The sequence below is a fragment of the Rattus norvegicus genome, chromosome 4 (assembly GCF_021556685.1).
Source record: "Rattus norvegicus strain SHRSP/BbbUtx chromosome 4, alternate assembly SHRSP_T2T, whole genome shotgun sequence".
Lineage (NCBI taxonomy): Eukaryota > Metazoa > Chordata > Mammalia > Rodentia > Muridae > Rattus > Rattus norvegicus.
The window spans coordinates 88,241,215-88,519,141 of record NC_141537.1 but is presented as its reverse complement, the minus strand read 5'-3'; the positions used below and the strand labels follow the sequence as shown (position 1 = coordinate 88,519,141).

At 40.2% G+C, this 277,927-nt stretch overlaps 5 protein-coding genes and 2 pseudogenes across 19 annotated transcripts; 1 reads left to right on the top strand and 6 right to left on the bottom strand.

The window, feature by feature from the left end:
* Nucleotides 1–13,822: 13,822 nt before the first annotated feature.
* Pyurf (PIGY upstream open reading frame) lies at nt 13,823–17,468 on the bottom strand. The gene is given in 2 exon segments (NM_001024370.2): nt 13,823–16,010; nt 17,183–17,468. Coding segments are annotated over 2 exon segments (339 nt in total). The 5' UTR covers nt 17,380–17,468; the 3' UTR covers nt 13,823–15,868.
* A 19,186-nt stretch (nt 17,469–36,654) lies between these two features.
* Nucleotides 36,655–77,704, top strand: Lancl2 (LanC like glutathione S-transferase 2). Of its 3 annotated transcripts, none has more exon segments than NM_001014187.1 (9): nt 36,655–36,867; nt 51,438–51,555; nt 60,500–60,707; nt 61,539–61,686; nt 62,579–62,725; nt 64,372–64,554; nt 72,815–72,991; nt 73,916–73,988; nt 75,928–76,242. In NM_001014187.1, coding segments are annotated over 9 exon segments (1,353 nt in total). In that variant the 5' UTR covers nt 36,655–36,663; the 3' UTR covers nt 76,023–76,242.
* A 9,104-nt stretch (nt 77,705–86,808) lies between these two features.
* On the bottom strand, nt 86,809–156,083 carry Vopp1 (VOPP1 WW domain binding protein). Of its 13 annotated transcripts, XM_087658111.1 has the most exons (7): nt 155,714–155,919; nt 153,006–153,174; nt 152,813–152,917; nt 146,377–146,533; nt 116,876–116,953; nt 102,645–102,781; nt 86,809–89,210 (listed from the first exon to the last, which is right to left on the bottom strand). In XM_087658111.1, exons 4-7 carry the CDS (start codon nt 146,457–146,459, stop codon nt 89,020–89,022), a joined length of 489 nt encoding a protein of 162 aa, XP_087514237.1. In that variant the 5' UTR covers nt 146,460–146,533; nt 152,813–152,917; nt 153,006–153,174; nt 155,714–155,919; the 3' UTR covers nt 86,809–89,019.
* A 22,435-nt stretch (nt 156,084–178,518) lies between these two features.
* Vom1r88 (vomeronasal 1 receptor 88) lies at nt 178,519–179,412 on the bottom strand. The gene is given in 1 exon segment (NM_001009513.1): nt 178,519–179,412. A coding segment is annotated over 1 exon segment (894 nt).
* Nucleotides 199,393–200,301, bottom strand: Vom1r-ps111 (vomeronasal 1 receptor pseudogene 111; annotated as a pseudogene).
* On the bottom strand, nt 252,298–253,206 carry Vom1r87 (vomeronasal 1 receptor 87). The gene is given in 1 exon segment (NM_001009529.1): nt 252,298–253,206. A coding segment is annotated over 1 exon segment (909 nt).
* On the bottom strand, nt 276,140–277,034 carry Vom1r-ps74 (vomeronasal 1 receptor pseudogene 74; annotated as a pseudogene).

The window sequence follows — 277,927 nt, the reverse complement described above, 5'->3', positions numbered from 1 at the left end:
AGATAGAATCTCAGGGGCAGAAGATACCATAGAAAACATTGACACAATAGTCAAAGAAAACACAAAAGGCAAAAAGCTCCTAACCCAAAACATCCAGGAAATCCAGGCAAAATGAGAAGACCAAACCTAAGAATAATAGATATAGAAGAGAGTGAAGATTCTCAACTTAAAGGGCCAGTAAACATCTTGAAAAAAATTATAGAAGTAAACTTCCCTAACCTAAAGAAAGAGATGCCCATAAACATACAAGAAGCCTACAGAACAACAAATAGATTGGACCAGAAAAGAAATTTCTCCCATCACATAATAATCAAAACACGAAATGCACAAAACAAAAAACATTAAAAGAATTTTAAAAGGGAAGCAGGTGAAGTAACATATACCGGCAGACCTATCAGAAATAACCAGATTTCTCAAGAGACCATGAAGCTAGAATATCCTGGACAGATGTCATACAGATGCTAAGAGAACATAAATGCCAACACACATTACAATATCCAGGAAAATATAGATAGAGAAACCAAAATATTTCATGACAAAACCAAATTTACACAATATTTTCACACAAATCCTGCCCTACAAAGGGTAATAGATGGAAAACTCCAACACAAGGAGGGATACTACACCCTAGAAAAAGCAAGAAATTATTAGCTTCTTTCAACAAAGACAAAAAAAGATAACCACACAAACATAATTCCACCTCTAATAACAAAAATAAAAGGAAACAACAACTACTGTTCTTTAATATCTCTTAACATCAATGTACTCAACTTCCCAATAAAAAGACATACACTTATAGTACATCTATACAATGGAATACTACTCAGCTATCAAAAAGTGACTTCATGAAATTCCTAGGCAAATGGATTGAACTAGAAAATATCATCCTGAATGAGGTAACCCAATCACAGAAAAACACACATGGTATGCACTCACTGATAAGTGGACATTAGCCCAAAAGCTCGAATTAACCAAGATACAATCCACAGACCACATGAAGCTCAAGAAGAAGGATGACCAAAATGTGGATGCACCACTCCTTCTTAAAAGGGGGAACAAAAATTTCCATAGGAGGGGATGTGGAGGCAAAGTTTAGAACAGAGACTGGAGGAACAGCCATTCAGAGCCTGCCCCACATGTGGCTCATATATATAGAGCCACCAAAACTAGATAAGATTGATGAAGCTAAGAAGTGCATGCTGACAGAAACCGGATATAGATCTCTCCTGAGAGATGCAACTAAAGCATGTCAAATATAGAGGTGAATGCTAGCAACAAACCACTGAAATGAGAATGGGATCCCCATTGGAGGAATTAGGGAAAGGATTGAAAGAACTGAAGGGACTTGCAACCCCATAAAAACAACAATGACAACCAACCAGAGCTCCCAGGGACTAAACCATTATCCAAAGACTATATGTAGACTGACCCATGGCTCCAATTGTGTATGTAGCAGAGGATGGCCTTGTTGGGCACCAATAGAAGGGGAAGCCCTTGGTCCCGCCAAGGTTGGACCCCCAGTGCAATGGAATATCAGGAGAGGGGTGGTAAGGGGGAGTGGGTGGGAGGGGGAACACCTTTATGGAGGAGTGGGAGGGGATAGGGGGCTGATGGATGGGAAACCTGGAAATGGAATAACATTTGGAATGTAAATAAAGAAATATATCAAAAAAAAAAAAAGACATACACTAATAGACTGAATACATAGACAGGACCCAGCATATTCCTGCATACAGGAAACACACTTCAGTGACAAAGACAGACACTTCCTCAGAGTAAAAGGTTGAAAAACAATTTTCCAAGCAAATTGTCCCAAGAAACCAGCTGGGGTAGCCATTCTAATATCGAATAAAATCGACTTTCAATCAAAACTTATCAAAAATGATAAGGAACAACACTTCATACTCATCAAAGGAAATATCTACCAAGATGAACTCTCAATTCTGAATATCTATGCCCCAAATGCAAGGGCACACACACATACTCATAAAAGAAACTTTACTAAAGTTCAAAGCATACATTGCACCACACACAATAATAGTGGGAGATTTCAACACCTCATTCTCATCAATGGACAGAACATAGAAACAAACTCAATACACACACACAGTGAAACTAACAGAGGTTATGAACCAAATAGATTTAACAGATATCTATAGAGCATTTCATCCTAAAACAGAAGAGTATACTGTTTTCTCAGCACCTTATCCTACCTTCTCCAAAATTGTATAATCGGTCATAAAACAGGGCTCAACAGATACAAGAAGATTTAAATAATCCCATGCATCCTATCAGATCACCATGGACTAAGGCTGGTCTTCAATAACAACAAAAACAACAGAAAGCCCACATATACATGGAAGCTGCACAATGCTCTACTCAATGACAGCTTAGTCAAAGAAGAAATATAGAAAGATATTAAAGGCTTTTTAGAATTTAATGAAAATGAAGGCACAACATACCCAAACTTGATGGGACACAATGAAAGCAGTGCTAAGAGGAAAAATCATAGCTGAGGGTGCCTCCAAAAAGAAACTTGAAAGAGCATAAATTAGCAGCTTGACAGCACACCTAAATGCTCCTCTTGGGTAAGAGAAGGAGAAGGCAGGAAATAATCAAACTCAGGGCTGAACTCAACCAAATAGAATAAGAAAGAACTATACAAAGAATCAACAAAACCAGGAGCTGGTTCTTTGAGAAAATGAACAAAATACATAAACCCTTAGCCTGGCTAACCAGAGGGCAGATAGACAGTATCAAAATTAACAAAATAAGAAAAGAAAAATGAGACATAACAATGGAAACTGAGGAAATTCATAAAATCATCAGATCCTACTCCAAAACTCTATACTCAACAAAACTGGAAAATCTGGATGAAATGGACAATTTTCTAGACAGAAACAAGGTACCAAAGTTAAATCAGCATCAGATAAACCATCAAAACAGTTCTATAACTCCTAAAGAAATAGAAGAAATAAAAGTTTTCCAACCAACAAAAGTCCAGGACCAGATGGGTTTAGTGCAGAATTCTATCAGACCTTCAAAGAAGACCTAATACAAATACTCTTCAAACAATGCCACAAAATAGAAACAGAAGGAACACTACCCAATCCATTTTTTGAAGCCACAATTACGTTCATACCTAATCCACACAAAAACCTTATAAAGAAAGAGAACTTCAGATCAAGTTCCCCATGAATAAAGATGCAAAAATATTAAAAACAATTCTTGCAAACCGAATCCAAGAACATCTCAAAATGATCATTCACCATGATCAAGTAGGCTTCATCTCAGGGATGGTTCAATATATGGAAATCCATCAACGTAATCCACTATATAAATAAACTCAACAGGGGAAAAAAACACATGATCGTTTCATTAGATACTGAGAAAGCATTTGACAAAATTCAACACTCCTTCATGCTAAAATCTTAGAAACATCAGGAATTTAAGGCCCATACCTAAACATAGTAAAGGCAATATACAGCAACCAATAGCCAACATCAAATTAAAAAATGAGAAACTTGAATCAGAGACTAGACACGGCTGCCTACTCTCTCCCTATCTATTCAGTACAGTACTTGAAGTACTAGCCAGGGCAATTAGTCAACAAAAAGAGGTCAAAGGGATAAAAGTTGAAAAGGAAGGAGTCAAAATATCACTATTTTTACTTGATATGATAGTATACTTTAGTGACTCCAAAAATTCCACCAGAGAACTCCTACAGCTGATAAACAACTTCAGGAAAGTGGCAGGATAAAAAAATAACTCAAAGAAATCAGTAGCCTTCCTCTACTCAAAGGATAAACAGGCTGAGAAAGAAATTAGGGAAATGACACCCTTCACAATGGTCACGAATAATATAAAATACTTTGGCGTGACTCTAACTAAGCAAGTGAATATCTATATGACAAGAACTTTAAGTCCCTGAAGAAAGAAATTGAAGAAAGTCTCAGAAGATGGAAAGATCTTCCATGTTCATGGATTAGCAGGATTAATACAGTAAAAATGGCTATGCTATCTTGACAAAAGCAAACTACAGATTCAATGCAATCCCCATCAAAATTCAATCTCAATTCTTCATAGGGTTAGAAAGAGCAATTCCTAGGATAGGGAAAACTATCTTCAATAATAAAAGAACTTCTGGGGGAATCACCATACCTGACCTCAAGCTGTATTACAGAGAAATCATGATTAAAAACTGCATGGTATTGGTACAGCGACAGGCAGGTAGATTAATGGAATAGAATTGAAGACCCAGAAACGAACCCACTCACCTGTGGTCACTTGATCTTTGACAAAGGAGCTAAAACTATCCAATGGATAAAAGCAGCATTTTCAATAAATGGTGCTGGTTCAACTGGCAGTCAGAATGTAGAAGAATGCGAATCAACTTATTCTTATCTTCTTGTACAAAGCTCAAGTCCAAGTGGATCAAAGACCTCCACATAAAACCAGATACACTGAAACTAATAGAAGAGAAAGTGGGGTAGAGCCTCAAACACATAGGAACAGGGGAAATTTTCCTGAACAGAACACTAATGGCTTATTCTCTAAGAACAAGGACAAATGGGAACTCCTAAAATTGAAAAGCTTCTATAAGGCAAAAGACAAAACCGCAACCAACAGATTGGGAAAAGATCTTTACCAATACTACATTCGATTAAGGACTAATATCTAATATATACAAAGAACTTCAGAAGTTAGACTCCAGAGAATCAAATATTTCTCTTAAAATTGGGGTACAGAACTAAACAAGGAATTCTCAACTGGAGAATATTGAATGGCCGAGAAGCACCTAAAGAAATGTGCAACATCCTTAGTCATGAGGGGAATGCAAATCAAAACAACCCTGAAATTCCACCTCACACCAGTCAGAATGCCTAAGATACAAAATTCAGGGGATAGCAGTTTCTGGATGTGGAGAAAGAGGAACACTCCTCAATTGTTGGTGGGATTGCAAGCTGGTACCGCCACTCTGGAAATCAGTCTGGCAATTCTTCAGAAAATTAGATATAGTACTACCTGAGGATCCAGCTATACCATTCCTGGGCATATATCTAAATGATGCTCCAACATATAACAAGGACACATGCTCTACCATGTTCATAGCAGTCTTATTTATAATAGCCAGAAGCTGGAAGGAACCCGGATGTCCTTCAACAGAGGAATGGATACAGAAAATGTGGTACATCTACACAGTGGAGTACAACTCACTTATTAAAATCAATGACTACATGAAATTCTTAAGCAAATGGATGGAACTAGAAAATATCATTCTGAGTGAGGTTGCACTCAGTTATAAGTGAAAATTACCCCCAAAAAGCTTGGAATACCCAATAAATGATTCACAGACCATATGAAGCTGAAGGAAAACCAAAATGTGGATGTTTTATTTCTTCTTAGCAGGGAGAACAAAATACTCATAGGAGGAAATACAGGGACAAAGAGTGGAACAGAGACTGAAGGAAGTCATCCAGAGATTGCCCCACCTAGGGATCCATCCCATATGCAGCCACCAAACCTAGTCACTATTGCTAATGCCAAGATGTGTTTGCTGATAGGAGATTGATACGTATGTCTCCTGAGAGATTCTGCCAGAATCCTACTGATACAGATGAGGATACTTGCAGCTAACCATTGGACTAAGTGTGGGCACCACAATGGAGGAGATAGAGAAAAGAGTGAAGGAGCTGAAGGGATTTGTGATCCCATAGGAATGACTACAACATCAACCAACCAGACCTTTTCAGTACTCCCAGGGACTAAACCACCAACAAATGAGTACTCATAGAGGGACCCATAGCTCCAGCCACATATGTAACAGAGGATGGCATTGTCTGGCATTTATAGGAGGAGAAGCCCTTTGTCCTGTGAAGCCTTACTTCCCCAGTGAGGAGAATGCCAGGGCATTTAGGTGGGAGTGGCAGCATCTTCACAGAAGCAAGTGAGGGGGAGAGGGTGTGGGAGAGGAGGAAAAGGGGCTGACATTTGAAATGTAAAAACATTAAATATCCAATAAAAATAAAATAGTGAATATTAACTTTATACACACACACATATGTATGAATGGCCTTCATAACTCATATATTTGAATGCCTATATACTGGAACTTCCCATTTGGGAAAGATTAAGATTCTTTTTTGAGAAGGTGTGGCCTTATTAGAGGAGGTGTGTCACTGGAAGTAAGCTTTGAGGTTTCAAACGTCATGCCAGGCCCAATCTCCCACTCTGTCTGCAATTGTAGAACAGATGTGAACTTTCAGCTCCTTCCGTAATACCATATGTGCCTGGCTGCTGTCACCTTCCCTACTATGATGATCATAAAGTAACTCTCTGAATCTATAAGCAAGGGTTCAATTAAATTTTTCCTTTTATAAGTTGCTTTGTTCATGGTCTCTTCTTACAGCACTAGAGCAGTAAAGACACCTTCAAACAACATAGGCTATTGATCTCTACAATCTGATGATAATACTCTATTTCTAAAAACACCTATGTCGCTGTATACACAAACATTGAGCTGGAACAGAAGCCTAGTGACTAGTGTTCAAGATACTGAAAGGTACTGCCTGTTGGGCCCTACCTTGCTGTTTCCCTTCCCCCTCGCTGAGCCTTTTAGCCTGCTATAGCAAGAAGTTGTTTACACCCTCGGCAGCTACTCTTGGCCGCTGATTTGGAGCAGGGACTTTCCATGGCACCCTTTCCCCCCATGAGTCTTCCAGCTTGCTGTTGTTAAGAAGTTGTTTATGCTCCTGATTGGGCCCGGGACTGCACCACACAGACTTTTCCTGTTTTCCTGATTGGGGAATTTCACCTGCCTTGTTGTTTTCCCATGGCTTTTGCCTCGAGTATATAAGGAGATCTCAGTAAAGCCTTGGTGGCACTCTCTGAAAACGGGTGATCCGTGTACATGTTTTCTTTCAATATCGCAGACCTACGCCCGATATTCACACACTGGCGGCACAGTCGTCGTCAACTGCCCATACCTGGAAGGTAGACTGTAATCATAAGTAATTCTCCACTATAAACCATGCAACTTACGACCACCTGCCAGCAAGATATACTGGTGCAATAGTGGCACAAATGCTACAGGAGAAACCAACGACTTTCTGCTTAGATTTAAAGCCCACTCCATGAGATGGAATCTATACCTGACTACCTCATACCACTGCTACAATGGCCAAGAACCTAAAACTAAATAGGTCATGGACTTGAAAAACCCAATACTATTATTCTACTAAAGGGACATAGCTATAAAAAGACTTCTAATAATATATAGTTATATGTCAGTGCCTCTCTCAGGCCAGATCAGAGAAGCTGCTTTCAGAAGATGGTAACTAACACAGAAACTCAAAACTGAAGTGAGATTCACTGGAGCACTCACTCCTCAAGGGCAGACCTTCATCAGAGTCCACTCTCAAGGCACAGGAATCTATGCAGAAGATACATGGATTGATTATACGAACCAGAGGTGATGGATGACTCTAAGGAAACAACGCCTTCCAGACACAAAAGGTGTAATGATCATATGAACTCACAGAGACTGTGGCAGCACACACAAACCCTGTACAAGATAGACAGGGTCCCAGCACTGACAGAGGAAAGTAGGCACAGGCTACATCCACAACCTGGAAACTATCGGTAATTCATATTCAGTGGCAAAGGAAAAATCAGGATTTTTTTTTCTCCCAAGGGAGTCTCATTGGGTATAGTAACCACATTTAAGAGCAAGGCCCATACCTAATTCTAATGTTATTTTTGTAAGACTTTCTATATCATTTGCTTTGTTTGGGCATTTTTGGAGGGGGTCTCATTGGTCCTTAGCTTGCTTGTTTAGATTTCTTTTGGTATTTTTAAAGGTTATTTTTAAAAAGCAAGTATGTATATAGAATTGATTACATTACCTTTATGGATTCTGATTCTCTTCTGTGTCACTGTGAATTTAAGTTACCATCTGGTATCATTTGCCTGCTCTAATTACAGCTTTGCTCACATCTACTCCCCCACCCACAGTTAATAGCAAGAGTGTTATGTTGTAGCCTCCCAACAGAGTTATATATAGTTTTCTACAGTTGTTCCACAAATCAGTTAGAGAAATGCATACTTATATTGTTTTTAATAATTACACAATTATCCTCCAAGAAGCTATTTTAACCTTTACCTGATAACTCTTAGGGAAGGAGTCCTAAATCCTCAGCTACATCTTCTGTAGTGGCCATTGCTCTGAACTGAGATGGGAAAAGAAAATTGTTGGTGGATTTGTAGTAACAGCTCACTGTTCTGGCTGAGGTTTTCTTTCTTTTTCTTTTTTGTTTTTCTTTGTTATTTTTTTAAATGAGATATATTTATTTACTTACATTTCAAATGTAAATCCTATCCCGGTTTCCTGTTCATAAGCCCACATCCCCTCCCCCTCTCCCTCCCCCATATGGGTGTTCCTCCCATCCATCCCCCTTACCCCCACCAACATTCCCCTGCACTGGAGGGTCCAACCTTGTCAGGACCAAGGGCTTCCCCTTCTACTGGTGCCCCAACAAGGCTATTCTCTGCTACATATGCAATTGGAGCCATGAGTTAGTCTTTTGGTAGTGGTTTAGTCCCTGGAAGCTCTGGTCGGTTGGCATTGTTGTTTTGATGGGGTTGCAAGCTCCTTCAGCTCTTTCAATCCTTCCTCTAATTCCCCCCAAGGGGGTCCTGTTCTCAGTTGACTGAGGTTTTCTTAAATGTTACAAATGCAGTATGTCCATGGAACAATTTATATTTTATAATTTAAACTGTAGGCTTATTTCTGTGGCAAATTGGTTTGTGGTGTTTCATATAGTATCATTACACAAGTTAATTTATTTATTTATTCATTTATTTATTTAATGAGACAGAGTCCCTGCAAAACCCTGGGTATCCTGCAACTCACTATATAGATCAGGCTTCCCTCCGGCTCACTAGCCTCTGCCTTCTGTATGTCAGGATTAAAGGTGTGTCCCACCATGCTTAGCTCGTTTAATTCCTTATAAAGAACTTTCACACATAAATTTCATCTTGATGCTCAGAATTTGAATTTTTGTGTATGTCCTATATCTGTGTATGTGTAGATAAAGACACATGTACCTGGGTGCATGCACATGGAGGCTGAGGTCATTGCATGGCCTATTCTATTACTGTGTATACACTGTATAATTGTGTTATTCCACTGAGGCATGTCCACTGAATCTGGAGCTAGGCTACCAGGCAGTGAGGAAGACCTAGCTAACCTGTCTCTGCATTCTGCAGTGCTGTGACTTCAGCAGTGTGTGTACCTGTACCATTTTAAAAAAATGGGTTTTAGGCATCTGAAATGATGTCTTCATGCTCGATAAAGTACTTTTACCCATCGAGCCATCTCCTCAACCCTGATTCTCACAATTTTGTATAAACAAAAGTTTTTCTAATTCTCAAGATGAACCTGAGATGTTAATTGGGCTGAAATGCTAACTTGCTGGTAAGCTCCCTGTGCGTATTCAGACAGCACTAATAGAATTCACTGGGTTATTTAAAAAGGGGGGGTATGAAGGTGGGAGGCCATGTGTTAGGGATGAAATTGGGGGTGTAAATGATCAAGATACACTGTATGTATATGTATAAGGTTGTCTAAGAATAAGTAAAAACATTAAAAATTAGTAGGACTTGTCTGAGTCATGTATTCCCTGCTTTGTACTAAGCCTTATTTTAGAAATGTCGTGACAGCCAAGCGTGATGGCTCATGACTGCAAAACCAGCACTCAGAGGCAGGAGGATTTGTATGAGTTTCAGCCTGAGCTTAAAGATCCTGCCTCAAACAAACAAGGGGCAGGAGAGATGCCCCAGGAGTTAAGAGCACTTACTGCTCTCTCAGAGTATCAGAGTTTGGGTTCTAACACCCACATATACCTGAAACTCCAGACCCAAGGGATGTGCTGTGTCTTTTCAGCCTCCATGTCACCTGCACACACATGTGAGCATATTCACACAAACATACACAAGTAAAATAAGTCTTTAAAAAATAAACAACTAAAAATGTTGTGATGATTAATATACCACACAGAATGTTCTAGGGCTCAATCAAGCACCCAAAGGAAAGCAAACTTTTGGAACAAGAGTTTTACTGTCTAGGTAGAAGACACAAAACAGGCATTTATAATACAGTGCAAAGTACTAACATGTAAAATGTCTTTTAAATTGACACAGAATTACACGTACTCAAGGGGCAAGATCCATGTATTCATTATACTATGATCAAATAAGGAAAGTAATGGCCCCTTTCCATGAACATTTTGTTAAGGATATTTCTTGTACTTTATAAAATGTCATGAAGATTAGTCACCCTATTGTGCTACAGAACATTAAATTTTAATGCTCCTAATTGAGGTATATGGTACTTTAGACAGTAAAAACTCTAAGCCTAAGGAATTAGAATCTATACACATTGGTTCTTATTTTCTTTGTAAACAGAATTTTGCTCAAAATGAAGAGGAATGTTATACAGTAGTGATGAAACTGACTTACGCCAACTTTCTGAATTTTTGTATTTTGATCTAATGAATAAATGCTATTTTAAGACAGGTTTTTGTTTTTGTTTGTTTGCTTATAGATTTTTTTTTGTTTTTGCTGATAAGTAAAATTTTAATAACACACACACACACACAACTGTCACAAAGAAAGGTGTGCAACATTTTTAGACATCAAGTTTTAGTCATGTAGCCATTCTACTTGCTATCATTTATATTTCATTCCCTGAGGTCAATCTGCAATAACACCCAGAAACCTGAACTAAGCATCCATCATGTATTCATTGCCATAAAATGTAAGAGAAATTCTGAACTTTGTCTGAATCAGATGTTCCATAATGTGGAAACCAAACAGCTAGGCCAGTGTCTATAGCTAAGACAAGTGCTTCTCAACCTTCTTAATGCTGTACCCTTTAACATGGTTCCTCATGTTAGTGACCCCCAAACCATATTCCATTGCTACTAATAATTTTGCTACTGCTATGAATCATAATGTAGGTCATGACCCACAAGTTGAGAACTGTTGGATGAGAAAAAAACTAATAATTAGTTTCCATGTGGCAACCCAGACACTAAACAGACATAAACCTGTGCTGTTCTGATAACTGCCATTTTGCAACTTATTTTCTAGAACCGAATCTCCTGAGGATATATTCATAATGTCTATGAGAATTTAAATGTATCTCTTACATTGAGAATTATGAAGCAGTAAGATTCTCATTAAACACACAGACAAGGATTACCATTAATGAGACACCAGTCACATTTCCTGGAGTTAGGGAATGTTCTCACTGGTGAACACATGTAGAAGAAGACTAAGTATGTTTGTTTGCTGTGTGGACAGAAGTTCATATACCTTGTTTCCCACTTCATCATATTATCAGTTCCATAGTGGGTGTGCAATATTTGATGGGAGGGGAGGACCCCTTGAAGATTCCCACAGCTTGACCAATGCAATGACAAGAAATACCCTTCTCCCTTTGCATCAGGTGTTAATTCTAGTGGCAGTTTTGCTTCAGTAAATACTTCTAAACGACTAATGGTGAAAATTAAAAATTTAGCTTTAATAACCATCATGGGGTATGCTCACATTTGATGTATTCTTCAGCCTACCACTGTTACTCCTTTTTAGTTTGTACACCAGGGGTCACGGAGGTCATGTCAAACAGTCAAATTTCTGACAGTCTCAGAGGTCTTCCTTTCAAAAAGATTGAGTACCAACGATGAAAAGAGCTAGTTTGGGTTTGGAGAATAATTGGTAAGGATGCTCCATCTTGTTTCCTGGTAGATTCAAAGAATGAAAAAAATAGAATATTCAGGAATTTTAGTTCAAGGGATATATTGTCTATCACTGACCTTTTCTCAGTCAACTTTTATAACTATGAATAAAATACTAAAAATAATTCTCAATCACTTACTACTGGAGCAATAAAACCATCATTTGAAAAAAATCCACCTTAGTATTATTTAGGAAATTTAATGAATTGAGTCCTTGATGTAGACAATGTAAAATATTTTTATTACTTAAACATGAAGGCACTGTACTATTTGTGCCTATTTATGACCTACTACTACAGCCGTTATCTTAATTAGATTAGCTTAAATCTTTATTCTTGGGAAAGGTTCCTGTTCCCTTGACAGTTTATTCAGAAAACAATAAAGGTGGGTAGCCAAGATGCACAGGCCACACGGAACTCAAGAAAGATGTCCAAAATGCGTATGCTTTGCTCCTTCTTTAAAGGGGGAACAAAAATATCCATAGGAGGGAATAGGGAGGCAAAGTTTGGAGTAGAGACTAAAGGAATGGCCATTCAGAGCCTGCCCCACCTGTGGCATATATATATATATATATATATATATATATATATATATATATATATATATATATATATATATATATATCCACCAAAACTAGATAAGATTGATGAAGCTAAGAAGTGCATGCTGACACAATCAGAACATGTCAAATACAGAGGTGAATGCCAGTAGTAAATCACTGTACTGAGAATGGGACCACCGTTGGAGGAATTAGAGAAAGGTCTGAAGGAGCTGAAGGGGCTTGCGCCCCCATAAAAACAATGCCAACCAACCAGAGCTCCCAGGGACTAAACCACTACCCAAAGACCATACATGGACAGACCCTGGGATCTAACTTCATAAGTAGCAGTGAATAGCCTTGTTGGGGGACCAGTGGAAGGGGAAGCCCTTTGTCCTGCCAAGGTTGGACCCCCAATGTAGGGGATTGTTGGGGGGTTAATGGGGGTGGATGGTGAGGGGAATACCCATATAGTGGAGGGGAAGGGGTTAGGGGGCCGATGGACAGGAAACCAGGAAAGGGAATATTTAAAATGTAAACAAGAAATACCCAATTTAATAAAAATGGAAGAAAAAAATTAAGGTGGGTAGCTAGATATGTCTGGTATTACCTTTTGCTGGATAGTTTTATGACAACTTGAAACATGCTAAAGCCATCTGAGAGGAGGGAACCTCAATTGAAAAAATTCCTCCATAAGATTGAGCTCTAGGCAATCCTGTATGGTATTTTCTTAATTAGTGATCAATAGGGGAGGGCTCAACCCATTATGAGTGGTTCCATCCTTGGCTGATAGTCCTGGGTTGTCTTAGTCAGGGTTTCTGTTCTTGTACAAACATCATGACCAAGAAGCAAGTTGGGGAGGAAAGGGTTTATTCAGCTTACACTTCCACATTGCTGTTCATCACCAAAGGAAGTCAGGACTGGAACTCAAGCAGGTCAGGAAGCAGGAGCTGATGCAGGGGCCATGGAGGGATGGTACTTACTGGTTTGCTTTCCCTGGCTTGCTCAGCTTGCTTTCTTATAGAACCCAAGACTACCAGCCCAGGGATCGTACCACCCACAATGGGCCAGGCCTTCCCCCTTGTTCACTAATTGAGAAGATGCCTTACAGTTGGATCTTATGGAGGCATTTCCTCAAGGGAGGCTCCTTTCTCTGTGATAATTCCAGCTTGTGTCAAGTTGACACACAAAACCAGTCAGTATGTGGGTTCTGTAAGAAAGCAGTCTGAGCAAAGCCCAAAGAACAAGCCAGTGAGCAGCATCCCTCCATGGCCGCTCTATCAGCTCCTGTCTACAGGTTCCTGCCATGTTTGAGGCTTTTGTCCTGACTTTCTTTGATGATTAACTGGGATGCAGAAATGTAAGCCAAATAAACCCTTTCCTCTCCCACTTGCTTTTGGTCATGATTTCTCATGGCAGTAATAGAAACCCAACTAGGACACGCCTACTGACTATTTTCTGAGTAAACTACTTACTAACACATATTAATTATGCACAATAGACGTTGTTTTTATTCATGTATATAATGTGTTCTGAACATGTTTATCCCAGTACCCTTTTAATGCCCCTCCCATTGAAACACCTTCCTTTTCTTGCTTGTCTTCTTTGGTGACCTAATGAGCTTAGATAGGGTTTTGATAAAGGGTTCTCTAGTTCAGGATGTCGTTAACTGACTTCCTGATCCTGTGCTCCTCTCAATTACTGGGATTCAGCGGAACTCCCTTGTTCAGGTCAATACTGACAGGCTTACTTGCCCATCCTCTCCAGGCTCTGAGACTAAAGACTGTGTACTATGCCAACAGCTGCACCCAGGGTTCCTTGTACATGTAGATTCTTTGATGAGAGAATAAATACTGACTTAGAGACAACTTGTCAGCGTCCTGACATCTCGTCAGATGATTAAGCTAAAAATGCTGCAACTGACTTATCAGATTAACACTAGCTTTATGAGCAAAACTGTTAAGTTACATTGTCCACAGTCTTCAGTTGGCTAAATGTGAAATTCAGGGTTAAAAAGTCCACTTCAGGAATGGAGACACTGGATCATCTAATTCAGCTCTATGTTGCCACAGAAAAGAATGTGACTTATACTTGATGAAACTGACAATATAATAGAAAACATGTATGACAGGTTTTAATTTTCTCTTTCCCAGGGAGAATCGTGCACATCTTTTATAGATTAGGAGGCTAGCTTATTAAGAATCAATTAAAGGCCATTGAGACAATTAGGATGATAAAGATTTTACCACCAACTCAACCACCTGAGTTAAGGCTCTAGCACCCAATGGTGCAAAGAGAGACACAAATATGTCCTGTGACATTCCTATGCTATGCCCCTACCCAACATAAAGAGAAAGCAGATTAATAAATCAAGGGTAGAGGATTTCAGTGGCCACACACTTGCCTAGCATGCACAAGGCCTTGGGCTGGGGTGTGTGCAAACAATTAAATTTACAACCAATTCTTACCTTTCTTTAGGGTAAGAGTTAAAACGTCCACTCTATGCTTCTAAAGTAGGTACTATATCACCCTCAATCATTTCTGTTACAGTTCTAGAAAAACTAAGGCTAAAGGCCTGAGGACTTATCAAATTTTCCAGGGCAAGAAAAACTGGAGCGTCCCCTGAATCACTAAAATTAGAAGGATATAGCCAGCTTTCCATTGCTGACCTTACCTACTGGAGGGACCTCACTTTCCTGGGAAATTATTCTATTCTGAATATTAAATGCCTCTGTGAACAAAATGTAGTTATGTAAACGATTTTCACATTTTCTTTTACTATTGGACTCTTGAGATAAAAACATCCATTCAAACAGACATCCTTCCACCCCGGCACACTGGGTTTGGTGGTAGACTGTGAGCATCTTGTTTTATTATTGATGTAAGCATGTGTGCCAAAGTAATGAAGGCAAGTTTACAATGTCAGGATTTTCTTAGTTCTTACGCTTATCATCGACCTTGACGCTAAACAGCATTTCAAACGACTAACTTTCAAATGAATGTGTGCGAAGCAGGCCTCGGCTAATGATGGGTGCTGTTAATCTGCATTGAGACATTTCACTGAAATCTTCAAAAGACAAGGATAGAAGATTTATGAAAAAGCTTCATAGCCTGTCTCCTGGTCATAAGCCTGAGAGAGAGAAGACCAACAGATCGTTTTATAAACCAAATGGGTTTATATGTAGTTTTCACAGATGTGGCTGCAGACCTCTTAATAATGCATGAGCCATCCTGGCTGTGGTTGTATTAACTATGCTTAAAGCCCTATCTGGTTTCAAAGGTGGAAGAAGATACACATTGGCATGGTAGCTGGCAAGAGCAGACTGTAAAAGCAAAGCCTGTCTGTGCCCATGCAGCCCTGTGGGAAATTCTCCTCCAGAAAAGCAGATCAGAACAATCCTGCTAGGGAGAGTAGGGGAAGAACAGTCAAACAGGCTGAAGCAGAAACACCGTTCTGCCCCACCCCCCTTCTCCGTATTAAAGGTATACAGTATTACGGGAACTCAGTAATTATGCTTTCAACAATTAAGGTCTAGTGCTGCTTAGTTTCTTCTTGCTTCTCCTTTTGACGTGTTGTCCTTGCTGCCTGTGGTATCATATTAGGGACCCCATCGATGATTGGATATGCTATTCCCAACTCGTCATTAATCAGTTCATTTGTCGATGTATCATATCTGAGGATGAGAAAGAACAAAAGAACAGTGGAAACCAAAAGCTTAGAAAGGCTTAATGCTCAATAAATAGCACCATCTATCCAATTTTTGATACAGTACTCCTCCAATAACTTTAGTCTTAAAAGCAAAGTCCAATTCAACTTTTTTTCTTAGAACATCTCACAATCTGTTAGGCCAATTCAACCTTCTTTCTTAGAAAAACCATCTCACAATCTGTAATTATTTCTATTAGAATTAGTACATCTCATATTAACTTTTTTTTACTTTATTCCCAATTTATGACTTAACTTTTTCATAGCAGTGAATTGCATTGGATCTGTCTTGATTCTCTATGATTCACACACATAGCAGTACACTAGGAATAATAGATGTTTTAAAAAGATTGAAGCCAGTGGTAAACTCCCTTAATCTTCTGCTCTCGAGAGGCTGAAGCAGGAAAAGAATCACAATTTTGAGACTAGCCTGAGCTACATAAATATTTACAGGAAAGACCAAACCAAATAAAGAAACTTGTCTCCCCATACCTCCCCCCCACCTCCAAAAAGAATAGAGAGCCTGAGAAGATCACTAAGTCAATAGTGTTTGCTGTGTTAAGCTGATCCTGTTACATATGTAAGCTCCTGTGAAGTGGAGTGAGGGCCCGGTTTGATTTGCTCCAGATTCTGTAATTCCTTCCTAAAATAAATTGGGGAGTGACTTAATAAGATAGTGCACAGTGACCTCTTTTTGATACCGCGTATGCGTCTCCTCTGTTTATGTATATCTTAAACACACACACACACACACACACACACACACACACACACACACACAGCACAAACACACGCGCACAACAAGAAAGGGAGGAAGGAAAGAAGGAAGAAACGAACGAAAGGAAAGGATGGGGGTAAAAAAGAAAGAAAGGCCCAGGCGTTGGCCCGGATACTGTGTTTCAACAAGCTCTGGAGCCTAACCAGCCAGTCTGAGAACGTCTTTAAAGCCTCCAGAATAGATTGTAAAGAGCAGCCAATGGCGAGCCAGAGAAAAGCTCAGCTCTGGTCCTGGGCGGGACTGACCCCAGCAAGGGGGTCGGCCCGGCAGGGTCGCGTCCCGGGAGTGGGCTTCCTCCTGACCCGCTGGTTTGCCCACAGGCCATCGCCCTTCCTCTGGGAAAGGCGGCAGGTGAGTCTCACCTAAGCGGCTTCTTGGAGAGCGGACACACAAGGAACTGCAGCAGCGCCGGGTGGAAGGTGCGGGGCTGCTCAGCCTTCTCGTTCTGGTCAGCGTAGGACCTGGCCCCGGGCGCCCGCAGACACCTCTGGGCGACCGCAGACAGTGCGTGCGGCCTCTGCAGCGCCTGGGAGAGTCTGCGGCACGTGGTGGTCAGCATGGCGGCTCTGACTGCTGAAGAGGCCGCGTTCCGAACTTCTCCACTGCTTTCTTTCCCAGCGCCTAGCGGCCAGGTCACCCTGGCCCGGCCCCGCCCCCTGCGTTCCGCCCCGCCCCCATGTGTCCGGCACCGCCCCCTGTGCCTGGCCCCGCCTTTCTGTGCTTCGCCGATTGCTGCTCCAGCGCAACTGGGGTTGCTGTATGGTTCGGAACAAACTGACATTCCCGGGTCAGTGGCTGCTCCACCGCATTTACAAAACTGTAAACTAAAGTAGTACTCATTCGGGTGTCCAACTTTTCAGCAGGGCTAATCACAGAGGTGACAAGAAGTCAGGGACCGGACTCCAGTCACATGGAGCTAGGCTTCAACTTAGTAGGTATCGTCAACACAAGCTGTGTTAGAAACAACAGTTTGTTTAATATTAATCGTACAATATCACAATAAAAAATTTAAGAGCCTGAAGAAAATGCCCCCCCCCCTTATTCTGCAAACTGTGAAGGCTTTTACAACTTGAGGGATGTTAGTTATGAATACTATGATAAAACGCAAGTAATAGATGCTTGGACCCCTTTGGGGGGCAGGAGAATCCTTTCACAGAGGTCACTGAAAACCATCCAAAACCAGAAACATTTACCTACTTACAATTCATAACAATGAAAATAATCATAGGGTTGTGAGTCCCTACAACATTCTGTATTAAAGGGTCCCAGCATTAAGAAAGCTTGCTTTGAGTTGGAGGTGGGAAGTGCCTGAAAGTCAAATGGAGGCAGCTCAGATTGAGTTCCTGTGTAGGAAAGCCCTTCTGAGTGCTGGCACTCCTGTCTGCTGGGAACCCATATGGTTACTGAAATCTTGGCTTCATCCTTCCAGCTCTTGAGAAGTACAAATGTTCTGCTTCAAAGCTTTGCCACAATATGTGATCACTGAGGGAAGGGACAGGAAAGGCAGGAACAGGGCCTCCCTTAGCTGGACTTCTGGCAGGAGCTTCTTCAGCCCAGGCTTCACCATGGCCCAGGGTGTAGGCAAAGCTCTCCGATGTCCTTGCAAAGGACGCTGAACTCTGGAGGTCTTCTAGTTGATGAGGGAGTGTGAAAGGAAATGGCAAGAATGCTAACATTAAGGCCATGAGTGGGACTCAGCAGAAGGCTTGCCTACCATGCACTAAGTCCTGAGTTATAAAACATCTTTTTAAAATGTCTAGTTGTGCTAATGTCTCCACAGCTGTGAGCTGGGTGTAGGCTGAGAGCCAGTTGAACTTGTTTCTTACTTGGTGAAGAGTATATAGATCCTGCAGGTCCCAGTGTTTCCTAACTTGTCAATAAGGAACACAATTTCAGAGCAGCTCTCAGAAGCAATGAAGGGTAAGGTGTATTAGTTGTAGCGTAAGTCACTCACTCATTGGGGCTAAACACTCTGAAGTCAGACTGCTGTATTTAGAGCACCTGGGATGATTCCCCTTTCATGTTCTCACTTCCCATGTCTAAGGGGTGGTGGTGGTGGGATCTAGTTTCACTCCCTACATAATTTCTACTCTGTTCCTGATGCCACCTTTCCATCTCAAACTCTTCTCTTAGCCTTCCCAGTCTTGTTACTATGGCCAGAAGTTGGAGGATACTGTTACCCTAGTGTCCAAGAGTGTCTTGCAATTGTCCATGGGCTGCACTGTGGACCTTTCTATCCTGATGATTCCTACCACTAGGAACCTTGAATTCCTGCCTTGTATTCCTAGTGATGGACTGTGATTGGGATATTTAAGCTAAAGAAACCCTTTACTCCCTAAATTACTTTGGTCAGTGTTCATACACGTTCATGCATGTATATGTGGTGGGTAGGTGGGTTAGTGTATGTGTACGTGTGTGTTCGTGGAGTCCAGAAGATATCATCAAATTAGTTACAGGACCTGTGAATCGATATGGGTGCTGGGAACCAAACTCAGGTTCTCTGGAAGAACAATAAGTGCACTTAACTGCTAATCCATCTCTCTAGCCTCATAGATGATAACTTACAATTCTATTTGTCCTCTCTAAGATGGTGATAAGATACCAGGGACTAATTGGTTACTCTAATTGTATGTATAAAACATCATGGATCAACTGTCACTGTATTATTGATGCAAGTAGTTAGGGACTGATTGGGAGAGTGAGTGATTTTACTTATTTTTGGATTTTTTTCCCTCTAGGACATAAGGTAAATCAGAGCAAGGTGATTTGCCTGTTCTCATGGAGAAAGATGGGTGGGGGATCCTTTCAAACAGGTTGGCATTGAGTCTGCATGCAAGTCATCAGACCACTTCAGAAAGGACCTCTGGTTTTGTTATGCTAGGGTCACTGTATCATAGATTTCCCATTCAAATGTTTTAACATCTGTTATATTTTGAGGCCCCATGATGGTGCTGCTTTCCCATGTGAACTTCCTAAGTCAGAGTTAGGAAGGCAATGTAGGGATTTAGCTATAAAGACCCTCAAAGATAGGAAGCTGGTGGAGAGACACTTACGTTGTCACATAATATCGGATAACATATCACAAATCACATTCCATGAGGCCCAGTTTCTTTAGTATTTACTTAGGTCTTTGGGGGAGGGGAGAGAATGACTGTTAGAGAAGGTTGGTATCAATCGTTAGTAGATGGGGTTCCACACTCAGCAGGCCTGGCAAAGTTGATCATTGTGGATATTTCCTTTGCTCAAGTTGGGAGAAAGATGAACTACACAGCTGAACACAGGGAAGTACAGCATGCTGATGGGATGCTAACATGGCATCCACTTGTGTGTCAGTACTGTTTCCTTGACTCAGTTTTGCCCCATCTTTGAGATGGAGCTTTCTCCTACACTGTGCGTTGTGTTCTAAGTTACTTCACACTGTGTAAGACAGTGGGGTTTACAGTTTGTTAAGGCTTGTTTTGGGGGTCTCCATTACAAAATCAGCTTTCACTCCATTTTGAGGATGGGGGATAATGATGTACCTGAGAGGACAAGAAAACAACTCAATCTGCCCAGCACCCACTCAGCACTCCCAGCAAGGTCTCATGACCAGAGACTAAGTTTGGTGTACTGCAGCACACAAAGCCTGGTTTACAATGCAGCTCAACCTCAAACGCCTCATGGTCATGTGGCTCTGGGATGAAGGAGGGAAACCCTCTGCTCTATGAAACGGGCAGGAGGTAGGAAAGCTAGAACTCATAATACATGGTCATCAAAACCAAAACAAAGAACGAATGCTGGGAAGGAAGAAGAAGAGAAGTGAGAGGAGAAAGAGTGAGACACACCTCAGATTGAAAAGTTCTCAGGGAGAACTTTCCCTCGGGATGGAGACCCTCCAACTCAATGACCAGACCGAGACCACAGGATGCAATCAGCAAGAGGATTTGGTTTATTGTCGGGATACACAGGCACCTGTGGGCGCTTCAGTCACTCGGGGAACTGGCGCGCCCCACGGAACCAAGGATGGGCTTTTTATAGGATTCTGGGGAGCAGAAGCAAGCATACAGAAGCAGATGCATGGTTACAGGGATATAATTGGTGGATTCTAATGTGGCAAGGGTTCAGCCCGGGGGCAAGTTCCCTAGCCACCTTCCTGGAACATAACGGCTGACTCGGCCCCCCAAGGGTTCAGGCGGGGGGGGGGGCAAGTTTCCTAGCTACCTTCCTGGAACATAACGGCTGACTCAGCCCCCCACCAGGGTGTGGGACCTCTCCCAGGGCTTTTCTCATTGTCAGGCGCTCAACCGTAGTCGTCCTGTTGCCAGGCCTTCAACCACACACATCCTGCTTAGCAGCCGCTGTGTACTCAGTGTTCTAACCTTTCCCTGAACCAGTCATCTTAAGTACAGCCTTGCAAAATGGCGTTACTGCTGCTAAGCTGGGGTCTTTCAAGATCACACCCCTTGGACTATTTATAATCAAGTGGACGATAAGATTGACTCTATTACAAGCTTTTATTTGAGCAGGTCATGAAAAGTCATCTAAAAATGTTGATTCTGGGGAAGCGTTAAGGGACAAACTAAGAAGGAAGACATATACCAAGGTGGTGCTTAGCTCTGTGGATCCACGACATCCTACAGAGCAGGAGGTTAAAAACCAAAAGATCAGTAACATTTCTAGAAGATATGGGGTTCTATTTAAAGGATCTCATAACATAAAATAAATTAAGCACCACAGAAGAATCATGCATGATATTGTTTAAAGGCTTTTACAAATTGAAGTACATAAAGATATAAACCTACCGATACTACTATGATCTATGACCATACCACAATTAACATCCCAAGTCTTGTTAGATAATACTGTGACTGATAGCACAAACAACGTAGCGAACTGTCACCTGGGACCACAGGACTTCCATCATGAGGATCCAGAACGTTTTAATAATCTCTGGAGGAGGCTCTATGTGACAAGACCAATTATAACTAGAAAAAAACATGATGAATTACTACCATAAACAACTAAGTCCTCAAAACAGCACAGTATAGGGAACACACTGGGACAGACATTTAAATTTCATTAGAACTTCCTGGATTACATCAAATAACATAGATAATTATTCTCAACTCATGGCTCCCATGAAATGAAGCACTTTCTACTTCCAACATTAGAACACACAGCTGCCCTAACATGTCTAACACATATACCTAAAAACAATTACGTTCCAAGTCAAACAGAACATATATAAGCCTAAATAGCAAGGCACTAACTCCAGGAATGTGGTCTGCAAACCTGAAATAATTTCTAGAAAACAATTCTTTTCTTTCAAAACACAGAAAAAATATTAAAAAATGACCACATTTAAAACAATTAAAAACAATCAAAAAATCCCAAACCAGTAAGGACTCCAGGTCAACATATATTTATAAGATCTGTGGATAATAAGCATATATTCAACTAACAGTTAAAATTCAAAGAAACACAAAAATATATTTTAATAGACAAAGGTTCTAAGAAAACCTTATTAAATTAATAAAAATAACAACCCTAGAACTAACAGGGAGCTAGTCCAGTCAAAATGATGCTGTAATAATGGTGCTGTAATAATGACCCAATAAAGTAACCATGTATTATTCCCCTATAGTAGAACATATTTTGAACTTGGATATGATATCTATAATATATAAAAATTGATGATCCATGAAATATACAAAAACTACAAATTATAATAACAAAGGTACAGATAATCCTGCCTCCCTAATCATGCTCATGTCAACATCAAAAATACTCATTAAAGGGTGGAGATAAAAGGTTACAAAAATGATAATAAAGCAGGTTTCAAAATACCTACTTCAATGGCCCTGTATGGCCAGGTTTAAAGCATAATGGCTTGTTATGGATTAACTACATATTGTAAAACCTAAAGTATATACAAAATCCCAAGGTACATTGCTAAATGTAAAAAGTTATCACACAGGTGCTATGAAGGGGAAAGGAAGTAGTGAAAGAGGAAGCATTAAATGCGGTGGAGTTTGAGAGGGCACACGATGAGGGAGTATGAGGGAGAAAACTAATACTAAAGACCTTTTAAATGGAAACAGACTACTTTAGAGACTTCCTAAAACATTTATATGAACAAGGAGTTTATATGGAGTTACCCTATGGGGTCACTCGTATACCATAAAATATTCCCCATCCCCCAAAAGAGCTGAGAGCCAGAGCCAGGTACAGGTTACCTCCTTTGGAACTATTGGTCAGTGTGGTTCTATAGACGTCCCTTTTCCAAAGATTATAGCCTATTGATACTGCTCTTGATTACCCCCTGGAACTCGACGGTAAGACCCCTTTGTTGAAGACACCACACATTTGAGTTATAGGACATGTAGAATCAAAACTGGTACATGACGGGCAGCTTCATTTGTACTGGTTGGCCTTCATAATGCTATGGATGGTACTGGGGAACAAACAAACAAACAAATCATTATATTGCCCAGTTGTGAATTCTGGGATCTACAATGACTGGGCTGGCAAGATGTGCACTTGTGCATTAGCATCGATAAGTTATTTTTCAGGCAGTGAAACGAGCCAATGAAGTCAGATTAAAGTAGATATAAATGAAGGTTTACTGGCAATCTGGTCTCAGGCAGCAAGTTCACTGGCACCAAGGAAGGAGGCCTTGGAGAAAGACTGAGGGAAGAGAAAAGAGAAAGAGAAAAAGAAGAGGAGGAGGGGGGAAAAGGAGGAGGAGGAGGAGAAAGGAAGGAAGGAAAGAAGGAAGGAAGGAAGAAATAAAAGAAAAAGAAAGAACAGAAATGTTTGGATTACATGGTAAAGAGTCTCTGGGGTAAGGGCAGCCCAGCCCCTGGGCTGGAAAGTTCAGGGTTGAGGGCACGGTGTGCCAGGTAGGTCTACTTTGGTATTTAAAATATGGACCATAGCTGTTTATTCTAGGTCTGAAATCCAACAAACATCACAAAATTTAGGGGAGTAACCTTTCTTATTGGATATAAAGCCCATTCTACAAGGTGGAACTCCTGCCTCATACTGTTAACTGGTCCCAAACCCAAGACTGGCTAGATCATAGGCCCTAGGGAAGAAACTAGTATTATATTATTCTGTTAAATGGACATAATAATGAACTTCTTTTTTTCCTCCATCTTTATTAACTTGGGTATTTCTTATTTACATTTCAATTGTTATTCTTTTTCCCGGTTTCCGGGCCAACATCCCCTAACCCCTCCCCCTCCCCTTCTCTATGGGTGTTTCCCTCCCCATCCTCCCCCCATCCCCCCAACAATCACCTTCACTGGGGGTTCAGTGTTGGCAGGACCAAGGGCTTCCCCTTCCACTGGTGCTCTTACTAGGGTATTAATTGCTACCTATGAGGTTGGAGCCCAGGGTCAGTCCATGTATAGTTTGGGTAGTGGCTTAGTCCCTGGAAGCTCTGGTTGGTTGGCATTGTTGTACATATGGGGTCTCAAGCCCCTTCAAGCTCTTTCAGTCCTTTCTCTGATTCCTTCAACGGGGGTCCCGTTCTCAGTCCAGTGGTTTGCTGCTGGCATTCGCCTATGTATTTGCCATATTCTGGCTGTGTCTCTCAGGAGAGATCTACATCTGGTTCCTGTCAGCCTGCACTTCTTTGCTTCATCCATCTTATCTAGTTTGGTGACTGTATGGGTGTTCCTTCAGCCTCTGTTCTAAACTTTGCCTCCCTATTCCCTCCCAAGGGTATTCTTGTTCCCTTTTTAAAGAAGGAGTGAAGCATTCGCATTTTGGTCATCCTTCTTGAGTTTCATGTGTTCTGTGCATCTAAGGCAATTCAAGCATTTGGGCTAATATCCACTTATCAATGAGTGTATACCATGTGTGTTTTTCTGTGATTGGGTTACCTCACTCAGGATGACAGTTTCCAGTTCCATCCATTTGCCTATGAATTTCATAAAGTCATTGTTTTCGATAGCTGAGTAATATTCCATTGTGTAAATGTACCACATTTTCTGTATCCATTTCTCTGTTGAAGGGTATCTGGGTTGTTTCCAGCTTCTGGCTATTATAAATAAGGCTGCTATGACCATAATGGAGCATGTGTCTTTGCTATATGGTGGGGCATCTTTTGGGTATATGCCCAAGAGAGGCATAGCTGGGTCCTCAGATAGTTCAATGTCCAATTTTCTGAGGAACCTCCAGACTGATTTCCAGAATGGTTGTACCTGTCTGCAATCCCACCAACAATAGAGGAGTGTTTCTCTTTCTCCGCATCCTTGCCAGCATCTACTGTCACCTGAGTTTTTGATCTTAGCCATTCTGACTGGTGTGAGGTGGAATCTCAGGGTTGTTTTGATTTTCATTTGCCTTATGACTAAAGATGTTGAACATTTCTTTAGGTGTTTCTCAGCCATTCGGCATTCCTCAGCTATGAATTCTTTGAACTCATAGCTAACTCTGAACCCCATTTTTTAAATTGGGTTATTTGTCTCCCTGCGGTCTAACTTCTTGAGTTCTTTGTATATTTTGGATATAAGGCCTCTATCTGTTGTAGGATTGGTAAAGATCTTTTCCCAATCTGTTGGTTGCCGTTTTGTCCTAACCACAGTGTCCTTTGCCTTACAGAAGCTTTGCAATTTTATGAGATCCTATTTCTCAATTCTTGATCTTAGAGCATAAGCCATTGGTGTTTTGCTCAGGAAATTTTCTCCCGTGCCCATGTGTTCGAGATACTTCCCCAATTTTTCTTCTATTAGTTTGAGTGTGTCTGGTTTGATGTGGAGGTCCTTGATCCACTTGGACTTAAGCTTTGTACAGGGTGATAAGCATGGATCAATCTGCATAATGAACTGTTCTTATACTTATATTCATAGATTGGTGCATCTCTCAAGTCTCATCAGAGAAGCTTCTGTACAGTAGATGGTGATTAATATATAGATTTACAAATTACCAATGTGCAGATAATAGATGGTGATAAGCTCTAAATGGGACAGTTACAACACACCCGTTCCACACGGCTCAATGGAGTGTGATGAAAGAAGTCAAGAGCCTTCTACATCAGACAGTCCACAGCAGCCTAGTATTCTCCAGATCTGACAGAAACTCACAGAGGCTGGGCTGAATGTACCTGCATAAGATTCATACAGGAAAGACTCTAGCATGGAATGGGAAGGGGACTGCAAAACCCCATCTCTAGCTGAGGAACTATTGGCAAATGATGGGTCTCGAGGAAGGGAAAATATCAATTTTCTTCTGGGATGGGATCTGGATCAAGCTTCAGTAGATGGTCCTATACCCATGCACATAGGGGCAGCATTAAAATGAACTCAGTGGATTCAAAACAACAAGAAAAAAAAAACCCACAGGAACTTGGAAGCAATGTGGTGTGGGAAAGATTGGAGGAGAGAGAGGGGGGATATGACACTTTCATTCTGAAGGACAAATTATCCATTTGTAAGACTTTCATAGGCATGTTTAGATAGTCCAATAATAATATAACCAATCCTGTTCTCCCAAGTTAATCAAATTGTGATTCTTTAATCATATCCTATATAAATTATATATATAATAAGAATTAAAGACAATTAACAGAAAAGCATGAAAACTGGGAACAATGAAGAAAAAAATTTGTAAGCTGTGGGGTGTGACATAGTCATCAGACAGCAGATACCAGACAATGATAGACTAAATGATGACAATTAGGAGTACTCACATTTAAACAGTGACCACAAAGCTAATAGGGCCTTTAAATATTGGAGCAAACACATGCTCTATTTAAATATTATTTCGAGAACAAGTTGTTTCTGTAGACCCATGAGAAATTCCTGAACGTACCACCCCTTGCTTTCGGGGAAGTAACCTTAGTTGGCCCTACTTTGGAGTCTTCTCTATCCCTTGAAGATTGCTATCTGTCCCCAGGCAAACTCAGGAACAAAATAGTTAGAATAGTATCAACTCAGAGGAGGCTGGCATTTCTCATCAGGACAAGAGAAATGACAGCAGATCAGAGCCCAGAACTTTTACAGAATATTTAGATTTTCTTAGAAATATAATGTACAAGATAAAGGGCCATACATATTAAGCCCCTAACAAGAACTCAGAGGCAAAAGCTAGAATGACTAGGATAACAGATCAGCATCTATAGGTGGTATAAGAACGCTATAAAAGAGTGTAAGAAGAGTAAGATATTAGAATTTATCATTGTTGGGAAGATCAGTTTATACCAGATTACTGTAATGTTAATTAAATTAGAAGGAAAATAATTGCTTTATTAAAAAATTCTAATAATATTATAGATACAAATATTACAAAATTAAATAACAGCTACAATGATTCCTAAGCCTGCCTTTCAGACTTAGGCTAATTTGCAAGTAATATGATTGACCATTAAAAGCTAAAAGTAGACCCGCAGATCCCGGCCCGCAGCAGCTCTCTGCCCCCAGACCCTGTGAGAGAGAGACCCAACCGCCTGGTCAGGTGGGCACTCCTGAGGCTGCAGAGCGGAAGAGACCACCAACACTGCTCACCCCTGCCCACATCCCTGGCCCAAGAGGAAACTGTATAAGGCCTCTGGGCTCCCGTGGGGGAGGGCCCAGGAGCGGCAGGACCCCTGCCTGAGACACCACCAGAACCTGAAGGAAACAGACCGGATAAACAGTTCTCTGCACCCAAATCCCGTGGGAGGGAGAGCTAAACCTTCAGAGAGGCAGACAAGCCTGGGAAACCAGAAGAGACTGCTCTCTGCACACACATCTCGGACGCCAGAGGAAAAAGCCAAAGACCATCTGGAACCCTGGTGCACTGAAGCTCCCGGAAGGGGCGGCACAGGTCTTCCTGGTTGCTGCCGCTGCAGAGAGCCCGTGGGCAGCACCCCACAAGCGAACTTGAGCCCCGGGACCACAGGTAAGACCAACTTTTCTGCTGCAAGAAAGCTGCCTGGTAAATGGTTGGAACTGGAAAATATCATCCTGAGTGAGCTAACCCACTCACAGAAAGACATACATGGTATGCACTCATTGATAAGTGGCTATTAGCCCAAATGCTTGAATTACCCTAGATCCCTAGAACAAAGGAAACTCAAGACGGATGATCAAAATGTGAATGCTTCACTCCTTCTTTAAATGAGGAAAAAGAATACCCTTGGCAGGGAAGGGAGAGGCAAAGATTAAAACAGAGACTGAAGGAACACCCATTCAGAGCCTGCCCCGCAGGTGGCCCATACATATACAGCCACCCAATTAGACAAGATGGATGAAGCAAAGAAGTGCAGACCAACAGGAGCCGGATGTAGATCGCTCCTGAGAGACACAGCCAGAATACAGCAAATACAGAGGCGAATGCCAGCAGCAAACCACTGAACTGAGAATAGGTCCCCCGTTGAAGGAATCAGAGAAAGAACTGGAAGAGCTTGAAGGTGCTCGAGACCCCAAAAGTACAACAATGTCAAGCAACCAGAGCTTCCAGGGACTAAGCCACTACCTAAATACTATACATGGACTGACCCTGGACTCTGTCCCCATACGTAGCAATGAATATCCTAGTAAGAGCACCAGTGGAAGGGGAAGCCCTGGGTCCTGCTAAGACTGAACCCCCAGTGAACTAGACTATGCGGGGAGGGTGGCAATGGGGGGAGGTTTGGGAGGGGAACACCCATAAGGAAGGGGAGGGGGGAGGGTGATGTTTGTCCGGAAACCGGGAAAGGGAATAACACTTGAAATGTATATAAGAAATACTCAAATTAATAAAAAAAAAAAAAAAGAAAAATTAAAAAAAAAAAAAAAAAAAAAAAAAAAAAAAAAAAGAAACCTGCCTGGTGAACTCAAGACACAGGCCCACAGGAACAGCTGAAGACCTGTAGAGAGGAAAAACTACACGCCCGAAAGCAGAACACTCTGTCCCCATAACTGACTGAAAGAGAGGAAAACAGGTCTACAGCACTCCTGACACACAGGCTTATAGGACAGTCTAGCCACTGTCAGAAATAGCAGAACAAAGTAACACTAGAGATAATCTGATGGCGAGAGGCAAGCGCAGGAACCCAAGCAACAGAAACCAAGACTACATGGCATCATCGGAGCCCAATTCTCCCATCAAAACAAACATGGAATATCCAAACACACCAGAAAAGCAAGATCTAGTTTCAAAATCATTTTTGATCATGATGCTGGAGGACTTCAAGAAAGACGTGAAGAACTCCCTTAGAGAACAAGTAGAAGCCTACAGAGAGGAATCGCAAAAATGCCTGAAAGAATCGCAAAAATCCCTGAAAGAATTTGAGGAAAACATAAATAAACAAGTAGAAGCCCATAGAGAGGAGACACAAAAATCCCTGAAAGAATTCCAGGAAAACACAATCAAACAGTTGAAGGAATTAAAAATGGAAATAGAAGCAATCAAGAAAGAACACATGGAAACAACCCTGGATATAGAAAACCAAAAGAAGAGACAAGGAGCTGTAGATACAAGCTTCACCAACAGAATACAAGAGATGGAAGAGAGAATCTCAGGAGCAGAAGATTCCATAGAAATCATTGACTCAACTGTCAAAGATAATGTAAAGCGGAAAAAGCTACTGGTCCAAAACATACAGGAAATCCAGGACTCAATGAGAAGATCAAACCTAAGGATAATAGGTATAGAAGAGAGTGAAGACTCCCAGCTCAAAGGACCAGTAAATATCTTCAACAAAATCATAGAAGAAAACTTCCCTAACCTAAAAAAAGAGATATCCATAGACATACAAGAAGCCTACAGAACTCCAAATAGATTGGACCAGAAAAGAAACACCTCCCGTCACATAATTGTCAAAACACCAAACGCACAAAATAAAGAAAGAATATTAAAAGCAGTAAGGGAAAAAGGTCAAGTAACATATAAAGGGAGACCTATCAGAATCACACCAGACTTCTCGCCAGAAACTATGAAGGCCAGAAGATCCTGGACTGATGTCATACAGACCCTAAGAGAACACAAATGCCAGCCCAGGTTACTGTATCCAGCAAAACTCTCAATTAACATTGATGGAGAAACCAAGATATTCCATGACAAAACCAAATTTACACAATATCTTTCTACAAATCCAGCACTACAAAGGATAATAAATGGTAAAGCCCAACATAAGGAGGCAAGCTATACCCTAGAAGAAGCAAGAAACTAATCGTCTTGGCAACAAAACAAAGAGAATGAAAGCACACAAACATAACCTCACATCCAAATATGAATATAACGGGAAGCAATAATCACTATTCCTTAATATCTCTCAATATCAATGGCCTCAACTCCCCAATAAAAAGACATAGATTAACAAACTGGATACGCAACGAGGACCCTGCATTCTGCTGCCTACAGGAAACACACCTCAGAGACAAAGACAGACACTACCTCAGAGTGAAAGGCTGGAAAACAACTTTCCAAGCAAATGGTCAGAAGAAGCAAGCTGGAGTAGCCATTCTAATATCAAATAAAATCAATTTCCAACTAAAAGTCATCAAAAAAGATAAGGAAGGACACTTCATATTCATCAAAGGAAAAATCCACCAAGATGAACTCTCAATCCTAAATATCTATGCCCCAAATACAAGGGCACCTACATACGTAAAAGAAACCTTACTAAAGCTCAAAACACACATTGCACCTCACACAATAATAGTGGGAGATTTCAACACCCCACTCTCATCAATGGACAGATCATGGAAACAGAAATTAAACAGTGATGTTGACAGACTAAGAGAAGTCATGAGCCAAATGGACTTAACGGATATTTATAGAACATTCTATCCTAAAGCAAAAGGATATACCTTCTTCTCAGCTCCTCATGGTACTTTCTCCAAAATTGACCATATAATTGGTCAAAAAACGGGCCTCAACAGGTACAGAAAGATAGAAATAATCCCATGCGTGCTATCGGACCACCACGGCCTAAAACTGGTCTTCAATAACAATAAGGGAAGAATGCCCACATATACGTGGAAATTGAACAATGCTCTACTCAATGATAACCTGGTCAAGGAAGAAATAAAGAAAGAAATTAAAAACTTTTTAGAATTTAATGAAAATGAAGATACAACATACCCAAACTTATGGGACACAATGAAAGCTGTGCTAAGAGGAAAACTCATAGCGCTGAGTGCCTGCAGAAAGAAACAGGAAAGAGCATATGTCAGCAGCTTGACAGCACACCTAAAAGCTCTAGAACAAAAAGAAGCAAATACACCCAGGAGGAGTAGAAGGCAGGAAATAATCAAACTCAGAGCTGAAATCAACCAAGTAGAAACAAAAAGGACCATAGAAAGAATCAACAGAACCAAAAGTTGGTTCTTTGAGAAAATCAACAAGATAGATAAACCCTTAGCCAGACTAACGAGAGGACACAGAGAGTGCGTCCAAATTAACAAAATCAGAAATGAAAAGGGAGACATAAATACAGATTCAGAGGAAATTCAAAAAATCATCAGATCTTACTATAAAAGCCTATATTTAACAAAACTTGAAAATCTTCAGGAAATGGACAATTTCCTAGACAGATACCAGGTATCGAAGTTAAATCAGGAACAGATAAACCAGTTAAACAACCCCATAACTCCTAAGGAAATAGAAGCAGTCATTAAAGGTCTCCCAACCAAAAAGAGCCCAGGTCCAGACGGGTTTAGTGCAGAATTCTATCAAACCTTCATAGAAGACCTCATACCAATATTATCCAAACTATTCCACAAAATTGAAACAGATGGAGCACTACCGAATTCCTTCTACGAAGCCACAATTACTCTTATACCTAAACCACACAAAGACACAACAAAGAAAGAGAACTTCAGACCAATTTCCCTTATGAATATCGACGCAAAAATACTCAATAAAATTCTGGCAAACCAAATCCAAGAGCACATCAAAACAATCATCCACCATGATCAAATAGGCTTCATCCCAGGCATGCAGGGATGGTTTAATATACGGAAAACCATCAACGTGATCCATTATATAAACAAACTGAAAGAACAGAACCACATGATCATTTCATTAGATGCTGAGAAAGCATTTGACAAAATTCAACACCCCTTCATGATAAAAGTCCTGGAAAGAATAGGAATTCAAGGCCCATACCTAAACATAGTAAAAGCCATATACAGCAAACCAGTTGCTAACATTAAACTAAATGGAGAGAAACTTGAAGCAATCCCACTAAAATCAGGGACTAGACAAGGCTGCCCACTCTCTCCCTACTTATTCAATATAGTTCTTGAAGTTCTAGCCAGAGCAATCAGACAACAAAAGGAGATCAAGGGGATACAGATCGGAAAAGAAGAAGTCAAAATATCACTATTTGCAGATGACATGATAGTATATTTAAGTGATCCCAAAAGTTCCACCAGAGAACTACTAAAGCTGATAAACAACTTCAGCAAAGTGGCTGGGTATAAAATTAACTCAAATAAATCAGTTGCCTTCCTCTATACAAAAGAGAAACAAGCCGAGAAAGAAATTAGAGAAACGACACCTTTCATAATAGACCCAAATAATATAAAGTACCTCGGTGTGACTTTAACCAATCAAGTAAAAGATCTGTACAATAAGAACTTCAAAACACTGAGGAAAGAAATTGAAGAAGACCTCAGAAGATGGAAAGATCTCCCATGCTCATGGGTTGGCAGGATTAATATAGTAAAAATGGCCATTTTACCAAAAGCAATCTACAGATTCAATGCAATCCCCATCAAAATACCAATCCAATTCTTCAAAGAGTTAGACAGAACAATTTGCAAATTCATCTGGAATAACAAAAAACCCAGGATAGCTAAAGCTATCCTCAACAATAAAAGGACTTCAGGGGGAATCACTATCCCTGAACTCAAGCAGTATTACAGAGCAATAGTGATAAAAACTGCATGGTATTGGTACAGAGACAGACAGATAGACCAATGGAATAGAATTGAAGACCCAGAAATGAACCCACACACCTATGGTCACTTGATTTTTGACAAAGGAGCCAAAACCATCCAATGGAAAAAAGATAGCATTTTCAGCAAATGGTGCTGGTTCAACTGGAGGGCAACATGTAGAAGAATGCAGATCGATCCATGCTTATCACCCTGTACAAAGCTTAAGTCCAAGTGGATCAAGGACCTCCACATCAAACCAGACACACTCAAACTAATAGAAGAAAAACTAGGGAAGCATCTGGAACACATGGGCACTGGAAAAAATTTCCTGAACAAAACACCAATGGCTTATGCTCTAAGATCAAGAATCGACAAATGGGATCTCATAAAACTGCAAAGCTTCTGTAAGGCAAAGGACACTGTGGTTAGGACAAAACGGCAACCAACAGATTGGGAAAAGATCTTTACCAATCCTACAACAGATAGAGGCCTTATATCCAAAATATACAAAGAACTCAAGAAGTTAGACCACAAGGAAACAAATAACCCTATTAAAAAATGGGGTTCAGAGCTAAACAAAGAATTCACAGCTGAGGAATGCCGAATGGCTGAGAAACACCTAAAGAAATGTTCAGCATCTTTAGTCATAAGGGAAATGCAAATCAAAACAACCCTGAGATTTCACCTCACACCAGTGAGAATGGCTAAGATCAAAAACTCAGGTGACAGCAGATGCTGGCGAGGATGTGGAGAAAGAGGAACACTCCTCCATTGTTGGTGGGATTGCAGACTGGTAAAACCATTCTGGAAATCAGTCTGGAGGTTCCTCAGAAAATTGGACATTGAACTGCCTGAGGATCCAGCTATACCTCTCTTGGGCATATACCCAAAAGATGCCTCAACATATAAAAGAGACAGGTGCTCCACTATGTTCATTGCAGCCTTATTTATAATAGCCAGAAAATGGAAAGAACCCAGATGCCCTTCAACAGAGGAATGGATACAGAAAATGTGGTACATCTACACAATGGAATATTACTCAGCTATCAAAAACAACGAGTTTATGAAATTCGTAGGCAAATGGTTGGAACTGGAAAATATCATCCTGAGTGAGCTAGGCCAATCACAGAAAGACATACATGGTATGCACTCATTGATAAGTGGCTTTTAGCCCAAATGCTTGAATTACCCTAGATCCCTAGAACAAAGGAAACTCAAGATGGATGATCAAAATGTGAATGCTTCACTCCTTCTTTAAATGAGGAAAAAGAATACCCTTGGCAGGGAAGGGAGAGGCAAAGATTAAAACAGAGACTGAAGGAACACCCATTCGGAGCCTTCCCCATTTGGCCCATACATATACAGCCACCCAATTAGACAAGATGGATGAAGCAAAGAAGTGCAGACCAACAGGAGCCGGATGTAGATCGCTCCTGAGAGACACAGCCAGAATACAGCAAATACAGAGGCGAATGCCAGCAGCAAACCACTGAACTGAGAATAGGTCCCCCGTTGAAGGAATCAGAGAAAGAACTGGAAGAGCTTGAAGGGGCTCGAGACCCCAAAAGTACAACAATGTCAAGCAACCAGAGCTTCCAGGGACTAAGCCACTACCTAAATACTATACATGGACTGACCCTGGACTCTGACCCCATAGGTAGCAATGAATATCCTAGTAAGAGCACCAGTGGAAGGGGAAGCCCTGGGTCCTGCTAAGACTGAACCCCCAGTGAACTAGAGTATGGGGGGAGGGCGGCAATGGGGGGAGGGTTGGGAGGGGAACACCCATAAGGAAGGGGAGGGGGGAGGGTGATGTTTGCCCGGAAACCGGGAAAGGGAATAACACTTGAAATGTATATAAGAAATACTCAAGTTAATAAAAAAAAAAAAAAAGCTAAAAGTATAGTGCTTAAAGCAGGGATTCATCTGTACTGATACTTGAACTCTATCAATTTTCTATCTCAGCATCTTGAAACTGCAAAATGTTGCCAGCCTAAGAACGGGTTGCTATATCATGCTTGCTTAAGCTGAAATGATTTTCAGGATTTTAGGAAAAATATGGCCAAGACAAAATGGTTATGAGTTATATTTGAGAAGTCAGGAACGTTTTTGAAATCTGTATGTAAAGACATTTTTGATTGCTATAGATTTGCAAAGCATCCCTGTCTTGGTGTCTGACATCATCTTCCCCTCACCTGATCCTTACATCCTGTCTGGAACCTGTTCATTGTTGGGCTGGGCTCCTGTACTCCAGCTGTAGTAATGGCATAAAAACATATGTAGTCTGAGGACTTTCCCTGCGAGTAACATAAATAAAAGGCCGAAACCTAGGCCAGTCAGAGAAGAACTGTCTCCTAACGATTTCACAGTGGGAGGGCTTGTCAGACCCCTTGCCAAAGATAGAGAAGCAGATACTATGATGGGCCAAGGTTGAGCCAGACCACAGCTGAACCTGGGTGGCTTAGCAAGGCAAACAAATCTCTGGTTTACTATTTAAACCTAAGCAAAAGGGCCAGGACCTGAAAACAAGGTGGATAGGCGTGTGTGTATGTGTGTGTGAGACCCGGAGAAACCATGTTTGTGTTTGTCTCTGGTTCTTTGTCCCTCTCCCTTGTGTAGGTACATTCAACAAATCTTTTTCTGCTTTTCACTGTTGTCTCTTGATTGACTATGAAGGCCGGTGGCGGAGCCTAGCTAGTTAGGGGTTCCAGGAGATAGAGTCTGACTCTTCTAATTCTGATCTACACTGTCATGATCATTTACTGGAGGCTGGAGGTTGCACATATGATAAGGGAGGGGATGAAAATCTAAACCTTCTCCACTTTATTCCATTTGGAGGCCAAAAGCAGGAATGACATAATCCTAGCTGTTTGATAGTGTTCTATTATGTCACTTTTGGCATTAGACTAATATGTACCTTGCCTGGACTCCGGAAATCACATACATCAGGTTGTTTTCTGTTTCTTGATTTTCTTGCCTTTCTAACCTGGTATCCCCAGAGGGCACAAACATTTTGTCACTATGTAACAATGTTTATTAAATGAAAGAACCGCAATACAATATTTCCTTTTAAATCATCACACAGATTTGGTTCTAAGTAAATAATGCAAAAAAAAATCCACACAGAACCAATAAAGGCTGTAAATTTATATATAGTGATTATAAAAATACAAAGATCTATTTGCTTGTGTCCTCTTTGCTATCCATGTTATTCTGCTGGCTAATTATGTTAATCTCGTGATCATGGGGTTCTCTGGTCTATAAAATATTTAGATGATTAACAATCATTCTTCTATATTATTTCTCACAATTAAAGAGGTGTACTTACTCAAAACAATAAGAATGAAAATAAAACATTAAGAAAACAAAACAAAGGCCTGTGGCTCCTCCTCCAAGCAACCCCCCTCCCAGTGGTGATGAATGGGAGGGACTGTATCCCCCCTCCCTCGGGAGGCTATCTTTTCACTGTTTTAGGCCGTTTTGAAATTCTTTTCTTTAGAACAGGTATTTTTAATCAAACAAAGCAGTTACTGTTCCCGTGGTTGGCGCACGACCAGGGCCGAGGACACGGACGGGCAACAAGGCTGGGCTGGTGAGATGCGGTCAGTTTGGTGATGGAGCGTCTAAAGATGCGCCTTTCCCTGGTCTGCGAACCGTTCACACTTTGAATGAATCCATCTTTACAGGCTTTCCCTACCGGAATGTGGGCTTTCTAGGCGTGCGGTTTTCTCTAGAATCTCTCGGAAGGACACGGCCACGAGAGAGGCGAGGATAACTGGGAGACTTTGTGGTTGGCGGGCCTGGCGGCAGGCTGAGAGCCGCTGCTGGGAGGGCGTGACTGGCGGAGGCTGGAGGTTCGGCTTTTTCACGCTAGCTGCATCCAGATGTGCAAACCACGGATCACCAGGAAGGCTTCGCCGCGTAGCCCCGGCCTAAACGCCTTCCAGGAGGTTTGTCCCTGCCTGCGCGCCGTGCCCTGAGCTTTCAGGCAGGGGAAGCGCGCGGACATGGGCGAGACCATGTCAAAGAGACTCAAGTTCCACCTAGGAGAGGCGGAGATGGAGGAGCGGTCGTTTCCTAATCCCTTCCTAGACTATGAGGTCGCTGCCTCCGCCACGGGGTTCGCCTCTGGAACTGCGGAGGAAACAGGCCGTGTTTGCCCTCTTCCCACCACAGAAGACCCGGGCCTCCCTTTCCACCCCAACGGGAAGGTGAGTTGGTTGCCAGGGCCAGGACCAGCGGTTGGGAGGGTGAGGCCACCTGCGCCAATGGTAGCGTCCAGCGGTCACGCCCTGGGGTGCGGTGACGTCATCGGCGCGCGTCCCGCCCAGTCTAGGTCCTGCCCAAACGGCGGGGAAAAGGTGGTTTGGTTATGCATTCCCTCTGTTGAGACCTGAAACAGTCTGATGGAGCACTTTGATCGTTCTTGGGAGTAAAATGAGAATTTGCTGTTAGGTAGATTTTTTTCACATCTGCCAGTGGGCATGTACTTACTTGGAGAAACGCTAAAGTCACAGCCTGTTTTTCCTTTTTTTTTTTTTTTTTTTGTTCTTTAACAACTTCATACATGTATTCTGGTTGCTTCCACCCCACTGTCTTTCATCCCCTTCCCTCTTTTGTACAACCGCTTCCCCTATGAGTTGCCCCCCCCCCCATTTGTGTCTTTGTTTGTTTGTTTGTTTTGTCTTCCTGGGCTTTACCAAGACCTTCTCCGAACCATCCTTTGGTCCCTACTGGTGGATTCAGTAGCGTACACAACTGAAGACAATGGCTACCCCTCCTCCAGAACCAATCTGTTGTTAAGAGTTTGACATTAAGAATTAGAGCCCCGTGAACCCCTCCCCATCTGTGACTGACTTTTGGGAGGGCCTGTCCTGTGCACATCCAGCGCAAATAAGTATAATTATAGCAATTCTGAGCTCATGGTCACATTGGCATTATCAACTAGGACTTTTTTGTTTGTTTTTTGGCCAACCCCTCACATGTCACTTGTAGTGATATGAAACCTTTGGATGTGTGCCCAAGAGTGCGATAGCTGGATCTTAGAGTATTATTTATTTTTGAAACAAGAGAACCACTACGTATGCATCCCCTAGCTGGCCCGAAACTTGGATACCTGCTTCCCTTTATCTCTTGAGTGCTGGGATTAAAGCTATCCATCATGCTCAGTGCATAAGGTGTTTTTACGTCTAACTTTTGAGGACCCTCTGGATTGATTTCCAAATCGGCCACACCAGATTACACTCTCACCAATAGTGTAAAAGGATTCCCCTTACCCCACACCCCTGCTAGCATTTCTTATTTGTATTCTTGATAGTGGCCTTTCAGACTGGGGTAGGATGGAATTTTAAGGCAATTTCCATTTGCATACTACTCATCCCTGAGGAGGTTGAACATTTTGGAAAATGTTTACTATTTGTAGTTCCCTATTTTACTATTTTTCCAGTTGCATAGCATAAGTTGCAACTTAAAAAATAATTTTATGGAGGTGTTTTTCCTGCATGTATGTGTGCCACATGCATACCTAGTCCTTGAGGAGGTCAGAAAGAGTGTGCTGGATCCTCTTCAGTGTAGTTGTGGACAGTTAGGAGCAACTGTGTGGGGCTAGGAGCCAAACCTAGATCCTCTGGAAGATTCCTAAATGTTCTTAATTGTTGAGCTGTTGCTCCAGTCCTGTACAGCCCCCCCACCCCCTTTTTTATTTTTATTTGTTTACTTGATGCTCAGTGTGGGTTATTATTTTTTTTTTTATTTGATTTGACTTTTAGGTCTTTGTATATTTTAGACACTAGAAGACACTACTCTTTTGTTGAATGTGTAGTTGGAAAAAAGACTTTCTCCTATTTTGAGATCCATCTCATCTGTTGACCGTTGCTTGTATTGCTTATGCTACTGGAGTCCTGCTTGAAAAGTGCTTACCTATGCCTGCACATTGACGTATACTCCCCATTTTTCTCTAGTAGTTTGAGAGTATCAAGTCTTATGTTGAGGTCCTCCATCTGGACACTGGATTTGAGTTTTGTGCAAGGTGACATACGAAGATATAGTTTTGTTCTTTTGTGAGATCTGGTATTTCCAGCACTACCATGACCTTCACTGCCTTGGGATTGACCTGATGGGGCAAAGGAGGGGAATGAAGAAACAGCACACACACTTACAGAAAAGCTGGTGTCTGGTGAGCTGTTCTCAGCAGCCCAAACCCAGTGCATTTATTATATAAATCTGAGGTGAGGAGGTAGGTCGGCTAGGCTTCGCAGGGAGTCTCTGCAAGGGAGCAAGCTCAGGCTGTAGTTATTGTTCAGGTAGGAAGATGTGCTTGATGCTTTGCGAGCTGTCAACATCTGTACTTGGAACAGTTAAGGCTTTGCTGATTTCCTGATCCAGACCCAGGGAAGGCTGGGTAATTCACATGGTCTGAGTCAGGGGGGTCCATGACATGCTGTGTTCATGTCAACAATACACATTCACTCAAGACTTCATCTGCTTCTTACACAACACCATTTAGATCAGAAGCCCTGTTTTTTCCAGTGAGGATTTTGGAGTTTTTGTCAACAAATCATGGAGCTGTAGTAGCATGGATCATACCTAAGTTCATTATTTTATTCCATTGGCCTCCACATCTGTTTTTGTTGCAGCAGCATGATGTTTTGAAGTCAGGTATGGTGTTTCCTACAGTAGGCCTCTTTTTGTTTAAGATTGGTTTGGCTGGCTGTGTCAAGTTTCAGTATGAATTTTGGCATTATATGTTTTATTTCTGTAAAGTGTTGCTTGTTGCTTGAAATTTGATGAGAATTTGCAGTGAATCTGTAGATTATTTTGATAGGATGGTTATTTTCACAATAATTATGTTGCTAATCCATATGCATAGCAGCTATTCCTATTTTCTAGTATCTTCTTCAGCTTTCTTAGGGTCTTAAAGTCTTCAGTGTCCTTAGATTATTTTGTGTGTGTGCATGCCCGTGTGTGTGTGTGTGTGTGTGTGTGTGTGTGTTATGAATTGGTTTAATTCCCTGGTTTTCTTTTCAGTATGTATGTCATTGTTCTATAGAAAAACTACTGGATTTTGTGTGTTAAGTTTTGCTGTATTTCGGGAAGTTCTTAGCAGTTCTCAAGAGGGTTTTTTGTGGCGTCTCTAGGATCAGTTGTGCATAGGATTGATCATCTGCTAACAGAGATACTTTTGACTTTTCTTATTGCTACTTTGTCTATTGCCATAGCTAAGAATTCAAGCACTCCGAAATGAAATGTAGAGCATGAAAATCTTTGTATTATTCATGATTTTTGTGGGATTGTTTTGAGTTCTTGTCATTTAGTTTGACATTAGATGTAAGTTTATTATATATAACTTTCCTATGATGAGTTATACTCTGAATTCCTTAGGCTTTCCATGATTTTTGTCATGAGAAGGCATTGGATTTTGTTAAAGGCTAGATGATATCTTCATTTCCATCTTCATATGACAAATTACATTTATTTATGTATGAGGAGCCAACTGTTTATCTCTGCAATGAAGCCACCTTGACCATGGTGAATATACTTTCCTTTTCCCAAATATTTTATTGAGAATTTTCACATCTATGTTCATCAGAGAGTTGAGTCTGTGATTTTCTCTTTCTTGTGTGTTTTATTTATGACTTAGTGTTGAAATTTGTTTTACAACTAAAACCTATGGCAAAATTTAGTACTACACTACAAAGTGAAGTACATGACCTCTGGTTGGTGGAGTAACGGTATCCATGAGAATGTGAATACTGCATTGATATGGAGAGCAGGTGACTTTCACGTAAATAAGCCTTAGTCCAATTTAGAGTACTGAGACTGGGTAGTTTTCTTTTTATCTTTTATCTCTGGGTAAATGCGATTTCCATATCAAAAAATATTAAATTTACTTTAAAACTCACAAATAAACAACAAGGCTTGCAATATCTCTAAACAGTTAAATGGTAAATTGTTTAGTATCTGTCATAGTTTGAATAGAAATGGCCCTTACAGGCTCATATATTTGAATGTTTGCTTCCCAGATGGTGGACTGTTTAGGAAGGATGAGAAGGTGTGACCGTGTTGGAGGAGGTATATCACTGGTATGAGCTTTGAAGTTTCAAAAGTCCAGACCATGCCCAGTCTCACTCTTTCTCTGCCTCCTGCTTATGGATTAGGGTATAATCTTAGGTACTACTCTAGCACCATGCCTGCCTGCCATGCTGTCTTCCACAAAGGAAAATGGACTGCCTGTCTGAAACTGTAAGCAACCCCCCCCCCCCCCCCCAGTTAAATTCTTCTATAAGTAGTCTCCATCAGAATATCTCTTCACAGCAACAGAACAGGAATGAAGCAGTAACATACCAATGTAGGGTTTATGACCTAAAGAAAAGGTGAAATGGAAATTGGGTTGTCCATGAAAATGAGACAGTAAAAGGAGAAGGGGATGGGGCCAAATAGAATGAAAGCAGTTATCCAATGTAGCGGTAGGTTCTCTCTGTAACAAATCCTTATTCTAACAGCACTGTATCTTGGATTGCTCATGTTTATATAGTTCAGAGTTGAAGTGTATATCTCTTTTTAACTAGCAGCATCGGTTTTACTTGGTATTTTGTGAGGATCCAATCCGAGGAGAAATTCTGTACCAAATTTCATAGAGGAAAATTAATGTTAGGAATTGTTATTAACTATAATGAGATTGGCGTAATGAAAAATGTCTCCTAAGTAGTTAAGAGAACTCTAGAGAATAGAGCAATAGCAGAGATGAGGAACAACCTGTACTGATAGAACTGAGAGAACACATAAGGACAAGACTTTGGATAGAAGCTATCTCAGGCTGGATAATAAATTACCCTAAATTAGCAACCTTTAAACACTTATCTCACACAGTGTCTGAGGGCGAGGAATCCAGATCCTCACAACATTGCAGTGAACTGTGTGGTTCTGACTCAGGGTTTGTCATGAAGATGCAGTCATTTTTAAAGCTTATTAAGATAAAGACAAGCTTCTTGCCTCCTTCCATAGTGGCTGGCAAGCAGGCTATTAGTTAGTGGCTTCACTTAACAATGTTTCTCTTTTTCTTTTAGTGCCTGTGCGTGTGTCTCTGTGTGTGTATCTGTGTGCATATGCATCTATGTGTGTGTGTTTGCATCTCTATGTATTTCTAATCTTTTTCTTTGGTCCTTTTTCTTATATGGTCATTTTGCCCTTCTCTGATTTGTTTGTTTTCATTTTATCTTATTGTATTTCATTATTATTCCTTAGATCTTTGTTTTCTAGTGAGAAATAGAAAGGATCTGGATACAAGTAGGAGGGGAAATGGAAAGGAACTAAGAGGAGTGGGGGTGTACCAATCAGAATATATTATGAAATATATGCATGAAAAATCTATTTCAATAAATTGGACAAAGAGAAAACAATAACCCCATTAAAAATGGGTACAGATCCAAACTGTATTCTCAAAACAGGAAACACAGATGGGAGAGTAACACTCAAATAAATGTTCGACATCTTTAGTCGTCAGGGAATGTAAATCAAAACTACTTTGTGATTCCATCTTGCACCGGTCAGAATTTCCAAGCGCAACAAAACAAATGACAGCTCATGATGGCGAGGAAGGAGAGTCAGGAACACTGTCTGTCACTGTTAGGAGTGAGAACTTGTGCACCCAGCAGTAGAGTCAGGAACACTGTCTGTCACTGTTAGGAGTGAGAACTTGTGCACCCAGCACCCAGCATGGAATTAGTGTGTCAGCTCTTCAGGAAGCTGAGAATAGATCTACCTGGAGATCCAGGTACACCAGTCTTGGGCACATACCTAAAGGACTCTATTTCCCACTACAGAGACTCTTGCTCAACTATGTTCATTGCTGCTCTACTCAGAAACTGGAAACAACCTAGATGTCCGAAAACAGATTGAGTGGATAAAGAAATGTGGTACTTATACAATGGAGTATCACTTGGCTGTTAAAAAAATGGAATCATGAAATTTGAGGATAAATGGCTTGAGCTAGAAAAAATACTCTGAGTCAAGTAATTCATACCATAAAAGTCAAATATAGTATGTGTTCACTTATATGTGGAGATTAGCTCTTAAGTCTTTGATAAACAGGCTATAATCCCTGTAACCACAGAAGTTATGTGTAGAATAAGGGTCCAGATGATTTGATCACATTAGGCAGGGGAAATAGAAAACATGGTTATGGATGAATGGGATCGGGGGAAAGTGAAACAGGATTAGTATTGGGGAGGAGGGATGAGAGTTGTGAGGGAGGTAATATGGGGGAGAGACAGCTGAAATTAAGGCCCACTTGAGTGGATCTATATAGTGGAGACTTCCTAAAATATATACATAGGCAATCTAAATAAAATCACCATATAACATGGGGGGGGGTGGAATCCGAACTGGACATCTCTTGTCACCAAATGAAGTCTCCCATTCCTGAATTTGTTATATGCGGCTGAGTCATTGCCCAAAGGGGCCCAAAGAAGCCCTCCAATGATCCAGGCTATTGCTAAGACTCTTGCTTGCTCTTCACAAACTGATGCCCTATTGCTGAAGATAATACCTGCACAACTTATTTAATTCCAGCCCATCTCGAATGCCTATCTAGAGCCTTCCCCCTATGGACTAGTGTCCACGGTACTAGAAAGTACTTTGCACACTACCAAAGGAGGAAAGTAAACACAAACTCTTTGATCTGCAATAGTGATCTACCTGCAAGTGGCTTTAGTGCAATAGTGGCACAAAGTCTGTGGAAGTAACCAACTACTCTGTGAATAGATTTAAGACCCACTCTATGAGGTGGAAGCCATATCCAAATCTGCTCAGGTGGCTAAGAGTCTAAGACTAGATAGGGCATGGACCTAAGGGGAAACTTAATACTATAATTCTGCTAAAGGAATCTAGCAACAAAGTGATCCTTAACAACACTGTGCCATATTTATAGATCAGTGTCATCAAAGCCACCACCAGAGAAGCGTCCTCCTACAGAAGATGGGGATAAAGACTCACAGCTAGAAAGGATGCAAAGAATAAGAGATTTTAGAGTACCTGGTCCTAAATGGAATGTCTTCATCCATTTCTTCCCTTAGAGCTCAGGAAACTGCAGACGAAGAGGCAAAAAAAAAGTGTAAGAGCCCAAGGGGATGGAGGATACCAAGGAAACAAGGCTTTCAGTACAGCAGGACTGATTCACATGCGAACTCACAGAGGCAGTGGCAGCATGCACAGGGCCCGTGCAGGATTGGTCTGTATGAGGTCCTGAAAGAAGTGGACACTGCCCCCTCCCTGTCCCAGAAGCTGTCTGTAATTGATACCTACTCACAAGTGAAAAGTTAATTTTCTGTGAGTCTCACAGGATGTACGTACCACTGTTAGGGCCAGGCCCTGTGCCCAGCAGTAGATGGTCAATACAAAATAAACTCATTTTCAGAGGTTTTTGCTTTTATTTGTTTATTTGTTTTTTCCCATAATGCTTTGGACTCCCCCCTCCCCTTTATTTTGCTCATTATATTATGGTCTTTGATTTTGTGTTTTTAGGGGATTTCTGTTTCTATGTGTTTCTAGTGCTTTTTCTTTGGCTCTTTTGTTTTTCTGTTCCTTGTTTGTTTTGTTTTATTCATGTTTGTTTGTTTTTATTCTGTCTTATTCTTTTTTTTTCTTCTTTTTTGCAGAAAAGCCCGATTGTTTTTTGTTTTCTGGTGAGAAAAAGGAACATTTGAGTGGCTGGAGAGGTTGGGAGTATCTGGGAGGAGTCGTTGGGGAGGTGAACTATAAACAGAATATATTCCATGAAAAAAAAAACTACTTTCAGTTTAAAAAACAAAAAGGAATTGCAAAAAAGAAATCCCATCCACAAAGAGGTTTAGAAGAAATGCAATATTTTAATAATATGTATAAATGTAATATTAACTTACCACTTATACCATGTATGAAATTTGGATTCATATCTTATTCAGAAAAATAGAATAATGCAGAAATAAACAGATGAGATAGAGAAATATTGAGAAGAATGTAAGGATAAGTTTATACTTTGAACAAAAAATATTAAAAAGAAAAAGATTAGATAGTAATGGGATTTCATAGAATAAAATATTTTACTTTAAAATGAAAGGTAAACAATGAAGGCAAATTAAAAAATTAAAACCAAGGCACACAGAGTTCAAGTAAGTTCTTCAAGGTTTGACAGGAGTATGATATATGTTTGATGATTAAAAGCTTATAAAATTGCCAATGCCAATTTTCAGTACCCAAGTTAAGACCAATCCATGATTCTCTGTTCCCAAGGCTTTGATAAGTATTGATCAGTTCTTAGTATTGTGTGCTGTTGTTTGTCAATTTGGCATGAGCTAAGGTCATCTGGGAAGACAGAACACCCCATTGAGAAGACACTTCTATCAGAGTGCTATATACAAGTCTCTGGGCACCTCATCTTGATTAATGACTAATGTAGGAGGGTCTGGTCTGAAGCAAGCTAAGAGAACCTTGGAGGGCAAGCCAGTGAGCGTTGTCTTCAGTTACTACTTTCAGATTCTTGTCTTGATTCCATGCCCTGACTTCACTTCATGATGGAGTGTTTCCAACATTGTTGGTCACAGTGTGTGTTTACCACAGCAATGGAAACTAAACTAATACAGATATTGGTACCCAGTTCATGAGGTATCACTGTGACAGACCTGGCCCTGTTGTTTTGGGGAGGATTGTAGAAGCCTTTTGGTCTTCGGACTGAAAGCGTTCAGAGCTTGATGAGCTGCTGTTTTGGGTACCAGGAAGATAATGGTGTGAGAAATGCAGATGATGGAGGCCTGGCTGGGGAGGTTTCAGAGAAGACTCTGGCAGTTCTTCAAAGATTATTAAGTCTCTTCATGTGTTATTTGTTGTACTAAGAACCAATGGTTTCTGTTCATTTGGGGCTGAAGAATCAATTATGATTAACAAAAGATTAGAACCACTGAAGTGAACCCTTCACTGGGGTGGTTAGTTGATGCTGGTTAGCTGAGTATGAAAAGAACCAGCATAATTGTGATGACATCTGGAATTATTCTTTCAGGGGTAGCATATAGAAACAATGAGCAAGGGTCCAAGGCTGCTTTCTTGCTAGTAACTGAACTTGGTAATGTGTAAGAGTCTCCCAGGTGGTACTGGTTTAGGTGGCATGAGAGCCTCAGGAATAAGGGGGTCATGGGGAAAGGTGGAGGTTTGGCACCATTAAGCAGGGTCAGAGTCCTGAAGAGAGCTTAGGAGAGGCTATTGGTAAAGCCTCAGTGGCAGTGGAACCCCAAGCATGTTGGAGGTGCTAGTATGATCTGATGACTGTTAAAGATAGCAGCTGTGCTCTGGAGTCAGCCTGAACCTATAAGAGGAGCTGTGTGTGCTTTAGAAGGTAGAGTGGAAGAAGTCAAGCTGGAAGCCCAAGTGGCATGCCTTCATTAAAAGTACATATGTGTATGTATATACATATGCATATACTTATATGTATTATATGTAATTATAGGTAAATAAAAATAGTTTGATTCCTGGTAGCTTTTTTAAACATTTGTAGTGTTGTTTCCCATTCATCCTCTTCTTTTGTATTGACCTCCTTCTCAATTATCTTCTCACCTCCCAATTCCCTTTCATATCACTGTATCCTATGGTTCCCCTCTATACTGCTCCTTCTATGCCACTTCATGGTACTTAAAAAAATTCCAGTTTCTGTCTTTACTCCAGACTATATACTTGTGTTGCCTAGTTGTATGTCAGCTTGGCACAAGCTAGGGTCATTTGGGAAGAGGATTATTAATTGAGAAAATTCCTCCGTAAGATTTGCCTGTACTTCTGTGTGTAGTACACTTTACATACTGATTGATATGGGAGGGCTCAGCCCATGTGCATGGTGCCATTCCCGAGTATAGTCATAGGACTATAAAAATGATCAAGACACGAGGAGCAAGCCAGTAAGAAGCACTTCCTCATCATCTCTGCATCAGTTCTTGCCCATAGGTTCCTGCCCTGCCTGGGTTCCTGCCCTGCCCTCCTTCTGTGATGCAGTCTACCTGCCCTGCCTGAGTTCCTGCCCTGACCTCCTTCTGTGATGCAGTCTACCTGCCCTGCCTGAGTTCCTGCCCTGACCTCCTTCTGTGATGCAGTCTACCTGCCCTGCCTGAGTTCCTGCCCTGACCTCCTTCTGTGATGCAGTCTAATGTGGAAGTGTAAACAGAATACACCCTTTCCTCTCCAAGTTGCCGATTGTCCCGGTGTTTTATCACATTAATAAAAACCCCAACTTAGACAATATTTATATCTAAATATTTGGAACTAGGAATCAAAGATGGGATAGAACATACAATGTTTATCCGTGCAGGTCTGACTTAGCTCACTCAGTGTAGTATTTTCTAGTTCCATTCATTCATCTGCAGATTTTATGATGTCATTTTTATTTATAGCTGACTTCGTTGTGCATATAGACAATTTTATTACTCTGTCACTCAGTTTAAGGCCATTCATGTTGTTTTTCTTCCCAAGGTATTGAGAATGTAGTGGCAATGACCATGGCTGAGCAAATAGTACTGTGGAGTAGGCTGATGACCCTTGGGGCATCTGCCAAGGAGTGGCATAACTGGGTCAATGGGAGAGTTACTTTCAGCGTTCTGAGATTTTCCCACTCCGATTTCCATAGTGGCTGCTTTAGTTTGCAATCCCATTAGCAGTGACTGAGGATTCCTATTTTCCCACAAGCTCTCTGACATTTGCCGCAGGTGGTTTTGTTGATGTTAACCATACTGACTAGGGTAAGACAATATCTCAAAGTTATTACTTAGCCATTTTTATTTATTCATTTGAGAACTCTGTTCAGATCTATAGTCCATTCTTCAGTTGAGTCAATTTTTTGACTCTTTGTTGTAAGGGTTCTTTGTGCATTTTGGATATTACTCTTCTGTCAGATGTGTAGCTGACACAGACCTCACCACTGTGAGTTTCCTTTTCACTTGATTGGTTGTTTCCTTCGCTGTTTAGTTATGTGCTGTTTCACTTGTCAATTCTTTGCCTTTATTCCTGGGCAAATGGAGTCCTATTCAGAAAGTCCTTTCTTAAACCTATATTTTGTAAAACAATGCCTATGGTGTTTGTTTTCCCTAGGACTTTAAGTATTTCAGGTTTCAGAGGGAGGCCTTTGATCCAGTTGGAGTTACGTTTATGCAAGGTGATAGATACTGGTTTCATTTCATTCTTGTACATGTGGACATCCAGTTTTCTCAGAAGCAGTTTTGAAGATGCTAATCTTTTCTCCATTGTATGTTTTTATCATCTTTGTCAAATATCAGACGGCTGAGTTTATATGGACATATGTACTGTTTTTATCTACTAGTCTCCATTGTTTTTCTGCAATATCACATTGTTCTTACTATGGCTTATATACTATGGCTCTGTACTGTATCTTGATATTTGGAATGGTAATCCCTCCAGAATTATTCTTCTTTGCTTAGCATTGTTTTGAGTACATATAGCATTTTCCTTGCATTCTTGCTGGCATGTGCTATCATTTCTTTATTGATTTTGGCTGTTTTGACTTGGGTAATATGGAATCCCAACATGATTTTGATTATTATTTTCCTTGTGACTAAGGATGTTGCACATTTCTTTAAGCTCTTCTAAGTCATTTGTGTTTCACCCTATTAGAACTTTCTGCTTGGTAATCTACCCATTTGCTTGCTTGCTTGCTTGCTTGTTTGTTTGTTTGTTTATTTATTTATTTATTTATTTATTTATTTATTTATGCCCCAAATGCTGCCTTCCTCCTTCTTGCAGAAGTCTTCCTCCCCTCCCTTTTTGCCTCTGAGAGGGCAATGTCTCTCATATCCCCCCATCTGGTGCATCAATTCTTTGCAGGATTAGGCACATCCTCTCCCACTGAGGCCAGACATAGTCCTCTGCCACCTATGTGCCAGAGGGCTCAGACTAGCCTGTGTATGCTCTTTGATTGGTGGGTCAGTCTCTGGAAGCTGCTAGGGGTCCAGGTTAGTTGACACTGTTGGCCTTCCTATGGGATTGCTATTCCCTTCAGCTCCTTCAATCCTTCCCCTAACTCTTTCATAGGGGTCCCCAACCTCAGTCCAATGTTTGGCTGTGGGTATCTGCATCTGTTTCAGTCAGCTGCTGGGTAGAACCTCTCAGACAGCTGTTATGGAAGGTTCTTGTCTGCCAGCACAAGACAGCATTAGTAATGGTGTGAGGGTTCCTTCTCCCTGGGATGGATCACAGAATGGGCTCTGTACCAGTCACTGGTCAGACATTCCTTCAGCCTCTGCTCCCTCCATCTTCGTCCCTGCATTTTTTTTTTTTTAAAGACAGACCCAATTTTGGATCCTCACTATTGGGCGTTTCGGCTCATATCACCTGCATTGACTCCCGGGAGCCTCTTTCACTCTGAGTCTCCAGGACTTCCTAGAGAATCCCCCAACTTTCCATCCTCGGCAGCTGCATATTTCCGTTCATCCTCCTGGCCCTCTGGGACTCTCTCGTCTTTTCCCATGCCTGATCCTGCCACCCTATTTCCTTTACCCTCTCCTCTCCCACGCAGATCCCTCTCTCCCTGTGCCTCCCATGACTGTTGTATTCCCCCTTTCTATGTGTGATTTAAGCATCCTCATTGGGGCCTTATTCTTGTTTAACTTCTTTGGGTCTACGGGGTAGATCATGGGTATTCTGAACTTTTTGGCTATTATCCGCTTATCATTGAATACATACCATACATGTCCTTTTGGGTATGGGTTACCTCACTCAGGATAATATTTTCAAGTTCCATCCATATGCCTGGATGTCTTTGTTTTTTATTTTTTTAATCGCCGAATAGTATTCCATTTAGGTTAGGGAAGTTTTCTTCTATAATTTTGTTGAAGATATTTACTGGCCCTTTAAGTTGGGAGTCTTCACTCTCTTCTATACCTATTATCTTTAGGTTTGATCTTCTCATTGTGTCCTGGATTTCCTGGATGTTTTGGCCTAGGAACTTTTTCCATTTTCCATTATCTTTGACGGTTGTGTCAATGTTTTCTATGGTGTCTTCTGCTCCTGAGATTCTCTCTTCTATCTCTTGTATTCTGTTGGTGATGCTCACATCTGTGACTCTTGATCTTTTCCCTAGGTTTTCTATCTCCAGGTTTGTCTCCCTTTGTGCTTTCTTTATTGTTTCTATTTCCATTGTTAACTCCTGGATGGTTTTGTTCAATTCCTTCACCTGTTTGGTTGTTTTTTCCAGTAGTTCTTTAAGGGATTTTTGTGTTTCCTCTTTAAGGGCTTCTACTTGTTTACTTGTGTTGTCCTGTATTTCCTTAAGGGCGTTATTTATGACCTTCTTGAAGTCCTCCGTCATCATGATAAAATACGATTTTAAATCTAAATCTTTCTTTTCCAGTGTGTTTGGATATCCAGTATTTGCTTTGGTAAGAGAACTGGGCTCTGATGATGCCAAGTAGTCTTGGTTTCTGTTGCTTGGGTGCCTGCGCTTGCCTCTCACCTTCAGGTTGTCTCTGGTGTTAGCTTGTCTGGCTGTTTCTGACAGTGGCTTGACCTTCCTGTAGGCCTGTGTGTCAACACTCCTGTAGACCTGTTTTCTTGTTTTCTTTCAGTGGGTTCTGGGTACAGAGTGTTCTGCTCTCAGGCGTGCAATTGCTCCTGGAGGCTGGCTTTCAGCTCTCAGCCAGGGCAGGGACTGGAAGTGTCTTGCCCCTGACTACTTCTGGGTCCCTGTGCGCAGGGGGCACAGATGGCATTAGGCATTTTCCTCTTGGGTCGGGAATGCGGGCAGATTGTAGTTTCCTCTGATTTCTCAGGAGTGTCCGATTTTCTGAGGGTCCAACTCTCTACCCCCAGGGGATTTGGGCACAGGGAGTTGTTTGACAGGTTCGGTTCGGTTCAGTTCAGGGCGCAGATCTGGACTGCAGGTTCCTGCAGCTGACTGCTCCTATATTCCTGTGTCCAGAGGCACTGTGCAGTTTCCTCTTGGGCCAGGGGTGTGGGCAAAGGTGGGCAGAAGTGACAGTCTGTCCTGTCCTGCAGTCTCAGGATTACCTGTACTCAGGTGTTCGGCTCTCTCTCCCACGGGATTTTGGGCTAAGAGGATCTTGAAGGTGTATGGGTGTATAGTCTCTGACCAAAAGGGGATGGTGTGAGGACAGATGGAACAGTAGGAATCCTTTGTTTGTAGTTTGTGGCAGGGCCCGGCAAAGCCTATAATAACCTTGAACTTACTCTGTAGCTAAAGCTGGCATTGAACTCTATATCATTGTGTCTCTACCTCTCAAGTGCCAGAATTAAAGGCAAGTGCTACTAGGAATGCCAGCACTCATTTGACTCCTTCTTTCCCTTAGTCATGGAGTCTAGTTAATGGGTGACTGCACCCAGATTTAGGGTAGGTTTCCTTTCAGTTAAACCTACTTAGAATGGTCTTCACAGACATACTCATCGGCAACTTTCTTAGATGATTCTAAATCTAGTCAAGTTGACATTCTAAATTAACTATCACCCTATCTCTCTTAGGTTCTTTATAAAGACTAAAAATGTTTGTAGTCAAATCATCTATTATTTTTTTGCTTTTTTTTGTTTCCTATACTTGATTTCTGCAAATTATTCTTTGTGATAATATTTAAAAGTTATAATCCACATAAAGCATTGTTTCATTAAAATATTAACCTCAAAGAACCAGAATAGGCTCTCATTACCTAAGATATGCCAAATAAGGTCATTCTTTCTTGTGTCCAGTGTAGCTTTCATGATGTTCTCTTCTAGTTCAGTTTAATTCACTTTTTCCTTTGATTTTTAGATTGTTCCTAACTTGATAAAGCGTATCCAGACCAAAATTAAAGATCTTCTGCAGCAAATGGAAGAAGGGCTGAAGACAGCTGATCCCCATGATTGCTCTGCATACACTGGTTGGACAGGTGGGGTAGTAACCTCTATGTTCCATTTCTGTACTGTGGTGTATAAGCTGAGACTTTGACATTCTCTCCTATTTTAAAATTGTGACCTTTATACCTTTGAAACATTAGAAAGTTTTATTATGAGAATGAGATGTTTTATAGTTTTGATGTTGAAGAAATACTGTTTGAAGGTTTGATCTTTAATCTGTAGTATTTTTTATAACATTATTATTTTTTTTTGAGGTGGGTACAGCGAACTTTATTGATGGTATTCAAGAGAGAAGGGAGAGCTCCCTAGGCTCCTACTATTATTATGGGGTCTGGGATGGAATTGTGAGGGAGATACTCAGTGTTGGGGGCTGAGTTGGCCCAATACGATCAAATCCGTTCACACCGACCTTCACCATCTTGTCTATGAGATGAGGCTGGCACTGCATGAGAAGATGCGGCTGTTTCTTGAACAGGGAGGAGCAGAGAGCCTTTTTATAACGTTACTTATTAATAATATATAGCAATGCAAATGGGTAGTAAGAAAAGGCCTACTTTATGATTTATTTTGTTGGTTTTAGTTTTGTTATATTTTTCTTTGTGACAAGTTGTGATTAAGTCATTTCTCTGGTCTTATTTCATAAATAATTGGTTTGTTGGTTATACTTAATTTGATTCAAATAATTTTAAGTAAATTATTTATATTCTGGAATATTTTGATTTTAATGATGGATTTTTTTTAAAAAAATCATGTAAACAAAAGTCATATAAATCAGGACAAAAGAAGTATGATATCAAGATTAAGAAGCCATAACTAATTTTACATATTTACTATTCTAACACTAGAATCTTTTTTTTCCCCTGGTTCTCATAATCTATGATGAAGAAATTCAGATGAGATACACACAGAGTATAGTTTAGAAAATAGCAAGTATTTATTGTAGATTAAAGTTGAGTACATTCTCAAGGGAACAAAAGTAGAAAGTGGCCAAAAGGATGATTTAATAGTTTAACCTATTGTTAAAGGGTCAGAGTGAGCAATGGACAAAGTGGTTTTGAGCAACCTGTGTTTTAGGCCAAATTTTTACTTATTTCTAGAACAGATAGTTTTTTCCGAGGGGCTTTTCCTATTCAGGATATTGGCCAGTCTGTTTGGATTGACTGTTGGGAGAAAGGGACTTGGAGCTACTTTTGTCCTCTTTCAGGGTGCCTGGTAGATAGTAATCCTACTAGATTTAGGGCTCCTGGAACAAGGTTTAGATAATTTTCTGGGATTTTCTACAGATTTCTACAGGACCATGGTGAATAGGGTAGCTGATAGGTAGGAAGTAGAGCAGAGTGTATCTGGGGCCCTATTTGGAATTCTGGGCTAGATTTCATGCAATACTAGTGGCAGATCAGGCAGATGGGGACTTGTAGAGAAATGGGTCTGTGAGAGTTAGCAATATTTTTAGGTCAGACTCCCATGGTACCAGGTGGTAGGCAGGCTAGTAGGTGAATGAACGAGTCAGGTGACTTACCTGGAGTTCCAGGTCGTATTCCATGAGGCGCCAGAGCTGGGTGGTGGACGTAGTGATAGGTAGGTAGCCTGGGTGGAGGAATGGGTCTGGGGAACCTAGCTCTCAAATTATTTTTATGTAAATAGTCATCACTATAAACTTTCCTCTTAGGAGTGCTTTTACTTTGTCCCAAAGAATTTGGTGGGCTTTATTTTTTATTTTCATTCATTTATATTTCTTTAAAATATATTTCTTCAAAAATTTTTCTTTATCTTTATTCTTTTAGTTTTAATTAATTGGTTAATTGATTTACTCTACATCCCAACTACAGTTTTCTGTCCTTCTTATCCTCCCAGTTCTTTTCTCCCTACCTCTCTTTGCCCCCAATCCACTCCTCCCTTTTTCTTCAGGAAAGTGGAGGCCTCCCATGGGTGTCAGCTGTCCTTGGGATATCAAGTTTCAGTAAGACTAGGCTATCTTTTCCCACTGAGGCTAGAGGACGAAGCCCAGTAGGGAGAAAGGTTCCTAAAAGCAGGCAACAGAGTCAGAGACAGCTCTTGCTTTTTCTGTCAGGAGTCCCACATGAAGCTATACAACTGTTACATATGTGCATAGGGTCTAGGGTCGGTCCCATGTAGGTTTCTAGGTTGTTGGTTCAGTCTCTGTGAGCACCTGTAGGCCCAGGTTAGTTGATTCTGCCAGTTTTCTGTTGACCTTTATACACTTAGCTCCTATAATCCTTCCTCCCCGTCTTCCACAGGATTCCTCAATTTATTGTTGGCTGTGGGTCTTTGGATATGTTATCATAAGTTTCTGGGTGAAGCCTCTCTGATAATGGTTATGGAAGTTTTGCCTAGTTACAGATGGCTGGCTAAGACTCTGTATCTTCCATAGGAGTTTTGGCTAGGGTCATTCACATAAATCCCTGGGAGTTTCCATTGTCCTACGTTTCTAGCTCATCCCAGAGGTGCCCCCTCCCCCAATTCCAGTTGTCTCTCCCAGCATTCTCTCCCTCTATCCCCCCCCAACACCTAATTCCTTCAGTTCCCATTCCAACCCCAACCCAGTCATGCCCTACCCCCATCTATCCCAGTTGTCTTTCTTATTTCCCCTTCTTATTGACACTCAAGCTTCCCCCATGAGCTTCCCTTGTTACTTAGCTTCTTTGGGTCTGTGGAGTGTAGCATGGTGATATTATATTTTACAGTTATTATCCACTTATAAGTGAGTACATACCACATTGGTCTTCTGGGTTTGGGTTACTCACTCAGGATGATCTTTATTAGTTCTACTCATTTGCCATAAATTTCCTAATGCCATTGTTTTTAATAGCTGAGTAATACTCCATTGTGTAAATGTACCATATTTTCTTTATCCATTCTTTGGTTGAGGGACATCTAGGTTTCCAATTTCTGGCTATTATGAATAAAGCTTCTGTGAACATAGTTGAGCAGGTGTCCTTGTGGTATGGGTGCTCTGTTGGGTATATGCCCAAGAGTGGTATTGCTGGGTCGTGAGGTAGATCTATTCCCAATTTTCTGAGAAACAGCCACATTGATTCCCATGTTTGCACTTCCACCAGCTGTGGAGGAGTGTTCCCCTGTCAGCATGATCTGTACCGTGAGTGTTTGTTTTTAGCAATTCTGGTGGGTCTAAGATAGAATCTCAGAGTCCTTCTGATTTCTATTTCTATGGTGGCTAAGGACACTGATCATTTCTTTATGTGCTTCTTGGCCACTAGAGATGCCTCTGTTGAGAATTCTGTTCAGATCTGTATTGAAATTTTTAAAGGCGTCATTATGTTTGTTGATGTTTAGTTTCTTGAGTTCTTCAGATAGTTTAGATATCAGTACCTGTCAGATGTGAGGTTGCTGAAGATCTTTTCCCAGTCTGTAGGCTGCCATTTTGTTCTTTTGAAGATGTCCTTTTACTTTTCAGTTTCGTGAGATCCCATTTATTAATTGTTAATCTTAGTGCTTGAGCTCTTGGTGTTCTGTTTAGGAAGTTGTGTCCTGTGCCAATACATTGAAGACTATTCTCCATTTTTCTCTTCTATTAGTTTAGCGTGTCTGGTTTTATGTTGAGGTCTTTGATCCACTTGGACTTGAGGTTTGTGCAGGGTGATAGATATGGATCTATTTGCATTCTTCTACATGATGACATCCAGTTGGACCAGCACCATTTGTTGAAGTAGCTCTCGTTTTTTTTTTTTTTTCATTGTATAATTTTGGCTTGCCAAAACTCAAGTGTCCGTAGGATTTACTACAATATCTTCATTTAGATTCTATTGACCAACTTGTTTTTATCCCAGTATCACGTGGTTTAAATACCTGTTGCTGTGCAGTACTGCTGGAAATCAGGGATGGTGATACCTCCAGAAGTTCTTTCATTGTACAGGATTTGTTTTGTAAGATATCCTAGGGGTATTGTTGTTGTTGTTGTTTCTCTGTATGAAGTTTAGTATTTATTGTTCTTTCAAGGTCTGTAAAGAATTGAGTTGGGATTTTTATGATATTACCTTTGGTAAGATGGCCATTTTTACTATGTAAATCCTACTGATCCGTGAGCATGGGAGATCTTTCTATTTTCTGAGATCTTCTTCAATTTCTCTCTTCAAAGACTTGAAGTTCTTGGTGTACAGGACTTTTACTTGCTTGATTAGAGTTACACCAAGATATCATATTATTTGCGGTTATTGTGAAGTATATTGCTTTCCTGATTTTGTTTTCAACATGTTTTTCATTTGTATAAAGGAAGGCCACTGATTTTTTTTTTGTCAGCTGTAGGATTTTGCTGATAGAAATTTGGGAGTCACTTATGTATATTATAATATCTGCAAATAGTAATAGTAATAGTTATAGTAATAATGGTAATAGTAATAGTAATTTCTTCCTTTTTAATTTGAATCCCTTTGATCTCGTTTAGTTGTCTCATTGTTCTAGCTAAAACTTCAGGTACTAAATTGGATAAATGCAAAGAGAAAAGACATCTTTGTCCTGCCCCTGATTTTAGTGGAATTGCTTAAGTTTCTCTCCATTTAATTTGATGTTGCCTATCGTCTTGATGTATATTGCCTTAATTACGTTTAGATGTGTGCCTTGTATACCTGATCTCCCCAAGACTTTTATCATGAAGGAGTGTTGTATTTTGTTAAAGGCTTTTTTAATGAGATGAACGTGTGCGTGTGCGTGTGTGTGTTCTTTTTTGTGTTTGTTTTTATGGTGGCTTACATTGGTGGATTTTCTTATGTTGAACCATCCCTCCATTTCTTGGATGAAGCCTACTTAATCATGGTGGATGGTAATTCTGATGTGTTCTTGGATTCAGTTTACAAGTATTTCATTGAATATTTTTGCATCCATGTTCGTGGGAAATTGGCCTGAAATTCTCTTTGTTTATTGAGTTATCAAGGTGACTGTGGCTTCATAAAATGAATTTGGCAATGTTCCTTCTGTTTTTATTTTGTGAACTAGTTTGAGGAGTACTGGTTTTAGCTATTCTTTGAGAGTCTGGTAGAATCCTGCACCTGGCCATAGGCTTTTTTTGAGGCTTCTATTGACTGCTTCTATTTGCTTAGTGGTTATAGGTCTGCTTAAATTGTGTATCTGATCTAGATTTCACTTTGGTAAGCAGTATCTATCAAGAAAATTGTTCATTTCATTTAGATTTTCCAATTTTGTGGAGTACAGGCTTTGAAGTAAGACTTAATGATTCCTTAGATTTCCCACATAACAATAGCGACTATTGTTATGTTCTCCCTTTCATTGTGCATTTGTTAATTTGGATATATGATTCTCTCTCTGCCTCTTAGTTTGGCGAAGGGTTTGTCTATCTAATTTATTTTCTTAAGAACCAATTTTTTGCTTCATTGATTCTTTGAATTGTTCTCTTTGTTTTTATTTTATTAATTACAGACCTCAGGCTGATTATTTTCTGCCCTCAACTCCTCTTGAATGTGCTTGTTTTTTTGTTTTTTTCTAGAGCTTTCAGTTGTGCTGCTAAGTTGCTAGTATGAGATCTCACTAACTTCCCTCTTAGCATTGCTTTCATTGTGTCCCATAAGTATGGTATATTCTGCATTAATTTTCATTAAATTCTAGACTTCTTTATTTTTGTCTTCACCCAGTAGTCATTCAGTAGAGAGTTCTTCAGTTTCTATGAGTTTGTAGGCTTTTTGTTGTTTCTTTTGTTATTAAAGTCCAGCCTTAATCCATGGTTGTCTGGTATGATACAGGGTGTTATTTCAGTCTTCTTGTATTTGTTGAGACTTGCTTTGTGATCAAGTATTTGGTCAATTTTGGAGAAAGTATCATGAGAAGAAGGCATATTCTTTTGCATTTGGGCGAAATGCTCTGTAGATATCTGTGAGGTCCATTTGAGTCATAATGTCTGTTAGTTGCACTATTTCTCTGTTTAGTTTCTGTCTGGATGACCTGTCTATTGGTGAGAATGGGATGTTGAAGTCTCCCACTGTTAATGTGTAGGGATTGATGTGTGATTTAAGCTTTAGTAACCTTTCTTTTACAAATGTTAGTGCCCTTGCATTTGTGTCAAATTTTATCCAGAGTTGAAACATCCTCTTGGTAATTTTTCTATTGATGTGTATGAAGTGTTCTTCTCCATCTCTTTTGAATTAATTTTGGTTGAACATCTTTTTTTTTTTTAGATATTAGAATGGGTACACCAGCTTGCTTCTTGGGTGTATTTGCTTGGAAAAATATTTTTCTAGCCCTTTATTTGAGGTAATATGATTCTTTGATGTTGAGGTGTATTTCCTGAATGGAGCAGGATGGATCCTGTTTTCACATCCATTCTGTTAGCCTATATCTTTTTATTGGGGAATTGAGTCCATTGATATTGAGAGTTATTAATGACCAATGCTTGATAATTCTTGTTATTTTGATACTGGTCATGATATTGGTGGTGGTGTATGTATATCTGTGTTTGTGCACGCCTCTCTGTGTGTGTGTGTGTGTGTGTGTGTGTGTGTGTGTGTGTGTGTGTGTGTGTGTGTGTGTTTCCCTTTTTTGGTTTGAAATTATTTTCTGTGTTTTCTTGAGGGGTAGTTAACCTCCTTGGGTTGGAATTTTCTTTCTAGTATGTTCTGTAGGATTTGGTTTTTGGCTAGATCCTGTTTTAATTTGATTTTTTTTCTCACAGAATATCTTGGTTTTTTTCCATGTTAGGTGATTCAAGGTTTTGCATTTGTACTGACATCATAGAGTCTGCAAGACATCTGTCCAGGCCCTTCTGGCTTTTTAGAGTCTTTGTTGAAATGTCAGGTGTAATTCTAAAGGTCTGCCTTTATATGGTATTTGGCCTTCCCTCCTAGCAGCTTTTAATAGTCTTTCTTTCTTCTATACATTTAATGTTTTGATTGCTATATGGCTGAAGGATTTTCTTTTCTGGTTCAATCTATTTGGTGTTCTGTAACTTTCTTGTAAATTTATAGATATCTTTCTTTAGATTAGGGAAATTTTGTTCTGTGATTTTATTGAAAATATTTGTTGGGCCTTTGAGCTGGGTTTCATCTCTTTCTTCTGTTCCTATTATTTCTAGGTTTGTCCTTTTCATAGTGTCCCATGTTTTCTGGAAGTTTTATGCTAGGAAGTTTTTAGATTTAACATTTTCTTTGATGATTATGTTGGTGATGCTTGTATATGTCATACCTGTTTTCTTACCTAGATTTTTCTCCCCAGGATTCCTTCTATTTGTCTTTCTTTATTTTTCTATTTTCATTTTCAGCCCTTGAACAATTTTATTCATTTCCTTTACCTGTTTGGTTGTGAATTTTTTGTATTTTTTTAAGGAAATTTATTCATTTCCTCTTTAAGGGCCTCTATTATCTTCATAAGATTGAATTGAAGATGGAAATTTCTTGCTCCTCAGCTGTGTTGGAATATCTAGGGCTTGCCGTCGGATAGCTAAGTTCTGGTGGCGCCATATTGCTCTGACTGCTGTTGGTTACGTTCTCATGCTGGCTTCTAGTAATCTGCCTTTTGGAAGTTATTATAGGTTCAGGGGCTTATTTCTGATTTTTATCTTTGTTAGATGGGTGGTTTTTTGCATGTTTTCCCCCTTGGTTTCTGTTTTCTTTCTGATCTTCTGGCCTGGGTGGCTTGGAGTTCTGATGACCAGTGATTCTTCAAATCTAATAGTGTACTTCTGCTGGCTTTGAGTGTCTGTCTGTCTGTCTGTCTGTCTGTCTCTCTCTCTCTCTCTCTCTGTGTGTGTGTGTGTTTGTGTGTGTATGGTCTGTGTGACTTCTGGTACTTTCGGTGCCAGTATCGCCTCTGAGGTCCTTGGAACCAGTGTGGCCTCCAAGAAAGCATAGGTCTCTTGCAGGAGTTTGAGGCAGAATATGGAGCCCAGGTGATAAGGTATAAGGCTGTTGTCTGTGCTATAATGGGGAGTTGGCAGGCATAAGGGCATAGAGTAGGGTCTTCCCCTAGTACTGTTGTTGCCTCCAGGAAAGCAGCTGGAGTTGTGAGCCTCAAAATGGAGCCCAGGGGATGAGGTGCAGTTCCCTGCTGCTACCTGTGCTGTAAAGAGAGTTGGCAGGCCTTGGGCATAGGGTGGGGTCCTCTCTGGGGTCCCTGTTACTCTTGTGGCCTCCAGGAAAGCAGTAGAGTTATTGTTCAGAAAATGGATCTCATAACTCAGGAGTTAAAATATGCTTTAAAAGTAAATCATTTTCTAAAGAGTTTCTGCAAAGAGCTCTCAGTAGAACTCCAGGTTCTTGTCTTTGATAGTCTCAGAGTATCCCATTCTGGCTTTAGAGTCACTGTCATGCAGTTGAGAATATCTTTGAACTCCTGACACTGCTTTGTCCATCTGCCACATGCTGAGCCACCACACCTGGCTTCGAATTTCTATTTCTATATTGAAAAAGAGGTTGGTGACAGGCTGTTCCTGTTGTCCCGGTTCTGCCATATCATGTGATACTCCCTAAGTAGGGATTTGACTCACTGGTTATATCCTCAACTGCTTAATGAGGAAAGAAAAAAGAAAAAAAAAAGAAAAATTGTAGAAATTAGAAAGGACGCATAAAATCCAAGAAGTAATCACTTACTATGGAATCACATAGAAGGAAGTGGTTTGAGAAGAAGCATAAGAAGTTATATTAGCTTAAGGTAAAGAGAAGACTGAGGCTAGACTGGGCATGAATGGGAACAGGGCTTGAGTGACTGGAGCAATAGTGTGTCTTGTGTTTTTCTTTTCTGACAGTAAAACAGGAGCATACTGTGTCAGGCTAGTTAACCCAATGATAAATTACAACCCATTTCTTGGCTTTTGTGTCTTTTTCTGCATTTTCCGTTTTCTGAAATAAATTATACTTTTTCTTGTTATTGTTTATGCTGCCCATTTCAAAATACAGAGTATTTATAGAAGAAGATGTTTGTGTAGTTATAAAATAACTTCCCGAGGATAAAAAGGAAGATAGTAATAATCTTCTTTGGGGGTGGGGATCATTCCAGGCATAGCACTTTTGTACCTGCAGCTGTACCGGGTCACTGGTGACCAGACCTACCTGCTCCGATCCCTGGATTATGTGAAGAGAACACTCCGAAATTTGAGTGGACGCAGAGTCACTTTCCTTTGTGGAGATGCTGGGCCCCTTGCTGTGGGAGCTGTGATATATCATAAACTCAAAAGTGAATGTGAGTCCCAGGAATGCATCACAAAGTGAGTTTTAAAAGTTGGAAATGTTTCCAAATGTTTTGTTGAAGAATTACTGTGCAAAGATGTTCAACAATTAAAGTATTTTCTAATCTGCAACTGCAAATAGTCTCTGAAAAGTATGTTTGTTTAGTACTGGGATCATGTGTTCTCTTTCTGTATATACATGAGTGTGTCTTAATTTCAGTGGGACTTTAATATTCACTTCAAACAATTTTTGGTTGTCTTCAGTGCATGAAAATAGTTTGAGAGTAACAAATCCTGAGTTTGATCTTTAGCTCCTAGTTGTGGTGATGAGGGAGTGATGGACTGTGAAGGTTTTTGCTGTGGGCAGTCCATATTCTTCTCAAACATGAGAAAGCTGGGTCTATAGGGTATCTGACATGTGTGGACATGTGATGCTGTTGAAGATGGAGTGACTTGGTCTTGCCTAAGCAGCGATCACATCTCAGCTCCGTCTTTACGTACATTTTATATCGCTTTCTTCTAACACTAGACTTTAAAGTATGAACTCTGTTTTCACCCTATGATTTAGAGTATAGAAAGGTTGAAATTTTGGGCTGAAAGAATGAAAAAGGAATAACATTTGAAATGTAAATAAAGAAATATATCCAATAAAAAAATAAAAAAAAGAATCTTTTTCAAAGTTGGAGATTGAATTTAGGACTTCATACACTGTTAACACTGACCTATATTTCCATTCCATATATTTGTGTTCTTAAGTTATTATTGGAAACAGGAATCAGTAGAGAGGTTTTGGTTGTTTTATGAACTTGGGGTTCATAGTTGGGAGATCTTTAGAACTTTTCTGGGGTAATGCTGTATCTTGTTGGTTAGACTTCTACAGATGCATAGAACTATTGTCTGCCAAGAATCAGAGCTTCCTGATGAGCTGCTGTTCGGACGGGCAGGATACCTGTATGCCTTACTGTACCTGAACACAGAAATCGGCCCTGGCACTGTTGGTGAGACAGCTATTAAAGAGGTATTGTGGGCCTACTGGACCTACTGGTACTCAAAAACTATCTCAAAACTATCTGTGAGCATGCAGTTATGTTAATGCCCAGCCTCTGCTTCTAGGTGGGAGTAATTTTTTTAAAAGCATCTCATAAAATGTTTTTTAGAAACAGCTATGTATCTTCTCAAAGATCTTTCTTTAAAAAAAAATCTGTGAACTTTAGTGGCTAGGTTATGTTTCATTGGAACTATGCAGTTCAACTTCAAAACCTCAGAATGGGATGACTGTGATTCGGTGAGCACACTCTTTCAATCTGTACCTATGCCCTCACCCACAGAGCCCCTTAGCCTGCTTGGACAAGGAAAAGAAACCGCTTCCTCTGTCAGGGTTCTGTTTACAAGATGCCCACCTCACGTTTGCTCCCGTCTCGTTCTAAAAGCTTGGCTGACTGGCAGAAGGCCAGATGCCCACGTAAAGCTTACAGCACGTTTCTGAAGTGAGCCTGCCACAGTTGTTCTAGACAGTAGTCCATAGCACAGAAGACCATGTAGCCCCTCCCCAATCAACGAAGCTAGTGTGTGTACTCCGTCTTAGGGATGTAATTGCTGCCTTTTAGGAAAAATGTTATAGCTCTGAAGCAAGTAAGAAGTTTGGAATAGATTTTTAATAGGAAGACTATAGAATTTAGTCAGCTTTTCATACTGTGAACTTCAGTTCCGCAGGTAGACTTAAGTGTTTTTATCCCCGAGTATTATTTCCGGATTTCTCTCTGTCTGAATTTATTGAATAAAATTACTTGTTAGATAATGGCTGGTTAAATTTCTTTATTTCGCAATCCGTGTTCTCCCACACTGTGTTAATTAGAGTAGATGAAGGTGCTGAAGTTGTTTTGATTTACGATGTCTCCTTGCCCCCGTAGGTAGTCACTGCTATTATTGAGTCAGGAAAGAGGCTATCTCGGGAAGAGAGGAAAAGTGAGCGCTGCCCTCTGTTGTATCAGTGGCACAGGAAGCAATATGTTGGAGCAGCCCATGGTATGGCTGGCATCTACTACATGTTAATGCAGGTATGTGATGATTGTCTGCAATAATAAATATAATGGCCATATCACAATAGATTAAGCCAATATGAGTGAGGCATTTAATTCATCATAGAGATGAAATAGGCTGAGTTAAAGGTTCCTACTTTGACTCACAGATAATTAACTTGGCTTTACAGCAGTGAGTTCCTAAGAGTACATTCTGTGTATCTTGTACCAGCATAGTGCTTATCATCCACAGCCTCCTTCTGTTCCCATTCTGCTGATTGAAGTAGGAACTCCTTCACAGAGGTTGTGTGATTTACATGCTTAGGTCGGATTTGTTCTTTAAGAGACACACAATCGTGTGAGCTTTACTTCTTTGCTTTTAAGGTGAAACACATAGAGCACTGTTCAGTAACTGCTGTACTTAGAAACATGCCAGCGCTTACAGACATAGCTAAGTAGTGTGATGGAGCTCACTCGCTCCCTTTACAGAGGCGGCTAAATGGAGTGATGAAGCTAGGGTGAGAGCTGTATGCACATGTCCTCCGTGCCATACCACATGTCCTGTGGTCATGCCATCTCTTGGTTGTCATTTAGAAGGCTGTCACTATAGTCTATATGAAAATATTTCTAATTCATTGAAAATGCAGGTCCATTTTTTTTTATTGTGTCAAGCCAGGAGAGGAAGAGAGGAAGAGAGAGAGAGAAAGAGAGAGAGAGAGAGTGGAAGAGCGGAAGGAAGAGTGAGAGTGAGGAAGAAGAGTGAGACATGCAGGTCCATTTTTGCAATGGCTCTACAAAGACAAAGTTTTCTTACAGATCTTTTCAAAAATAACACATCAAGAACAGAAATTTTCTTCATTCTTTGGAAAAAACCTGGGGAAATATAGGAGATCAAAATGAAAAGATGTAAACTGAAAATAAGTTTACAAAATGCAATGGCTTAACAGGACAGAAAACCACACAGAGATGCCCGAGGAGTAAGAGACCAGGCTGTTTCCCCTGCACAATCATAGGACTGGGGGAACGTAAGTGACGTGCACCACAGTCACTGCACCAGGCATAGATCTGAGTTGAAATGAAGCCAGTGTAGTAGAGGAAGAGGTTCTTTAAACCTCTCTAAGGAGCCTTTGAATGTTAGACTCTTCCTTCCAGTAATTCCTATTAGCTGCAAAAGGAATTGAGACTTGAAAAAACAAAAAACCAAAAACTAAAAACCCATCTGTTTTGAGCAGAGAAAGCCAGGCCTAGAAGAAAGCAAAGGGAGATAAATTCTACATGGCCCGTGGGATCACTATGCTGTGCTGTTATGTTAGTGACACTTCCACTTCTCTCTCACAGTGGGCTATACAGCCTTTACCCCAGAGATGAGGCCGAAATCTCCTTTTAGAGACACTGATTTAATAATTGTTTTTGTTCTTGTGTCACTGGGCTCTCACTCTAGACTCCCCTCTATTCCCAAAGTCTTTGTGATCTATTGGAAACCTCCAGATCAGACACATGCAGAAGGTACCATACATACGTCATTTCAAGTTGTAAAGGGATAACAGGAAGAGAGACCATTTTCATTTTAGGTAGCTATCATACTATTTCTAAAGTCTCTGGAACCTGAAGGCCATGCTACAACAGTAAAAAAAAAAAAAAAAAATCAGAAAAAATAAATTGTTTTCCTTTTTGTGTCTTTAAAGCCAGAAGCAAAAGTGGACCAAGAAACCTTGACAGAAATGGTGAAACCCAGCATCGATTATGTGCGCCACAAAAAATTCAGATCTGGAAATTATCCATCTTCATTAAGCAATGAAACAGATCGATTGGTCCACTGGTGCCACGGTGCTCCAGGAGTCATCCACATGCTCTTACGGGCATACCAGGTTAGTGCTCCTCTCTTATCCTGAGTGTCTGGGTATACCCAGCTTTCATGTTGCTTCTGGAAAGCCCATTCAACTGTTCACTGAAAACTGGCTTTGAATTTTCATCTCTGTGTTAGTGTGAGCAGGGTCCATTGTTGTTTTGCTTTTGTGGATGCCAGGCCAACTGGCCTGTGTGCTTCTGAAGATGTCCTTGCCTCTGCTTCCTTTCTCCATATAGGAGTGCTGAGATGGCAAATGTGCACTGTCACAGCCAGCTTCATATAGATTCTGGCGATCTGAACTCAAGGATTCATGCTCTAACTACTGAGCCATCTCCCCACCTCGCTTTCTACTTTTTATTTAATTATTTATCTGTGCATTTGTATGCATTGTGTGATCATGTATGCTTGTGTTCATACATGTGTCCTTTACCGAGGGCCAGTGGTTAGCCTTGAATAAGTTCCTCTGGAGCCATTCATCTCACCTTTCCTGGATTTTTCATGGCTCTGAGTAGGCTAGACTGGCAGGCTGCTGAGCTCTAGGGATCAGCATTTCTCCCCCTTTCCAGCACCAGGATTACAAGCACATGCCCACACATCTGACTTATTCATTTAAATTATAGGGAGAGAGGGAGGGGGAAAGGAAGAGGGAGACAGACAATAAAATTTACATTACCCCTTTCTTTTCCTTCCTCTAACCCCTCCAATGTATCTCCAGTTTTCTTTCAAACTCATAGCCTCTTTTTCTGTAATTGTTGATATATGTATATATATTCCACAGTATATAAATAACAGTGTGCTCATACTTGACACTACTTGTATGTGTTTTGGGCCTGACCATTTTGTATTGGTTAACACACCTCAGTGCTCTTCTCTGGGGAAGACTATTTCTTCCAGTATTAGCATTCCTTAATTTAAAATCAGGAGCAAGGCTGGGCATTGTGGTGTACTCCTTTAATCTCAATATTCAGGAGCCAGCGGTCAGTGGGTCTCTCTGAATTTAGGCCACTCTAGTCTACACAGTAAGTTCCAGGCCAGCCAGAGTAACACAGAAAGAAAATCGGTCTCAAAACAAACTAAGAAACAAACTATAAAAACACAAAGCAAAAATAAATAAAATCAGGACTGAGACAGAACTGTCCACTATCCCACTTACTACAACATAGTGTTAGAGTCACAGAAGCAGAAAGACACGAAAAGGAAAGTAAAGGTCACAAGTCAGAAAAGAAGTCAAACTATTGCTTTGTGGATCACCTGATCTTATATGTAAAAGATCCTAAAGATCCCACTAGAAAACTTCCAGAAGTGATCAAGATCTCTTTGAGCCAAGTAGTAAGTTACAAAATCACTTTGCAAAAATTAGTAGCCTTTCTATAACAGCAACAAAAGACACATTAAGAAAGAGATTATGGAAATGATACCATTCACAATAGCCTGAAGAAAGAAAAGAAAAAGTAGAAATAAACCTAACTAAGGAGCTAAAGACTTCTAAGTAAAAACTTATGTCTGAAGAAAGAGATTGAGGAAGACATCAGAAGACGGAAAGACCTCTTATACTCACAGATTGTTAGAATAAGTACTGTGAAAAAGACCATCCTACCAAGGCCAATGTATTAGGAAACGAATGTGTGTGAGGGACGGACAGACAGACAGAACATTATACTAGTGTGTAGATCGTTTAGTATATATCTCAGGGGCTCATGCCCCTCAAGGCCTTCACTTAGGGACCCCCTGCCTCAGGTTGCCTGTCCTTGGTGGCTTTCTGAAACTGTAGGAAGAGTTAGCAACTCCTTAACAGGCCTTGCTGCAGCATTGCTTCCTTGTGTTCTTTTTTATTGTTATTGTATTTCTTTTTGCTTCACTCTTATTTACTGTAGAGCTACATAATAGTCTTTAATAATAATCATACCACAGATTCAGTATTTATGCTGGCTTTAAATTACCTCTGTCCAAGAAGTTGACCATTATTGACTCAGCCGAAGGTAAGATGGTTAGATAAAGGCAGAACATAGCCAACTTCATCAAAATAACAAGTGAATAGCCAGTTAACTAGGAAAAAAAACAAGTGTTTACTTATTTCTTAGTGTATACATATAGCTGAATAGATAGGTAGATAAAAAAAATAACAGATAGATGGAAGTTAGATGACATATAATTAAATAGGTAATAGATAGACAGTCAGTCCCAGGTCCAGCATGGCTGTGTAAGCAAAGTGTGACACAGTTCCTGCCCCTGGAACATCACCAGGCCATTGATCCCTAGGTGTGCTGATGGCTGCTGCTGCCCTAAAGCTGATCTGCTGTCTCCTCTATTTTACTTTCAGTCTCTCTTTCTGGGGAATATACTAACCCCTTAACTCAGAGCTAATCTATGATAAATGAAACATGCAGTTCTCAAGAATGAGGAATGTAAGGAGGTAGTCATGAGGCTGTGCAGGATGAGGAACAGGCCTCCTGGTTGGATTGGGAAAGATCTAGACAACACAACCACAGAGGCCATAAAAACCTCCATAGTCCTTTGTAGAAATTGCTCATTCTTAGACTTGGCCTTGAACTTGGAATTGTATGAAGAGATATGTGTACCCTTTGGTCTAATGACTGCTGAATTAATTAGCCAGGGTGAACTTGTGGGCATAAAGGACAGAGAGTTAAAATGATCTCAGGAAGAAAAGGCATGTTTAAGAAAGGAAGGAAAAATTTATAAAAAGAGAAAACAACAACGAGCAAACAATAGACAGGTTTACCTTATAGGAGGAAGACCTGCATATGATCTAGAAACTAATATTAGAAGGAGAGTATGGTTTAATGGAAAAGGACTATGGTGAGTGAATTAGCGTTCATGGAGAGGTTGTCAATTTTGGACATGAGGCCATGGAATTGCTAGGACAAGGAAACAAAGATTAGAGAATTAAAAGATGATATACAAGCATATGAGAAGTTACTACCTCATTCTCATAGCTACTTGAAGGATTAAGAGAGATAAGAGAGAGACAGCTAGCTGCTTTACTCACATAAATTGTAAAGCTGTGTAAGCAATCATTTCAACCTTAATAATGTTGAGATTCTGTTACCTTCCATTCTTACAAGAAAGTAGTTACCAAAGGCTGTGCCCATGAGCTGTGCCCAGCTACCCATGAAGAACAGGCTGTGTAAAAACTAGAAGGAAATGGGCTTCTGTTTTGTGTTTAGTTTCTGTTTTAAGAAAGCAGGGATTATTCAGTGCCTGCCTCACATGTGGCCCATATATATACAGCCACCAAACTAGATAAGATGGATGAAGCAAAGAAGTGCAGGCTGACAGGAACCAGAGGTAGATCTCTCCTGAGAGACACAGCCAGAATACAGCAAATACAGAGGCGAATGCCATCATTAAACCACTGAACTGAGAATGGAACCCCCATTGAAGGAATCACAGAAAGAACTGGAAGAGCTTGAAGGGGCTCGAGACCCCATATGAACAACAATGCCAACCAACCAGAGCTTCCAGGGACTAAGCCACTACCCAAAGACTATACATGGACTGACCCTGGACTCTAACCTCATAGGTAGCAATGAATATCCTAGTAAGAGCACCAGTGGAAGGGGAAGCCCTGGGTCCTGCCAAGACTGAACCCCCAGTGAACGTGATTGTTGGGGGGAGGGCGGTAATGGGGGGAGGATGGGGAGCGGAACACCCATATAGAAGGGGAGGGGGAGGGGTTAGGGGGATGTTGGCCCAAGAATAACAATTGAAATGTAAATAAGAAATACTCAAGTTAATAAAGATGGGAAAAAAGCAGGGGTTGAAACTAATGATCTGGGATTCATACAATTTATATAAATTTAAGGATTTCTTAAACCATTAACAATGGTCAAAACCTTGATGATGTGGCTTTAGTAAATAAAGACTGCATTCGGGCTCTCTGGTAGGGAGAAGGAAAAAGAAAGGAAAAGAAGGAAGAAAGATGAGACCCCTTGGACAAAGAGCATGGGTAATGACATCATGCACCCATTACTGACTGAGTCATTATTGAATCAGCGCTGTTTCCATTCCTCCTTTCTCAGGACCCTCCTCACACTGAGGCTAGACCTCAGCACGATAGGTGTCTTTGGAGGCACTAGCATGTGTGGGGCCTAGTTGCTCTTACAGTTCTTGCTTCCTTCTTGAGCCTCTTGGGCCCTCCTGCTACAGTCTGCCTTTCTCTCCACAGTCTTAGTCTCCTGGTAGGACAACCCAATAAGGCCTGCTTACAGAGTTCAACCACTTTCTAGTTCAACGTCCCACAGATTTCACCATTCCTAAAAACAAACAAACCAAAACAACAACAATAAAACCAAACCAGTGCAGTTAGGTTCTTGACAGCAATATTCCCACAAACCTGGTACCAGCTTCTATGTCAGTTTACTTTTTCTTTTTTTTTTTTCTTTTGAGAGGTAATAGATTACTGGACAAACTGCAACCACAGTTTAAACATGACCAAGTCTTCAGGTTAAGAATGTTGAACTCCGTTTGGTAGAGTTAATGACCATGATTCAGTTTAAACTTCAGTCTCGGCATAGTGTGAATCCTTGCTTTCTTCTCTTGGAGTTGTACCTGGTTTTGTACCAGTTTTCATTTGAATCACTTGGGGAATAGGGTGATTTTGCTTTTCTTTCTTGGTCATGAATCAGTTAATTCTGAAAGTCCTGTGAGAAGACATGGTGAGAAGGCAAGTTAGGAGTATGGTTCATGGTAGTGGAGGACAGGAAAAGTGGAGACCCCACACTAGTTTACTTTCCTGTAGCAATATAAAACTCCATGACCAAGGCAGCGTATACTCACAGAAGTGACAGTTTATTTGGCTTACAGCTCCAGAGAGATAATAGTCTATCATGACAAGGGAACGGGGCATTGAACAGCACTCATGCTGCTTGAAGCAGAACTGGGAGCTCTCTTCTTAAACTGCAAGTAGGAAGCAGAGAGAGAACTAGGAAAGCCATGTGGCTTTTGAAACCTCAAAGTGTACCCCATTGATGTATTTTCTATAGCAGGGCCACATCTCCCAAGTCTCACTGAACTGCACCACCAACTGGAGAATAAATGTTCAGATTCCAGAGCCTATAGGGAGTAATGTTATTCAAATGACCACAGGAAGGAATTCATGCCTGCCATTAAAACTAGCTCACTACCCAGAACTGGTGAGGCCAAGGATCCTAGTACCACCATCTCTCTAAACTTGTATAATATGTAACTACATTGTAAATACTTATCCTTCTATTCACAGGTAAGTATAGCTCTCATATCTCATTAAGAAAAAAAGAAAAAAATCTTTTTGCAGTATTGACCATTATAGAGAGATGCAACTGGTCCAGATTCAGAGAACAACTGTCTATGGTGTTCCCAGAGCAAATGATATATCTGCAGTACAACCCCTACATGTAATGCTCAGAGGACCATGAAGTGATGGTGGAACGATTGCTATGGGATAATTCTTGTATATATGATAGAGAATATGGACCCATGAAATCTCAAGGATATGGACTTTTAAATAAGACATGAAAAATGGCAATACCAGTTGACATCCCATCATGAATGGGGAAATCTCACAAGGACCCACCCTAAACAGGGGAGTTTCAGTTTTCTCCAAGGAGAAGTCTCTAGACAGGTGATCTGATCCAAAGTGGTTAGCCTTAAATACATACATCTGAGCAACACTAAATGGCCCAAACAGATTATATTAAAATTTTTATATGTGTGTTTAACAGTAATAATTATTTAGAAGTCATGAATTTGAGAAGGTGAGGCAGGGTCTGGATTGGATCCAATAGGGCAGCCGTTTTGTGTAACTTGAACTTTCTTGCAGCTTTCAATATCCATTCTTCTATAAATTTAGTGTTTTGACTATCAGATGACATGAGGGGGTTCTTTTATGGTTCTGTCTATTTGGTGTTTCATATGTTTCTTTGACCTTCTTTATTATATTTTATTGTCTTACATTGTTTTGCTACTCACAGTTTTCACAGTCTTCATTCTGGTATTTGTTTATATCTTCTTTGAGTTCCTTGTTCATATGCATTATTGCTGTTTTTAAATTATTTTTTTGTTTATCACCTGAGTTGCTTTTTTTTAGGTTACATCACTATGGGGCTACTGCTTTTATGGTGATAATTTATTCTCTTGGTTCTTTATGTGGTTTGTGCTACTGAAATGGGACCTAGGCATCTGTAGTTGGGTTGTTGGTCGTATTTCTTAAGTGGAAATTCTGCTGTTTCTTTCCTTTGTTGGCTGTGTGTTTGGATCTCTGTTTTCAGTGACCCCCCACCTTGCCAGATTGTTTTCAGCTGAATGGGGTTTAGGGTTTAGTCTGGGAACAATGCAGTGTTGATGTTCAAATCAGGTATCAGAAGTTTCTAAGCCCAGTAACAGACCTTCTAGTTAAAAGTCTCTTAACTCTAGGTAAAAATCTTTAGTGGTCTAGGAGAGTTGCTCTCAGTTCTCAGAAAGCAGTGGTGATGATGTTGGCAGGGAGAGTCTTGGGTCCATATGTGGAAATGGAGGCCGGAGAAGGGGCAGAAGTGAAGCTGAAGGATAAGTGGTTCTCAGGGGATCAACATGGGATTCTAGGGTAATTACCTGGAAAGTGGTGGCCCACAACAGGACACGAGACCTTTGAGTGTGTTGCAGGGAGCAGGCAGATTTAACGGTGAGTGTCTAGGGTCCTTATGTAAAAGAAGGGTGGCCAGATGATGAACTGTGGGGATAGGATTTGGCAGCACAAGTCCCTTACCTGCCTGCATGAGTTGAGTTGGTAGTCCTCTTGAACTTTGTGAGTTTATTGCCTTCATTACACTTTGTAAATGCCTGGCCATTATTTTCCTATAAGGCTTTTATTTTTGAGTTTCTTTTTCTTTTCTGTAATTCAGATTGGATAATTTCTATTTATCTAGCTTTATATTCACCAATGATTTTATTTTGTTATGTCTACTCTATTAGCCAGACTACTTAGTAAATTTTATATTACCCATTGATGTTTCTCTGGGTCTAGAGAGAGTATTTATTCCACTGATCTAACTTGATCTGTATCATGCCCATTGCTGATTTGTTTATAGAAATTTTCTAGTAAGACTCTTGGAATCTCCAATGTATATAACCTGTCAGGTAGGGATAATTTGACTTGATTTTGTGTTTGTATCCATTTAATTTCTCATGTGTTCCAGCTAGTGCATCGAGCGAGCACAATATGGAAAGTCAATGGGGATAGTGGGTGTCACTTTCTCGTTCCTGACTTCAGGGGGATTGACTCAAGCTTTTCTCCATTTAGGATGATGTTGGTTTGAGTTTCTCTTATATAGCTTTTATTATATTGAGGTTTGTTTTCTCTAGTCCTATCTTGTCTAGGACTTTTATCATGGAGTCATGTTGAATTATCAAAGGCTTTTTCTATATTGAGATGATCATGTGATTTTTATTAAGTCGATTTATGTTATCTATAACATTTATTGACTTGCATATATTGAACCATCCTTGCTTTTAAGGATAAAGCCAACTTGGTCATGGTGAATCTTTTTTGATGTGTGTCTGTATTGCAAGTATTTTGTTTTTATTTTGGTGTCTTCTTTAAACTCCTTTTTTTTTTGAAAAAAAATCTATTATTTAAATCTGTTTTCTGTGGCTCATTTAGGTATTTCTTTTTGGCAAACATTTCTATAGCATTGGTGGGTTTCGGAGAGAAAATACTGGAGTGACCTTTCATATTGCTCATAATTTTTCCAATGAGATCTAGTTATGGGGACCTTCCTTGTTAGTTCTGTCTAATATAGACAGAGTAGGTTGGAGCAGAAGAGAGGATGTGGGGGCAATACACGTGCTTGAGGGTTGAAAATGAATTAGGTGGAGTGAAGGCAGTTGAACAGGGTAGACTGGTCGGGTATGCAGGATGTGAGTCCTGATCCAAGCCTTGAGTATAGATAGGGTAGATCTGCTGGATAGAACGGTTACATGTGTTGTACCAAGGGCTTGTGGATTCAGGGGCAGGCAGGGCAGGTCCTGGTGGAATCTTAAAGGTTGGTTGACAGACTAGGTAGGCCTGGACACTGGATGTGGTTACCAGTGCTAGGTCTGGCAGATTAAGGAGGATCTGTGGAGGGGAGACTCACTGAGTTAGACTGTGAGAAGGACCTGGCTGGGTGGAGAGGTTCCTATGTGTGTTTAGCCCCAATGCCATATTCATTTCATAATGTATAGTTTTCTAATCAATGAGGAAGTATTTCTGACTCTTATGCAAAACATTTTGTTAATACTGTTTTGCTTTCTTTCCCTTTCAGGTTTTTAAGGAGGAAAAATACTTGAAAGAGGCCATGGAGTGCAGTGATGTGATTTGGCAGCGAGGTCTGCTCCGGAAAGGCTATGGAATCTGCCATGGAACTGCTGGAAATGGTTATTCCTTTTTGTCCCTTTATCAACTGACACAGGATAAGAAGTATCTCTATCGAGCTTGTAAGGTGAGGACACCTCTATTCACACAGCTTCCAAACTTCCTAGAACAGAGTCTGAAAGCGCAACTCGTCTTCCTTCTTTGAACCTACTCCTCCCAGTCTGTGGGTTAATCTGTTTCTTTGGCACAGCCTTGTCCTTGTCCCTCTGTGTCCCTCTATGACGTGAAGGTAGCAAACGTAAAGGTCACTCTGGATAGCACAAGTCTGGAATCATACTGCCTGGTCAGAATACAGCACTGTGTATAAATATTATTTATTTGCTCGGTTGGTTTTTGAGGAGTCTGAGCTACCACAGAAGGGCCTTGGTTTGCTGTTGCCAAAGATGATCATGAATGTGAACTGATCTTCCTGCTCCACCTCCCAAGTCCTAGGGGGAGCCAGCGGCCAAGTCTGAAGACAGGTTCAGAGCCAGGGAGGATTTTTATTCAGGTGGAACAGGTGCTTGGAAGTATCAGGGTGCAGTTGAACTATCGTGCATTTCTTCTCCAGGTGTCCCTACAGTGTTTTAAGGTAGATGTGACCTACAGAAGAAGAAATAGACAAGGAAAGGTCTCTAGCTCTCAGCCTTCTAGTGGGTTTTGGCAATAGAGTATAGTTCAGAGCCCTGGAATCACTACTGCCCAAACTAGCTTCTTCAATTATTTTTTCCAAGTTTTATTTTTAATGTTTTTAATTATGTGTATCTGTAGGAATGTACACATAAGTGCAAGTGCTCAAAGAGGCCAGAGGAGACAGGTCTCATGACGGATGGCGTTTCAGGTGTTTGTGAACCACCTGATGTGGGTGCTTACAATCAAACTAGGGTCCTCTGGAAGAACACTTAACCACTGAGCCATATCTTGAGCCCTCTTTAATTCTTATAAATTCATTAAAATGTTCTATTCATTGCCTCTTAAGAAATTCTATTCTTTAAAAGAAACGTCTTTTTAGTTTGCAGAGTGGTGTCTAGATTATGGAGCTCACGGATGCCGCATTCCTGACAGGCCTTATTCCCTCTTTGAAGGTAGGAGTGTGAAAAACAAAATAAGACTGTACATTTAAATGCTTGCTCTAGTAAACCTGTCCCTCTGTTTTGAGAACTAGCATTAGGACATTTGGTATCGCTTGAGTAAAACTTCAGAACTAAAACAAAATGATAGCAAGCCTATTGATCTTGCTAGATTTTGGTCCTGCAAATATTTTAGAACTTCTGTGAAATACATATACAGACAAAGCCTAGAAGGCTTACTAGATAGGGGAAGATAGCATGTTTATTCTTCAGCATTTCCTCTGTAATATTGTATGTACACAAAATATTCTCTATGTTCATGGGAAACTTCAAGGCCATTAGTTAAAGTAAAAGTAATTAGGTTTGCTGAGGTTAATAAATATAAAAGAATATACTATAATTAGTATACTATTATAATTGAAGTCCTAGAGATAGCGATATCCTTTTTGTTTGTTTATTTAATTTTTTTGAGATAGAGTCTCTCCATGTAGTCCTGGCTGTCCTGGAACTTGCTATACTGATAAGGCTGGCCTCAAACTCATACAGATCTGCCTGCCTCTGCTTCCCAAGTGCTGCAATTAAAGGTGTGCACCAATGCATTTGGCCTCCCAAATGGTGTGTGTGTGTGTGTGTGTGTGTGTGTGCATGCAGAGCACTTGCCTGTTTTTGCTAACTTATAAACCATGGTGCAAAGACTTTATAGCATTAGGATAAATTGATAATAACTTTAAAAACAATTCTTATCACTATAACCCATAGTAATCTTCAGAAGGAATAAATTATTTATTTCAAGAAGATACATAATAGATTTTATCAATGCTATAAATTGAAAGTCATAATGAAAAATACTTCTCAGAATAAAAGTAGTTGTTTACATCACAAAAAACATATCACTGACATGGTGATCCTTGCCTGTAATCTATTACACTGGTAGCAAAAGTATTAGATCATGAGTATGAGTCTGGCCTAGGCTCTGTGTTGAAGCTGAGGCACAGGAGGACAAGAAGCTCCTACCCCCAGCTGCCCTAATGTTTTTGTCAATTAGTTTCAAAAGCTGTTGTTTAATCAGTGTCCTACTTGGGGGGGGGGAGAGGGAGGGTGGTGTGACATAAGCAAATTGCACTTTCTTAGAAGCTAAAGAAGATATAAAATTGGATGGAGATTGTAAAAGCTCTGAGAGGAAAGTTTCACGTTTGGACATCTAGTGGGCAACGTTCCTAAATTCTGCAGGGCATTTGCTTGCTTTTTTGTTTTAGATCATGGATGCTGCTTATGGTCCTCAAGCCCTCACAGCAGTTAGCTAAGCACTGTAATACTGATCAGCATCCAAGATCTACACTCTCAGATGCTGCAGGATCATCTCAACATTTCATATGCAAGCTAAGCTGAGATAGCTCGGTAGGCAAACTTACTTGTCACACAAGTGTGAGGATCTGAGTTCACACCTCCAGAACCCAGATGTGTAGATGTGTAGCTCAGGTGTATAAACTCAACATTTTTAAGAGGAATTGGGAAGTAAGACAGGAGGAACCTCGGACACTTGCCAGTCAACTACACTGGTATACATTCGGTAGAAAACAATGAAGACCCAGTCCCGAACGAAGAGGAAGGCAAGGTCTGACTCCTGAAGTGGTCTTCCAGGTCTGTACTCACACTGTGGCATGGATATGCCTGAATTCATTCTCTCTCTCTCTCTCTCTCTCTCTCTCTCTCTCTCTCTCTCTCACACACACACACACACACACAGACACACACACACACACACACTCTCACTCTCTCCTGCAAAGAAAAAAATGGTGTAATTGTCTGTTGGGTGCTATTTTTAATGAATCCGTTTTAAATTGATGATGGCATTTTTCCTTATATCCTTACAGTCCCTGGTGGTGGAAGAGATTAAATATTGCTACCTGTTGTTTTATTCACTAACCTGTGTGGTGCACATTTTGTTTCGCAGGTATGGCTGGTGCTGTTCACTTTCTTTCTGACATGTTGGTACCAGAGACAGCACGGTTTCCGGCATTTGAACTTGGCTTTGTGCAGAAGGATTAAAAAGGTGCAAAAAGACAACTAACATACTCGTTGGACCAAAAGCCACCTGACTGATTAGTGCCTGACACAGAACCTACTGTAAACCCTAAAAGAGGAAGACAGAAGGACAGAAACCTTCACAAGCCCCTTTGTTGCAAAGACCCCCAATTAGAGCATGAGCGATAGAAACCTTGTCATAAGCATTCTGTGACAGTGTGTCCATTAAAGGTGTGAAATCTGACTCCTTCATCTCTAGGCTCCTTGTAGTGTGCATGTTTCTTGGTGCTTGTCTATAGGTGAAAATTGAATAACTAGAAAAACCACACTCGTTACATGAACTCCTAGCTGAGCACGTGTGAGTGTTAAAAGGGACAGGCACACATTTTTGTATATAGTACCTAAACTAGGGTGTCATCTCTATCATCAAAGAAATAGTCGTGTGATGTCTATCTTGACCATCAGCTACCAGATGTAGATATCCTGTGAGAATACCGTGTTAGCATTTTCCATGGGCATGCGTGAGAGACAGCTTCCCAAACCAGAAGGAAAGTGGGCAAGTCAGTGTGCACTGCGGAGCTCAGGAAGGCCCAGTTGACACCTCTTCGCTCTTTGTGTCTTGTGGTCAATGTAATTAATGACTAAGCATTAGGAATTCTGAAACGTTTACCCAGATACATATTATTAAAACAGACACCTCCTTGCTGTTTTCAGAATATCTTATTACTATTTAAAACAGAGTAGCTGTAATGTCAGAAAGATCTATCCATGTCCCTTCAAAAATTTATTTCACATTTTGGTAAATTATTATGAATGTGAAATTAATATATTCCTTATTTTTCATCCAGTTTGGGATGATAAAATAAATTCTAGGCTGAATTTATATATGTAAGAGCCAAAATATTTTAAACAAGATAATTATTATCTGGGTGATTTCTAAAATTATTTTTAAGGACATTAATTTTGATTCGCATATGGTTAGAAGTCTTGTCACATAAATTTCAGAGTTTGATTGTTGTACGAGTGGGCTAGATTTTCTAAGCATGTTTTGTTCTGTAAAGGAAATTAATATGTTTCTTGAAGGAAGCCCCTGTCTTGTAAACTCTTCTCAGCATCAGTGTGGAGCTTGTAGGGCCCTGATTTTGGCCAAGGGCCCTTTGAGCAGCAGCAGTGGTAGTGACTCTCCCCAGTATTTTCAATTATATTTGTTTGATAGTTACTAGTATCTTTCTGACCAACATGCTGAGGGAAATATAAAATGCCCATTGAAGAAGTGGAGATCATTTCGTTTACAGATTTTCTTTTAAGATAGGTGGATTGACACCTTCCTGCTTTCCAGTAGGTGACAACACATGTGCATTTCATTGGCAACATTGATTTCCTTCCTTGTATCCACTACACATACCGCTGTGCATCCTGTGAGGCTGCAGTGTCATCCCATGAGGGAAAGGAGAAATGGCATGTGAATCAGGCCACATATGGCCATTTCAGAGTTATACGAGATTGAAATCAAATTTAAGAACATCTCACTTTTGTTTCTTAGGCTTGTATTATGTCAGCAACTGTATTCTAAATGTGTTGGAAAGCTTAAAATATGCACACAAAATACCATTTTGAAATCTTAAGGGAAAAAGTTCATGTTCACAAAGAAGTGTTTGGGGTTCTTTGGTTTTGTTAATAAAAGACAGTTTTGTGGTGATGACTTATGAAGCCTTCATATTTTCTCATTTCTTTTTCAGTTCAACTGTGTTAAAGTGGGTAGTTCTGTGAGTATCCGAAGTGACCAAAGAGTCGCTCCTCATGATTCCAACAAGGAAGCATTTAAGATTGGTGGTGTATGTTGGGCAGCAGTGCTACCACACTCTTTGAGTGTCTTAGTTACTTTTCTGTTGCTGTGACAATCAGGCAGCTATACAAGAAAACATGAAATGTGGGATTCATGGTTCCAAGGGGTTAGAGTCCATGACCATAGTGGCAGGACCTATGACAGCAGGCAGGATGGTGTTCACCTAAAATGAAGTGACAGCAATTTAAGACGACAGTTGCCTGGAGCTATGTTTGGAAGTGGAAAATCTAGAGAACTCTTAACTCATAATGTATGTAATTAATGCTATATGTTATACATGTATGTGTCATACATGTTAATGCTATATTTCATATTCTCTAACATTTAGATGTTAGTTTTCCATCACTATGCAAAATACTCAAAACAAACGATGGAAGAGAAAGTGTGTGAACCTCAGAGGTTTCGGTGAAGGGTTGGATGATTCCATTGCCTGTGATGAGGAAGAGCATCTTGGCATCAGTAGCATGTTACAGAGCCAAGTTGGCAGCCAGTAAGTGGAGGGGGCAAGGACAAGACACTTCCTCCCACTGGGTGCTACCACCTATAGTTTTAACCACTATTCAGTCATTTATAGAACAATTAGGAAATCCATGGATGAGGTTGGAGGCCCCCAGGATCTAATCAGTCCCCGAAAGTCCATAATATATGCCTTTGGAAGCAATATTAGATCCAAAACATGATACCTCTTCTGTGACAGCTTCATCTTGCCAACCTTGGTTTGCCAAGCCTTTGCAAGAAGATGGTATCCATAAGTATGGAGAGATTCATGTAACAATGGAGAAAAGGGAGTCTCTTTGGCAGTCATAAATGGACTAAATCATTATACCTCACTATAATTATATTGACCTATAATTTATTCAAAATTACTATTAATGCTACATTCTTATGGCTACAATGGTTTCCACATGTAAGCGAGCAGAACTTAAGAGTTACAAGAACAGGAAACAAAAACTTTCCTAGTGGGTCACTAGGAGGGATAGTGAGTGGAACTATTCCCTTTTTCTACCCCTTGATTTTTCTGGTCCTGTGGATGGGAGAAACTGTACCATGTATCAGACACTGATTCAGAACATATACTGCCTTCTGGAGAACCCTGCCCCAGCCCTCTCTGCTGCTGTCACCCAATCGGTGCTATAACTCTTCAAAAGGCCATTCCATCTTTCTGTCAGACCAGCTGCTTCAGGATGCGGGGATCATAGCAAAACTAGTGGAGTCCATGATTATGGGCCCACACTTCTCTGGCTGTGAAATGAATTCCTTGGCTAGAAGCAGTTCTGTGTGGAATAATAACATGATGGTGGATAAGGTATGTCTACATATGGTGGTTTTGGCAGAAGCATTACATTGTGGGAAAGACAAAGGCCAGAATAAATTGACACAAACCAGTCAATACATTGTTGTTGTCCTGTGTCATAGAGATCCTGCAGCTTTGGAACAGCAGGGCTGGCCCTTTTACTTGTCCCAACTGCTCACAGATGATGTAGATGTTGGGGGTGGGGCCAACTCAGAGCCCTGGATCTGGGCCTGGGTGGTAGCTGAGCTGATCAGCCCTTGGCTCTCTCTTATCTGCACCACCAGGGTGCGCTCTCCAGCACTGCTTTGGCTAGGCCACCCAAGGCAACCATGGGCACAATTGAGTGTCAGCTCTGCTGATCTCATGCTCTTGGGGCAGCTCACCCAAACCCAGCTTTCCAGAGCCAGCTTTATTGTGCTGAACAGTCAAGGTTCAGAGCTCACTCTTCCCAAGGACTGCAGCCTGTGAGGGGCTGGGCCAATTCTCCTGCTCTCAAACCCTCAGAGATGGTTCACTTGTGCCTTCACCATCAGAGTCAGCTCCACTGTATTTCACAGGCAAGACACAGGCCCCCTCTCCCAAGACCTACAGCCAGTGAGGGGTCTGGGTTAGTCCCCCTATTCTCATGACTCCAGGGATAGCTCACCCTACTCCTGCAGGTGTTGAGTGGGAAGGAAGAGGACACTCAGCCAGGTGAGTGGTGGGGCCAACTGTCTCATGCTGTCACCTCTAGGACTGGTTTACTTGTACCCTTATAACCAAGATGAGCTCTACTGTGCTGCCCAGGTAAGGTACAGGGTCAGCTCACCTGACTGCTGCAGGCAGTGAAGGACAGGACCAGCTGTCTTGTTCTCATGATTCCAGGGCCAGCTCTTCTCAACTGTTGTAGGTGGTGAGGGTCAAGTGGGGCAAGGCATCAGCCCTGCACCCATGCCTCATCATGGTAGACAAGTGACAGGGCCGGGTCTCCCAAGCTCTCATCCACTACATACTCAAATATTGTGGTGGCTTCAAATGTAGGCTGGATGACATTCTTCATCTGTGCTGCCTGGCATAGCAGTAAGCAGGTATCTATGGTCTGTCTGTGACATGTACTAAGCTGCAGGCTTGTGGGTTCCATAGAGGTCTGAGGTCTCTGTTCTCTCTCCCTGCACAGTACTGCCTGGATTTGATTTGGTTTGATTTTTATGAATCCTAGGCATAAGACAGATTTGGCCATTGTGGTGGTATGACTAGGGAGCTGCAGTCAAGCTCCCACAGACTTCTCCACTCCTACCTCTACATTGTGAGGATGTTGCATTTGAGCCTCTCTATGTCCATGCACCTCCTTAGTCCACTTCTATGGGAGGAAGTAGAGGTACCAGGATGTCCAGAGCCCTGAGACTCCCACGTTAACAAGTAGTCCTGATGGACCAGCACCACAACAACAAGCAGTGCTGCAGAGCACCCCCCCCCCACACACACACATACACATTATGGCCTTTTAGGAGTGGCTCTCTGGACTCACACTCCAATGGCCACCATCAGCTGCTCTCAACATTTGTGCCTGTACTCATTTGGCTTCTCTGTCCACATGGCTGCCATCATTTGGAGAGCCCAGCTTTAAGGCTTTCGTGTACCTATCTCAGTGCTTCTGACTTCACTGTATTTAACCCTGGTATCCTTTAATTAATTTTAAACACTTGTATTCCCTGTAATCTTAAAGTTGTTCACACTTTCTGGCCTCTATAGCTGGCACAATGGATTGGATCTCCACTGTCACATTAATTTCAGCCCTTTCCTTCTTTCTCTTTCTTTCTCTCTTTCTTTCTTTCTTTCTTTCTTCCTTCCTTCCTTCCTTCCTTCCTTTCTTTCTTTCTTTCTTTCTTTCTTTCTTTCTTTCTTTCTTTTTTAGAGCTTCTAAAACACTGAGGGAAATTTTCTGTTGTTTATAAGCTGAATGTACTAAGAATTCAAAATACTAAGGACCAGTTTTGCGAAGAAATGTCTCTGCAAGTAGAAAGCAGGGCTGATTGGACAGGAAAACACCTTACAGGCAAAAATGGAGGGGTCTTTCCTTGATAAGTGACAGAGAGGACAAAATAAAGACTCCTGCCTTACTTAGGTGGATCTCTGTGAGTTCAAGACTAACCTGGTCTACAATGTGAGGTCTAGGAGAGCCACAGCTGTTACCCAGAGAAACTCTGTCTTGAACCAAGAAAAAAAATTCAGAGCCACAGTTATGTGGACAGAGTGGAGGGAGGAGGCAGGCTGCACAGCTGTATCTTCTTTGGTGCCAGGAAAAGCATTTGCAGGATAGTGGTAAGGAAATGAGGCAGTGGTTGGAGAGATGACTCAGCTATTAAAGGCTAGGCTCACAATCAAAAATAGGAGGTACTGGGGCTATTCTCTCCAGGTCCATGAGGTTCCATTTTGCACAGCATCTCCCCATTCATTCACATGGCAATCATGCTATGTAGAGGGCCGCTTTAACATTCGCCACCACTCGATGGCGCTGGCTTCCACTGCACCCCACGTGGAAGGCCAGGATAGCCTCCGCCATTACAAGATGGTGCTGGCCTCCGCCGTGCCAGCCGACTTCCTTTCAGGAAGTTAACTGTGTGCGCATGTGCAAGAGTGCCTTCGTGCCAGGTCTTTGCCCACTCTGGGGCGTGCCTAATGAGATCATGGGTAAGCGACCAATCAGGTGTGGATGCGCCGCCTAGGGTGTATATAAGCTGCGCCATGCGGGCGCGCGGGGCTCTCCTCAGGGCTGGGGATTTAGCTCAGTGGTAGAGCGCTTACCTAGGAAGCGCTGGGTTCGGTCCCCAGCTCCGAAAAAAAGAACCAAAAAAAAAAAAAAAGATTAATAAAGGTTTGACTGCCGCAAGGATTCGTATGTCCCCGCGTGTTTTCTTGCTGGCGAGAGGTTGCGCGTGGGACAATGCTAGTCAGTTTTACATTGCTGTAACAAATGGCAGAGAAAATCAAAGTTTGGTTCAGTTTTCCAGGCTTCATCTCATGAGATGGGTTGGTCTTATTGCTTTGGGAGCTAAATCATACAAAGCCTCATAGTGGAGCAGAGCCACTCATCTCATGGCCAAGGATAAATATAAGGTTCTTCTTTGGGAACTGAACTGGGAGGTCCCAATATCCATCTCAAAGATGTGCCCCTAACAGTTCTCCCACTAGGTTCTCCCTCTTCAAGTTTCTACCCCCTGATAATTCAAACCAGGTGTGGACCCAGCCTTTAACACATGGACCTTGGAGGCCATGCACTCTAGATTCAAAGTATGGCAGAGATCTAGAGATTGTGGGAAAGCCCTAAGAACACTAAATTACAAAGATTTCTAATAGAAACATTGAGTAGTTTAAAATCACTTCAAACCAGGTAACAATTCCAGAAGCTCACCTCCCAGAACCATGCAGAAGCCTTACCACTCAGTGTGCACTTGGTTAGAAGCAAGCTTCTGGTCTATCTGTGTGCCTGAAGCATCTCTAGGTGTAGCCCATTCATGCTCCCTCAGGTTTCCTCTTCCCTTCAGCATCCTGGGTATGCTTTTTTTTTTTTTATTAACTTGAGTATTTCTTATATACATTTCGAGTGTTATTCCCTTTCCCGGTTTCCGGGCAAACATCCCCCTCCCCCCTCCCCTTTCTTATGGGTGTTCCCCTCCCCATCCTCCCCCCTTGTTGCCCTCCCCCCAACAATCTAGTTCACTGGGGGTTCAGTCTTAGCAGGACCCAGGGCTTCCCCTTCCACTGGTGCTCTTACTAGGCTATTCATTGCTATCTATGGGGTCAGAGTCCAGGGTCAGTCCATGTATAGTCTTTGGGTAGTGGCTTAGTCCCTGGAAGCTCTGGTTGGTTGGCATTGTTGTCCATATGGGGTCTCGAGCCCCTTCAAGCTCTTCCAGTTCTTTCTCTGATTCCTTCAACGGGGGTCCTATTCTCAATTCAGTGGTTTGCTGCTGGCATATGCCTTTTTTTAAAATTTCTGAGATATTCTACATTTTTGTTTTTGGTGTCTTTTGCTTTGACAGCTTTGATGGATATTTTTAAGCTCATTGGAATTTGGAAAGCACAGATGAAAGTGAGCAATAGATTTTCCATTGTTCCATCATAAGTCATGACCTTTGATTTGCAAACAATCTTTTTCCTGGTGGAAGTTGGCCAGAAGGGATCTTTTCCTGTCTAACATAGATGTAATGTAAGTCAGTGAGCATTTTCTGTCTTGTTTCCAGTCTACCTAAAGGAATTTGGGTGATGTCAGAGTTTGCCAAACGTATCCTCATAATAACCCTAACCAAATAAAACTAGGAAGTCATCAAAATGAATTGTCTTAGTCACTGTTCTATGGCTGTGTAGAGATACCATGACCATGGCAACTCAAAGAAAAACATTGAACTGATGATGGCTTCCAGTTTCGGAGGTTTAGTCCATTACTGTCATGATGGGAAACATTCTGCACACAGGCAGGCACACATGGTGCTGGAGAGGTTGCTGAGACTTCTACATCTAGATTATCAGGCAGCAGGAAGAGAGTGAGTCTCTAGTCCTGGCTTGAACTTCTGAAACCTCAAAGCCCACTCCCAGTGACAGTGTCTCCAACATAGCCTTACCTCCTGATCCTTGTCAAGTACCCCACCCTAATGCCCAAGCATTCAAATACATGAATCTGCAGGAGGCGTTCTTATTCAAACCACCACACAAAGTAAGAAACCTGTAAGATGGGTCACCAGCTAAGACATCTGCCAAAAATCTAAGTTCCTCCCCAAATTCCATGTTCTTTACTCAAATTTCAAAATTTAATACATTAGAAACATGACCATTTCCTCACTGCAGACTAAAACACTTAAATAAAAAGGTCCTAAGGGCAAGTAGACCCTAGAACTCTTTTCAAGTAACTAACAGCACAGCACTAGCCATAGTATAAGGAAGTAGGGCCACAAGCAGTGTGTCAAGGAACAAATTCTTGTCCCTAAAGAAGGATAGAGACAGATGAAGTGACCTATTTTAGAAATTTCATACTGAGTGATATATCTGGGTGGCACTGGAAACCTTCAGAGTGGCTTTAATAGTAGTTATCCATATACATGGCCAGACCTGACCTATGGGTTGAAGAATGGGCCTAGACAAACTATCTGGTAAAGCACTGTTATGAGCTCTAAACAGTCATGACCCCAGATAGGCAGATGTCACAAAAGCACTGGAGTAGCTGCAAGAGGATTTAGCTGCAAGATGAGAGCTAATTCAGGGGTAAGTTGGGTTTCTAAGGGCTGAGGCCCCTGGGACCTGTGGAATCTCAGGCCTGAGAGGAAGTATACAGTTTTCTTTTCATATGAGTGGCTGGAAATCAGGTAGTATTATACTTTGGATTATGAATGTCTTTGCAAGACCGTGTTGAGAGACTTGTTAAGAGCTCAGGGTGCTACTGAAAGGTAGTGGAGGTTGACTGAAGTGGAAGAGTCTTAGGTAACTGAGAGCATATCCCTGAAAGAAATATTTGCAAACAAGCCCTCTTTATTGTTGATGTAAATAAGGCCTCTTCTACCTGTGCGCCTTGTACGATGTGCTTTCTGTGACCATGTGACCCAAGTGACCACGGATTGAAATCTCAAATTGTGAATCTAAATAAACACTTCTTCCTTATAAGTTGATTCTCCTGGGCATTTTATCACAAAATACATTAGCAGTTATGGTGGTATGAATATAAATGGCTCTAATAGGCCCATAGGGAATGGCACTATATAGGGATATACCCTTGAGGAGGTGTGGCTTTTCAAGGAGGTGCATCACTAGGGTGGGCTTTGAAGTCTCAGCTGAAGCCTGACCAGTGTCATTTTCACTCCTGCTGCCTGCAGATCCAGACGCAGAACTCTCAGCTCCCTCTCCCGCATGTTTGCTTGCACACTGCCATGCTTCCCGTCATGACAATAATGGACTATATCTCTGAAACTATGAGCCAGTTTTCAGAAAAGTCTTCTTTTATATGAGTTGCCTTGGTCAGATTGTCTCTTCACAGCAGTAGAAACCCTAAGACTGTAGTGTCTTGAAGAAATAAGACTAGAGCTGAGGCCAGAAGTAGTAAAAAGGGTAGGACAGTAAGCATACACTAAAATTCACACATAGATTATTTCCTTAGTCTGTCAGCAATTGTCAGTGTTTTAAACTGTAGAGCAGAAACTGTCATAGAGTGCAAATCACTATTAAAAAATCATTTTAACATTCCCAAGAGTTACAGAATTCAGGTGGTGAATTGATGGTGTTCTCTCTCACTATTTTTTTTTTCAGTTTTTTGTGTGTTTGAAATTATTCATGACAAAACACTTCCATGGCATTTTGCTGTGGTCCAGCTTTGAGGAATCCTACTTGAATGAAGTATTTAGAAACTGGCATTTTGCTTTATTTTCATAGATACACATCTACTGGATCTGTCTATATTTGCATCAGAAACCTAGTGTATTATTCAAACAAATCCTGTATTTCTGGGCTCTGGTGATCCTCAGAGCCTGAGCCTCCTGAGGAACTGAGATAGCAACTGTGTACAACCACACACAGTTTTTTAATTACCACATGCAGCTTCACTCACAGATTTTAAGACTATTTTACATCCATGCATTACTTTGAGGCTGTGCTTTTAACCTGAATAAAGTTTTAACATGAAATGGGTCATTGAGTGTTTCACCTTATTGATGAGTGTATGTAAGTAGTATAAACAGACCTTTGAAAAATCCACGTACTGCCATGTATCCAGCAGATGTACCGATCAGATGTGCTAAGGACTTTGTAATAAGGACTGAATAAAGCCCTTTAATAAAAGGCCACAGGGTGCAGAGTAAAAAGATGGGTCAACCAGTTTTTCTTAGTTCTCCTGGAATCACTAGTCCTTACATGCACTTTTGAGCAGGAGGGCTATGATACCCCCAAGCTTCCCCTCCTCATTTCCCCAAGAGGACAATGTAATTTGTAAATCTGTAAAGTAGAAGATACTACAGAATTAAGATGTCTCTCAGAATGTTCAATGAAAATAACATGGTGCGACTATAGCAGTGAAATAAACACTCTGAATATCAGTCTATAGAGAAAGGACCAGGCTAAGACAAGTATTTTAGGAATTGAGAATATAAAACTTTGTCTTTTAGTAATTCACCCAAAATGCAGCTTACCTGTTGCAGCCGAATCGGCAGTCATACCCAAGAAGCACAATAGCAGGCTACACAGAGCAGGATACTTGCTGTCTTGGGATGAGAGCTGTTCTCTATCTAGTCTAGCCTATCTTGAACTCCTGCATTCATACAGTCCTTTGGATCAGGTCCCCAATCAGCTGATTTTCCACACCCAGCTGTAGAGTGGGGCTTTACAGTGAGGGCCAATAACTGTAGAAGAACAAAGCCTCCTTCCTACCCCAGTACTACCATCCCCTGTGAGGTAAGCAATTCTGCCTCTCCACTTGCTTTGGACAACTTTTTCCTATCTTGATTTTTCAAGAAATGTCATTTGGTCAAGAGAAACATATATTCCTGGGTAACATTTAACTTCCTGCCATGTAGGAGGGAAGCATAATCTACCCTACCACATCTCCCATATGAATTCATGAACTATTGTGCATAATTTCTCATTAGCAACTTCATCTCTATCCCTTTCCCACTCTCCAGCCTTTCTCCCCCACACAAAAAAAAATCACAGCATGTGACTAAATTCACTTTTATTTTTTTAAATACATAGGAAACAGGACTCTATCAAAAGAGAACAAAGAAGAAACGTCAGCCAAGTGTTGCCAAAAGAGAGCATGCACAAGTCTGCTTCAGGTCTGTCTCCAAGCACCGGCTGTACAGGACCTCAGCACACAAGTGGAGCTGCTGGAAGAGGTGAGCCTTACTCACCAAACAGAAGAAAACAAGAATGCTGGGAAACATCCCCCAGAGGTGCAGTTTCCATAGGCATCGTCAGTATTTACGTCTGAAGGAATTCCAATGCGGGCTCGATGGGAACAAAATGTATCTTAAACAGACATTGGAGTATAAAATTGCTGAGCCCTATCAGTCGTTCAGTTTTTCAAAAGGATTTGCTATCAAAAAGATTAGATTTAGTCACGGACACCGAGTGCCTTGATCAGCCGTTCCCTGGTGTAATCCCAGGGGCAGCTCTGACTGTGCTTCTTGGTTTTAAAAAGGAACAGAAGAAATTGAAGTTAAAGCCACAAGTGATAGAGGAGAGAGGAAATGTTTGGACCGTGTAGTCGTCTTGATTGTAAACAGCAGACATTGTGCTTTGTCGTCTTATGTAAAACAAGGACCCAAGCATGGAAGGGTAATGGATCCAGTGACAGGAAACCAGACACAAGGGTGCTCAATGATTGGCAGCAGCATCTGCATCCGCAAACTGTCTTTAAAGATATCCATTTCTTCCCTGCAATTTCCTATGAAACAGTCTGCAAGTCTCCAAGCCTTCTGTCCTTAAACTAAGCCCACACAACTACTTTCAGTTCCTAAACCTCTGCCTCCTATAAATATCCCAACGGAGAATGACACCTTGCCTCCTGGTCTTGTGGATGATAAAGAATACTCAGTGTCCACTCAAGAGACATGTTTAGATGCCCGGTTAAACAAGTAACGGTTTATCAAATGGCTCTGGTTAGTTCATTTTCAGTCAGTCCCCTTCCTTGCAGCCCACTCCCCACCATACTACACATAAATAATCTAGGCATCTTAGCTATACTTTCTTGCTCTTAGTACACAAGGTCTCAACCTGGGTTTAAATACACATCAACATGACTAACTATAAAAGGGAACAGAACTCGGCACTGCTAACAACTCCCGCTACTACTTGTAAATCTATGGATGAGCTCTGATTCTCACCCAGGAAACAGCATCTCTAACTACACTTCTTTCTCTACTTTTGATTATGTGGTCTGTGCAACTAAGTAGGTTTTCACTGTTCTATCCACAAACATCCCCTTTTCTGAGGCCAGCACATCTCTGCTGGAATCACATATAACCCTAGCTTTTACTCAGCAATGCTGGGCTTGCTTTGCTGGGTCTCTTTGGCTGTTCTCTCCCCCTCTCCAGGGGTCAATGTAACTACCCAGCCTAATGTGTCCCTCAGCTCTATAGGGTCCATAAAGCCCATCACCAGAACTACTTAAGAAAAGGGTGTTGAAGCCCTTTGAGCAGAGATCCCCCCAGTTTCCATTCTCCATATGATCTCAAAGAACACGCCCTCACTTTAATACATGCACTAAAAGAAAAGCCAGACTGTGATTCATAAAATGTAATGTCTCCATTTAGAGAATTTTCCCTAACTTAAAGACTTGCCCTCTCTACTGGTCTTTATTTAACTACACATGTCCAACTGAGGCCTGATTCCGACCCTCGTTTTTTAGTGGAAGCAATATGCACTTGGGTCTTTCTTATTCCTGCAGAGGAAAGCCTATTTTCAAACTGTGAGTGGACACCAAGAGCATCAGCAGCACATCCCCACAGCTTCTATTAGGGGAAGGGGCTGGGATAGTGTCTCTTGGGACTTCACTGCCAGCTACTGCACATGTGAGTCTTAGCTCAGCCTGACCGCTTTATCTGCTCCCTGACACATAGGCTATGCCTTCCTTCCCTCTTAGCCTCTCTCTCGAGGATCTACCCATGCCACCCTAGGAATATCGGCCCTCAGGGACTGCTGCCACACTCTCTCAGAGAGCACAAACTACATCAGAAACAGAAGCAACAGAGGAGACAGTGTGGATTCAAATGTCCTCCACAAAAAACTTGAAAGAGAGCTGGGCTTGCTTTGAAAATATCAAAGAGAAGTGTGCCCTTGGACCACCCTATTAGCAAGAATCAGTGAGGATGGAGAGGAATACAAAAGGGCCTGTCCATCCTCTTTGCCTTCGATGTACCATCTTGCTACTTGTCCTTCACCACCTGTTCATAGGGGGGTGGGGGCGTGTTGCAGTAGGAGGGAGGAGGTGGGTAAGTTGTGCCTCCGTGGGGTGAATTGGGCTGGACCTGGAAAGCCATAGCCATGGTATTGCCAACAGGATTCATTCCAGGTCCTCCAGGGTCGGTGTAATATGGCGGCCCCATTTGCTGTGCTCCTGAAAGACAGATATCCAAACATTGAGTGCAAAAGAGAGAAACAAAACAAACAAACAAAAAAAACCTACCCTCTGGCACATCTCAATACTCCCAGGCCCTTCTGCCCCCATCAATCACCTCATTGTGTCTATTAGAAACAGAACATTTCTCAAGACAGTAAACATCTAAATTTGGTAACAAGCAAAAGACACAGGCATGGCTGTGCTCTCAGGGGAGGACAATTCCTCTGGAGAGAGATATTGCTAAAATATCCTATCAGTCTTCAGAGTGCAATAAAGCACAGAAGAACGAGAGAATGGTGGACTATTCTACAGAGACACAGACATCCATCACAAGAGAGAAAACAAGGTAGCTCAATTTGATAGAGCTGGCTCTTGGCCCAGATTCATAGTCCCATTACACTTTGAATACAATTTGCTGGAAATTCACTGCGTCTTAAGTCAAGGTCTCCATTCCTGCACCATTTTATAAAGGCAAAGAGTATCTGTCATTTTGGGTGGCCAAAGGTCTCAGGCAGGTAGGTAACTCCCATAGGCCCATGAAGGTATACTTGGCAGTTTCCTGAGATATGTTTGCTTCTTCTGTGGCAGAAAGAAGTGGCTATTATATACACTTAGCCATCCGCTCTTGAGGACCAGAGGATGAAGGGGACCCAATGGCCCATGACAGGTGAGCATAGGGAAGGGTTTTGTCTCTGTACTGGAGATATAGCTTGGAATGTGCTTGTAATGTCCCATACTAGGGCTGCTCAAGTCAATACTAGAGTACCAGCTCATGGATTTTGTTGGAATTGGCAAGCTGGATATATCTGAAAATTTTACAAAATGCTTGAGCATGGAGATGCATTTAGAATACTGAAAAGCAGAATAGATGACAGAGGGGCAAGTTATATCTACCAAGAACATTCTTCTTTAGAGGAGAAACTTGACAACTACCAGACTTGAACATGCTGGGAAACCTGTGGTGGAGGTTATAGAGACAGCAGTGTCAGCAGCGGCAGCAGCGTCTACTAGTGGTTAGCAAATGAAGGCTTCCACCAGACAGACAACAAGGTAGGGATAGGGACAGCTTAGCCAGGGACAGAGGTTCTCAGAGGAACTGCACAATCCAGATCTCTTCACAGTTCTGTTGATTTAGCTGGAAGACAGTGCCCAGTCTGACCAAGTCAGCCACTCAGGCGCCCAGGAAGGACAACTGAAAGCAGACAGACCCAGTTTTGATTGAGGCAGAGGTGCATACTCAGGTAAATAGAAGCCGAAGATGTCATTGCAGGTCTGAAACCCTCGGAGACAGGGTTGGCAAGTTAGGCAGGTGTCTCCAGACTTAAGAGAGAACATTTCAAACACCTGTTCCCAAATGTATACATGCTTCCACAGAAATCAAAAGCACATCAGTGCAACAATCAACTGCATCACAAATGATAAGAACAAAAGCTCCCAAGGAAACCCATACATCCACTCTACAGGACGAATCTGCAAAGGGGGACCACAAACACAGACTGAAACTGGGAAAAATAAAGGTTCAGGGAGGTAAATGAAGCACAGAGAAAAGCTGGTCAAAGACTTCCAGGTGCATGGAGGTGTTGATGCGAAGACCCACAGCTCTCATCTTAAAGGGTGCAAGAGAGAGTCTATCTTGGAGCCCAATCTGAGTGACCATGGCCATGGAACATGTGCAAAAGGGACAGGCTTTAGGCCTTCCATATTCCAATCAGCGTCTTTCTTTATTCTCAGAACTCTTACTGAACTCTCCTTGTCATCTGTTGTATATTCCCAATAAAAACGTGGTGGGACAGTTTCACAAGCAGCTCAGCCTCCACAGCTACTTTACCTGTACCTTCCCATTATTTCAAAGCCCTGCTCAGCCCATGGGATGGTCCCAGAACTATGATGCTAGATCGGTCTTCCCAGGGCCAATCAGCAGCATCCTTTCAGTGTTGCCCGGTCCGTGATACCAGTTGTGGACGCTAGTCCAAAGAGCACTGAAAGCTCCTTCTCACACCAGACTACAAACTGCTGCCATCTCCTGCCAAGAGAGTGAATATTCATTCTCAAAAATCTGCCTTTCCTTCTTTGTTAACAAGTATGGCTTGCAAGATGTGTTGGTGCATCCCTGAAATTGCTGGGGCAGGAAGGTCTGACCTCTCAAGGCAGCCTGGACCACACACTGAGTTTAAAGGTCAGCCTGGGCTACATTGTAAACTTCTGTCTCTAAAAGTCAAGGGCCAGGACTGTAGCTCAGTGAGAGGGTGCTGTTTCTCAAACAGGCTGAAAGTAAATGTATTTCACTAAAATCCGGGTTCTGTCCTTTAGATTACCAATGGAGTCCCACAACAAATGCACAAAATCTGCATATGTCTCAGCATGGACTAGGCATGGTATCCTCTGTGTGCCACCATGCTCAACTAAGTTTGTGTTCTTAGAAAAGGAATTTGGAGGTGGGCACTCCTGAGGCTGCAGAGCGGAAGAGAGCACCAACTCTGCTCACCCCTGCCCACATCCCTGGCCCAAGAGGAAACTGTATAAGGCCTCTGGGCTCCCGTGGGGGAGGGCCCAGGAGCGGCAGGACCCCTGCCTGAGACACCGCCGGAACCTGAAAGAAACAGACCGGATAAACAGTTCTCTGCACCCAAATCCCGTGGGAAGGAGAGCTAAACCTTCAGAGAGGCAGACAAGCCTGGGAAACCAGAAGAGACTGCTCCCTGCACACACATCTCGGACGCCAGAGGAAAAAGCCAAAGACCATCTGGAACCCTGGTGCACTGAAGTTCCCGGAAGGGGCGGCACAGGTCTTCCTGGTTGCTGCCGCTGCAGAGAGCCCCTGGGCAGCACCCCACGAGCGAACTTCAGCCTCAGGACCACAGGTAAGACCAACTTTTCTGCTGCAAGAAAGCTGCCTGGTGAACTCAAGACACAGGCCCACAGGAACAGCTGAAGACCTGTAGAGAGGAAAAACGACACGCCCGAAAGCAGAACACTCTGTCCCCATAACTGACTGAAAGAGAGGAAAACAGGTCTACAGCACTCCTGACACACAGGCTTATAGGACAGACTAGCCACTGTCAGAAATAGCAGAACAAAGTAACACTAGAGATAATCTGATGGCGAGAGGCAAGCGCAGGAACCCAAGCAACAGAAACCAAGACTACATGGCACCATCGGAGCCCAATTCTCCCATCAAAACAAACATGGAATATCCACACACACCAGAAAAGCAAGATCTATTTTCAAAATCATATTTGATCATGATGCTGGAGGACTTCAAGAAAGACATGAAGAACTCCCTTAGAGAACAAGTAGAAGCCTACAGAGAGGAATCGCAAAAATGCCTGAAAGAATCGCAAAAATCCCTGAAAGAATTCCAGGAAAACATAAATCAACAAGTAGAAGCCCATAGAGAGGAGACACAAAAATCCCTGAAAGAATTCCAGGAAAACATAAATAAACAAGTAGAAGCCCATAGAGAGGAGACACAAAAATCCCTGAAAGAATTCCAGGAAAACACAATCAAACAGTTGAAGGAATTAAAAATGGAAATAGAAGCAATCAAGAAAGAACACATGGAAACAACCCTGGATATAGAAAACCAAAAGAAGAGACAAGGAGCTGTAGATACAAGCTTCACCAACAGAATACAAGAGATGGAAGAGAGAATCTCAGGAGCAGAAGATTCCATAGAAATCATTGACTCAACTGTCAAAGATAATGTAAAGCGGAAAAAGCTACTGGTCCAAAACATACAGGAAATCCAGGACTCAATGAGAAGATCAAACCTAAGGATAATAGGTATAGAAGAGAGTGAAGACTCCCAGCTCAAAGGACCAGTAAATATCTTCAACAAAATCATAGAAGAAAACTTCCCTAACCTAAAAAAAGAGATACCCATAGACATACAAGAAGCCTACAGAACTCCAAATAGATTGGACCAGAAAAGAAACACCTCCCGTCACATAATTGTCAAAACACCAAACGCACAAAATAAAGAAAGAATATTAAAAGCAGTAAGTGAAAAAGGTCAAGTAACATATAAAGGGAGACCTATCAGAATCACACCAGACTTCTCGCCAGAAACTATGAAGGCCAGAAGATCCTGGACTGATGTCATACAGACCCTAAGAGAACACAAATGCCAGCCCAGGTTACTGTATCCAGCAAAACTCTCAATTAACATTGATGGAGAAACCAAGATATTCCATGACAAAACCAAATTTACACAATATCTTTCTACAAATCCAGCACTACAAAGGATAATAAATGGTAAAGCCCAACATAAGGAGGCAAGCTATACCCTAGAAGAAGCAAGAAACTAATCGTCTTGGCAACAAAACAAAGAGAATGAAAGCACACAAACATAACCTCACATCCAAATATGAATATAACGGGAAGCAATAATCACTATTCCTTAATATCTCTCAATATCAATGGCCTCAACTCCCCAATAAAAAGACATAGATTAACAAACTGGATACGCAACGAGGACCCTGCATTCTGCTGCCTACAGGAAACACACCTCAGAGACAAAGACAGACACTACCTCAGAGTGAAAGGCTGGAAAACAACTTTCCAAGCAAATGGTCAGAAGAAGCAAGCTGGAGTAGCCATTCTAATATCAAATAAAATCAATTTCCAACTAAAAGTCATAAAAAAGATAAGGAAGGACACTTCGTATTCATCAAAGGAAAAATCCACCAAGATGAACTCTCAATCCTAAATATCTATGCCCCAAATACAAGGGCACCTACATACGTAAAAGAAACCTTACTAAAGCTCAAAACACACATTGCACCTCACACAATAATAGTGGGAGATTTCAACACACCACTCTCATTAATGGACAGATCATGGAAACAGAAATTAAACAGTGATGTCGACAGACTAAGAGAAGTCATGAGCCAAATGGACTTAACGGATTTTTATAGAACATTCTATCCTAAAGCAAAAGGATATACCTTCTTCTCAGCTCCTCATGGTACTTTCTCCAAAATTGACCATATAATTGGTCAAAAACGGGCCTCAACAGGTACAGAAAGATAGAAATAATCCCATGCGTGCTATCGGACCACCACGGCCTAAAACTGGTCTTCAATAACAATAAGGGAAGAATGCCCACATATACGTGGAAATTGAACAATGCTCTACTCAATGATAACCTGGTCAAGGAAGAAATAAAGAAAGAAATTAAAAACTTTTTAGAATTTAATGAAAATGAAGATACAACATACCCAAACTTATGGGACACAATGAAAGCTGTGCTAAGAGGAAAACTCATAGCGCTGAGTGCCTGCAGAAAGAAACAGGAAAGAGCATATGTCAGCAGCTTGACAGCACACCTAAAAGCTCTAGAACAAAAATAAGCAAATACACCCAGGAGGAGTAGAAGGCAGGAAATGATCAAACTCAGAGCTGAAATCAACCAAGTAGAAACAAAAAGGACCATAGAAAGAATCAACAGAACCAAAAGTTGGTTCTTTGAGAAAATCAACAAGATAGATAAACCCTTAGCCAGACTAAGGAGAGGACACAGAGAGTGCGTCCAAATTAACAAAATCAGAAATGAAAAGGGAGACATAACTACAGATTCAGAGGAAATTCAAAAAATCATCAGATCTTACTATAAAAACCTATATTCAACAAAATTTGAAAATCTTGAGGAAATGGACAATTTCCTAGACAGATACCAGGTATCGAAGTTAAATCAGGAACAGATAAACCAGTTAAACAACCCCATAACTCCTAAGGAAATAGAAGCAGTCATTAAAGGTCTCCCAACCAAAAAGAGCCCAGGTCCAGACGGGTTTAGTGCAGAATTCTATCAAACCTTCATAGAAGACCTCATACCAATATTATCCAAACTATTCCACAAAATTGAAACAGATGGAGCACTACCGAATTCCTTCTACGAAGCCACAATTACTCTTATACCTAAACCACACAAAGACACAACAAAGAAAGAGAACTTCAGACCAATTTCCCTTATGAATATCGACGCAAAAATACTCAATAAAATTCTGGCAAACCGAATTCAAGAGCACATCAAAACAATCATCCACCATGATCAAGTAGGCTTCATCCCAGGCATGCAGGGATGGTTTAATATACGGAAAACCATCAACGTGATCCATTATATAAACAAACTGAAAGAACAAAACCACATGATCATTTCATTAGATGCTGAGAAAGCATTTGACAAAATTCAACACCCCTTCATGATAAAAGTCCTGGAAAGAATAGGAATTCAAGGCCCATACCTAAACATAGTAAAAGCCTTATACAGCAAACCAGTTGCTAACATTAAAGTAAATGGAGAGAAACTTGAAGCAATCCCACTAAAATCAGGGACTAGACAAGGCTGCCCACTCTCTCCCTACTTATTCAATATAGTTCTTGAAGTTCTAGCCAGAGCAATCAGACAACAAAAGGAGATCAAGGGGATACAGATCCGAAAAGAAGAGGTGCAGATGACATGATAGTATATTTAAGTGATCCCAAAAGTTCCACCAGAGAACTACTAAAGCTGATAAACAACTTCAGCAAAGTGGCTGGGTATAAAATTAACTCAAATAAATCAGTTGCCTTCCTCTATACAAAAGAGAAACAAGCCGAGAAAGAAATTAGGGAAACGACACCCTTCATAATAGACCCAAATAATATAAAGTACCTCGGTGTGACTTTAACCAAGCAAGTAAAAGATCTGTACAATAAGAACTTCAAGACACTGAGGAAAGAAATTGAAGAAGACCTCAGAAGATGGAAAGATCTCCCATGCTCATGGATTGGCAGGATTAATATAGTAAAAATGGCCATTTTACCAAAAGCAATCTACAGATTCAATGCAATCCCCATCAAAATACCAATCCAATTCTTCAAAGAGTTAGACAGAACAATTTGCAAATTCATCTGGAATAACAAAAAACCCAGGATAGCTAAAGCTATCCTCAACAATAAAAGGACTTCAGGGGGAATCACTATCCCTGAACTCAAGCAGTATTACAGAGCAATAGTGATAAAAACTGCATGGTATTGGTACAGAGACAGACAGATAGACCAATGGAATAGAATTGAAGACCCAGAAATGAACCCACACACCTATGGTCACTTGATTTTTGACAAAGGAGCCAAAACCATCCAATGGAAAAAAGATAGCATTTTCAGCAAATGGTGCTGGTTCAACTGGAGGGCAACATGTAGAAGAATGCAGATCGATCCATGCTTATCACCCTGTACAAAGCTTAAGTCCAAGTGGATCAAGGACCTCCACATCAAACCAGACACACTCAAACTAATAGAAGAAAAACTAGGGAAGCATCTGGAACACATGGGCACTGGAAAAAATTTCCTGAACAAAACACCAATGGCTTATGCTCTAAGATCAAGAATCGACAAATGGGATCTCATAAAACTGCAAAGCTTCTGTAAGGCAAAGGACACTGTGGTTAGGACAAAACGGCAACCAACAGATTGGGAAAAGATCTTTACCAATCCTACAACAGATAGAGGCCTTATATCCAAAATATACAAAGAACTCAAGAAGTTAGACCACAAGGAAACAAATAACCCTATTACAAAATGGGGTTCCGAGCTAAACAAAGAATTCACAGCTGAGGAATGCCGAATGGCTGAGAAACACCTAAAGAAATGTTCAGCATCTTTAGTCATAAGGGAAATGCAAATCAAAACAACCCTGAGATTTCACCTCACACCAGTGAGAATGGCTAAGATCAAAAACTCAGGTGACAGCAGATGCTGGCGAGGATGTGGAGAAAGAGGAACACTCCTCCATTGTTGGTGGGATTGCAGACTGGTAAAACCATTCTGGAAATCAGTCTGGAGGTTCCTCAGAAAATTGGACATTGAACTGCCTGAGGATCCAGCTATACCTCTCTTGGGCATATACCCAAAAGATGCCTCAACATATAAAAGAGACACGTGCTCTACTATGTTCATCGCAGCCTTATGTATAATAGCCAGAAGCTGGAAAGAACCCAGATGCCCTTCAACAGAGGAATGGATACAGAAAATGTGGTACATCTACACAATGGAATATTACTCAGGTATCAAAAACAACGAGTTTATGAAATTCGTAGGCAAATGGTTGGAACTGGAAAATATCATCCTGAGTGAGCTAACCCAATCACAGAAAGACATACATGGTATGCACTCATTGATAAGTGGCTATTAGCCCAAATGCTTGAATTACCCTAGATCCCTAGAACAAACGAAACTCAAGATGGATGATCAAAATGTGAATGCTTCACTCCTTCTTTAAATGAGGAAAAAGAATACCCTTGGCAGGGAAGGGAGAGGCAAAGATTAAAACAGAGACTGAAGGAACACCCATTCAGAGCCTGCCCCACATGTGGCCCATACATATACAGCCACCCAATTAGACAAGATGGATGAAGCAAAGAAGTGCAGACCAACAGGAGCCGGATGTAGATCGCTCCTGAGAGACACAGCCAGAATACAGCAAATACAGAGGCGAATGCCAGCAGCAAACCACTGAACTGAGAATAGGTCCCCTGTTGAAGGAATCAGAGAAAGAACTGGAAGAGCTTGAAGGGGCTCGAGACCCCAAAAGTACAACAATGCCAAGCAACCAGAGCTTCTAGGGACTAAGCCACTACCTAAAGACTATACATGGACTGACCCTGGACTCTGACCCCATAGGTAGCAATGAATATCCTAGTAAGAGCACCAGTGGAAGGGGAAGCCCTGGGTCCTGCTAAGACTGAACCCCCAGTGAACTAGTCTATGGGGGGAGGGCGGCAATGGGGGGAGGGTTGGGAGGGGAACACCCATAAGGAAGGGGAGGGGGGAGGGGGATGTTTGCCCGGAAACCGGGAAAGAGAATAACACTCGAAATGTATATAAGAAATATTCAAGTTAATAAAAAAAAATTAAAAAAAAGAAATATATTTATTCCCCAGTCCCTTAATGGGAATCTATGATATAATAAAAACAATAAATACATCTTAAAGACATAGAAAATAAATTTATGCTGAAATCCTGAGGGGGGGAAAAAAAGAAAGAAAAGGAATTTGGGATAAATGGTGCTAGGAACTTAAATCCTTGTCTCCTGCAAGGGGGATCCTTTAACTCCCATGGGGTCTGCAACATGGGTGGTTGTAAAATAAAATAAGGGCACTGTGTTTCTGAATGCCTCCAGGAACCACCAGACCATGGATGGGATGGTGTAAAACCTCACCTCCCTCATTCTGACTCTTAGCCACATGAAAACAACTCAGAAGAGGTAGGACACTTAGTGGTCCTTAGTCCTTGGCATCTGCCCATTGGCAGATTGAACAATGGCCTTTGATGGTTTCGAAGACACTTTAAAAAACAAAACAAAACAAAACTTGGTGACCCTCCTGATGTAGACTCTTACACCCACTGTGACTAAAGTGGCTATTTAAAATAGTGACGCTCATGAGTCTCCAGGGACATTTTAAAGAGTCTGACTGCCACACAGTCTCATCTACTAATCTTGTCTGCAACCCCTTTCCCAGCTCAGCTTCAGTAAATGCGCCTACGTCTTTATTCTGAACATCAGATGAAGTTTTCAATTCACTTGGTTTATAGGTACTCCGACTTTGTCTCTATTATGGTTAGTAAGTACCTTAGTTAGGGTTACTATTGGTGTGATGAAACACCATGATCAAAGCACGGGGAGGAAGGTATTTATTTGGCTTACACTTCCACATCACAGCTCATCACCAAAGGAAGTCTGGACAGGAACTTCAGCAGAGCAGGAACCTGGAGGCAGGCACTGATGAGAGACCATGAGGAGTGCTGCTTACTGGTGTGTTCCTCATGGTTTGCTCAGCCTGCTTTCTTACAGAATTCAGGACAAGCTCAGGGATAGCACGACCCACAATAGGCTGGTCGCCCCTCAGTGAATCACCAGTTAAGAAAATGCCCTACCAGTTTGCCTACAGGCAGATCTTATGGAGTATTTCTCAATGGAAGCTCGCACTTCTCTGATGACTCTAGCTTGTGTCGAGTTGATGTAAAACTAACCAGTATAGTAACTATACATAATCATCTTTGGCATGGAGAACCCATTATAGGCAGCCAAATCTGCAGATGTTTAAGTTTCTTGTATCAAATGGCACAGTGTATAAGCACAAACATCTTTCTATATATATTAAATCAGCTCTAGATTATTCAAAATTCCAGAGAAATATAATTACTATACAAATGTCTGTTAATACTATATTGTCTAATATCAAGAAAAGTCTATGCATGTTCAGAAAGGATATAACGTTTCTTCATATACTCCTGACTGGCGGTTAGGTAAATCTGCAGACATGGAACCTATATGTAGAGGGCTGATAGTCATTTGTGTGTGTGCTTTGGGCTACTTCACTGGGGTGCAAGCCATGAAATGAGCATGGAGGAACCTGAGGAACTCAGCATGCATACTTAGGAAAGAGTGGAGCCAGTCATGGTTGTTATCATCTTTCCTCCATAAAGTTAAGTGTTGGGAAGTTAATCCTAAACCAACAGTGGGAGGCATCTAGATAATCATCAGGTCTCTGTCCTCAAAGCTGGATTCAGAGAACTAAGTTGTAGTTTTAGCTCCAACCATGTGTTCCTTTTTTTCCTTAGAAGGCAGAGAGGGGCAGAGTGAGACTATTAACTGTGAAAACAGGCAGCAAAGGTTTCTCAGAAAAAAATACAGGTTTCTAAATAAAATTTGGTAAGATCTTCTGATTTACTGGGTGTGGCCAAAGTGAGACCAAATTTCCACTGACATTTGCTGTAAAAATGAGAAATGTGAGTGACCGTAACGCGTTCTCCTCTGACGATACTCGGATACTACAGGGCACTCAAGGTGAGCTGCACAGACAAAAGTGTGGCTCTCACTTATCACCTGCTCCCCATATTGGCTCTAGTTTGGATGACTATAGAAGCATCGATCCTGACACTGGGCCAGCTCTGGACATGAAGGACATGTGTCCTGCATGCCTTTTCTCTATCCGAGAGTGATGGATCCAGATGAAAGCCACTGATTAATGGTACTAATGTTAAGCCATTTCATGTTTTAAATGAAAATTTGTATTTTACATTCTGACAGAGCACAAACTTCAAAGCTAAAAGAATGAGATCCATATGTGAATACAAACTGATGCTAAACTCGGGTGAAAGTTGAAGGTGTGGCTGCCAGTGAACTGGAAAACACACATTCACATCTTTCTTGGTGATAATCTTAAAAAAGAAAAAACCCTGCCAGGTGTCAGGTAGAAGAAAACTGTGGAAGAACAATTCTCTTTGCACCTTGAACACGTCACCAGGAAAGCAGGGCAGACTGAATTATATTCAACCCTCCCACTCCTCAATTCCATTTTAATCATGATGGACAAATTGAATACTGTGCTTATTTATTGATTGCAGTCTGATGGGTCTGAAGGTAGCATCCATGAAATCACCATGGCCCATGCTATAACATATCCTATAGACATCCTCTGTCATCTAACTTACTATTAGCATTTGTACAATAATAAAAATACATAAGCCCTAGTCTCTAAGTGAATATTTTCCAAGCAAGTTTTTAACTACAGTTTTGTTCATAATAGCTCATATGATGTAGAGTAGATTTATAGGACTTACTCGTTCTGTATAATAGAAATGTTACAAAAGGTAGGAACTGCCCCTCCAAGTCCGGTCATCTACCTTAGTGTGCCTGGGAGCACAGGGGTGTGAATGCGACCAACATACTGGCCCTGAAATTCACCAAACAAAATCTCCAGTCCAGGACCGGGATGGGCAATAGTGCCTGCCTACTCTGCCACCTTCTGGCACCTTGCAACTCTCCATGTTGAGAAGGCTCCTTTCAAGGAAGGGGACTTCAGAGACACTGTCAAAACCCCCATACCAGCTTGTGCCTAGAGGGGAGGCAGAACCAACTACTACAGTATGTGGGAGATGTATACAGTTAGGGAAAAATTGTCTTGTAAGAACTAAGATAGAGTTAATTCTCTTTGATTACTTTGATTGAAATATTGCTTCAGGTAATATGTTCTACAAGGCCAATGGTAACTTCTATAAAGATGTTTCCTGCTGCTCTACAATTAATTACTGTTAGTGAGTGTGCATGTAAACATTCTCTCTTGTATACTTCTTACTCAATATATGATTTGAACTTATGTTAGAACTTCTAGTGAACTTTTATAAAAAGGGGATGCTTGGAAAACCATGTGATCTATTCTCCTAGAAAAGGTATGAAAGACTAGGAAAGATTGTATTGGCAGGCATGGCATTGGGGGTAAAGGCAATGAGAGTAAGGACATTATCATTGTCACATCAGAGCAGGAAGAGAGAGCAAAATTAGGAGCAGAATTCAGAGTAGAATAACTTAGAAATTATAAGGCAACTTAAAAAATTAAGAGAGCAATATGTAGAACGCAGAACGCAGAGGGAAAGATGAAAAGAGAAGAAGCTGCAGAGTGAGCAGAAGGACCAGATCAGGCAGGCTTCTCCTTACCATGGGACAGAACAGGCTTTTCTTATAGCAAGGCAGGCTCAGTCTTACCAAAGAGGACAAAGCTTTCTTCTTACAGACTTAGGTTTGATTCATTTAGCAATAAAAGTGTAGAAGCTTTCCCTTTCTCTATGAAATAAAGATCTGAACTCATTTATTCATCCAGAATGAGTGAGTGCTTTCTGCACTGGTGCTTGGTCTTTTGCTTCATAAACATATGTAAGTACGGATGTGTGTGTGTCTGGTAAGAATCTAATTATGAGATCAGTATGTAAGGTGAGCCCAGTTGGTTTGAATGTGTATATATGAATGTGTATATGAATTTATGGTTTTTTTTCCATATTTGGTTGTGTGAAAGTTTTCCTTCTGTGAGCAGGACTCTCTTCTCCTGGTTCAATAGAAGTTTATTGCTCTCAACCTCCTCTAAGCCTGACAAGTGAGAGGCTTCTGGACAAGAGGGAAAAGGCCCTAGCACTTAACCCTTTACTTAATCCCTTGCTGCTGTTTTATGATGAAGTACTAAACATCTAAGGCCAAGACTATAGTTTCTGACCTCAGAGAAACTCAGGCAGGTCAGAAACAACAGCAGCAAAGTGACTTAGATTTTTAGGTAGGTACACATTTTACTATTAAACAACAACCCTAAATATCTCTCAAGACCAAATTTTGCCCCTGCAAACACTCTTCCGCCTCTGCTACTTCAAGAGAGAACAAAGAAGAAAGAAGAACTGCCAGGGCTGGCCCACAGAAGGTACATCACTAACAAAATAAGGACAGATGATACACACATATGCTGCATTGCTACCAGCAGGAACAAATAATAAAATTGCTCATCAGGATTTAAGTGGTCAAAGAGCCTGATATATCTCTTCTAGTACACTCTGGGGCATACCAAATGCCTGAAGAGGTCACACGAATTATAAGGAGGACACACAAGGATGAGGCTGGCTGACCTGGAGCAGGATTTGGTGGCTGCCTGGTATAGGACACGTTGAATGTGGGCTCCTCAATGAGCGGTGGTGGATACATGCGCCGGCGGATGAAGAAGCCAGCTCCACAACAGAACAGCACACCCATCATCAGCAGGAACCTGCAGAGAACACAGACACAAAGTCAGAGTTCAAGTCACAGGCTGAGGCCGGGCTAGACACTGACAAAAAGGCCTGAGGATTCTCCAGGGTCCCTGGAACACTACTCCTCAGTGGCAAAGCACAGAGATCCAGCAAGCGGTGAGAAGCCTCCAGCAAGGAGGACATGCAACTAGCCTTGGGTGTCTCTGGATTGTTTCAGCTCGGGACACTTCTCTTGTGGATGACACCAGTGAGATACTCATCCTGCTAACCTCCGAGGCATCCCCAGAGTAGAAGCTACTAACACTGAGAGGCTTGAAAAAAAAAAAAAAACCTGTGTCACAGTGGCTTCAGGTGATCGGTTTCAAAGGATTGGTGACCAAACACATTTTAAACAGAAGACACTGCCAAATCTAGTCTCTGTTACTGTTTCAACATTTCCAAGTCCAACACTTCAAAAACCACATAAATGTACATTAATCCTTTCTAGCACCTTTCTATGTTATGACGTGAACGTTTAATAATTTAATAAGGCATCTGTTAAATCACTAGGGAAATATAGGAAGATAGAGGAACACGGTCAGCAAACTAGAAGAATACTAAGAAAACCCCAGTCTGATTACATTCCATATCTTGATCTTGACCTTTGTCTAGCAGGCAAAGAAAATGTGTGCTTTACAGATAAGACGTTGGTCTAAACCATCTAAGATTCTCGTTGACCAGTAAATCATCAGCCAAGGGCAATTCCAGGCAAAACTGATAAATTCTTGTCCATCTCTGGCCCATGGAACTTTCTAGAACTCCACACAACATGCCTATACTCTGGGTCTGTCACACAGCAGGGTTGGTCATGGCTAATGACCCCAGACAATGTGTTAAAAAAGAGTTGAAGACAAGAGCATGTGATGGACCTTTGAGAATAGTAATATGACTAAGGTCAAGGCCATGAGTCAGTCAGTAGGGACTTACCAGAGAATCTTGGAATACTGAGCAGGGATTTAAAACAGACACTGGCAGAGATGACTCAGGAAAAGGCTGAAATTATAGTCTTTGTGTTCTCTCAATTTATTATTTATTTGACAAGTAACTATTCAGCACCTAATGTCTATAACTCAGTGGGGGGGGGTAAAGTAAATGTTGGTTGGTTTTTGCCAATTTTACACAAATGCAGACATATTTTTTGGAGAGAGAATATTAATTGAGAAAATGTGTCTATTAGATTCTCTGTAGGAAAAATCTATGGGCATTTTCTTGATTGCTTAATGTGGGAGGGACAAGTGAACCCTTTGCAGTGCCACCCCTGGGCAGTTGGACTTGGCCTATATAAGAAAGCAGGCTGAGAAAGCCATGAGGAGCGAGCCAGTAAGCAATTCTCCTTCATGGCTTCTGCTTCGGGTCCTGTTCTGACCCTCAGTGATGGAGTATGGCCTGAGAGTTATAAGATGAAATAAATCCCTTCCTTCTTACTCATACTGCTTTTAATCTTGGTGTTTTATCACAGCAATAGAAATCCTAAGACAGTAGGTAAAGTCCCTTCCCCACACCTCAGTGAACTTCAATTTTAATAGAAGAGGGGAGAACTGAGTGGCAAATGTATACAACTCTTTATTCATATCAAGTGATAAGAAAAATGAAGATTGGAAGAATAGACCTGTGTAATATATTATCTGTATCAAAGTTTATCATTTCACTTTAAGTGTGTAAGTCAGTGCACTGGGAAGTTTACACAAAGATATCTGTTGTACATAAGAATGGACAAATAATTTGGTGGTAGCAATCTCAGCACTTGTGAGGCAAAGGCAGGTGGATATCTGAGTATGAGGCCAGCCTGATCTACAGAGCAAGTACCAGGACACAGCATTACACAGAGAAACCCTGTCTTAAAAAGCATCTCTCCCCCCAAAAAAGAAAGAACAATTATTCTCTTTCAGCCATATTTGAGCTAGGTTCTAAAAGATGAGAAGAGGGAAAACAGGAAGTCTTGTGAGAAGAAGGACACAGGTAAAGAGATCTAAAGCAGGGCAAGTTCAGGTAAGACATGACAGAGATAGCTCTGGCTAGACTCAGGAAATGGGTTCAGAGGTCAAGAAACTCATCAGCAAGAATGCTGGAATCACGAAGGGTCTCTCTCTCTCTCCCTCTCCCTCTCTCCCCCTCTCATCTCTCATGTCTGTCTCTGTCTGTCTGTCTGTCTCTCTCTCTCGTGTCTGTCTGTCTGCCTGTCTGTCTTTTCCCCACTCTCCCTTTCCCCTTCCACTCTGCCCATCTTTACAAGTCCAGTCGTCCTATATCCTCAACCCTTTGTACATGTTTACTTTCAGGTAGAGTCTCATTACCTTGCTCATGTTGGCATGAATGCACTTGGTAGTCCAAGCAGGTTTTGAATATGAGACTCTCCTGCTTTAGCCTCCTAGGCAGCCTAGGTCAGTGACAGCAGCCCAGCCGGACTAGCCTTTTAAAGCTAATTACCTTACCATTAACGTTAAGTCCCACAATACATATCCTTGTACGTTTGTGGAAAGTGTAGAGAGGTTGAATATGCACAGATTTACTTTCTCAGTTGATACCGCTGGCCACTCTAACAGCCCTGGCTCTCAGGTCTTCACCATGAGAAGAGGCCAAGATGCTGGTTACTCTGCCAAATGGAATTTTTTTTCTCCTAGATGAAAAACGACACTGTACCTCACACTTCAGAAGCAAGGAGAGTCACTTGGCAGGAGACCAACTTGTGGCTTTGGTATCACACAGTAACAGATCTGTTCCTTAATGAAAAATTAGCCTCAGGACTTATTCCTAAAAGGGGAAATGACAAAAGGCCAAGAAAATGAACTTCATGTTGCGTGGGCGAGCGAGGGTTGTGGCATGTAATGGAAAAGCCATTTTTTAAAGGCTAATGACCCATACGCAGTTGTCCACCAAGACTCCTCTGTTGTGCAGCAGACTTGGGGAAGTTTCTCAAGGTCTGATTGGAAGAAGTTGATTTCAGTTTCTAAAGTCAGAAGCAATCCAGTTTCTTCATTTTAGTTTGCCTTTCGAATTCCTCTTTTAATGGGGGCAGTACTCCATTCTGCAATGTCCCGATGACTGGCAGCAATGACACAAGACCCTGTGGCTTGGATCGATTCCAGGAGAGGTATGGGACCCTCCCAGTGCAGTTTCATCCGAATCCTTGCCTGTCTTTTCCACTTGCCAACATGTGCTTTACAGTGCTAACAAAGGGCACACACAGCCACGGTTCTTAAACATGAAAATTTAATTCAAACCTTCCCCAACAGGGCTGCTCTGTCTGGCCTCAGTGGGAGAGGATTCTCCTAACCCTGCAGAGACTTGATGCACCAGGGTGAGGGGATACCCAGAGGGTGCACCCCATCTCAGAAGAGAAGGGGAAGGGGGAATTCTGTGAGGTGGGACCGGGAGGGGAGGCAGCATTTAGACTTTAAACAAAAACAAAAATAGACAAAAAAACCCTCAGCTTAAGATTTTACAGGTGGCAGGGCCTCTTAAACGCATTCTCCTCCAAACCACAGTATTAGAGCCTGGCACAGAGACTTTATCCATCAACTGATGGGCACAGACACAAAGACTCACTGCCAAAGACTAGGCAGTGCCAAAGGAAGGCCACAGAAGGAGGGGAGAAAGGATTATAGGAGCCAGAGAGGTGAAGGACACCACAGAACAAGCCCCCCCCAATCAACGAAGCAGGGCTCATAGGGACTCAGAGACTTAACGGACAAAAGGGGTGGGCCTTGTCTTTGTCAGACTCCCAACAGTGGGAGCAGAGCCTGTCTCTTGTTCTCGTGCCTGCTTTTGGGACCCTTTTCTTCCTACTGGGTGGCTTTATCCAGCTTTAATATGAGGGTTGTGCCCAGTCTTATTGCAACTTGATATGCCATGTTTACTTGATATCCCTGGGTGACCTGCTCTTATCTGAAGGGAAACAGAAGGGGTGTAGGCCTGAGGAAGAGCAGATGTGGTAGGGACTGGGCGGAGAGGGGGGAGGGGAAACTGCAGTCAGGATGTAATATATGAGAAGAATAAAGAAATTAATTAATTAGAAGAAGAGGAGGAGGGGAAGAGGAGGAAATATACCACTGCCTTTACTTCACTCAGCCTCAGACTCTTCTCCATTAAATGTTTACCTCATTATACTAGGAACAACCTCATTTGAAAGAGTTACTCAAAACCTTTGAAGCTTTCCCCCAAATGAAGGGTATTAGAAGTTTTGTGCAGGGCTGCACAGAAGACTCAGCAGTTAGAGCACCGACTGCTCTTCCAGAGGTCCTGGGTTAAATTTCCAGCACCTACATGGCAGCCCACAGCTGTCTATAACTCCAGGATCTGATACTCTCACACAGACATGCATACAGGAAAACACCAATGCATATAAAATATAAATAAATCATTTATTTTGCGCACAATATTCCCATACAATGACCTGCTTGCTACTGAAGGGTTAATGACCTAAAAGCCTCAGACAGACTGAAAAACTCCAGACAGTAAAGTTGACTTGACTGATAACACCTGTGGCTTGTTGGGTGGGGGCCAGGAAGCTCCTGATAAGGAGATCAACATAGAAGCACCCGATGGCATCTGCCACTCTGAGGCTGCAGGAGAACTGACCTGGTCACGTTATCAACATCCCCAAATTTCCCCTTTCTCGCCCTAGACACGCCAGATCCCCCTGTGCCATGTGCAGTCTCCACTCCTACAGAATGACTGGTGCCCTCCCTGCAGTTGTTCTGATTAAAAGGCCAGTTCTGTTTCTGGAGATGCCTGTCTGCTCTTTCTGCATCGGCGCCATGTCCATCAATCTCACTCTAATAGTTACAGTCTACTGAAAGCTGTGCCTTTCAGGAATGTGGTTGCCACAGAAGCCTTCCTACAGAAGCCCCAGAATCTTGACCAATGAATGTTTACTGAGAGAAGAAATGTATGGATTAGCCTCCAGGAGCACTTGAATTTTGACCCGGGCACTTCAGATTCCATTTCTAGGCATTCTGGCTATACCTACAGTGGTAGCTTGTCATAACTGAATCTCTAATAACCCGATCAATTGTTTTGGTAGCTGTCACTCTGGGCTTGTAAGAGCAAGGTTGTGGGACTCACAAAAGCTTCAGTCTGTGTGAGATACTGCCAAATCACCATGTGTAGCCTCACTGATACCCTGCCACTAGCAGATGCCCTAGCCCAGAAATCAAAAGCACTTAGAGCCCTGCAAGATCGCTCTCATTTCTCTCTTTTTTTTTTTTTTTTTGGTTCTTTTTTTTTTTCGGAGCTGGGGACCGAACCCAGGGCCTTGCGCTTCCTAGGTAAGCGCTCTACCACTGTGCTAAATCCCCAGCCCCCGCTCTCATTTCTCAACACCCAATTTTGACAAGTTTAACCGTTTTCAGAGGCGTTCCCATAACCCTAACACACTGCATATAATGCTGCAGACCAAGCCAGCACACCCGTGACTACTCCTAGGTTAGGGTTTTATGCATTGTCGTCCTGCCTCCTGCCAGTGGGACCTGGGAAGAAGATCCCTAAATGAGAGCTGGCCTTGCATCCAGGCCATACTCTGAAGTGCCATTTACTATGTTTCCCTTTTGTTTTGAGATGAATAAATCCTTACTTTTGGAAGTATGGGCAGAAAAGTTCATCTTCTATGGTAGCATTTTACTTATTTAATTTTAAGCTGATGCATTCCCACTACATAGTGCTGGGTTCCGTAAAGACAATCTCTTTCAAGTATATCCTGTGTGTGGAACATCTTCATACCCCAATGCTCCCTGTCCTGTCCTCCCCTTCCTACCCCACTAGACTCTTTCCTGTAGCCTCCCTTCTCCTTTTACACTGCATACAGAAATGGTTTTATGTGTCTATAAGTGAATCTAGGAAACAACTGAAAGAACACATGTAATGCTGTCTCAGTCTGGCTTAGTTTGCTGACTGTCTTGATCCTGTGAATGAGAATTCCAGAAAAGAAGCTGTGTCTGTGAGATAGCCTAGAACTGCAATGACGTGGAAAGGCTGAACCGTTGCAGGTCAAGAAGCTAACGACTTTAAAGTTGGCCTAGCTAATTAAACAAAATTAACTAAGTTAACCTAGTGCTTAAATAGCTGCTCTTTTCTGACCTCTGCAGCAGGACTAACGCCCTGACTGATAGAGGAAAACCTATTTCCTTTTGGAATGTATTAAATGTATTGGATACCTACCTTCCACCAACCCAAAAGTTAAGAATGTCATCAGACAGTATCTGAAGCCTACAGAAAAGCTTCTCCTATCTCTGTGATGTACCTACCAATTTATTTTAAATTGTTAGGATTCATGACTTCCTTTACTCTGTAAAACTGTAAATCTGGACAAAACTGTCTCCTTTCCCCCTTGTGGAACAGGAGAGAACCTGGAGTACATTCCAGAGGGTTCACCCTATACAGGGGAGCCTCCCTCATGCTCCCCTTTAGATGATCTCATTGAAAGTTGGGCACAAGGGTTGGGGATTTAGCTCAGTGGTAGAGCGCTTGCCTAGGAAGCGCAAGGCCGTGGGTTCGGTTCCCAGCTCCAAGGGAAAAAAAAAAAGAAAGTGGGGCACAGATTCTCTGAGGCCCGTGTTCTTAGGTCTTTAAACTGAGCTTGCACTCCTAGGACAGCACTCTCTGATTTCGACTGAGCCCTCTGTAATGCACACCAAGGTCTCTCATGTTCTGTTGTGCTGTTTCCTTTTTTCCTAAAACTAGTATTGATGTGTCATCATCCACTTTTCAATACTCCTCAGTTCATTTATGCTCCACAGATTTTAGCAGCCTATGCATGGGTGTTGTGAAATAGGTTAAGAAAGGTCAGGTTGTCTCTTGGGAACCACATTTGTCTGTAAACAAATGTCTTCTCACGCCTCTTGATAGAGTACTTCACAACATCACAATGGCCCTCATTCTCTGGTGAGAAAGGGTCATGGTACATAATAACAGTTTATTTCCTATAGAGCAGTGGTTCTTAACCTGGGGGTCATGACATCTTTGGTTGAACAACCCATTCACAAAGGCCATATATCGGACATCCTGCCTATCTGATATTTACATTAAGCTTCATAACAGTAGAAAAATTATAGTTAAGAAATAATTTTACGGTGTGTGGGGCATGGGTAGCCACAACATAAGGAACTTATTAAAGGGTCGCAACAATTTGAAGGTTGAGAATCACAGCTCTAGAGGAATGGCCTTGTGTGATATTTTACAAGATCAATGGCCACACTGTAAAGACCCTCTAGCCTACACCAGCTGTGATGTGACTGCAGCCATTTTTGACTTAAAATGTAAACCAACCAACCAACCAACCAACCAACCAACCAACCAAGCCTAATCATCTTTGTCTCTGCACCAAATATAATTCTACTATTGGTCAGCTGGCTAGAGGACTCACTATACTCTCAACTGGCTTAATAAAGCACAATGATACATGACTTTTCACATGGATTATTTCACTGGAGGCCCCAGCAAGATCTCCACACCAACAGAGGACTCAGCCTTCTTGGCTAAGGAGATGTTTCAGGCGAGGATCCTCCTGCAAACATTCCAGGACCACTGGGGGTTAAAAAAGGGTCTGAAATGACCACTGTGTTCCTAGACACAATGAATGAATCCTTCTGAAACCTCTAGGAGGTCAATCTGTATACCAAATTCTTATCTCTTTAGAAAGTTTGTGCCATTAGAGGATCTCTTTTAGGAGGAGAAAGACAGGGCGTTGAGGATTTTTTGGGGGGAAAGATGGGTAGGCTTCGTGGGAAGCTTCCTTAGAGTTGAAGATACCATCCTTTGAGAGACCTTAATGTTTGTGAAGAAAACTCATGATGAGGATCCTTCTCTTATCATCCTGTGCTAACTTGGGATACCAATAGCTTGGATTTTTTGATTTGCCTCTCTCTCTGACAGTTACATTATAATTTATAACAGTAGAAAATTACATCTATGAAGTAGCAACAAAAATAATTTTATGACTGCAGTGGGTAACCACAACATGAGGAACATGAGGAGAGATCTCGTTTTGGTTTTAGTCTGGATGAAGGACCAGCTAACTGTATAAATGACTGAGTGCACACTGGACAAGCTCTTCTGAGAGTTATCTCGTTAAGTTGTTATTGGGGTTTCTGTCTTGTTTTGTTCCTTCTCTATTGGTTCTGAGAGAGTTGGACTGTTTCCCTGTACTCTGCTTGGTGATGGCTTCTCTTGGTATGTTGATTTACCACATTCACTCTCTCAGTACTTTGCAGCTTGATTGCCCTGAGCGCACTGCACTCTTGCTCTCTGCCCTCACAAGAGCCATTATTTGTTATTTCTTCTGTGTGTTCTATCTTGTTATTTGTGGGCTTCCCAGTTCTCACATTTCCTCTAGGATGGGAAATTTCCAGTCATACAGAATCTGCCTTGGAACCTTTCTTACTCCTCTGACTCAGGATCTGTGACAGGTCTTATGTGGAGTCAAGATATCTTCTTTTCAATGTTGTTTCTGAGCCTGTCCTACTAATCTACTTCAACAAGTTACTTAAATTTCCTTCTAACGTGAAGACCACCCATTGGAAGACTTTTGCCTCTTAGTGTTCACTGAAGGAGTGTGGGGAGGACTATGGCATTTCAGTCTCAATGGAAAGCTGAGCACTTCTGTCAAGTCGACTGGCCCTCTATGAAATAGGATCGACATCAGGATTTTGGCCTTGGGTGCTGGCACAGATGCTGGTAGACTTTGAGAAAGCCTTCCTATCCAAATGCCCTGATTAGTACCCAGTACTCCCTGGACAATTGTCATCAGTGCCTTGTGCCTGAAATTTAAGGTATAGCTTGAAAGTCCAGTAATTTGTCTAAGATCAGTGAAGTTATTCAGGGGCTGGGAGAGTCTTCCCAGGTTTTCCTCCATTGACTCCACAAAGACTTCCAAATTTATAACCACTTTGAGCCAATAGCTTCAGAAAAACAGTAGGCAATTATACATGGTTCTTGTCCCTAGGTGTACTCATGATATTTGCAAACAAACAAACAAACAAACAAACAAAACTCTAGATACTTTTGTTGGAATAAATGCCTCCCAGCTTACTGAGGTGGCTCAAAAAATCTTCAGTAACAGATACTAAAAAAAAAGAAAAAACAAAAAACCTGGGAAGAATAGGAAAGTCAGCATTGGAAAAAGGACCAAACCAACATCTAAACTGTCCCAAACCCAAGAAGCACTGACCCTCCTACCATGAAGGACATTGATGGCAAATTAGAGGAGCTGTTTATATCCCATTATGCTTCCAAAGGCCCTTGGTTACTGAATCAATAAGAGGCAACACAGTCAGATCACTGGTAGACAGTGACAGAGAGGTTTTTGTTAAAAACAAAACAACAAACAACACCCCCAAACAAAACAAAACAAGTGGAAAAAAAACCCAATTGGACCAGTTACAAATAAAAAAAAGGCAACAGTTCTGGGAGTTACAATGACAGTTAAGGATAGTCAGCTGGGGCCCACAAACTCTTTTGTGGTGGTCCAGATTACCCTCTTACCCTTCTAGGGCAGAGACCTCCTTTGAAAATTAGGTACCATAATCATACGCCCCAGGAAATGAAAATGTCCTTTGTGCCTACCCACCAGCCTAACTTAATTGCCATTCTGTCAGAAGAACATCGCTCCACTTGGTCCTTCTTCCCAAACAATCCTTCCCCTGCTTCTTCCCAGCTCTCCATCCCTCAGAATCCCACCTTACTTCTTCTCATCTGTCACTTAGCTCTCACTTAAAATCTTGCCCAGAGCCCAAATTTAGTCAGCTTCCTTCCTCCTTCTCTCAAAGGCCTCCCTGGATCCACAGGGAGCGAGCCATACATTCTTACTGATTGAGGTCTGTAAGACAAGATCCCAGCTGGGACACGATGGCCTATGGCACAGAGTGAGGGGTGGCTGCAAGAGAAACGGAACAGAACAAAACAACCTCTCTGACTTCTTTACCCTAGCCAAGACCACGGGCATCCTGGTAGCCTCACCAGCCGTAAATCCAGGAACCCACTTCAGAGTGACCACAAGGTACAAGGTCCCTTTTCAGTGTAGGAACACCCAGCCCTTAGCTGTGTGGCTCAGGAGGCAGGATCTATACTGGGTCCTGATGCCTGCATTTCTACCACTTCTTTAAGCCTGCTTTCCCTCACTGAGATAGGACGTTCTTCCTGTTTTGGGGACTCCTTTGCCTTATGCCTGTGGTCTGCCTTTGTTTCTATCCCACAGTGCCTGGATACTCTTGCTCTTACTTTTCAGTTTTACAGATACAGACACCTGTGAGTTGGGGACCCAACATGATTCCAACATTTTCTGAGTACCACTGTCTGGTTTTCATAGTTTTCTGTTTAATGATTTTTAGTTCACCATACTAACATCATTCCTCAACTTAGTATCTTTATAAAAAAAATACTTATTAAGCTTTTCAAGTTGTTTGCCTCCCTCTGCAGATACACACAGATTGGTTAAGGATTTAGGTTAATCCATGATTATCACAGAAAGCAGACACGCATGACAAGTAGCTGAGAAGTTTATATCCTGATCCACAGAGAGAAATACTCAGCCTGGTCTGGGCTTTTGAAATCTCATAGCCCACCCCTACTTCCTCCAACAAGGCCACACCTCCGAATCCTGTCCAAACAGTTTCCACCAATTGGGAACCACCATTTAAATATATCAGGTTATTGGGGCCATTCTCATTCAAACTATCACAAAAACCCTTTCTAAAACCTCTCAATAATATTGTGCCTGCTTAACCACAGATGGGCTTGTTAAATGTCAGTGTTCCTTTAAGGAAGGAGGAAATAAAATAGGCAAGGTCATTAGATTCGCATCTGAGTATTTAGTAACTCCTTCTAGCTGCTGTGTGTGTGTATGTGTGTGTGTGTATGTGTGTGTATTCTACAAAGATCTCAATAAAAATATATATTACCTAACATTACCCATTAGAAAAAATTTTCTACAACAAATGGTAAGTTTATTTGTCACTGTTATAGCTCATAGTATTTATTTTTTAATCAGAAAGCTTTAGATATTGAGGTTAAGGCAGCTAAATGTAATTTCAGATGTTTGTTTTTTGAATACTTGCTCCTTTCTTGTTTACAATTTCTTCTCTCCCAATCAGTTTTTAAAACTGTTGCTGAATGTACATTTTCTTCCTCTCAGGAGCTATAAGAACATTGAAGGGCCAGGGAGGGGGCAGTTAAAAAAAACTATAAAATTCTAATTGTAAAAATTATGCAAAAGTTACAACAAAAATGCTTTGATACTTAACAGTCTGGGTACAGGTTATCTTAATTTGCTACAGTATGTCATGTAAATATCTTGAACTCAACTCTTGTTTAGAGAAATAAAGTTAAAAAATAAATAGATGTGAAATGTCTTAGAAACCATGAAGCTATATTTTTGGTAAAAAAAAAGTTAATATATTTTGGATCAAGCATTTATATCTTTATGATAAAATAAAATTTTGTCCAAGAAAAAATTGATGGGACTTAAGGATAATGTATGTTAGATGATTCAGATTCCTATGTATTTGTATTAACAGAAATTGAAGATGTATGTCTAACCATTCGGAAACTCTGCTAAGCTTTCGCTATTTGGAGAAATTGAGCATATAGGATTTCCGGGCAAGGGATAGGGTCCGGGCAGGGAGAAGGAAGAAGGGCATCCGCCATGTGGGGTGGATAGGAAGGATGCTGTGCCTGAGAAGGTGGGGGATGGAGAGCATAGCCACCATGTAGGAGCCAGGGGACAAGGGACCCAAAGAGGGCTGCCCACCTGGGTCCAGGACAGCTAAGACGGAATATAGATTTTAGTAAGTAATAACGGGAATATCAGAGGGAGGTAGATTAGCCACATGGTGGGTAGGAAGTGGCCCAGCCACTGAGCTATTTAAGGCATATAAAAATATAAAGGCTGTGCGTATATTTGTGTGTGTGTGTATGTGTGTGTGTGTGTGTGTGTGTATGTGTGTGTGTGTTTGTGAGTGTGTGTATGTGTGTGTGTGTGTGTGTGTGTGTGTGTGTGTGTGTGTTTGTGTTTCATTCGGGAACCTAGAACATTAGATTCAACTGGGTACTGCTACACAGAGGCAAATAGCAATCGTTCTGTACTCATTATCTTGGGAGCTGACATACCTCGGCTTTCAGTTCTCCTCTTAGCAAAAACTAAACTCCTCAGGGCTCAGAGTAATTACCCAATTGTGTAGAAAGTCCCCAAGAGAGTGTTAGATAGTCAAAGACAGAGCCTCTGCCACAGGGTGGGCCAGCATGGCAGCTGAGCTATGGCCATTCATTTAAACACTAAGTTGCAGGTGCTCTGCGTGGGTGTGAAGAAGATCTGGACCGTGAAAGTCCCTCCAGACAGCCTCTCTGGGTCACCTCCTAGAAGTGACAGATACAGCTTCTTCAGTACTGCTGCCACTGGAAGCCAACAAGTTCTCCATATGGCAGAGGCTTGAGGACTTTAATAGGGGACACTTGGAGATAAGGGTCACTATGGCCTCTCTGCACATTAGACTCATGGAAATATTAATCATAATGCTTCCTCTAGGACTAGCCACAATGGCTTCTAGGACTGGAGTCTGACACAATTTTACTAACTGCTGTATCTGGTCTAATGGTCAGACTCTGTTTAATTAACTGGTTGTTAAACTGTGTCAAACGACAAATGCCTGGAGTTAAATGAATGTTTCTAAGGGTTAAGAAGGGGAGAATGAAACAGCTTAACCCCTCTCTACCCACTCCCTCCACACACCCCAAAACCTCCTTCCTTTGGGAGGCACATTTGCCGGTAAACAGATGTCTTCTCTTTCCTCTTGGTAAAGTGCTTTACAACACCAGAAGAACCCTCCTTCCCTGTTGAAGAAAGGTTCTAATACGCAAAAAGAAACAAACAAACAAATAAAAAAACCCCAAAAAGCAAAAAAAAAAAATAAACCAACAACAACAAAAAAAACTCCCACTTGGTTCCTCTGGAGGAAAGGTCTTGTGCGATGTTTCACAAGATCAAAGGTCACTCACACTGTAAAGACCCATAAGCCATACCAGGAAGTGATTGTGGTCTTTTGATTTGAAACCCTGAGCTTATGCTTGGTCAGCTGGCTACAGGACTCACTAAGCTCTCAACTGGCTTAATAAAGTGTGGTGATGTGTGACTTTCTCCCGTGGATTATTACAGGCTCTATGCCACCTTCTGCCAGGTACATGCCTTGACCAGAGCAGCTATGAGAAAAGGGGAAAGGCAGCACACCAACACTCTTTGCTTGGGGGGAGTACAACCATCCAGGCATGGCTACCTATGCAAAGGGAGGCCTAGCCAGGGCCAAGCAAACAGATGATGCCCAGATGCCAAATGCCTAAGCCTAATCAAGGAGCTGCTAGTGGTGCAAGGATCTGTGCTATAATGAAAAATATCTGTTGTGTAACACTTGTCGTCCCTGCTGGCTTCCTTATTCAAACAGCTGCCAAGAGAAAGAGGCAAACTCTCAGAACAATTCAAGCGGCTGTTTGTTAGTTCCCAGTAATTCTAAGTGTTAAAATATCAGTAAAGTCAGAATTGTAAAGTCATAAAGAGGCTTGAGTCATGAAAAGTGTGTGATGATTTAATCCTTAGCTGCATGTACTGGAGGACATGATCACTACAAACAAGCCAAGGAGATGAGTTTAAGAAATGCTCAGTGCATTGTACAGAAATCCCCTTTCCAGCACTGTGCTATTCCAGGCATGTGAAATGCCTCTTAGCTATAGGGCACAGCATACTCGCAGAGCCTTTTGGGAGGCCTCTCTGCAAACTAAGACTTGCACAAGGTGACTCTAAGTGATAGTCTACCTCCCACCCTTCTCTCCAGATGTGATCTGATAGGTGTTGTATGCTCTCTAGAGTTCTGTGAGGAACTTGGGGAGATGGAAGGTTGCAGGGTGACTGTCTTGAAAGCTAAGATGCAGTAGACACAGATGTGGGAAGATTTTTAGGCAGCAGAAACTTTGTCATAAATCTCAGTCTGCTGACTCTAATTCCTCAAGCAATCAGCTCCAACACTATCTTAAAAACTGGCTAAGAAGCTGCTCAAGGCTGAACCTTCCAAGATCCAGCAAGAATTGTAACCTACCAAAAATACCACAGCCTCTGTATGGAGAGGGCCCGCACACAGCACCTGGAGCCACAGCAGTCTTCATAGGAACGGCATCTGAGGGGGAGAGAGAACAATTTTGGGTTAAAAAGGGTAGATTTTTCTCATCACAGTGTTCCATCCAGAATCACTATAAGCATAAACATTCTTAGAAAGAGAAATCAAAATGGATTCCTTTTGGAGAGGCTCCAGGACCAGAAAAAGCATCAAATCTACCAGATCATGCTCCAAGGAAGCTCTGCAACAGAAGAATACTAGCAAGGACAGGTTCTCTGCTGACTTTAACCCGGGACCATGGGAAAGGTGGGCCTGCCTCCATATGCTCTCACAAGTTAAAAGCACAGGTTACAGAGTGGGGCTAACTGAGGAGGTCTGGGAACTTACTATCTATGTGATTTCTGTTATTAAACTCTATCAGGCTCAGCTTCCTGACTAGCAAGATAGAACAATGGGAACCTTTCAAGTGATTTTAGGGCCTCATGTTTACCTGCTCAGGCTCCCTCATCCCACAGATCTCTACATACCCAGGCCTGTGCCAGGGCCCATACTCAGGAGACATGTTCAGGGGCTGTCCTAACCCAGAAGAGCCACTTAAGAAAGTTCCTGACTGGAAATGAGACCTGTTGTAGGCCTGGGGTGATTCACTAAGCTTTGTCAGTATTTCATCTCCTTCTCAACCATGTCCGCACTCCTGGGCAACTAATGTTACAAAGAATACCTTCCTTTATAAGCTTATAGGAGGAGAGAGGAACACTGAAGGGAGATATTGGACTCTTACTGTTAGAGTGGGTAGAAATCAGACAACTATAATCTAAAGAGAAAGGTCTGGTTCCTAGAATGGCTTGCAAAAATGAACATTCTTAGCAACTATGTTAGGTTCTTACGAATACTAAATGTCTACATGCCTCTCCCTCCAGTGCAGAGGGACCTGTAAACAAAATGAGATGTCCCCTCACCAGACTATAAAATTAAAACTGTATGTGATGCAAGACATTGCCAGAACAGACTTGATATTCTCCTACTGAGTTTGAAGAAGAAATACAAGTATGGGAAAGCCATGTGGGGTGAAAGTGAGCTCTAGACTCTGTACACAATCCTGGATAAATTGCTGTCCCCAAATCATAAGAGCCTGAATTTGCTCATGTCCAAACAGAACCAGAAGGACTCCAAGTGCTAGATGAGAGTTCAACTGAACCAGTCTCTTGACTTCAGCTTTGTGAGACCACGAGCAGAGAAACTACTTTGGCTGGGTTCACACTTAGCATCTATGGGGACTGAGGTAATACAAGCATGGTGTTTCAACTAGAAAGGTTTGTACCAGTTCATTACAAAACAACAGAATAAAGAAGAGCAAGAGGTACAGAATATAAGCCGTTCTTACAGACACCTATAGACATGGCTTGCTAAAGTCTAGTAACCATATGTACAACAAATAATAAGCCTTAAGGGCACCTCTTTGCTCTGGTTACTGTCTGCTGATAGCAAGAGTGAACTTGGCTAGCATGATGCCTAATCTTCATGGCTAACCTGATGGGACTTGAAGACAAACATCTGAGTTTGCCTGTTTTTATGAACATTTCCAGAGAGGTTTAACAGAAGCAGGGAGACCCACCTTCAACATGAGTGGTACATTTCATGTGATGGTTTGTATATGCTTGGCCCAGAAAGTGGCACTATTTGGAGGTAGGGCCTTGTTGGAGTAGGTGTGCTACTGTGGGTGTGGGCTTTAAGACCCGACTCTTAGTGGCCTGGAAGCCAGTATTCTGTTAGCAGCCTTCAGATGAAGATGTAGAATTCTCGGCGCCTCCTGTACATGCCTTCCTGGATGCTGCCATGATCCCACCTTGATGACAATGGAGTGAACTTCAGAACCTGTAAGCCAGCTCCAATTAAATGTTGTCCTTTATAAGAGTTGCCTTGGTCATGGTGTCTGTTCACAGCAGTAAAACCCTAACTAAGACACTTCATTAAGCTGTGGTCTCAGGCCACCCCAGAAAGGAAAAGTTAGTGTAACACCCACATCCATTGCCTGGTGTTCCTACCACCACAGCTCCCGCCATGCTCACTGCCTTGACTTCTTACTATGCTGGACTACAATAAGGCAAAATAACCCTTCCCTACTTAAGTGCTTTTGTCAGGTACTTTTTTCACAACAAGAAAAGCCAGGAGATCTGTAGATTTCTGGAACATTACTTGAACCAAACACTAAAGACACCTTCCCTGTTCTTGATTTCCCTCTTCATTCTTAGCCCTTCTGCTCGGAAACCGAAAGGATAGCACAATAACCTTTATGCAAATGGCAGGAGGCCCCGGAGCTGAGCCATAGATGAGAGTCAGCAACTCCTGTGATACCAGCTGCAGGGGCTCTCAGTTCAACTTAGAACTTTGCATTGGCTACAAAGAGTCCCAGAAACGACTGCAGCATTTACATTAAGAGCTTGCTATAGTTATCAAGTACTAAGCATTGAAGGACTGAAGTAATACAGTGACTGACAGGTTACACAGCCTGGTGTAGGTTTGAGATGAATGGGCAATGCACTTACAGTATTTTCCAGTGGCTGCAATCTCTGGGGTGATTATAACTAATACTATGAAGGCGAACTGTGATTTGAAAGGGTCACGTGACCTCTTCTATGAAAATGTTTTCTGGAACAGATTTTTGTCATATATAAGTATGTATATAATAGGCTGTACCGTAAAGCATGGTTTTTTGAGGTACTGTTGGGAAAGTCCCAAACAAACAAACAAAACCTGGTATGCTAAAAAGTGCTACTGGGTCCAAAATTGGCTTCTGTCATCCCCCTGGGTAGTTCCAGCCCCAAGTTCAATCCTCTTGGCTCTGGGGTTACTTTTGACTTTTAGTAGTTTCAAGAAGGACCAACTTTCTGATCCCCCACGTCTGGGGTAAAACAAGGTTTGGCCAAATGGACTATCATTTTTGTTTCCAATTCTCCTATTTGGTATTTGGCAGTGATCAACTTTACAAGGTCTAATCCTCATAATGGGAGCACTCTGGTGACCTGCTGGAGATGAGCACTGTGTTCTGCCCTGTGGAGGAGCCAGGTGGAGCTCTTCTGAGCAGTACACTCCAGACCAGCCAGCAGCAGAGTGGGAGACTGTCCCAGAAGAAAAACGTTTTACTGAAAACCCATTTGTTCCCTTAAGCCGTGTTACCGTAAGACCGTCTGACAACATACTCAAACATGTTTCATCTTAAAAAGTAAATATATAGGAAGAATGGGAAAAAAAACCCACTCCCTTTCCTTTCAGTTACCACGACTGACCGGATATTCTTGTTCCCTCCCCTGCATCTTCCACCAAAATCCATATTAACACCTGGATGGTATGTTATCTGAAGGCAAGCCTTGAGAAGTTATCATATCAGAAAGGTGACGCCCTGGAGGTGGGGGTCAGGGTGGGGAATTAGTGTCTTTATAAGGCCAGGCAGGACACAGCCTGTCGTTTTGTTTTCTTCCTGTGTTCTCTACAGGGAAAGTCAGGTGGCTGTCTACAAACCACACTGGGTCACCTGACACCGTCACGGGCTTCTAGCTTCAGAAATCATAGAGATATAAATATTTGCTGTTTTAAACAAACTCTTGAAGTTGTCATAGTAACCCAACATCATGCAGATGTTAAATAGATATCAGTTAAAATGGTAAGCAGGAAATTAACTCTGAATGTGGTAAAGGAACTGTAAAATGAGTTCAGGGTGCAAGGCATAGAGATAAGAGACTCTGACAGCTGTAAACTGCTACCATCGCAGGGTGGTGCAAGATGATAGGGTATGGCTAACAATTAAACTTCATAATTTTATCCTTTAAGTACTATTTGACTTAATATCTAATTCTCAGCTAAGGACAGTGGCTATGGTGCCAACTACTTAGGAGCCCAAGGTAGAAGAATGATTTAAGTCCATGAGTCTCGGTTCAGTCTTGGCAACACAGTGAGATGCCAACTTACAGAAAAACAAAACAAAACAAAACAAAAACAAACAAACAAACAAAAAACAAATGAATCTTTCCCCTGCTTACAGCACTAAGACTCTTCATTTCTATGTTTGCCAGAATAGTAGGGTTGGGCTTTTGTTGTTGTTTCTTTTTGTTTAGTTTTCTTTTCTTTTTGTTTTTCTGTTTTGCTTGTTTCTATGCAATATCAAATATTTTTTTTCTTTTTTTCGGAGCTGGGGACCGAACCCAGGGCCTTGTGCTTGCTAGGCAAGCGCTCTACCACTGAGCTAAATCCCCAACCCCTATATCAAATATTTTAACTTGATGTCTGGATCTGTTTGGACAATGTTACCAACTATAATTCCTCCCCTCTCTGGGAGACTATGCCCAAATTGGGCACAATCTTGACTTTCCAATCCTAATTCTTACCCATTTCCACACTCCTTGTTACTATTTTTTTTTTAACCAACTATAACACAAGGAAATGGTGAAGAACCTTTCATCAGCTTCTCAATGTAAGCACCACAACTCTCATCTTAAAGGGAATATGAGATCGTTTATTCTGGAGCCATTCTGATTGATCATGATCTGGAAACACAGATTTAAACTACCCCAAATTCATTATACCAACATGGAAGCAGTTTCATGAAATTTTATAGCTTTACAGAATAAAGTTATATCCAGACAATTTAAAAATACATTGGTGAGCACATCAGAGAAGTGATTACGGCAGATTGGGGGAAGCTTTCTATGGGCCTGGGATGCTATTTGATGACATTCTTAGCTTCTGGGTTGGTGGAAACTAGCAGTCTGTTAATAGATTGGAAAATGTGCTCATCCATTAGTCACGGGATGCTAGTTCTGATACAGTGGTGGGTAAGAAAGTCACAAGGCTCTGGGCCTGTCACAATCCAATCTCCCCACAGCGTTGTGGTTCTAACCAGTCAACACTCTGCAGACACAGCTTCTCTACAGGGGTGCTCGATCACAAACACATCTCAGTAAGGTGTGCCTTTTTATCCTGTACAGTGAAGCTTGAGGGTGTAAATACTTTATAGCTACCTCAAAGAATGTCAACTTACAAAAATCTGACCTTTATTTTACCCTATTTTTGGTTCTACATTCTGTCACTCAAGGAGTTTATTAGTTCTTCAGATTTTGATATTCAACTGATGGCTATGAGATACATTCATTTGGGACCCAAAATTTCAAATTATTGTGCAACTGATTTTCTTCATCTTTCCTACTGTGACTCAGTGGCAGCTTCCTTAGCACCACTGCAATGTCCAGTGATTCCACAGTTAGACCTGGGTCTGAAAACGTAGTAAAATCCTCCTGAGATCTCAAGCTGGAATCCAAAAGCTGTACCTTCTTAAAGTCTAGGAGAGTGTCAGCCAAAGCAAAGGAAACTGCTGAGGGTACAGAGAGACTCTGGTGTCAAGTTAGCTGATGAAGCATCACGAAGGGGAAGAGACAGGAGCTCTCATAGCAGAAGACAAGGCAAGGAGACAGGGAGAAAAGCACCATGCATTGCTCACAACTAGATGTAGATCAGGATTCACATTTTGATAAAATAAATGGAGAACAAACTTCATTAGCATATGAATTGTATTTTTTTTTAATCTGGAAATCAGGAAGGAAGGAAGGAAGAAAGGAAGGAAAAGAAAACAGACACCGAAAGAGTTCCTCTACCTACAACTTGTAAAAGATTGTCACAGTACAACTTCCATATTTTCATTCAAATCAATAATAACACGATGATGGAGTCAAAAGGGTGGATTATAGACTGAGATTTTACTAAGCATAATTTTACAGGTAGGGTTATCTGCACACCAGTTACAAACCTACTATAACTGGCCTATCAGCGATATCAACTAAGACACTACCAAATATCATCATGTCATATCATGGACATCCTGGTCTCATAGTCCCACTGATGAAAACAAGAGCAATATACAGCAGGACATTGGGTTCCAGATATCATACGCATTTGTCTAATAATTTATTGACGAGGTTCCCGGCATTCTCTGACTGTTTGGACAATCTCTTGCACATCCCCTTCCTCAATTCTCAGTTTTGTGAGCTGCTCACTTCCTGAGCATACAGTTGGCTAGGGTGTTACTGCCTCTTCCCTCCAAAGCAAGGTCATCTGTGACCAATGTGACATTTCTCCACCACATCTCTCAAACACTGCTCCTTTGGAGAGGCATATCAATGTGTTAGGACACACACACACTCACACACACACCCTTTCCCAGGTCTGCCACTCATCTCCAAATTCGTCTTTCTATTGCAACCTCTTTTATGTATGATGTCACTTATATACAGCCTCCTTGTAGCATAATCTGAAGGACTGCATCTTCAGCCTTTCTTGTAGGGTGTTTTCATACCCTAGAAAAGCTCTTTATAAAGGAGGTGGCAGTAAGTCCCACCCGTGCAGAACCCTTTACTTGTGGGTATAACTCACACAGGGAGGAGGTGGTTAGGCGGGTCTCCTATTGTTTCCAGCGATATAATTTTGTGGGAGGAGTCGAGGGTGCAATGGTTCCAGCACAAGCAGCTTTTGTTTAGGAGCCATTCCTCAGACAACCCTAGTACAGTCAGGGCTGAGAAGGTCATGATGACCTAAACTGAGAGCCTTTTACGTGTTTTTAGTTTCTAAACCTAGCAGGTGTGTGTGTGTGTGTGTGTGTGTGTGTGTGTGTGTGTGTGTGTGTGAAGGGGGCGTGGAGTCCTTGTAGGTGGGAAAAGCTGTTTTGCTTTCCTAATCAGTTTAGAAAAATTATTAAGGTACAATTGGATGTACGAAGAGCTGAATATTTGATTTATAAAGTGTGATGAGCTTGGAGATGAGTATGGACACATGACATTTTGGTCATCTTAATACTGTACATCTATGCATACATAACATCATATATTTTAGATATAGTTTTCATCTCCACACACACAAGGTATCAGACCTTTTATCTAACTTGTTATCAAGCCAAAGCATCACAGATTGGGGATAAATTTCTGATTCTTTTCCTACCAAAGTTACTTGATTGTTGGTCAGAACCTTCCTTCCTGGACTGTTTTGGTTTCCCTAAACAGAGTGTGCTTGTCTGTTCAGACCTAGAGTCATACTATGAGGGTCATCTAACTTCCATGTAATCAACATATCCCAGGTCAAAGCCAAACAGGGTGGCTTCAAGGAGGAATGACTACCTGCCAGCCCTTTCTTTACAGATCTATTTATCACCAGAAGACAACTTTCTCAAACTTGCATAAGCCAAAACTGCTTGTATTTTAGGTGATTTGTGGCATTTACTCAAAGAAATTATACTTTTATTTATACTCAGGGAGAAAGTATCATAAATACTATAAATCGTATAATTAGCAATCTGATGGATTAGAAAGTACTCATTTTCTCGTAATTGGTAACTCTTGAAGGACTCGGCTACAATGGGGTAGAGGTGAGCTGACGTCAGGGGTGGGTCTTCACACTCCTGCTGAGTTTCATTAACTCTATAGAGTTTTTCGAAGTCTACCCTGTGTTCCCAGAATCCAGCTTTTTCTTCTTTTCTCATTTTAGCAAAGTGCTGCTCACTTAAAATCAGTTTGATTCAGGCCTGTGTTAGGAGACAGTCTTTCCAGTTTCTGATTCAGTAAGATTCAGATTAAGATATGGTTACGATTAAGAAATACACACCCTGCCAGAGCAGCAGGGCAATTTGGGAAATGAAAAGGTAGAAATCCTCCCAGAACCTTGCAATAATTTAATTTGATAGAAAATTTATAAACCTTTAAATCCCATAGCACAAAAATTACAAATGGAGTACCATGAGTTTGGCCATGAGATATGAAAGGGAGGCCCAGTCTATCAGCCTGATCTGGGAGTCAGATTCAGCTTGGTGACTAGGTTCTACCCTTAGCATAGTCCTTACTTGCACTGCTGTCTCAGTCTATGCAGGCTGTTTAAGAAAACAGCACCGGCTGGGTCATTTATAAGCATTATTTCTCCACAGCAGACTCCCTGTGCCTCTCCTGGCAGGTAATCAAATGTTGCTCTCAGCTATCTGATCAGCCACAGAGAACAAGGTTTTAGAAAGCAAGGGGTAGAGGGAGTGGGGACCACACTGGAACCAGAGCTTTTCTCCACATCCTCCACATCCTCGCATATCTCCAGAGTGGGTAGAGACCATGTTTTAGTTACTTTTATGTGACTGTGGTAAAATACCATGACCAAAGGCAACTTAAAGAAGAAAGGGTTTATTGATGGAGAAGGCATAGCAACAGGTAGAGAAAGCATGGAGACAGGGGCAGAGGCTGGCTGATCAGTTTCATACACGTATAAGAAGTAGCAAGTGCAGGGAGTAGGCAAGGCCATAAACTCCCAAAGCCCAATACCAATGACAGACTTCCTCCACTAAGGTTATATCTCCTAAAGTTCCATAACTTCCACATATAGGCCGCCCACTAGGATCAAGAGTTAAATACACGAGCCTATATATTTCTTGGTCAGATGACCACAGATCCATGTGTATCAGGCCCAGTGTCAAAATGGAGCCACAATGGGTGGTTGGTACTCTGTGTCTGCCTCTCACACTGGTACCTTCTACTTGAGAAGGCACTGGGCACTGACTCAAAGAAGCTTGTTTCTGGGCTCTCATTTCGCTGTGTTGTAGCTTTTTATCTGAAACACTCCCTGTCATAGGGATAACAGAGGGTCAAAGACTCAAGAATTAAACGAAACTTTCAAGTCTCTGATATCTGAAGTCTACAATATTCTCCACGTGTCAATTGCTGGAGAAAAAGTGCTTCTACTGGCCAAGTGGGCATTGAGTCACTTAGGGAGCCCCAGCGATACAATGAATCATCCCCCATGCTGGGGTGAGCTTTTCCATGTCACCAATGCCGTGGAGTGACTCTTACTCCATGTAGCCCAAAGACTTACTGGTTCCACTAAGCGACATTTGAATAAAACCATTTCTTTGGTTGACCATTCTTTGGATGCCATTGGCATCCTATCTGGGATGAGTTCATGTCTCTCTAGGAAAAGCTATTCAAAGCAATGTGATACCTAGGGGTGACAACTTATTCATTCACCATTGTTTATAACACAGGACAACTGATTTCTTGACAAGTAGCTTCACTATTTCACTGTCTAACAGTGGGACCTGGGATTTGGGGCTCTTAAATGGCCTGGACAAAGTTGACAGAGAAGAGCAGTACTGGGAAGAATGGGTTTTGTCAGGTGCTAGACAAGCCAGAGACAAGACTACCTGTCCATCCTATATTCCCTTCCATGCTTTTCCTTCTGGGTATGGCTTCCCTTCCAGTATTAAGGACGTGTTTTCAAAGAGGCATCCTCGAACTCCTTTCTTTAAGTACATTTACATCTGAACCCTTCTGTTATTCTGCCCCATAAGTATGGCAGCCAAAGAGAGATGTGACTCAAACATGCAAAAAGCCTCTGAAGATGCTTCAGGTCTAAGGTAATGGCTGAGCATCCAGTGGTCTGTTACTGCATTGATCTTAAGGTTTCCTCAGCGTTTCAAGAGAACAGAGGAAAAATCAAGCATCAAAGCAGTCTTTGAGGGTAAAACCTTTCCCACACATCAGCACTTACAATAAAGTGTATTCGGTCAACAAGACTCAATCACTAGTAGGAAGGGGACAATCTTGTAAGAGAAACACCTAAAAGGCTTCTTCAGTGAGCAGTACATAAACATGATCTTCCCTTGCCTGGGCCAGGGAGACTGGCATAAATTATGTGTGTGATCCATTAGCTTAGCTCAGGAGACCCCAGAGAATTCACCAATTTCAATAGCAATTACATCAGCCTTTCTACACTTTCTCCCATGGCCATAAAAACTTCCTTAGACAATGAAATACTTTGAAACCTCTCTCATCCTCAAAATTTCTCTCACTTTTATTAAATTACCACCTTTTCTCAGATGTGGAGTTGCAACATAAAAAAATACCTTTTGTATTTTAAGAGACTAGAACTTTTGCTGGACCTCCTAGCAAAATTGATAATACATCCTGAAGTCACAATTTAAGACCAATCTACTATGTACTCAGACTAATTTGCCTTTAAGAACAATATAACAATCAACTTTATTTACCTTGGATTGCCCTTGAAAACAACCATATAAGGCATAGCAACAGTCTTAAATTGTGTACTCCCCCATGACCTTACCCCATTAGAACCCATTTATATCACTTGCTGAAAGCAGCCAAGACAGAAGTTGAATGCAACTTCCTCAAATTAACCATAAAGGCTGAAAGCATTCATTTAAGGTTATCTGTTGATAAAGCAATCGCTTTTGCTATTTGGATGAGTTAGGATATACTAGAGCCAGTGATTTAAGCCCTTGTAAAGACTCTATTGAAGATTTCTGCAAAGTAACCCATTCCTTCTCACTGTGATGATTTCTGTGCTGTTCAATAAACACAGAGTGAAGACCTTTGTTAGGGACAAACACATACAGACAGAGGACACTAGACAAGCACAGATTTAGACTCATACATCAGACAGAGTATGGAAGACGTAGGCAACATGAAGTAGAGAACTCAAGTCAGAACTTGCTCTTGTTAAATGACTCTAAGTGAAGTGTTTTGATTTCACTCCTTAATGTGACACTGATACATTATTGATGACTAAGTTAATCATTAACATCTATAATTCAGGCACTCAGCTTCTCACTTTGAAATAATTCTTTTCTAAAAAATTTTAAATTTCATTTATGTGTACTGTAGTTATATCATTTCCCCACTCCTCCCTTCAACTCTTTCCATGCTCCCCCACATTCTCACATTCTCTCCTAAATTCTTGGCTACTTCTCCTTTAAGAGTTATTGGTGTGTGTGTTTGTGTGTGTGTGTGGGTGTGTGTGTGTGTGTGTGTGTGTGTGTGTGTGTGTGTGTGTGTGTGTAGGAACAACTATATAAATACAACCTATTAGTCCATCTCTGGAATAAGATGTAAGTCTTTTGGGCACATGCTAAGCAGTGGTATAGCTGAGTGATAATCTTTTTGCACTGATTGCTTTTTACTTCCTTTTCTTGTTTTTGTTTGGTTTTTGTTTTGTTTTGTTTTGTTGGCTCACAGTTGCTATGGCTGCCCAGGGACCTGTGTAGCTCCATGTGAATTTTAGGATGATTTGTCTGTCTTTGTGAAATATATTGTGGGAGTTTTGATTGGGTTTGTATTGTTTTTGGTAGAAAAGCAACTGCAAGTTGCTTTTGGTAAAATGTATGTATGTATGTATGTATGTATGTATGTATGTATGTATGTTTCTCTTTCTCCTTCCCCCTTTCTATTTTAAAAACATAGGACATCTGTCTGTTTTCTCGTGTCTTCAGGAACATAAAGTTTCAATTGTAGGTCTTTCACCTCCTTGGTTAAATTTACTGCTAGATTTTTTTTTTCGTTTTTAGCTATTGTGAATGGGAGTATTTCCAGGATCTTTTTCTCATATGTTTTTTGTTGATACATAGATAGGGTTCTTTGTAAGCTGATTTTGAATTCTGTCCCTTTCTTAAAACTGTTCATCATTTCCAGAAGTTTCTGTTGGGAGTTTTTGGGATCACTCATATACATATAATACCCTCTGTAAACAGGAATAATTTTACTTATTCTTATCTCTTTAATTTTCTCTTATGTGACTATTCTAGCAGGAGAACAGTTTTACTGAAAAGAGGTGGGGATAGTGAACAGCCCTGTCTTATTCCTGGTTTTTAAAAGCATTGCTGCAAGGTTTTGTCTGTTTTGTATAAATATTGACTGTGTGTTTGTCATGGACTGCCTTGCTTATGCTAAGCTTTATTCCCTCCAGTCTTACTGTCTCTAGGACTTTCATCATGAAGGCGTGATGAATTTTTGTCAAGTTTTTACTGTGCTACCAAAATGATTGTGTGGGTTTTGTCTGTAATTTATATGATTACTGTACTTATTGACCTACATATATCAAATCATCCCTGCATCTCCAGAATAAAGCCAACTTGATCATAGTGGATGATCTTTTTGATGCATGCCTGTGTTTGGATTGCAAATATTTCGGTAAGAATTTTTTACATTTGTGTTCATCAGGAATCCTGGCCTATGAATTTAGGGTTGGTTGTGTTTTACCTGGTCTTACTATTAGAATAATATTGGGTTTGTAAAAGGAGTGTGGAGGATCCCTTTCACTTCTATTTGTTTCAATGATTTAAGTATTGGTTGGAGATTTAGAAAAGTCTGATAGAATTCTGCTATGCATTTTTTTTTAAGTTGGAACTCTCACTATTTCTGTAAAAGTATCTTATTTGCCTTATGCCATTGTCATCTTGGAGGCTTATTGCTGAATAAATTTGCCCTTTCTAGCTCTTTCTGAACTGACTGGCTCAACTCAGCTGTTCTGACACAAACTCTTCTCCAAGCTGACTGATTCAATGTGGCTTCTCTCTGCTTCTCATTGAACTGCTCTGCTTGGTCTCAGACTAACTCTGGTAATCTGTTCTAATCTTCTGGTGCCTTCTCACTCTCCGGTTCATTCTGTCTTCACCTGTGTCTAGGTGGTTCTCTCTGCAAACTGTAAAATACCCCTGACAAACTGCCTTTGGACCTCACAGACTTAACTGCCAAAAACACCACTTGACTGCACTTTCTCTATCCAACAACCCAATCCTATCCCTATAAAAGAAACCACTCCTGGAGAAAAGAAAACAACTGACCACAGTCAAATCAGCAGGAAGGCACTATACTTACATATAGTATGTGGGATAGAGTCCTTCAAAATACCAGCAATGTTTTTTGGCCTCTGTGCACTAGAAATAAAAGCAAAAACAAAACAAAAAAAAAACTTTGTCAGTGGTTTGTACACTACTGAAAAAGCCTCAGGAAGTTAACAAGGAAAGAGTGGCAGTGGAGGAAGTCACAAAAGGCCAGCAGAGAAGCAAGCAATAAGTAACGGGGAATCCCATCTCCTCCCTTTCTCATAGATGTCTTATTTCTTCAAAACATTTTTAAAGGGATGGGAACAGAAGCGACTATTCTCCTATGCCTCTAAATACATTATGCATAAATATTTCCTTAAAGGGGTAAACGAAAGATATCCTTAGTCGGGGAGAAGTGAGGAGTTGCTAAGAATCAAACATAGGGGCCTGTGTACACTAGGCACGTGGTGTAACCACTGAGCTACATCACCCCCATTTTTAAAAAAATGTATACTTCAAAATAGTAAATAATGAATAATTCAAAGCACTGGGTGCTCTACTGTCCCAATACTTTTGTGTTTGACGGACATCTCCCCCATACTGTCATTATTTCTAGATCTTTGTGTTTCACAACATCATGAAATCCACACTCAATCTATTCACTCCACAGTGGTGGACCCTAGTCTGTTGGACAGTGCAAACGAGGTTTCCTCAGCAGCACATAAGAGCTCCAGATCATGTGTTCCCTTAGATGCAAGAAAGGAGAGGGTAGCCATTACTGTGTGCCTCAGTTCCTCCCCCTACCCACCTCTATCCCCTTCCTGAGTCATTCCTGATGCTCTACTTCGCCATTTCTCTAGGCCGTCTGCATTCCTCTGTGATTCTGCAACAACCTTACAGGGACTCCACATTTGCCTGGAACCCAGGTAGGCTGCCCATGCCTTCCTCCACCTTCCCATCTCCATTTCAGTCTTTCTGGGGTACCTCTAATCTGATTACTCCTGCACACCTCAGAGCATCCTCCCTGCCTATCTCCATTTCTTTGTGACTCACCACCATCTGTGGTCAGACCCAGGGAGCCTTCAGTTCTCCCTCTGATGCACTATAGAGCAAGCCCCTGTGTACTACTCAAGAAACCTTCAAAGTTAGTGCCCTTTCTCCCAACTGAGTGTGCCAAATCATTATTTGCCAGTATTGTATGACTTGCGAATTGCATTTTTTCTATAAGACTGTGAAAGATTCTAAGTAGCATACTCTTTTTCTCAATATTAAAAAATACAGCTTAATACTCACAGCCAACCATCAGATTGAGCCTGGGGACTCCAATGGAAGAGCTAAGGGAAGGACTGAAGAAGCTAAAGGGGATTGCAACCCCATAGGAAGAACAATATCAACTAACTGGACCACCCAGAGCTCCAGGGACTTAACCACCAAAGAGTATACATAGAGAGATTTATGACTCCAGATACATATGTAGTAGAGGATAGTCTTATCTGGCATCAATGGGAGGGGAGGTCCTTGGTCCTGTGGAGGATTGCTGCCCCAGGGTAGGGGGATGCTGGAGAAGTGAGGCAGAAGGGAGTGAGTGGGTGGGTAGAGGAGCACCCTCATAGAGGTAAAGGGGGAGGGGAAAGAAGAGGGATGGGATGGGGGTTTGTGGAGGGGAAACTGGGAAGGAGGATATAATTTGAAATGTAAATGAATAAAATGATTAATACAAAAATAAAAAATAAATAAAAATACTGCTTGGAAGAAGCTTCATCCTCTAATCTCTAAAAATACTGAAGAAGTGCTTCTGAAAAAGAGAACGCCCTTAAAACCAAGACTGCACAGTAATCGTCACTCAGGGAATTGATTGAAGCCATTTCCCATCCCTAATTGTACTGCAGAGGCCTTGATGCTTTTTACAAGCAATAGTCCTGAAATCAGTCACTCTCTTAAAGACTTTGGGAGGATGAGTACCATAAGACACAAGTTACTCCTAACTACATATCCCTAAGGGGAAAAAAATCTGTGAGCACCCATAATGTTCTGGATACAGTTTCTCTGCCTGTTTTTCCCTAAAGGGATGCATGGCAACAGATGTTGCAAAGGACCTGAACTCTATTACATTAAAGATCCTTATCTCCTGCAGATAAAATTATCCCATAACCAAAATTAAAAGTCAAACATTAGTAAGCATCTATGCAATAAGAAAGAGTAATATCATTAACCAGTTGAAAGATTGGCAGAAGAAAAGACACAAGGAAACCAGCAACTTCTGCAATGGAACAGGCTCAGAAAAAAACCTGGGCAAGGGAGTGCTCCAGATCTGGAAAGGAGAGCAAACACGGCCCTCTCTCGGGCTATAAAGGGTTGTTGGGAAGGAGGGAGAAGGACTTCAAACCAAAAGCTTCCTTTTCTGGCCCAAGAATGGCCACTGCCAAGAATAACCAAAGAATGGTGTACAGGTGAGAAGTAACCCACATATGACCCTTATAGCCAGTCACTGTCTGAGGTCTGCAGAGGTATGAGGAAATCAGGGAAACAAACGATTTTACTGTTGCAATCAATGCTGATTACTACAGTGTAGGGAAAGGATCAACGCATAGGAAATATTCAAAATGACTTGGCCATAATTAACAATAATAAAGAGCAAATATAATTCCTTAAGAAAAGATGGGCTTTTGAATGAAAAAATAGAAAAGAAAGTCCTGATATTCTCTGCCAATAAGAATATATATATATATATATAATGCTGCCAGGAGGGAAAAAAATGTGTCTGAGGACCGCACTTTTCCACACACATTAATAATTTTTATTTTTTAAATTATATATCTTTATTTGTTCTGTAGTAAGATTGAACCTTGAGTTAGGCTTTTTCTTTTTTTGTTGTTGTAGGATTGAACCTGTGCTAGGCATGTGCTCCAGTTACACATCCCTATCTCCAGCCTCCCCAGTGTTTTATTTTGTTCTCATTCTAGGACAGGAGATCAAACAAGTTGCCCACACTGAACACATTCTGTGCCCCAGTCAGGCATTGAAATTGCTATCCTCCTGCCTCAGCCTCTCAAGTATTTGGGATTAAAAGCCTAAGACTCATAAAAAAATGAATTACCTTATAATGGGGCAATGGTGTCCTTAATAGACATCACTCCCAGACTATCAAGGCATTATCTTTCTTTTGTGGAGAAACAGAATAACACAGGAATACCTCAGCTAAGAAAGCCAACAAAATAGAATTACGCAGTTTTCTTACACATTAAAAAGGAAAATAATATGGAAACTGTCAAGAAGACAACGGACTCTCACCTCAAATGGGATAAGAAATAGTTTATTCTAGAGTAACCACGATCTAGGAAGGCAGATTCAGATTATCACAAATTCCAGGTTTCAATGTAGTAAAAGGTTTACTCATGAAGTTTTCATAAACACAGAAAGTCATAAATCAAGACATCTTTTTAAAATACTTGTAGAAACGTTAGATAAAGCAAAGTAGGAAATCTCAAACTACTGAAGTCCTGATCCTGAACTTTTCTGTCTCCTTATTATCTGACCTTCTGGTCTCCCTCAGGACCCTATCATTGAAGAACCCTTCTAGCATGGATCGATGTATGAAAACTACTCAGGAGAAGTCCTCTTCAGTGTGGCAGCAAAGGTTTGCTCTTGCTATACTTTGATAGTCTCGAAGTTCTTTTATGAAATTTCTAACATTTTGTTTTCAATTATATCTTAGACTCTAATAAGGAACTAAGCAGGGCATACAAAGATATTTGTGATATAAAAGTAGCAGCATTTAATAAAGAAAATCATCTAACGAAGAATTAAACAATGAAGAATTAAATAAAAGCTAGCATGGGCGAAGATCATAATATACAAAGGTAGGAGCCCGGCCTGAAGCACATACTGCTCACTGGGGACCGCACTGAGGAAAAGGTTATCATGGAGTGTGCATGATAAAATTAAATTTATCTTAAAATTCTGCACGTTTACTTTCACCTAATAAAAATAATCACTCACACACGTGGAGGGTCGTTTTTGAACGGCATAATCTCTTTAGGGTTACTGTAAAAGTACCTCTTCGGAACTGTAGTTCAGGGGTGGGGTATGTTAAAGACACTTGGACGGACGGCTCATGCCCTTGTGCACAGAATTCTGAAAATTGTTTACCTAGTTTTTTTTAAAAACACAATTTAAAAACAAAATTTAGGAGAGGATTGGGTGAACCAAGTTCCAGCTTGATTTACTGAGGTTTTTAGTTCATATACTCTCCATACCATCCATTTGCAAAGTACTCTCTCTATTGCACTCCAGTGTCACGCACAACATAGCTTTCTGTCCCCAGAGTTCTACAATCAACTCTATATCTTATCTCATTTCTAATGGATGCTTTCTGGGTTTCTATTCTATGGTCTTGCCTTTTCTACAAGGTTTGATAAAGTAAATTTTTTTTTAATTTAAAGGCAGGGACTCTCTATATAGCCTCACCTGTCCTGGACCGTACTATGTACACCAGGCTGGCCTCTAACTCTTCAGAAGGGAGAATGTTACAGTAGCTTGGTCCCTAAATCCCACTTCTCTGGTAGCACAACAAACTAAACACCAGATTTGCTAATCCTTGGGGTTTGAATTTACCCTGTAAAAGGGTGGTATTTTCAGTTAGGCAAAGTCAAAAGAATAGCATCTAAATTCAGCTTTCTGTCCTGGTTGTAGAACAAAACTCACTTAGCGCTGGCTTCTTTTAAGAGTCAATCCAATAGCCAGAGAGATGGTTCAGTGGTTAAGAGCACCAGTTGCTCTTCCCGAGGGCAGGGTTAAGTTCCCTGCACCCACATGGTGGTTTATAACTGCTAACCCTAGTACTGGCCTCCTTGGACACTACTCACACACAACACAGACATACAATGTGGCCACATACATGAGTGTGGTGTCACATGCCTTTAATATCAAGCGCAGGCAGATATCTGAGTTCAAGATAAGCCTTGTCTACATAATGAATTCTAGAACAGGAAGAAATATGTAGAAAGTTCCAGTCTCAAAGCGGGTTTGTGGGGAGTCCAACTTGGTCTGTCAATCACCTGGCTAAGAATGTACCCACCCAGCATCCTGTCAAGTGGGACATCTGAGTCACCTGAAGACATGCTCAGGGGAGGAAAGGATCAACTCCCCTCACATGAGAGAATGTACTTGTCCTTCCTAGAAGAGCCTTCTTGATGCAGCCATCTGCAGCTTTCACCACATAGCACTGTGGAACCTCTGCCATGTGGCCACCCACACTCCTGAATCCTGACTTTAAAAAGTGCAACTTTTTCTTTTCCTTCATTTGTGGTTCCTTTGGCTCCGTGACATTTCCTGGGCTTGCTCACTCACTCTCCCAAGCTCTAAGACCTCCACCATGGTTCGCCAACCGCCACTGAAGAGGTCATGGCCTTCTCTCTCCCTCTGTTTCATCTGCCTCTCCAAGGAGCCACCAAGGTTTGCAGCTTGCCTTCCCTGTTGTTTGCTCTCAGACGCAAATAAAATTATCCTTGGGCTTCTTTTTGAGTCCATTTTTAAATTATTTTCTTATTAAGACTAAGAGCCCAAAAAGGAAACCTCAGTTTCCCTGGTAACTCAAAAAACATTTGCATACATGTCCTTATATCTTGGGTAGACACCTAAGAATAAAATTCCTAGGCAACACAACACACCATATATATAACTTTTCAATTTGGTTTTTTTTCTTTCTTTTTTCTTTTTTTAAAGAGACAAGGCCTTGAACTTTTTGGGCTGAGGGACCCAACCTCACAAGCCCCCGAATATCTGAGAAAACAGGTATTCATCACTGCACATAGCTTCCTTTTATACCTTTCTGAGAAACTGTCAATGTTTTACCCAGCAGTTACATTGTTTTTTATGCATACTAAAAAATGTAACAGAGCTCAGGTTTCTCCATGTTCAACTCTTATCATCTGTCCTTTTGATATTAACCATCTCGTGCTATACTAATATCTCACAGTGGCTTAACTGCCATTCTCATAATGCATAATGTATGTTTCTTATTCCAGCTAAATTAAATGGGGGAAAATAGTCACTAATATTATGTGTGTGTCTGTGTGTGAGTGTAGTACTCACAGATAATTTTTATATAAAATCTCCCTTAACATCATGGCTATCCTGAAAGTTGGGTAGAACATCCATTTATAAATAAGCAAAGGCTATAGACAGGTAAGTTGGAAATGTAATGTAGGAAGCAAATACAAAATGGGAACAAGTTATGTTCGTTTCAAATGTCTGTGTATTCTCTGTAAACACTGTATAGATGATATAATTTCTTTTGTCACAAACAATCAATCATCCTACCTTTTAGAAGACATGCCATATTCTGCATAGGAACTGGCATGAGATGTATTGTAGACATCATTTCACTAACAGAAAATGGAACAGATATCTGAATCCAAATGAAAGAGTCTTTTGTGATGATGATCTTTCAATACTACTGTGGTGGTTTGAATGAGGATGGTCCCCAGAGGCTCATATATTTGAATGCTTGGTTCAAAGTTGGTATAACAGTTTGGGAAGGATAAGGGGGTATTGTCTGTTGGAGAAGGCGTGTCCCTTGGGGCAGTTTTTGAGGCTTCAAAATCCCAGGCCATTCCTAGTTAGTTTTCTCTACCTCACACTTGTGGATTAAGATATAAATTCTTAGCTACTGCTCTAGCACCATGTCTGCCTGACTGCTGTCATTCCTCACTGCCCCAACTGACTGACATAGATTCTAAGCCTCTAGAACCATAAGCCCTAAATTAAACTCCTTCATTTTATGAGTTGCCTTGGTCATTGGGTTTTATCAAACGATTGAAAATAACTAGACAGAAATTTGTACCAGGAGGTGGGTGTTGCTGTGACAAGTCTGATCACGCTGATTTGGGGATAAATATGGAAGACACTGGACTAGGAAAGTGGTTGAATGCTGTACTCAGGGCTGAACAGGCATAGTTGTAGGTGCTTGGAACACAATAGTTCTAAGAATAATGTAGACTATGGAGATCCAGCTCAAGAGGTTTCATAAGGAACAATAGTAGTAGCTGGGTGAGAGATCATTCTTGTAGTATTTTGGCAAAGAACATGGCTGCCTTCTGCCCTGGTTAGAAAATTTTGACTGAGGCAAAACTGAAAAGTTTTGGACTAATTTCATTGGCAGAGGAGATTTCAAGAAAGCATAATATTGTCTCTGTAGTCCAGTTATTAGTAATCATTCTAATGTAGGTCTACAACAACAACAACTAAAAAACCAGGCAAGCTGGGAAAAAAGAAATACAAAAATGTACAAATTGAAGAAAAAAGGAAGAGCACCAAGCAATTTAACATTTGAACCAAGATTTCTGCTGGAAAAGATAAAGAGAGTCCTCAATCTAAATGGAATAAAGGGTGTGATGCTCTCAGGGCAAGGCCACACCCTGAAAAGCTTCCAACTTGTTAAAAGGAAATACACATGGGACTTTCTGCTCCTAGAGTAAAGGAAAGCTTATGCAACAAGGGAAAGTTTATGCAAATTTAATTCAAGGGAGCCAGGCTCCATCCCAAGTAAGCAGTGAACCTGGCAACATCAGCCGTGTGTTCTGACTTTAGAATTATAAAAGGTTATAGGAGTAAGGGGTTGTAGACTCTTCCTTTGTTGTGAAGGGGATCTCATGCATATCAGGTGTATGCATGGAGGCCCTGAGAGGTCACTGCATAATGCTGTGAAAGTCAAGCCTGGATTGAAGAAGAAACATCAGGATGTTGGAGGCATCAGAGCAGTAGGATGTCTGCCAAAGAAAACTGCTTACAAGGAGTGGAACCAAGCCCAGAGAGGGAAGTGTGCTGCAGTCAACAAAGCAAAAAGGGTGGAGCCATCTAAGGTCTCTGACAGAAGACCTGTAGCTCTAGGACTGAGTTTGCCCCGCTGGATTTCAGTCTTGCTTTGGTTCAGTATTTCCTTCCTATGTTCCATTCCTCCCAATTGGAATAATAATGTATATTCTGTACCAGTGTTTCTCTAAAATTAGGGGTTACTTTTTTGCTTTCGATTTTTCAGGGGTTACAACTAAGATACTGCCTTGAGTTTCAAAAAAAGACTGTACATTTAAACCATGTTGAAACTGTGAAAGATTCTGGAGAGTGTTTAAATTACTATAAATGCATTTTCCATTGCAATATGGGGTCAAGTCTATGGGAATGAGAGAGGAGAATAGTTTAGATTGACTGAGAATGGACCATAGGCTCATATGTTTGGATTTTAGTACAAAGTAGAATTGTTTGGGAAGGACTGGGAGGTGTGGCCTTGATAAAGCAGATGTGCCACAAGTATTCTCTCTGCCTCATGCTTGTGAATCAAGATGTAAGCTCTCAGCTACTGCTCCAATGCCATGTCTGCCAGCTGCTCCCATATTAATTGCCACGATGGTCATAGGCTCTAACACTGTAGAACCAGCCCCATATTAAATTCTTTCTTTTATAAGTTCTGTAGTCATGATATTTTGTCACAGAAATTGAAATGTAACTATGACATCCTTTACCACAACCCTAGGAACAAAAACAAAGCACCAGATAGACACATAACAACTTCACTAAGAAGACCATCTTTCTGTGCTTAGAAAGTCAACACTCTACAAACATCCACAGAAAAAAGGAACCCAAAGCCTAGGCAGAGGGCAACTCATAGAAAAATTTCCTTCTTTACCTTGCCAATCATCTGATTTCTATTTTAGAAAGAAAAGTGTGTCACAGCTTCTGATGACACATATAATACTGAAAGCCCAGGAATCTTACACAAAGAATTACAAAAGCAAAATAAAACAAGTAAAACCAAAAGCTTCAGAATTGAGATCAAATAAAGACATGCCTTGAGCTGAGTAAACTATGACATCACTCATATCTAAAAACAGTGTAAGCTACTGGAACAAACATGCCATAATACACAGCACAACGCCTGCTTCTGTGCCTCAATAGCGTGGAAAGATTTGGGCCTGATAACCAATTGCTTTTGAGCTTGGACTTCTTCATCTCCAAAGTAGTAAGAAGTAGTCTGGTAAAATAGCTCAGTGGTATATCAGATGGTATTAAAGTTGTCTGTCACCAAGTCTGACAACCTGAGTTCAATTGCCAGGACCAATTTAGTGGAAGGAGCGAACTGACTCCTACAATTTAAAGAAAAAAAAAGACTTCCAGAAAAGAAAAAGTTCAGGGCCAAATGGATTCACAGCAGAATTCTATCAGAGTTTCAAAGATCTACACCCAATACTTTTTAAATTATTCAAGAAAAAGTAGAAACAGAAAGAATACTCCCAAACTTCTTCTTCAAAGCCAGTACTACTCTAATACCAAAACCAGATAAAAACACAACAAAAATTAAAAAAAAAACAAAACAAAAAACAACTACAGGTCAATATCATTGATTAATAGTTGCAAAAATCCTTAATAAAATACTTGCAAGTGAAATTCAGGCATATATCAAAAGACCATCTACCATGCTCAGGTTGACTTTGTCCCAAAAAATTCTGGGGTCTCTCTCTCTCTCTCTCTCTCTCTCTCTCTCTGTATGTCTGTCTCTGTCTCTCTCTGTCTCTCTCTCTCTGTCTCTCTCTTCTCTTCTCTTCTCTTCTCTCTTTTTCTCTCAACACACACACACACACACACACACACACACACACACACACACACACTTCAGAAAAACCCTAACATGCTTTCATTATAAAAATCCTAAAGAGAATAGGACTGGAAGGAACAGACCTCAACATAATAAAGGCTAGAAATAGTAAACATTGCTGTAAATAGAATGATGATATTCCAAGCAATCCTGTGAAAATCAGGAACAAGACAGTGCTACCACTATCCCCAGTTGTTTTCAATATAGTGCTGGAAGCACTAGCTGGAACAATAAGGCAAGAGAAGAAAATTAAAAGATACAAATAGGGAGAGAAGTCAAATTATCCCTGTTTGGAAATAATAGGATATATTACACAAGAGAAAACAAAGACTCAATCAGAAAACTTGCATAAATGATCAATAATTTCACCACAGAGGCAAGATACAAAATCAACTACAAAAACCAATAGCTTTTCAATACATCAATAGTTTTCCTATATACCACTAAAATACACATTCCCATTTACAAAGCTTCAAAGGGGCGGGGGGACTATCTAGGAAGAAATCTAAACAAGGAGGTGAAAGATTTCCACAATGAAAACTTCAAATCTTTGAAAAGAAGGCACTGAAGAGGGCACTAGAGTGTGGAAAGACTCCCACACTCACCAATTTGCAGAATCAGTCCTACAAAATGATCATTGTACCCAAAGCACCTTACAGATTCAATACAATCCCAATCAAAATCCCCACAATCTTCCTCACAGTAATAGATGAGACCATTCTAAAAGTCATATGGAACTACAACAGACCCAGATGGAGAAAGTAACCCAAGCAAAAAGAGCAACGCTGAAGTGATTACCGGACCTACAGGAGTACGCAATAAAACAGCACTGGCACAGAAGCACACATTCATCAACATAGCAAAACAGAAGATCCAAACATGGGCACACATAACTACAACCATCTGAGATTTGACAAAGATGCCAAAATCATGTTGAGGAAGGGGAAGGAAACATCTTGCCCAAGGCATTCCATGAGCAGAGAGAAGGAGGACAGTGCAAGAAAGTCTGTAGGTGGGCTACAAACATGAACACTGAACTTGATAAACACAGTAGGGAAGTACATGAAAGCCTATTATAGGTGGGCTACAAACACAAACATGGTGCACACAGTAGGACAGTACAGGAAAGCCTATTATAGGCAGGCTACTAAAATAAAATGGAGATAAGACAGCATCGTCAACAAATGAGGCTGGGAAAACTGGGTGCCCACACACAGACGAGTGAAATTAGACCTGTGTACCTAGCACCCTTAAAAAAAATTAACTCTGAATGGATCAAAGATGTCAATTTGAAATCCAAAATGTTGAAACTTGTAGGAAAAAAAAAACAACCAAACAAACAGAGGCAGAACCATACAAAATAACTATTGGAATAGAACACACTACCTGCCCAGGAATTATGGTCATCAACTGACAAGTGGGTCCTCATGAAAACAAAGGAAACTATCTATAGAATTAAAAGACAGAAGCAAGTCCCTGACGTCTCCTCTGTATCTGACAGAGGACTAACGTACAAAATATATAAATAACTCAAAAATGTCAAGGAAAAAAATGATCAGGTTTTAAAATGAGCTATGAATCTGAACAGAGAGTTTTGAAAAGAAGAAAGATGACTTGGAAATATTTCAAAACGTGATCAGCATCCTTGCCAATTAGGGAACTGAAAATTAAAACTTTGAAATTTCACCTCACTCCAGTCAGAATGGATGAGAATAAGAGTCTAAGAGCCAGAGGCTGGGGAGCATTGAAGCCAGTGTCTTCAGTGCATGACAGGGTACACTCATGACATCACAGCAGCTGTGGTGTCACCTAACTCCTGCACAAGGTCAAAGGTCAGGAGAATCGGTGCTCTAAGAGGGAGTAGGAGTGGACTCATGAACCCCACCTCTAAGTCCTCTAAATTAGGAGCTATGGACCATGGCTTCTGGGGCAGGGAGAGTCAGCTTTCTTTAAAGGTGGATCCTGGTAGGTCACCAACATCCAGCAGATGATACCACACTGAGGAGTAAACGGGCAGCGCAAATTGGACTTGATGGGCTCTCTCTCTCTCTCTCTCTCTCTCTCTCTCTCTCTCTCTCTCTCTCTCTTTTTTTTTTAGGGAGAAGAGAACAATGACTGTGGGAGAGAACATAGAAAGGTAGATGTGGACCTTGAATCGGGGAGGATTGAGAAGTGAATGTGACTAAAATACACTGTTAAGAAATTCTCAAAGATTAAAAGTATTTTAAGTGGGCCAGGTGTGGTGATACATGCCTTTGATATTAGTACTCAGGAGGTAGAGGCACTCTGATCTCCATGAGTTGCAGGCCAGTCTGATCTACAGAGAGAGTTCCAGGACAGCTGGGGCACAGAGAAACCTTGTCTCAAAAAACCCAAAATACATACATACATACATACATACATACATACATACATACATACATACATACATACTACATAAAAATTAAGTGGAATTCTGGTATATTCTACATAGCTCAAGAGTCAAAAAATTTAAATATACACAATTAGGATTAGTATGGACTTACTAAACATTCATGTGTATTATAGTCATATAAAGTATTCTTATATAGACAGAAAAATATAATACATATTAGAGTGAATACAGTATTTTACTGTATTTGTTCTGACAGACATAACAGAATATACTGAGGATACACAAAGACAGACCAAATAATGCAAACACTGTTAATGAAGACTCGTAAGGACATACACACTTTTAAAGCGTAGTTCTTAAGTATTACCAGGCTCAATTAAAATAATTGAAAATATGATCTTCTAAAAAGTAGCAAGCACAAAACTTCCTAGCTCCCACATAATGGCTCACATCAGTCTGTAACTACAGTTCCAGGATATCCAATGCCCTTTTCTGGGGTATATATGTCTCGGAGAGCTACCTGCAAACAAAACAGCAGAGCTAACTATCAGTGCTGCTGAATCCATGGTTCCTGGAGGAGAATCTACAAATGTATTAAGGTGGCATAATCCCTTACAATCTATAACATTTGTCCTTATACCCACAGATAAGTGTATCAGCCCTCATCAAAGAAAACTTCTTTTTGCCACAGATGAAGACCAATACAGAAAAACACCGCCAATCAAAACGCAGAGTCCCAGTGGATACATCTACAAAACATTCCCACTCTAAGTCAGGCTCAGGAAGTACTGCCGAAGTGGGGGCGAAAGGATTCTAAGAGCCGGAGGATCGGAGAATTTGCCTTGAGATTGTGTCTCTTAGTTCAGTCAGAAGCTACACACATGAAACCAACACAACTGTCCAGATGAACTGAACAATGACGGGACATAGGGACAGGGAAAAGCCACAAGGTCTCAACCCTACTAACTACAGTCAACTGAGCAGAGCTGGGAGCAGGAGACTGGGTCTTCCCCAGGGACAAGCATGGCAGTGGCTGCCCAGGGCCAAACAGTCTGCACTGAAACCTACCATAAAAGTAACATTACATGGACTGAACAATTTATACTTTGCATATGCACCTACATAGGAATATATATATATATTTATACACACATATATGCATATATGTATATGCATTTACAAATACATATTTGCATGTAATAACCAGTGGAAAACGAAGCCATGAATTTGAAGGAAAGCGGGAGGGTTTGGACTAATGATTGAGTTTTATTGTTGTTGTTCAGGCAGACGTACTATAGCAGTGCCAAATATTCCCAGGCAGCAAACTAGGTAATACCTACATAGGAACGCTGCAAAGGTTTTACAACTTTTCTAAATCTAAAAATTACTCTAAAATTAAAAGTTAATGTGAAAACATACAAATACTTTGTGTATCTCCCTGTATAGCCAAAACCCAAAAGCTAAGAGAAACCTGAATTAAGGCCTCTAGCTTGGAAATGGAATGGCAGGACCAAGAGTAAAGAGGCTGAAGTAGGAGGGCGGAGATCACTCAGAGCCCACACTGGGTAAAGAGCTGAGCTTTGATTTTTACTGCCACAGTCAGCTCCTCGAGGAATATAGGATTCCATACTCTGCCCTAAGTGCCCCTGGGAAACAGGAGAAGGGCAGTCTTTGACTTGCAAATAAATGAGGCAGAATCACATTTGACCCACATCACACTAACTGTCCTACCTGGCGGAAGGCCAGATATATCATAATCCCACTGACCTGGATTTTAGTAGCCCCAGGTGAGCTGTAAAACCTCACAATAGTCCAAGACTCTTGGAAGTGGTGGAGAATTGAGTTTTCATTCAGTGTCCTCACCTGCCGACCTGTTCATTTCCAGTCTTGCCCCTGTCTTGCCTCCACTGAGTCTGAGGAATTAAGACAGAAATGCCAGGGATACCACCCACAGGGTCTTGGCAAGACCAAGGCTGCCTCTCCCCACAAAACTGGATGACTGAAAAGCAGCAGTGAGCTGGCTCCAGTGACCTTGGAGGCTCTCTAACAACAGACAAGGCTAGGAAGTACCTAGCCATCTTAGGTATGTTTTATCACATTTTATATGAAACCTCATAGTTCTCTAATATTAAAGTATATTGGTCTTTAAATTTAACCTTCTGCAAACCAATATATCTTCTCAACTTCCTGCAAATTACAGAATCTCAAATGTCTTAAGGTTTCTATTGCTGCTACAAAACAAAATAATCAGGAAGCAAGTTGTGGAGAAAAGGTTTTATTTGGCTTATACTTCCATATTGCTGTTCATTACTGAAGGAAGTCAGGATGGGAACTCAAACAGGGCAGGATCCTGGAGGCAGGAGCTGATTCAGAAGCCGGTGTGTGTGTGTGTGTGTGTGTGTGTGTGTGTGTGTGTGTGTGTGCGCGCGCGCGTGTGCGCGCGCGCTTATTCCTTGTGGTTTACTTAGCCTGCTTTCTTATAGAACTCAGGACTGCCAGACCAGGGATGGCACCATCCCCAATGGGCTGGGCTCACCCCTACCAATCACTAATTTAAAAACTGCCTTACAGCTGGATCTGATGGAGGCATTTCCCCAGCAGAGGTTCCTTCCTCTCTGATGACACAGAACCAGCTAGTACATCAGATAAACCTAAGAAACAGCAGGAAAACATCTTTACAGAGATCTCTGCACACACAGAACTAAGCACATGTATTATTCAACCCATACTGAACTCACAGACTTACTGAAAATTGAGTTGGAGTGATGATCTCCAACTATCCATCCTGTGTGAGTGTTTTAAACTATAGAAACTTAACATAAAAATTTAGATACTCAATTCTTTCTGAAAAACAAACAAACAAACAAAAGACTTACTGAAAATCTGCTAAACCAGAGTGATGGTGAGTATCCCATATCCCCTATCCTCAGAGCCACTCACTTCCCAGAAGACAAAATGAGCTTGACCTTCTACACAAAGAATCCATGCTTATTAACTCACAGTACAGAAAGCCTCTGTCATGTGTACTCTACCTAAGACTCTGTCATCATTATTTTCATCAGCCTTGTTCTTACGTTTAAAACATTCTTCTTGGACCAAGATTACATCTAGAAATCTGAGAAATGCAGTCCCTAATTACCAGCATCTTTGCCACAACATATTAGAAATAAGAAAAGGCAAGCCAGCACACACACACACACACACACACACACACACACACACACACACACACACACACGTAAATGAAATCCTAGCATTTCCTAAAGCCTACAGTCCTGGCGGTGGAGATGTTCCCTCAACATCTAGAAAGAACAGTGGCTACAGTGGGGTGAGGTGCATGGAGACATAGGTTCCAAGAAGCTGGTCCCCTGTGGGGCACTGAAGTTGAAAAGTTTTACTCTTGGTACAGGTACTTCCCTAGGCTGTCTAGCAAGGATGATCATTTTCAGGAAGTCTGTCACCAAACTAGGAATAGTCCTGACACACATAGGTCAGATATTCTAAGTCAACCCCTAATAACCTGGAGGTTTGATGAAAGACAAAGGGCTAATTAGTCATGTACGATTCTTAATCTGTAAGGATATCCAAACTCATGAATCAAAGATCAACTTACTATACACAGACATGGGGCAAAGAAAGGTAGCAAAGGTTCTAATCATTCACCCCTCCCTCAGGGCAGGTGATCTAGAATGTCATCTAACCTAGGGTGATGGACAGGAGCAGGGATACACCAGCTAACAGTTCACAGCAGGGCAAGCATTTAACTGGTATACTGAACACTGACCATGAACACAAAAGAAAAAGGGAAAGTGACTGCAAATGAGATTTTTATTTTAATCTATGGTCTTCACCTTCAGCAGGCCATTCTAAATAGACACACATACATCCACATTATGAGTTACACTGCTCCTTCTTTATAGTCGGTATAGAATGGGAGTATTCAATAAGAAATCTCCATTTTAAGAAAAGTCCCACATACTAGCCTGTAGTCATAGCAGTTCCCAATCTGGTCATGTTCACTGTAGAGATGGATGACATGACCGGGAAAACAATCTGTAGGCCATCTACACACAGAGCATAGTCACTCCCTTGATGACAGGCCAGGGTTACCATCTGACTCAGGTCAGGGCCATGCCCAAGGCCCTACTTCCCAGAAAGAGAAGACACAGAAAATGCCTATGCTTGTGGAAGAATACAGACATTCCTTTACTACATAGTAAGTGCAAGGACTTCTGGAAGAAGTCACTTCCTGACACAACACAACTCAGTCAGAGAACCAAAGAGACAAGACCAGCTCAAGAGAGCCTATCTCCTAAACTATAGTTTCTTAATCTGTGGATAGGGTCAAGCCACTGAATATGGAGTGAAATTTTCACTGTTGTGAAATTTTTCAGAATGTGCAATGACCAAAAACCAGTTCAAAATTTATTACATAGACAATCCAAGGTGTTTCTAGGAGCATTCCTTCATGTTGTATCACGTGGCTTGGCTCTGAACATACAACACACCCAGTTTGCACACTGCTTACCCTCAAATTGCCAAGAGATGAAACCCTAAATATCTTACTCAGATTCAAACACGTATTATAAATGGCAACAGATATACTGTATAAGCAAACATTTCTGTTGTTATGGAAACAACTATATAAAATGATACTTAATATTTTCCTATTGTCATTCCTCAGCATACAAATACGGCTTTGCATTATAATACGTTAGCATGCTCAATATTTACTATTGCTGTTTGGGTTGCTGTCTTAGTTACGTTTTCATTGCTAAGAAACCATGACCAAGGGAACTTAGAGAAGATAGAGTTTATTTGGGGCTTACAGCTGCAGAGGGTTAGAGTCCATGACCATCATGGCAGGGATCAGGCAGCAGGCAGGCAGGCATGGTGCTGAGCAGTCTTTCATAGTCTCAACACTGTTTAAAACTCCAAAGCTGAAGTCTTTCCTGAGACTCAAGGCAATCTCTTAGTTGTAACCCCCTGTAAAATCAGAATCAAAAGCAAATTACATACTTCCAACATATGCAGAACAGGGCACAGAACATTACCATTCCAAAATAGAAGAATGGGACATCCTGAGGAAATACTGGACCAAAGCAAGACTGAAACTCAGCAAGACAAACTCTAAATCCTATAGGTCCATGTCCCACACCAAAGGGTTTTAGATGGCTCTGCCCTTCCAGCTTTGCTGACTGCACCATAATTCTCTCTCTTGGGCTGGTTTCACTCCAAGTATGTAGCTCTCCTTGGCAGGTGTCTCAAAGCTCTGGGGTTTTCGATCCACTCCAGGCTTCATTTTATACAATGGCATCTCAGGGCCTCCATACAGGAACTCCCCTGCCAAACTCCTGGCCTCAATGCCTCTCCTTAATCACAGAGAAAGATTCCACAATGCACTTATTCACTTATACATCTTTTGTGACTCTAAAGCCAGAACCAATGTTGCCAAGTTCAGCTGCCTGCTTGGGATGGGGTCTGGCCCTCTCCTTGGATTAGATGTGCATAAGCTTTCTTCTATGGCATAAACGTTCCTTTGTTGTAGAGCAGCTACACACTACTATTGCTGGGTGGGGTCTTGCCCTGAGGGTACTGTTCCCTTTATTCCACTTCACATCAGGCCTGTCATCTCTTTCAGCTCAAGCTTTGGTTCAAATGCTAAATTTTCTAGTGCTGTATTCAATTAGAACTGTACATTTTACATTTTGCTTTGCACTGTTTGCTTTCCGGGATTGTAGAGCAGTGTGAGTGGCTGCTAGCAACTGCACAACAGAGTCAACATTAGGCTCTCTTGAAATCTCCTCTGCCAATGAAATTAGCCCAATCTTTTTAAATTCAATCCAGGCAGACTTGTAGGACAAGGGTAAAAAGCAGCCACATTATTTGCCAAGATATCACAAGGATGACCTCCAGCCCAAGTTGCTAATATTGTTCCCCTGTAAACCTCTTGAATTGTGCCTCCATAGTCCATATTGCTCTCAGCAGCATTGTCTTCCAAGCTCCAATTAAGATGGACTGTTAAGTATTCACATTAGGGCTGGAGAGATGGCTCAGGTTAAGAGCACTGTCTGCTCTTCCAGAGGTCCTGAGTTCAATTCCCAGCAACCACATGGTGGCTTACAACCATCCATAATCAGGCCTGGTGCCCTCTTCTGGCCTGCAGGCATACATGCAGGCAGAAAGCTGTATGATGTATACATAATAAATAATTAAATGTTTAAAAAAAAAGTATTCACATTCTAAACAAAAACAAAAACAAAACAAAAAACCCAGAATAGTCAAGGCTGTTACAATACTACCTGACTCCTGGTACCAACTTTCCTATTTTTCTAACAAGACACCATAACCAAGGTAACTTATAAAGTAAAGCATTTATTTGAGGCCTTCTTCAGAGTGTGAGTCCATGATTATCATGGCAGGGAGCACTGGAGTTGGCACAGTAGCAGAGAGGTTTTATTTTGAACCACAAACATGAGGCAGAGAGTTAACTGGAATGGTGTGGGCTTTTGAAACCTCAAAGGCATTGCCAAATAACACATCTCCAATAAGTCCACACCCCCTAATCCGTTTCAAACAATTCCACCTACTGAAGTATTCAAACATATGAACCTATGTGGGCCATTTTCATTCAAACTACTACAGAAGACAAGTAGAAAGTTTGGGAAAAAATAGGTTTATTACATACATAGTAGAGTGCAACACGGTTATATTCAAACTTGTGAAGTTGCATATATTCATTACATGTAGCTTTTCATACACCCAAACCATTTTTACGTTAAATTTACAAATTAAAACAAGAAACTTCCATTTTTTAATGTTTACTTTAAGCTTTAGCGAATGTCCCCATTGGTTAGTTATCTGGAATCTCAAATGAAAAACAATGTCTCCACAGGACACGTGTTGGTATATGTGGGCCATTTTATTGATTAATGGTTGATGTGGGAACAATGCTACCCATAGGCAAATGGTCTTTAGATATATGTATGGTGGTTTGAATGAGATGGGCCTCCACAGGCTTAAATATTTAAATGCTTAATCACCAGAGAGTGGAACTGTTTGAAAAAGATTAGAAGGATTAAGAGATGTGGCCTTGTTGAAGTAGGTGTGTCTTTGTTGGAGGAAGCATGTCTCAGGGGTAGGCTTTGATGTTTCAAAACCCCATGCCAGGTCCAATGGCTCTCTCTGCCTGATCCTTGTGGAGTAGCTCTTAGATTCTGCTCTAGCACCATCCTGGCCTGCTGCCACTCTACCCACCATGATAGTTATGGACTAATTCTCTGAAATGTAAGCAAGCCCCAATAAAATGGCTTTCTTCAAAGAATTGCCGTAGTCATGGCCTCTCTTCACAAAAACAGAATAAGTAAGACAATAAGAAAACAAACTAGTCAAGCCATGGGGTACCAGACAGAATGAAGCATTTGTCCATGGCTTCTGTTTCAGTTCCTGCCCCTAGATTTCTGCCTTGAGTACCTGTCTTGACTAGATGACTAGATAGCTAGGTAAAGGAAGTACAATGAAATAAATCCTTCTCTCTCCAAGTTGCTTTTCATTGTGGTCTTTATCACAAGGATAGAAACTCTAACTAAGACATCCAGAGAGCTAAATGAATGCTCATAAAAATAATGTGTAAGTTTAGTTGCTAACCCTAAGATGTTCAAGCATAAATAAATATTTGTTACAGTAAAATACTTTAGGAAAAGAAGTTCAAGGATTTAAGATTACATTTCCAACTGGTATAAAAGGTATTTATGTATTTTCAAAGGAATAATAATCAGTATCAAATTACTAAAGATAGTTAGACTCCACCTTAGAAGATTAATGCTATAATTTCACTTCATATTTTTATAATACATGAGAAACCAAATCCACTATAATTTTTTAAAATCAACAATAAAAGGTTGCATATTCATTCTAAAATGATGTTAAAATAGTACAAATTTTGGAAAATTCTTACGTGAATATAAAAATTGTAGATAACCTCCACATCAAAGAGAAGGAATAGGGAAAAGGAAAGAAAGAATAGAAAGGAAATTAGGGCTGCTTGCATCAGCATGGGTATGGACAACTTACTAGAAGCAAAACTTTCAAATAAAGAATTAACTGAAGCTCTTTTTTGTAGGTAGACAAGAGAGATCTTGCTGATCTTGGCAAGGATGTGGGCATTGTAATCTTGCTTGAGAATTGATTAAATATTAATTATCTCATCTCTTACATTTTATTTTTATTTTAATTATCTGTATATAAAGGAATTACTTGAAAACAGCAGATCTCATGGAGCTGGAGTTAAGAGCTACCATAATTCACCCAACTGGATGCCGGGAACCAAATTCTGGTAAGAACTGAGCTATCACTCTGGCACCTGTTCAGAATCTCTTAATACAACCTGTGGAACCAGTTAAATTCCAGGTGGGGATTTGAAAAGAGCTCTGTCAATGCCAGGCACTTCTCTTTTCACAAATGAATCAGTGGAGTCAGTGAGAGAGTGAGAGTTTACACCTATAACTTATTCAGAGATTCCCAGCTATTCCATGAAGAGCCAAGAGGCTATATAATCTAATCAGAATGGCATCTAGACATGAGACTTCACTAACACCCAGATATCTCCTGTGCCCAAGAAAGTAATCTGATTTATAAAATAACAGTCCACTTCTCACTAACACTTAGCTCTATAACCGAGCTAACCACAGGGTCCTAGAAGTGCATAAAAGAAAAGAACAGGAAAGTAACCTTACAGATCTTATAAGACGTAATACTACATTGTAGTTAATGAAGAGACAAAAAAGAAAGAAAGAAAGAAAGAAAGAAAGAAGGAAAGAAAGAAAGAAAGAAAGAAAGAAAAGAATTTGGCAGCTAAATTCTGCATAAGTAGAATGATATTTAAATAAAGACTAAAGAAGTTAAAAGGGGGATGGGATTGATGACTAGAACAAATAACTAGGATGGGGATAGGGGACTCCTACTGTGAACTGACATATCAACAAACACTTCAGGAATTTCATGCACACTGCACAGGCACTCCCTCTTCCAAGTCTTATCACTCACCTTCCTCCTACTATATCCCTGTCCAGCTCCTGCCACATGATTACTTACCCTTTTATCTATTTACTCATTCAAATATTTACTAAGTCTCCCAGGGAGAGGCTTCCCAGGGAGACTACAAAAAATAAGTGCCGGGAATTACATGGGCCATGGACCTAACTAAGTGGCCAGCCACGACCATGACCCTATCCTTGCTGTGTATGTCATCCTCCCTCCCACCCTCAGCGAGCCTCCATTATCTGCACAAGCTAAAGGAGAGCAGAGGCCAAGTAGAGCCCCAGCTCTGGACAGCGTTTCTGACTCCCTGCATCTGGTGACAGTCATTCACTATTTCCCAGCAATGCCTTTGCTACATCTGTATCTGGCTCATCTAGTTTTGCCATTTTTCTCTTACCTGTAGCCACCCAGCCTTCTCTGGAGTTTCCAGGGATAAACCTGATGCCTTTTCCATTGGAATTGAATAATTGCTCAGATTTTAAATATTTGTTGAAAGTAGGACAGTTGAAAAGTTTATTTTAGAAAACTCATACGTTGGAATTCCAGAGCATGAAATATTTAACAACAACAACAAAAAAATCCCTCATTCTGAAACAACTAAGTTCTAATTTTGACATTTCCCAGCAACAACATACATAGAACTACAGAAAAACATATACTAATCCTCTCATTTCCCTAACTTCAAAAGTCAATATTCAATTTCTCACCCTTTCTCTCCCAGAGATGACCACCCTTTCTTCCTAGCCAAGAACAACCACTCTTTGGAGAAGAGCCTTTCATACTCAGCTTTTGGTGCCAAGAAAGGCTCTAAAAGATATTGAAGTTAGTCCTACCTACAAAACGAGTCCATGCCCCTGTGAACATAGGTGAACTTACAGGCTTGAATGGGTGATTCATATTCAACAGTGTTCTACAGGAGTGGGAGCATATAGCTCAAAGCTACAGCATTTGCCTGGCATGCACATATAGCCAAAATAAATATACACACAAAGTGGGTTGCTTTTGTTTATTTTGTTGGTTTGTTGGTTCAGTTTTTTGTTTCAAGCAAGGTACCATCAGCTTTTTAGTTTTCTTTTGCAGTTTACTGTGGCCCATTGAAGGCCACTGGGAATTTTCCCATCAGTCCTAATAGGAGGTAGAGTTCTGTTCTCTTCTATGAGAACTCTTAGGAACCAGCCAGCAAAGCTAAAGCATCTAACCTTAGAATCTGAGAACTCAGGGGGGCTTTTAGCTTCTCCTATTCACGAACATTAGTCTGTGATCATCATATAGAGTATGCCACATTTCTGACATGCATTTATGCTTGTATTTAACCAGGTGGGGTATGCAAAGTATAAGACGAGAACTCCTGTTAGTTGATCACCCAATTCACAGAAACTAAGCTAGGGAGAAGGGTGGTTCCAGGAAATGAGCTCTTCAGGATGCATCCATGGGGTAGAATAGTATTGTTAGCTGCCTCTTCCTGCTCTAAGGCCTGACCTAGGAGTCCAACTGAACAACCAGGTCTCCTGAGATATTTCTGCTGATGCCTGCTATCCAGTATACATCCAACTCCCCTCTCTGAAATGTCCCAGTTAAATCAGATTACCTCTCTAAGGAGGACTGACAAGTTCCTGGAGGAGTTCTGCATGTTGGGATGCATACCTCTACAAATCTCTCTGGGCTAATGCAGAGTGTATATGCAGACTTTGAGGAAGAAGTGGAGCATCATGGCAGGGAAACAGAAGAACCAAGTGTCTCTACCCCCACGCTTAACAACAGTAAGATCTGGGACAAATTATACAATATCTCCCACTTGAAACAACCATGGACTACAATGAATCATGAATTAGCATTTATAAAGTGCTCAGAGCAGGGCTTGGTAATAGAATAAATCATCCTATAATGTTCACTCAATAAAAATACAAATTTCTACATTCAAGCAACCTTCTATAAAAGGATATCAGAGTGAGACATGAAAGCTCTCTTCAAATTGTTAAGATTCTCTCTCTATACAAGGATATAAAACTCCCAAGCCTGATCTTCAATAATGATGAATGGTTGCTGGAGGGCAGAAAAGGGATATCCACTACCACAAAACTTCACGACAGATGTTCAAAGTGTGTAAACAACTTTACACATTGAAACCATCTGAAGCAACACACACACACACACACACACACACACACACACACACACACACACACGCGCGCGCGCGCGCGCGCGCGCACGTGCACGCACACGCACCAAATGTCCTGTGTATCAGTCAACAGAAGCTGGAACCATGAAGGGGATTCTCCAACTGTTTTAATGTCCTCAGAGGGATCTTCTGCCTCCTCAGCTGCTCTGTAACTGTAAGTGCACATTTAATTCAGATATGGGCCATTAAGATATTCAAAGCAGACAGTTTAAGATGCAAAAGCTCAGACTAAAACCTCACATTAAACTTGTATGTGATTCTTAAGTCTTTTGTTGTTGTTGTTGTTGTTGTTGTTATTGCTGCTGTTGTTGTTGTTGTTTGAGACAAGGCTTCTCTTTATAGCCCTCGCTGTCCTGGAACTCGACCAGAAATCAGGCACTGAAGATATCATCATGTATAAGTGAGCTACCTAGAAAACAATGTCACCAGCATCCAGATAGTGAATTTCATGAGAGCATAAGAGCTCAGCCTTTTGGGGGGCTTTAAATCCTACAAAGAAGTTTTAAATTCCCTATTAAGACAAAATATTCCAATCAGACATGGCGACCCATCCCTGTTATCACAGCATACGGGAGACTGAAGCCTGGGCCAAACGGGAAGATCCTATCTTAACAGTGACTCCAGCTGGACAGAGTACTGGCCCAGCAAGTTTAAGAGGCCCCAGGTTCAATCTCCCTCTGGTAGCTAAGAAAACAATAAGGTTAAATTAAATGAACAAATGCAAGGTCCATGGTACAGTGCCTTGTTTGACTACTTTGTTCAAGGCCCTGAGGTCTGTTCCTGGCACTTGAAAAAAGTTTTTATGCCACGAAACAGCGTCCAGGATAGAACAAAACCTTCTTCACTAAAGGATTAGGCTTTTGACAGATCCTCAGCAGGCAGACAGACAAGGAAACGAAGTTCTAGAGGCATTAATATACTTTTCACTTGTACATTAGAGACAACCAATTTCCTGGTCCTCTCCCTCACCAAGACTTGTGGGCTTTTTTTCTGCCCGAAAGTATTCAGTGGGCTTTCAAATCTCCCACAAGAAGTAGGGGAGGGTCCTACAGTAGGAACCAATCAGCTTCCCTTTCTTTGTCTGGATTACCCAATCTCCTGTAGTAGCCCAAATAAGCCAATTAAGAACGAAAAGGAGAAACTCACCCCATCCCCAAACATAAAACTTTTAGCACTGCCAGACAAACTCTGATTTCCAGGTCTTCTGGATCTCCTCCACCTGGGAGTCTGTCTCTTCTGTCTCTTTGTGTTTGTTCTCTCTCTCTCTCTCTCTCTCTCTCTCTCTCTCTCCCTCCCTCTCTCTCTCTCTCTCTCTCTCTCTCTCTCTCTCTCTCTCTCTCTCTCTCTCTCTCTCTCTCTCCCCCCCACCCCTTTATTTCTCTTTCTCTGTGTGTTTTTCTGTTTGCAATACAAGGCTGGGTGCTGAGACCTTTGTTTTTACCGCTTTGTTATTTTTTAAATTAGCAGAGAAAGAGAGTCCATCCCAACAACTCCAGACAATGTCACTGTGATGGTATCCAACCAACAAAGCAGTAGATTAAAAGTTGGAAATAAAAACTGATGACAATCATAGGTCATATTTGATTTTACTTTTGGTTTTTCCCCTCCCCCGAAAAGCTAATTTAAGTGACTCGATTTGAAAGCTTTTCCACTGCCGGCTCTTGAATATAAAGCTAGAGTGTTGGCATATCTGCCAGTATTTTTACTGTTCATTTCCTTAATAAACATCGTTGGAAGACAAAAATATGAAAAAAATACCACCCCCCCCCCCGCGCGCCCAGTAAATAAAAACAGTGCTTTTTAGGATGCACACAAAGCTAAATTGGAGACAGGAGTGGCACAAATATAGAAACAAGAGAACTCTAGTTAATCTTATGTTGCACACACACACACACACACACACACACACACACACACACACACAACCAGATTACAAAAATTGGCAGAGATGTGTTGAGGTAAACACACATTTATTTTTGTAAACAGTGCTCCCTGGTTGGCTTTTCCACAGCATTCAATGTTGAATCGTCACCCAGAGGGTTTGGTTCCTAAGCTTTTTAAAATCTGAACAAGTGGGAAGAAAGAAAGCCAGAGGTGGCACTTCTCAAAAACGTTATATATTAAAAAAAAAAGAGAGGTATTTCGAAGAAAAGCGAGCAACCTTTGCTCCGTTTCGAACTTATAGCATGGAGAAACTCTTCCCTCAATCCTCCAGATTAAAGGAGAAAGACTTTCCCTCCAGCATAAATGAGAATCTTTCGGAGTACTGCTGACTCCCCAACCACGGAAGTTTACAGGTCTCTGAGGCAGGACCATGATAGTCAGCCGGGCATCCTTACCCACTTAGACTGACTTTATTAATACAAAGGTCTTTCAAAATACTAAACCTGGGGGACTATGAACAAACCTCCAAACCCCAATCCATATTTTACACGCCATAAGTCCACTGTTTGCCTTTGAATGAACCCACTGGAACAGGAAGGATGGCTCGCATCACAGTCACAGGATGTCGCAGTTCAGTCGACCGCAGCCCGGGTCTAACCCCGGTTGTACCTCGGCGGCGCTTCCACCCACCATCAAGTTCCCGCGGCTTCACTTCAGTACACCCAAGCTCCCCGTGGAATTTTTCTCCTCGCTTCTAAAAGCTTGCACTTCATCTCCAAAGGCAGAAATGTCCCTGTCCCTCCTACCAGCTGCGGGAGGCGCCGCCCCAGGCCCCTAGCGCCGGGATGCGCGTGTGGACACGCACAAAGGTCCCTCCCCGGGGCCGCAAACCCGAGCAAGCAGCGATGGGGGAAACCGGGCGCAGACAGAAGGAGGAGGCGCGCTGGGAGGACTGGGGGTCCGGACATCAGGCCCCACCGCCGCCCCACACGGCAGACTCGCGAGCTCCGCAGTGCCCTTCCCGCGTCCCTGCTCCCAGAGGCACCCGGAGCCGGCGGCCCTACCTCCATTAGCAGCCCTAGCAGCAGCGCTGCCACTCTGCCGAGCGGGCGGGCCATGGCTCCGGCGAGGACCGCCTGAAGCCGGGCTGCACAGCCCGGGGCGGGCGGGTGGACTCCGGGGATATGAGCCGACGCCGGCAGAAGGACGCGCCGCAGGCCGGCAGAGCTGGAGGACGTGCCAAGCCACCCTCGCCGCGCGCTCCCGACCCACCTCACGGGCGCGCGCTCGCGGGCTCGGAGCCCTCAAAGTCTGTGGAGCGCGCTGCGGGACGCGGAGACAGCGGGGCTGGGTGAGAAGACGGCTTGGTGCCTCCTCTCCCAGAGAAGACCATCTTGTCTCACCTCGACAGTTCTGGGAAGGTTATTAAATGGCACCGGGTTTGGGAGGCTGGGGGATGGACGCAAATGGACCCATCACTGGGTCTTCCTGAAGTTTCTACTCCCAGAGACATTCTCACTGCGCTTCCTGTAGGTAAGGTGAGCGATCCATCCCTCTCTAGGACAGTTAAACCATAAGGAAAAGACAGCTGATGGCAAAAGGTTGGTGTAGGTTTATGCCAACATCTTTCTGCCTGACTCTGCTGGGGCCCCACCTTTGTACTCCACAGTGCACCTCACCTTCTCTTTAATCATAGAGAATTGCTGCTGAATACTCTTATTTTCTCTCAGACATTATCTTTTTCCCACCTGCAACAATAAGGCTCAGAGGCCATCTGAATTTACTAGACTTATTAAAGTTGAATTTGTTTCAAACCTGAGCTGGAGGCCAAATATGTGGAGGTAAACAAGAAAACGGTTAGTTTAAACTATGATATGGAATGCTGAGTGCACGGATCAGAAAATAGGATCTTTTAGGTTCAGAGAGACCCCTAAGCAGGCAAAACGGTTGGCAGGAAAGCCCGAAGATTTTAGCTTCTCTGGAAGTGTAAGGTGGAAACGGATTTATCTCATTGTACCACATGCTCATATGGCATGTATGCGTGCCTCAGACAAACACAGCATGCACACTCACAATAATGAATTAAATATTTTTTTTAATAACTAGAGTTGGTTAAATTGCAGAACTGCCTCCTCCCACAAGGCAATTCTTAAGTACTTTGCCAACTTTCAATATACATACTTGGTTAAGACAGAGCATACACTGTGAAACTACACCTGTTACAATTGGTAAGCAAAGCAGGAAAGCATGGGCTCATGGTTACCACCAAATTCCATGCTCCAACACAGTAATAGCTCCATGAAGTTTTATAGTAACAGGATAAAAATAAAAAAACCAATCCCTTAATGGAAGCATTAAGTAGGTAGGTTATAGAGGAGCAGGCAAATCTCTGCTTTGGCCCTGATGATACTCTTAGCTTTCTGGTCACTACAAGCAGTTTCTCTGGGGAGACTTTTCTGTGCACACAGAACTGACTGAAAGACTGCAAAGGATCATGGGGCTGTGGTAACTTGGCCTTCTTTACACATCGTTTTTTGTAATGGTTTTTAAAATTGTTTTAAAGAATTTCACACAGGGGTATTGTTGTACATTTCCACTCCTCCCTCCCCCCTCTCCAGTTCTGTCTGTGCCCCCTTCTACTCCCTCCCAAGTAAACGACCTCATCTTCGATTATTATTGTTACATTTATACACACACCTTTATCTGGAGCACTATATTATAACATACTGAGTCCATTTAGTGTTGCTTATATAAACACATTTAGGGTTCACCACTTGGGACTAGATAACCTAAAGGGGCTCGTTCCTGGAGAAATCTGAACACACACACACACACACACACACACATACACACACACACACACACACATATATATATAATTTGATTTTGACTAGCTGAGGATCTTCATAGTGGCCTCCATGTGCATGAGAAGTTTCTATTAACAAGCAGCATGAACGGCATTCTTCTGTGGGAATGAGCATAAGTTTTCAAGAGTGCAGTTGAAAACCTATATTGATTTAGAAAAATGGCAGTGGTAGGTACTTCTTTAAGGTTTATGGCCTCTGCAGTCCCAGGTAATTGGCTAGGTTCACAGTACAAAGAATTCTGACCTATTGATCGAGCAGGCCCCAAGTTCAATTAGACAGCTGATGGTTAACCCCAAGATTTAAGTACAGCCATTAGCCATTAGGGATATCTTGCTGGAGCAGTCACTGTTTTGGTTTTCAGGATTTATCCCTGGGTAGGAGTTTTGATTGTTTTTCTCCCTTGTTAATTTACATAACACCTTCTGATACTGTAACAGCTAATCCTCAGGAAAGAGGCTTCTAGGTCAGTTACAGTTAAATTCTTCCAAATCCTGTGTCTACAGCAATAGGGTCTTACCTCCAAGTTCTGGGAGGCAACCCAGGACAATGACAGTTGCCATTTATTTATTTATTTTGGGAGTTCTTTGGACTCTCCTGACCCACAACTTGAAGGGAGGTTTCTCATATCTGGTTGTCTTAGGGTTTCTATTGCTGTGAAAAGGCACGATGATTATGGCAACTCTTTTAAGGACAACATTTAGCTGAGGCTAGCTTACAGGTTCAGAGGCCTAGTCCATTGTGATTGTGGCAGGGAGCATGGTGGTGCCCAGGAAGACATGGTGCTGGAGAAGGAGCCACGAGTTCTATATCTGGGTTAGCAGAAAGTAGGAAGAGAGACACTGAGGCCTGGCTTATGCATTTGAAACCTCAAAGCCCACATCCAGTTTCCTCCAGCAAGATCATATCTACCCCTACAAAGCCACACCTCCTAATAGAGCCACTCCTTGATGACTAAGCATGTAAATCTATGAGCCTCTGGAGGCCATTCCTATTCAAACCACCACAGTGGCTATCGGGAGAGCCTCGTCACCCTACGAGGCAAAACTTTGTTTTAAAAATTAGATATACACATATTTGTGTAAAGTTTGTTTAAGTTTACAAAATATTTCCCTATGACATTTTCAAACATACTTAGTATTATTTTTCTTTTCCTTCTCCCTCTGAATTATCCTCCTCCTCTCTCCCCATTTAACTCGCAACCTCTTCCCACCCTATTTCCCCTTTCACTCTCATTATCCCTGCCTTGAGCTCCTTCTACCCCATCAGCCGTAGTCCCTTCCTACTTTTCTGTCTTCTGCAGTCACTCCCAATTATACACCCAAAAACAAAATGTTGAGCAAGTGTCTGGAAATAAGAAAGAACATGTAGAATTTGTCTCTCTGGGTCTGAGATACCAAAATCAATCTAAAATCAATCTAACACAATCTAATTCCATCCACTTACCTAATTTGTTCATAATTTCATTTTTCTTTCCAGTAAAATGGCACTTTATTGTGTGTGTGTGTGTGTGTGTGTGTGTGTGTGTGTGTACCAATTTTCATTTTCTATTCTTCCACTGAAGGACATTTAGGCAAGTCCCGTTTCCTGGTTGTTGTGAATAGAACATGGCTTCCCCAGCCCTGGGAAACTGGCTAGGTTTCCAGCACAAGGCATCATTTTTCTCTTGTATAGTAAGTGTTAAGTCCAACTAGAGAGCTATTGGTTATCACAAAGGTATGCATGCCACAATTTCACCCTTAGGTTTACAGAGCCAAGCTGGTCATTTTTGTGACTCATAAGTGATGACACTTACAGTGCCTGGATAGGACTGTTGGCTGATTCCCTTCTTTGGAGGCTTGCAAAATACCTTCTGGTGCCATGATAGCTTATCCTCATGGAGGAAACATTTAAATCAGTTCCAGCTCAGAGGCCTCTGCCTTGCCTCTGAAATGCATGCTGTCTTCAGCAATAGCGATTACCTTCCACCTCTGGGGAACAACCAAGGTCAATAGCAATAGTCTGCAATGTTACGGGATTCTTTTGGACAAGCCTAACCAGCAACTGAATCAGCCTAGTGCTGAGAATTTTCTTAGGAGGTCTTTAGCTGTTGGAGGGAGCATTGTCAGCTCAGATGAGAAAAATTCATTTAAATAATATCTGTATTTATACACAGATATATACATGCAGAATTGGTGGTATTTTTAGTGACTAGTATGATTTCTTACAACCTTTTTTCAGATATACTAACTATTGTTTTAGCCTTGTTTTATCCTCTGTATTAATCTCACTCCCTGTTACTAATTAGTCCCCACCCCCTGATTAATTCCTGTTGCACCATTCAGATCACTTATACTCTGCTGTTCCCCTCACTATTGCTCCCTGACCTTCCAATCCTAGTAACAGTCCTCTCTGCTTTCCTGGTTTCTGCTATTACTCCAGGTTATACACTCACATCTGAAGAACTGGAGCTAGAGCCTCAAATGACAGACTTTTTGATGTTGGCACTTCTGGGTCTATGTAAACTTGCTCGATGTGATCTTTTCTAGTTTTTTCTTTTTTTCACCTGCAAAGTTCATGATTTCATTTCCTTTCAGCTGGATAGCATCCCTTATTGTACATGCAGCACGTTTTTCTTCATCCATTTGTCAGTTGAAAGACATTTAGGCTGCTTCCATTTTCTAGCTATTGTGACTAGAGCAGCAATGAATGTGCTTTGGCAAGCGTCTGTGCAGGGGGATGTCATGCTCTCATGGCACATGCAAAGAAAATCTGGGTTATATGCCAGATTTAATTTTAGCTTTCTGGAAATTCAGTGATTTCTGTTGCGGCTGCTCTAGTCTGCAGTGCCACCAGCAGTGAGTGAGGGTTCCATTTTCCCCACACCCACTCCAGCACTTCTTGTCAGTTGTTTTGTTGATCTTTGCCATGACTTAGGTAAGGCTATGCCATTTCCCTAGTTCCTAGGTATGGCTTTTTTTGTTGTTGTTGTTTTTGTTTTTTAGATTTTTTTTCTTGGTCTTCTTTTGAGAACTCCCAGCTTGTTTTTGAAATAGTTGCTTGTTTTGTTTATGTTTTTTTTCCCTTCGTTTAGAGGAGGTTGTTTTTTAGTTTTCTGTTTTCTTTTGTTGTGATTTTCTTCTGCTTTGTTTTGTTTTGTTGCTTCTTTGTTTTTTAGTTCATTATATATTCCGGATCTTAATTCTTTGTCAAATGCACATCTGGCAAAAATTCTCTCCCATTCTGTGGGCTTCCTCATCATGAGACCGATTGTTTCCTTAGTCGTACAGATGCTTTTTCAGTTCTATAAAGTCCCACGTGTCACTTCTTGGCCCTAATTCGTAGGGAGATGGATCTCAATTCCGAAAGTCTGTTCTTTTTTTCTTTTCTTTTTTTTTTTTTTTGGTTCTTTTTTTTTTGGAGCTGGGGACCGAACCCAAGGCCTTGCGCTTCCTAGGCAAGCGCTCTACCACTGAGCTAAATCCCCAACCCCAGAAAGTCTGTTCTTATGCCTATATCACAACAGCTACTACCTGTTTCCTTCTAGCACTTTCAGGTTTCGTGTTCAGGTCTTTAATCCCTTTGTATTTAGTTTTGGTGCAAGGTGATAGATATAGATTCATTCATCTGTGTGTGATCATCAAGTTTTCCCAGCACCATTTGTTGAAGATGCTTTCTTTTCTCCAGCATCACTGTCAAATATTAAAAGGCCGAATATGTGTAACCATGTATGGGTGTTTGATTTTGTTCCATTGGCCTACATGTCCTCTGTTTTTGTGCCAGTACCACATTATTTTTATTACTATGGCTCAGAAATGGCAACCGACCAGCACTGTTCTTGCTCAGGGTTGTTTTGACTATGTCCGGTCATTTACGGTTCTATATAAATTTTAGGATAGTTTTCTTTATTTCTGTAAAGAATGAGATTTCATTTTATCTAGGATTGCATTGAATCCATTTAAAAGCTCTTAGAAAGATGTTTATTTTCACAAGATTAATTTTACCAATCCACAAGCATGGGATGCTGTGATGGTTTGAATATGTTTGGGCCAGGGAGTAGCACTTTTGGGAGGTATGGCCTTCAAGGAAGTGTGGCCTTGTTGGAGGAGGGTTGTCACTGTGGGGTTGGGCTTTGAGACTCTCCTTCTAGCTACCTGGAAGACAGTCTTCTCTTGACTGCCTCTGAATCAAGATGTAGAACTCTTGGCTTCTTCCAACACCATGTCTGCCTGGAAACGGCCATACTTCTTGTCATGATAACAATGGATTGAACCTCTGAAGCTGCAAGCCAGCCCCAATTAAATGTTGTCCCTTATAAGAGTCACTGTGTTTCTTCACAGATTTCATGGAAATCCCAACTTAGATGCTTTTTCATTTTCTAGTGTTTTTCTGTGTCTTATTCTTCGAAGCATTAAAGTTTTAATTATAGAGGTTACTCACTTCTTAGGTCAGGTTTATTACTAGATTTATTTTTTTGAATAAATGTATTGTAAATGTATGTGTTTGCATGATCTTCTTTTCTGTTGTTGGTGTAAAGAAGAGCTACTGATTTGCGAAAAATTGATTCTATACATTGACAAATTAATGAATTTGTTTATTATTTCTAGAATTTTTTGAGAATTTGGGGATTTTTGATGTATAATATCAGATCATCTGAAAATAAGAATAGTTGAGTTTCTTTTCCTATTTATATCCCTTTAATTTTTTTTCCTTTTTCTTATTGCTCCAGCTAATTCTTTGAGCATAATATTGAAAAAGAGTGAGGGCAGTGGCCATTCTTTTCTTATTCCTGACTTCAGTTAAGATATGGCAGATAGTTTTTCTGGGTATGTTAGTCTAGTCTGGCCTTCATCGTCTTTTACAACTTGGAATGCATTATTCCCGTTCCTCTGGCATTGTAATTTACCATTGTGAAATCAGCTGTAATTCATGGGTTTTCTTTTATATGTTACTTGCAGGTTTTCTCTTGAAGCTTTCGATACATTTTCTTTGTAATGTACAATTAATATTTTGATTATGTGGGAATTTTCTTTTCTTGTTTTGTCTATTTGGTGTTCTGTGTGCTTTTTGTATCTGTATGGTTATGCTTTTCTTTAGTTTGTGTAAGTTTTTTTTTTTATTAACTTGAGTATTTCTTATATACATTTCGAGTGTTATTCCCTTTCCCGGTATCCGGGCAAACATCCCCTTCCCCCCTCCCCTTCCTTATGGGTGTAAATGCCATTTACTTTGACTTTTTCTCTCTCATCTATGTGTAGAATCCAAAGGTTTGTGTTTTTTCATGATGTTCCACATTTTCATGTATTTCTTTTCTGTCTCTGTCTCTGTCTGTGTCTATCTCTGTCTCTCCTTTTCTGTGTTTGCTTCTCTGTCTCTATATCTCTTTCTGTCTGTGTCTTTCTCTCTTTTTCTCTCTGTCTTTTAGGACATTTCCACTATGACCAAGAACAAGACAAGGGTGTCCATTCACTCTCTACCTAGTCAATTCAGTACTTGTGGAGTCTTAACTAGAACAATACAATAACTGAAAAATATCAAAGAGACACAAATAGGAAAGAAATCAAAATATCTTTATTTGTAGATGGTGTCATAGTTTATATAGATGAATGTAAAACTTCTACTAGGAAACTCCTACAGTTAATAAAAATCTTTCAACAAAGTAGCCAGATAGAAAATTAACACACAAAAATTCGTAGCTTCCTTATATACAAGTGACAAATGAACTAAGAAAGATATCAGGGAAACAACTATATTCATAAGAACCTCAAAGGTATAAATATCTTGGGCTAACTTTAATCAAGCAAACGAAAGACTTATATGATAAAAAAATTTAAGACACTGAAGAAAGACATTGAAAAATATATCAGAGAGTGGAAAGATCTCTCATACTCATAAATCAGTAGGATTACTGTACTAGAAATGGCCACCATACTAAAAGCAATCTACAGATTCAATGTAATCCCCCTCAAAATTCCAGCAGTTTCCTCAGAACTTGTTAATTTTCAGCTTTATCTGGAAAACAACAAACAAACAACTCAGCATAGCTAAAACATTCCTAAATAATAAAAATGTATCACCTTCCTGGATCTAAAATTGCACTGCAGAACAATAGTAATGAAAGCAGCACAGCAGTTCACAAAAGCAAACGTATTGATCAATGGAGTTGAAATGAAGACCCAGACATAAATCTACTCACCTATGTGTTAGAGGCACAGAAGGTTTGGGCTCATAGATTAGAGGAACCAGAAATGTTAAACACATGGGTATGTTCTCTTCAAAGTAAGAGATACATAACCTGTTTTCTTCCCAGAAAGCTTGGAGTAGATATGGTTAATAGCCTGGTCACCTTTGTGGTATCTCTGGGACAGAGACTACACAAAATCCTTCCCAAGAGGATTTTGAGCTTGATCTTGTTTGTTTTGTTCAGTCTACAGACCCTATCTTTATGGAAGCTGTCACTTATAATTTTCAAAGGGTTTTGATGTAGTCATGTCCTTAGCTTTGTTGTGCACATGGGATTACTAACAGGAAAAAAATTTACCAAATTGTGTTGTGTTTAAATATACTTAGAATAAACTACTCAGGTCAGAAAAAATATAAATCAACATGGGTTACTGAATTTTGCTGAACCAAACTACCTGCTCGCCTTACTTGGGAATGAAACTAGAAAAAAACAATCTGCAGCGAGGTCACCCTGACCCAGAAAGACAATTTGTCTTTCTGTGGATTTTAGTTATTAAGTAATTGATTTTTAAAAAATCTAAAATTACCTCAAAGTTAGGAAAAGAGTAAGGGACTGAGGATGGGGGTTAGTGATAGACCTCCTTAGGAAGAGGAAATAGTCTTTGATTGACAGAAGTGGGGAATGTGTGGATTAAAAAGCGAAGGAAAGGTAAGAGAGGGCCAAGAAAGGGAATGCGCAGAGGGACAGCTAAAGCTAAGGAACACTTTGGAGGTTGTATGGAAATCTAATTCAGTAGGAGCTTCCTAAAATATAGACATATGTAAAAGCAATCTAAATGAAATAGACATGTAACAGAGGAGATGGCCCTCCAACTTGACATTGCTTATTACCAAATGAAGCTTCTGCTATGAGAAATGGGTTATATCTAATCAAGTTGTTGCCCAAAGGAGTCTTACAGAAATCTGCCAGGGACCAGTCTGCCTATGGCAAGGTCCCACAGAGGAGAAAAGAATCAGTGAGGGAGAAGTAAGTCGTGCATGGAAGTCAGGGGAATTGTGCACCCTGACTGGTAGTTGAGGTGCTTTTTTATTTATACAGAACTCCATAAGCAGGGATAGATTCATGTTGTTCTGAAACATAGATCTTATATTTTTGTCCCTATACATGTGTTCTGACTTCCTCTCGGACATAAGTTTAATCATCATTGGTAAACAATGACAGAACAGAGTTATCTTTTACATTCATTTTCCTTCATCAACACCATAAGCCAATATTTAGGAATCTCAAAGCATATTTTGCCAAAGTCTGACAGCTGTTCTCAGGCTGGTAGCTTCTGCAATTTCAAGAGCACTAGACAGAAAGAAAATCTCCAAGCCAGCCTGGGAAGATTGTCATGTTGCAGGCAATGAATTATCAACTTTGAATTGTCAGAATGCTAATTGTCATTAGGCCCAAGAAAAGTCTTCAGGACAAAGTTCCTGTGGTTATTATTCAATTTTGGCCATAATACAACATTTATATCTTCGTAGCATTTATGTATCTAATCTTGTTCCTGCACAAGCTAACTTTTGTAAGAAAAGGAGATCTTTTTTTTTTCTTCCATTATTTGGATTTTAATTTCAAACTTCTAGCTCTTTTGATAGTACAATGCTTTTTTATTGGATATTTTCTTTATTTACATTTTAAATGATATCCCCTTTCCCAGTTTTCCCTCCAAAAATCCCTTACTCCATCCCCCATCCCCCTCCTTCTATGAGGGTGCTCCCCACCCAGCCACCCACTCTTTCTCACCTCCCTGCCCTGTCATTCCCTTACACTGGGGCATCGATCCTTTACTGTACCAAGGGCCTCTCATCCCACTGATATCCTACAAGGCCATCCTCTGTTACATATGTGGCTGGAGCTCCATGTGTACTCTTTGGTTGCTGGTTTAGTTCCTGGGAAGCTCTGGTGAGATCTGATTGATTGATATTGTTGTTCTTCCTATGGCGTTGCAAACCCCTTCAGCTACTTCAGTCCTTTCTCTAACACCTCCATTGGGGACGCCATTCTAATCCCAACGGTTGACTGTGAGCATCTGCCTATATTCCTCAGGTTATGGCAGAGCCTCTCAGGAGACAGCTATATTAAGCTCCTGTCAGCATGCATTTCTTGGCATCCACAATAGTGTCTGGGTTTGGTGACTGTATGTGGGATGGGTCCCTGGGTGTGGCAGTTTCTGGATGGCCAATATATACAAAGAACTCAAGAAGTTAGACTCCAAAGAATCAAATAACCCTATTAAAAATGGGGTACAGGAGGTCTTCCTGGTTGCTGCCGCTGCAGAGAGCCCCTGGGCAGCACCCCACGAGCGAACCTGAGCCTCGGGACCACAGGTAAGACCAAATTTTCTGCTGCAAGAAAGCTGCCTGGTGAGCTTGGGACACACGGAAGCAGAATTTCTCTAGGACCGGGCACGTTCTGTGTTTACCGGAAGTCCCACACCCGCGGATCCCGGCCCACAGCAGCTCTCTGCTCCCAGACCAGGTGAGAGAGAGACCCAACCGCCTGGTCAGGTGGGCACTCCTGAGGCTGCAGAGCAGAAGAGACCACCAACACTGCTCACCCCTGCCCACATCCCTGGCCCAAGAGGAAACTGTATAAGGCCTCTGGGCTCCCGTGGGGGAGGGCCCAGGAGCGGCAGGACACTTGCCTGAGACACAGCTGGAACCTGAAAGAAACAGACCGGATAAACAGTTCTCTGCACCCAAATCCCGTGGGAGGGAGAGCTAAACCTTCAGAGAGGCAGACAAGCCTGGGAAACCAGAAGAGACTGCTCCCTGCACACACATCTCGGACGCCAGAGGAAAAAGCCAAAGACCATCTGGAACCCTGGTGCACTGAAGCTCCCGGAAGGGGCGGCACAGGTCTTCCTGGTTGCTGCCGCGGCAGAGAGCCCCTGGGCAGCACCCCACGAGCGAACTTGAGCCTCGGGACCACAGGTAAGACCAAATTTTCTGCTGCAAGAAAGCTGCCTGGTGAACTCAAGACACAGGCCCACAGGAACAGCTGAAGACCTGTAGAGAGGAAAAACTACACGCCCGAAAGCAGAACACTCTGTCCCCATAACTGACTGAAAGAGAGGAAAACAGGTCTACAGCACTCCTGACACACAGGCTTATAGGACAGTCTAGCCACTGTCAGAAATAGCAGAACAAAGTAACACTAGAGATAATCTGATGGCGAGAGGCAAGCGCAGGAACCCAAGCAACAGAAACCAAGATTACATGCCATCATCGGAGCCCAATTCTCCCACCAAAACAAACATGGAATATCCAAACACACCAGAAAAGCAAGATCTAGTTTCAAAATCATTTTTGATCATGATGCTGGAGGACTTCAAGAAAGACATGAACACACTTAGGGAAACACAGGAAAACATTAATAAACAAGTAGAAGCCTACAGAGAGGAATCGCAAAAATCCCTGAAAGAATTCCAGGAAAACACAATCAAACAGTTGAAGGAATTAAAAATGGAAATAGAAGCAATCAAGAAAGAACACATGGAAACAACCCTGGATATAGAAAACCAAAAGAAGAGACAAGGAGCTGTAGATACAAGCTTCACCAACAGAATACAAGAGATGGAAGAGAGAATCTCAGGAGCAGAAGATTCCATAGAAATCATTGACTCAACTGTCAAAGATAATGTAAAGCGGAAAAAGCTACTGGTCCAAAACATACAGGAAATCCAGGACTCAATGAGAAGATCAAACCTAAGGATAATAGGTATAGAAGAGAGTGAAGACTCCCAGCTCAAAGGACCAGTAAATATCTTCAACAAAATCATAGAAGAAAACTTCCCTAACCTAAAAAAAGAGATACCCATAGACATACAAGAAGCCTACAGAACTCCAAATAGATTGGACCAGAAAAGAAACACCTCCCGTCACATAATTGTCAAAACACCAAACGCACAAAATAAAGAAAGAATATTAAAAGCAGTAAGGGAAAAAGGTCAAGTAATATATAAAGGCAGACCTATCAGAATCACACCAGACTTCTCGCCAGAAACTATGAAGGCCAGAAGATCCTGGACTGACGTCATACAGACCCTAAGAGAACACAAATGCCAGCCTAGGTTACTGTATCCAGCAAAACTCTCAATTAACATTGATGGAGAAACCAAGATATTCCATGACAAAACCAAATTTACACAATATCTTTCTACAAATCCAGCACTACAAAGGATAATAAATGGTAAAGCCCAACATAAGGAGGCAAGCTATACCCTAGAAGAAGCAAGAAACTAATCGTCTTGGCAACAAAACAAAGAGAATGAAAGCACACAAACCATAACCTCACATCCAAATATGAATATAACGGGAAGCAATAATCACTATTCCTTAATATCTCTCAATATCAATGGCCTCAACTCCCCAATTAAAAGACATAGATTAACAAACTGGATACGCAACGAGGACCCTGCATTCTGCTGCCTACAGGAAACACACCTCAGAGACAAAGACAGACACTACCTCAGAGTGAAAGGCTGGAAAACAACTTTCCAAGCAAATGGTCAGAAGAAGCAAGCTGGAGTAGCCATTCTAATATCAAATAAAATCAATTTCCAACTAAAAGTCATCAAAAAAGATAAGGAAGGACACTTCATATTCATCAAAGGAAAAATCCACCAAGATGAACTCTCAATCCTAAATATCTATGCCCCAAATACAAGGGCACCTACATACGTAAAAGAAACCTTACTAAAGCTCAAAACACACATTGCACCTCACACAATAATAGTGGGAGATTTCAACACCCCACTCTCATCAATGGACAGATCATGGAAACAGAAATTAAACAGTGATGTCGACAGACTAAGAGAAGTCATGAGCCAAATGGACTTAACGGATATTTATAGAACATTCTATCCTAAAGCAAAAGGATATACCTTCTTCTCAGCTCCTCATGGTACTTTCTCCAAAATTGACCATATAATTGGTCAAAAAACGGGCCTCAACAGGTACAGAAAGATAGAAATAATCCCATGCGTGCTATCGGACCACCACGGCCTAAAACTAGTCTTCAATAACAATAAGGGAAGAATGCCCACATATACGTGGAAATTGAACAATGCTCTACTCAATGATAACCTGGTCAAGGAAGAAATAAAGAAAGAAATTAAAAACTTTTTAGAATTTAATGAAAATGAAGATACAACATACTCAAACTTATGGGACACAATGAAAGCTGTGCTAAGAGGAAAACTCATAGCGCTGAGTGCCTGCAGAAAGAAACAGGAAAGAGCATATGTCAGCAGCTTGACAGCACACCTAAAAGCTCTAGAACAAAAATAAGCAAATACACCCAGGAGGAGTAGAAGGCAGGAAATAATCAAACTCAGAGCTGAAATCAACCAAGTAGAAACAAAAAGGACCATAGAAAGAATCAACAGAACCAAAAGTTGGTTCTTTGAGAAAATCAACAAGATAGATAAACCCTTAGCCAGACTAAGGAGAGGACACAGAGAGTGCATCCAAATTAACAAAATCAGAAATGAAAAGGGAGACATAACTACAGATTCGGAGGAAATTAAAAAAATCATCAGATCTTACTATAAAAACCTATATTCAACAAAATTTGAAAATCTTCAGGAAATGGACAATTTCCTAGACAGATACCAGGTATTGAAGTTAAATCAGGAACAGATAAACCAGTTAAACAACCCCATAACTCCTAAGGAAATAGAAGCAGTCATTAAAGGTCTCCCAACCAAAAAGAGCCCAGGTCCAGACGGGTTTAGTGCAGAATTCTATCAAACCTTCATAGAAGACCTCATACCAATATTATCCAAACTATTCCACAAAATTGAAACAGATGGAGCCCTACCGAATTCCTTCTACGAAGCCACAATTACTCTTATACCTAAACCACACAAAGACACAACAAAGAAAGAGAACTTCAGACCAATTTCCCTTATGAATATCGACGCAAAAATACTCAATAAAATTCTGGCAAACCGAATTCAAGAGCACATCAAAACAATCATCCACCATGATCAAGTAGGCTTCATCCCAGGCATGCAGAGATGGATTAATATACGGAAAACCATCAACGTGATCCATTATATAAACAAACTGAAAGAACAGAACCACATGATCGTTTCATTAGATGCTGAGAAAGCATTTGACAAAATTCAACACCCCTTCATGATAAAAGTCCTGGAAAGAATAGGAATTCAAGGCCCATACCTAAACATAGTAAAAGCCATATACAGCAAACCAGTTGCTAACATTAAACTAAATGGAGAGAAACTTGAAGCAATCCCACTAAAATCAGGGACTAGACAAGGCTGCCCACTCTCTCCCTACTTATTCAATATAGTTCTTGAAGTTCTAGCCAGAGCAATCAGACAACAAAAGGAGATCAAAGGGATACAGATCGGAAAAGAAGAGGTCAAAATATCACTATTTGCAGATGACATGATAGTATATTTAAGTGATCCCAAAAGTTCCACCAGAGAACTACTAAAGCTGATAAACAACTTCAGCAAAGTGGCTGGGTATAAAATTAACTCAAATAAATCAGTTGCCTTCCTCTATACAAAAGAGAAACAAGCCGAGAAAGAAATTAGGGAAACGACACCCTTCATAATAGACCCAAATAATATAAAGTACCTTGGTGTGACTTTAACCAAGCAAGTAAAAGATCTGTACAATAAGAACTTCAAGACACTGAGGAAAGAAATTGAAAAAGACCTCAGAAGATGGAAAGATCTCCCATGCTCATGGATTGGCAGGATTAATATAGTAAAAATGGCCATTTTACCAAAAGCAATCTACAGATTCAATGCAATCCCCATCAAAATACCAATCCAATTCTTCAAAGAGTTAGACAGAACAATTTGCAAATTCATCTGGAATAACAAAAAACCCAGGATAGCTAAAGCTATCCTCAACAATAAAAGGACTTCAGGGGGAATCACTATCCCTGAACTCAAGCAGTATTACAGAGCAATAGTGATAAAAACTGCATGGTATTGGTACAGAGACAGACAGATAGACCAATGGAATAGAATTGAAGACCCTGAAATGAACCCACACACCTATGGTCACTTGATTTTTGAGAAAGGAGCCAAAACCATCCAATGGAAAAAAGATAGCATTTTCAGCAAATGGTGCTGGTTCCACTGGAGAGCAACATGTAGAAGAATGCAGATCGATCCATGCTTATCACCCTGTACAAAGCTTAAGTCCAAGTGGATCAAGGACCTCCACATCAAACCAGACACACTCAAACTAATAGAAGAAAAACTAGGGAAACATCTGGAACACATGGGCACTGGAAAAATTTTCCTGAACAAAACACCAATGGCTTATGCTCTAAGATCAAGAATCGACAAATGGGATCTCATAAAACTGCAAAGCTTCTGTAAGGCAAAGGACACGGTGGTTAGGACAAAACGGCAACCAACAGATTGGGAAAAGATCTTTACCAATCCTACAACAGATAGAGGCCTTATATTCAAAATATACAAAGAACTCAAGAAGTTAGACCGCAGGGAAACAAATAACCCTATTAAAAATGGGGTTCAGAGCTAAACAAAGAATTCACAGCTGAGGAATGCCGAATGGCTGAGAAACACCTAAAGAAATGTTCAACATCTTTAGTCATAAGGGAAATGCAAATCAAAACAACCCTGAGATTTCACCTCACACCAGTGCGATTGGCTAAGATCAAAAACTCAGGTGACAGAAGATGCTGGCGAGGATGTGGAGAAAGAGGAACACTCCTCCATTGTTGGTGGGATTGCAGACTGGTAAAACCATTCTGGAAATCAGTCTGGAGGTTCCTCAGAAAATTGGACATTGAACTGCCTGAGGATCCAGCTATACCTCTCTTGGGCATATACCCAAAAGATGCCTCAACATATAAAAGAGACACGTGCTCCACTATGTTCATCGCAGCCTTATTTATAATAGCCAGAAAATGGAAAGAACCCAGATGCCCTTCAACAGAGGAATGGATACAGAAAATGTGGTACATCTACACAATGGAATATTACTCAGCTATCAAAAACAACGAGTTTATGAAATTCGTAGGCAAATGATTGGAACTGGAAAATATCATCCTGAGTGAGCTATCCCAATCACAGAAAGACATACATGGTATGCACTCATTGATAAGTGGCTATTAGCCCAAATGCTTGAATTACCCTAGATCCCTAGAACAAACGAAACTCAAGACGGATGATCAAAATGTGAATGCTTCACTCCTTCTTTAAATGAGGAAAAAGAATACCCTTGGCAGGGAAGGGAGAGGCAAAGATTAAAACAGAGACTTAAGGAACACCCATTCAGAGCCTGCCCCACATGTGGCCCATACATATACAGCCACCCAATTAGACAAGATGGATGAAGCAAAGAAGTGCAGACCGACAGGAGCCGGATGTAGATCGCTCCTGAGAGACACAGCCAGAATACAGCAAATACAGAGGCGAATGCCAGCAGCAAACCACTGAACTGAGAATAGGTCCTCTATTGAAGGAATCAGAGAATGAACTGGAAGAGCTTGAAGGGGCTCGAGACCCCAAAAGTACAACAATGCCAAGCAACCAGAGCTTCCAGGGACTAAGCCACTACCTAAAGACTATACATGGACTGACCCTGGACTCTGACCCCATAGGTAGCAATGAATATCCTAGTAAGAGCACCAGTGGAAGGGGAAGCCCTGGGTCCTGCTAAGACTGAACCTCCAGTGAACTAGTCTATGGGGGGAGGGCGGCAATGGGGGGAGGGTTGGGAGGGGAACACTCATAAGGAAGGTGAGGGGGGAGGGGGATGTTTGCCCGGAAACCGGGAAAGGGAATAACACTCGAAATGTATATAAGAAATACTCAAGTTAATAAAAAAAAAAAAAAGAATAGAAAAGAAGGAAAAATATGTTATCAAGTATCATTAAGGATTCTTAATCTGCAAATAAAACATTTTCAATGAATTAATAAATTATGTAAAATTATAAAGTAAAAAAAAACCAAACAAACAAAAAAAATGGGGTACAGAGCTTATCAAAGAATTCTCAGCTGGGAATATCGAATGGCCAAGAAGCACCTAAACAATAATCACAGGCCCACAGCTCTCTGTACCCAGAGCCCTTGGTAGAGAGAGCTGGAGTCTCAAAGGTGCGGACAATCCTGAGAGAACAAGGAACTTCTGCTCACATTCCTGGCCCAACAGAAACCCGCCTGAAGCCCTATGGACACAGGAACCTAGGAACAGTTAGGGAAAGGATCCTTCTGGCTTCTGCTTGTAGCCAGAGCTGAAAGCCAGTCTTCCGGAGCTCTGACACACCTGAGAGCAGAGGTAAGACCACCACTTCTGCTCAGAGGGACCTGCCTGGAACCCTCAGGACACAGGAAGCCAGGAGCAGTCTACTTCATTTAGATTGCTTTTACATATGTCAACACCCCTTCATAATAAAAGTCCCGGAAAGATCAGGAATTCAAGGCCCATATCTAAACATAGTAAAGCAATCTACAGCAAACCAGTAGCTAATATCAAACTAAATGGAGAGAAACTTGAAGCAATCCCACTAAAATCAGGGACTAGACAAGGTTGCCCACTCACTCCCTACTTATTCAAAATAGTACTCAAAGTCCTAGCCAGAGCAATCAGACAATGAAAGGAGGTCAAAGGGATACAAATTGGAAGGGAAGATAAAACAAATTATCACTATTTACAGATGATTTAATAGTATACTTAAATGACCCCAAAAGTTCTACCAGAGAACTACATAACCTGATAAACACCTTCAGCAAAGTGGCTGGGTATAAAATTAACTCAAATAAATCAGTAGCCTTCCTCTACTCAAAAGATAAACAGAATGAGAAAGAAATTAGGGAAATGGCACCCTTCACAAGAGTCCCAAATAATACAAAATATCCTGGTGTGATTTTAACCAAGCAAGTGAAAGATCTGTATGATAAGAACTTCTAACCTCTGAAGAAAGAAATTAACAATCTCAGAAGATGAAAAGATTTCCCACATTCATGGATTGGCAGGATTAATAGTGTAAAAATGGTCATCTTGCCAAAAGCAACCTACAGATTCAATGTAATCCCCATCAAAATTCCACATGAATTCCTCATAGGGTTAGAAAGAACAATTTCCAAATTCATTTGGAATAACAAAAAAACCAAGGATAGCCATAACTATCCTTAACAATAAAAGAACTTCTAGGGGAATCACCATCCCTGACCTCAAGCAGTATTACAGAGCAATAGTTATAAAAACTGTACGGTATTGGTAAGAGACAGGCAGGTAGATCAGTGGAATAGAATTAAAGACCCAGGAATGAAACCACCCACCTATGGTCATTTGATCTTTGACAAAGGAGCTAAAAGCATCCAGTGGAAAAAAATATAGCATTTTCAACAAAGATAGCTGGTTCAACTGGAGGTCAGCATGTAGAAGAATGCAGATTGATCCATTCTTATCGCCCTGAACAAAGCTTATGTCCAAGTGGATCAAGGACCTCCACATAAAACCAGATACACTCAAACTAATGGAAGAAATATGGGGAAGAGTCTTGAACACATGGGCACTGGAGAAAATTTCCTGAACAGAACACTAAGAGCTTATGCTCTAAGATCAAGAATCGACACATGGAACCTCATAAAATTGAAAATTTTCTGTAAGGCAAAGGACACTGTGGTTAGGACAAAATGACAATCAACAGATTGGGAAAAGAACTTTACCAATCTTACATCTGATAGAGAGAGCTAATATCCAACATATACAAAGAACTCAATAAGTTAGACTCCAGAAAATCAAATAACCCTATTAAAAATGGGGTAGAATGCAGAGGAAAAGAGGGAAATAGAAGAAGCTGCAGAGAGCAGAAGGAGCAGGCAGGATTCTCCTTACTGTGGGACAGAAGAGGTCCTTTCTTAATAACAAGGCAGGCTTAGTCTTATTAAAAGGAACAAAACCTTTACTTACAAACTTGGGTTTAATTCATTTTGCATTAAAAGGGTAGAAGCTTTTTCTTTCTCTATGAAATAAAGATTGGGGCTCAAAAAATGGAGTACAGAGATAAACAATACATTCCTAGCTGAGGAATATTGAATGGCTGAGAAGTACCTAAAGAAATGTTCAATATCCTTAGTCATCAGGGAAATGCAAATCAAAACAACCCTGAGATTCCACCTCACACCAGTCAGAATAGTTAAGATCAAAACTCAGGTGACAGCAGATGCTGGTGATGATGTGGAGAAAGAGGAACACTCCTCCATTGTTGGTGAGATTGCAAGCTTGTCCAAGCACTCTGGAAATCAGTCTGGTGGCTCATCAGACAATTGGACATAGTACTACCTGACGACCCAACTATAACTTTCCTGGGCATACACCCAAAAGATGCTTCAACATATAACCAGGACACGTGCTCCACTGTGTTCATAGCAGCCTTACTTATTATAGCCAGGAGCTGGAAAGAACCCAGGTGTCCTTCAACAGAGGAATGGATACAGAAAATGTGGTACATTTACTCAATGGAATACTACTCAGCTATTAAAAACAATGACCTGAAATTCTTATGCAAATGGATGGAACTCAAAAATATCATCCTGAATGAGGTACCTCAATCACAAAAGAACCCACACGATGCAGACTCACTGATAAGTGGACAGTGGGCCAAAAACTCAGAATACCCAAGATACAATTACAGACTATATGAAATTCAAGAAGAAGGAAGACCAAAGCATGGATGCTTCAGTCCTTCTTAGAAGGGAGAACTAAATACTCATAGGAGGAAATACAGAGACCAAATGTAGAGCAGAGAGTAAAGGAATGAAATGGATATCTTAATGCTTCATTCTTTTATCATTTATCCACATCATTCTTTGTCTATCAGTATAATCCACTGTTCAGGGCAGAGGTAGCTTCAGCCAAGCTAACTTTGTTGCTGTATCTTTTCTTGGAGGGGCATACCATATGTGGCCCCCAATCTTATATTACACCATGAATCACCTGAGTGAATAGGAATAAGATGCCTTTATTCTGATCTACTGCCACCTTCTCTAGCCCACTGAATCTTGTTTACCTTTTTAATGTTTACTTTATTCTGATTATCTTGTTCCTAAGTAAGTACAGGGCCAAATGTTCTGAGAATATCTTGGAGCCAGAGTCTCATAAGTTGATCTTTGGCATTTTCTTGTGAGTCACAACCTCCAGGGCATAAGGAAGACCTTCAAATAAGGGCAGATAAGGGTTTCTCCCTAAAAGTGGCAGGAGTAGTATGTTCAGAACTTTCCTGGGCAAGCATTAAAGCAGTACTCTTGGGAGAAGGCATATAATACTCATAAGAAACTTTCCATCAATCCAATATCCCCAAGTTGTACAAATATTAAAAGCCTCCCAAGCATGTAACACATGGAAATCAATACTAAAAGCGAAAGATGGCACAGTAGTAACTCAGCTTTGTTAAACAGATGTGCTGGGGTTTATGACTTTCATTGTTCTCATTAGACATGGCTGTGCCAAGAACCCCCAAACAAATCAACCTATTGCCGTGGCTATTGACTGCTTATCGCAAACTAACAATAAGGCCTTATTCTTGAAAATAAATCCTACACAATTCATTAAGCTTCGATAATTCAAGCTGGTGCCAATGTAGAGGCTTCACTCCTATAGACTAGTGTTCATGGCACTGGAATCTACTCTTTATACTACTAAAGGGGAGAAAAGGTAAGTATCATCTCAACTACCCTAAACTCTACAATGACACCCTGCTTCCAACATATGCTGGCATAATAGTAGCACAAAGCTTGTGGGAGTAACCAGCCAATAAGTGACTTGATTTAATGCATGCACTCTATGAGATGAAACCTATACCCAATACCAATTGGATGGCAAGAACCTGAGACTACATATGCCAAGAACTGAGGCGAAAACCAATACACCATTCTCCTAATGGGACTTAGCAATAAAATGGCTCCTAATGACATTCTGCTATTCTCTTTGATCTGTATCTTGTTTAGCTATCATCAGAGAAGCTTCTCCAGTACCAGAGACCCACAGCCAGAAGATATGCAAATACCATAAAACCTTGAAACCCTCTGACCTATATGGGATGTCTCAGTCAAATCTCTCTCCTCATCATTCAGGAAACTCTGTGGGAGAGGAGATGGAAAGACTATAAGAGCCAGAGGGGGTGGAGGGCTCCAAGGAAACTAGGCCTTCTTTACAAAAAACTATGAACACACATATAAACTCAGAGACTGAGGCAGCATGCAAAGGACCTCAAGGGGTCTCCACAAGATAGGGTTCTAGAAGTAGACATGTGCTCAATTCCTAACCCAGAAGCTATATCTCATTGATAGGCTATTGTAAATGAAAACTTAGTTTTCTCCAAGAGAGTCTCACTAGGTAAACAAACAGCTTTTAAAGGTAGGCTCCCTGCCCTGAAAGAAGATGGGGCAGAAAATGAACTCAATGGCATCTGTGGAGGGTCTTTGTTTCACAATATGGAGTCATGGCAATCTTTTTTCCTCTTACAAGTACTTTCTATACGTATTATGGTGGCATCTAGTTTGGTGATTTTCTGAGATTCCTCTGTGTGTGTGTGTGTGTGTGTGTGTGTGTGTGTGTGTGTGTGTGTGTGAACTTATGCAGCTCTAGGTCTGTATATGTTTCTTGTGGGTCCCTCTCTCCCTTTTCTGTTTAATTTTTTTGTCCTATTCAGATTTGTTTGATTTTGTTTTCTTATTCTTGTTTATTTTATTATTATTAGTTAGATGCCTATTTGTTCTCTAAGAAGAGGCAAAAGGAGTCTAGATCCAGATAAAAGGGGAGGTGGGGAGGAACTGGGAGGGACTGGGGAGAGAGAATGTTAATCAGAATATATTGTATGAAAAAAGTTATTTTCAATAAAAATTAATTACGGCATAGAGATGCAAATTGTAACTTCAGAGATGGACAGGTCACAATGAGAGATGCTCACTCAAAATACAAGGTAAATGACACATTAAGAGAAGACAAGGTTGTCTCCTAGCCTCCATGTACACATGCATATGCAACTTTGTGCATACACACATGCACACATACACAAACACAGTTATATAACACATATGTATATACAAACAGCCTTTATTTACCAATAATATTTTAATAATTATAGATGAAATGAAGTAAAAATAAACAGAAACATGATATTTTGATAAATGACTCATAAGTAACACATTAAGTAAAAAAATGAAAAATTTAAATTCACATTATTTTATGATCCAGCAAAATTATAAGTAGGAAACAGAATTAAAGCTACAATAGAATATTTAAACTGTTCTTAAAGCTTTATAGTTAATTAAAATTAAAATATATTTCAAAGAAGCTTACAAAGTCACTATCACCAAGGAGCTACTTTGAGTAACTTCAGTATCAAGAGAACATTTATGATGTAAAGTAAAATTTAGAGACTAAAAGATTTCATGTGGAAATATCAACTTATGGTGTACAATAAGCTTAAAGAACTCTATACTTCTTGGCAGCAGAAATGTCATAGAATATATATGTATGATATTGCACATTTTCTTTAAATCATATGAAGAATCTTGCTTTGCTAGTTGTGCCATTAAAGTTTTAAAATAATATTTCTTAGGAAAAAATGTTGGGGTTTGCACCAGCATGGAGCCTTAAAACCTCTGTAATTACAGTTCCAGATGATCCCATGATCTCTTCTGACTTCTGTGAGCACCAGGAACACACACTTGCATACATGATGGCACAACATTTATACTTCTAAATAAAAGAAAGAAATTCTTTTTTTTTAAGAAGAGAAAAATTACCTTCTATAAAAAAATCTGTTTTCATTTTGACCTTAAATATTTCAGCACATTAATTATTCTTTTATCAGAACTTATTTGTATCAAAGGAGTAATTGTAGGATAAACATTCATCATAGATATCTGAACAGTCAGGACGACTGGGTCATAGACCCCTAACAGGATTGAGGTGAATGAGATGATGAAGTCCACCCAATACATAACCACAAAGAAAACCACCAGCAGCAAGATGGTCTGGGTGGCCCTTTTCTCAGGGGATGCTCTCAGGTGTCTGATGCTATGAAGATGCTTGCATTGCCTCTGATGTCTGAACAAGATAATCACCATGTACGCACTTGTGGTCAGCATGACTCCTACGAGAAACACATCTCTGGACATTGCCATTGTTACCATCAATCCCCTGAGGATGTGGTTCATGGGGAAGAGAAAGCAGGATTTAGAGACCTTCATCTGGTTGGTCACACTCTCATTGGTAAAACCAGCAGCATAGAAGAACCACCTACTACTAAATAACAAATTGAAGGACCAAATATAGAAAAAAGCATAGATGATGCATTTTTGTACTTTATGCTTAAATTTTGCCAACAAAGAGTTATTCGGACTGATAGTGACAGCCTGGAACACACTCAGGAGGCAGGTGACACAGATAGAGAGGCCTCTCATCACCCTGTTTATGTAAATAGTTGTCTTACATTTGAAGTCATTCCCAAATTTTAGTGACTGTAATATGTCTGCAAGCAAAATGTCTCCTGCAGTGAGGATCATCATTATGTGACTGACGGTCAGTTGACAGGAGATCAGGTCCATGGGCTTAGGTCTGTGACTTAGGATTATGAAAATATAGAACAAAAGGAGAAACATATTGGCTAGGACTCCAAGTCCAGCTTGGAAATAAAGGACAGTATGTGATGAGGACATAAGTGAAAAGACTATTCATCCTAAAAGCTGAGAGGGGGAAAAAAGCAGAGGACAAATATTTTACATATCTAGAAAAATAATAGAGCATACATCAAACTTATGATTAATAGTCTCTATGTGTGTATCTATCTATCTGTCTGTCTATCTATCACCTATCTTTCTATTCATATATTGTTTACCTTCTCATTATTGATAGCCTGTGTCTACACCTTTTAATGTTCTAGTCTGTGCATCATAGCCTAAATTTCTACATGCTTTATATGTCTCTTCTATATATCCCATATTATAGAAAATACACGCATTCACAGTGAAATCTATACAGAATGCACACTTTGCATGCCTGTATTGCACGTGAGTCTCATGCCTTAGAAATCTATTCCTGTTGATTTACATTGTCTCATTTTAAAATTATCACCTAACCCAGTCATGATGAGCACAGATCACATATTGATCACATTTGAATGACTCAACAAAAGTCATATTGGTCTGGGAAAAAAATCACAAAAGAAATCCAAAAAACTGATGTATCAGTCTCATAGTACATGATTTTGCTGTGCTCTGGTTTGCAACTATCCATGTTTTAACTCATAATTCTAATGGTATCGCAGTTTTAATTCATGATAATTTCACTATTTTAATCAGCAAAATGTCTTTCACGATTCATTTTTATGTTTCTTTTTCCAAGAAATCTTACATCCCCAGAATCTTGAAATAAAGGAATAGATACAGTTGGAGATCATTCATGTACTTTCCACACTTTATTAATTATATAACAATTAATTATGATCCTAAGTGGTCTTCTGGTTCAGTTCCTATCCAATTTAAACCTGTTAGGAACTCCACTCTAGGTTTAAAGGACTAAGTCATAGGTATCACGACAAACACTATTTTTCATTTCTTTCTGTGGGGGGAAGGAAGTAAGTCCTTAAGAATATGATCCCTTATGGCTTTTCCAGCCATCTATGTTGTTAATTTACATACCTTCTCCACATTCTGTATTTATCTCCCTCACCTTTACCTAAAAACCCACCCAGTTTTCCATTTTCCTTATCTGACCAATTGAATTCTGCTGGTCCCCTTTACTTTCCTCCCAGCTTCTTCTGTATTTGCCTCTCTTCCCCTTCCTAAGTAGCTCCTCTTTCCCATTTCCCTTATGAGATCATTTGTATCCTGCTCTTCTCCTCTCTATTTCTTTCCCCTCCAGAACTATCCTGCAATGATCCTGTTTTATGTTTCTGGTTTCTGTAGTTTCTACAGGCTACAAAATCACATTTAAAGATGTGAAGCTCTCCAATAAAAGAGAACATGTGACTCTAAGACAAACATGTTAATTTTCAACATGTTCTGGCGAACATGAACTCACCGAAGATGACCATAGAGTGATCCTGTTTTGAAATTTCTGTTTTAAAGAGATTTCTTCCCAAGTGAAAATCAAGGTCTCCAGTGTTATCACACATCATCAATACCATTGGTGTTTATGTAAGTTATTTGTCTGGGTTACCAAGATCAATTTAATATTGAGTTAATTTAATTTAGTATCTTAAAGTCAGCTTTATGATAGAGAAATAAAAATGACTGTACTGACTTCTTGTGTTAAAAAGAGTGCCAAATTATATATTCAAGTTTACGTATATTTCACGTATATAGGTGCATGTATGAATGTATGGAAACTATGCAGAAATGAGTGGATGAGACCATCCTATAACATTTATGTATATATGATACCATAGATCACACATTTTATGTTTACATGATTTTGTTCCTAAAAATCTCAATCTAGTAAAGGAATGGATTCATCACAATTGCAAGAGTCAAACATTTGATTCTTTCAGCAACGTATATTTATAGAAATTACATAGTGATGTTCTATCTTTTAAAGGTTCCAGGATAAAAGCTAGGGAGATGACGGTTCAGTGGCTAAAAGCATTTCACTCTTGCAAATGACAGGAGTTAGATTCCCAGCAATGACATGATGGTTTCTAACCATCTCTAACTCTAGTTCCAGGGGACACATTGCCCTATCTAAAACAGGGATGCAGGTGGCACACAGACATATATATGGGCAAAGTACTCATATTTATAAATATAAAACAAGCATTAAACAAATAAATAAATGTTTTCGAATAATACTTAATTCAAGCCTTAGCCTCCTAACTGAAAGAAGTATAGCTATAGCACAATCCTAATTTTAAAATTGCTAATATATGTAGAACCATTTATTATTAATTATACATCTTCAACTTATTAATATAGCACATGTGTTATGAGTCATACAAAAAGGTGATTAGGTAAAAGATAGTAATCTAAAATGTTTTTTCTTCTCTGAAGTATATGCAGCTCCCCTCTCTATTTCTTATTTATTGCTGTGTAAATGTTTATCACATACAGAAAATGACACATCTTCTGATTCATCAAGTAGAATCTTTTTCTGGAGTTCATTGAAGCTGAGTCTGGACCAGAAAAGACCAGACCTATCATGACTACAAACTGAGTTGTTAATGTATGCATGTCCTGAAAAAGTCATTTGTTTTATTTCAAAAAATATTGCAATGCTGGGGTCAATCTAAATATTTTTTTACATTCTAGGAAAGTACTCTAAAACTGTGACTTGTATGCCCTCAAGCTCTGACTTTTGTTGCTTGGGGTTTTTTTTGTTTGTTTGTTTGTTTCTGGTTTTAAGACAGGACCTCACTCTATAGCTGATGCAGGCTTGACCTTGCTAGGTAGCAGGATGTTCTCAAATTTAGTTCTTCATGCTTCTGCTTCCTGAGCGGTAGAGTTACTGGTTTGCATAACAATCTGAGTTGATAATTTTAATTTAAAATTTAAGTACTTATCAGAAAATTTTATTTGATGACTCTGGCAGTTTTATAATAAAAGAATAAAAAGACCTATATTAATGTAGTGCTAGCTAGAAAGTCATAAATTAGAAGAAAACGTCAGACATAAGGTCTACAAAGTTGTATAGTGCCAGGGAGAATTGGATCCCCTAGGACACACTGATTGTTCACTGTATACACACCATACAGTCTGTAGGCGTGTGCAGGTTAGGGCTGCTCAGGCAGATGTGAAAACACAGGAACACATTCAGAGCAGACACTGTAGATGACAGTTATTGCTCTGCTTCTGAATTTCACATTACTTTAAGTTATAAACATTAGTTGTAGGTACTAAAACCCGAGGTTTTATAAACATAATAGTGGAGATGCATAACTATGAAATTTACCCAGAGCAAAACTAAGAAGTCTGTAGGCAGATGTCTGAAGAGACCTGTAACAAAATAAACCAAGAGCTGCTTCATCCACAGACCTATATTCTTCTGAAAAAATCAGTTTACTTTTTCATTGCCACAATATTTGATTTTAGAGCAGTCTTGTTTGATGATTGTCTCTGTATTCTGCTCTGTGCAGATTTAATAATGCAACAAATATATATGAATACACAAATACATTAGATCATGGGTATCATCTTCATCTTAACATGTTTAGTGAGTAAAAAGCTATATCGCTGCACAGAGAACATATGGTACATATGTGACTTTCACATGACAAGCTACATGGTGTTGCCTGATATACTCCTGTCTAATGTCAGTAACATTAACAAATCTGAGAAGCTCAGGAAGAAGACATTAGCCACCCAAGTAAGTTCCATGAGAGAGTCTTTACGAAGTGCTAGCAGGGAAAAATACTGTTACTTATTAATAAGGTATTAATTCATAGCTATTGCCAGATACTCTTTAATTTAAATGCATGAGCTGTTATTTGGAACTTGAGTTTAGCACAGGTGTAACTGGAAGCACACAGATGCTGACCAGAGTATTACAGCCTCACACTTACGAGACATTTCTCTGAGATGCAGCAGCAGCAGCAGCACAAGTGAGAATGCACAGACTGTGAAGAAACTAAACCCAGAACTTCATCGCATGAGTTTGGGAAAGATATGAAAATGTTCACTGAAAATGTGTGGTGTGGTGTGGTGTGTGTGTGTGTGTGTGTGTGTGTGTGTGTGTGTGTGTGTGAAATTATTGGACTACTGGGCCTAAGAATAGATCAACAGCATAGTGTATGTTAGGACTGTGATCATGAATAACTATATATAACCTGAGTGAAAAACCGAGGGTTATATCATTACATGTTCATGAAAATAAAATGGATTTTAAAGAGAATGTGTCCTTTTTTTTCTATTTCCTTTTCTTTCTCTTTTCTTTTTCTTTTTCTTTTCTTTTCTTTTCTTTTCTTTTTTTTTTTGGTTGACTTAATGAGATCCATAGGCCCTCCTAGTGTACCAGTGAGTTACCCAATCTGAAAATTCTGTAATAGTTGCAAACATAAATTAATATTTATATCATGTGTGTTAGATAGTGTTTCACCCTGTAGTTCAGACAGATTTTAATCAAACACATAACACTCCTGCCTTAGCCTTGAAAGTGTTGGGATCGTAAGAGTGTGGCACCACACCTGTCTTCATTGTCAATTTGATTCTCCTAGGTACATTAGAAAATAATATTCTAGCAAAATAAAATTGAATTTGTGATGTTCAGCAGCTAAACTTAAATTTACTTGGCATTCTTTGGGGATTATAATTTAGCCAATAATTGTATTTGTACCTTTTAGATGAAACTAGGGATTTTTCCTTTAAATAATTTTATCCTCCTGGAGAATTTCAAATATATGTCAATGCTAATGAAAAACTTACTCATTATAACATCATATCAAAGTTACAAGGTTCAATTTAGAAAACAAGAAATATTAAAACTGAATTTATTTAATTAAAATACCCAATATACTAAAAAATTTCAGTTTACATTTTTATAAGGATAAATTTATAAAGATTCCATGAATAAGTAAGATGAAGTATTCAGATACTTCTGAGGGATCCAGAAAAGATAATTTTTTATTAGAAATCAATGCAATAGAAGAAACAAATCTATGTAAAAAATTTAAATGTTAAAATATGTTAAAAATTCCTTTTGTTTTCATAGGCCATGAGTTGAAGGTTTGATAAGAATTTTTAAATGTATGTATTTTTAGCAGACTAGAAAATTATTGATAAACACTAAATAAGTTAATGTTTGTTGGATATTCCCAGCTTAAGTTTTATATAAATAAATGAATATAGTCAGCTAATGAGACAATAGTAAAATGAGAGAATACAAAATACAATTTAAATGGATCTTAACATTATAAATGTAGTCTTGCAAAGCAATAAATGTGTGCTCTTTGTTTTTCACCCTCTAAGATATTTCAAGTGTTTCGTGATAGGGATGGAAAATGAACACAGTTGCTCTTACCTAGATAGAAACATGTTTTTTAGAATTATTAGAGTACACCATCAAGATTATCCATTGTCAGATATACTGGTTAAAATAGTTTACTTGGGGTTACTTTTTACATAAGTGTTAGTGTACACCATTGAAAAATAGTAATGAGTTTTATGACATTTTTATTTGATATATAATACCCATTGATCATCTTCACCCTGTGAGCTGTTTATGTTTCTACTCAATATATATATTATCCTGAGATCAAAATTAAGTGAAATCTATGTTTTTTTATAAATCATTACACTGATATTTCCATGTTTACAGTATTTGTTATGTTTGAGTATGATACAGTATGGCTCAAAAGGAAAATTCTAAGCAGAGAATTCTCTAATCACTTATTACAGAAAACCATACTTGATTCTAACACCTACTCACAGCTCTCACTATAATGAAGAATAAAAGAAACACTCACCCAGCTGGGCCTTTGATAAACATCCATGTAGAATGAAGCCCTGAGAAGTAGTTATAAGGATGAAATATCATCAGCTCATTTCCCTCTAGACAGATAATTATCATCATCTGTAAAAGTCAGTTCTGACCTTGACGTTCTTACAAAGTGGCACCATCAAATGGAAAAGTGAACTTCCCTAATTTCAGGAGTAGTGAAGAGTAGGAGCAGCTGAATCTGGGTTTCCCATGTGTGAGGTATTCTCTTCAGCTCATATCTGTGAGAATAATTGATCCCAGCCCTTGTGAACAAAACAAAAGTAACAATAATAATATCACACTTAAAATAAGTAGAAAAACATTTTAGCTTCCCCAAGGTATTTTTCTTTCTTTCAAAATTCATGGAGGTCTCCATACTTACTTGACAAGTGGCTTCAGAGTCTAACCTAGAAATTAACAGCTCTTTGGACAGACCACATGAAGCTCAAGAAGAAGGATGATCAAAGTGTGGATGCTTCAGTCTTTCTTAAAAGGGGGAACAAAAATATTCATAGGAAGGGAAATGGAAACAAAGTTTGGAGCAGAGACTGAGGGAAAGGCCATTCAGAGCCTGCCCCACTTGGAGATCCAGCCCATATATATACAACCACCAAACCTAGATAATATTGATGAAGCCAAGAAGTGCATGCTGACAGGAGCCTGATATAGCTGTCTCCTGAAAGGCTCTGCCACAGCATGACAAATACAGAGGCAAATGCAAACCACTGAACTGAGAGTGGGGTCCCAGTTGGAGAAGATGGAGAAAGGATAGAAGGAGCTGAAGAAGCTTGCAATCCCATTAGAACAACAATACCAACCAACCAGATTTCCTAGTGACTAAACCACCATCCAAAGAGTACACATGGACCCATAGTTTCCCCTGCATATGTAACTGAGGATGGCCTTGTTGGGCACCAATGGGAGGAGAAGCCCTTGGTGCTGCCAGGGCTGGATCCCCCTCCCCCAACTCCCTGCAGTGTAGGGGAATGTCAGAGCAGAGAGGTGGGAAGGGAGTGGTGGGAATGGGGAGCACCCTCATAGAAGAAGGTGGAACGGGGATGGGATAGGGAGCTTAGGGACAGGATAGTAAACAGGACAAAGGAATAACATTTGAAATGTAAATTTAAAAAAAATCCAGTAAAAAAAAAGAAAAAAGAAAAAGAAAATGTTAACTACTCCAAACACACTTAGGAAAAGTAATTTTTTTTATAGAGCACATATAAGTGAGGTAATGTTTTATCAGCAGCAATTTGACTTAGTGGCTGGGATGTAGCTCAATTGGTAGAGTGCATACCTAGAAAGTTAGGTATATGAGACACTGTAAAAAAACAAAAACAAAAACAAACCTTCAAATTATAGGTACAGGTAAAGGAGAAGAATCCCAAGTCAAATGGCAAGGACCTGATCTTTAAAAAGATAAAAGAAGAAAACTGCCCCTAATTAGGAAAGACAAACCCCAGAGAAATATAGGAAGTAAACAGAAGAGAGAGAGAGAGAGAGAGAGAGAGAGAGAGAGAGAGAGAGAGAGAGAGAGAGAGGGAGGGAGAGAGAGAGAGAGAAAGAGAGGGAGAGGGAGAAGGAGAGGGAGAAGAGAATTTCCATGGTATCTCATAGTTAAACTAAATATGCAGAACAAAAAAAAGTGTATTAAGAGCTTCAAGAGAATAACAGTGAAAATGGTGGAAAAACCCACCAAATGAACAACTAATAGCTAGAAGAGCCTGGAGCAATACACCCCAAGTCCTAAATAACATCCCATTTAAAATGATATATCCTGAAAAATGATTGCAGTGATTGAGGGAGGAAGAACATTTTTCTACATTAACAGCCTGAAAGATAAATTCAACCAACCAAACTTCAGGAAAATACATGGAACATTACTTTGGTCTGAAGAAAGGAATAATCAAAGCAGAGAGACCTTGAAAAAATATGAAACTATAATTATTAAAACAAGTACCATGGAGAACACAGTTCCAAAATCAACATGATGACCAGAAGTAACACATACATTTCAATAATAATTTAAGCATGAATGGCCTCAGTAATCCAATAAAAAGTCACAGACTGACTTATTAAGAACCAAACCCATCTGCTTGCTGCCTACAAGAAACACATCATAGTTATAAACGCTAAGTCAGAGTGAAAGAATGGGCAAACGTACTACAGTCAAATTGAACCAGGAAGAAAGTAGGAGTCACTATCCAAATATCTGGCAAAATAGACTTTCCTAAAACTAATTAGATGAGATTAATGAGGACACTTCATTAATCAAGGGATCAATATACCAAGAAGAAACTACTACTCTAATCATATATACACCATACTCAGGGATACCTAATTTGTTTCCTTTTCTTTTTAAGATTTTAAATAGTTAATGATTTATTTCAGAACTTCACATCATGTATCAGAATCCCCCTTTTCTTGTACCTGGCCTCCACTCTTGCAACCTCCCTCCCAACAACGAAAAAGAAGATCTCATTATGAAATCTACAGTGTGTCACAGTTGTCCCATAGTATTCGCTTGTGTCCACACTTCTTTCTTACAAATTTCATTGCAATGATTTGTTGCTCTGGTATGAGGCCTCTGGGTTCTGCTACTCTATCAATACTGGAACCTCACTGGGGCTCCTCTTAGATATCCTGTTGTTGCCCTATGTCATGAAGATCCTATAGTTTTAGCTCTGTAGAAACATACATAAATCAATAAATCTAACCCATCAGGTAAATAAATTGAAAGACAAAAAATGTTTTCAATCTGTTTGATGAAAGATGTGTTATCATCTCCTTCAATGAAGAAAAGACCTTTGGTAAAATCTAACACCTCTTCAGGAGAAAAGCTCTGAAGAGATTAGGGAGACAAGGGACATAATAACATGATAAAGGCAGTTTATACTAAATCATAGTCAACATATTTTGATTGGAGAGAGAGTTATTTTCACTAAAATCAAGAACAACACCAGAATTTTCGATCTTTCCATACTTGTTAAATATGGCACTTGAATTCTTAACTAGAACAATATGAAAACTGAAGGACATTAAGGAAATACAAATAGGAAAAAATTCAAAATATCTTTGTTTTTGAAGACGATATGATAGTGAACATAGGTGACCCTAAAATTCTACCAGGAAACCCCAATAGCTGATAAAAACTTTCAGCAAAGTAGCAGGCTGTGAAATTAAACACAAAGCTCAGTAACCCTCCTATGTACAAATGACAAATAGGCTGAGAAATAATAAAGAAGGGAAACAATACTTTCATAAGAGTCTCAAAAATATAAACTATCCTGGGGTAACTCTAAGCAAGCAAGTAAAGCAGTTTTTAATGTGTAATAAAAACTTAAGACATTGAAGAATGAAATTGCAGCAGATATCAAGAGGTGGAAAGATCTCCCAGGCTCATAAATTAGAAGGATTAATATAATAAAAATGGCCATCTATAAAATGCAAAGCACATATTAAATGCACTCCCCATCAAAATTCCATCACAGTTCTTCACAGTAAGTTGAAAACATTACTTTTAGCTTCATATAAAAACACAGAAGTTCCTGGATAGCTAAACATTCCTTTATGATAAATGAAATGCTTGAAGCAATCTCAGATTGCATTTTCAAAGCTATGCTAATAAACAAAGCATAGTATTGACACAAAAGACATATTTATTAAGGGAATCAAGTTGAAGACCCAGGAAGAAGTCCACACACCTATGGACACCTTAGTTTTGGTGGAGAATCATGAAATACACACTAGAAAAAAAGAACATCTTCAACAAATAGTACTGATCAAACTGGATGGCTGAATGCAAGCAGATTAATGCTTATTACACTGCACAGAACTCAACACAACGGACCAATGAGATCTCAACATAAGGCCACATACACAGAATCTGATAAAAGAGAAAGTGGAGGACTAGTCATTGGCACAGGAAAAGACTTTCTAAACAGAGCATTGGTAACACAGGCAAAAAGAACAACAATTAATAAACAAACCTCATGGAACTGAAAATATTCTGCATGACAAAAGATACTAACATTTAAACAAAGCAGAATGCTACAGGATGGGGAAAGACTTTTACCAACTATACATCTGCTAATATTAAAAATATATAAAAAAGTAAAACCTGGGCAATAAGGAAACAAATATCCAATCAAAATATGGGGTGCAGATATAAATCAGAAAATTCTTAAAATTGGAAACTCAGGTGGCAGAGAATCAATCAATGAACCATTCATTACATTTAGTCATCAGGGTGATGCAAGTTAAAGCTACTTTGAGATTTCATGGTATATGTTAGAATGGATAAGATAGGCTATATTGGTGATGATGTTCAGTAAGAGGAACACTCATCCTTTCCTGGTGGGAGTGCAAAATTGTGCATCCATTAGGGAGATCAGTGTGGTAGCTCCTCAGGAGACTGGGAAACAATCTACCTCAAAAGCCAGGTATACCATTCCTGGGCATATACCCAAAGGATCGTTCATTCTATTACAGAGGACACAAAACTTGCTCAACCATGCTCACCATTATTCTCTTAATAATAACCAGAAATTAGTAACAAACTAGATGCCCATCAACAGATGAATGAATGAAGAATATGCATGGTACATTTGTACAATGAGATATTACTCAACCATTAAAAATAATGAAATAATGAAATTCACAGGTAAATGGGACAAAACTTGGAAAAAATATCATCCCAAGTGAGGTAATCCATACCCAGAAAGAGAAATATGGTATATGTTCACTTATATGTGGATTTTAATTGTAAGTCACTGGTAAATAAACTACAACAATATAACTACAAAGTTAGATACAGAGTAAGGGTCTAAGGAATACAGATAAATTTCCTTAGGAATGAGAAATAGAATAGTTACGGCTAGACTGGGGTTGGGGTGGAATGGGTGGATTAAACCAGGGATAGGATGTGGAAGAGGGGACAAGGAAGTGAATGCAGGGAGGTACAGTGGAAAATAACTAACATTAGAGTGGCATTATGGGAACTTAATATAGTAGAAGCTTTGTGTGTGTGTGTGTGTGTGTGTGTGTGTGTGTGTGTGTGTGTGTGTGTGTCTAATGAAATTGCCAACAATAGAGTTCTAGAGCTGAAAGGAAAAGCAGACACAAGGACCTATCCCTAACCCAGAAGCAATCTCCAACTGATAATCACTTGCAAGTGAAACTTTTGTTTTCTCCTTGTGATTCTTCCTGGGGGAAACAAACCACTTTTAACTCTAGGCACCATACACTGGAGTAGTTGGCAAACAGAAAGCAAACTAGATAGAGATATTTGAAGGTTCTTTGATAATGCTGAGTTAGGACAGTCTGTTTTGATTTAATTTATTTTGTTTTTACCTTACATATCCTTTGTATATATATTTTGGCTAACATTTTTGTGGGTTTCTTTCTTTCTTTCTTTTTTTTTTGAGATTTCTCTGTGTGCAAACTTGTATGTCTCTACATATTTATGTGTTTCTTGTGCTTTTTCTTTGGCCTTTTTCTTGCTTGTTTTAACTTAAAAATAGTTTGTTTTATTTTACATTATTGTAGTTTGCTTTATTTTATTATTGCTATGTAGATGCCTAGTGTTTTTAAGTGAGAAAAAAGGATATAAATATATATGGTGGGAATTTGAGGGGGAACTGGGAGGACAGTGAGACAGTGGGTTTTACTCTGTCCCTTAAGGAAAGCCAAGAAAAAACCAACAGTTGAAGGAAATGAATAAAACTGTTCAAGACCTGAAAATGGAAATAGAAACACTAAAGAAAACACAAATGAAGGAATGCTAGAAATGAGAAATTTAGGTAAGCACACAGGAACTACAGACTTAAGGATCACCAACAGAATATAAGAGACAATCTGAGGCATGAAAATAAAATAGAAAAATAAATACACTAGTGAAAGAAATTACTAAATGAAAAAAATCTTGACAAAAATCCAGGAAATCTAGAATACTATGAAAAGACCAAACCTAAGAATAATAGAAATATAGAAAGGAGAACAATCTTAAATCAAGGCTCAGAAAAATCTTTTTTTTAATCTTTATTAGCTTGAGTATTTCTTATTTACATTTCGATTGTTATTCCCCTTCCCAGTTTCCCGGCCAATATCCCCCTAACCCCTCCCCCTCACGTTCTCTATGGGTGTTCCCCTCCCCATCCTCCCCCCATTACTACCCTTCCCTCAACAATCATGTTCACTGGGGGTTCAATCTTGGCAGGACCAAGGGCTTCCCCTTCCACTGGTGCTCTTACTAGGCTATTCATTGCTACCTATGAGGTTGGAGCCCAGGGTCAGTCCCTGTATAGTCTTTGGGTAGTGGCTTAGTCCCTGGAAGCTCTGGTTGGTTGGCATTGTTGTTCATATGGGGTCTCGAGCCCCTTCAAGCTCTTTCAGTCCTTTCTCTGATTCCTTCAACGGGGGTCCCGTTCTCAGTCCAGTGGTTTGCTGCTGGCATTCGCCTATGTATTTGCTGCATTCTGGCTCTGTCTCTCAGGAGAGGTCTACATCTGGTTCCTGTTGGCCTGCACTTCTTTGCTTCGTCCATCTTGTCTAATTGGGTGGCTGAATATGTATGGGCCACATGTTGGGCAGGCTCTGAATCGGTGTTCCTTCTGCCTCTGTTCTAAACTTTGCCTCCCTATTCCTGCCAAGGTTATTCTTGTTCCCCTTTTAAAGAAGTAGTGAAGCATTCACATTTTGGTCATCCTTCTTGAGTTTCAAGTGTTCTGTGCATCAGAAAAATCTTTAACAAAATTATAGAACAAAAAAGTCCTAATCTAAAGGAGGAGATGACTATATTGTACAAGAAGCCTACAAAACACCAAATATGTTGAACCAAAAAAGAAATTCTCATCACATAATAATCAAAACACTAAATCTACAGAACAAAGAAAGATTCTTAAAACTTGCAAAGGAAAAAGACCAAGTAACATATAAAGGCAGATCTGTTAGAATTAGATCAACTTCTCAATAGAGACTCTAGAAGTCAGAAAGGCCTTGACAAATGTCGCACGGACTCTAAAAGAACATATCCCAGACTAATAATCCAGCAATCTTTCAATTACCATAGATGGATAAAAGGAGATATTCCTGGATAAAGTTAAATTTAAACAGTTTATGTCCAGGAATTTAGCCTGAGAAAAGATACTAGAAGGAAATTTCCAACCCAAGGAAATTAACTATACCCATAGAGACATAGAAAATAAACGATCTCACATGAGCAAAACCAAAAGAAGACACACACACGCACACACACACACACACACACACACACACACACACACACACACACACAAACTCCAATATCACCATCACAGCAACAAAGTAACAGGAATAAACAATCATTGGCCATTGATATCTCTCAAAATCAATGGATACAATTCTTCAACAAAAAGACACAGACTAACAGAATAAATGGAAAACTAGAATCTATTTTTCTATTGAATACAAGAAGCACACCTCAGCATCAAAGACAGACATTAACACAGAGTAAAGGGTTGGAGAAAAAGATTTTCCAAGCAAATGTATCTAGGAAACAAACTGGTGCAGTAATTCTAATGTCAAAGTAGGTGTCAAACCAAGATCAATAAAAAAATGGGGAAGAATACTACGTATTGGTCAAAGCAAAATTTACTAAGATGATCTTTCAGTTTTTAAAATCTATGCCCCAAATGCAAGAGCACCAAATTTGTAAAGGAAATACTACTAAAACTTAAACCACACATTGATAAAAGGAGAGTTCAACACCCTACTTTTACGAACACACAAGTTATCAAGAAGAAAGCTAAACAAAGAAATTCTAGAGCTAACAGATGTTGTGAACGAAGTGGACCAAACATATATTTACAGAATATTTCACCCAAACACAAAAGAAATACTTTCTTCTGAGCAATTCAAGCAACTTTCTCCAAAATTGATCATATACTCGGGCACAAAGCAAATCTCATCATATATCAGAAAACTGAAATAGCACCCTGCATCCCATCAGACCACCAGGGAACAAAGCTGGACATCAACAACATCAGAAACAACAGAAAGCGCACAAACTCATGGAGCCTTAAAAAGTCTTTACTGAATGACTACTAAGTCAAGACAGAAATAAAAAAATCAAAGACTTCTTAGAAAGAGTTCAATAAAAATGAATGTAGAAATTATGGGTCACAATGTAGGCAGTGCTAATATGGAAGTTCATAGTCATTAAAAATCTCACAACAACAACAACAACAATGACCTAGGACCAGAGATTAGTATAGAATTCTATCAGATACCTAATTGAGAGCTAATACTAATACTCCTCAAACTATTAAACAGAATAGAAATAGACAAAACATTGCCAAACTCATTCCATGAGGCCAGAGCCTTCCTGATACCTAAACCACACAAAAACTCAACAAAGAAAGAAAGTTTCAGACCACTTTCACTTATAAACATGGATGCAAAAATAATCAAGAAAATATTTGCAATGAATCCAAGAATGCATAAAAAGCATCATCCACCTTGATCAAAGAGGCTTCATCACAGAAGTGCAAATCCAAGAACATAATCCACCACATGAAAAAAGTAAAAGAAAAAGATCATATGATCATTTCATTAGGTGCTGAAAAGGGCTTTGACCAAATCTAACATCCCTTCATGTTGGAACTCTTAGAAAGATCAGGGATGCATACCTAAACATAATAAAAGCAATATACAGCAAATGAATAGCCACAAGAACACTTGTTCAAGTATGTGCACTTATTCATAATAGACAGAAACTGTAAATAATACAGATGACCCACAACCTATGAATGGATAAAAGAAAATGTGATATACCCTATACTTAGTAGGGTATTACTCAGCTATTAAAAATAATGACATGAAATTTGTAGGCAGATGAATAGAACTTGAAAAATATCATCCCAAGTATCATAACCCAGACTTAAAAAGAAAATATGGTGTATACTCTTTTATAGATGGATATTAACTCTAAAATAATAGATGATCATGCTACAATGAACAGACCCAGGGAGGCAAAGCAACAAGGAGGACTCAAAGGGAGATGTATGGATCTTCCTGGAAGGGAGACAGAGTATAGAATATGCAGGTAGACTATGGGAAAGGAAGGAATGGAAACAGGAGGAAGGTGGGGCAGATGGAGGGAGAGTATTAAGAGAGAGGACTGGAATATGGGGGTGGTTGGGAGGGTGATTTAGAGACCCAATTAAGTGGAAACTCACCGAGATAACTCAGGGTGACCTTAAGGAAGCTTCCTAGTAATGTGGGATTCGGAGCCTGAACTGATAATCTTCTATAAACAGGAAAGGCATACAGCAGAGGGACTGGGACATAAACCCAGCAGAAACTTTCTACCTACAATCTGCCTTTCCTTCCAGATGTCCTGAGGTAATGGTGACACAGAACATGTGGGTGTGGCTAACCTATGTCTGGTACAACTTTAGACCCAGAGTCCTGGAGGGAGCCTATGCTTCCTGCATCACCGGGAACCAGAGAGAGGACAGCCCACAGACCCAGGACAGAACCAAACCAAATGGAAAAATATGAGTGAAATGATCCCCAATTATATTTTGCTATACTCAGAGATTAGCACCTATCCCAATTGTCACCCGATAGAAACATGATCCCGCACCTGATGGGAGCAGATGCAGAGATCCATAGCCAAACAGAAGGCAGAGCCAGGGAAACCCGTAGATGAGAAGATAGAGAAAGGATGATAGGGGCCAGAGGGGTCAAGGACACCAGGAGCACAGGGCTCACAGAATCTACTATGAAGGAGCACAAGGGATCAGAGAGATTGAAGTAAGAAATATGAACCCTGTATGTTCTGAGCCATGTCCTCTGCATATACACGATAGTTGTGTAGTTTGGGTGTTTTTACCGGACTCCTAAGAGTTGGGAGTAGGGTTGTCTGTGATCCTTTGCTTATGCTTGTGGAGTTGTTTTCTTTCTTTCTTTCTTTTTGGCTTTTAACTTTTTTTTTTATTAACTTGAGTATTTCTTATATACATTTCGAGTGTTATTCCCTTTCCCGGTTTCCGGGCAAACATCCCCCTCTCCTTTCCCCTTCCTTATGGGTGGTCCCCTCCCAACCCTCCCCCCATTGCCGCCCTCCCCCCAACAGTCTAGTTCACTGGGGGTTCAGTTTTAGCAGGAGCCAGGGCTTCCCCTTCCACTGGTGCTCTTACTAAGATATTAATTGCTATCTGTGAGGTCAGAGTCCAGGGTCAGTCCATGTATAGTCTTTAGGTAGTGGCTTAGTCCCCTGGAAGCTCTGGTTGCTTGGCATTGTTGTACATATGGGGTCTCGAGCCCCTTCAAGCTCTTCCAGTTCTTTCTCTGATTCCTTGAACGGGGGTCCTATTCTCAGTTCAGTGGTTTGCTGCTAGCATTCGCCTCTGTATTTGCTGTATTCTGGCTGTGTCTCTCAGGAGCGATCTACATCCGGCTCCTGTCGGTCTGCACTTCTTTGCTTCATCCATCTTGTCTAATTGGGTGGCTGTATATGTATGGGCCACATGTGGGGCAGGCTCTGAATGGGTGTTCCTTCAGTCTCTGTTTTAATCTTTGCCTCTCTCTTCCCTGCCAAGGGTATTCTTGTTCCCCTTTTAAAGAAGGAGTGAAGCATTCACATTTTGATCATCCGTCTTGAGTTTCATTTGTTCTAGGCATCTAGGGTAATTCAAGCATTTGGTATAATAGCCACTTATCAATGAGTGCATACCATGTATGTCTTTCTGTGATTGGGTTAGCTCACTCAGGATGATATTTTCCAGTTCCAACCATTTGCCTACGAATTTCATAAAGTCATTCTTTTTGATAGCTGAGTAATATTCCATTGTGTAGATGTACCACATTTTCTGTATCCATTCCTCTGTTGAAGAGCATCTGGGTTCTTTCCAGCTTCTGGCTATTATAAATAAGGCTGCGATGAACATAGTGGAGCACATGTCTCTTTTATATGTTGGGGCATCTTTTGGGTATATGCCCAAGAGAGGTATAGCTGGATCCTCAGGCAGTTCAATGTCCAATTTTCTGAGGAACCTCCAGACTGATTTCCAGAATGGTTGTACCAGTCTGCAATCCCACCAACAATGGAGGAGTGTTCCTCTTTCTCCACATCCTCGCCAGCATCTGCTGTCACCTGAGTTTTTGATCTTAGCCATTCTCACTGGTGTGAGGTGAAATCTCAGGGTTGTTTTGATTTCCATTTCCCTTATGACTAAAGATGTTGAACATTTCTTTAGGTGTTTCTCAGCCATTCGGCATTCCTCAGCTGTGAATTGTTTGTTTAGCTCTGAACCCCATTTTTTAATAGGGTTATTTGTCTCCCTGCGGTCTAACTTCTTGAGTTCTTTGTATATTTTGGATATAAGGCCTCTATCTGTTGTAGGATTGGTAAAGATCTTTTCCCAATCTGTTGGTTGCCGTTTTGTCCTAACCACAGTGTCCTTTGCCTTACAGAAGCTTTGCAGTTTTATGAGATCCCATTTGTCGATTCTTGATGTTAGAGCATAAGCCATTGGTGTTTTGTTCAGGAAATTTTTTTCCAGTGCCCACGTGTTCCAGATGCTTCCCTAGTTTTTCTTCTATTAGTTTGAGTGTATCAGGTTTGATGTGGAGGTCCTTGATCCACTTGGACTTAAGCTTTGTACAGGGTGATAAGCATGGATCGATCTGCATTCTTCTACATGTTGACCTCCAGTTGAACCAGCACCATTTGCTGAAAATGCTATCTTTTTTCCATCGGATGGTTTTGGCTCCTTTGTCAAAAATCAAGTGGCCACAGGTGTGTGGGTTCATTTCAGGGTCTTCAATTCTGTTCCATTGGTCTATCTGTCTGTCTCTGTACCAATACCATGCAGTTTTTTATCACTATTGCTCTGTAATACTGCTCGAGTTCAGGGATAGTGATTCTCCCTGAAGTCCTTTTATTGTTGAGGATAGCTTTAGCTATCCTGGGTTTTTTGTTATTCCAGATGAATTTGCAAATTGTTCTGTCTAACTCTTTGAAGAATTGGATTGGTATTTTGATGGGGATTGCATTGAATCTGTAGATTGCTTTTGGTAAAATGGCCATTTTTACTATATTAATCCTGCCAATCCATGAGCATGGGAGATCTTTCCATCTTCTGAGGTCTTCTTCAATTTCTTTCTTCAGAGTCTTGAAGTTCTTATTGTACAGATCTTTTACTTGCTTGGTTAAAGTCACACCGAGGTACTTTATATTATTTGGGTCTATTATGAAGGGTGTCATTTCCCTAATTTCTTTCTCGGCTTGTTTCTCTTTTGTGTAGAGGAAGGCTACTAATTTATTTGAGTTAATTTTATACCCAGCCACTTTGCTGAAGTTGTTTATCAGCTTTAGTAGTTCTCTGGTGGAACTTTTGGGATCACTTAAATAAACTATCATATCATCTGCAAATAGTGATATTTTGACTTCTTCTTTTCCAATCTGTATCCCCTTGACCTCCTTTTGTTGTCTGATTGCTCTGGCTAGAACTTCAAGAACTATATTGAATAAGTAGGGAGAGAGTGGGCAGCCTTGTCTAGTCCCTGATTTTAGTGGGATTGCTTCAAGTTTCTCTCCATTTAGTTTAATGTTAGCAACTGGTTTGCTGTATATGGCTTTTACTATGTTTAGGTATGGGCCTTGACTTCCCATTCTTTCCAGGACTTTTATCATGAAGGGATGTTGAATTTTGTCAAATGCTTTCTCAGCATCTAATGAAATGATCATGTGGTTTTGTTCTTTCAGTTTGTTTATATAATGGATCACGTTGATGGTTTTCCGTATATTAAACCATCCCTGCATGCCTGGGATGAAGCCTACTTGATCATGGTGGATGATTGTTTTGATGTGCTCTTGGATTCGGTTTGCCAGAATTTTATTGAGTATTTTTGCGTCGATATTCATAAGGGAAATTGGTCTGAAGTTCTCTTTCTTTGTTGTGTCTTTGTGTGGTTTAGGTATAAGAGTAATTGTGGCTTCATAGAAGGAATTTGGTAGGGCTCCATCTGTTTCAATTTTGTGGAATAGTTTGGATAATATTGGCATGAGGTCTTCTATGAAGGTTTGATAGAATTCTGCACTAAACCCGTCTGGACCTGGGCTCTTTTTGGTTGGGAGACCTTTAATGACTGCTTCTATTTCCTTAGGAGTTATGGGGTTGTTTAACTGGTTTATCTGTTCCTGATTTAACTTCGGTACCTGGTATCTGTCTAGGAAATTGTCCATTTCCTGTAGATTTTCAAGTTTTGTTAAATATAGGCTTTTATAGTAAGATCTGATGATTTTTTGAATTTCCTCTGAATCTGTATTTATGTCTCCCTTTTCATTTCTGATTTTGTTAATTTGGACACACTCTCTGTGTCCTGTCATTAGTCTGGCTAAGGGTTTGTCTATCTTGTTGATTTTCTCAAAGAACCAACTTTTGGTTCTGTTGATTCTTTCTATGGTCCTTTTTGTTTCTACTTGGTTGATTTCAGCTCTGAGTTTGATTATTTCCTGCCTTCTACGTGGAGTTGTTTTCTCCTAGTGGGTTGCTTCATCTAGTCTTCATAAGAGGCTTTGTATTTTGTCTACCTTGCTATGCCATGTTCAGTTGATATCCTTGGGAGGCCTGTTCCTTTCTTCTAAGAGGAAAAAGAGTGGATTTGGGGAGGGAAGATGGTAGGGATGGATTGGAAGGAGTGAAAGGATGGGAAACTGAGGCCAGGAAGTACTGTATGAGAGAATAATAATAATAATAATAATAATAATAATAATAATGATAATAATAATGACAATGATAATAATAAAAAGAAACAATTAAATCTACCCTAGTATCTTAACACTATTCTTGATGATTTAATTAAATTATTTTCAAAAGAAAAACTTAATAAATCCTTTAGAGTAAAGTTACTATCAGAAAAAGACTTATGATATGAATTAAAATGGAGCAGAAATGTTAAAAGACTGTATAATTCCACACATTTTATTTAAATCATATGAAAGAAATCTCACTTTGCTACTTGAACTATTAAACAACTTAAAAGGAATTTGTTTTTCCAAAAGAAATAATTGAGGCTAGATGAAAATAAGTTATAAACATTGCTAAGTCCAGTGCCACAGAAGCCAACAACCTCGTATGATATCTGTGAGCACCAAGAATGCACACATACTGGCACTAACACACACACATATAAATAAAATAAAATGAAATATAACTTCGTTAAATGAAGAGAAAAGTCACTCCCTTTTAAAAAGCCCAGTGGCATTTTGAACACAACTTTTTGAGCACATTAATTATTATGTTATTAGAACTGATTTGTACCAAAGGAGTAATTGTGGTAAAGGCATTCACCACCAATTTCTGAACAGACAGGATGACTGGGTCATATACCCATAACAGGATTGAGGTGGATGAAATGATGAGGTCCACCCAGTACATGACCACAAAAAAAGCCACCAGCAGCAAGATGGTCAGGGTGGCCTTTTTCTCAGGGGATGCTCTCAGGTGCCTGATGCTATGAAGATGCTTGCATTGCCTTTGATGTCTGAACAAGATAATCACCATGTACGCACTTGTGGTCAGCATGACTCCTACAAGAAACACATCTCTTAAAGTTGACACTGTTACAATCAATCCCCTGATGATGCTGTTCATGGGAAAGTGTGAGCAGTATTTGGTGACCTTCATCTGGTTGGTCTCACTCACATTGGTATAAGCGCCAACAGAGAAGAACTGATTAATGCTGAAGGACAAATTGAAAGACAAAAAATAGAAGAAAGCATAGATGATGTATTTTTTAAATTTATGTTTAAATTTTGCCAACAGTGAGGTACTGGGACTGATAGTGACAGCCTGGAACACACTCAGGAGGCAGGTGGTGCAGATAGAGAGGCCTCTCATCACCCTGTTTATGTAAAAAGTTGCCTTACATTTGAGGTCATTCTCAATGTTCAGTGACTCAGATAATTCTGTAAGCCAAATCTCCCCTGCAGTGAGGAACATCATGATGTGAATGAAAGTTAATTGTCATGAGATCAGGTCCATGGGCTTAGGTCTGTGACCTGGAATTGTGAAGATATAGAAAGTCAGTAGAAGAATATTGGATAAGACTCCAAGTCCAGTTTGGAAATAAAGGACATTCTTGAATGAAGACATAAATGGAAGGTGTATTCATAGCAAACACATAATAGGAGTCTATTTCATGTACCTGAAAGAAATAATAGATTATATATTAAACTTATGATTAGCTTCACAGTATGACTATGTAATCATTCTATTTTCTCTACTAATTATTGAATATCCTATCTCTTTTTCTTTTGATGTTTCATGCTGTATATAGCCAACATTTCTATGTACCCTCTGAGTATCTCCTATATAGAATGAATATTATGGATAATGAATCCATTCATAGTCAGTCATATACCAAAGACACAGTTTGTGTTCCTGTATTACACCTGAGTCTCATACCTTAGAAATCCAATTGTATTGAATTAAATTGGCTTATTTATACTTGACAACTAAAGCAGTAGAAATGAGCATAAAATATCAATCATATTTGCACCAATGAATATAAAGTGTGGTGAGCTGGGGGAAAATCACAAAAGATATCCAAATCAGATGAGAATGCATCATAGTGCATAATTTTACTGTGCTCTATTTTGCAATTATCCTTACTTTTACTCACAATTCTAATGGAGTCCAAGTCATGATTCATAATAATATGGCAGTTTTAATCAGCAAAGGGTCTATGTCAATTCATCTTTTTTTCATGTTTCTTTTTTCATGAAATCTTACATCCTCAGAATCTAGGATTAAAGACATAGATATAGTGGAAGACCATTAGTGTACCTTTCAAACCAAATTTTTATAAGCAGTATGGTTATAAATTGGCCTAGATGGTTTCCAGTTTAGTTCCCATCCAACTTAAACCATTTGTGAACTCCAATTTACGGTTAAGGAACTAATTTCCAGGTATGAAGAAAATACAATTTTCGTTTATCTTTTTGGGGGAGGACAGGTGCGTAAATCATTAAAAGGATGTTTCCTTATGGCTTTTTCAGCCACACATGCTGTTATTTTCCCTAACTACCTACTCTTTATTTATCTCCCTCCCCCTTACCTAAGAACCCACCCATTTCCCATTTCCCTCTTAGATCAATTGTGTCCTGCTGCTACTCCCAGTACCTTTCTCCCCACTTCATCTGTATTTACCTACCTCTTTGCCCTAAGGAGCCACATCTTTTCCATTTTCCTGATCAGACACTTGTAGTCTGCTATTCTGCTCTCTAATGCTCCCATTGTCACCCCTATTGTCAAAATGCTTTCCCTGTTTCTGCAGTTACTACAGGCTACATTATCACACCTGAAGACATGGAGCTGGGAGCCTCCAACAAGAGAAAATCAGGGATTCTAAGACAATCCACATTGTCCATACATTATCACAAACATGAATGTGCTTAAGATAACCATATAGGAATGCTGTTTGGAATTTCTGTTTAAAAGAGATTCCTTCTCATGCACTGGAAAACACATTCCCAATTTTATCATACATCACCACCACCCAGACACTGTTTACAATACTACTCAACAACCTTTGTTGCTTATGTAAGTTACTTGGCCTGGTTACGAGTATCAATTTATTATTGAATTGATTTAATTCAGTCCTTTAAAGTCAGCTTTGTGATAAAGAAGTAGAAAATGTCTACATCAATTCAAAGCTTGTGGGAAAAGGAGTGCCCAATTCTATTTTCAAGTTCACTCAAATATTCCATAGACATAGACACATGCATGCTTGTATGTATAACCACAATGCAGCAGTTCGTGGAAAGGACCATCCTATAATATCTCCATGAATATAACATGATGAATCACACATTTTACATTTACATGATTTTTTGCTCCTAAAAAGCTTAGTTTAATAAATTAATAGATTCATCCTAATTTTCAGAGCCAGATAATTAAGTTGCTCATTAACATATATTTACGGTACCTGTACAGTGACATTCTGTTCGTTTTTTTGGTTTTTTGTTTGTTTGTTTGTTTGTTTGTTTTTTGGTTTTTTTTAATAGCTCCCCTATTAGTACATAAGGGCACTTTTAATTCTTGCAATGTTCCTGGGATAGATTCCCAGAAAAGACATGGTAGCTCATGACCATCTGTAACTCTCATTGCGGACTATCCATTTCCCTATATGATATGGCATACCAGTGGTACACAGACATACTTGCAAGATAAACACTCAAATATGTAAAATGAAATAAATAAATTAAAAACAAATAAATGTTCTGGATAATACTTAATGTAAAAGTTGAAGTATAAATTGAAAGAACAATAGCTTTTTAAAAATTTTAAAATTGCAAAGGAATAAAACATATATGTTTAAAATTATTTACTACTTATACATCTATAATTTATTAAAATACAACATGAAATACAAGTAATATAAAATGATAAGTCAAAATATCATAATTTAAGTGCTTTTCTTCCAAAGGTATGTTTTTCAAACTTTCATATTCATTGCTTTGTAAATGTTTATCACCTACTGAAATGACACAACTTCTAATTGCTCAAGTGGCATCTTTCTCTGGGGAATCACTGAATCTGAGAGTGGAGCAGGAAAGAACATAGCTACCATGGATACAGAGTTGTTACAGTACATAGGCATTCACTGAGAAAAGTCTTCTTTTTTATTTTAAAAAATAATCGTTGAAGGAATCAGAGAAAGAACTGGAAGAGCTTGAAGGGGCTCGAGACTCCATATGTACAACAATGCCAAGCAACCAGAGCTTCCAGGGACTAAGCCCCTACCCAAAGACTATACATGGACTGACCCTGGACTCTGACCTCATAGGTAGCAATGAATATCCTAGTAAGAGCACCAGTGGAAGGGGAAGCCCTGGGTCCTGCTAAGACTGAACCCCCAGTGAACTAGACTGTTGGGGGGAGGGCGGCAATGGGGGGAGGGTTGGGAGGGGAACACCCATAAGGAAGGGGAGGGGGGAGGGGGATGTTTGCCCGGATACCGGGAAAGGGAATAACACTTGAAATGTATATAAGAAATACTCAAGTTAATAAAAAAATATATAGAAATAAACAAAAAAAAAGAAGTCAAAACATTCATTTTCTACAAAGTGATGAAGGGGTGAATATTTTTGGCAAAATGTTATGCCTACATTATAAAAAATGTTGAATGTCTATTGCAAACTACCTTTAATCTATAAAAATCATGGAAATGCTGAAAATAAAAAAAATAATCAGTGCTGGGGTGTTTCCAATTAGTTTAAATTGTAATAATTAGTTGTAAGTATTAAAGTCTAAAGTGTGTCAAGCATTCATAATGGTGGAGAAGCCATCACTATTCAATGGACTCAGAATCAAAAAACTAAGCAGTGTGCAGACAGGGATCTGGAGAGACCTGCAACAAAAGTGATCGAGAGGTGTTTTCTTGATATTCTTCCAAGAAAATTTATTTTACCTTTTCATTACCCCAGAACTTGATTTTAGAACAGTCTTGTTTTGTGAATTTAGGATGATCTTTGCTTTCTGCGATGTGGAGATATAGTAATCTAAGGGACGTACAATTAAAGTAGTTGACAAGTATCAACTTCACTTTAAGATTTAGTATATTTAGTGAGTAATGACTTAAAATCTATATGATTTCTCAGAGAGAACATGAAGTCAGTATATCACTTTCAGGTGACAAGATACATGGTGTTGGCTGATGTGCTGTGTACTATCAGGAGCAAGAATAAGAAGTCTCAGGAGATGAAGACCTTAGCCACCCAAGCTAGTTTCATGCAATTTTTATAAAATGGAGGACAGCAGGAATAATTACTGATCACTTATAAAGGAAGTATTAATTCATAGATATTACCCGACTCCCTTAAATAAATGAAATGCATGAATTCTGTGAAAATTGAGCCTAGCGTCTATGATGTTTACTAGAATATTACAGTCTCACACTGTGAGCCAGATCCTCTGAGATCCTGCAGCAGCAGCAGGACTATTGCTGTAGAGACTGTGGGGAAGCACTCATCCCCAGAGTTTGCCATGTTACATAGTGTGAGTTTGGGAAAGATATGAAAATGTTCAGTGAAAAGTGTGTGTGTGTGTGTGTGTGTGTGTGTGTGTGTGTGTGTGTTAAAACAAATGAAGGAGGGAGATTGCAACCTGTATTTCAGACCAACTTCAATCAAACCCACCTTCTTCCTGTCTTAGCCTTGAAAGTGCTAGGTTCATGGGTGTGTGTTACCACACCTGCTTTCATTTTCCATTGTAACTTCCTATACATATGTTAGTAATTGATGTTGCAGCAAAATGAAAATAACTTGTGACATTCATCACCTAAACTTAAATTTACTTGGCATTTCTTTTTAAATGAATATTTTAATTGTATTTTAAGAATTGGAGGAAACCTTGAGAATTTTGACTTTAAATACTTTTATACTATTTGAGGATTAAAAATATTTTTTCTCTTCTAATGAATAGCCTACTCAATATCACATCAGTAGCAAGGTTAAAAGGTTCAGTTAAGAAAACTTGAAATAGTAAAGCTGATTTTATTTTAATTGAAACAATTCTAAACCATTTTCCTGTTGGGTAAAGAGAACTTTAAGGAATTTAATCAAATAAATATGAGGGGTAAGATATTCAGATATGTTTGAAATACACAGAAGTGATCTATTTTATTAGAAATTGCAAAAGATGCTATCATGAAGACAGAGGAACTTAAAACCCCAGGACACTATCTGTCTAATCTATCTGCTAGAAGGGAGGTAGCTGCTGATAAGTGATCTTTCCTTGTGTCTTCAGGACAAAAAAGACATTAAAATGATGTGATAAGAGCATTGTAGGGTGAACAACTTTAAAAACATTGAAACAAATATAATTAGTTTTATTAAAGTAGAAAACTTATGTTGAAACATGAAAAAAATTGGTGAAATAAGAGTGACTTTCAAAAAGAAAATATTAACATTCCCCAGGTTTATTTTGCTGTTGCAAAAGAAGAAAAGATTCCAAAAGGATGATGAGCACTGTGTTTACACCTGGAAAAGTCACCTGGAAAAGGAACTGGGATATTAAATTGATAGTCTCTCACACATAAATGTTCAGTTCTGGTGCCCAAGTAAATATGAGCAAGGGAAATGTTCAATTGTTAACATATAAGGACTGATCAGATCCAGGAGCAGTGCTGCCTCAATTTACATTTGTGATCAATAGCATAGAGCCATGTAACCTTGGGAACTTTAGCCGCTAATTGTGACAAAATGGCATTACTAAGCTAAATGAATGAATAGAAGCTTGCATATACTGTTTAAAGCTGAAGCTTAGTGTGCTGACAAGTAATACTTTGGAGGTTTACACATTCATATGGACCATAATAATGGATAATTAAGAGTGATTTTTATAAAATTGTAAATGTACTTGCCAAAAACCCTTGTATTATTTTGTGGTTTCATTAAATGCTAAAACCATCCTTTAGTGATCATTTCTGTAGTTCAATACTAAATTTTGACTGAAGCTGGAGTTATTCAAGAGCCTAGTGATCAAAAATTGTACTTAATAAATAGATAGTTATACTTGTTCTAAGACTTCTTGTGAAAATGCCCTAAAGAAAATGGCATCACTGTCTTAAACCTCTGCTGGTAGTATGTACAAAAGTTATACATGTAAGATATAGATGTACACAGAAGCTGTTCGGTTATAAAATTAATTCTAATGCTTACATGTGCAATTTCCTAGATGTAAGAACTGAGAAATTTCTTAATCAGCTTGAATCATTTCCCATATAACAGAAAAAAGTGTAAACAAAAGAAACTATGAAAACAACCAAAAGGGAGAAATCATTGTAATTGAAGAGACCAATCTGTCTAAAGTTAGAAATCTCTTATTATATAATGTTAACAGTGTCTCATATATTGCTAGGCTATGAGTTGAAACTTTCATGAGATTTCTTAAAGATATGAAAACTTAACAAATGAACATATAACTAATAAACACTAAGTTAATATTTGTTGTACACTTCTAGCTTAAGTTTCATAATATTAAATGCATACAGTCATTTAACTTGGGAAAAAAAGTAAAAAGAGAAAATACAAAATACAATTTAAGGTAACTTAATATTATGAAGGTAATCCTGCATACCAATAAGTGTGTTTTCTTGTTCATCACCCTCTAAGGTATTTCAGTACTTGTTATAGGATTGAAAACTAACACATTTGGCATACCCTTTGTGGAACCATATTGTTAGAATTATTAGAGTACACACTCAAGAGAATCCTATGTCTGATATGGTCCCTAAACTTTGCATCTGGAGTAACTTTTACATACATATTTAGTACATTCATTTTAAAAAGCGAGGGAATGCATAATATATTAACCAAATATATAATACCCATTGATCACCTTCACACTTTTATCCTTTTCTTTCTCTTTATCTGTTAGGTCGTGTTCCTCTTCTGAATAGTTCTGTTCTAGTGTCACATATATAACCAGAGATCATACTTAGAGAAAACTATGTTCTTCTCTTAATCATTTCACCAATTCCTTTATGTCTATAAGCATCTCTTGAATGCTGGTTATATAGGGTGGCTCAAAAGTAATATACTAGCAAAGGATTCTCTAATCATTTATTACAGAAATCCTTCTTCCTTCTACCACTTAATTACATCTCTCACTGTAATTAAGAGAAAAGGAAACACTCACCCAGCTGGGTCTTCGACAAACATTCTTGTAGAATGAAGCCCTAAGAAGTAGTTATAAGGAAGAGATATCATCAGCCCATCTCCCTCTAGACATGTAGTTATCAAGTCATCTGGAAAAGGACATTTTGTACATGAGTTTGTTAGGAAGTGGCACTATCAAATGGCAAAGTGAACTTCCTCAATTCCAGGAAAACAGTAGGGTTGTGACAGCTGAGCTCTGGGTTTCCCATGTGTGAGCTATTCTCTCCATCTATATTTGTCTGTGCAGACTGATCTCAGTCATTTTGAACAAAAGTTTCAACAATAGTATCCCACTTAAAAGAAGTAGAAAACAATCTTAGATTCCCCATAATATCCTCGCTGCTTCCAAAACATTCATGGTTCCCTCAATACTTACTTGACTGTATCTTCAGGGTCTCACTTAAAAATTAACAACTCAACAAATAAAATTAAAATATGTCGCCTTCTCCAAATACATGTAGGAAAAGTAATTGTTCTCACTGAGCTCTCAGGAGTGCGACAATGTATTATCAGGATAAACTGTGATGTTGGGGGTGGGATACAGCTGATAGACAGCATGTCAAAAAAGTATTGTGTATGTAGGCATTATGAAAACAATCAAACCTTCAGACACAAATGAGAAAATATTTCAAATATCATGGATATGAGATGCATACTTAAACATAATAAAAGCAATATAGAGCAAACCAATAGCATCAAATTAAATCAGAAAACCTTAAAGCAATTCCACTAATATCAGGAAAAAGACAAAGCTGCTTACCCTCTCTGTATCTGTTCATCATAGTACTTAAAGTTCTAATCATAATTATAAGAAAACCGAAGTGAGATCAAGGGGACACAAATTGTAAAGGAAGAAGCAAAGGTATCCCTATTTGCAGATGATATGATAGCCCAAAAAAGTAATTCCAAAATTCTACCAGAAAACTCCTATAGCTGATAAACACCTTCAGCAAAGAGACTGGACTCAAAATCAACTAAAAAATCTGTAACTCTCCTTATACAAACAATGAATAGGCTGAGAAAGAAATTAGGAAAACAACAACCTTTACAATTGCCAAAACTAGTGTAAAATATATTGGTTTAACTCTAAGCAAGCAAGTGAAAGGTCTATATGAGAGTAACTTAACGTCTCTGAAGAAAAAAAAATGGAGGAAGATATCAGAAGATGGACAGATCTCACTTGCCTATGGATTGGTGGAATAACAATGTGAAAATTGCCCTCTTATCAAAAACAATCTACAGATTCACTGAAATTCCCATCAAAATTCCAACACATTTTGTAACAGATCTTCAAAAACAATTCTCAATTTTCATATGGAAAAATAACAACGACAGCAACAGCAACAACAACAACAACAACAACCCAGGAGAGCTTAAACAATCAGTTAAAATACAGTCAAAATACAATAAAAGCACAGTGAAAGAACTTCTGTAGGTAATACCATTCCTGATTTCAAGCTACCCTACAAAACAATAATAAAAAAATTTCACAGTACTGTAATAAGAACCTGTATTCAGACATGTTCCTCAATATAATAGAATTGAAGACCCAGAAGTATACTCACAGCTCTATGGACACTTCATTTTTGACCAAGAAGCCCAAACAATACAATGTAAAAAAAATAAGAAAGAAAACCTTTCACAATTGGTACTGGTATAACTGGATGTCTGCATAAAGAAGAATCTTAATAGATCCATATTTATCACCTTGTACAAAATGCAAGTGCAAATGAATCAAAGACCTTAATGTAAAATCCAACACCCTAAATCTAACAGAAGAGATAGTGAAAAACTGCCTTGAACACACTGGCAAAGGAGACAAATTCCTGAACAGGGTACTAGTTCTCAGGTACTTAGACCAACAAATAATAAAGAGAAACTTATATACTGAAAAGCTTTATTTTATTGATGAATAAAACAAAATAGCTGATTATAGAATGAGAGAATCCTGAACAATGCCTGTGGCAAAGGACGAATAACAAAAACAAATAAAGAACTCAAGAATTTAGACACCAACAAGCCCTATAAGCCCAATAATAAAGTGTCTTAGAGAGTTATACAGAGAATTCTCAACAGAGGAATCTGTAATGGCTGAGAAACATTTAAAGAAATATGTTCAACATCCATACTGATCAGGGAAATGCAGAAGAAAACAACTCTGACATTCCATCCTATACCCTTCAGAATGGCTAAGATCAAAATATCAACAGACAGCACATACTGGCGAGACTGTGGATCAAGGGCAACACTCCTCTATTGGTGATGGGATTGCAAACTGGTACATCTACTTTGGAGAATGATTTAATTGTTTTATAAATAATTGAGAATAGTTCTACCCCAAGACACAAATATATATTACTTCTGGGCATAAACCCAAGAGATGCCCCTCTCTATACAAGGACATTTGCTGAGCTATGTTCATAGCAGCTTTATTCATAATAGCCAGTAACTAAAAACAACCTAGATGGCCTTCAATTAAAGAATGGATAGAGAAAATGTAGTTCATTTACACAGTAGAATACAATTTGGCTTTGGCTATTAAAAATGAGGATATCATGAAAATTTCACCCAAATATATGCAACTAGAATATATCATTGTGAGTGGAAATCATGCATGTCATTCACTTACTTTAAAGTGGACACCATCCATAAAGTAGTGGATAGCCATGCTACAATCCACAGACCAAAAGATACTAAGTAATAGGGAAGAGCCAAGGGAGGATGAATGTATCTCACTCAAAGGAGGGAACAACATAGTCATTGGAGATGGATGGATGAAGGGAACTGTGTGGGAGCTACAATGAGGATGAGGATGGGGATCAGGTATGGGAAGAGGGGTGCAGGAGAAGAGTGTGAGTGAGTGTGGTACCCAATGGGAGGAAATTTTGGAGTAACTGGATACCTGGGACAAGGGAGAGTCCCAGGGTATCTATGGCAATGACTTTAGCTGAGTCTCATAAGAGAAGTGGTTATGGAGAGTGAATTGGCCACCTTATGAAACCATGCAGAATTTCTAGTAAAAAGAAGGGAGACACCCGCGGATCCCGGCCCGCAGACACCCGCGGATCCCGGCCCGCAGCAGCTCTCTGCTCCCAGACCCGGTGAGAGAGAGACCCAACCGCCTGGTCAGGTGGGCACTCCTGAGGCTGCAGAGCGGAAGAGACCACCAACACTGCTCACCCCTGCCCACATCCCTGGCCCAAGAGGAAACTGTATAAGGCCTCTGGGCTCCCGTGGGGGAGGGCCCAGGAGCGGCAGGACCCCTGCCAGAGACACCGCCGGACCCTGAAGGAAACAGACCGGATAAACAGTTCTCTGCACCCAAATCCCGTGGGAGGGAGAGCTAAACCTTCAGAGAGGCAGACAGGCCTGGGAAACCAGAAGAGACTGCTCCCTGCACACACATCTCGGACGCCAGAGGAAAAAGCCAAAGACCATCTGGAACCCTGGTGCACTGAAGCTCCCGGAAGGGGCGGCACAGGTCTTCCTGGTTGCTGCCGCTGCAGAGAGCCCCTGGGCAGCACCCCACGAGCGAACTTGAGCCTCGGGACCACAGGTAAGACCAAATTTTCTGCTGCAAGAAAGCTGCCTGGTGAGCTTGGGACACACGGAAGCAGAATTTCTCTAGAACCGGGCACGTTCTGTGTTTACCGGAAGTCCCACACCCGCGGATCCCGGCCCGCAGCAGCTCTCTGCTCCCAGACCCGGTGAGAGAGAGACCCAACCCCCTGGTCAGGTGGGCACTCTTGAGGCTGCAGAGCAGAAGAGACCACCAACACTGCTCACCCCTGCCCACATCCCTGGCCCAAGAGGAAACTGTATAAGGCCTCTGGGCTCCCGTGGGGGAGGGCCCAGGAGCGGCAGGACCCCTGACGGAGACACCACCGGACCCTGAAGGAAACAGACCGGATAAACAGTTCTCTGCACCCAAATCCCGTGGGAGGGAGAGCTAAACCTTCAGAGAGGCAGACAGGCCTGGGAAACCAGAAGAGACTGCTCCCTGCACACACATCTCGGACGCCAGAGGAAAAAGCCAAAGACCATCTGGAACCCTGGTGCACTGAAGCTCCCGGAAGGGGCGGCACAGGTCTTCCTGGTTGCTGCCGCTGCAGAGAGCCCCTGGACAGCACCCCACGAGCAAACCTGAGCCTCGGGACCACAGGTAAGACCAAATTTTCTGCTGCAAGAAAGCTGCCTGGTGAACTCAAGACACAGGCCCACAGGAACAGCTGAAGACCTGTAGAGAGGAAAAACTACACGCCCGAAAGCAGAACACTCTGTCCCCATAACTGACTGAAAGAGAGGAAAACAGGTCTACAGCACTCCTGACACACAGGCTTATAGGACAGTCTAGCCACTGTCAGAAATAGCAGAACAAAGTAACACTAGAGATAATCTGATGGCGAGAGGCAAGCGCAGGAACCCAAGCAACAGAAACCAAGACTACATGCCATCATCGGAGCCCAATTCTCCCACCAAAACAAACATGGAATATCCAAACACACCAGAAAAGCAAGATCTAGTTTCAAAATCATATTTGATCATGATGCTGGAGGACTTCAGGAAAGACCTGAACACACTTAGGGAAGCACAGGAAAACATTAATAAACAAGTAAAAGCCTACAGAGAGGAATCGCAAAAATCCCTGAAAGAATTCCAGGAAAACACAATCAAACAGTTGAAGGAATTAAAAATGGAAATAGAAGCAATCAAGAAAGAACACATGGAAACAACCCTGGATATAGAAAACCAAAAGAAGAGACAAGGAGCTGTAGATACAAGCTTCACCAACAGAATACAAGAGATGGAAGAGAGAATCTCAGGAGCAGAAGATTCCATAGAAATCATTGACTCAACTGTCAAAGATAATGTAAAGCGGAAAAAGCTACTGGTCCAAAACATACAGGAAATCCAGGACTCAATGAGAAGATCAAACCTAAGGATAATAGGTATAGAAGAGAGTGAAGACTCCCAGCTCAAAGGACCAGTAAATATCTTCAACAAAATCATAGAAGAAAACTTCCCTAACCTAAAAAAAGAGATACCCATAGACATACAGGAAGCCTACAGAACTCCAAATAGATTGGACCAGAAAAGAAACACCTCCCGTCACATAATTGTCAAAACACCAAACGCACAAAATAAAGAAAGAATATTAAAAGCAGTAAGGGAAAAAGGTCAAGTAACATATAAAGGGAGACCTATCAGAATCACACCAGACTTCTCGCCAGAAACTATGAAGGCCAGAAGATCCTGGACTGATGTTATACAGACCCTAAGAGAACACAAATGCCAGCCCAGATTACTGTATCCAGCAAAACTCTCAATTAACATTGATGGAGAAACCAAGATATTCCATGACAAAACCAAATTTACACAATATCTTTCTACAAATCCAGCACTACAAAGGATAATAAATGGTAAAGCCCAACATAAGGAGGCAAGCTATACCCTAGAAGAAGCAAGAAACTAATCGTCTTGGCAACAAAACAAAGAGAATGAAAGCACACAAACATAACCTCACATCAAATATGAATATAACGGGAAGCAATAAGCACTATTCCTTAATATCTCTCAATATCAATGGCCTCAACTCCCCAATAAAAAGACATAGATTAACAAACTGGATACGCAACGAGGACCCTGCATTCTGCTGCCTACAGGAAACACACCTCAGAGACAAAGACAGACACTACCTCAGAGTGAAAGGCTGAAAACAACTTTCCAAGCAAATGGTCAGAAGAAGCAAGCTGGAGTAGCCATTCTAATATCAAATAAAATCAATTTCCAACTAAAAGTCATCAAAAAAGATAAGGAAGGACACTTCATATTCATCAAAGGAAAAATCAACCAAGATGAACTCTCAATCCTAAATATCTATGCCCCAAATACAAGGGCACCTACATATGTAAAAGAAACCTTACTAAAGCTCAAAACACACATTGCACCTCACACAATAATAGTGGGAGATTTCAACACCCCACTCTCATCAATGGACAGATCATGGAAACAGAAATTAAACAGTGATGTAGACAGACTAAGAGAAGTCATGAGCCAAATGGACTTAACGGATATTTATAGAACATTCTATCCTACAGCACAAGGATATACCTTCTTCTCAGCTCCTCATGGTACTTTCTCCAAAATTGACCATATAATTGGTCAAAAAACGGGCCTCAACAGGTACAGAAAGATAGAAATAATCCCATGCGTGCTATCGGACCACCACGGCCTAAAACTGGTCTTCAATAACAATAAGGGAAGAATGCCCACATATACGTGGAAATTGAACAATGCTCTACTCAATGATAACCTGGTCAAGGAAGAAATAAAGAAAGAAATTAAAAACTTTTTAGAATTTAATGAAAATGAAGAAACAACATACTCAAACTTATGGGACACAATGAAAGCTGTGCTAAGAGGAAAACTCATAGCGCTGAGTGCCTGCAGAAAGAAACAGGAAAGAGCATATGTCAGCAGCTTGACAGCACACCTAAAAGCTCTAGAACAAAAAGAAGCAAATACACGCAGGAGGAGTAGAAGGCAGGAAATAATCAAACTCAGAGCTGAAATCAACCAAGTAGAAACAAAAAGGACCATAGAAAGAATCAACAGAACCAAAAGTTGGTTCTTTGAGAAAATCAACAAGATAGATAAACCCTTAGCCAGACTAACGAGAGGACACAGAGAGTGTGTCCAAATTAACAAAATCAGAAATGAAAAGGGAGACATAACTACAGATTCGGAGGAAATTCAAAAAATCATCAGATCTTACTATAAAAACCTATATTCAACAAAATTTGAAAATCTTCAGGAAATGGACAATTTCCTAGACAGATACCAGGTATCGAAGTTAAATCAGGAACAGATAAACCAGTTAAACAACCCCATAACTCCTAAGGAAATAGAAGCAGTCATTAAAGGTCTCCCAACCAAAAAGAGCCCAGGTCCAGACGGGTTTAGTGCAGAATTCTATCAAACCTTCATAGAAGACCTCATACCAATATTATCCAAACTATTCCACAAAATTGAAACAGATGGAGCCCTACCGAATTCCTTCTATGAAGCCACAATTACTCTTATACCTAAACCACACAAAGACACAACAAAGAAAGAGAACTTCAGACCAATTTCCCTTATGAATATCGACGCAAAAATACTCAATAAAATTCTGGCAAACCGAATTCAAGAGCACATCAAAACAATCATCCACCATGATCAAGTAGGCTTCATCCCAGGCATGCAGGGATGGTTTAATATACGGAAAACCATCAACGTGATCCATTATATAAACAAACTGAAAGAACAGAACCACATGATCATTTCATTAGATGCTGAGAAAGCATTTGACAAAATTCAACACCCCTTCATGATAAAAGTCCTGGAAAGAATAGGAATTCAAGGCCCATACCTAAACATAGTAAAAGCCATATACAGCAAACCAGTTGCTAACATTAAACTAAATGGAGAGAAACTTGAAGCAATCCCACTAAAATCAGGGACTAGACAAGGCTGCCCACTCTCTCCCTACTTATTCAATATAGTTCTTGAAGTTCTAGCCAGAGCAATCAGACAACAAAAGGAGATCAAAGGGATACAGATCGGAAAAGAAGAGGTCAAAATATCACTATTTGCAGATGACATGATAGTATATTTAAGTGATCCCAAAAGTTCCACCAGAGAACTACTAAAGCTGATAAACAACTTCAGCAAAGTGGCTGGGTATAAAATTAACTCAAATAAATCAGTTGCCTTCCTCTATACAAAAGAGAAACAAGCCGAGAAAGAAATTAGGGAAACGACACCCTTCATAATAGACCCAAATAATATAAAGTACCTCGGTGTGACTTTAACCAAGCAAGTAAAAGATCTGTACAATAAGAACTTCAAGACACTGAGGAAAGAAATTGAAGAAGACCTCAGAAGATGGAAAGATCTCCCATGCTCATGGATTGGCAGGATTAATATAGTAAAAATGGCCATTTTACCAAAAGCAATCTACAGATTCAATGCAATCCCCATCAAAATACCAATCCAATTCTTCAAAGAGTTAGACAGAACAATTTGCAAATTCATCTGGAATAACAAAAAACCCAGGATAGCTAAAGCTATCCTCAACAATAAAAGGACTTCAGGGGGAATCACTATCCCTGAACTCAAGCAGTATTACAGAGCAATAGTGATAAAAACTGCATGGTATTGGTACAGAGACAGACAGATAGACCAATGGAATAGGATTGAAGACCCAGAAATGAACCCACACACCTATGGTCACTTGATTTTTGACAAAGGAGCCAAAACCATCCAATGGAAAAAAGATAGTATTTTCAGCAAATGGTGCTGGTTCAACTGGAGGGCAACATGTAGAAGAATGCAGATCGATCCATCCTTATCACCCTGTACAAAGCTTAAGTCCAAGTGGATCAAGGACCTCCACATCAAACCAGACACACTCAAACTAATAGAAGAAAAACTAGGGAAGCATCTGGAACACATGGGCACTGGAAAAAATTTCCTGAACAAAACACCAATGGCTTATGCTCTAAGATCAAGAATCGACAAATGGGATCTCATAAAACTGCAAAGCTTCTGTAAGGCAAAGGACACTGTGGTTAGGACAAAACGGCAACCAACAGATTGGGAAAAGATCTTTACCAATCCTACAACAGATAGAGGCCTTATTTCCAAAATATACAAAGAACTCAAGAAGTTAGACCGCAGGGAAACAAATAACCCTATTAAAAAATGGGGTTCAGAGCTAAACAAAGAATTCACAGCTGAGGAATGCCGAATGGCTGAGAAACACCTAAAGAAATGTTGAACATCTTTAGTCATAAGGGAAATGCAAATCAAAACAACCCTGAGATTTCACCTCACACCAGTGCGATTGGCTAAGATCAAAAACTCAGGTGACAGCAGATGCTGGCGAGGATGTGGAGAAAGAGGAACACTCCTCCATTGTTGGTGGGATTGCAGACTGGTAAAACCATTCTGGAAATCAGTCTGGAGGTTCCTCAGAAAATTGGACATTGAACTGCCTGAGGATCCAGCTATACCTCTCTTGGGCATATACCCAAAAGATGCCTCAACATATAAAAGAGACACGTGCTCCACTATGTTCATCGCAGCCTTATTTATAATAGCCAGAAGCTGGAAAGAACCCAGATGCCCTTCAACAGAGGAATGGATACAGAAAATGTGGTACATCTACACAATGGAATATTACTCAGCTATCAAAAACAACGAGTTTATGAAATTCGTAGGCAAATGGTTGGAACTGGAAAATATCATCCTGAGTGAGCTAACCCAATCACAGAAAGATATACATGGTATGCACTCATTGATAAGTGGCTATTAGCCCAAATGCTTGAATTGCCCTAGATGCCTAGAACAAATGAAACTCAAGACGGATGATCAAAACGTGAATGCTTCACTCCTTCTTTAAAAGGGGAACAAGAATATCCTTGGCAGGGAAGAGAGAGGCAAAGATTAAAACAGAGACTGAAGAAACACCCATTCAGAGCCTGCCCCACATGTGGCCCATACATATACAGCCACCCAATTAGACAAGATGGATGAAGCAAAGAAGTGCAGACCGACAGGAGCCGGATGTAGATCGCTCCTGAGAGACACAGCCAGAATACAGCAAATATAGAGGCGAATGCCAGCAGCAAACCACTGATCTGAGAATAAGTCCCCTATTGAAGGAATCAGAGAAAGAACTGGAAGAGCTTGAAGGGGCTCGAGACCCCAAAAGTACAACAGTGCCAAGCAACCAGAGCTTCCAGGGCCTAAGCCACTACCTAAAGACTATACATGGACTGACCCTGGACTCTGACCCCATAGGTAGCAATGAACATCCTAGTAAGAGCACCAGTGGAAGGGGAAGCCCTGGGTCCTGCTAAGACTGAACCCACAGTGAACTAGTCTATGGGGGGAGGGCGGCAATGGGGGGAGGGTTGGGAGGGGAACACCCATAAGGAAGGGGAGGGGGGAGGGGGATGTTTGCCCGGAAACCGGGAAAGGGAATAACACTCGAAATGTATATAAGAAATACTCAAGTTAATAAAAAAAAAAAAAAAAGAAGGGAACATCAACCCACTAAAAAAACCTTTATCCAAATTAGTTCTGCCTATGAGATTGGCAGGTGTAAAGCTGAAACAAAGATTGAGGGAGTAGCCAGCTGCTAATTGGCCCAAGTTGAGATACATCCCATATTTGAGAGGTAGTACATGACACTATTAATGGTGCTCTGTTACGCTTGTTGATGAGTGCCTAGTGTAACTGTCTAGCGAAAGGCTTCATCCAGCATTGGAGAGAAACAGAGGCACAGACTTGAGGTAAACATCAGGAGGTGCTTGGGGAGTTTTTTTTTTTTTTTTTTTTTTTTTTTTTTTTGCAACAGTAGGGGATAAAATTCATGTAAGTGGAGAGAGCAAGGACAACACAAGAAGAGCTACTGTGTCAACTAGAAGAGCCCATGATTCTCACCGAGACTTAATGACCAACCAAGGAGGATACGGTGTTTGGAACTAGGACCCCTACCCATTCATAGCATATGTGAAGCTTGGTCTTCATGTGGGTCTCCTAACAATAAGAATAGAACTGGTCTATGACAGTGCTGCCTGCTATTAGATCACTTTCCTTAAACTGTACTGCCTGGCTGGGGCTCAGTAGTAGAAGTTAGGCTTAGTCCTACTGCAACTGGAAACCCTAAGGTTGTGTGGCACTCAAGGATGGCTCCCCTTTCTCTGAAGAGAAGAGGAAGAGACAATGGTGGGAGCAGAATTTATTAGGGTGGGATTGGGAATAGAGGAGGCATGGGAGCAGCTCTCATGTTATTAAGTAAGTAAATAAGTAAATAAAAAGATAAAGAAAAAAGTAATTGAAGAGATCCATCAAAGTCAATAGCACATTTGAAAGCTCCAAATCAAAAACAAAGTGAGTCCATCAAAGAGGAAAGAGAGCAGAAAAAAAAAAGCCGAGATCTAAAAACATTCAAATAGGAACAAAGAGAATAATACAAAGAATCAATGAACCAACACAGAGTTGGTTATTTTAGAAAATCAACAAGTTATAAGAACACCTATCCAAATACATAGAGAATATCTAAATCGAAATGAAAATGGCACATACCAAGAGACAGTGAGGAAATGCTATGAATCATTAGGTCATACTTTAAAAACCTATAGTCCACAAAATTGGATAATCTAAAAGAAATGAACAATTTCCTTAATAGATACTACTTACCAAAGTAAAATCAGGATCAGCTAAATAATTTAATTAGCCATTGTCATTTGAACCAGCCATTTGAAAGACTTCCAATTAACAAATGATAGCTTTAAATTTGACCAGACTTTCAAAGGAGAATTAACACCAATACTTCTCAAATTATTCCACAAAATACAATCAGAAGGAACATTACAAAATTCATTTTTAAGTCACAGTCACCTTGATAGCTAAGTCACATAAAGTTTCAACAAATAAAATTTCAGACCAGTTTCTTGCCTGAACCTGAACACCAAAATACTGAAAAATACTCTGAAGATACAAAGTACATAAATATCCACGTGATATACTAGTTTTCATCCCGGAGATACATGGAAAGTTCTACAAACAAAAATCAGTAAATTAATCTACCCAAAAGCAAACTGATAGAAAAAAAGTACAAAACACATAAGCATCTCATTCACTACTGAGAAGACTTTTGACAATATCTCACATTTCTTTATGACAAAATCTTGGCGAGATTATGTCTAGAAGGGACATGCCCAAATATAAGAAACACGTATACTGCAAGCCTATAGCCATCATCAAATTAAGTGAGAAACTGGACCCAATTCCACTAAAATCAGGCATAACACAAGTTGTTAATTCACTCCATATATATTCAATATACGACTTGAACTAATACTTAGAGAAATTATACAACAGTAAAAGATCAAGAGGATACACATTTTCAAACTGAAAAGGAAGAAGGTCAAGTATGTATATTGACAGATGATGTGATAGTATGTATAGGTGAGCCACACATTTTACCAGGGAAGTCCTGCATTTGATAAAACCTTCAGTGAAGGGCCTGGATATAAGAGTAACTAACACAACATAAATGATGGACAAGCTGAGAAAGAAGTCAGGGAAACAAGACCCTCCACAACTGCCACAAATAACATAAAACATTTCAGAGTAACTCTAACCAAAGAACTGAAGGACTTATATGACAAAAACTTGAAATCTTTGAAGAAAGAAATTGGAGAAGTTATTACAAGGTGGAAAGATCTTCTATGCTCACCGATCAATAAGATTAACATAGTATAAATGGTGATTTTACCAAAGTAAACTACACATTAACACAATCACCATCAAAATTTGAAGGTGATTCAAATTCTTTACAGATGTTGAAGGAACAATACTCAGTTTCATGTGGAAAAACAAAAGAGCAATTCTGTATAATAAATAAATATCTGCAGGTATTGCCATTCCATATTTTAAGCTCCACTACAGGTATTGGCATAAAGTACAGAGAAATTCACAAATGGAATAGAATTGAAGAATCTGACATAAATCAAGACACCTATGGACACAGGTTTAGAATAAAGAAGTGAAAAATCTGCAATGGAAAAAAGACAGCATTTTCAACAAATGGTACTAGTCCATCTGGATGTTGGCAAGTACAAGAATACAAATAGTTCGACATCTATCAACCTGCATAGAAATCACATCGAAGTATTTCAAAGAACTCAAGATAAAATGAAATGTGCTGAACTACATAGAAGAGAAAGTTGGGAATAGCCTCGAACATATTGCCACAAGAGACAACTTCCTGAGCAGAACACCTGTAGCACTGGCACTAAATTGAACAATCAATAAATGGGACATCATGAAAACGAAAATCTTCTGAAAGGCAAAGGACATTACTGATATGTAGATAGGAGAAAATGGTAGTAAGGTATGCAAAAAGAGTTTCATCAACTCCACATCTGAATGAGCCCTAACAGGCAAGGTAAAAAAACCAAACCAAACCAAACAAACAAACAAAAAAAACCCCCAAAAACAACAACAGCAACAAAAAAAAAACCTGAGACACTAAACACCAAGAAAGCAAACAATCCAATTAAAAATGGTGTATATATCTATACAAAACATTATCAGAAGCTGAATCTGAAATGGCTGAAAATCTCTTAAAGATATTCAACATTCTTTTTTTAATCTTACACTCCATTTATACTAAGAATTAAAATTCACGAAAGTAATTACCCCTCATTAAGATCAAAATGTGAAAAAAATAAAGTATATTTCATTTCTTTTAAATTATTTCTAGTATTTCCATATGCTGTATTTTCCATTATATAACCTCATTGCCATTTCTTTTTTTCCAATTAAATGCATTTTTTCCCTCCATCTTTATTAAATTGGGTATTTCTTATTTACATTTCAAATGTTATTCTCTTTTCCTGTTTCCAGGCCAACATCCCCCTAACCCCTGCCCCTTCCCTTCTATATGGGTGTTCCCCTCCCATTCTCCCTCTGTCACTGCCCTTGCCCCAACAATCACGTTCACTGTGGGTTCAGTCTTGGCAGGACCAAGGGCTTCCCCTTCCACTGGTGCTCTTACTAGGCTGTTCATTGCTACCTATGAGGTCAGAGTCCAGGGTCAGTCCATGTATAGACTTTGGGTAGTGGCTTAGTCCCTGGAAGCTCTGGTTGGTTGGCATTGTTGTTCATATAGGGTCTCAAGCCCCTTCAAGCTTTTTCAGTCCTTTCTCTGATTCCTTCAACGGGGGTCCCGTTCTCAGTTCAGTGGTTTGCTGCTAGCATTTGCCTGTGTATTTGCCATATTCTGGCTGTGTCTCTCAGGAGAGATCTACATCCGGCTCCTGTCGGTCTGCACTTCTTTGCTTCATCCATCTTATCTAGTTTGGTGGCTGTGTATGTATGGGCCACATTCTTCTACATGTTGACCTCCAGTTGAACCAGCTATCTTTGTTGAAAATGCTATCTTTTTTTCCACTGGATGCTTTTAGCTCCTTTGTCAAAGATCAAATGACCATAGGTAGGTGGGTTCATTTCTGGGTCTTCAATTGTATTCCATTGGTCTATCTGTCTGTCTCTGTACCAATACCATGCAGTTTTTATCACTATTGCTCTGTAATACTGCTTGAGTTCAGGGATAGTGATTCCCCCTGAAGTCCTTTTATTCTTGAGGATAGTTTTAGCTATCCTGGGTTTTTTATTATTCCAGATGAATTTGCAACTTATTCTGTCTCACTCTTTGAAGAATTGGATTGTTATTTTGATGGGGATTGCATTGAATATGTAGATTGCTTTTGGTAAAATGGCCATTTTTACTATGTTAATCATCCCAATCCATGAGCATGGGAGATCTTTCCATCTTCTGAGATCTTCTTCAATTTCTTTCTTCAGAGGCTTGAAGTTCTTATCATACATATCTTTCACTTGCTTGGTTAAAGTCACACCGAGGTATTTTATATTATTTGGGACTGTTGGGAAGGGTATGGTTTCCCTAATGTCCTTTTTGGCTTGTTTCTCTTTTGTGTAGAGGAGGTCTACTGATTTATTTGAGTTAGTTTTATTCCCAGCCACATTGTTGAAGTTGTTTATCAGGTTTTGTAGTTCTCTGTTGGATCTTTTGGGATCACTTAAATATACTATCATGTCATCTGCAAATAGTGATATTTTGACTTCTTCTTTTCCAATCTGTATCCCCTTGATCTCCTTTTGTTGTCTGATTGCTCTGGCTAGAACTTCAAGAACTATATTGAATAAGTAGGGAGAGAGTGGGCAGCCTTGTCCAGTCCTTGATTTTAGTGGGATTGCTTCAAGTTTCTCTCCAGTTAGTTTAATGTTAGCGACTGGTTTGCTGTATATGGCCTTTACTATGTTTATGTATGGGCCTTGAATTCCTATTCTTTACAGGACTTTTATCATGAAGAGGTGTTGAATTTTATCAAGTGATTTCTCAGCATCTAATGAAATGATCATGTGGTTTTGTTCTTTCAGTTTGTTTATATAATGGATTATGTTGATGGTTTTCCGTATATTAAACCATCCCTGCATGCCTGGGATGAAGCTTACTTGATTATGGTGGATGATTGTTTTGATGTGCTCTTGGATTCGGTTTGCCAGAATTTCATTGAGTATTTTTGCGTCGAAATTCATAAGGGAAATTGTTCTGGAGTTCTCTTTCTTTGTTATCTGTGTGCGTTAGGTATAAGAGAAATTGTGACTTCATAGAAGGAATTCGGTAGTGCTCCATGTGTCTCAATTTTGTGGAATAGTTTGGATAGTATTGGAATTAGGTCTTCTATGAGGGTCTGATAGAATTCTGCAATAAACCCGTCAGGACCTGGGCTCTTTTTGGTTGGGAGATCTTTAATGACTGCTTCTATTTCGTGAGGCGTTATGGGGTTGTTTAAATGGTTTATCTGTTCCTGATTTAACTTCAGTACCTGGTATCTGTCTAGGAAATTGTCCATTTCGTGCAGATTTTCAAGTTTTTTTGAATATAGGCTTTTGTAGTAGGATCTGATGATTTTTTGAATTTCCTCTGATTCTGTAGTTATGTCTCCCCTTTCATTTCTGATTTTGTTAATTTGGACATTCTCTCTGTGTCCTCTTGTTAGTCTGGCTAAGGATTTATAGATCTTGTTGATTTTCTCAAAGAACCAACGTTTGGTTCTGTTCTTTCTTTCTATGGTACTTTTTGTTTCTACTTGGTTGATTTCAGCTCTGAGTTTGATTATTTCCTGCCTTCTACTCCTCCTGGGTGTATTTGCTTCTTTTTGTTCTAGAGCTTTTAGGTGTGCTGTCAAGCTGGTGACATATGCTCTCTCCTGTTTCTTTCTGCAGGCACTCAGAGCTATGAGTTTTCTTCTTAGCACAACTTTCATTGTGTCCCGTAAGTTTGGGTATGTTGTACCTTCATTTTCATTAAATTCTAAGAAGTCTTTAATTTCTTTCTTTATTTCTTCCTTGACCAGGTTATCGTTGAGTAGAGTATTGTTCAACTTCCATGTGTATGTGGGCATTCTCCCCTTATTTTTATTGAAGACCAGCTTTAGGCCTTGGTGGTCTGATAGCACACATGGGATTATTTCTATCTTTCTGTACCTATGGAAGTCTGTTTTTTGACCAATTATATGGTCAATTTTGGAGAAAGTACCATGAGGAGCTGAGAAGAATGTATATCCTTTTGCTTTAGGATAGAATGTTCTATAAATATCTGTTAAGTCCATTTGGTTCATGACTTCTCTTAGTCTGTCTACGTCTCTACTTAATTTCTGTTTCCATGACCTGTCCATTGATGAGAGTAGGGTGTTGAAATCTCCTACTATTATTGTATGAGGTGGAATGCGTGTTTCGAGCTTTTGTAAGGTTTCTTTTATGTATGTAGGTGCCCTTATATTTGGGTTATGGATATTTAGGATTGAGAGTTCATCTTGGTGGATTTTTCCTTTGATGAATATGAAGTGTCCGTCCTTAATTTTTGATGACTTTTAGTTGAAAATTGATTTTATTTGATATTAGAATGGCTACTCCAGCTTGCTTCTTCCGACCATTTGCTTGGAAAGTTGTTTTCCAGCCTTTCCCTCTGAGGTAGTGTCTGTCTTTGTCTCTGAGGTGTGTTTCCTGTAGGCAGCAGAATGCAGGGTCCTCATTGCACATCCAGTTTGTTAATCTATGTCTTTTTATTGGGGAGTTGAGACCATTGATGTTGAGAGATATTAAGGAATCGTGATTATTGCTTCCTGTTATATTCCTTTTGGATGTGAGGTTATGTTTGTGTGCTTTTCTTCTCTTTGTTTTTTTGCCAAGACAATTAGTGTCTTGCTTTTTCTAGGGTGTAGCTTGCCTCCTTATGTTGGGCTTTACCATTTATTGTCCTTTGCAGCACTGGATTTGTAGAAAGATATTGTGTAAATTTGGGTTGTCATGGAATATCTTGGTTTCTCCATCTTTGTTAATTGCGAGTTTTGCAGGATACAGTAACCTGGGCTGGCATTTGTGTTCTCTTAGGGTTTGTATGACATCTGTCCAGGATCTTCTGGCTTTCATAGTCTCTGGCGAAAAGTCTGGTGTGATTCTGATAGGTCTGCCTTTATATGTTACTTGACCTTTTTCCCTTACTGATTTTAATATTCTTTCTTTATTTTGTGCATTTGGTGTTTTGACTATTATGTGACAGGAGGAGTTTCTTTTCTGGTCCAATCTATTTGGGTTTCTGTAGGCTTCATATATGTTTATGGGCACCTCTTTCTTTAGGTTAGGGAAGTTTTCTTCTATGATTTTGTTGAAGATATTTACTGGTCCTTTGAGCTGGGAGTCTTCACTTTCTTCTATACGTATTATCCATAGGTTTGATCTTCTCATTAAGTCCTGGATTTCCTGTATGTTTTGGACCAGTAGCTTTTTCCGCTTTACATTATCTTTGACAGTTGTGTCGATGATTTCTATGGAATCTTCTGCTCCTGAGATTCTCTCTTCTATCTCTTGTATTCTGTTGGTGATGCTTGTACCTATGCCTCCTTGTCTCTTCCTTTGTTTTTTTATATCCAGGGTTGTTCCCATGTGTTCTTTCTTGATTGCTTCTATTTCCATTTTTAATACCTTCACCTGTTTGATTGTGTTTTCCTTGAATTCTTTCAGGGATTTTTGTGATTCCTCTCTATAGGCTTCTACTTGTTTATTTATGTTTTCCTGCATTTCTCTAAGGGAGTTCTTCATGTCTTTCTTGAAGTCCTGCAGTATCATGATCAAATGTAATTTTAAATCTAGATCTTGCTTTTCTGGCGTGTTTGGGTATTCAGTGTTTGCTTTGGTGGGAGAATTGGGCTCTGATGATGCCATGTAGTCTTGCTTTCTGTTGCTTGGGTTTCTGTGCTTGACTCTTAACATCAGATTATCTCTGGTGTTACTTTTTTCTGCTATTTCTGACAGTGGCTAGTCTGTCCTATAGTCCTGTGTGTCAGGGGTGCTGTAGATCTGTTTTCCTGTTTTCTTTCAGCCAGTTATGGGAACAGAGTGTTCTGCTTTCGGGCATGTAGTTTTTCCTCTCTACAGGTCTTCAGCTGTTCCTGTGGGCCTTTGTCCTGGGTTCACCAGGCAGGTCACTTGGAGCAGAAAAGTTCATTGTAGCTGTGGTCTCAAGGCTCAAGTTTGCGCATGGGGTGTTGCTTTTGAGGTCTCCGTGAGGGGAGCAACCACGAGGACCTGTGCCACCTTTTCTGGGAGCCATCGTGCACCAGCATCCCAGATCGTGTTTTGTGTTTTCCTCTGGAGTCAGAAATGTGGGAAGAGTGTAGTCTCTTCTGGCTTCCCAGGTGTGTCTGCCTCCCTGAAGGTTTAGCTCTCCTTCCCACGGGATTTCGGTGCAGAGAACTGTTGATCTGGTCCCTTCAGGTTCAGGCTGTGTCTGGGGCACAGGGGACCTGCCACTCCAGTGCCCCTATCTTCCGGTTCCCAGAGGCTATATGCAGTTTCCTCTTGGACCAGGGATGTGGGCAGGGGTGGGCAGTATTGGTGGTCTCTTCTGCTCTGCAGTCTCAGGAGTGCCCACCTGTCCAGGCAGTGGGCTCTCTCTCTCTCAGTGTTTGGGAGCAGTGAGCTGCAGGTGGGGATCAGCGAGGTTGGGAATCCAGCTAAAAACCGGAAGTGTCCAGTCCTAGAGGAATTTTGCCTCTGTGTGTCCTGAGACCACCAGTCAGGTCGCTTGGAGCAGAAAAGTTGGTCCTACCTGTGGTCCAGCGGCTCAAGTTTGCTCGTGGGTGTTGCTTTTGAGCTCTCAGTGAGGGCAGCAACCAGGAGGGCCTGCACCGCCTTTTCTGGGAACCACCATGCACCAGGGTCCCAGATGGCATTTGGTGTTTTCCTCTGGAGTCAGAAATGTGGACAGAATGTAGTCTCTTCTGGCTTCCCAGGCATGTCTGCCTCACTGAAGGTTTAGCTCACCCTCCCACAGGATTTGGGTGCAGAGAACTGTTGATCCAGTCCCTTCAGGTTCTGGCGGGGTCTGGGGCTCAAGGGACCTGCAGCTCCAGTGCCATATGTGGGCATTCTTTCCTTACTGTTATTGAAGACCCGGTTTAGCCCATGATGGTCTGATAGGATGCATGGGATTATTTCTATCTTTCTGTTTCTGTTGAGGCCTGTTTTATGACCAATTGTATGGTCACTTTTTGAGAAAGTACCATGAGGTGGTGAGAAGAAGGTATATCCTTTTGTTTTAGGATAGAATGTTCTATAAATATCTGTTAAGTCCATTTGGTTCATGACTGCTCTTAGTCTGTCTATGTCTCTGTTTAATTTCTGTTTCCATAATCTGTCCATTGATGAGTGTGGGGTGTTGAAATCTCCTACTATTTTTGTGTGAGGTGCATTGTGTGCTTTGAGCTTTAATAAGGTTTCTTTCATGTATGTAACTGCCCTTGTATTTGGAGCATAGATATTTAGGATTGAGAGTTCATCTTGGTGGATTATTCCTTTGATGAATATGAAGGGTCCTTCCTCATCTTTTTGATGACTTTTGGTTGAGAATCGATTTTATTTGATATTAGAATGGCTACTCCAGCTTGCTTCTTCAGACCATTTGCTTGGAAAGTTGTTTTCCAGCCTTTTACTCTGAGGTAGTGTCTGTCTTTGTCTCTGAGGTGTGTTTCCTGTAGGCAGCAGAGTGCAGGGTCCCCATTCTGTATCCATTTTTTTATTCTGTGTGTTTTTATTGGGGAATTGAGTCCACTGATACTGAGAGATATTAAGGAATATTAGTGATTGTTGCTTCCTGTTATATTCGTGTTTGGATGTGAGATTATATTTGTGTGCTTGCCTTTTCTTTGTTTTTTTGGAAAACGATTAGTTTCTTGCTTTTTCTAGGGTATAGCTTGCCTCTTTGTGTTTGGTTTTACCATTTATTATCCTTTGTAGGGCTGGTTTTGTAGAGAGATATTATATAAATTTGCTTTTGTCATGGAATATCTTGGTTTCTCCATCCATGTTAATTGAGATTTTTTTTGCTGGGTACAGTAACTTTGACTGGCATTTGTGTTTTATTAGGGTTTGTCTAACATCTTTCCAGGATGTTCTGCTTTTCATAGTCTCTGGTGAGAAGTCCAGTGTGATGCCCAATAGGTCTGCCTTTGGATCTTACCATTTTCACTTACTGCTTTTAATATTCTTTCTTTGTTTTGTTTATTTGGTGTTTTGACTATTATGTGACAGGAGGAGTTTCTTTTCTGGTGCAATCCATTTGGTGTTCTGTAGTATTCTTCTATATTTATGGGCATCTCTTTCTTTATATTAGGGAAGTCTTCTTCTATGATTTTGTTAAAGACATTTACTGGTTATTTGAGCTGGGAGTCTTCACTCTCTTCTAAAGCTATTATCTTTAGGTTTGATCTTCTTATTGAGTCCTGGATTTCTTGTTTGTTTTGGACCAGTAGCTTTTTCCGTTTTACATTATCTTTGACAGTTGTGTCAATGATTTCTATGGAATCTTCTGCTCCTGAGATTCTCTCTTTTATCTCTTGCATTCTGTTGGTGATGCTTGTACCTATGCCTCCTTGCCTCTTTCTTTGGTTTTCTATGTCTACCTTTGTGCTGTCTTTATTGATTCTATTTCCATTTTTAATTCCTTCACCTGTTTGATTGTGTTTTCCTTGAATTCTTTCAGGGATTTTTGTGATTCCTCTCTTGTTTATTTATGTTTTCCTCAGTTCCTCTAATTGAGTTCTTTATGTCTTTCTTCATGTCCTCCATCATCATGATCAAATGTGTTTTTAAATCTAGATCTTGCTTTTCTGGTATGTTTGGATATTCAGTGGTTTGCTTTGGTGGGAGAATTGGGCTCTGATGATGCCATGTAGTCTTGGTTTCTCTTGCTTGGGTTTTTGCAGTTGCCTCTCACCATCAGGTTGTATCTGGTGTTACTTTGTTCTGCTGTTTCTGACAGTGGCTAGGTTGTCCTTTAGGCCTGTGTGTCAGGAGTGCTGTAGATCTGTTTTCCTGTTTTCTTTCTTTCAGTCAGTTATGGGAAGAGAGTGTTCTGCTTTAGGGCGTGTAGTCTTTCCTGTCTACAGGTCTTCAGCTGTTCCTGTGGGCCTGTGTCCCAAGTCCACCAGTCAAGTCGCTTGGAGCAGAAAAGTTGGTCTCATCACTGAAGTGGCTCCTGGGCGGCTGTTTTTGAGCTGTCCATGAGGGCGGCAACCAGGAGGGCCTGTACTGCTTTATCCTGGGGCCCCCCGTGCACCAGGTCCCCAATGGCATTAGGTGTTTTCCTTTGGAGTCAGAAATGTGGGGAGAGTGTATTCTTTTCTGGCTTCCCAGGAGTGTCTGCCTCTCTGAAGATTTAGCTCTCCCTCCCATGGAATTTGGGTGCAGGGAGATTTTGATTGGGTCCCTTCAGATCTGGGTCGTGTCTGGACCACAGGGTACCTGCCACTTGGGAGCCCCTCTCTTCCAGTTCCCAGAGGCCCTATACAGTTTCCTCTTGGGCCAGGGACGTGGGCAATGGCGGGCAGTATTGGTGGTCTCTCCTGCTCTGCAGCCTCAGGAGTGCCCACCTCTCCGGGCAGTGAGCTCTCTCTCCCAAGGTCTTGATATATTCTTTACTAACCTTTCAAATGTTATTCCCTTTCCACATTTCCTGTCCATAAGCCCGCATCCCTTCCTTCCCCCATATGGATATTCCTCTCATCCATTGCCCTTACTGTACCCTCCATATTCCTCTGTACTGGGGGTCCAACCTTGGAAGAATCAAGGACTTTGCCTTCCACTGGTGCCCCAACAGGGCTATTCTTTGCTACATATGCAGTTGGAATCCCTGGGTCAGTCCATGTATAGTCTTTCAGTAGTGATTTAGTTCCTGGTAGCTTTGATTGATTGGCATTGTTGTTCTTATGGGGTTGCAAGCCCCTTCAGCTCTTTCAATCCTTCCTCTAATTCCACCGAAGGGGGTCCTGTTCTCAGTTCAGTGATTTGTTGCTAGCATTGACCTCTGTATTGGACATGCCCTGTATGTGTCTCTTAGGAGAGATCTATATCTGGTCCCTTTCAACATGCACTTTTTAGCTTTATCAATGTTATGTAGTTTTTGTGGCTGTATATAGATGGTCACATGTAGGTCAGGCTCTGAATGAGCATTCCTTCAGTCTCTGGTCTAAACTTTGTATCCATATCCTCTCCTTTAGATACTTTTCTTCTACCTTTTTATAAAGAGTGAAACATCTGCCTTTTGGTCTTCTTAATCTTCATGTGGAATGTGGATTGCCTGTTGGGTAATTTGAGCTTTTGGGTTAATATTAACTTATCAGTGAGTGTAGACCAAGTGTGTTTTTCTGTGATTGGGTTACCTCACTCAGGATGATAGTTTCTAGTTCATTCCAATTGCCTATGAATTTCATGAAGTCATTGTTTTTGATCTCTGAGTAGTACTCTATATTGTAGATGTACCATATATTTTAATCCATTCCTCTGTTGAAGGGACTCTATGTTCTTTTCATCTTTTGGCTATTATAAATAAGGCTGCTATGAACATGGTGAACATGGTTGTATGTTGTAGCATCTTTTGGGTATATGCCCAGGAGAGGTATAGCTGGGACCTCAGGTAGTGGAATGTCCAATTTTCTGAAGAACCTCCAGACTGATTCCCAAAGTGGTTGTGCCAATTTGCAATCCCACCAACAATGGAGGAGTGTTCCTCTTTCTCCACATCCTTGCCATCATCTGCTGTCACCTGAGTTTTTTTAATCTTAGCCATTCTGATTGGTGTAAGGTGGCATCTCAGGGTTGTTTTGATTTGTGTTTCCCTGATGACTAAGGATGTTTAACATTTCTTTAGGTGCTTTTCCACCATTTGATATTCCTCAGCTGAGAATGTTTTGTATAGCTCTGTCCCCAATTTTTTTTAAAGGGGTTATTTGATTCTCTGTAGTCTAAATTTTTGAGTTTTTGTATATTTTGGATATTAGCCCTGTATCAGTTGAAGGATTGGGAAAGATCTTTTCCCAATCTGTTGGTTGCCATTTTGTCCCAGTGAGAGTGTCTTTTGCCTTATAGAAGCTTTGCAGCTTTATGGGGTCCCATTTGTCGATTCCTGATCTTAGAGCATAAGCCATTGGTGTTTTTTTCAGGAAAATTTCCCCAGTGCCCATGCGTTTGAGACTCTTCCCCACTCTTTCTGTTATTAGTTTTAGTGTATCTGGTTGTATGTGGAAGTCCTTTATGCACTTGGACTTAATCTTTGTATATGGTGATAAGTTGGATCGATTTGCATTCTTTTACATGCTGACCTCCAATTGAAGCAGCACCATTTGTTGAAAATGCTATCTTTTTTCCATTGGATGGTTTTAGCTCCTTTGTCAAAGATCAAGTGACCATCATAGGTGTGTTGTTCTATCTGCCTGTCTCTGTACTAATCCCATACAGTTTTTATAACTATTGCTCTGTAACACTGCTTGAAGTCAGGGTTGGTGATTACCCCAGAAGTACCTTTATTGTTGACTATAGTTTTCACTATCCTGGGTTTTTTGTTATTCCAAATGAATTTGCAAATTGCTCTTTCTATCTTTATAAAGAATTGAGTAGGAATTTAGATGGGAATTGCATTGAATCTCTAAATTGCTTTTTGTAAAATGGCCCTTTTTTACTATATTAATCCTGCCAATCCATTAGCATGGGAGATCTTTCCATCTTCTGAGATCTTCCTCAATTTATTTCTTCAGGGACTTGAAGTTCATGTCATACAGATCTTTCACTTGCTTGGTTAAAGTCACACCAAGATATTTTATATTATTTGGAAATCTTGTGGAGGGTGTCATTTCCCTAATTTCTTTCTCATTCTGTTTATCTTTTGAGTAGAGGAAGGCTACTGATTTATTTGAGTTAATTTTATACCTGACACTGTGCTATAGTTGTTTATCAGGTTAAGTAGTTCTCTGGTAGAACTTTTGGGGTCACTTAAGTATACTATTAAATCATCTGTAAATAGTGATAATTTGATTTCTTCCCGTCTAATTTGTATCCCTTTGAACTCCTTTTATTGTCCGATTGATCTGGGTAGGACTTCAAGTACTGTATTGAATAAGTAGGGAGAGAGTGGGCAGCCTTGTGGGATTGCTTCAAGTTTCTCTCCATTTAGTTTGATGTTGGCTACTGGTTTGCGTATATTGCTTCTACTATGTTTACGTATGGGTCTTGAATTCCTGTTCTTTCCAGGACTTTTATCATGAAGGGGTGTTTCATTTTGTCAAATGCTTTCTCAGCATCTACTGAAGTGATCATGTGGCTTTTATCTTTCAGCTTGTTTATATAGTGGATTACATTGATGGTTTTCCGTATATTAAACCATCCCTGCATGCCTGGGGTGAAGTCTTCTTGATCATGATGGATGATTGTTTTAATGTGTTCTTGGATTCAGTTTGCAAGAATTTTATTGAGTATTTTTCCATCAATATTCATAAGGGAAATTGGTCTGAAGTTCTCTTTCTTTGTTGGGTCTTTGTGCTGTTTCGGTATAAGAATAATTGTGGCTTCATAGAAGGAGTTTGGCAGTGCTCCGGTCTTTTCTATTTTGTGGAATATTTTGGACAGTATTAATATGAGGTCTTCTATGGAGATCTGATAGAATTCTGCACTAAAGCCATCTGGTCCTGGGCTCTTTTTGGTTGGGAGACTTTTAATAACTGCTTCTATTTCTTTAGGAGTTTTGGGGTTGTTTGAATGGTTTATTTGTTTCTGATTTAACTTTGGTACCTTGTGTCTGTCTAGAAAATTGAACATTTCCTTCAGATTTTCCAGTCTTGTGGAATATAGGCTTTTTGTAGGATCTGATGATATTTTTAATGTCCTCAGATTCTGTTGTTACATTTCCCTTTTCATTTCTGATTTTGTTAATTTTGATATACTCTCTGTGACCTCTGGTTACTCTGGCTAAGGGTTTATCTATCTTGTTGATTTTCTCAAAGAACCAGCTTTTGGTTTTATTGATTCTTTGTGTAGCCCTTTTTTTTCTACTTGGTTGATTTCAGTTGAGTTTGATAATTTCCTTCCTTCTCCTCCTCTTGGTCTTATTTTCTTTTCTTCTAGAGCTTTTTCTAGAGACATATGATCTTTCCTGCTTCTTTTTGCAGGCACTCAGAGCTATGTGTTTTCCTCTTAGCACAGCTTTCATTGTGTTCCATAAGTTTGGGCATGTTGTATTTTCATTTTCATTAAATTCTAAGAAGTCTTTAATTTCTTTTTTATTTCCTCCAGAAGATGAGATCATACATCAGCAGCTTGACAGCACACATAAATGCTCTAGAAATAAAAAGAAACAAATAGACCCATGAGGAGTAGAAGGCAGGAAATAATCAAAATCAAGGTTGAAATCAATAAAAGAGAAACAAAGAGAACTATATAAAGTAGAAACAAAAGAAGGACCTGGTTCTTTGAGAAAATTAACATGATAGATAAATCCTTAGCCAGATGAACCAGAGGGCAGAGAAAGAGAGAGAGAGAGAGAGAGAGAGAGAGAGAGAGAGAGAGAGAGAATCCAAATTAACAAAATCAAAATGAAAAGGGAGACATAACAACAGTCTCTGAGGAAATTCAAAAGATCATCAGATCCTACTACAAAAGCCTATATTGAACAAAACTGGAAAATCTGAAGAAAAATGGACAATTTTGTAGAAAAATATCAGGTACTAATGTTAAATCAGGAACAGATAAATCATCTAACCAACTCCATAACTCCTAAAGAAATAGAAATAGTCATTAAAATTCTCCCAACCAAATAGAGTCCAGGACGAGGTGTGTTTAGTGTAGAATTCTATCAGACCTTCATAGAAGACTTCATACTAATACTGTCTAAACTATCCAAAATATAGATACAGACAGAGCACTACCAAATTCCTTCTATGAAGCCACAATTACTCTTAAACCTAAACCACACAAAGACCCAACAAAGAAAAAGAACTTCAGATCAATTTCCCTTATAAATACTGATGCCAAATACTCAATAAAATTCTTGCAAACCTAATCCAAGAGCACATCAAAACGATCATCCATCATGGTTGAGTAGGCTTCAATGCAGGGATGTGGGGATGGTTCATCATACAGAAATCCATCAACATAATCCACTATATAAACAAACTCAAAGATAAAAACCACATGATCATTTCATTAGATGCCCAGAAAGCATTTGAGAAAATTTAACACCCCTTTATGAGAAAACTCCTGGAAAGATCAGGAATTCAAGGCCCATACCTAAACATAGTAAAAGCCATATACAGCAAACCGGGAGCTAACATCAAACTAAATGGAGAGAACATGAAGCAATCCCACTAAAATCAGGGACTAGACAAGGCTACCCAGTCTCTCTCTACATATTCAATAAAGTACTTGACATAATAGCCAGAGCAATCAGACAACGAAAGATCAAAGGATGTAAATTGGAAGGGAAGAAGTCAAAATATCACTATTTGAAAATGATATGGTAGCATAATTAAGTGACACCAAAAGTTTCAAAAGAGAACTATTAAACTTTATAAACAACTTCAGCAAGTATCTGGGTATAAATTTAACTCAAACAAATTGGTAGTCTGCCTCTACTCGATAAACAGGGTAAGAAAGAAATTAGGGAAAGGACACCCTTCACAATACTCCAAAATAATATAAAGTACCTCGGTGTGAAGTTAACCAAGGAAGTGAAAGATCTATATGACAAGAACTTTAATTCTTGGAAGAAAGAAATTGAAGAATATGTCAGAAGGTGGAAAGATCTCCCATGCTCCTGGATTGGCAGGATTAATATAGTAAAAATGGCCATTTTGCCAAAAGAAGTCAACAGATTCAATATAATCCCCTCAAAATTATAACTCAATAGAGATAGAGCCATTTGCAAATTCATTAGGAATAGCAAAAAACTCAGGATAGTGAAAACTATCCTTAATAGTAAAAGAACTTCTAAGGAATCACCATCCCTGACCTCAAGCAGAATTAGAGAGCAATAGTGATAAAAACTGTATGGTATTGGTACAGAGACAGGAAGATAGATTAGTGGAATAGAATTGAAGATCCAGAAATGAACCCACATACCTATGCGTACTGGACCTTTGACAAAGGATCTAAAACCATCCAATGGAAAAAAGATAGCATTTTCAACAAATGGAGCTTGTTCAACTGGAAGTCAACATGTAGAAGAATGCAAATCGTTCCATTCTTATAGCCCCATAAAAAGCTAAAGTCCAAGTGGATCAAAGACCTCCACATCAAAGCAGATACACTCAAACTAACAGAAGAAAATGTGGGGAAGTGTCTTCAACACATGGGCACTGGGGAAAGTTTTCTGAACAAAACACCAATGGCTTATGCTCTAAGATCAAGAATCGACGAATGGGACCTCAGAAACCTGCAAAGCTTCTGTAAGGCTAAGGACTCTCTCATTAGGACAAAATGGCAACCAAATTATTGGGAAAAGTTCTTTACCAATCCTACACCCAATAGAGGGCTAATCTCCAAACTATACAAACAACTCAAGAAGTTAGACTCCAGAAGTCAAATAACTGTATTAAAAATGGTGTACAGAGGTGCACTGAAGCTCCCGGAAACGGCAGCGCAGATCTTCCTGGTTGCTGCTGCCACAGAGAGCTCGTGGGCAGCACCCCGCAAGCAAACTTGAGCCTTGGGACCACAGGTAAGACCAAATTTTCTGCTGCAAGTACCTGCCTGGTGAACTCAAGACACAGGCCCACAGGAACAGCTGAAGACCTGTAGAGAGGAAAAACTACACGCCCGAAAGCAGAACACTCTGTCCCCATAACTGACTGAAAGAGAGGAAAACAGGTCTACAGCACTCCTGACACACAGGCTTATAGGACAGTCTAGCCACTGTCAGAAATAGCAGAACAAAGTAACACTAGAGATAATCTGATGGCGAGAGGCTAGCGCAGGAACACAAGCAACAGAAACCAAGACTACATGGCATCATCGGAGCCCAATTCTCCCATGAAAACAAACATGGAATATCCAAACACACCAGAAAAGCAAGATCTAGTTTCAAAATCATATTTGATCATGATGCTGGAGGACTTCAAGAAAGACGTGAAGAACTCCCTTAGAGAACAAGTAGAAGCCTACAGAGAGGAATCGCAAAAATCCCTGAAAGAATTCCAGGAAATCATAAATAAACAAGTAGAAGCCCATAGAGAGGAGTCACAAAAATCCCTGAAAGAATTCCAGGAAAACACAATCAAACAGTTGAAGGAATTAAAAATGGAAATAGAAGCAATCAAGAAAGAACACATGGAAACAACCCTGGATATAGAAAAACCAAAAGAAGAGACAAGGAGCTGTAGATACAAGCTTCACCAACAGCATACAAGAGATGGAAGAGAGAATCTAAGGAGCAGAAGATTCCATAGAAATCATTGACTCAACTGTCAAAGATAATGTAAAGTGGAAAAAGCTACTGGTCCAAAACATACAGGAAATCCAGGACTCAATGAGAAAATCAAACCTAAGGATAATAGGTATAGAAGAGAGTGAAGACTCCCAGCTCAAAGGACCAGTAAATATCTTCAACGAAATCATCGAAGAAAACTTCCCTAACCTAAAAAAAGAGATGCCCATAGGCAAACAAGATGCCTACAGAACTCCAAATAGATTGGACCAGAAAAGAAACACCTCCCGTCACATAATAGTCAAAAGAGCAAACGCACAAAATAAAGAAAGAATATTAAAAGCAGTAAGGGAAAAAGGTCAAGTAACATATAAAGGCAGACCTATCAGAATCACACCAGACTTCTCGCCAGAAACTATGAAGGCCAGAAGATCCTGGACTGATGTCATACAGACCCTAAGAGAACACAAATGCCAGCTCAGGTTACTGTATCCTGCAAAACGCTCAATGAACATAGATGGAGAAACCAAGATATTCCATGACAAAACCAAATTTACACAATATCTTTCTACAAATCCAGCACTACAAAGGATTATAAATGGTAAAGCCCAACATAAGGAGGCAAGCTATACCCTAGAAGAAGCAAGAAACTAATCGTCTTGGCAAAAAAACGAAGAGAAGAAAAGCACACAAACATAACCTCACATCCAAATATGAATATAACAGGAAGCAATAATCACTATTCCTTAATATCTCTCAACATCAATGCTCTCAACTCCCTAATAAAAAGACATAGATTAACAAACTGGATACGCAACGAGGACCCTGCATTCTGCTGCCTACAGGAAACACACCTCAGAGACAGAGACAGAAACTACCTCAGAGTGAAAGGCTGGAAAACAATTTTCCAAGCAAATGGTCGGAAGAAGCAAGCTGGAGTAGCCATTCTAATATCAAATAAAATCGATTCTCAACCAAAAGTCATCAAAAAGATGAGGAAGGACCCTTCATATTCATCAAAGGAATAATCCACCAAGATGAACTCTCAATCCTAAATATCTATGCCCCAAATACAAGGGCACCTACATACGTAAAAGAAACCTTACTAAAGCTCAAAACACACATTGCACCTCACACAATAATAGTAGGAGATTTCAACACCCCACTCTCATCAATGGACAGATCATGGAAACAGAAATTAAACAGTGATGTCGACAGACTAAGAGAAGTCATGAGCCAAATGGACTTAACAGATATTTATAGAACATTCTATCCTAAAGCAAAAGGATATACCTTCTTCTCAGCTCCTCATGGTACTTTCTCCAAAATTGACCATATAATTGGTCAAAAAACGGGCCTCAACAGGTAAAGAAAGTTAGAAATAATCCCATGCGTGCTATCGGACCACCACGGCCTAAAACTGGTCTTCAATAACAATAAGGGGAGAATGCCCACATATATGTGGAAATTGAACAATGCTCTACTCAATGATAACCTGGTCAAGGAAGAAATAAAGAAAGAAATTAAAAACTTTTTAGAATTTAATGAAAATGAAGGTACAACATACCCAAACTTATGGGACACAATGAAAGCTGTGCTAAGAGGAAAACTCATAGCGCTGAGTGCCTGCAGACAGAAACAGGAAAGAGCATATGTCAGCAGCTTGACAGCACACCTAAAAGCTCTAGAACAAAAAGAAGCAAATACACCCAGGAGGAGTAGAAGGCAGTAAATAATCAAACTCAGAGCTGAAATCAACAAGTAGAAACAAAAAGGACCATAGAAAGAATCAAGAGAACCAAAAGTTGGTTCTTTGAGAAAATCAACAAGATAGATAAACCCTTAGCCAGACTAACGAGAGGACACAGAGAGTGTGTCCAAACTAACAAAATAAGAAATGAAAAGGGAGACATAACTACAGATTCAGAGGAAATTCAAAAAATCATCAGATCTTACTATAAAAGCCTATATTCAACAAAACTTGAAAAGCTGCAGGAAATGGACAATTTCCTAGACAGATACCAGGTACGAAGTTAAATCAGGAACAGATAAACCAGTTAAACAACCCCATAACTCCTAAGGAAATAGAAGCAGTCATTAAAGGTCTCCCAACCAAAAAGAGCCCAGGTCCAGACGGGTTTAGTGCAGAATTCTATCAGACCTTCATAGAAGACCTCATACCAATATTATCCAAACTATTCCACAAAATTGAAACAGATGGAGCACTACCGAATTCCTTCTATGAAGCCACAATTACTCTTATACCTAAACCACACAAAGACCCAACAAAGAAAGAAAACTTCAGACCAATTTCCCTTATGAATATCGACACAAAAATACTCAATAAAATTCTGGCAAACCGAATTCAAGAGCACATCAAAACAATCATCCACCATGATCAAGTAGGCTTCATCCCAGGCATGCAGGGATGGTTTAATATAAGGAAAACCATCAACGTGATCCATTATGTAAACAAACTGAAAGAACAGAACCACATGATCATTTCATTAGATGCTGAGAAAGCATTTGACAAAATTCAACACCCCTTCATGATAAAAGTCCTGGAAAGAATAGGAATTCAAGGCCCATACCTAAGCATAGTAAAAGCCATATACAGCAAACCAGTTGCTAACATTAAACTAAATGGAGAGAAACTTGAAGCAATCCCACAAAAATCAGGGACTAGACAAGGGTGCCCACTCTCTCCCTACTTATTCAATATAGTTCTTGAAGTTCTAGTCAGAGCAATCAAACAACAAAAGGAGGTCAAGGGGATACAGATCGGAAAAGAGGAAGTCAAAATATCACTATTTGCAGATGATATGATAGTTTATTTAAGTGATCCCAAAAGTTCCACCAGAGAACTACTAAAGCTGATAAACAACTTCAGCAAAGTGGCTGGGTATAAAATTAACTCAAATAAATCAGTAGCCTTCCTCCACACAAAAGAGAATCAAGCCAAGAAAGAAATTAGGGAAAGGACACCCTTCATAATAGACCCAAATAATATAAAGTACCTCAGTGTGACTTTAACCAAGCAAGTAAAAGAATTATACAATAAGAACTTCAAGACACTGAAGAAAGAAATTGAAGAAGACCTCAGAAGATGGAAAGATCTCCCACGCTCATGGATTGGCAGGATTAATATAGTAAAAATGGCCATTTTACCAAAAGCGATCTACAGATTCAATGCAATCCCCATCAAAATACCAATCCAATTCTTCAAAGAGTTAGACAGAACAATTTGGAAATTCATCTGGAATAACAAAAAACCCAGGATAGCTAAAGCTATCCTCAATAATAAAAGGACTTCAGGGGGAATCACTATCCCTGAACTCAAGCAGTATTACAGAGCAATAGTGATAAAAACTGCATGGTATTGGTACAGAGACAGACAGATAGACCAATGGAATAGAATTGAAGACCTTGAAATGAACCCACACACCTATGGTCACTTGATTTTTGACAACGGAGCCAAAACCATCCAATGGAAAAAAGATAGCATTTTCAGCAAATGGTACTGGTTCAACTGGAGGTCAACATTTAGAAGAATGTGGATCGATCCATGCTTATCACCCTGTACAAAGCTTAAGTCCAAGTGGATCAAGGACCTCCACATCAAACCAGACACACTCAAACTAATAGAAGAAAAACTAGGGAAGCATCTGGAATACATGGGCACTGGAGAAAATTTCCTGAACAAAACACCAATGGCTTATGCTCTAAGATCAAGAATCGACAAATGGGATCTCATAAAACTGCAAAGCTTCTGTAAGGCAAAGGACACTGTGGTTAGGACAAAACAGCAACCAACAGATTGGGAAAAGATCTTTACCAATCCTACAACAGATAGAGGCCTTATATCCAAAATATACAAAGAGTTCAAGAAGTTAGACCGCAGGGAGACAAATACCCTATTAAAAATGGGGTTCAGAGCTAAACAAACAATTCACAGCTGAGGAATGCCGAATGGCTGAGAAACACCTAAAGAAATGTTCAACATCTTTAGTCATAAGGGAAATGCAAATCAAAACAACCCTGAGATTTCACCTCACACCAGTGAGAATGGCTAAGATCAAAAACTCAGGTGACAGCAAATGCTGGCCAGGATGCAGAGAAAGAGGTACACTCCTCCATTGTTGGTGGGATTGCAGACTGGTACAACCATTCTGGAAATCAGTATGGAGGTTCCTCAGAAAATTGGACATTGAACTGCCTGAGGATCCAGCTATACCTCTCTTGGGTATATACCCAAAAGATGCCCCAACATATAAAAAAGACACGTGCTCCAGTATGTTCATCGCAGCCTTATTTATAATAGCCAGAAGCTGGAAAGAACCCAGATGCCCTTCAACAGAGGAATGGATACAGAAAATGTGGTACATCTACACAATGGAATATTACTCTGCTATCAAAAATAATGACCTTATGAAATTCGTAGGCAAATGGTTGGAACTGGAAAATATCATCCTGAGTGAGCTAACCCAATCACAGAAAGACATACATGGTATGCACTCATTGATAAGTGGCTATTAGCCAAAATGTTTGAATTACCCTAGATGCCTAGAACAAATGAAACTCAAGACGGATGATCAAACTGCGAATGCTTCACTCCTTCTTTAAAAGGGGAACAAGAATACCCTTGGCAGGGAATAGAGAGGCAAAGATTAAAACAGAGACTGAAAGAACACCCACTCAGAGCCTGCCCCACATGTGGCCCATACATATACAGCCACCCAATTAGACAAGATGGATGAAGCAAAGAAGTGCAGACTGACAGGAGCCCGATGTAGATCGCCAGAATACAGCAAATTCAGAGGCGAATGCCAGCAGCAAACCACTGAACTCAGAGTAGGACCCCTGTTGAAGGAATCAGAGAAAGAACTGGAAGAGCTTGAAGGGGCTCGAGACCCCATATGCACAACAATGCCAAGCAACCAGAGCTTCCAGGGACTAAGCCACTACCTAAAGACTATGCATGGACTGACCCTGGACTCTGACCTCATCGGTAGCAATGAATAGCCTAGTAAAATCACCAGTGGAAGGGGAAGCCCTGGGTCCTGCTAAGACTGAACCCCCAGTGAACTAGACTGTTGGGGAGAGGGCGGCAATGGGGGGAGGGTGGGGAGGGGAACACCCGTAAGGAAGGGTAGGGGGGAGGGGGATGTTTGCCCGGAAACCGGGAAAGGGAATAACACTTGAAATGTATATAAGAAATACTCAAGTTAATAAAGAAAAAAAAGAAAAAAAAAGAAAAAAAATGGTGTACAGAGCTAAACAAAGTATTCTCAGCTGAGGAATATTGAATGAGTGAGAATCACCTAAGGAAATGTTCAACATCCATAGTCATCAGGGAAACACAAATCAAAACAACCTTGACATTCCACCTCACACCAGTCAAAATGGCTATGATCAAAATCTCAGGTGACAGCAGATGCTGGGGAGGATGTGAAGAAAGAGGAACACTCCTCCATTGTTGTTGGTATTGCAAACTGGTACAATCACTCTGCAAATCAGTCTGGAGGTTCCTCAGAAAATTGGACATTGCACTACCTGAGGATGCAGCTATACCTCTCCTAGGCATATACCCAAAGATGCTCCACCATACAACAAAGACAGGTGCTCCACTATATTCATAGCAACATTATTTAAAATAGCCAGAGTTGGAATCAATCCAAATGCCCTTAAACAGAGGGATGGATTCAGAAAATGTGGTATCTAGACATTGCAGTACAACTTAGCAACCATAAACAATGACTTCAGGATATTCATAGGCAAATGGATTGAACTAGAAAATATCATCCTGAGTGAGGTAACCCAATCACAGAAATACACACATGCTATGCACTTATCAATAAGTGGATATTATCCCAAAAGCTCAAATTACCCAAGATGCCATCCACATTCCACATAAAGAATAAGAAGAATGATGACCAAAAGGCAGATTTTTCACTTTTTATAAAAAGGGGGAAGAAAAATATCTATAGGAGGGTATATGGGTACAAAGTTTAGAGCAGAGATGGAAGGAATGGCCATTCAGAGCCTGCCCCACATGTGGCCCATATATATATATATGTATATGTATATATATATATATACAGTCACCAAAACTAGATAAGATTGATGAAGCTAAGAAGTGCATGGTTACAGGAACTGGATATAGATCTCTCCTGAGATACACAACCAGACCATGTCAAATACAGAGGCGAATACTAGCAGCAAACCACTGAACTAAGTCCCCTTTGGGGGAATTAGAGAAAGGATTGAAAGAGCTGATGGGGCTTGAAACCCCAGGAGAACAACAATGTCTACCAACTAAAGCTTCCTTGGACTAAACAACTATCCCAAGATTATGCATGAATTGCCTCAGGTCTCCAACTGTATATGTAGGAGAGAATAGACCTGTTGAGGCACCAGTGGAAGGGGAAACCCTTGGTCCTGCCAAGGTTGGACCCCCAGTGCAGGGGAATTTTGGGGTTTTTGTTAAGGGTGAGTAAATGGGGAGAATACCACTATGGGGGAGGGGGATTGAATAGGTGGCTTATGAACAGGAAACTGAAAAAGGAACTAGCATTTGAAATATAAATAAAGAAATATATCCAGGGGAGGGAGAGCTAGACCTTCAGAGGGGCAGACATGCTGGGAAAACAGAGGAGACTACTCTCTGCCCATATTTCTGACTCTAGAGGAAAATGACTAGCACCATCTGGGCCCCATGTGCACAGGGACCTAGGAGAAGGAGTGGCAGGCCCTTCTGGTTTCTGCCCTTACGGATAGCTGAAACCAAGCCCTGAGGAGCGACTTCAGGCCTGAGACCAGAGTTAAGACCAACTTTTCTGCTCCAAGTGACCTGCCTAGTGGACTCAGGACACACAAAGGCAAAATTCCTCTGGCACCAGACACTTCCAGTTTCTAGCTGGCACCTGAACCTTACTGATCCTGGCCCACAGCTCCCTGTTCCCAAACCCCGTGGGAGAGAGACCTGATTGTCCAGACTGCACAGAGGGAGAGACCAACACTTCTGCCCACGTTTGACTACATCCCTGGCACAAGAGGAAACTGAATAGGGCCTCTGGGCAAAGGAGGATAGGGTCAGTCAAGCTGCAGGAGCCCTGTGGTCAAGATTGTGCGTGGATCTGACTGGACCAGGTCAAACAGGTCCCTGCACCCAAATACTGTGGGAGGGAGAACTAGACTTTCAGAGGGGCAGACATGCTGGGAAAACAGAGGAGACTACTCTCTGCCCACATTTCTGCCTCTAGAGGAAAATGCCTAGCACCATCTGGGTCCCCTGCACACAGGGACCCAGGAGAAGAAGGGCCCAGGAGAACCAGGCCTTTCTGGTTCCTGCCCATAGGGACAGCTGAAAACCAGAGGACAGGAGTGACTACATGCATGAAAGCAGAACACTTTGTTCCTATAACTGTCTGAAAGAAAACAGGAAAAAAGGTCTATACCACTCCTGACACACAGGCCTATAGGACAGTCAAGCCACTGTCAGAAAGAGCAAAACAAGGTAACACCAGAGACAACCTGATGGTGAGAGACAAGCACATGACTGAAGCAACAGAAACAAAGACTACCTGGCATCATCAGAGCCCAATTCTTCCACCAAAGCAAACACTGACTATCAAAACACACCAGAAAAGCAAGATCTAGATTTAAAGTCACATTTGATCATGATGATGGAGGACTTTAAGAAAGATATAAAGAACTACCTTAGAGAAATGCAGGAAAACACAAGTAAACAAATAGAATCCCTTAGAGAGAAAACATAAAAATCCCTGATAGAATTACACGAAAACACAATCAAATAGGTGAAGGAATTAAAAGTCGAAATAGAAACAATAAAGGAAGGACAAAGGGAGACAACCCTGGATATAGAAAACCAAAGGAAGTGAGAGAGAGACCCAACCGCCTGGTCAGGTGGGCACTCATGAGGCTGTAGAGCGGAAGAGACCACCAACACTGCTCACCCCTGCCCACATCCCTGGCCCAAGAGGAAACTGTATAAGGCCTCTGGGCTCCCGTGGGGGAGGTCCCAGGAGCGGCAGGACCCCTGCCTGAGACACCGCCGGAACCTGAGGGAAACAGACCGGATAAACAGTTCTCTGCACCCAAATCCCGTGGGAGGGAGAGCTGAACCTTCAGAGAGGCAGACAAGCCTGGGAAACCAGAAGAGACTGCTCTCTGCACACACATCTCGGACACCAGAGAAAAAAGCCAAAGACCATCTGAAACCCTGGTGCACTGAAGCTCCCGGAAGGGGCGGCACAGGTCTTCCTGGTTGCTGCCGCTGCAGAGAGCCCGTGGACAGCATCCCACGAGCGAACTTGAGCCTCAGGACCACAGGTAAGACCAAATTTTCTGCTGCAAGAAAGCTGCCTGGTGAACTCAAGACACAGGCCCACAGGAACAGCTGAAGACCTGTAGAGAGGAAAAACTACACGCCCGAAAGCAGAACACTCTGTCCCCATAACTCTCTGAAAGAGAGGAAAACAGGTCTACAGCACTCCTGACACACAGGCTTATAGGACAGTCTAGCCACTGTCAGAAATAGCAGAACAAAGTAACACTAGAGATAATCTGATGGCGAGAGGCAAGCGCAGGAACCCAAGCAACAGAAACCAAGACTACATGGCACCATCGGAGCCCAATTCTCCCATGAAAACAAACATGGAATATCCAAACACACCAGAAAAGCAAGATCTAGTTTCAAAATCATTTTTGATCATGATGCTGGAGGACTTCAAGAAAGACGTGAAGAACTCCCTTAGAGAACAAGTAGAAGCCTACAGAGAGGAATCGCAAAAATGCCTGAAAGAATTCCAGGAAAACATAAATAAACAAGTAGAAGCCCATAGAGAGGAGACACAAAAATCCCTGAAAGAATTCCAGGAAAACATAAATAAACAAGTAGAAGCCCATAGAGAGGAGACACAAAAATCCCTGAAAGAATTCCAGGAAAACACAATCAAACAGTTGAAGGAATTAAAAATGGAAATAGAAGCAATCAAGAAAGAACACATGGAAACAACCCTGGATATAGAAAACCAAAAGAAGAGACAAGGAGCTGTAGATACAAGCTTCACCAACAGCATACAAGAGATGGAAGAGAGAATCTAAGGAGCAGAAGATTCCACAGAAATCATTGACTCAACTGTCAAAGATAATGTAAAGTGGAAAAAGCTACTGGTCCAAAACATACAGGAAATCCAGGACTCTATGAGAAGATCAAACCTAAGGATAATAGGTATAGAAGAGAGTGAAGACTCCCAGCTCAAAGGACCAGTAAATATCTTCAACAAAATCATAGAAGAAAACTTCCCTAACCTAAAAAAAGAGATACCCATAGACATACAAGGAGCCTACAGAACTCCAAATAGATTGGACCAGAAAAGAAACACCTCCCGTCACATAATTCTCAAAACACCAAATGCACAAAATAAAGAAAGAATATTAAAAGCAGTAAGGGAAAAAGGTCAAGTAACATATAAAGGCAGACCTATCAGAATCACACCAGACTTCTCGCCAGAAACTATGAAGGCCAGAAGATCCTGGACTGATGTCATACAGACCCTAAGAGAACACAAATGCCAGCCCAGGTTACTGTATCCAGCAAAACTCTCAATGAACATAGATTGAGAAACCAAGATATTCCATGACAAAACCAAATTTACACAATATCTTTCTACAAATCCAGCACTACAAAGGATAATAAATGGTAAAGCCCAACATAAGGAGGCAAGCTATACCCTAGAAGAAGCAAGAAACTAATCGTCTTGGCAACAAAACAAAGAGAATGAAAGCACACAAACATAACCTCACATCCAAATATGAATATAACGGGAAGCAATAATCACTATTCCTTAATATCTCTCAATATCAATGGCCTCAACTCCCCAATAAAAAGACATAGATTAACAAACTGGATACGCAACGAGGACCCTGCATTCTGCTGCTTACAGGAAACACACCTCAGAGACAAAGACAGACACTACCTCAGAGTGAAAGGCTGGAAAACAACTTTCCAAGCAAATGGTCGGAAGAAGCAAGCTGAAGTAGCCATTCTAATATCAAATAAAATCAATTTCCAACTAAAAGTCATCAAAAAAGATAAGGAAGGACACTTCATATTCATCAAAGGAAAAATCCACCAAGATGAACTCTCAATCCTAAATATCTATGCCCCAAATACAAGGGCACGTACATACGTAAAAGAAACCTTACTAAAGCTCAAAACACACATTGCACCTCACACAATAATAGTGGGAGATTTCAACACCCACTCTCATCAATTCACAGGTCATGGAATCAGAAATTAAACAGTGATGTCGACAGACTAAGAGAAGTCATGAGCCAAATGGACTTAACGGATATTTATAGAACATTCTATCCTAAAGCAAAAGGATATACCTTCTTCTCAGCTCCTCATGGTACTTTCTCCAAAATTGACCATATAATTGGTCAAAAAAAACGGGCCTCAACCAGGTACAGAAAGATAGAAATAATCCCATGCGTGCTATCGGGCCACCACGGCCTAAAACTGGTCTTCAATAACAATAAGGGAAGAATGCCCACATATACGTGGAAATTGAACAATGCTCTACTCAATGATAACCTGGTCAAGGAAGAAATAAAGAAAGAAATTAAAAACTTTTTAGAATTTAATGAAAATGAAGGTACAACATACCCAAACTTATGGGACACAATGAAAGCTGTGTTAAGAGGAAAACTCATAGCGCTGAGTGCCTGCAGAAAGAAACAGGAAAGAGCATATGTCAGCAGCTTGACAGCACACCTAAAAGCTGTAGAACAAAAAGAAGCAAATACACCCAGGAGGAGTAGAAGGCAGGAAATAATCAAACTCAGAGCTGAAATCAACCAAGTAGAAACAAAAAGGACCATAGAAAAATCAACAGAACCAAAAGTTGGTTCTTTGAGAAAATCAACAAGATAGATAAACCCTTAGCCAGACTAACGAGAGGACACAGAGAGTGCATCCAAATTAACAAAATCAGAAATGAAAAGGGAGACATAACTACAGATTCAGAGGAAATTCAAAAAATCATCAGATCTTACTATAAAAACCTATATTCAACAAAACTTGAAAATCTTCAGGAAATGGACAATTTCCTAGACAGATACCAGGTACGAAGTTAAATCAGGAACAGATAAACCAGTTAAACAACCCCATAACTCCTAAGGAAATAGAAGCAGTCATTAAAGGTCTCCCAACCAAAAAGAGCCCATGTCCAGACGGGTTTAGTGCAGAATTCTATCAAACCTTCATAGAAGACCTCATACCAATATTATCCAAACTATTCCACAAAATTGAAACAGATGGAACACTACCGAATTCCTTCTATGAAGCCACAATTACTCTTATACCTAAACCACACAAAGACACAACAAAGAAAGAGAACTTCAGACCAATTTCCCTTATGAACATCGACGCAAAAATACTCAATAAAATTCTGGCAAACCGAATTCAAGAGCACATCAAAACAATCATCCACCATGATCAAGTAGGCTTCATCCCAGGCATGCAGGGATGGTTTAATATAAGGAAAACCATCAACGTGATCCATTATATGAACAAACTGAAAGAACAGAACCACATGATCATTTCATTAGATGCTGAGAAAGCATTTGACAAAATTCAACACTCCTTCATGATAAAAGTCCTGGAAAGAATAGGAATTCAAGGCCCATACCTAAACATAGTAAAAGCCATATACAGCAAACCAGTTGCTAACATTAAACTAAATGGAGAGAAACTTGAAGCAATCCCACTAAAATCAGGGACTAGACAAGGCTGCCCACTCTCTCCCTACTTATTCAATATAGTTCTTGAAGTTCTAGCCAGAGCACTCAGACAAAAAAAGGAGTTCAAGGGGACACAGATCGGAAAAGAAGAGGTCAAAATATCACTATTTGCAGATGACATGATAGTATATTTAAGTGATCCCAAAAGTTCCACCAGAGAACTACTAAAGCTGATAAACAACTTCAGCAAAGTGGCTGGGTATAAAATTAACTCAAATAAATCAGCTGCCTTCCTCTATACAAAAGAGAAACAAGCCGAGAAAGAAATTAGGGAATCGACACCCTTCATAATAGACCCAAATCATATAAAGTACCTCGGCGTGACTTTAACCAAGCAAGTAAAAGATCTGTACAATGAGAACTTCAAGACACTGAGGAAAGAAATTGAAGAAGACCTCAGAAGATGGAAAGATCTCCCATGCTCATGGATTGGCAGGATTAATATAGTAAAAATGGCCATTTTACCAAAAGCAATCTACAGATTCAATGCAATCCCCATCAAAATACCAATCCAAATCTTCAAAGAGTTCGACAGAACAATTTGCAAATTCTTCTGGAATAACAAAAAACCCAGGATAGCTAAAGCTATCCTCAACAATAAAAGGACTTCAGGGGGAATCACTATCCCTGAACTCAAGCAGTATTACAGAGCAATAGTGATAAAAACTGCATGGTATTGGTACAGAGACAGACAGATAGACCAATGGAATAGAATTGAAGACCCAGAAATGAACCCACACACCTATGGTCACTTGATTTTTGACAAAGGAGCCAAAACCATCCAATGGAAAAAAGATAGCATTTTCAGCAAATGGTGCTGGTTCAACTGGAGGTCAACATGTAGAAGAATGCAGATCGATCCATGCTTATCACCCTGTACAAAGCTTAAGTCCAAGTGGATCAAGGACCTCCACATCAAACCAGACACACTCAAACTAATAGAAGAAAAGCTAGGGAAGCATCTGGAACACATGGGCACTGGAAAAAATTTCCTGAACAAAACACCAATGGCTTATGCTCTAAGATCAAGAATTGACAAATGGGATCTCATAAAACTGCAAAGCTTCTGTAAGGCAAAGGACACTGTGGTTAGGACAAAACAGCAACCAACAGATTGGGAAAAGATCTTTACCAATCCTACAACAGATAGAGGCCTTATATCCAAAATATATAAAGAACTCAAGAAGTTAGACCGCAGGGAAACAAATAACCCTATTAAAAAATGGGGTTCAGAGCTAAACAAAGAATTCACAGCTGAGGAATGCCGAATGGCTGAGAAACACCTAAAGAAATGTTCAACATCTTTAGTCATAAGGGAAATGCAAATCAAAACAACTGTGAGATTTCACCTCACACCAGTGAGAATGGCTAAGATCAAAAACTCAGGTGACAGCAGATGCTGGTGAGGATGTGGAGAAAGAGGAACACTCCTCCATTGTTGGTGGGATTGCAGACTGGTAAAACCATTCTGGAAATCAGTATGGAGGTTCCTCAGAAAATTGGACATTGAACTGCCTGAGGATCCAGCTATACCTCTCTTGGGCATATACCCAAAAGATGCCTCAACATATAAAAGAGACACATGCTCCACTATGTTCACCGCAGCCTTATTTATAATAGCCAGAAGCTGGAAAGAACCCAGATGCCCTTCAACAGAGGAATGGATACAGAAAATGTGGTACATCTACACAATGGAATATTACTCAGCTATCAAAAACAACGGCTTTATGGAATTCGTAGGCAAATGGTTGGAATTGGAAAATATCATTCTGAGTGAGCTAACCCAGTCACAGAAAGACATACATGGTATGCACTCATTGATAAGTGGCTATTAACCCAAATGCTTGAATTACCCTAGATCCCTAGAACAAACGAAACTCAAGACGGATGATCAAAATGTGAATGCTTCACTCCTTCTTTAAATGAGGAAAAAGAATACCCTTGGCAGGGAAGGGAGAGGCAAAGATTAAAACAGAGACTGAAGGAACACCCATTCAGAGCCTGCCCCACATGTGGCCCATACATATACAGCCACCCAATTAGACAAGATGGATGAAGCAAAGAAGTGCAGACTGACAGGAGCCGGATGTAGATCGCTCCTGAGAGACACAGCCAGAATACAGCAAATACAGAGGCGAATGCCAGCAGCAAACCACTGAACTGAGAATAGGTCCCCCGTTGAAGGAATCAGAGAAAGAACTGGAAGAGCTTGAAGGGCTCGAGACCTCAAAAGTACAACAATGTCAAGCAACCAGAGCTTCCAGGGACTAAGCCACTACCCAAAGCCTATACATATATTGACCCTGGGCTTCCACTGCATAGGTAGCCTAGTAAGAGCACCAGTGGAAGGGAAAGCCCTTAGTCCTGCTGAGGCTGGACCCCCAGTGAACGGGATTGTTGGTGGGAGGGCAATAAGAGGGGGTGGATGGGGAGGGGAACACCCATATAGAAGGGGAGGCAGAGGTGTTAGGGGGATGTTGGCCTGGAAAACGGGAAAGGGATTAATATTTGCAATGTAAATAAGAAATACCCAATTTAGTAAAGATGAAAAAAAAGTAATATATTCAATAAAAAATCTAAAAAGAACCCCAAGAATCCAATTAAAAATGATGTACTTATCTATACAATACATTATCAAAGGCTGAATCATAATGGCTGAGATACTCTTAAAATATTCCACATTCTTACCCCTCAGTGAAATGCAAATCAAACCTACTTTGAGGCTTCATTTTACACTCTTTAGAGAGGCTGAAAACAATAACAGAGATGACAACTCATCTAGGCATGAGTGTGGAGTAAGGGGAACACTCCTCCATTACTTTGGAAAATACAAAGGTGTACAGCTACTCTTCAAATCAATATGGCATTTCCTCTAACAATTGGGAATCGAACCACCTCAAAGTCAGCTATACTTCTCCTGGGTGTATACCTAAAGGATACTCAGTTATACCACAAGGACATTTGCTCAAGTATGTTACAGTAGCTTTATTCATAATAGGTAGAAACTGTAAACAACACAACCTATGAATGGTTAAAGAAAATATGGTAAATATACACAACAGAGTATTATTGAATTGATAAAAATAAAAACATTATGAAATTTGTAGGCAGATGGACAAAATTAGGAAAAAAATCATCCTGAGTATTGTTACCCAGACTGAAGAAGACACAGTGTGTACTCTCTTACCAGTAGACACTAAGATAAAATAATAGGTGTTCATGCCACAATCCACAGATCCAGAAACGCAAAGTAACAGGGAGGGCTCAAAGGGAGATGAATGGAAGGTGAAAAGAATAGAATTTGCAGGTAGACTGTCGGTCAGGAGGGATGGGAACAGGAGGGATAAGTCAGGATGTGGGAAGATGGAGAAATAGTAATAAAAGAGAAGACTGGAATTGGGGTGTGGTTGGGTGGATGATATAGAAAGGTAATTAACTGAAAATTCCCTGAAATAAATGAGAGTGACCTCAGTGAAGCTCCCTAGTAATGTGGGATTCAAAGCCTGAAGAGGTAATTTGTATAAAGAGGCAAGGCATACAGCAGAGGGACTAGGACATAAACCCAGCAGAAACTTTCTATCGACAATCTGCTCTTCCTGTCAGAGGTCCTGTGGTAATGGTGACACTGAACATGTGTTTGTGGCTAACTAATGTGTGTTACAAATTTTGACCCAGAGTCCTGGGGTAGCCTATGCTTCCTACATCACCAAGAACCAGAGAGAGGACAACCTACAGACCCAGGACAGAACCAACCAAGTGGAAAAATATCAATGAAATGATGCCCAATTATATTTTGCTGTACTCAGAGATTAGCACCTATCCCAATAGTCACCTGAAAGAAGCATGAGCCAGGAACTGATGGGAGCAGAAACAGAGATCCATAGCCAAAGATCAGGCAGAGCCAGGGAAACCCATAGATGAGAAGAGGGAGAAAAGATTATAGGATCCAGAGGAATCAAGGATATCCGGAACACATGGCTCACAGAATCTACTATGGAGGATCACAAGAGATTACAGAGATTAAAGTAAGAAACATAAAGCCTGTATGGGTGTGAGCCATGTTCTCTGCATATATATGATAGTTGTGTAGTTTGGGTGTTCTTATGGGATTTGTAAGAGTGAGAGGTGGTGTCTGTGATTCTTTTGCTTATGTTTGTGGATTTTTTTCCTCCTAGTAACTTGCTTCATCTAGTCTTCATAAGAGGCTTTGCACCTTGTCTTACTATAACTTGCTATGCTATGTTCAGTTGATATCCTTGGGAGGCCTGTTCTTTTCCTTTTATGAGGAAAATGAGTGGCTCTGGGGGAAGAAGAGGTTAGGGAGGGATTGAAAGGAGTGAATATATGGGAAACTGTGGTCAGGAAGTATTGTATGAGAGAGTAAACAAAATAATTGGGAAACAAATCTACAATATCATCTTAGCATTATTCTGGAAAATTTAGAGTAAATTAACATATTTTCAACATAAATGGCAAAAAGTCACTAGAAGTTAAGAATCTTCTTTCGAGTAAACTCAGCATCAGGGGAACATTTATGATATGAATTATAATGGAGAAAGAGAATTCATGTGGAAATATCAACTTCTGGTGTACCATGAACTGAAAGAACTCCATACATCTTGGCAGCAGAAATGATAAAAGAATGTATGATACCTCATATTTTACTTAAATCATATAAAAATCTTACTTTGCTTCTTGGACTATTAAATAATTTAAAAAGAATTAGTTTTTTTTTAATAACTGAAGCTAGAATCCTCACAATATAAAATCCTAGAATCATTGCTAAGTCCAGTTCTAAATGGTCCAATGACCTCATATGTCCTCTCTGAACACCAGAATTGCACACTTGTAGACATGCTGTCACAAAACTCATACCTAGAAAATAAATTAAATTTCCCCTTTTGTATATTATTCTTTACTCTTTTATTACAGTCCACTCATTATCCCACACCAGTATGCACTGACTGTTCCTCTTCCAATAGTTCCTCCCTGATGTCCAAAAGGATGTCCCCACCCCACTAGACCTCCCCACTCCCTGGGGCCTCAAGTCTCTCGAAGGTTGCATGTGTCTTCTCTCACTGAGGCAAGACCAGGCAGTCTTCTGTTGTATATGTTTCAGGGTCCTTTGCATAAGAGAGAGAGAGAGAGAGAGAGAGAGAGAGAGAGAGAGAGAGAGAGAGAGAGAGAGAGAGAGAGAACCCCCATTTAAGAAGCCTGTTGGCATTTTGGCCATAAGTTTTTCAGCACATTGATTATTCTGTTGTCAGAACTGATTTGTACCAAAGGAGTAATTGTGGGATAGACATTCATCACAAACTTCTGAATAGTCAGGATAACAGGGTCGTACTTCCATAACAGGATAGATGTGGATGAGATGATGAAGTCCACCCAGTACATGAACACAAAGCAAATCACCAGGAGCAAGATGGTCTGAGTGGCCCTTTTCTCAGGGGACACTCTCAAGTGGTTGATGCTATGAAGATGCTTGCATTGCCTCTGATGTCTGAACAAGAAAACCACCATGTATGCACTTGTGCTTAGCATGACTCCTACAAGAAACACGTCTCTTAAAGTTGTTACTGTTAAAATCAATCCCCTGATGATGCTGTTCATGGGAAAGTTTGAACAGTATTTAGTGACCTTCATCTGATTGTTCTTACTCACATTGGTATAAGAACCAACAGAGAAGATCTGGTTACTGCTGAAGGACAAATTGAAAGACCATATATAGAAGAAAGCATAGATGATGTATTTTTTCAGTTTATGTTTAAATTTTGCCAACAGTGAGGTACTGGGGCTGATAGTGACAGCCTGGAACACACTCAGGAGGCAGGTGGTACAGATAGAGAGGCCTCTCATTACCCTGCTTATGTAAAAAATTGTTTTACATATGAAGTCATTCTCCATGTTCAGTGACTCAAATAATTCTGTAAGCCAAATCTCCCCTGCACTGAGGAACATCATTATGTGAATGAAAGTTAATTGACATGAGATCAAGTCCATGAGCTTTGGTCTATGACCTGGGATAATGAAGATATAGAAAGTCAGCAGAAACATATTGGCTAGTACTCCAAGTCCAGTTTGGAGATAAAGGACATTCTTGATTGAAGACATATATGAAAAGTGTATTCATCTGAAAAGCATAATGGAAGTCTATTTCATATATTTGAAAATAATAGATTATATATCAAATTTATTAGCTTTGCAGTATGGCTATAAAATTATTGTATTTTCCATACTAATTATTGAATTACCTACCTTTTTCTCTTTTAATGTCTCATACTGGATATAGCCTACATTTCCATACATCCTCCAAGTATCTCCTATATAGAGAGAATATTATGGACAATGAATCCATTTAAAGTCGTATCTATGCACACTTTGTGTTCCCGTATTACTCCTGATTCACATACCTTAGAAATTCAATATTATTAATTTAAATTGGTTCATTTTATATTTAATAACTAAAACAATAGTAATGAGCATATAATATCCGTCACAGTTTCACAAATGTACCAAAATTATGAGGAGCTGAAGAAACATCATAAAACACATTAAAAAAACAAGATGCAAATACATTATCGTGTATAATTATACTAAAATCTGTTCAGCAATTTTCTACATTTTAATCACAATTCCAATGGGATCCCAGGCATAATTCATGGTAATGTTGACAGTTTTAATCAGCAAAAGTCTATGGCAATTCATCCTTAGTATGTTTTTTTCTTATGTAATCTTACATCCCCAGAATCTAGAATTAAAGACATACATGCAGTGGAAGACTATTTGTGAACCCTAATTCAGGATTAAGGTAATAATTCTAAGGTATCAAGAAAAGTCAATTTTTAAAAACCTTTTTTGGGGAGGATGGGTGGGTAAATCCTTAACAGGATTTTTCAACAAAACATGTTATTTTCCCTCACTTCCCGTTCTGTATTTGTCTCCCTATTCCTTACCTAGGAACCCACCCATTTCCCATTTTCCTCTTTGATCAATTGTGTCCTGATGCTACTCCTCTGTACCTTCCTCCTCACTTCATCTGAATTTAACTGCCTCTTCACCCTAAGGAGCCCTGTCTTTCCCATTTTCCTGATGAGACACTTGTAGCCTGCTATTCTGTTCTCCATTGCTCCCACTCTCACCCCTATCCTCACAGTAGTCCCATTTTTACTTTCCTGGTTTCTGCAGTTATTACACGCTACATAATCACATCTGAAGACTTGGAGCTGGGAGCCTCCAACACGATAGACTATGGGGTGCTAAGACAACCCTATTTTCCATACATTATAACAAAAATGAACTTGCTGAAGATGACCATATAGGATTCTGTTTGGAAATTTTGTTTAAAAGAGATTTCTTCTCATGTAATGGAAAACAAGTTCTTAGTGGTATAATACATCACCAACATCCAGACACTCTTTACAGTACTACTCAACAACCTTTGTTGCTTATGTAAGTTACTTGGCCTGGTTACCAGGATGAATTTATTATTGAATTGATTTAATTCAGGCTTTAAAAATCAGCTTTGTGATAAAGAACTAGAAAATGACTACACTGACAGAAAGCTTGTGGAAAATGTAGTGCCTGATTTTGTTTTCAAGTTCACTTGAATATTCCATATACATACACACACACATGGTTACATGTATAAACATAAAGCAAACAATGCAGCAGCTAGCAGAAGACAGCATCCTACATCTCCATAAATATAAGATGATATATCACATTTTACAGTTATATGATTTTTTATTCCTAAAGTGCTTAATCTAATAAATTAATGGGTTCATCCCAATTTTCAGAGCCAGATATTTAATTTGCTCATCAACAAATATGTAATGTTGCTTGCTGTAGAGTGACATGCTGGGTTTTTTTAAATCTTTTTTTTGTAAAGCTGCACTAAGAACACTATTAACTTGCAATGCGCCTGGATTAGATTCCCAGAAAAGACATGGTAGCTCAGGAACATCTGTAACCCTCAGTATAGAGTATTCATTTCCCTTTATGTTATGGCATGGCTGTGGTACACAGAAATACATGTAGGAAAAACACTCAAATACATAAAATCATATAAATAAATTGTAAATAAATAAATGTCCTGGATAATACTCAATGTAAGAATTGGAGTCCAAATTGAAAGAACAATTACTTTTAAAAAATTTTAAAACTGCAAAGGCATAAAACATAGATGTGTAAAATTACTTATTACTATACACCTATAATTTATTAAAATACAACATATAATACAAATGATAGTATAAGTCAAATGATAGGAATTTAAGTGCTTTTACCCTAAAGGTATATTTTTCAAACTTTCATATCCATTGCTTTGTAAATGTTTTGCACCTGTTGAAATGACACATCTTCTAATTGCACGAGTGGAATCTTTCTCTGGGGTACACTGAATTTGAGAGCAGACCAGGAAAGACCATAATTACCATGAATATAGAGCTGTTAACAAAGGCATGCCCTGAGACAAGTCTTCTGTTTTATTTAAAAAATTCAGTGCTGGGGTGTTTCCAACTAGTTTAAATTGTAATAATTAGTTGTAAGTATTAAAGTCCTAAGTGTGTCAAGAGACATTCATAATGATGGAAAAGCCACCACTATTCTATGGACTCAGAATGAAAAAACTAAGCAGTGTGCAGACAGGGGTCTGAAGAGACCTACAACAAAAGTGATTGAGAATTGTTTTCTTGATATTCTTCCAAGAAAATTTACTTTACCTTTTCATTACCCAAGAACTTGATTTTAGAACAGTCTTGCTTTCTGTGATGTGGAGATTTAGTAATCTATGGAACATACAAGTAAAATAGATGATAAGTATCAACCTCACTTCAAATTTTAGCATATTTAGTGAGTAATGAACTAAAATCTGTATGACTGCTCAGAGAGAACATGAAATGAGTATATGACTTTCAGGTGACAAGATACATGATGTTGGCCGATGTACAGTGTACTGTCAGGAGCAAGAATAAGTCTTCAGGAATCTCAGGAGATGAATACGTTAGCCACCCAAGCTAGTTTCATGAAATTTTCATAAAGTAGAGGATAGGAGGAATAAATACTGATCACTTATAAAGAAGGTATTAATTCATAGCTATTACCTGACCCTCTTAAATAAATGAAATGCATGAATTCTGTGAAAATTGAGCTTAGCATCTAGGATGTTGACTAGAATATTACAGTCTGACATTATGAGCCAGTACTTCTGAGATCCTGCAGCAGCAGCAGGACTATTGCTGTAGAGACTGTAGGGAAGCACTCATCCCCAGAGTTTCCCAAGTTCCACAGTATGAGTTTGGGAAAGATATGAAAATGTTCAGTGAAAATTGTGTGTGTGTGTGTGTGTGTGTGTGTGTGTGTGTGTGTGTGTGTGTGTGTGAAATTATTGGACTACTGAGACTAAGAATAGAGCAATGGCAGTGTGGACCAAGGCTGCCAACATGAATACCTTTACATCAACTGAATGAAAAGCTGAGAATTAAAATATGTTTGTGAGTAAAATGAATTTTAAGGAAATGGAAAATGTGTCCTCTGTTTCTGACTTGATCAAATGCATGGGCCTTGCCTAGTGTACTAGTACAGACCTTATTGTATTACTTAAAAGAACTAAAACTTTTCTAATGAGTGCAAATATAAGCTCAAGTTTTTATTATTTGCTTTTTGTAGTATTGATATTTTGTCGCCAGTGACTCAATGGCATTAACTGGCATAATTTCATTCTATTTTTAAACATCAACAATTTCTTAATTCTACATTATCTATTTTTCAGTTTAATTTGCGCGCGCGCGTGTGTGTGTGTTAAAACAAATGAAGGAGGGAGATTGCAAACTGTATTTCAGACCAACTTCAATCAAACCCACCTTCTTCCTGTCTTAGCCTTGAATGTGCTAGGATCATAGGTGTGTGCCACCACACCTGCCGTAATTTTCCAGTGTAACTATATACATTAGAAATTGATGGTGCAGCAAAATGAAAATAGACTTGTGACTTTCATCACATAAAATTTACTTGTCATTTCTTTGGAAATGAATATTTTCATGAGTAATTGTATTTTAAGAATTGGAGGAAACCTTGAGAATTTTGACTTTAAATACTTTTATACTATTTGAAGATTAAAAATATTTTTCTCTTCTAATGAGTAGGTTACTCAATATCATATCAGGAGCAAGATTAAAAGGTTCAGTTAAGAAAACTTGAAATATTAAAGCTGATTTTATTTTAATTCAAACAACAAATCTAACCCATTTTTCTGTTGTGTAAAGATAACTTTACAGGGATTTAATAAAATAAATATTAGGTATAAGATTTTCAGATATGTTTGAGATATGTTTGAAATACACAGAAGTGATCTATTTTATTAGAAATAGGACCCTGTTGAAGGAATCAGAGAAAGAACTGGAAGAGCTTGAAGGGGCTCGAGACCCCATATGTACAACAATGCCAAGCAACCAGAGCTTCCGGGGACTAAGCCACTACCTAAGGACTATACATGGACTGACCCTGGACTCTGACCTCATAGGTAGCAATGAATATTCTAGTAAGATCACTAGTGGAAGGGGAAGCCCTTGGTCCTGCTAAGACTGAACCCCCAGTGAACTAGATTGTTGGGGGGAGGGCGGCAATTGGGGGAGGATGGGGAGGGGAACACCCATAAGAAGGGGAGGGGGAGGCATTAGGGGGATGTTTGCCCGGAAACCGGGAAAGGGAATAACACTCGAAATGTATACAAGAAATACTCAAGTTAATAAAAAAAAAAAGAAATTGCAAAAGATGCTATCATGAAGACAGAGGAATTTAATACTCCCAAGACACTGTCTGTCTAATTTATGCTACTGCTAGAAGGGAGGTAGTTGCTCATAAGTGATCTTTCTTTGTGTCTTCGGGACAAGAAAGACATTAAAATGATGTGATAAGAGCATTGTAGAGTGAACAACTTTAAAAACATTGAAACAAATATAATTAGTTTTATTAGAGTAGAAAACTTATGTTGAAACATGAAAAAAGTTTGAAATAAGAGTGACTTTCAAGAAGAAAATATCAACATTCCCCAGGTTTATTTTGATGTTGCAAAAGAAGAAAAGATTCCAAAGAGATGACGAGGAATGTGTGTAAACTCACCTGGAAAAGGAACTGGGATATTAAATTGCTAGTCTCTCACACATAAATGTTCAGTACTGGTGCCCAAGAAAATGTGAGCAAGGGAAATGATCAATTGTTTACATAAAGGACTGCTGTTGAGTGTCAGATCCAGGAGCAGTGCTGCCTCAATTTACATTTGTGGTCCATAGCATAGAGCCATATAACCTTGGGAACTTTTGCCACTAAGGGTGAGAAAATGACATTACCAAGCTAAGTGGGTGAATAGAAGCTGGCATATATTGTTTGAAACTGAAGCTGTGTGTGCTGACAAGTAATACTTTGGAGGTTTACACATTCATATGGACCATAATAATGGATAATTAAGAGTGATTTTATAAAATTATAAATGTACTTGCCAAAACTCCTGGTATTAATTTGTGGTTTCATTAAATGCTAAAACTGTGCTTTAGTGATCATTTTTGTAGTTCAATACTAAATGTCCACTGATGCTGGAGTTATTCAAGAGCCTAGTGATAAAAAATTTGTACTTGCTAAATAGATATATTCCTTCTAGGACTTCTTGAGAAAGTGCCCTAAAGAAAATGTGGTATGTATAAAAGTTATACATGTAAGATATAGATGTACACAGAAGCTGTTTGGTTATAAAACTAATTCTAATGCTTACCTGTTCAATTTCCTAGATGTAAGACCTGAGAAATTTCTTAGTCAGCTTGAATCATTTCCCATATAACAGAAAAAAGTGAAAACAAAAGTAAATATGAAAACAATCAAAAAGGAGAAATCATTGTAATTGAAGAAGCCAGTCTCTCTAAAGTTAAAAATCCCTGATTATATAATGTTAAGAGTGCCTTACATATACTTAGGCTATGACTTGGAACTTTCATGAGATTTCCTAAAGATATGTAAACTTAACAAATGAATATATAACTAATAAACACTAAGTTAATTAATATTTGTTGTACACTTCTAGCTTGTTTCATATTATTAAATGCATACAGCCAGTTAACTTGGGAAAAGAAGTAAAAAGAGAAAATACAAAATACAATTTAAGGCAACAATACCATGAAGGTAATCCTGCATACCAATAAGTGTGTTTCCTTGTTCATCACCCTCAAAGGTATTTCAGTGCCTTGTTATAGGATTGAAAACCAGCACATTTGGCATTCCCTATGTGGAACTGTATTGTTAGAATTATTAGAATACACACTCAAGAAAATTTGAAGGCAGATGCCCTCCTGAAATGTTGCATCTGGAGCAACTTTTACATACATATGTAGTACATTCATTTTAAAAAGTGAGGGAATGCATAATATATTTACCAAATATATAATACCCATTGACCACCTTCACACTTTTATCCTTTTCTTTCTCTCTATCTTTCTGCTAGGTCGTGCTCCTTTTTTGAATAGTCTGTTCTAGTGCCACATATATAACCAGAGATCATACTTAGAGAAAACTATGTTCTTCTCTTAATCATTTCACCAATTCCTTTATGTGTTCAAGCATCTTTTGAATCCTGGTTATACAGGGTGACTCAAAAGTAATATACTAGCAGAGTATTTTCTAATCATTTATTACAGAAATCCTTCTTCCTTCTACCACTTAATTACAGCTCTCACTATAATGAAGAGAAACACTCACCCAGCTGGGCCTTCTGCAAACATCCTTGTAGAATGAGGCCCTAAGAAGTAGTTATAAGGAAGAGATATCAGCTCATCTCCCTCTAGACTCATAGTTATGTCATCTGGAAAAGGACATTCTGTACATGAGTTTGTTAGGAAGTGGCACTATCAAATGTAAGAGTGAACTTCCTTAATTACAGGAAAACAGTAGAGTTGAAACAACTGAGCTCTGGGTTTCCCATGTGTGAGCTATTCTCTCCATTTTATATCTGTCTGTGCAGACTGATCTCAGTCATTTTGAACAAAGTTTCAACAATAATATCCCACTTAAAGAAGTAGAAAACAATCTTAGATTCCCCATAATATCCTCCCTGCTTCCAAAACATTCATGTTTCCCTCCATACTTACTTGATGTTATCTTCAGTGTCTCACCTAAAAATTAACAACTCAACAGATAAAATTAAAATATGTCACCTTGTCCAAATTCACTCAGGAGAAGTAATTGTTCTTACTGAGCACTCGGGAGTGAGACAACATATTATCAGGATAAACTGTGATGGTTTGGCTGTGATATAGTTCAGCTGATAGACAGCATCTTTAAAAAGTATTGTGTATGTAGGCACCATGAAAGAAATCAAACCTTCAGGCACAAATGAGAAAATATTTGAAATATCAGGGATATGAGATGCATACTTAAACATAATAAAAGCAATATAGAGCAAACCAATAGCCAGCATCAAATTAAATCAGAAAACCTTAAAGCAATTCCACTAAAATCAGGGAAAAGACAAAGCTGCCCACCATCTCTGTATCAATTCATCACAGTACTTAAACTTCTAGCCAAAACAATAAGAAAACCAAAGGATATCAAGGGGACACAAATTGTAAAGGAAGAAACAAAGGTATCCCTATTTTCAGATGATATGATAGCCCAAAAAAGTAATTCCAAAATTCTACCAGAAAACTCCTATAGCTGATAAACACCTTCAGCAAAGTGGCTGGACTCAAAATCAACTAAAAAAATGTAACTCTTCTTACACAAGCAATAAATAGACTGAGGAAGAAATTAGAAAAACAATATCCTTTACGAAAGCCAAAAATAGTATAAAATATCTTGGTGTAACTCTATCCAAGCAAGTGAAAGGTCTACATGAGAAGAACTTCAAGTCTCTGAAGGAAAAAAATGGAGGAAGATATCAGAAGATGGATAGATCTCACTTGCTCATGGATTGGTGGATTAACATTGTGAAAATTGCCATCTTATCAAAAACAATCTACAGATTCACTGAAATTCCCATCAAAATTCCAACACATTTCGTATCAGATCTTCAAAAACAATTCTTACTTTCATAAGGAAAAACAACAATAACAAAACCAACAAGAAACAAACCAGGAGAGCTTAAACAATCAGTTAAAATACAGTCAAAATACAATAAAAGCACAGTGAAAGAACTTCTGCAGGTAAAACCATTCCTGATTTCAAGTTACACTACAGAGCAATAATAAAAATAATTCATAGTACTGTAATAAGAACCTGTAATCAGACATGTTCCTCAATGTAATAGAATTGAAGACCCAGAAGTATACTCACAGTTCTATGGACACTTCATTTTTAACAAAGAAGCCTAAACAATACAATGTTTAAAAAAGAAAGAAAGAAAGAAAGAAAGAAAGAAAGAAAGAAAGAAAGAGAGGCAAAATTCCTCTGGGACCTGACAACACCGATTTTTAGCTGGAGCCCCAACCTCGCTGATCCGAGCCCACAGCTCACTGCTCCCAAACCTCTTGGGAGAGAGAGCTCACTGTCCAGACAGGTGGGCACTCCTGAGACTGCAGTGTAGGAGAGACCACCAATACTGCCCACCACTGCCCACATCCCTGGCCCAAGAGGAAACTGTATATAGCCTCTGGGAACCAGAAGACAGGGGCACTTGAGTGGCAGGTCCCCTGCACTCCAGACACCACCTGGACCTAAAGGGACTAGATAAACAGTTCTCTGCACCCAAATTGCCTGGGAGGGACAGCTAAACCTTCAGAGGGGCAGAGACGCCTGGGAAGCCAGAAGAGACTACACTCTGTCCACATTTCTGACTCCAGAGGAAAACACCTAACGCCATCTGGGACCCCAGTGCACGGGGGCTCCAGGAAAAGGTTGCGCAGGCCATCCTGGTTGCCGCCCTCATAGAGAGTTCAAAAGCAGCCCCCCCACAAGCAACTTGAGCTGCGGGACCACAGGTAAGACCAGCTTATCTGCTCCAAGCGACCTGCCTGGTGTCTCAGGACACAGACCTACAGGAACAGCCGAATACGAGTAGACAGGAAAGACTACATGCCAAAAAGCAGAACACTGTCTTCCCATAGCTGGCTGAAAGAAAACAGGAAAACAGGTCTGCAGCACTCCTGATACACAGGCCTATAGGACAGTCTAGCCACTCTCAGAAATAACAGAACAAGGTAACACCAGAGACAACCTGATGGCCAAAGGCAAGCGCAGGAACTCAAGCAATAGGAGCCAAGACTACATGGCATCATTGGAGCCCAATTCTCCCACCAAAGCAAACACTGAATATCCAAACACACCAGAAAAGCAAGATCTAGATTTAAAGTCACATTTGATCATGATGCTGGAGGACTTCAAGAAAGACATGAAGAACTCACTTAGAGAAATGCAAGAAAACATAAAGAAGGAGAAGCCTATAGAGAGGAATCACAAAAATACATGAAAGAATTTCAGGAAAACACAATCAAAACAGGTGAAGGAATTAAAAATGGAAATAGAAGAATAAAGAAAGGACACAGGGAAACAACCCTGGATATAGAAAATCAAAGGAAGAGACAAGGAGCTGTAGATACAAGCTTCACCAACAGAATACAAGAGATGGAAGAGAGAATCTCAGGAGCAGAAGATTCCATAGAAATCATTGACTCAACTGTCAAAGATAATGTAAAGCGGAAAAAGCTACTGGTCCAAAACATACAGGAAATCCAGGACTCAATGAGAAGATCAAACCTAAGGATAATAGGTATAGAAGAGAGTGAAGACTCCCAGCTCAAAGGACCAGTAAATATCTTCAACGAAATCATAGAAGAAAACTTCCCTAACCTAAAAAAAGAGATGCCCATAGGCATACAAGACGCCTACAGAACTCCAAATAGATTGGACCAGAAAAGAAACACCTCCCGTCACATAATTCTCAAAACACCAAACGCACAAAATAAAGAAAGAATATTAAAAGCAGTAAGGGAAAAAGGTCAAGTAACATATAAAGGCAGACCTATCAGAATCACACCAGACTTTTCGCCAGAAACTATGAAGGCCAGAAGATCCTGGACTGATGTCATACAGACCCTAAGAGAACACAAATGCCAGCCCAGGTTACTGTATCCTGCAAAACGCTCAATGAACATAGATGGAGAAACCAAGATATTCCATGACAAAACCAAATTTACACAATATCTTTCTACAAATCCAGCACTACAAAGGATTATAAATGGTAAAGCCCAACATAAGGAGGCAAGCTATACCCTAGAAGAAGCAAGAAACTAATCGTCTTGGCAACAAAACAAAGAGAAGAAAAGCACACAAACATAACCTCAAATCCAAATATGAATATAACAGGAAGCAATAATCATTATTCCTTAATATCTCTCAATATCAATGGCCTCAACTCCCCAATAAAAAGACATAGATTAACAAACTGGATACGCAACGAGGACCCTGCATTCTGCTGCCTACAGGAAACACACCTCAGAGACAAAGACAGACACTACCTCAGAGTGAAAGGCTGGAAAACAACTTTCCAAGCAAATGGTCTGAAGAAGCAAGCTGGAGTAGCCATTCTAATATCAAATAAAATCAATTTTCAACTAAAAGACATCAAAAACGATAAGGAAGCACACTTCATATTCATCAAAGGAATAATCCAACAAGATGAACTCTCAATCCTAAATATCTATGCTCCAACTACAAGGGCACCTACATATATAAAAGTAACCTTACTAAAGCTCCAAACACACATTGCACCTCACACAATAATAGTAGGAGATTTCAACACCCCACTCTCATCAATCGACAGATCATGGAAACAAAAATTAAACAGAGACATAGACAGACTAAGAGAAGTTTTGAACCAAATGGACTTAACAGATATTTATAGAACATTCTACCCTAAAGCAAAAGGATATAAATTCTTCTCAGCACCTCATGGTACTTTCTCCAAAATTGACCATATAATAGGTTATAAAACAGGCTTCAACAGATACAGAAAGATAGAAATTATCCCAGGCATCCCATCAGACCACCACAGGCTAAAGCTGGTCTTCAATAACAATAAGGGAAGAATGCCCACATACACATGGAAGTTGAACAATGCTCTACTCAATGATAACCTTGTCAAAGAAGAAATAATGGAAGAAATTATAGCGTTCATAGAATTTAATGAAAATGAAGGTACAACATACCCAAACTTATGGGACACAATGAAAGCTGTGCTAAGGGGAAAACTCATAGCACTCAGTGCCTGCAGAAAGAATCAGGAGAGAGCATATGTCAGCAGCTTGACAGCACACCTAAAAGCTCTAGAACAAAATGAAGCAAACAAATGCAGGAGGAGTAGAAGGCAGAAAATAATCAAACTCAGAGCTGAAATCAACCAAGTAGAAACAAAAAGGACCATAGAAAGAATCAACAGAGTCAAAAGTTGGTTCTTTGAGAAAATCAACAAGATAGATATACCCTTAGCCAGACTAACGAGTGGACACACAGAGTGTGTCCAAATTTACAACATCAGAAATGAAAAGGGAGACATAACTACAGAAACAGAGGAAATTCAAAAAATCATTAGATCCTACTACAAAAGCCTATATTCAACAAATCTTGAAAATCTGCAGGAAATGGACAATTTCCTAGAGATACCATGTACCAAAGTTAAATCAGGAAGAGAGAAACCATTTAAACACCCCCATAACTGCTAATGAAATAGAAGCAGTCATTAAAGGTCTCCCAACCAAAAAGAGCCCAGGTCCAGATGGATTCAGTGCAGAATTCTATCAGACCTTCATAGAAGACCTCATACCAATACTATCCAAACTATTCCACAAAATTGAAACAGATGGAGTGCTACTGAATTCCTTATATGAAGTCACAGTTACTCTTATACCTAAACCACACAGAGACCCAACAAAGAAAGAGAACTCCAGAACAATTTCCCTTATGAATATCGACACAAAACTACTCAATAAAATTCTGGCAAACCGAATCCAAGTGCACATCAAAACAGTCATCCACAATGTTCAAGTAGGCTTCATCCCAGGCATGCAGGGATGGTTTAAAATACAGAAAACCATCAGCGTGATCCATTATATAAAGAAACTGAAAGAACAAAACCACATGATCATTTCATTAGATACTGAGAAAGCATTTGACAAAATTCAAAACCCCTTCATGATAAAAGTCCTGGAAAGAATAGGAATTCAAGGCCCATACCTAAACATAGTAAAAGCCATATACAGCTAACATTAAACTAAATGGAGAGAAACTTGAAGCAATCCCACTAAAATCAGGGATTAGACAAGGCTGCCCACTCTCTCCCTACTTATTCAATATAGTTATTGAAGTTCTAGCCCTGGCAATCAGACAACAAAAGAAGATCAAGGGGATACAGATTGGAAAATAAGAAGTCAAAATATCACTATTTGCAGATGATATGAGAGTATATTTAGGTGACCCCAAAAATTCCACCAGAGAACTACTAAAGCTGATAAACAACTTCAGCAAAGTGTCTGGGTATAAAATTAACTCAAATAAATCAGTAGCCTTCCTCTACACAAAAGAGAATCAAGCCGAGAAAGAAATTAGGGAAACGACACCCTTCATAATAGTCCGAAATAATATACAATACCTTGGTGTGACTTTAACCAAGCAAGTAAAAGATCTGTACAAGGAGAACTTCAAGCCTCTGAAGAAAGAAATTGAAGAAGACCTCAGAAGATGGAAAGATCTCCCATGCTCATGTATTGGCAGGATTAATATAGTAAAAACGGCCATTTTACCAAAAGCGATCTACTGATTCAATGCAATCCCCATCAAAATACCAATCCAATTCTTCAAAGAGTTAGACAGAAAAATTTCCTATTCATCTGGAACAATAAAACACCCAGGATAGCTAAAGCTATCCTCAACAATAAAAGGACTTCTGGGGGGATCCCTATCCCTGAACTCAAGCAGTATTACAGAGCATTAGTGATAAAAAAATGCGTGGTCTTGGTCCAGAGACAGACAGATAGACCAGTGGAATAGAATTGACGACCCAGAAATGAACCCACAAACCTCTGGTCACTTGATTTTTGACAAAGGAGCCAAAACCATGCAGTGGAAATAGATAGCATTTTCAGCAAATCATGCTGGTTCAACTGGAGGTCAACAAGTAGAAGAATGCGGATTTTTTCATGCTTATCACTCTGTACAAAGCTTAAGTCCAAGTGAATCAAGGACCTCCACATCAAACCAGATACACTCAAACTAATAGAAGAAAAAGTGAAGTAGCATCTCGAACACATGGGCACTGGAGAAAATTTCCTGAACAAAACACCAATGACTTATGCTCTAAGATGAAGAATCGACAAATGGGATCTCATAAAACTGCAAAGCTTCTGTAAGGCAAAGGACACTGTGGTTAGAACAAAACGGCAACCAACAGATTGGGGAAAGATCTTTACCAATCCTACAACAGATAGAGGCCTTATATCCAAAATATACAAAGAATTCAAGAAGTTAGACAGCAGGGAGATAAATAACCCTATTAAAAAATGGGGTTCAGAGCTAGACAAAGAATTCACAGCTGAGGAATGCCGAATGGCTGAGAAACACCTAAAGAAATGTTTGACATCTTTAGTCATAAGGGAAATGCAAATCAAAACAACCCTGAGATTTCACCTCACACCAGTGCGATTGGCTAAGATCAAAAACTCAGGTGACAGCAGATGCTGGCAAGGATGTGGAGAAAGAGGAACACTCCTCCATTGTTGGTGGGATTGCAGACTGGTACAACCATTCTGGAAATCATTCTGGAGGTTCCTCAGAAAATTGGACATTGAACTGCCTGAGGATCCAGCTATACCTCTCTTGGGCATATACCCAAAAGATGCCCCAATATATAAAAAAGACACATGCTCCATTATGTTCATTGCAGCCTTATTTATAATAGGCAGTAGCTGGAAAGAACCCACATGCCCTTCAACAGAGGAATGGATACAGAAAATGTGGTACATCTACACAATGGAATATTCCTCTGCTATCAAAAACAATGACTTTATGAAATTTGTAGGCAAATGGTTGGAACTGGAAAATATCATACTGAGTGAGGTAACCCAATCACAGAAAAACATACATGGTATGCACTCATTGATAAGTGGCTATTAGCCCAAATGCTTGAATTACCCTAGATGCTTAGAACACATGAAACTCAAGTTGGATGATCAAAATGTGAATTCTTCACTCCTTCTTTAAAAGGGGAACAAGAATACCCTTGGCAGGGAATAGAGAGGCAAAGATTAAAATAGACACAGAAGGAACACACATTCAGAGCCTGCCCCACATGTGGCCCATACATATACAGCCATCCAATTAGACAAGATGGATGAATCACAGAAGTGCAGGCCGACAGGAGCCGGATGTAGATCTCTCCTGAGAGACACAGCCAGAATACAGCAAATACAGAGGCGAATGCCAGCAGCAAACAACTGAACTCAGAATAGGACCCCCGTTGAAGGAATCAGAGAAAGAACTGGAAGAGCTTGAATGGCTCGAGACTCCATATGTACAACAATGCCAAGCAACCAGAGCTTCCAGGGACTAAGCCACTACCTAAAGACTATACATGGACTGACCCTGGACTCTGACCTCATAGGTAGCAATGAATATCCTAGTAAGAGCACGAGTGGAAGGGGAAGCCCTGGGTCCTGCTAAGACTGAACCCCCAGTGAACTAGATTGTTGGGGGAAGGGTGGCAATGGGCGGAAGATGGGGAGGGGAACACCCATAAGAAGGGGAGGGGGGAGGGGGATGTTTACCCGGAAACCGGGAAAGGGAATAACACTCGAAATGTATATAATAAATACTCAAGTTAATAAAAGAAATGGGGTTCAGAGCTAAACAAATAATTCACAGCTGAGGAATGCCGAATGGCTGAGAAACACCTAAAGAAATGTTCAACATCTTTAGTCATAAGGGAAATGCAAATCAAAACCACCCTGGGATTTCACCTCACAACAGTGAGAATGGCTAAGATCAAAAGCTCAGGTGACATTAAATGTTGGTGGGAATGTGGAGAAAGAGGAACACTCCTCCATTGTTGGTGGGATTGCAGACTGGTACAACCATTCTAGAAATCAGTCTAGAGGTTCCTCAGAAGAACTGGATATTGAACTACTTGAGGATCCAGCTCTACCTCTGTTGGGCATTTACCCCAAAGATGCCCCAACATATAACAAATACACATGCTCCAGTATGTTCACAGCAGCCTTATTTGTAGTAACCTGTAGCTGAAAACAACCCAGATGCCCTTCAACAGAGGAAATGGATACAGAAAATGTGGTACATCTACACAATGGAGTATTACTCAGCTATGAGAAATAATGACTTTATGAAATTCGTAGGCAAATTGAAGGAACTGGAAAATATCATCCTTAGTAAGGTAACCCAAGCACAGAGAAACACACATGGTATGCACTCATTAATAAGTGGCCATTAGCCCAAATGCTTGAATTGCTCTAGATGCACAGAACACATGAAACTCAAGAGGGATGACCAAAATGCCTATGCTTCACTCCTTCTTTAAAAGGGGAACAAGAATACCTTTGGCAGGCAATAGGGAGGCAAAGTTTAAAACAGAGGCAGAAGGAACACCCATTCTTTGCCTGCCCCACATGGGGGCCATAATTATACAGCCACCCAATTAGACAAGATGGATGAAGCAAAGAAGTGCAGGCCGACAGGAACCGGATGTAGATCTCCCCTGAGAGACACAGCCACAATACAGCAAATACATAGGTGAATGCCAACAGCAAAGCACTGAACTGAGAACGGGACCCCCGTTGAAGGAATCAGAGAAAGGTCTAGAAGAGCTTGAAGGGATTTGAGTCCCCATATGTACAACAATGCCAACAACCAGATCTTCCAGGGACTAAGCCACTACCCAAAGACTATACATGGACTGACCCTGGGCTCCAACATCATAGGTAGCACTGAATAGCCTAGTAAGAGCACCAATGGAAGGGGAAGCCCTTGGTCCTGCCAAGACTGAACCCCAGTTAACGTGATTTTTGGGGGGAGGGCTTTAATGCGGCGAGAATGGGGAGGGGAACACCAATATAGAAGGGGGGGAGGAGGGGTTAGGGATACTTTGGCCCGGAAACCGGGAAAGGGAATAACAATGGAAATGTAAATAAGAAATACTCAAGTTAATAAAAGATAAAAAAATGTAAACAAAATATTTTCCAAGAACAACCTAATAGGACAGTATACATAATAAATTCTTTGGAATAAACTCAGTATTAGAAGAACATTTATGATGTGAATTAAAATGGGGAAGAAATGTTAAAAGAATGTATCATGCCACACATTTTATTTAAAATATATGAAAAATCTCACTTTGCTACTTGAACTTAAAAGGAATTCTTTTCCTTTCTTTCTTTCTTTCTTTCTTTCTTTCTTTCTTTCTTTCTTTCTTTCTCTCTTTGTTTTATGTGATCTTTATTGATAGGTACAGAGAAAATGATATAACATGAGCCAGGAGATATGTTAATATACTCAAGTAAGGATGCCCATCTGGTTTATCAACTGCATTTGTAGTTACAATTTGATTAAGGTTTCTATATTCAGCTGATTCTCCATGGTCCACCTGTCTTCTTGGCTGGCAAAATAGGTGTGATCCACTACCCATGCATTTTTTTTAATTTTTTGATTAGATATATTTCTTTACTTACATTTCAAATGGTATTTCCTTTCCTGGGTTCCTGTCCATAAGCCTGCATCCTCACCCCGTCCCCCATATGGGTATTTCCCCCAATCTACCTCCCTTACTGCATCCCCTACCCCCGCTGACATTCTTCTGCACTATGGGTCTATCACTGGCAGGATCAAGGGGTTCACCTTCCACCGGTACCCCAACAAGCTTATTCTCTGCTACATATGCGGTTGGAGCCCTGGATCAGTCCATGAATACTCTTTTGGTAGGGGTTTAGTCCTGGAAGCTCTGGTTGGTTAGCATTGTTGTTTTTATGGGGTTGCAAGCCCCTTTAGCTCTTTCAATCCTTCCTCTAATTCGCCCAAAGGGGGTCCTGTTCTCAGTTCAGTGATTTGCTGTTAGCATTGACCTTGGTATTGGACATGCTCTGGATGTGTCTCTCAAGAGAGATCTATATCCGTTCCTTTCAGCATGCACTTTTTAGCTTCATCAATCTTATCTAGTTTTGGTGGCTATATATGTATGTATGCATATTTTTCTCCTTTCAAGAAGAAATGGGAACATCTGCATTTTGGTTATCCTTCTTCTTGAGCTTCTTGCGGTTTGTGGATTGCATCTTGGGTAATTTGGGATTTTGGGCTAATATCCGCTTATCAATGAATGCATACCAAGTGTATTTTTCTGTGATTTGGTTACCCCACTCAGGATGATATTTTCTAATTCATTCCATTTGCCTATGAATTTCATGAAGTCATTGTTTTTGATAGCTGAGCAGTACTCCACTGTGTAGATGTACCACATTTTTTGTATCCATTCCTCTGTTGAAGGGGAACTGGGTTCTTTCCAACTTCTGGCTATAATAAATAAGGCTGCTTTGAATATAGTGGAGCATGTGTCTTTGTTGTAGGTTGGAGCATGTTTTAGGTATATGACCAGGAGAGGTATAGCTGGGTGCTCAGGTAGTGGAATGTCCAATTTTCTGAGGAACCTCCAGACTTATTTCCAGATTGGTTGTACCAGTTTGCAGTCCCATCAACAATGCAGGAGTGTTCCTTTTTCTCCACATTCTTGCCAGCATCTGCTGCCACCTGCTTTTTTTTTTATCTTAGCCATTCAGACTGGTGTGAGGTTGAATCTCAGTAACTCAAAAAAAAAAATCAGTAGCCTTCCTCTATTCAAAGGATAAACAGGATGAGAAAGAAATTAGGGAAATGACACCCTTCACAATAGTCCCAAATAGTATAAAATATCTTGGTGTGACTTTAACCAACCAAGTGAAAGATCTGTATGGGAAGAACATCAAGTCGCTGAAGAAAGTAATTTAGGAAGATCTCAGAGGATGGAAAGATTTCCCGTGCTCTTGGATTGGAAGGATTAAAATAGTAAAGATGGCCATTTTGCCGAAAGAAATCTACAGATTCAGTGCAATCCTCATGAAAATTCCAATCCAATTCTTCATAGAGTTAAACAGAACAATTTGCAAATTCATTTGGAAGACCAAAAAAAATACCCAGGATAGCAAAAACTATAGTCAATAATAAAAGAACTTCTTGGGGGGAATCACCATCCCTGACTTCCAGCAGTATTACAGAGCAATAGTAACAGAAACTGTATGGTATTGGTACAGAGACAGACAGATAAATCAGTGAAACAGTATTGAAGACCCAGAAATGAAGCCACACACCTATGGTCACTTGATCTCTGACAAAGGATATAAAACCATCCCATGGGAGAAAGAGCATTTTCAACAAATGGTGCTGGTTCAATTGGAGGTCAGAATGTAGAAGAATGCAAATCAATTCATTCTTATCACCCTGTACAAAGCTTAGGTTCAAGTGGATAAAGAACCTCCAAATTAACCAGATACATTCAAACTAATAGAAGAAAGAGTGGGAAACAGTCTCAAACACATGGGCACTGGTGAAAATTTCCTGAACAAAAAACCAATGGCTTATTCTCTAAGATCAGGAATCAACAAATGGGACCTCATAAAACTGCAAAGCTTCTGTAAAGCTAAAGACAATGTCATTAGGACAAAGTAGCAATCAACAGATTGGGAAAAGATCTTTACCAATCCAACAACTAACTGATAGAGGGCTAATATCTAAAATATACAAAGAACTCAAAAAGTTAGGCTCCAGAGAATCAACCCCATTAATTAACCCCATTAAAAATAGGACACATAGATAAACAAAACATTCTCAGCTGAGGAATATGGAGTGGCTGAGAACCACCTAAAGAAATGATTAACATCCTTAGTCATCAGGGAAATGCTAATGCAAACAACCCTGAGATTCCACCTCACACCAGTAAGAATGTGTAAGATAAAAAAACTCAGGTGACAGCAGATGGTGTGGAGGATGTGGATGAACACCCCTCCATTGTTGGTGGGATTGCAAACTGGTACAACCACTCTGAAAATCTGTCTGGAGGTTCTTCAGAAAATTAGTCATTGCACTACCTGAGGACCCAGCTATACCTTTCTTGGGCGTATACCCAAAAGATGCCCCAACATACAACAAAGAGACTTGCTTCACTATGTTGATGGCAGCATTCTTTATAATAGCCAAAAACAGAGAGAATCCAGATGCCCTTAAACAGAGGAATGGATTCATAATATGTGGTATCTACACATTGGAGTACTATTCGGCGACCAAAAACAATGACCTCAACAAATTCATAGACATATGGATTGAACTAGAAAACATCATCCTGAGTGAGGTAACCCAATCACAGAGAAACACACATGGTATGCACTCACTGATAAGTGGACATTAGCCTAAATGCTTGAATCACCCAAGATGCACTCCACAGTCCACATAAAGCTTAAGAAGAAGGATGACCAAAAGGCAGATGCTTCACTCCTTCTAAAAAGGTGGAAGAAAAATATCTATAGGACAGGATATGGAGGCAGAGTTTAGAGCAGAGACTGACAATTGGCCATTTAGAACATCCCTTACATGTGGCCCATCTATATACAGCCACCAAAACTAGATAAGATTGATGAAGCTAAGAAGTACATGCTGACAGGAACTGGGTATAGATCTCTTCTGAGAGATACAATGAGACCATGTCAAATACAGAGGTGAATGCTAGCAGCAAACCACTAAACTCAGAAGGGGACCCCCTTTGGGAGAATTAGAGAAAGGATTGAAAGAGCTGATGGGACTTGCAAGCCCATAAGAACACCAATGTCAACCAGCCAGAGCTTCCACAGACTAAACAACTACCGATACATGGACTGTCTCAGGTTTCCAACTGCATATGTAGCATAGAATAGCCCTGTTGGGACACAAGTGGAAGGGGAAACCCTTGGTCCTGCTAAGGTTAGATCCCCCCAGTGCAGGAGAAAATTGGGGGGTGGTGTTAAGGGGGGATGAATTGTGGGAACACCCTTATGGGGGAAGGGTATTGAATAGGGGGCTTATGGACAGGAAACTGGGAAAGGGAATAACATTTGAAATGTAAATAAAGAAATATATCCAATAACAAAATCTAAAATAAAAGAAACCAAAGAGTACAATTAAAAATGGGGTACATATCTATACAAAACATTATCAAAGTCTGAATTTGTAATGGCTGAAAAACTCTTAAAAATTTCAACATTTTTACTCCTCAGTGAATCAAACCTACCTTGAGGTTTCACCTTACACCCTTCAGAGTGGCTCAAATCAATAACACAAATGACAACTCATTCTGCCATGTGTTTGGAGTAAGGAGAACACTCTTCCATTGCTGGGGAAAATACAAACACATACAGCTACTTTTCGAATCAATATGTCATTCCCTGAAACAATTGGGAATTGATCTACCTCAAACCTAGCTGTACTTCTCCTGGGTATATAACCAAAGATATTCAATTATACCACAAGGACACTTGCTCAACTTTGTTCACAGTAGCTTTATTCATAACAGGTAGAAACTGTAAACAACACAACCTATGAATAGATAAAGAAAATATGGTAAATATACACAATAGAGTATTACTCAGTTGATAAAAATAAAACATTATGTAATTTGTAGGCAGATGGATAAAATTAGGAAAAAATCATCCTGTGTATTGTTACCCAGACTCAAGAAGACACACACAGTGTGTAGTCTTTTACAAGTAGACACTAAAATAAAATAATAGATGACCAGGCCACAATCCACAGATCCAGAGATGCAAAGTAACAGGGAAGGCTCAAAGGGAGATGCATGGAAGGGGAAAACAATAGAATTTGCAGGTAGACTTTGGTTCAGGAAAGATGGGGACAGGAGGGATTAGGCAGGAGGTGGGAAGATGAAGGGATAGTAATAAGAGAGATGACTGGAATTGGGGTGTGGTTGGGAGGATGATATAGAAAGGTAATTAAGTGGAAATTCCCTGAAATAAATGAGAGTGACCTTAGTTGAAGCTTCCTTTTAATGTGGAATTCAGAGCCTGAAATGGTAATTTCTATAAATAGGCAAGGCATATAGCAGAGGGACTGGGACATAAACCTAACACAAACTTTCTATCTACAATCTGCCCTTCCTGTTAGATGTCCTGTGGTAATGGTGACACTGAGCTTGTTTGTGCGTAACCAATGTCTGTTACAACTTTCGACCCAGAGACTTGGAGGGAGCCTATGCTTCCTGCATCACTGGGAACCAAAGAGAAGACAGCCCACAGGCCCAGGACAGAACCAAACCAAGTGGAAAAATATCAATGAATTAATGCCCAATTATATTTTGCTATACTCAGAGATTAGCACCTATCCCAATTGTCACCTGAGAGAAACATGACCAGCAACTGATGGGAGCAGATGCAGAGCTCCATAGCCAAAGATCAGGCAGAGCCAGGGAAACCCATAGATGAGAAGAGGGAGAAAGGATTATAGGAGACAGAGGGGTCAAGGAAACTAGGAGCACAGGGCTCACAGATTCAACCAAGCAGGAATCACAGAGATAGAAGTAAGAAACATGAACCCTGTTTGGGTCTGAGCCATGTCCTCTGCATATACATGATAGTTGTGTAGTTTGGGTGTTCTTATGGGATTCCTGAGGGGGTATCTGTGATTGCTTTGCCTATGCTTGTGAAGGTTTTTACACCTACTGAGTTTCCTAATCTAGTCTTCATAAGAGGCTTTCTACCTAGTCTTCTTATAAGTTGCTATGCCATATTCAGTTGATATCCTTGGGAGGCCTGTTCTTTTACTTCTAAGAGGAAAAGGAGTGGATTTGGGGGAAGAAGATGTTAGGGAGGGATTGGAAGGAGTGGAGAGATGGAAAACTGAGGTCAGGAAGTATTGTATAAACAAAATAAAATTGGGAAACAAATCTACATTATTATCCTAGCATATTCTGGACAATTTAGAGTAAATTAAAATATTTTCAACATAAATGCTAAAAAGTCACCACATGTAAGAATATTCTTTCGAGTAAAATCAGCATCAGGGAAACATTTATGCTATGAATTAAAATAGAGAAAGAGAATTCATGTGGAAATATCAACTTATGGTGTACCATTTACTGAAAGAACTCCATACATCTTGGCAGGAGAAATGATAAAAGAATGTATGATACCTCCTATTTTACTTAAGTCATATAAAAATCTTAGTTTGCTTCTTGAACTATTAAATAATTTAAAAAGAATTTTTTTATTAACTTGAGTGTTTCTTATTTACATTTCGAGTGTTATTCCCTTTCCCGGTTTCCGGTCAAACATCCCCCTAATCCCTCCACTTCCCCTTCTTTCTTGGTGTTCCCCTCCCCATCCTCCCCCATTGCCGCCCTCCTCCCAACAATCACGTTCACTGGGGGTTCAGTCTTAGCAGGACCAAGGGCTTCCCCTTCCACTGGTGATCTTACTAGAATATTCATTGCTACCTTTAAAAAGTATTTTTTTTTAAAAAATAATTGAATCTAGAACAACTCACAATATAAAATCCTAGAATAATTGTTATTTCCAGTTCCAAGTGGTTCGATGACCTCATATGACCTCTGTGAATACCAGAATTACACACATACCGACATGCAGGCCCAACACTCATACCTAGAAAATAAAATATATCTCCCCATTTTAATAATTATTCCTTAATCATTTATTACAGTCCACTCATTATCCCACACCAGTATGCACTGACTGTTCCTCTTCCGATACTTTCTCCCTGATGTCCAAAAGGATGTCCCCACCCCACTAGACCTCCCCAGTCCCTGGGGCCTCAAGTCTCTCGAAGGTTACATGTGTCTTCTCTCACTGAGGCAAGACCAGGCAGTCTTCTGTTGCATATGTTTCAGGGTCCTTTGCATAAAAGAGAGAGAGAGAGAGAGAGAGAGAGAGAGAGAGAGAGAGAGAGAGAGAGAGAGAGAGAGAGAGAGAGGGAGAACCCCCATTTAAGAAGCCTGTTGGCATTTTGGCCATAAGTTTTTCAGCACATTGATTATTCTGTTGTCAGAACTGATTTTTACCAAAGGAGTAATTGTGGGATAGACATTCATCACAAACTTCTGAATAGTCAGGATAACAGGGTCGTACTTCCATAAGAAGATAGAGGTGGATGAGATGATGAAGTCCTCTAAGTACATGACCACGAAGAAGATCACCAGGAGCAAGATGGTCTGGGTGGCTCTTTTTGCAGGAGATGCTCTCAAGTGGCTGATGCTATGAAGATGCCTGCATTGCCTCTGATGTCTGAACAAGAAAATGCACTTGTGGTCAGCATGACTCCTACAAGAAACACATCTCTTAAAGTTGTTATTGTTAAAATCAATCCCCTTATGATGATGTTTATTGGAAAGAGTGAGCAGTATTTAGTGACCCTCATCTGTTGGTCTCACTCACGTTGGTATAAGCACCAAGAGAGAAGATCTGGTTACTGCTGAAGGACAAATTGAAAGACCATAAATAGAAGAATGGATAGATGGTATATTTTTTCACTTTATGTTTAAATTTTGCCAACAGTGAGGTACTAGGACTGATAGTGACAGCCTGGAACACACTCAGGAGGAAGGTGATGCAGATAGAGAGGCCTCTCATCACCCTGCTTATGTAACAAGTTATCTTACATATGAAATCATTTTCCATGTTCAGTGACTCAGATAATTCTGTAAGCCAAATTTCACCAGTGAGGAACATCATTATATGAATGAAAGTTAATTGACATGAGATCAGGTCCATGGACTTATGTCTGTGGACTGGGATTATCAAAATGTAGAAAGTCAGTAGAAACATATTGGCTAGGACTCCAAGTCCAGTTTGAAAATAAAGGACATTCTTGATTGAAGACATAAATGGAAAGTGTAGTCATCTTAAACACATAATGGAAGTCTATTTCATATATCTGAAAAAGGTAATAGATTATATATCAAACTTAAGATTAGCTTCACAGTATGGCTATATAATCAGTCTATTTTCCCTACTTTATTGAATTACCTACCTATTTCTCTTTTGATGTCTCATATTGGATACAGCCTACATTTCCATATATCCTCCAAGTATTTCCTATATAGAGGGAATGTTATAGAATATGAATCCATTTAGAGTCATATCTATGCACACGTTTTGTTCCTGTATTACACCTGAGTCACATACCTTAGAAATTCAATTTTATTAATTTAAATTGACTCATTTTATATTGAATAACTAAAACAGTAGTAATGAACATAGAATATCAGTCACATTTGCATAAATGTACAAAATCTATGCGGAGCTGGGGAAAATCATAAAAGATATTAAAAAACCAGATGTGATTACATTATAGTGTATAATTTTACTAAAATCTGTTTAGCGATTTTCTATGTTTTCCTCAATATTTTAGTGGAATCCCAGGCATAATTCATGGTAACGTTGACAGTTTTAATCAGCGATTTTAAACTGATTTTAACAGTGATTTAAATGATATCGTAATTCATCCTTACAATGTTTTTTTTCTTATGAAATCTTACATTCTCAGAATCAAGAATTAAAAACTGCAAAGCTTTTGTAAAGCAAAAGACACTTTCATTAGGACAAGATCTTTACAAATCATACATCTGATAGAGGGCTAATATCTCAAATATACAAAGAACTCAAGAAGTTAGACACCAGACAGCCAAATAACCCTATTAAAATGGGGTACAGAACTAAACAAAGAATTCTCAGGTTAAGAATATTGAATGTCTGAGAAGCACCTAAGGAAATAT

Bases quoted from the DNA above. Each gene is read 5' to 3' on its own strand.
- Lancl2 (XM_087658124.1), top strand. From the start codon at position 40,699: ATGAGAAGGTGTGACCGTGTTGGAGGAGGTATATCACTG. The intron at 51,556-60,499 runs GTGGGGTAGTAA...GGATCATTCCAG, and splicing joins TGCATACACTGGTTGGACAG to GCATAGCACTTTTGTACCTG. The intron at 64,555-72,814 runs GTTAGTGCTCCT...TTTCCCTTTCAG, and splicing joins TGCTCTTACGGGCATACCAG to GTTTTTAAGGAGGAAAAATA.
- Vopp1 (XM_087658111.1), bottom strand. From the start codon at position 146,459: ATGAAAGACTGCTCAGCACCATGCCTGCCTGCCTGCTGCCTGATCCCT. The intron at 102,782-116,875 runs GTAGGTTACAAT...TGTTCTCTGCAG, and splicing joins CAGAGGCTGTGGTATTTTTG to GTTCCTGCTGATGATGGGTG. The intron at 89,211-102,644 runs GTCAGCCAGCCT...TCTGTCTTTCAG, and splicing joins GCCACCAAATCCTGCTCCAG to GAGCACAGCAAATGGGGCCG.